At 46.7% G+C, this 286,527-nt stretch overlaps 6 protein-coding genes, 1 non-coding gene and 1 pseudogene across 38 annotated transcripts in view; 4 read left to right on the forward strand and 4 right to left on the reverse strand.

Moving 5' to 3' along the window:
* Positions 1-343: 343 nt before the first annotated feature.
* On the reverse strand, positions 344-140,233 carry ACACB (acetyl-CoA carboxylase beta). 16 transcript variants are annotated; one of them, XM_073790211.1, is made up of 53 exons: positions 140,096-140,233; positions 97,494-98,149; positions 77,556-77,688; positions 75,412-75,550; positions 73,223-73,332; positions 72,927-73,008; positions 71,676-71,774; positions 70,577-70,686; positions 70,371-70,481; positions 67,211-67,420; positions 66,752-66,922; positions 64,384-64,545; positions 62,353-62,516; positions 60,174-60,324; positions 59,972-60,075; positions 58,847-58,928; positions 56,257-56,402; positions 54,965-55,115; positions 53,310-53,444; positions 50,859-51,005; positions 49,233-49,421; positions 47,601-47,701; positions 45,950-46,038; positions 45,733-45,857; positions 41,620-41,733; positions 41,342-41,455; positions 40,673-40,762; positions 37,496-37,614; positions 36,268-36,405; positions 35,362-35,488; positions 35,166-35,273; positions 31,986-32,042; positions 31,708-31,749; positions 29,770-29,985; positions 28,182-28,337; positions 27,105-27,308; positions 25,584-25,739; positions 20,184-20,306; positions 19,596-19,865; positions 18,581-18,678; positions 17,427-17,547; positions 15,603-15,713; positions 14,592-14,735; positions 13,127-13,247; positions 11,448-11,544; positions 9,514-9,610; positions 8,022-8,157; positions 6,841-7,018; positions 5,130-5,242; positions 4,031-4,185; positions 3,153-3,323; positions 2,906-3,042; positions 344-2,675 (listed from the first exon to the last, which is right to left on the reverse strand). In XM_073790211.1, exons 2-53 carry the CDS (start codon positions 98,138-98,140, stop codon positions 2,549-2,551), a joined length of 7,398 nt encoding a protein of 2,465 aa, XP_073646312.1. In that variant the 5' UTR covers positions 98,141-98,149; positions 140,096-140,233; the 3' UTR covers positions 344-2,548. The 16 variants fall into 16 exon arrangements, with proteins under 16 accessions (XP_073646312.1, XP_073646314.1, XP_073646311.1 ...); XM_073790213.1 differs by lacking the exon at positions 140,096-140,233 and adding an exon at positions 134,769-134,903 and having other exon boundaries at positions 35,362-35,461; XM_073790210.1 differs by lacking the exon at positions 140,096-140,233 and adding an exon at positions 134,769-134,903.
* On the forward strand, positions 86,917-86,989 carry TRNAW-CCA (transfer RNA tryptophan (anticodon CCA)). The gene has a single exon. It is a non-coding gene; the product is annotated as a tRNA-Trp (tRNA).
* Positions 129,385-141,987, reverse strand: UNG (uracil DNA glycosylase). Its single transcript, XM_004317731.4, has 7 exons — positions 141,789-141,987; positions 140,913-141,119; positions 140,096-140,191; positions 137,470-137,567; positions 136,734-136,822; positions 134,769-134,947; positions 129,385-130,580 (listed from the first exon to the last, which is right to left on the reverse strand). Exons 1-7 carry the CDS (start codon positions 141,915-141,917, stop codon positions 130,440-130,442), a joined length of 939 nt encoding a protein of 312 aa, XP_004317779.3. The 5' UTR covers positions 141,918-141,987; the 3' UTR covers positions 129,385-130,439.
* A 3,316-nt stretch (positions 141,988-145,303) lies between these two features.
* ALKBH2 (alkB homolog 2, alpha-ketoglutarate dependent dioxygenase) lies at positions 145,304-150,186 on the forward strand. 2 transcript variants are annotated; one of them, XM_019950467.3, is made up of 4 exons: positions 145,308-145,495; positions 145,869-146,308; positions 147,097-147,295; positions 148,832-150,186. In XM_019950467.3, the coding sequence occupies exons 2-4, from the start codon at positions 146,032-146,034 to the stop codon at positions 149,136-149,138; spliced, it is 783 nt and encodes a 260-aa protein (XP_019806026.1). In that variant the 5' UTR covers positions 145,308-145,495; positions 145,869-146,031; the 3' UTR covers positions 149,139-150,186. The 2 variants fall into 2 exon arrangements, with proteins under 2 accessions (XP_019806029.1, XP_019806026.1); XM_019950470.3 differs by lacking the exon at positions 147,097-147,295 and having other exon boundaries at positions 145,304-146,308.
* On the reverse strand, positions 150,108-177,478 carry USP30 (ubiquitin specific peptidase 30). 4 transcript variants are annotated; one of them, XM_019950463.3, is made up of 14 exons: positions 177,269-177,286; positions 174,409-174,518; positions 173,379-173,775; positions 173,082-173,264; positions 167,054-167,157; positions 162,524-162,622; positions 161,734-161,779; positions 160,522-160,616; positions 155,822-155,881; positions 155,223-155,309; positions 154,361-154,441; positions 154,046-154,265; positions 152,442-152,562; positions 150,108-151,769 (listed from the first exon to the last, which is right to left on the reverse strand). In XM_019950463.3, exons 4-14 carry the CDS (start codon positions 173,221-173,223, stop codon positions 151,505-151,507), a joined length of 1,320 nt encoding a protein of 439 aa, XP_019806022.2. In that variant the 5' UTR covers positions 173,224-173,264; positions 173,379-173,775; positions 174,409-174,518; positions 177,269-177,286; the 3' UTR covers positions 150,108-151,504. The 4 variants fall into 4 exon arrangements, with proteins under 4 accessions (XP_019806022.2, XP_019806020.2, XP_019806021.2 ...); XM_019950461.3 differs by lacking the exon at positions 173,379-173,775 and having other exon boundaries at positions 161,734-161,776; positions 177,269-177,478; XM_019950462.3 differs by lacking the exon at positions 173,379-173,775 and having other exon boundaries at positions 177,269-177,477.
* Positions 177,479-203,831: 26,353 nt separating this feature from the next.
* SVOP (SV2 related protein) lies at positions 203,832-274,038 on the forward strand. 13 transcript variants are annotated; one of them, XR_012325222.1, is made up of 17 exons: positions 203,842-205,477; positions 206,160-206,320; positions 208,672-208,757; positions 210,200-210,298; positions 214,702-214,773; positions 220,654-220,778; positions 233,786-233,849; positions 237,191-237,316; positions 239,153-239,281; positions 242,053-242,126; positions 253,896-253,972; positions 257,446-257,553; positions 261,321-261,432; positions 262,351-262,432; positions 264,499-264,786; positions 265,289-265,378; positions 266,817-266,841. XR_012325222.1 is itself a non-coding variant. In XM_073790229.1 (16 exons), the coding sequence occupies exons 1-16, from the start codon at positions 205,398-205,400 to the stop codon at positions 265,531-265,533; spliced, it is 1,521 nt and encodes a 506-aa protein (XP_073646330.1). In that variant the 5' UTR covers positions 203,842-205,397; the 3' UTR covers positions 265,534-266,809. The 13 variants fall into 13 exon arrangements, 9 of the variants coding, with proteins under 9 accessions (XP_073646328.1, XP_073646332.1, XP_073646333.1 ...); XR_012325221.1 differs by lacking the exon at positions 264,499-264,786 and adding an exon at positions 273,946-274,038 and having other exon boundaries at positions 203,845-205,477; positions 266,817-268,411; XM_073790229.1 differs by lacking the exons at positions 264,499-264,786; positions 266,817-266,841 and adding an exon at positions 265,498-266,809.
* On the forward strand, positions 243,013-245,005 carry LOC109552553 (guanine nucleotide-binding protein subunit alpha-12-like; annotated as a pseudogene).
* Positions 273,901-286,527, reverse strand: part of DAO (D-amino acid oxidase) — a 13,467-nt gene continuing 840 nt past the window's right edge. The window contains exons 2-10 of the mRNA XM_033837082.1: positions 285,706-285,820; positions 284,393-284,469; positions 283,681-283,746; positions 281,843-281,897; positions 280,506-280,610; positions 279,542-279,624; positions 276,079-276,196; positions 275,254-275,352; positions 273,901-274,032 (exon numbers count right to left, since the gene is read on the reverse strand). Of these exons, the coding sequence (XP_033692973.1) occupies positions 273,901-274,032; positions 275,254-275,352; positions 276,079-276,196; positions 279,542-279,624; positions 280,506-280,610; positions 281,843-281,897; positions 283,681-283,746; positions 284,393-284,469; positions 285,706-285,820 (850 nt within the window). The remainder of the gene's footprint in view (positions 274,033-275,253; positions 275,353-276,078; positions 276,197-279,541; positions 279,625-280,505; positions 280,611-281,842; positions 281,898-283,680; positions 283,747-284,392; positions 284,470-285,705; positions 285,821-286,527) is intronic.

Below are 286,527 nucleotides of genomic sequence, written 5' to 3' on the forward strand. Positions count from 1 at the left end.
CGGAGGCAGAGGAATTGGGAATTTACAGGCTCGCTGGTGGGGTCTGTACATCCCGCCCAAGATGTCTGAGGGATGCAAGGAAAAACGTTCAATGTCTTTTGAGTTAAAATGGCTTCTAGGCTCCACCCAATAGGATGGCTACCATAAAAAAACAACAAACAGAAAACAACATGGGTTAATGAGGATGCGAACACATCAGAACCCTCGTGCAGTGACGGTGGGAATGTAAAATGGTGTTGCCCCACGGAAACCGGCGACTGTTCCTCAAACACTTAAATACAGATTGGCCACGTGACCCAGCAATTCCCCTCTGGGAATACACCCAAAAGAAAAGAAGTGAAAGTAGAGACTCGAACAGATATTTGCCATTCATGTTCATAGCAGCACTATTCACAGCAGCCCAAGTGTCCATCGACGGATGATGGATAAACAAAATGTGATCTATATAATGATGGAATTGTTCAACCTCAAAAAGGAAGGCAATCCTGACACCTGCTACAGCATAAATGAACCTTGAGTACATTATACGAAATGAAATAAGCCAGTCACAAAAAGACAAATACCGTATGATTCTACTTCTATGAGGCACCTAGAATAGCTAAGTTCAGAGAGACAGAAAGTAGACAGAATTGTAGCATCCACCTCAAAAGCTCATGGGATTGCACGGGACGAGGCCAGGGCACTGGAGGTGGCCAGTTGCCGTCACCCTGAGCATTCAGTTTAGACCCGGGCTGCCCACCCAGGCCTCTGTGCACACTCAGGGGTCTGATCCTTTCTCCCTTCCCTGGAGGCGCCTGTGCTAAGTCTCTCGAGGGAAGAAAAGTCGACCCCATCAGGGAAAGTCTGTTCAGCTGCCGGCAGACAGCAGCTTGCGTCCATGTTTGAAATTGAGCTGCAAGCATGAAGTGGTCCCCCGCTCCCCCGGTGGCCTTCGGGAGGGGAAGTCAAATCAGAGCTTTGTCCTCCTGAGATGGGGGCTTGCACAAGATCTCAGTGGTTGTCGGAGAATGGGCAGTGATTCCCCAGTGAGGCGGCCTGCTTTCTCTGGTCCAAATAAGCCAAGGTCAAAGTACTTCCTTCAAAAAATTATTCATTCCACACATTTCCCGGCAGGTTCCTCCGCCCACTGTTCCTGGGTAGCAGCTAGTCATCGACTTATCATCCCTCCCAAACCAGCAGGGCCTCCCCCCAACAGAAAGCATTCAGTTCCCAAAGCAGCATGGACTCTTCCCTGCCCCCTCCAGTCTCAGGATGCGACAACGGCTAATTTATCTTTCTCCCACCCCTCGCTGCACCCACACCACTTTCATCGGCCAGAGCTGTCATTGGCCGACGGCCTCAAACATCCTCCAGCATCCCAGCTTGTAGGGGCTTCCCCGGGCAACCTCGCTGGCCTCCAAGTTGGACAGGTGTAATGTTTGGTGTCCTCAAACTGCCCATCACAGCAGTGGAGGGTGGCCAACTCCCTCCCATCACTGGCACCCAGGGACAGATGGACGGGGCCAGAAGGGTCGCAGGTCCTGATGCTGTGCGGCCTTCAGGTACTGGCGGATGCAGCGCGAAGCCCTCCCTGAGTGAATCAGTGTGGTCCTCGTGCTCCAGTCCTCGGGAACCAACAGCTCTGTCCGTCAGGGCCAGATCCCACCGACGGACATTGAGGCAAGAGGCGAAACAGTGAAGGTGACCCAAAGGGCCCTCCAAGGCAGGTGATAGCAAGCACAGTGGTGACACCTGTGAGCAAGATGGGCTGCGAGTTTGGAGAAGGCTTTCCTTCTCTTCTTTGTCCTCCCAACCTGGGCTGGAGGATGCCTGCCTCTTCATGCACCCTCCAGGACATGGGAGGGTTCGTCCTTTCCTCCTCGGAGGGAAGGGGCAGGCAGAGGGCTGTGAATCACATAAAAGAAGTCTCCCAATGCCCTTGAACCTACGGCTATGCAATTCTCTGCTAATGAGAGAACTAAGCCTGGTAATGGGACGTTGCTAGTGATTCACTACTAGGGGCCACATGGGGAGCAAAATACCATTTTACGCTCTTAATAAAAAATCATTCATACCCTTTCCTGGGTGACGCAACAGGATCCGAATAAGCACCATTACAAAAATAGGTTTTCTCTTGTCTTGTCTCTATTTTTCTTGCTTTGTTATGCTGCTATAAGATGATTACATCATGAGCTGGTCTCAGAGTAAAAATAATAATAATAAGATTCTATGCTCTGATATAAAATGAGCCTAAAAAGAACACCTGGATCCCACAAAGCAGGCACCGGAAAGTGGCTGGAAACTGGGGTGTTTGGGTTCAATTCAATTCAGTGACGCAGCAAAATGTCTTAAGAGACAAAACACAGACTTGCCAACAATGGAGAGGAGGTGATTTCTGCTTGGAAGGGGCCACTTCTGAGACTTTTATTAAACAGGAGCGACTTGGGGGTCAGCAGCCTTGCAGCAGTTTTAAAAAGCAAATTCCCAAGGTGCAGGCGAGGGCCTGCAGTCAGCAGATCAGTGCGGTTTCTCTTGCCCGTGGACCTGCAAGTGGCCGGCAGGACCGGGGTCAGGTGGAGGCCGGGCTGTCCATGGTGGACAGGAGGTGAATGATCTGGGCCCGCTCGGCCGGGCTGACGTGCTGACATATGTACACCACGGAGTCCACGGCCACCTCGGGGTTTTCTTGAACCAGGCTGCATGGGAGGGGAAAGAAGGGTGAGGTCATTCCTGCTCCTGAGTTCAATGGGCCCTACGGCAGCCCCAGATCCCTGTGCAGGGCCCCTTCCCATTCCTGGGGCGGGGGGCAGCCAACCACCCAGAGCGCCCAACACTCTTCCTGCTGTGGTCACTGTCACACGAGTCCTGGCTTTTGCGCTCGCTGACAAGTCCAAGAGGTGGGTGGGCAGGCGGGGCGGGCACTCACCCTCGGATGGTCTTGAGGACAGAGTCTCGCTTCAAGTACTCTATGTTCTCGCGGATGGTGGAGCGCAGCCCCTCTCCCGCCTGCCAGTGCTGCTCCAGCCACTGCACTGCCGTCTGGTTGTTGTCCCACAGGTAGGCCTGGGGAGCGAACAGAGGCTGCGTCAGGGAGGGACACCCTGCCGGGCGGGGCTCCCCCTCGGGCCCCCCTGGGCCCCCGCCTGCCAGTCCACCCATCTCTGCCCCAGGACCTTGACGGCCCCCTCCATCTCCATGAACCAGCGGCGCAGCATGGACTGGACGTGCACGTGGCTGAGGTCGCTGCAGGCCTGCAGGACCTCCTGCTTGACCTGGTCCTCCAGCAGCAGGCGACGCAGACGCCAGTACAGGAAGGTGCGGGCGGTCTTCCAATCCAGGATGTCCTGTGGACAAGCCCCGGGCCTGAGCCCCCAGAAACGGTGGGGCGGGGGACTCGGGAGGTTGCCGGGGCCCGGCCCTGTGCTGGGGAAGGCTCTGGGACCATTCCCATTTTACAGGCCGGGAAACTGAGGCTTGGAGAGGCGGCAGAGGCAGGACACTGCCAGGTCTCTAGGCTGCCTCTCCTGGAGAACAAACCTGGCGCCCACGTCCACCTCCAGACACAGAACACGGGCTCACCAGAGGTACGGAGGGCTTAGGCGAGGTAGGAAGGAGCACGGGACGCAGGGGGAGCAGGACTGGGGATGTCCTCGTGGGGACAGGGCAATAGGGCGGGGTTGTGATGGTCAGTGGTGGGTGAATGCAGGGTGGGAACAATGGTTCCCAAATCTGGACCTGCAGTTCTAAACACACACAGAGGTTAGACTGGTGGTTCCCAAACTTGGCTACTTATTGGAATCTCTTGGGGATCTGAAAAAAAAAAATACTGATGTCTGGCTTCTCCCCACTCCCACCACCCATATTCTGATTTAATTGGTCTGGAAAGCCACCTAGGCACTAGGATTTTTTTGTTTTAAAGCTCCCCAGGTGATTCTAACGTGTGGCATTTGACTCATCCCAAAGCCCTGAGCCCAAATATCCTCTGTGTGTTGGAAACCAGGTGACCTTAGGATGGGCCATTCGCGCCGACCCTAGAGCTGCAGGCTCTTACAGAGATGGTACCCTTCTCCAACATCCTGCTGGGCTTGTCGTGGAGGTCGGCGAACTGCACCGCCACCTGGTGGTAGATGGGCAGCAGCAGGTCCTCCCGGGCCTTCAGCTGGCCCTCCAGCTCCTTGCGGTGCTTGTCGGAGAGCTCAGACATTCCTGCAGGCAAGGGCAAGAACCAGGGTGGGCAAGACAGGCCTCAGCTTTAACTCTGATAATGCCCAGAAGTCAAGTCGCTCGTGCAGCCTCAAAAATGCACCCAGAGTTGCAAGACAGCATTCAACACGCAACTTCAAATTTATCCCCTTTTATCAGGCCCGCTGTGCTTACAGGACACTATCAGTTACCATTTGTAATATATATGGTAAAATCTAAGGGGGAATATTATAAACAAGTCTATGCCAATTCGATAATTTAGATGAAACAGACCAATTCCTTGAAATATACAAACTATGAAAGCTCACCTAAGAGGAAACAGATTAAACTGAACATTCCTATATATAATAAAGGAGTTGAATTTGTAGTTAGAAACCTGCTATCAAAGATTTAAAGACATAGTGCCAATTCAAACTCAGAAAATAGGAGGAAACACTTCTCAACTCGCCCTGTGATATCAGCATTACCCTGATACCAAATCAAAGAAATTATACACCCGTCATCACCATCATCATAAATCCTGTGAATTTATGATGACACAGATCAGTTATCAGTTATAAAGACATTGACACCTAACATGGACTTTTAAAGAGAATTACACCTAAAGTTACAAGTGAAACAAAGCTGTCACTCAAACAAAAATATGTCTGATGGAAAAATTCTAAAGGGTAATTTTGCTACCAAAATTCTAATGTTTCTTATTGGCTCGAAATACTTCAATTATTATATCTTGTGTGTGCCGAGAAATACATTCACTAAGGCATAGTGTATATTTTTTAATGTTAAAGGAGTTGATACACTGTATGTGAACATTTAAAATATCTCATAATTTTTGCTGCTGTGTTTTGGTATGTCTTCACTATTTTTAACATACCAGAAACCTCCAGCAATGAGAGGGCTGAGCCTCTGTTGACCTCTGAGAAGTGATTCATTTCAGACCCACTCACCTAGCTGTTCCACAAGCTTCTGGTAAATTGGGTCGATTCTTCTCATGGTCTTTACCAGATCTTTCTTCCGGTACTTAATCTCCACTGTTCCCTCTGGCTCCAGAACACTCGCTCTGAAAAAAACAGCAGCAGGGGTGGTGGTGTGTGAGGTGTCCCCCAGCAAGCGACAGCCAGAGGACACGGCAGGGGGAGGCAAGACAGCCAGGAAATCTGGTGTCAGTCCTCTGCTCTTTCATTGACTCACGTGTGACCCTGGGCAAGTCACTTCCCCTCTCTGGTCATCTGCTTCTACATCCATAGAATGAAGAACTAAACCAGCTTTTAAAATAAAGTGTTCTGGGACTTCCCTGGCCGTCCAGCGGTTCACACTCCGTGCTTCCACTGCAGGGGGTGCGGGTTTGATTCCTGGTCGGGGAACTAAGATCTCACATGCCTCATGGTGAGGCCAAAAAGTAAAAAATGGAATGGACTATTCTGAACTCTGGAAGGCCCTTTCAGCTCCAAGAGCCTATGACTTTCTCCAGAACAACATAAGCCTCGAGCTCTTCAGCCACAGTCCTTTGTGGCCTTCCTAATCTCTGCTCTCCTAGGGCCAGGGTACTGTTTCTGATCTCTTTAAAGCACACAAAGGCACACGGAGGGATCCAAGGTATGAGTGACCCTCTCATTCCCAACTCTCTCACTCACCCCTCAGGCTCCCCCTGCCCCCTTTTCTTTTGATAGCTTGGAAACCCTGAGCAATACTATATGTAGCTCTGAGCTTCCTGGTGGCCAGAGTGAAAAGTTAATGATGGCCCCATTCAAGGCTGTTCTCGTCCTGAGTCTTCCGGGAGGGTGATCTCAGCAGCCTTCCATGAAGGTCTAGGGCCACTGAAGGCAGGGCAGGTTTGGCTCATTTGCACCATATCACAATGCCTAACCCACCACCTGAGACATAGGAGGTACCTAATAAATATTCATTGGATTAAGGAATGAATAAGGGAATAGACACAGGAAGAAGGTGCCTATCTATATTTTGGGCAGAACTACTCTTGAAGCCTTTAGAGTCTACACAGCATTTGGCATAGTCTTCATTTTGAAGGCACTCAAACACTGAGTTGCAAGTATTATTGTAATTATTCTTTCTGTAAAGTTCCTGGGATGAATTCCTGATTCAAAAAAAAAAAAAAGTGCCAAGAAGGTTTCTCTCCCCTGAAGAACTGGTATCCTCTCATGCAAGTATTCATTCAGTCATTTGTTTGGCCAGTATTTCCCAAGCACCCACTAGGAGTCAGGCACTGTACTGGGCCCTGGGTTATATAAAACTGAAAAAAACCCAGTCTCTACAGAAGAGCTTTGGGAGAGACTCAGAGTCTAGTAAGAACTAGATGACTGGTCATATTTCCCTTTTCATCCTGGCTGCCAGGAAGCTCAGATGCTTTGGGTCTTTCTTAATTTGATTGCAAACTTCCTTGGGAAGCAGGTGAGTATAAGTGATGAGAGAAGAGACAATTCCTCCACCACTTCTGGGCTCCAGCCACTAATTCTACTGAGACCATCCAGTCGCACACTGGATGCTAGTTTCAGATTGGTAAAACTGGAGGCTCTCTGTCCCTTCAGAAACTCAGAACACCCCTGTGATCCTCAAACCAGTGGCTCAAAGGTGATGGGGCCTAAGGACTGGGAGTGAGAACAAGAAAAGGCTAAGGTGGGTTGGGGGTGGCGCATCCACCTGCTCTCTCTGTCCGCGTATATTTCTATGCACAGTGGGTTGATGGAGGTGTCCATGACCGCCCAGGAGCCTCCCCGGAGCTCCGCGCAGGGCGGGATGTAGATCAGGACAGGCTGTTTGTACTTCCGGAGGCCATCTACGATGTAGGCTCCAAACTTCAGCACCTGGTCGTACATGTCTGAAAGGCAAGGCAGCCGCCCGGTGAGGTGACTGCAGGCCCCGGTCTTCGCTGTCCTGGGGGTTCTGGGAGAGCGTGGTCAGCTGGGAGGCTGTACAGCGCTACGGAAAGACTCTCACTGGGCCGAGAGGCAGGAACCGGCCCAGGCACAGATTGCTCCCTAAGTGCTCACGGGACCTTGGACGGGTCCCCCTCCCTTCCTGGGCCTCAGTGTCCGCACCTGGAAAAGGAGGCACAGAACGATTTCTAAGATTCCTTCCAGCTCTGACTCCGAGATGCACCTGGCCTGTCCCACTATTCCCAGAACAGAATCCTCCCCAACAATAACACAGGCCCTTCCCTCCTGTCCACAGGCAGATGGTCCTTATTCTCTACCAAGAGGCGTCCATCCAGTACCAGGCACCCCACATGGTAACAACAGCACCATAACAAAATCCACCATAATCAAACTGAGAGTAAACACCACGTGCCAGTGATGGGCTCAGCGAGTCCTCACCTTGGCCCTTGAGTTGGTCCTATTCTTACTCCCCTCATAGAGGAAGGAAACTGCGGCTCGGAGCAGTCACCCACCCAGCAAGGATTCAGACCAGGTCTGCCGCCCCCGTCCGGCTCTTTCCTCAACATCCCACTGATGGTCACTGTATCTTGAAATGCGCTTGGTGGCTTCAGAAGCACTTGCCTGACTGTCAGGTCACTGATGCTCACAGCAGCCCCCTGGGGAGGGCAGGCGCCTTCTCCCCATCTTACCAAGCGGGGAGGTGACAGCCCAGGTCACTGGGCAGCTTCCCGGGGCCGCCCCTGCCTCCCCTGCCACTCCTGGTGTGACCGTGACCTCTAGCAAGTCACACCAGGCACCCTCAGTTCCTCAACTGTAAAACGGGCAGCGTTACCTGAATGGCTCAGGGTTGGGGGAGTTGAGCTAAAGTGATGGTGGGACCCCGAGGGGGCTGTCCTGAGTGCCGACCCCGAGGCTTCAGGGCACCCACAAGGAAGGCCACTTTACCTTTCATGCCACCGGAGAACCCCCTCCAGTTGGCAAAGATCATGAGGGGCAACTTCTCCCGGTTGAAATCCTGGATGGCCTGCGCCGTCTTGTAGGCCGAGTCTGGGAACCACACCTGGCCGGCCTGCTGGATTATCTGCAACACAGAGTGGCCCGGGTCCGATTCCTCTGTGCAAGGGCAGCCCCGGAACACGGGACGGCCGCACACTCCACCCCGGAGGACAGGCAGTCTGATCTGAGTTGGCACCTAGCCAACAGCTCGTCTGTAACCCTCAGACACGTGACCCTCACGCTGCAGCCCAGGGAGGTTCCCGTTGCCCGCTGACAGGCACAAGCTAGAAGAGGCCACTGAGTGGGGTCCGAGGACCTGCCCTCTGACTTCTGAACTCCTCCCAGTATGCGGTGTGGCCCACCCTAGAAATAGCAACAGCGATGGGGGCTGGAGGTGGGAGGGATTCCTAGGGACCCGTCATCCTCTGAGGAAGACAGTGCAGAGCATTATGCACCCCATAGAGTGTGCTGAAGCCCCCCCAGGGCCAAGGGCTCCCCTGAGTCTCTGAGCGGGAAAGACAGACGTGTGACCACCTAGGACCCACCCTTGTCAGCTGAGCCAGCCAACACAGCAGCCCCAGCAAAACTACCGTGAGATGTCACCTCACACCTGTCAGAATGGCTATCATCAAAAAGTCTACAATAACAAATGTTGGTGAGGATGTGGACGAAAGGGAACCGTCGTACGATGCTGGTGGGAATGTTAATTGGTGCAGCTACTCTGGAAAACAGTAAGGACGTTTCTCAAAAAGCTAAAAATAGAACTAGCATACAATCCGGCACTTCTACTCCTGGGTATATATCCAAAGAAAACAAAAACACTAATTTGAAAAGATACACGCACCCCAATGTTCATAGCAGCACTATTTACAATAGCCAAGACATGGAAGCAACTCAAGTGCCCACCAACAGATGAATGGATAAAGAAGATGTGGTATATATATACAGTGGAATACTATTCAACCATTAAAAAGAATGAAATTCTGACATTTGCAGCAATGTGGATGGACCTAGAGAATATTATACTTAGTGAAATAAGTCAGAGAGAGAAAGACAAACACAGGATGATATCACTTATATGTAGAATCTAAAAAATAATACAGATGAACATATACGCAAAACAGAAACAGGCTCACAGATAGAAAACAAACTAGTGGTTACCGAAGGTGAAAGGGAAGGTGGGAGGGGCATATTAAGGGTATGGGATTAAGAGATACAAACTGCAATGTATAAAATAGATAAGCAACAAGGATCTATTGTATAGCACAGGGAACTATAGCCATTATCTTGTAATAACTTTTAATGGAGCATAATCTATAAAAATGCTGAATCACTGTGCTGTACACCTGAAATGAATATGATAATGTAAGTACACTACACTTCAATTAAAAAAAACCCAAAACAACACGAAAATAGCAGCCCCAGCTCCCTGGCCCCTAACCTTGGCCTCGGAATCCAGGTTGGCAGGGTCCGCGGGCACAGCCAACTCCACTGTCCGTGTCTCTGCAGCGATCACTCCGACGGGGATCCCCCCCAGCCTGCAAGGTGGAGCACAAGGGAACTGGGGCGCTGGGCAGCATCCCAGGCAGATTCGGGGACCGGTGGGTCCAGCCAGCCCGAGCTGGTATTCTACACGTGATAGTCTACGGGCATAGGGGCTGGGTCCTGGGTGGCCGGGATGAGGGCATACAGAAGACAGTGCTGTTTTCAGTCTGGCAGGTTATTCTACCGGAAGGCAAAGCAGCAGCCCCAAAGCAGTGAAAAGCCTCACAAACTAGCAGGCTGGCAAGGTCCTCTGGGTGACCTTGTTGGGGCAACAGCGGTCATGTTTGGGGGGAGGGTCAGGCCAGTGCAGGGACGGGGGCAGCACTGTCCGCTAGAACTTTCCTTGATGATGGCCACGTTCTCCACCTGCCTGACCAGTGTGGCAGCCGCGAGCTGCACGTGACCACTGAGCATTTGGAATGCGGCAGGGACAGTGGAGGAACTGAATATGTCATGCTCTTTCACTGTAACTCATCTGAATTTGAACTGTCACTTGTGGCCAGCAGCTACCATGGTGGACAGCGTGGGTCCAGACACCACGTCACATCTGGAAAAGGGCTGAGGGATGCTGAGCCTGAAGGAGCTTCAGTCATGGGGAGTCCGTGGCATCGGCATCTATCACCGCTTACCACTGGCTGCCCCCAGCCACATGCAGCGCTTAATTACTCTCATTTACACTCCCAACAGTTGTATGAGGCAGGTTTGGGGAGAGCAGTCTTCAGATAAAGAGCTTCCTTATGGAGGGAGGAGTAGATTTTATCTCATGTTTAAAAAACATATTAAAAAAAATAAAACACTTATGGGGAAGCAGCTAAGTTCTAATACTAGGCTTAGTATTTTCATAGTAATTGCAGGGAGGTAAATAATAACAACAATAATGACAGTGATGGGAGCTGCTACCACATGTGGAGTGGTTATGATTTTTTAAAAGCTTTTTATTTATTATTTATTTTTTAATTTTTTGGCCGCGTTGTGTGGCATGCGGGATCTTAGTTCCCTGACCAGGGAGCAAACCTGCGCCCCCTGCGGTGGAAGCGTGGAGTCTTAACCACTCGACCGCCAGGGAACTCCTTTTTTATATTTTAAGTGCCTAACGTATGTTATCTCTTCTAATCATCACAACAATCCTTTGGGGTGGGGGAGGTGTCGAATTATTAGCCCCATTTTACAGATGAGGATGTAAAGGCCCAGAGAGGGTGAATGACAGAGCTCAGGTCCAACTCCAAACCTGGACTGGAAGCAACTACATCGTGTCAGGAATCTGAGTGGTAAATTATGAGGATGCTGCTTTGGGCTCCATATAAAGAGGAACTTTTGGGCAGCTGGAGTGATCCAAAAAGATACGGGCTACACCACTGAGGAATGAGAGGCTCCGCTTTCAAAGCATTCAAGCATTTAAGGCTTCTGCCAGCTATGGTCTACAACAGGGGTTCCTGCCTGTGGCCCTCCTGAAATGGGAATTCACGGTTCTGACTGTCTGCGCAGTTTCCGGGGGGAGTACCACCTTCTGATTCCCAAAGGGGTCCATGGCCCCCCTGGCTAGGGAGCCCTGCCCCAGGGGCAGACACGAGGGACAATGGTGCTGGCCCCCAGCAAGAGGTTGGCTGAGATGCCTAAAGCCAGAGACAAACCCAGACTTTATGAAGAAGTTCATCACCCAGAAAACCACGCCCCCTGCCCCCCACTGGCTTTTCTTTCAGAAAATCCTGGGCCCAGGAAAAAAGGGTCCCTAGGGGCCACCTAGGAGGAAAGAACCCCTGGCTTTGTACCTGGGAGTCCCAATACCTGGGGAGGCCAGGTGTGTGCTACCTGCCCCATCCTCAGGGTTACCTTGCTCGTCCCGTGACCACGGTCTGGGCCCAGGGCACCATGATTTCCTTGAAACTGCCCTGGTCGAAGAATCCACTCTGCCAGGATCCCTTCAGGGCTGTGGGCAGAAGGGCAGAAGTCCAGGCCAGGGGCTGGGTTGATAAGGGCCCCCCAGCATCCGCCTGGAGGAGCTGGCTGCTCTCCCGTCTCTCTAAGGACAGCCTGACCTTGACAGCCCAAATACCTTTTTTCCTGGAAAACTACACAGATACCGACCCTTCCCCCGCCCCCCAACACACAAAACCAGGGCTGCAAAAAATACAGCAAGTCAGGAATTCAGTCCATATAGAACATCCAACTATATACATCAACTCCTGTCAAGGCCAAAGACAAGGAGACCCTAATCACCGTCTCTGCCTTTTCTTCCCAAGAGGCAAAGAGAGCTGATGGATGCTTTCAGAAGGTAGGATTTCAAGAAGGGACCACCTGCCCCCAAAAACTCATCCCTGACATGGTGGCTGCAGCTTCAAAACCATTTAACTGGGAAGAAAGTGTTCAATTTGAGAGAGAGAGAGAGAGAGAGAGAGAGAGAGAGAGAGAGAGAGAGAGAGAGAGAGAGAGAATGAATATGATGATGTCAATTGCAGCCATCCCTGGAGAGGACGTGGGGCCAGGAATCCACACCACGGTGTAAATGACTGCAGTTTGGACACGAGGTGCCAGGTAGCACGAGAGATCTCAAGTTGCAGGAGCGGGAGGTTGGGCTTCTGGGAACAAAGCAGCCCAGCCTCAGTGTCTGCCTGGGGGCTGGCCTGACTAGCCGGAGAAAACTGTCAGTAATGTATCAGGCGTTTTTTAAATCAAGATAAAGCCAGTGCTCGCAGGCGAGAGAGCCCAAGAGAAATGGCAGAGGGAGAAGCAGGGCCTGGGGCTTCTTCTGCTGGCAAGGCCTGGCACGCTCCTGGCAGCACGTCCCCTGCCCCACACAGCTGGATGGGGAGGCCAAGTTCTAAAGGGGACAGCGTGTGAAATTCTAGACTCGGGATTGTGGTAACAGGGGCGGCTCAGCTTTCCTGTTCTGGTTGCTCCGAATGTAATCAAATCCTTCCAGGAGGCCTACCTGTCCCTTTCAGAGAGAGAGAGAGAGAGAGAGAGAGAGAGAGAGAGAATTGTGTGTGTGAAAGCACGTGGGTGCACACGGGGGTGTTTGAACCTGTGAGTGCACACCTAGCCACGTGAATCTGCAAACGTGGGGACAGAAGAGGCTAAGTTGCTGGTCCTGAGTAAACTCATGGAGAATCACCTTATTAGGTTTAGCCAAATAGAAAAAGAAAGAGAGAGAGAGAGGGAGAGAGAGAAGCATTCTTCTCTTTGAAACCCTGATGTCACAGCACCAGAGTTTTCACCTACGTTACCACATTTGGGGAAATTTGGGGAGGGAGGCCATGACCTCTGCTACCCTTCACCTCCATCCATCAGCTCCAGAAACCGGAGGCTGTTTCCACCCCTTCTTGGTCAATAGCTCAGGAAAAGCTTAGAGAAAAATCTCCATTCCTCCACCCCCTTTGCATTCGAGCTCTGGTGTATCCCTCTGGGATATCTGACCAAGTAACAGTGCTTCTATCGATACGTTCCTTTATCCCAGGTGCAGAAAAGAAGCCCCAAGACCCAGGTCTCAGGCAAAGCCCTTTAGAACTTACTTGGGTGAGGCCTTCCTGCAAGCAACCACCGGGGGTCATAGGGTGAGCGAGATGGCTGGAATTCAATCTCTCTGTCAATGGGGTCAGTGGGTGTGATGATTGGGACAGGGCTGCGATTATCCTAGAAAAGAAAGCCAGGTCTCCAACTCAGTCCTCTGTGCTTGTCAGTAACATCTGCAGCCTGCTCTTTGCCCTCCTCTCCTCCTCTGGTGGTGATGCCTGCTTACGTGGCAGAAGCTCAACCTCAAATAGCTCATCATCACATTTATGAGTAGCATTTGGTGAGGGGGGGCTAGTAAGCGCCGGGCTCGACACATCATGTCACTTAACCATCACGATAACACCCTGGGGTGGGTGCTATTGTTACTCCCATTTCACAGATGAGGAAACCGAGGCTCAGGAAGATTAAGAGATGGTCCTGAGGCCTCATTACTATGGAGGAGGAAGCCAAGAATCAAATCGAGCCTGACTGCAAAGCTTGAGGATTCTCTGTTGTCCAATGTTACCTCTTTTGATGAGAGGAAATGCCACCTAGTTTTTGTTGTTGTTCGAGAACAGCCTTTTATTCTGTTTGTTCAGGCACCAACCATCGACTATTCCCTTAGAGAATTTACAATGACACGGAAATAGTACAGAGGTGATTTTTTTTGTAAATTATTTCAAAATTATTTTGTAATTATTATTACAAAAATTATTTTTTTGTAAATTATTTTTTTGTAAATAGTATAAACTATTTCCCTGGGTATAAAGAGGATATTTAGCAATTAACTTTCTGAGTTGTGGGATTAACAAACAAAGATTTAAAAATAAATATTAAAGTGGTTGATGTTTGACATTAAAATTCAAAGCACCTTGTGTGTAAAATTCTAGCTGTATTATTCAGGGTAATTAGTTTGCTAGTAACTGTCATACAGGATGGCATGTGCATTTTAGAGGCTTGTTTCCACCCACTTACTGGCTATATTACCTTGGACAAGGTACTGCATTTCTTTAAATCTCAATTTCCTTATCTGTAAAGTGGTAATAATAATAGCAGCTCTCCGATAGGGCTGTTGTGAGGATTTAACAACATCATGAAGATAAAGGGCTTCACATAATGGCTTTAGTAAGTGCTCAGCAAATATTAGTGATGACTCTTAAATCTTGGTCTTGGTGTAGGAGTTGTAAGAACTCTATTTTGTTTTTAAATTCACTAAATACATCATTCCACATTTAACACATGTCCACCCACACTGAAATTGCCACCTCTTTCTAAAGGATTGACAGAGAGCATCCTTACAGTGGCATTTTAAAAAAAGCAAAGAACAGCAAGTACAGGGCTTGGTATCAGAGAGGGAAGGAGGGAGGAGTAAAGAAAAATTAAACCCAGACACATCTTTAGTGCTCCCTGTTTCCCACACCACCTGGCAAATGAACTTGACAACAGAGTCTTCCAGGCTCTTAGCTGCAGGGGGGGATACTGCACCTTTGGCATATAGGACAGCCACTCCAGGATGGTACAAACACCCTCGAAGTCATCCGGCACGGTGACATGGGAGACACCATTGTAATGCATGATCTGCACGCCGCCCAGCTGGTTGTTGGATGTGTAAACCTCTCTGCCCAGGACCTGCTTTGACATGGCAGGGTTAGCAAGGTTCTGCCCGGCCCGGGGCCCTTCCACCTGTTCGGAAGTCATCTCCCTCAGTGGTCCTCAACCCTGGTTGCATGTTAGAATCATCTGGGAGCTTTCAAAAGTCCCGATGCCCCGGCTGTACCCAGACCTATTACATCAGAATCTTTGGTATTTTCTTTTTTAACTTCCAGAAAATTCCAACATGTAGCACAATTTGAGAACCAGTGATCCAGCTGATTACTCTAGTCAACTCCAAAGCAAAACCCTACCTAACATTTCTGATGCAGCAGGTCTGCAGTGTGGCCTGAGAATTTGCATTTTTATGTGATCCCAGGTGATGCTGCCGGTTCAGGGGCCGGACTTTGAGACCCTCAGTGGGGTTTTAGCAGATATTATGTTATGGAGGCTTTACAGCAATGTGGAAAGCATTTTAATACAGGGAAAAATGTCGAATGAAACTGCACTCACTAGGAGTCTAACCATGTTAAGATATAAGACAAGAGGAAAATACACCAAAATTATAGTAGGAGCAAAATTACTTTTTGGGGGGTCTTTTTCCAATTTTCTGCAATGTGTAATGCCATTTTAATAATTTTTAACATTTCAAAAATATTTAAAAATTTAAATTACAGTAATACAGAGTTAGTTCCACCAGAAGAGCCTAATATATGTACGTATTTTTTTTGGCTCATAAGAGGCCCATATAACTGCAAAATGGAAAAACAGCTCTTACATCAGTAGGCATGAAACTGGTTTCATGTTGAGAAAAATCCCCCATCAGGGACACTGGGAAAGTTAAAATGACCCCTCCCCCACCCCGCCCCCTACATGTCCACTCCCCAGTGGCCCCTTCAAGGTCACCTTGTTGAGAGCCATTGCCCCTGTCAGGATGATGTGGGAATTCTCCACCTGGATCACTCGCTGGCCCAGCCTCACCAGGTAGGCCCCGATCCCAAGGGCTCGGCAGGTCACCTGTGGAGACAGGATCCCTCCTGCATTCCCCAGGGCCACGTGCCCCACCTCCCACAGTGGGGACAGCCCAGGGACCCGCTGGGCACCAACGGAAGCTAAGCTTGGCCACTGGCAACCTGATTGGAGGCCAAACAGCGTGACACAAGCCTTCCTTCAGGGTGCCTGACCTCGGCCTCCTAACCAGAAAGAATGGGGTTAGCAAAGAAGAGTGTTGTAAAGACAGCGGAAGTGGAATGTTCTGGTTCTTGCTTCAAGAGGCATGTCTGTGGCTCTTCTGAGCTTGGTCACTCCTGAGACATTGCAGCCGTTCACACAACCAAAGGAGGCCTAAGAGGGCGTGTGAAACTGGAAAAATCCGAGCGAGGTCTGCACCGAGTTAACAGTATTGTGTCAACGTCAATGTCGATCACGTCCGATGGTTATACTGTCATGGGGGAAGCTGGGTGATGGGTACATAGGACCTGCCTATGCTATCTCGTATCTGGTGTGTCCTAAACTATTTCAAAATAAAAAGATATACACACACAAAAAAAAAAAAAAAAAAAAAAAAGACATACAGGCAGATCTCATTTTATTGCACTTCACGGATATTGCTTTTTTTTTTTTTATAACAAACTTAAGGTTTCTGGCAACCCCGTGTGTCAGATGATGGTTAGCATTTTCTAGCAATAAAGGATTTTTTTTTTAATAAAGGATTTTTTAATTAAGGTGTGTACATTTAAAAAAGACATTAATGCTATTGCACACTTAATAGACTACGATATAGTGTAAACATAACTTTTACATGGACTGAGAAACCAAAAAATCTGTGTGACGTTTATTGCTATATCCACTTTATTGCAACATTTGCTTTATGGTAGAGGTCTGGAACCAAACCTGCAACATCTCTGAGGTGTGCCTGTCTGTATATATATAAATAAAAGATACATATATGTTTATATATTTTTGGAATATGTAAAGATATACATATCTTTTTATATTCTTCAAAATAAAAATATTTTGGAATATGTAAATATATGCATAAATCTTTTTATTTTGAAATATATATGAAACATATTTAAATGACATCTAGAAAACAAGCCTAAGGAAGACACTCATGGCCAACATCTTCCACCTTGGAAACTGAAGATACAACACTGAAGGTAAAAATCGTATCTTGAGGGACAGTTTACCATTGAAAAGTACTATTACTACGACTCTACCAGAAACAGAAAATATTTTTGAAAAGGCCAAACTGGGGAGCGGGAAGAGAGTCATTTAGTACCAGTTAAAATTGGACAAAAGTTCTTCTAAATACTCGGTACCTTTTAAATAAGAGGTGATTGGCCCCTGATTCAAACCAACCAACTCTTAACAGGATATTTTTGAGATAACACTTCAAACTGAACCCAAACTGTGTTCTGATGATATTAAAGAATTGCCACTGATACTGTTGGGTGTAACAGTACCGTGGTTATGTTTTTAAAAAATTAATCTAGTCAAGATCCACATTGGGGTACTTACAGATGGAAAGATATAAGTGGAGTTTGCTTTAGAATATTCCAGAACAGGGGGGCAGAGGGACTGGGGACATAGGAATCGTTACACGTTGATAATTGTTGGAGCTGGTGATGAGTACATAGGGCTCATTAGCAATTCTCTTTGCTTTCTTGACTATTTGAAAGTTTCTATAATAAAAAGTTGAGACGGAAAAGAAAATAGGAGGGGACTCACCAAGCTGATGGTGACAATCTCATCATAATCCAGGGAGGTCTCCCCAGCAATCATGCCTGAGCCCCTCAGGTTCTCTACGCCCAGGCCATCCTCCTTCCCAATGATATCCGTGATGACATACCTTCAAGAACCAAATGCGAGTTAAACACTGAGCTCTAGCCCAGAAAAATCCAAGGCTGATGCGTTTCCCAAGGACCCGAGGAAGGAAGGCTAAGCAAGGTGAGGGATTGGAAGGTGATAAAGCAGCTGGAGGTGAGATGAAGGCGGGGGTCTAGGCCCCTGATGACTGGCCCTAAAGTTTCTAGAAGGGCAAGTACAGCATCGATAATCATCACCCCTCCAACCAAAGATAAAGTTTGCCTATTCAGAGGCTGTCCTAATGAAATGTCACCCCACCCTGCATTCCTCCAGAAGCAATCTAGAATAGCCTTTGGTCTACAGAGACATGGGGGTATACAAGGAGAAGCCACGTGGTTCATAATCAATCAGTCAAGATTCCGTGGCCATGTAAGTACACTGTACAGCCTAACCCATTAGGGATTCACACGGCATTTCAGTGCATTAAATGTTCTGAGAAGGCCTGCGATAAAGATGCTTGTTGGATCTCATTTAACCCAGTGTTTCCCAAACTTACTTGACTACGGAAAATTTTCACTCCCTCCCATCCTCCCAAATCACCAACTAACATTCCAGGAAACTCAGCCTGGGAAATTCTGATTTAAATCAGAATCTGATTTTAAAAACCCACAACCCACAAGCCGGTATTGCCCTTGACGTTCTCACGAAGCAGGCCCTCCCGGCATCTTCCCAGCTCACCAAGTCACCGCTGAGTCAGTCTGGCTAATTTGGTCACAAAATGTGAACCTGCAGCTCTGGGGACACTATGGGAATCCAACCTAATTCTCCTTGCATGATGTGGTATTTTTGCGAAGGACGTGCCTCATTTGGGGATGACAAGGATGGGCTCACCCTAAAGGATGCCCCAGGTGTCTGAGCTATCAGTGCCCCCAGTGGAGCTCGGGGGTCCCATTGTACAAACGCTACCACCTGCTTGATATACTGTCATAAGCCCAGAGGCGAAGAGGCAGATTCCCCTGGGAGTAGCTGAAATTAACCACAGGTAAAATGAAGGCGCTGCCTGGTCAGTTATTTACCTGGATTCTCCTTCTTCCTCGACGTGTTTACAATGGACGGAGTTCAGGGAGCTGACTGTGGTGTAGTCTTGGGGAGTCAGGTACAGGTATTTAATTCCCTTAAAAATATATACTTCAGTAAGGCTATGAGTCCAGCTTCCTGCACTCAACAGCCACTGTTTTGTTTTAACGTCAACACTGGTTTGGGTGGGTGGGGGCGGGGGTGTTAATAACACCATGTTAATAACACAGTCACCTGTCTGATGTTAATACCATGTTAATAACAGTAATAAAGGGAAGGTCTGCTCTGTGCTTTCCACTGGTCCTTACAATACAACCTCACTTTCTTCCTGGGCTCTCTGATTTAATGTTTTTTAATCATCTTTTCATTCTCTTTCCCCTACGGAGCTTTTTTTCCTTAATGCCAACCCCCCCCGCCCCCCCAATAAAATTTTATTGTAGATATATTGTTTATGTGTGTATGTATGTATACATATATGTGTGTGTGTATGCTTTTTACATGAAAAGAATCATTTTTTGCCCCCATGGCGGGGGCAATACCACCCCCTTGAGAACTCATGCTCCGGTTGCACAGAATGACTCTGTCCCCTGCATTTTCACATCACAAGATGTGTGCTTTTCTCTATTCATTTTGCCTTTTATGGTAGCTGGTGTCTCTAGGTCTCCTGGATGATTTTTAAGAACTTCCTGAGGCCAGGGATTACGCTGTCATTCACATTTGCATCCTCGGTGTGCACTGCGTTCCAAGAGATGCTCAGTATGTATAAACTCTGTGTTTACATAAAAAATAACTTTTTTTCATTATTGTCCCCCTAAGGATCCCATTTAGACCTTTTTTCCTAATCGTCACCCCCTCCCATGAAATTTTACTGCCTGTTTATGTACTTTATGGATATCTATGCTGTCTACACAAAGAGCAAGATTTTGTCCGCCCCCTTGGAGCTGCTGTCACCCGCACAGAAAATACAACATGAGCTTAGCGCAGTCACACTGCCACCCCAGCTTTATGACGTACCTTGTGGGGGTCTTCCCGGTCCACCCAAGCCACCTGGAACATGTGTTTGATCTCCTCCGCAAGGCCGATACGGGCCCCACTGTTGGCAGCGAGGTAGATTTTGGGGATGCCCTCTGCCCGGGCCATCTCGGATGCCCGCAGGTACAGAAGGTCTTCTCCAAGGCCAAAGGATCCTATCCGGAAGGTGATGTCATTGCTGATGAGGATAACGTCGCGCCCTTCTGGGTACTCAAGGGTCTTAAACCTCATTTTGAAGGCCACCATGCCCACCTGGCGAGGACACGAATGCACAAGAAAACGGGCTTGTTTCTTCAGGAGGAACTTATTTATTTATTTTTGGCCGCACTGCACAGCATGCAGGACCTAAGTACCCTGACCAGGGATTGAACCCATGTCCCCTGCAGTGGAAGTACAGGGTCTTAACCACTGGACGGCCAGGGAAGTCCCCCAGGAGGAAATTTTTTTAAAGGGTGATTCCGGCCAGGGGCTGGGCTCTGTGAGCGTTTTTTTTTAAATTTTATTGAAGTATAGTTGATTTACAATGTTGTGTTCATTTCTCCTGTACAGCAAAGCGACTCAGTTCTTTACCTCATTTCCTCCAGGAAGTCGGTTCATCTCCACCAGCTGGCCCTGCGGGTCCAGCACTAGTTCGGTGTATGTCAGGATGTCTTTGGGGTACTTGTCCGGGGAACCCCACATTTTAAAAAGAGCCTACAGAGAGGACAGGAAAGAGAAAAACCTGAAGTCATCAGTAAGGAAGTATATTTTCTACTGCTTTCTCTCTTTTTCAATCACGAACTATTTAAAGCATACATGCAGAAAAATAAATACCCAAGCATCTATCTCATGGCTCTGTCAAATCAGAATTTTTCCACAGTAGCTTAAGATTTTTTTAAAGAAATAAGAAAAATGCAGTTGAAGTCCCTGGTGTACCCCTCCCCATCCCATTCCCATCCCTCCTCCCCGCTGCTCCCCTCAGGTAACTATTATCCTGAATTACTGTCCATCAGTCCTCTGTAGGCTTTTACATTTTTATTTCATCATATGTGCAGACATTTAAAACATAGCATTGGGCTTCCCTGGTGGCGCAGTGGTTGGGAATCCGCCTGCCAAAGCAGGGGACACGGGTTCAAGCCCTGGTCCGGGAAGATCCCACATGCCGCGGAGCACCTAAGCCCGTGTGCCGTAACTACTGAGCCTGTGCTCTAGAGCCCGTGCACCACAACTACTGAAGCCCGCGTGCCTAGAACCCAGGCTCCACAACAAGAGAAGCCACCGCAGTGAGAAGCCCACGCACCACAACAAAAAGTAGCCCCCGCTCGCCACACTAGAGAAAGCCCGCACACAGCAACGAAGACCCAACGCGGCCAAAAACAATAAATAAAATAAAAATAAAACCCCCCAAAAAACATAGCATTATTTTGCATGACTTATACTTTAAATAATGGTATTGCACTGGACACGTTCTTCCACAACTTATTTTTCCAGTTCTCCAATATATTTGAGAGATTTATCCATATTGATAAATTTAGCTCTGGTTTATTCATTTTCCCTGCTGTTCAGTTTTCCATGATATGAACATATCACAATTTATTTATTCATAACCCTTTTTAGGAACATTTAGGTTTCCAATTCTACACCAACAATGCTGTAATCAACATTTTTATGGTCTTTTTTTTTTTTTTTTTTTAATTAAAAAAAATGAGTGTTTCAATGGGTGTATACCTAGGAATGAAATTGCTGGGTCATAGGGTATGTGAAAATTCAGATTTACTGGATATTATCAAATTGTTTTACAGTTCTAGTAAGAATGTGTGAGAGCTCCTTTGCTCCATATACTTGTCCACACTTGGCTTTGGCAAATATTTTAATGTTTACCCATCTGCTGGGTGTGAAACTGTACTGTGATTTTTTTTTTTTTTGTACTGTGATATTGGTTGGTACTTCACTGATTATCAGTGAGGTGAGCACCTTAGAATATATTGATTGATCTTGTAAGTTTCTCTTTCTTTTGGTCAATTTCCTATTTATAACTCTTGCCCATATTTTTTATAGTTTTGCTTGTTTTTTTTTTTCCAACTGATTTATAAATGCTCTGTAGATAATATTGCTCTAACCCCTTGCTGGAAACAGATATTTAAACATATTCTCCCAATCTGGGGTTTGTCTTTTCTCTTTTACATAAATAACTTTTAAATTTTAACATAGTCACATTTATGGGGTTTTCCTATGCTTATGCTTTCAACTCACTCCGAGCAGTTTTAATCCTCTCGAAATTTATTTCTGTACACCAGATGAGGTAGAAATCGAAAAATTTTTTTCCCAATTAGATAAGAAATTTCTTTGTACCTTTTAGTGAAATTTATTCCCTTGATTCAGAATCCCACCTCTGCATTCAATCAAGGTTCTGTCTGTGAGTGGGTCTGACTCTAGACTCTATTCTGTTCCATTGGTCTATTTGTTTAGCTCTGTTACAATAATATTACACACTGTAGTACGTACTACTGCTTGAAAGTAAATAATGACTTTTTTTTTTTTAATTTTTTTTTTTTTTTTTTGCGGTACGCGGGCCTCTCACTGTTGTGGCCTCTCCCGTTGCGGCGCATAGGCTCCGGACGCGCAGGCTCAGCGGCCACGGCTCACGGGCCTAGCTGCTCCACGGCATGTGGGATCTTCCTGGACCGGGGCACGAACCCGCGTCCCCTGCATCGGCAGGCGGACTCTCAACCACTGCGCCACCAGGGAAGCCCAAATAATGACTTATTTTAAAGGATGGCTAAGACAAGTCCTCCTGATTTTGTTCTTTTTCAGAAGTGTTTTTGCTATTCATGAACTTTTGCTTTCCCTATGAGTTTTTCAGTTGCACCAAAACTCCAGAATTATACTGAACGTATTAATTTGGGGGGAACTATTATCTTTACAATATTGAATCTTCCCATCATACATAAGCATGATATATCTCTCTATTTAGGCTTAAAGTATTTCCGTAAAGTTTCAAAATTTCCTCCATAAAGGTCTTGTATGTTTTTTGTTTGATTTATCCCTAAACTTGGAGCTGATCTTAATATTGTAAATGGCATTTTTTCCAATTAGATTTTACAATTATTGCTGGTCTATGAGAGTACAATTAAGTTTTGTATATTGCTCTTGTATCTAGCGATCTTGCTGTATTATCTAATTGGTTCCATAAATTCTCTTGGATTTCCTGTATAGGCATTTATATCATCTATGAAAAACGTAACTTTGCTTCCTTCTTTCTAGTCTTTATACCTTTTATTTCTTTTTCTCATATTTTTGCATTGGCCAAGAACTCTAGTAAAAAAAAGTTGAATAGAAGGGGTGTTAATGGATATTTCTATCTGTACCTATCTTTGAAGCGAATACTTCTAACATTTCACCATTAGGTGCTATTAATTTTAGGTGGATGTCTTTTATCAAAATAAACAAATTTGAGGCTTCCCTGGTGGCACAGTGGTTAAGAATCCCCCTGCCAATGCTGGGGACACGGGTTTGAGCCCTGGTCCGGGAAGATCCCACATGCTGCGGAGCAACTAAGCCTATGCGTCATAACTACTGAGGGTGTGCTCTACAGCCCGTGAGCCACAACTACTGAGCCTGCGTGCCACAACTACTGAAGCCCATGTGCCTACAACCCATGCTCTGCAACGAGAAGCCACCACAACGAGAAGCCTGCACACCACAACGAAGAGTAGCCCCTGCTTGCTGCAACTAGAGAAAGCCCGCGTGCAGCAACGAAGACCTGATGCAGCCAGAAATAAATTAAAAAAAAAGTCCCCTTCTAGTCCTAGTTTATTAAAAGCTTTTATTATAAATAGATATTATCTTTTCAAATACATTTTTTGCACCTATTGAGAAATTTAAGTTCGTTCTTAATCTATTAACATGGTAAACTATAGACTTCCTAATACCAGACAAGCTGTCACAAGATAAATACTACTTAGTCTAAATTTTTTTTAAAAAATCATTACTGGGTTTCATTTGCTAATATTTTAATTATGATTCGTGTCCATGTTCATAAATGAGACAATAAACTTCCTTTCTCCTAATGTTCTTACCTTGGATTAATATTAAAGTAATAATAACCTGATAAAATGAGTTAAGAAGCATTCCCTTTGTTTTTTCTATTCTCTAAACAGTTTGTATACAAAGGGAATTATCTGTCCCTTGAAGGTTTGACAACAATTGTTGTAAAACTGTCTAGGACCAATTTTAGTAGATGGGTGTTTCTGACCTACGAATTCAATTTCATTAATGCTTTTTTCCAAATTTATTTATTTATTTATTTATGGCTGCTTTGGGTCTTCGTTGCGCGTGGGCTTTCTCTAGTTGCAGCGAGCGGGGGCTACTCTTTGTTGCTGTGCACGGGCTTCTCATTGCTGTGGCTTTTCTCGTTGCGGAGCATGGGCTCTAGGCATGCGGGCTTCAGTAGTTGTGGCTTGAGGGCTCTAGAGCGCAGGCTCAGTAGTTGTGGCGCACGGGCTTAGTTGCTCCGCGGCATGTGCGATCTTCCCGGACCAGGACTCGAATCTGTGTCCCCTGCATTGGCAGGTGGATTCTTAACCACTGTGCCACCAGGGAGGTCCCTGGCTGGGCCCAATTTTAGTAGATGGATGTTTTTGAACTATTAATTCAATTTCATTGATGCTTATAATCTATTTACATTTTCTATTTCTTCTTGAGTCAGTTTTGATAAGATATATTTTTCTCAGAAATTTTCATCTGTTTTCAAATTTATGTGTTGTCCACCATACTCTGTTTCTTTATCTAAAAGAAAGTGGATGGATTTATTCCTGATTTGTCTGTTTCTTATTCTTATGGCCTGTGACTTCTGAGGCAAAAGGATACAGACAATGACATTCTTAATTATAAAAGTTTCCATTCTACTGAATACTTTATATATATTTCTTACCACAACCTGGGGAAGTAGGTAATATTATTAGCCTCATTTTACAGAGGAGGAAAGTGAGGCCCAGAGAGGTGAAGGAACTTGCCCAGGGACACACAGGAAGCAAAGGACAGATTTGGAACTCAGGCCCAGGCCTTACGGACCCTAAACGGCAGCTTTTCCTACTATCCTGGATCTCCTATGCCTAAAGTACACTGATGCTTTCCTGCGGACAGTAGAAGTCCACAACCTCAGTTTCATGAACGTCATTCACAAGCAACGGAGAAGATGTACACAGGCACCCATATCACCAATGCCAGTGTGCTCAGTCTCCTTGAAGGGCCCTTCTACGTAAAAAAAAAATAAAGGCATAGAAAGCATACTTGAAGGAAATACACTAAAATGGTATTGCAGTCCTCAATGGTAGACAAGTGATTACCTATGAGTGAAATTTTATTTGCTTATTCCTATTTTTCTGTATCCAGTGTATATTTAATAATCATAAAAACATAAAACATTATTTTTTTAAGTAGACCAAAAAGTCCTCAAAGGCAGTGACCCCATCCTCTTCCTCATGGTCTATCTACCCTTAGAACGGTTCCTGGCATGTAGCCAGCACTTAATATAAGCATTAAAAAGACCAAAAGGAAGTGGTAAACAATTTGTCTTTAGTACGTGGAACAAGGAGTCACTTTTTCCTTCTTTCCGTTCTCCTTTACCTTCCAAAGTTTCTATACTATATTCCTTTTTATCACTGGGATGAAATTAGGTTTGTTTTAGAAAAATATACTATGAAGTCATTCTCAATATTAGCTTCTTTTCCTTCACGAATACTGTGTTCTTTAGAGTGGGGTCTTCAGAAGAGTAACTAAGGGGAATTCCCTGGTGCCCCAGTGGTTGAGACTTGGTGCTTTCACTGCCATGGGCCCAGGTTCAATCCCTGGTCAGGGAACTAAGATCCCACAAGCCGCACAGTGCGGCCAAAAAAAAAAAAAAAGAGTAACTAAGGATGGGGGGTGTGGATGCCAGTGGAGTCCCTAAGGGGACCCTGGGCAGTGCTGAGTCTCAGCCTCAGGACTTGCCTGCCTGAACATTTCCGGGAAGTCATACACATAGGTGGTACCCAGGGACTGGGCCTGGAATCGCTTAGCCTGGAGCAGATCCTTGGTGACGTAGGGAGTATTGATCAGCATCCCGTGCTGGGGCCCTTGTTTGTTGCCGAAGGAGTGAAACATGATCTGGACCAGAAAGAAAGAAAAACAGAGAGTGAGGAGGGCAAGTCTCAGAGAACCACACTCCTGCCCAATTTATTTCTTCCCAGTCCTCAGTGAAAATGCAATGAGGGAATACTACTCAGCCGGAACAAAGAATGAAATAATGCCATTTGCAGCAACATGGATGGACCTAGAGATTATCATACTAAGTGAAATAAGCCATACAGAGGAAGACAAATATCACATGATACCACTTATATGTGGAATCTAACATATGACACAAAGGAACTCTTATGAAACAGAAACAGACCCACAGACATAGAGAATAGACTGGTGGTTGTGAAGGGGGAGGGTGTGTGGGAGAGGGACGGACTGGGAGTTTGGGGTTAGTAGGTGCAAGCTATTATATATAGAATGGATAAACAACAAGGTCCTAGTGTACAGCACAGGGAACTATATTCAGTATTCTGTGATAAACCATAATGAAATAGAATATTAAAAAAATAATGTGTATATATATGTATAACTGAATCACTCTGCTGTATAGCAGAAATTAACACAACATTGTAAATCAACTACAATAATGAGGGGAAGCATAGCACATATCACATAACAAAGTGAGTGCCCGGGAGAATACTCTCTTCTCTGCCACTGTGGGAAACAGATGTGGAGACACAGCTCCAAAACTGTAATTATCATACTACTAACACACACACACACACACACACACACACACACACACACACACACACCAAACAAACCAGAGTGCATGTAAAAATTGGTGAAACCCAAATAAGGTCTGCATTTGAGTTAATAGACTTGTCAAGACAGGAAGTGGACCAGTGTCAACTTCCTGTCTTGACAATGTCTCTGGTTAAAAAAGATGCTATCATTGGGGAAAGCTGGGTGAAGGGTACATGAGTATTCTCTGTCCTAAATTTTCTCCTCTGTGCTATTTTTGCAACTTTTTGAGAGTCTTTAAGTGTTTCAAAATAAAACGATTATATACATATACATGTAATCCACTACATGTATATATAGTAGACAATAGGAAATTTGATTCATTTTACAAAAGTCTATTCCAAAACACGGTTGGGGAAAATAACATTTCCCTAACTGAACTAACTTGGGAACTGTATTATAATAAGCCGTAATACTCCACATCTTATCCCAAACATGGTTCTAGACTGGATTAAACTTTGGATTCATTCTCCTTCCCAGAGGAATGAACAACTGGGATTCAGAAGCTAACGCGTTTATCATAAAACTCAGAGGAGCAGCCCCAGTCTGACACAGCAAAGCTTCCAAGTGCCATTTTAATCTACGTCTTGCTCTCCGAGCAGCCTGCCTCCACTTTGACTCGACCTCTGTGAGCCAGCCCGGCCTTACGTTTCCAGATCTGGGGTCGGTCACTTCTTTGTAGAGGCTGATGTCCAGGTAGTAGCCTGACTCGTTGGTGATGAACAGGCGGATGGGAACGGCGCGGTCGGTGGTGGTCTGGCGGATGTTGATCTTGACCTCAGCCTGGAGCACGCGGAGTTTCCACAACCGGCTGCCGTAGCGCATCACCATGGACCGCACTGACTCCTCAATCTGCAGCATACCACAGCAATTCAATTTCAGGACCCATTCCGCGCACACTCGTAATAGTTCTAGCTCTGATTATAACAGAAAGATGAGATATACTGAATGCAAAACGCACTGCATGTATATAGCAGAGCAATACGTAGCATGTATCCATTAACTCTAAGCTGATAATAATCAAAGGTATCACGCTAAGCACGTAAGCTCATTATCTCACTCTGTCCCCATCATTACTCAGAGAGGCTGGTATTTTTGTCCCCCACTGACAGATGTGGAAACTGAGGCTGGTAAGAGCTAGTGCCCCTATGTTACCCTGTCTTCCTCTCCATCATGCATCCCAAGCCTATGCATTTTCTTCTTCAAGGAACTATGTGAACTGGTGGAGTTGGGGAATCAGCATGGGCCTCTGCACCCCACACATGCCAAGCTGATGGACTAGAACTTCTTTCATCCAGAATCACCACCACAGACTCTGCCTGCTCGTGAAGAACCAGCCAATGGAGAATGGCTGAGCCACGGACCTCAGGTTCTCACCCCGCTTCCCCCACCCACATGCAGCCCCCAACAGAGCCTGCAACTAGGGAGAGGACAAAATTTTGTTTTGTAAAGGACATTTTGGGCATCTGTGTCTTCCGAAACGTGAAGCGTGCCCACGGAGGGGGAATATCCTTAGGGACAGTCCTAAGGGTGGTGGCTGAAAAACGGCTCTACAATTAATCAATGGAAGGTTTGTTCTCCACCTGCAGCAAGTGAGGCTCAGACATGCACATACGCATCCTGGAGCTCAGGTCTCGAGCACCAGGAGACGATACCCTGAAGCAGGAAGGTCCCAGTGAAGGTGAACCTGGAGCCTGGTGAGAGCCCCACCCCCAGAGGTGAGACCTTAGAGGGGTCCATGATGACAGTGGGCACGAAGTTGAGGAAGATGTGGTTGCAGTCGGTGCGCACGATGGTGTTGTTGAACGCCACCTCCAGCTCGTCCATGGCCTCCAGAAGCAGCCGCTCGCCTTCGTTCTGCAGGTACTCGAAGGAGGCTTCCTGTCAAAGGGGGAGAGGGGCAGCCGCTAGGCCAGGGGCGCAGGGCCCAGAGAGTCAAAGGGAAAGGAGAGCATCCCCCTCCTCCAAAAGGCGTGCAGGTCAGACAGCAGAGCCCTGCCTCCAGAGGTAACGGGATGTCCAAGGCTGTCTCGTGTATTCAGCACCTCTGTTATTTTCTGTATTCTGATGCTTTGACAGCTGGGCCTTGCTGACCCTGGAGGGACTGCCCCTCCCAGGTTAGCCAATTCCTAGAGTTTATAAACAACTCACCCATGAGCATGCGTTTCAGGCAAACCAACCAATCCAGACCCCACACCCCAACGACCTCCTTGTCAGGCTCTCACCCTCCAGGCCACTATCCACTGGCCCTAATCACCCCAGGGCCAGGTATCAGACAACTAGAGACAGTCCCTATGCTCACAGCCTGCTGAAATTACTCAAGCTAGCCAGCCCCAAGCCTGCTCACCCTGCCTCACCCATTCCTTCCTGCGGAATCCACAATAAAGGCTCCTGTCCATGTATCCCCCCTCCCTCTGCCTCCTGAGCAGCCCTGGTGCTTCCCCATGTGGCCCCCACGGCTCAGCACGCCCCCTCCTCTTGGAATCTGTGATAACAAATAAACCATCTTTTTGATCATAACTGTCTCCTGATCTGTCGGCCTTACCGTACCTGGATAATCATAAAAGCTATTAAAATATCTAGGTGACAGAGGCAGGAAAATACTGATTAGCTTAACATCCACCACTAGGGGATGTGTTAAAAAACATTACACACACAAGATATACATCCATGCAAGGGAATTGCATGAAGGAAATCATCTTCATTAACATGGAAAGAGGTCTACAGTGAAAAAAAAAAAAAAAAGCCTTTAAATGATTTGTCCAGCCTGAGCTCCTATCTGTAACATTACACCTACAACCCAATCCCAATACATATATGGAATTAGGCCTAGAAAGGGTCACCAACAGGGCTGACCCCTGAATGGCAGGATTCTGGTCCTTTTCCTTAATTTTTAAAAATATTTTCAGTATTTTTTGCAATCTTCACAATATAATCATGAATTACTTTTCTAAATGCAAGAAACAATGGGACGTGATCTCTCACGCAATGAGCAAGTACAAAAAAATCCCCTTAACAAATCAGGATATTTCTTTTCTATCCTCCCAATTCTCTCCTCATGCAGAGAGATCTCTGTGACAGAAGGAAGAATCCACATGACTTCCCATGAAAACAGACCACTTCATTTTCCACCTCCCACTCCGTCCCCAGACTGGAGTGTCAGTCACAAGGGCAGGGCTGTGTGTGCCCTGTGCACCCTGAGATCCCCAGAGTGCAGCCCAGGGCCTGACCCAGAGCAGGAACTCAATGAAGGCAAGGGCAGCACGTAAGTGACAAGTTCAGGGGGAGAAAGGAACACCCCGTGACATCCTACCTTGGTGATCAGGTCCGAATGCCTGATGATGACGCGGATGAAGAACCTGTGGTCCGTGACCTCTGCGCCCTCTTTCACTCTGGCAGCGCCCAGGTACAAATGCATCTTGTGGTTGGCGCAGGGCATGGCAGTTATGTCAAAGTTACGCAACCGGCTGAGCTCCAGCTGGAAGGCCAGGGCCGGCTCCAAGTGACGGTAAATGCGATCTTCTGCAAACTGTGGGCCGACCAGAGAGAGAAAACAGATGGACACACAGACACAGGTGGCGTTGGACACTGGGGCTGCGTGCCTGCTTGATCCACGCCCTGTCCTGCAGATCCCTGGTGTTTGCGGGTTTAGGACTCAGGAATGAAGCATTCATGATGTCCTCTAATTGGGAGCTCAAGAGATTTGGGATTTTGCGATGGTGCAGAGGAGAGCCACGAGCATGGAACCCTGTGCTGGCATAAGCCTCTTGGCCCCAGGGGAGCCAGCTAGTCCCCAGCACCTGCTGGCACCACCGGGCTGTTCTCTATCTGCCACCACACAGAGTATTTCTCAAGAAGTCACTAAGCCTTAGCTTCCTTGTGGAAATCGGTCCTCAGAAGGAGGCGACTGACTGTGCTGGAGACTGGAGAGAAAATGAAGAAGCTGAAGAAAGGATGCGTCTTAACTAGGAAAGTAAGGCTTTGGATAAATTAAAACACTGTTCAGTGGAGACTGGATTTGTGCTGGGAACAAGCCCACCTGTTCTAGAATAAGGATGAGCAAACTTTTTCTTAAAAGGCCAGAGGACTGATGGAGTATACGGTCGGTCACAACCGCAGTCCACCTTCCGAATCCGCGGGTTCTGCATCCGCGGACACAACCAACTGCGGAGATTCCGTCCATGGTTGGGTGAATCCACGAATGTGGAATCCGTGAACACGGAGGGCCAACTGTACTCGATTCAGCTGCTGGAGCGAGAAAGCTACAGGAGACAGTAAGTGATTAATGGGTGTGGCCTCTGTCCCAATCAAACTGTGGTTATAAAAACAGGGGGCTGGCCTGCAAGCCATAGTTTGCCAACCACTGTTCTGGAAGAACATAAGAAAAAGAGGTTGGCCAAATGTCCATTGACAGATGAATGGATAAAGAAGGTGTGGCACAGATATACAATGGAATATTACTCAGCCATAAAAAGGAACGAAATTGAGTTATCTATAGTGAGGTGGATGGACCTAGAGTCTGTCATACAGACTGAAGTAAGTCAGAAAGAGAAAAACAAATACCATATGCTAACGCATATATATGGAATCTAAAAAAACGGTACTGATGAACATAGTGGCAGGGCAGGAATAAAGACGCAGACGTAGAGAATGGACGTGAGGACACGGGGAGGGGGAAGGGTAAGCTGGGATGAAGTGAGAGAGTGGCATTGACATATATACACTACCAAATGTAAAACAGAAGTTAGTGGGAAGCAGCTGCATAGCACAGGGAGATCAGCTTGGTGCTCTGTGACCACCTAGAGCAGTGGGATAGGGATGGTGGGAGGCAGGCTCAAGAGGGAGGGCATATGGGGATATATGTATACGTATGGCTGATTCACTTTGTTGTACAGTAGAAACTAACATAACATTGTAAACAATTATACTCCAATAAAGATATTAAAAAAAAAAAAGAAAAGAAAAAGAGTTTGGGAGAACCGTCTTACAGAGTTACACCGGCAAGTACAAAAAGTATCCAGGTGAGACAGAAACCTGTAGTGAAGGCTGAAAGGGAGGGAAACGTGGGGTCTGAGCTCCACAGAGCAACACGGGGCTCTCACTGGAAATACCAGCCCAGAGGAAGGCTGGAATCTACACAAAAGTTGCATGTTCTAGAATACGGGGACACCACAAGGACTAAGAACCATATTCTTGCTGAATATCAAATCTCCCAGGGAAGCCAGAACCAGTTCATTGCTCTTCACCATACCTCGTCTCTTGCTCTGAATGTGAAAAACTTGGGAAATTCTTTCTGCAAAAAGAAATCCATATGAAAGACAAATCAAGCAAGACTCATTTAAATATTTATAGACCTGTTCTGTGATTTTTAACCCTAACCCAGTCCACTTCTAGAATGAATCATTTGGAAAGCCATCTCTTCTCTAGGGACTGATTTTTTCCACCCCAATCTACAGAGTAAACATCAAACAGATGGCACCCAGTCTTGAATAATGCGAAAAACTCAGATGCGCTGAGAATCGGACTGACCTCCTGGGCAATCAGGAACGTAATTCTTCGGAGTCCATACTCCACAAGGATGTTTTTCTGCATTAAAAACCAAAAACACAGTGGGATCATATTTGGCCACAAAAAGGAATGATATCTGTCATCACCCGGATCAACCTTGAAAGCATGCCGAGTGAAAGAGGCCCGTCCCCAAAGACCTCATAGTGTATGAAATTCCATTTATCCCATTGATAGGAAACACCCAGAACATGCCAATCCATAGAGACAGAAAGTAGATTAGTGGTTGCCTAGGGCAGGGGAAAGGGTTTTGGGTGGAGGGAACGTGGGGTGACTGCTAATGGGTATCTTGGTGGGAGTGGTGAAAATGTCCTAAAACATAATGATGGCTACGCAACTCTATGAATACACAGTAGTCCCTTCTTATCCATGAGCTGTACGTTCCAAAATCCCCAGTGGACGCCTGGAACCACGGACAGTACCAAACCCTATACATACGATGTTTTTTCCTATATATACATACTTAGGATAAAGTTTAATTTATAGATTAGGCACAGTAAGAGATTAACAATAATTATAACAAAATAGAACAATTATAGCCATATACTGTAAGAAAAGTTACGTGAATGTGGGCTCTCAAGATATTTTCCTGTACCAATTTAATGCCTTTTCCGTCTTAACTAGGCACTTACCACTCACTGTGGCCGTAATGTTTGCAATTTAGGGTGTGGCAGCAAAACCAGCACGCATTTCTTTTCTCCTCCTTCACAAGTTCATGGACAGAAGACTTGGTTTTACCATAGATCTTAGCAACTCAGCATACATTTTTTTCCCTTCCTTATTAAGTCAAGAATTTTCACCTTTTCATTTAAAGGAAGCACTTGACAGCTTCTCTTCGGCATGTCCGAGTTGCCAGCATCACTTGTGCTTTGGGGGCATAATTAGGTAAGATAAGGGTGACTTAACATGAGTACCGCAATACCATGACCGTTGATGGGATAACCGAGCTGACTACTAAGTGACTAACGGGCGGCTACGCTTGGACAGAGGGATGATTCACATCCGGGCAGGACGGAGCAGGATGGCACACAACTTAACACTTACAAATTGCTTAAACTTAAAAATTTCTGGAATTTTCCATTTAAGACGGCGGTGGACTGTGGGAAACTGAGACTGCAGAAAACAAAACTGCAGAAAAGGGGACTACTGTACTGATAAGCACTGAATTGTACACTTTAAATGGGGGAATGGTGTGCTAAGTGAATTATATTCAGTAAAGCTATTAATATATACATACATATTACATATATATATATATATATATATATCTCTTAACATTTCATGAACTCTTTAATGAAATTGGTGGGATGGGGCACTGCTGTATTTAAAAAAAAGAAGACGACAAGCTGAATAAAAAAGCCTGACACAAAAAAGTACAAACCATATGCTTTAGTTTATACAAAACTCTAAAATAGACAAAACTAATCTCTACTATTAGAAGTCAGGCTACTGGCTGGTTATCTCTGGCGGCGGAGACGTAGTGATGGGAAGAGGCTCAAGAAGGGGCCAGAGCAGTCATTTCTTGATCTGAATGTTGGTCACACTTGGGAATTCCCTGTGCAAATTCACCAGGCTGTACATTAATGATTTGTGCACTGCTGTGTATATTCGACTTCAGTCAAAAATTACCCAAGGAAAGTACTAAACTGTTTTTAGTTGCTCCCTAAAGGAAATAAATACTATTCTGTATAGTTCTCTGGGGAAAGGAAAAAAACCCAGAAGACCAGAAAACAAGGATATTTTTAAATTTCTCCATGTGATAAGGAAAATTACTAGGAGAAATGAAGAGTCTTAGCCTATTTCAGAAAGAGGTAAGGCACTTAACAGAATGCAGGTTGCAAAGAAAACGGGATAAATTGGAAAATGAAGAGGATTCTACTGGGAGCCTGATTACTCTTCTCAGTTAAAGGTGTGCGTGAATGTACAGGTGTGTGTATGTGTCTGCGAATGTGTACGTATGTATCTTCTTAGTGCAAAAGTTTTTAAATAATATAGAAATATGTAACATTAAAATGTCTCCCACTCTCCTGGTAGGTGTACATTCTGCTAACTTTCCTCTCTTTGGTATGCTGTATATAAACACTTATTTGTACAGAGACACATACGTTTAATCTTTTCTAGTTCATGCATATCCTCCTGGGTCGATATGTAGAGAACTGTCTCCTTCCCACACACAGCCACGTTGCCCCCCATAGCACGGCTGTTCACAGGTGATTCTGACGTCCCTCCACTGCCCCCTCGGGGGAAGAACCACCAAGTATCTTGAGCATCATCTGATTTGGTTAGGGGGCAGGCAAACTGCCAACAGCTCAAACGCTGCCTTATCTAAGCCATGGGATGCCAAGCTCAAAGTCCAGTAAGGACATCAGCTATGTTAAGAAACAGGCTAGAGGGAAATATACCACAGTCACTGCCCTGGATGGTGGGGCAAGCTCTTCAGATCCGTCTGCCCCTTCAACATTTTCTACAATGTACGTCATTACACTGTTGATTAATCAATCACACAAGGCTAAGTACATCACTAACAACAATGTCCCTAAGCTTTCATGGCATCATCCGTGCATTATTCACCCAACATCTCCTGCCTAGGAAGCACCAGGCCAGGTCCTCTGAGGGACACCAAGTCAGAGGAGGTAAGAAGCGTCCCTCCCACCAGAATAACATGGGGGATACAACACATGTACAGATGAACACACTAAAAAGCGACAGCCAAAAATTTCCAAGTGTTCTTAAAGTTGAGACCAAGTCAGGAGGGTAAAGAACTAACAGCTATACAGTGTGCCTGGCAGATGTGATTAATTTATGAGCTTAAGTATCCCTTTTTACAGATGGGAAAACTTAAGGATCAGAGAGATAAAGTAACCTGCTGGAGGTCACACAGCACCTGCCCCGTAATTCTACTACCTACACTTGCCAAGCTGCTCCACATCTGTCTGCAGCTGGGGTCATTAAGCATATGTAACAGCTGTCCCTACTGCTGGGTAAGAATCCATGCCGGCAATGGACACCACATGTTTACCAAACCAACCCACAGTTATATGCGTACATGGTTGTTTATGTAAGTGACTTGGGCACATGGACACCTCACCAAGAGAGCCCTTCCTCCTTCTCCAGGGACCCAGAACCAGAGGCTGCCCAGCATACCTTGGACTGAACGAATGTCCGGAAAACAGGCACCAGCTGCTCGTCCTCCAGGTAGTCTGCGTACTGGATGGCCACGTTCAGGATGTGGATCGGCTCTTCTCGGAGGCTCTGGGAGAGAAAACCAAGGGTAGGCAGTAGAAGGGCCCAGGGCCCCAGCCCGCCCCCTCCTCCGCTTGCTCCCTGCTCAGACACTCACCTTGCTGTCATCCTCGGAGTACAGGGAAGTACGGGCCTTGCTGAAGAGAGGAACGTCCTTAGGCACGTTGGCAAAGCAGGAAATGACCTCATCAAAGTTCCTGGGGGCACGAGGCAGAGAGGGAGGGCTGAGGGGCCGCTGCCCCACAAGGCAATAGGTCAGGCCTGACCCTCACTCTTTCCCAACCACCACTCTGCAAGCACATCCAAGTCTGTGCAGAATTCCTGTGGTTCCTGACTAGGTCCAAGGCACCATCGATGGGGTCTTTCCCAAAAGGGAAGGATGAACCTATGTGATTTGAGATGCTGAATAAAAGAAATGATTCCCAACACTTTGGGGGCATGGCTGGGGTCCCCCTTTTACTGGCCGGTAGACCCTTGCAACCTCATCTCACTCCTCTGAGTCAACTGAGGATAACAAAAGTAACCACTACACCTCCCAAGGCTGCTGCAAACACAGATAGTCCAAGCACGATGCATAACATACAGGACCAAGTTGAAAAAAGGGCAACGATGCTGACATTTCTGAGCACGTTATTTACATATTAACTATAGTTTAAATACAATATTTTATATGTATTATCTCATTTAATTTTCCTTGTGACCCTACGAAGTCAGTCCTTCTCTTATGCCCATTATACAGATGAGAAAACGAAGGTACAGAGAGAAATCATTTGTTCAGAGTCTTATAGTCAGGAAGCAGTGCAGAGCCAGAATTCAAGAGCAGGAGGTGCTGACACAAAAGCCCACGCTTTTGATGATATTATTATTCTGTTATTATTAACTCGCTGTGCCGTGTGTCTGGGCCACCCCCACCTGTGTGTGCAATGAATGGGTGGGGGTCAGGGGAAGCTCACTCAACCCCTGTGCATGGGGTGTTCTGGGGAGACTGAGCCACACTGGGTACCTGGTGAAATCCTCAAATCTCTGGAAGGCAACCATGGCCCCCATCCGCTGGGACTTGGGGGAGAAGCCACTGTCCATGAAGAGCTCCGTGCTGTGCCTCAGCAGTTCAGGGTTGGTGATGCTGATGGGTACGGCCATCCTGCAGAGGAGTGGGAAGGAGGGGGTGAGGCAGCCACCCGTGGATCTAGCCCCAAGAGCTGTTCCTGCCCTGGAAGCTTCGGTGAGCCAGCGCCACATTAGAGCCTTCTGGAAGAGGGGGGCTTAGAATCGGGGTGGAAGGGATGGGGTAGAGCGACAGGGGCTGGGGAGTCTCATCTGATTCCTCAGGACCTGGTATAGAGCAAGAGCTCCACACGTGAATGAATAAATGAATGAACGGTACGTGCATGCAGGCAAGTCCAATTCCAACATGGTCGCCTGATAAATCCACAGTAGTGAACTCAGCCCAGAGTAAGAATGCACTCAGCGCCAATTCCTCCTGGAGAGCCCCAGCCCCCGGAGGCTGGTGAAGGGCCAGCCTTGGTTCTGAAAGACATTCCAGGCCTCTGCTCCCCTAACCCCTCCCCTCCATCAAACCCGCCCTACGGACAGGGCCAGAAACCAAAACTGACCCCCAGGCCAGCAGCCCACTGGAGTTCAGGTGGCCATTGCCCCCAGAACTGGCTGCACACCAGGGGCAAATCCAAATGGGTCCCCCGGGGAGTTAGGATAGGGTCCTGGAATCAAGCAAAGGAGGGGCTGCTCATCAGACGGGGGCAGAAAAGAGTCCACAGAGCAGGCCTGAGTTGCTCTCCTGAAAAAGGGACCTACTTGCAAGGCTGGCCCTTGGCTGGCGTCCAGGAAGTTGGGGTTGCCCCCATTCCCTAAATGATGAGGGAGGCTCACTGTGCCCACGTTGTTTGTACAAGCCACATGTGAGCTTGTGGCTAGTGCACACTTTGAATGCAGCTGGTACAACCGAGGAACTGAATTTTTAATTTAATTGTAACGCATTTTAATTTCAATATCCCACAGGTGGGCAGTGGCTACCGGAGATAAGCACTGGGCTATCTCCATTTCACAGACGAGAGAACAAAGATGGGGGGAGATGCCAGGGTGGGGAAGTGGTGCACCTGACGTCTTCCCAGCAGTTCCCAGACATCCCTGCTGGGTCCCTCCAGAAACAGGGCTACAGTGGTCAGGGAGAAAAGCAGCACAAGCTGGCCCCCCAGGTGGGTACCACTCTGTACCGGTTTGGGTGGGAGGAGGGCAGCATGAACTGGAATTCCACCACGCAGGTGCCGTCCCGGAGCTGCCGGTGCTGCAGGCTGGTTAACTCGTAGGCGATGTAGCCCCTCCGCACATAAACCTAATGAAACAGAAGCACAGCTGACGGAGTGCCCTCAACACCTGAGAAAACTCAGGCTGAAGGGTCCCAGAAACGATCTTGAAATATGATCCCTAAAGTGGTAGCTAACAGCAAATTTGCTCACTCTTCAGGATGCTACTTTCTCTGCAAAGGACCAGATAGTAAATATTTCAGGCTTTTGTGGAATATATCTTTATCACAACTACTCAATTCTGCTGTTGTAGGGACTTCCCTGGCGGTCCAGTGGTTAAGACTCCACGCTTCCACTACAGGGGGCATACATTCGTGCCACTGACAATACGTAAATGAGCAGGCGTGGCTGTGTTCCAATAAAACTTTATTTACAAAACCGGGCAGTGGGCCAGATGTGGCCCACAGACTATAGTTTGCTGACCCCTGCTCTAGAGTAACACTGTCCAACAGAAATACAACACAGGCCACGTAGGCAATTTTAAATCAATTTCAGATTTTTCCAGTTGATACTTAAAAAAAGGCAAGAGGTTAAATATAATTTTAATAATATATTTCATGTCATCCCCAATACCTAAAACATTATCATTTCAACATGTAATCAATTTAAAAAAATTAAGATATTTTAAATTCTTTCTCCATACTGAGTCTCTGGAATCCAGTGTGTATCTTACACTTCAAGCACAGCTCAGTCAGACTGGCCACACTGCAAGTGCTCAAAAGCCATGCGTGGCCAGTGGCTGCCATATTGGACCACACGGTTCTAGAGTCTAAGCATTGGGGAATTTTTTTAATTGAATAGGGAAGCCAGGGACTGTGCAGCAAAAGTTAACACAGCAGGCCTAATTGCTATCCTTTGAAAGGCCTGCTTGCAAGGCTGGCCTTTTGCTAGCAACTAAGAACCCAGATTTAGGGAGGATTCCCACCATTCCCAGATAAGAATGGTTGACGTTGCCTAATCTATGCAAACAGCATGATTTATGTTGAACGTGTGTTTTCTTCCTGGGAGTTTAGAATTTTGGTATGTGTCAGGCAGAGAGTGCCTATGTGACCAGCCCCCAATAAAACTGTGGGTGTTAAGTCTCTAATGAGCTTCTGTGGTAGACAACTTTTCCATGTGTTGCTATAATTTGTTTGTCAAGGAATTAAAAGTGCCTGGAGGACCACTGGAAGCTTGTGCATGGTGTCCTCTGGCCTTCACCCCATGAGCCCTTTCTCTCTGCTGACTGTGCTTTGTATCCTTTTGCTGTAATAAACCACAACTGTGAGCACATCTATACGCTGAGTCCTGGAGTCTTCCTAGAGAATCAGTGACCCTGGGCATGGTCTGGGAGGACCAGACACATTTTACGCGGGGACAAAACTCTACACAACTCAAGAGGCCAAGTGAAAACCTTATGTTTACAATGCTCATCTTGAGTCGTGAAGAAAAGGTTGGATCCTATTCAATAAAACTGCCCAACCAAGTGATGGAACGTGTTAAGAAAGCGTCCTAGAAAAATCACAAACAGAAATAAATGGGATTCAGCACTTTATTAAGTGGGGAAGGTGGGCTGCTGCTTTCTATCTGACTCAGGACCCCTAGACTTAGGACCCCCTACATAGGACAGGTGTTTGGATGATGGGTGACAATGGTGATCAATACTCACATCTGATGCTTACTCATGCTGTGAGGTCAGCATTACTATCCCTATCTAAAGTACACGAATCTAAGAGTCCAGAGAAGGAAAGCAACTTGCCAGAGGTCACACAGCTTGGACCTTTGCACATGCCACTGACTGGAATCTCTCTGCTTCTCCCTCCCACAAATTCCTACTTGCTCTTCAGACACTTTCATGTCGCTTTCTCATCAAAGTCTGAGTCGAACCTCCTGGTAAGGTTAAGTACTGCTGTGCAATTCTCATCATGGCCTGCATTTTCCCTCTGTGGCCCTATCACGCGTATAATTAAAGAAATACTGAGTGTGTGTCTCTCCCCAGCCAGAGAGGCTCCACTAAGGCAGAGACTATGGTTATTCTCTAATGTATCCCCAGCAGCTGGAATACAGTAGGTCTCAATAATTACTGGTGAAAACTGAAGACGGGGGAAAACACTTGGTAGCTACTTAAGAGCTGTATTAGGTCTCACTGCTGCGAACAAAGAGTGGGGCCTGGAGGGGTTCTTGGAGTCGAAACCAGGGGAGGGGTAAAAATTGCAGGCCCAGAGACACTGGCTGTAACATGCTTACAAGCCCAAAATGGTCTCCATGGAGACCCAGTCAACCTTCTGGCATCAGGATGGGTGACCCGTGGGGTCTAAAAGATGGCAGAAGAGTGGGTACCACAGGGGACTGAGACTCCAAGTGCAGAGGGTAAAGAAATGAGGAGAAATCACCAGGGGAAGACAGTCAAGTTGAAGAAATGAGGAGAAATCACCGGGGAAGACAGTCAAGTTGAAAACACCCATCATCTCATAACTCCTTGAAAGGATTCTGAAAGAGCAGATGGAACATCGTGATGTCCTGAAATTAACCAAACACCTCTCAGCCCCTGAATTCAGGAAGACCAGAGCGGAAGCAGACAACCTGGCTCTAATCCAGGTTTTGCCACTGCTCGTGTTCATCTCTGCCTGACACACAGGGAGGTCACCTTAAACTGTCACCTAGGCTCCTTCCGGCTCTCATAGTTCCAAGTGGAAAAGTCTTTCAAAGGTATCTAAGGCAGGTGATTTGGAAAGTTTGGATGAAGTGCCTCAGACTTGGCCCTTGGGGGTTCATATTTAACTGTGCCTGGTCCGGAGGAGGCTAGAATGGTACACAAGATAGCAGGGCTTACCAGCAAGGACTCTGGACTAAGACAGACCTAATGTGAATCCTGGTTTTGCTACTTCCTAGCTGTGTGACCTTGAGCAAGTTGCTTCACCTCTCTGAGCCTCCGTTCTCTTCTCCGTGAGACAGGTGTAAGTAACAGGACCTACCTTGTACAGAGAATGATAAGATCACGTTTGCCAGGCACGTGGTCCAGGGTCAGGCATGTGGCAGGCGGGCAGTGGATGTTAGGACCGGCATGGTCAGTACTGGTGCTGTTACGGGGGCCTCTCTCCTACTTACCTCCAAGGATGCCATGCAGACGACTTTGTTAGCATGATAGAAGAAAGTGGGCAGGACGTCAAATATGGTCGTTTCTGAGAGTATTAATTTCTACAGGAAATGGAAGTGGGAAAAAGAAGGAAAAGGGAATGTTAACGAGTTCTAACCAGCAGTCAGATAAGCAGGAGGGATGGGGGCAGGGAAGGAGGCTGGTCGTATTGTTATCACGAAACGTTGCCCATTTCCCAGGCCCACGAGATCTGAACATGGAGGCAGTTCTGGGGTGACTGCTCCCAGGGCTCCCAGCTCCAGATGTGGAGGAGGTGCCTGGAAGCCTGTGAATGAGGCAGATTTAGGAGGTGGGGGAGCCCTGGGAAGATGAAGCCATGACCCAACCATGTGAGTGCTCCCAGCTTCCAATAAGCTCCATGACACATGAACTTTTAACATCACACCTCCTGGGAGAGCCTGGCTGCCTGAGGCTCTGTCCATCCTGCAGGACTCAACCTCTCCCAGAGCCTCCCCTGGGCAGCCCTGGCCACACTGGACTAAACCACTGGAGTTGGCAGCTGTGCCCTGCACCCGAGTGCCAGCCCATCGAGGGAAGGGGAGCCCGCTTCCCTACCCCCAGGCCCCACGTGGGCCACGGCGCATGCTCTCTGCCAAGTGCATGGATGGAGGTGGCCTCACCTTGAGGTTTTCCGGGCAGAACTGGTGGCCATACATGTCGATGGCAGACAGGAAAATGGACTCCACCTGGTTGTGCCTCAGCTCATAGGAGGGGAGGTGGGAGGCAATCAGGACCTGCAGGGGGAGGGGACAGAGGGGCTGGGGTGAGCCATCCTCATGGGGAGGAGCCAAGGGGCGGGTCCTGCAGCAGAGGGGACATGCACGGTGGGGGCCGCGTGTGGGGAAGGGCGGCACCCTGTGACGTCATGCACGGTGGGGACCACGGCTGGCGACCCTACCTGCCTGGCTCTGAGGGCCACTTTGCAGTGCTTGCTTTTGCTCAGCTGAGTGAGCTCGCTGAGGATGGAGGTCAGCTCATCTGACAGGGAAGGGTCTGGGCCACAGAGCTCATCCTTTGGGGGAGAGAAACAATCCAAATGGCTCTCTGTTCTACCAGAAGGAAACAGGCCAGCATTCACCCTTGGCCAGGGGGGTGGGGGTGTGGCTGCCCCCGCAAATCTGCACAGTGTGATACACATACCCTTGGCCACTCTCCACCAAGTACCCCCCTATTCATTCACTCTCCCATTCATCCACCCCAAAACATGCCCTAAATTCCTGGCATGAAGAAAAAGACAACAAAGTCTCTGCCTGCATCACTGTTAATGGCCAGCACTTATCAGGTACTTACTATGGCCGGGCAAGCAGCTAGACCCTTTCCACTCATTTCCTCAAATGCCCCCAACCCACTGACAAGTTACTATATGATTCCCATTTTACAGATGAGGAAACTGAGGCTCGGAGAGGCAACGCGCCTTGCCCCAAGGCTACCAAGCACGTGCGAGGCAGAGCCAGATTTGAACCCAGGGCTCTCCTGTCGCTATGGCCTCTCCGTCTTTCCTCTAAACGTTGCTGCCTGACTTATGGAGCTCAGTTTCAGAGAAGAGGGATGAGGGGAAATAGAGGCAGTTATGAACAAAGAGTAAGGGCCACATGGGAGGCTTTGGTGAGGGTGTGTAAGCTACCCTCCAGGAGCCCCAGTGTGAGGGGAGCATCTAGGGCCTGGATAGGTCAAGGGAGGCTTCCTGCAAGAAAGAAGATCTAGAAGTGGAACTTGCAGAAGAGGCAGGGATGAGGGTTCCTACGTGCATTCCTCCTCTCTGCTTCTGAACAAGGGACCTTTCTGCTGGAGACCAGGGCCGCATGCGACTGGTCTTTGCAACTCCTCTTATGCCCTAAATGCAAGAAGGGCTCGGTAATGGCTCAGAGCTTATACTCCCTCAATACCCACAAAGACAGAACAATGAATGCTGGGAATCTGAATGCCTGGGCATTACACCCCCCCTTCCTTGCACCAGGCCGTTCTCCAAGTGGTCACCAGGTGGTGGTGCCAGGGGTCATTCTTTTCCGCATCTGCTTCTGCATTTTCCTAATTAGAATGAGACCACACTGTTTTTACAGTCAGAAAAATTTTTTTTAACATATTAATATTTCACACTTGTACACAAACACATAGCATGTCAGTGCTGAAGAAATCTCGTGGGAAATTATTCTAAACTTTCTCTCCCTCCCAAATTCTGATTTGCTTTATCAAGTGGCGGTGGCATTAGTCTCCATCATTCCACCAGCCTGTGACTCCAAGGATAGCACAGAACGTAGGCGCTGTCCAACAACCAGGCTAGTGGTTTTCTAAGAGAGGAAAGACTCAGGAGTTCCCTGTGGCCTAGTGGTTAGGATTCTGGGCTTTCACTGCTGTGGCCTGGGTTCAATCCCTGGTTGGGAAAGATCTTGCAAGCCGTGTGGCATGGCCAAAGATAGGAATAAAAAATAAATAAGAGAGGAAAGACTCAAGACAAGTTTTGTATGAAAAATTTTAAAATCTGGCCACCACACTCTACACACAAAAGTCTAAAATACTCTCTTTCTTGTTAACTTTTGTGAAGTGGTCCCATGGCGTGTATTTTAGTTCACAGCATCATGTTTTGTTTTCTCTGTTTTGTCATTAGCAAAGTCCTATAACCACTGAATTGATGTTCAGAAATGAGGTTCCCTGTAAAGACTCAAAAACATTTCATTTCCAAGTATTCACTCAATTAACAAGTCTTTGCTCAAAATCTCCAAAGCATCAAATACCGTCAAATGCAAAGAACTCACCATTTTCTAGCAAATGGAAACAAGAGAGCCAGAAGAATAATGAATCTCACATATAACCCCCAAACCACACCTGCTACAACATTTTTAGCCTCCTTCACCAAGAAGCCCCTGGCAGTGCCCTAGTTCTCTGATCTGGGGGCCATTCCACCAGGCCGTCCTCTTCCCCAGGCCATCCTCTGATGAACATTATTTTTAAGAACTTCATGCCCAAAAGAGAGTTATTATGTACACAAAGAGTAGCAAACAGCAGAATAACCCACAGACCCAAGCCCTGGCCTATGAACAAATGGTGAGTGGACTGTAATAAATTATAGGCATCCTTTGTTTTACAGATACTCACACTTAAGAAGACTCCATCCAAAGGAGGTACTTTGAGAAAAGGGTTATATTATTTTAGCAATGAAATTCCCCCCAAGACTAGATATGTCCTTGGTCTTAAGTGCCCAATCCTGGCTGCATATTGCAATCACTTGGGGATCCTTCCTCCCAAATTTAATTTTTTAAAAAATTTTATTTATTTTTGGCTGCATTGGGTCTTCGCTGCTGTGCGCGGGCTTTCTCTAGTTGCAGCGAGCGGGGGCTACTCTTTGTTGCGGTGTGCGGGCTTCTCACTGCAGTGGCTTCTCTTGTGGAGCACGGGCTCTAGCCACGCGGGCTTCAGTAGTTGTGGCATGCGGGCTCAGTAGTTGTGGCTCGCAGGCTTCAGTAGTTGTGGCGCATATGCTTAGTTGCTCCGTGGCATGTGGGATCTTCCTGGACCAGGGAATGAACCCGTGTCCCCTGCACTGACAGGCAGATTCTTAACCCCTGCGCCACCAGGGAAGTCCCCCAAATTTAATTTTGAAGAACTTCAAAACTACAGGAGATCAGTACATCGAAAATTATCCAGATTCAGCAATTGCTAAACTTTCACATTTGCTTTTCTAGTAAGCATACGTGCATGCCTGTACACACAAACACACTCTCTCACTCTTTTCTCTTTCTTTCAGTTGCAGACACCATGATCCTTCCCACTACTTCAGAATGTACCCCCTTGAGAAAAAAGATCTCTCCCCAGCTAACTGTAGAACTGTTAAAACACTCCAAAAATTGAACACTAGACCAATATTATTATCTAATATACAGTCCCCGTTTAAACTTCCCATTGGAGAAGCTTTCAGAAAGTACTAATGCCTGGGCCCCATCCACAGAAACCCTGAGTTAATGGACCAAGGGTGGGGCCTGGGCATCTGTATTTTTTAAAAGCTCCCCCAACCCCCACCCCAGGTGGTTCTCAAGTACAGCCTGGATTAAGAGAATCTCATGCTGCATTAGGAGATTTTTAAATGATTCTTTACAAAAATATCAATATTTATGAATCCATTTTGTTAGGGTGTTAACTGCCCTATAAGCCCAGGCCCAAATCTGGCCCACTGCCCAGTTTTGTAAATAAAGTTTTATTGGCACAGAGCCACACTCATTCATTCACATATTGTCTATGGCCACTTTCATGCTACAATGGCAGGACTGAGTAGTTTCAACATAGGCTGCATGGCCAAAGCCTGAAATATTTACTCTCTGGCCCCTTACAGAAAAAAGAAATCTGCCGACCCCTTCCTGCTATAAGCCAAGCCCAAGTCTCTGCTACTATCTGCTGATCCTGCATTTTCTAAGTCACGTCAAGGAAAAAAATCTTTAGCTATAAAGGATTGCTAATTATTACCCAGTAGGAGGAGAAATAAGAACAAAGACATTCCACGCTTCACCAAGAAGGCAAAATGAAAGCCCTACCAGAAGACTCGGAATCCAATACCCCTTGACTAATCATAGCTCATGACTCTGGAGCCATGCTGTGGGTTCAAATCCCAGCTCTGTACTTATAAGCTGGGTACCCTTGGGAAAGTGATTTCACCTCTCTGTGCTGTCAAAGGAGGATGAGAACGGTACCGACCTCCTAGGGCTGCTTAGGGAATTAAACAAGTTAGTATTTGTAAAGCATGTCAGGAGTGCCTGGCACACAGTAGGTGCTTTGTGGGTTAGTCATGATCTCCCCCAGGGGTCAACAAATCCTACCTACTGCCTAGTTTTATAAGCAAAGTTTTATTGGAACACAGCCATGCCCATTTGCTTACACTGTGCCACAGCAGCATTGAGAGGTCAGGGCAGAGACCATATCCTGGGCTAAATCTAATATATTTACTCTCTGGCCCTTTCCAGAAAAAGTCGGTGGAGCCCTGAGCTACCCCCACTCTGGGTAAAGGGTGACTTTTCTTGCTTACGATCAACATGATCACCAGCTGGTTCTTCTTGGCCACCTGCGCGTGGGAGAAGATGCAGTCCAACACCTGGGACATGTCTGGTTTCAGCTGCTCCCTGAGGTTTATCACACACTTGTCGTAGTGGGCTGCAGGGAGACAAAAGGCCACGTGGGGTAAGGCTCGGGGCCCCTCCTGCCCCCGTGGGCTTGTCACCAATGCTTGCGGTGGCGACTCTTGCCTTGTTGGAAATGGTGCTCAACCAGCAAATATCTTCGCAGGAGATCCAACACCACCGCCTTCATGTAGCCCCGGGTCCCACTGCGGTATCTGGGGAGGAAGGGAAGCCTGGCTTAGTGATCAACTCTACTTCCTGGGGTGCCGGAGTTATCCACAGCCAGGACTTTTATGATTTGAATAAGGAGAAAACACTAATAAAGAAACTGGAGGCTGCTCCCTCTAATCTTTAGGCCTGGGAGGGATGTGTGAGTTAGTTCATTTGTGCTAATAACTCCGCAGGCCAGGGAGAGCAGTGACTTGCCCAAGGTCACACATCCAAAGAGAGGCCAAGCCTGAGCCTTTGGATGATGCCTGCCCGTCCCCAGAGAGAAGGAAAAACACTTACAGAGTTGGGATGCTGAAAGGGGTCAGCCTTGCATGCATGGTTGAAAAGCAAAAATTTTCAATTAACCACTCAATGTATAAAGACAGATTGGAAAACAAAACAAAACAAAACTTGAAGGACATTTACCAAAAGATCCCTGTGTAAATTTCACTTCCGTTTTAAAACCAAATGGTAACCTGGATGTTCCTTAAACCATTTCCTCTTCTAAACTATTTCAGAACACAGGGAATTGAGTGTGTAAGAGAATGTGATGCTGAGTTTTAGGGAAGCTGAAAGCAGCTTCACCCCAGCATCACCAAAGGACAACAAAAGAGAGGAAGAACCTAAAATACTCTCTTATTCAGATGTGATTTTAAAAACACACACGAACACAACATAAGACAGAGCTTTGCGATTTATATTTAACACACAAAATCCTGCTATGGAATTTGATTCGTTTGTCATTTGTTCATTTCTCCCAGGCATTTCCATTGCTGAAGGATGGGTTAGCGTTAGCAGCCTAAGGGAGGCAAAGGGATCCTGCACATCCAGCTGTGACTCTCACTTGGTGGGGAATCCAAACTCCAATCTCCTTCCTCAGCTGCGATCCTATCTTATTAGTATGAGTCCCCATGAGCCAGGGAGCGCCCTGAAAAGGACGGCATTTTCCTATAGTCCTATATCCTCTGTACCTCTGATAGTTTCTGCCACATGGCTAACATGCGCTGAATGAATTCGCTGAAGTCTGAGAATGTTTGGATTCTGTCCTTATAGGCAAAGCTTTCTTGCTGGGTAGAGTTTTCATGCAAAAGGGCAGTTCTTTTTATCATCAGAATAGTTCTCCCTGCTCAAGAACTACTTAAGATAAAATACAAATTCTTCGCCAACTCCTCCTTTGCAAGGATCCCCCAAAACCGCAAGGATAATCTGTATAAACCTTTACAGCCTATAAAGCCACCTCATCCCACTGTCTCATAATCAAAGCTACCACAAGGACTCACTATGTGTCAGCACTTTACAAAAATCAATCTGCTCATAGCTCAAAATGACTTATGGTGTGTGAAGTGTTTTTATCCCCATTTTACAGACTGGCAAACTGAGATTCACGGAGGTAAAGGGTGTTGCTTTGTTCTGCTGTTAGGAAGGGCTGTGCTGGGGCTGTAAGTGGGGTATCGGACCCCAGGCACTGTCTCTCAGTCTTAGCCTGCCCTTAAGATAGCACCACCCTGGGGCAATACATGGATAACTGAGTGTGATAACCACACCCCAAGGAGGGCCCAGGACTCACTTCTGGACCAGCTGCACAATGCTCTGGGTGTTCATGAAGAAGACCTCCCGATCAGCCTTCCGCTGCAGGGTGGCCGCATGGCAGTCCAGGATGGTGGCTATCTGCATGGGAAAACAGGACAGGTCACAGGCCACTCAAACCACACAATCTGGTTGCCACACAGAAGTCACCAGAAGGACCCACCACAGGCTCCCATGGGGATCCCATTCAAAAATTTAAAATTCCAGCCCCAAAGCCCTCTGGCCACCCAGAAACAGCTCTGCACACCCCACTCAACACATGGCTTGAGGACTCAAGAGCTCAGAATGACAACAATCACATAAAGACACGCACCACTGTATCATCCCTCTCCACAAATTCAAATGCTCTGGGGAAAGAGGAGAAGGGAATTTCTAACCCCAGGGAGCATGAGGGTGTTGGCTATGGGGGTCCTATTTTTACAGTTAGATTTAATGCGATCGGCATGTTGTCTGTGGCGACAAAAAAAAACATGTAATGAAAAACCTGCATCAATAACAAATTCCCAGAAGGTTCCAACATGTATTTTTCTCAACTGGGGTCCCTGAGAGCTTTGTTTTCATTATTTTTTGGTTGAGATAGAATTCGTATACCATCACCTTCCGCCCCCCTTCTTTTAAAGTGTACAATTAATTCCGTGCTTTTAGTATATTCACAGAGTTGTGCAACCATCACCGCTATCCAAGTTCAGAGCGTTTTCTTCTCCCCCAAAAGAATTCCTATAACCATTAGCAGCTACTCGCCAACCCCCCCGCCCCCAGCCCCTGGCAACCACTGATCTACTTCCTCTTCTCCGTGGATTTGCCAGTTCTGAATGTTTCATGTAAATGGAATCAGGCAACACGTGGTCTTTAATGATTGGCTTCTTTCACTGCGCATCATGTTTTCAAGGTTCATCCCTGGGGTAGCATGAATCAGTATTTCATTCCTTTTTATGGCCGAACGATACTCCAACCTAGAGGTTGACCTCTGGGAATAAACTGACTTACACTGACCTCGGGTGCCCCAAATTGCTGACATGTGGGTGGGGTGATGGTGGGAGGCAGCCCTTATAACCAGGCAGAGGGCATGAAGATAAAAAAGAGATGGCTCTTCAAAATGCAGATTTCCTTTAAAACGCCTGATAAAAGCGACCCCAAAAAAGAACAAAACGAGGCCATTGTAGAATTATTAGAGATTTCTGATACTACCCGGGAATGGTTTCCATTCTTAAATAATATTATATACACATATAGCCCCAAGATTGTCACCTTACACAAAGCAGAGGGGGAGAATCAGTTCTACACACTGGCAAGAAGAACTCACAATGTCCTCTACTGTGTCAGCCAGCGTATTTTTGGAAAACGTTCACTCTGTTTGCACCAACTGCTTACTCCTGTTCCGCAGCCGAGTTATACAGAGTGAGGCCTAATAACTGTTTATGTTCCTCTAAACAACTGTTGTTTTGGGGGAAATGCTGCGATCCTGCAGAGAAGACGTGAAAGAAAACTCCAGTCCCCAGCATCTTGGCTGTCGGTGGGTCTCGTGAAGCCCGATTTGATCAGAGACCGGACGTCCGCACTGATGGGGAGACAAGGTCCCAGCGGGGCTGGAGTGGGGGTGGGGGGCACCCACCTGCTGGCTGGGGAACTGGCACAGCACCGAGGTGATGTTGCTGGCGTACTGGGCCATCACCCTGCGGACAGCCTTCTCCACGGGGGCGGGGATGCGGCCCGACACGCTGGTCATGATCTCCTGCAGATCCAGCAGTGGCAGCGTTGGGTGCCGCAGGGTCATCAGGAGCTTCTGCACCCAGTCCTTCAGCTGCAGCGGGGAGCACAGAGTCGGCCCAAGGCTGTGCTGGGGGCATGGGCACGGCCGCCCACCATGGGGCGGCTGACACGCTCAGCCCATCCAGGCCCCGTGCACTTGAGTGGCCAAAGATCTAGACCCAGTGGCCTGTGGAACAGTCCAGAGTAGAATGGCCCCCTGACCACAGGGGGAATGAACACCCAGTTTCCCGACCCAGGAAGGCCCCACTCCCCTCTCCATGCATCCAAACAGCCAGCCTGGTGTGGGGATAGAACACCAGGCCCTGGGAAAAACGAACATTTGTGGGACACTGGCTTTGCGCCAGACACTGTCCTAGGTCCTGGATTTGCATATTCTCATTTGATCCTCAGAGACAACCCCACAAAGTAGGAATAATCATTATTTGCATTTTCCAGTTGAGGCAACTGAAACACAGAGAGGTTAATTAAGTTACCCAAAGTCACCCAGCTAGTAGGAAGCAAAGCCAGGAGGCAAACTCAGGCAGACTCAGAGACTCTTAACAGCTGCATTGCACTGCTTCCGGCTCACCCGGAAGCAGAACTGTTTATGGTCTTTGAATGGGGAGGATAATGGCGCCAACCCCATAATGTGGCTGTAAGGTTTAAAAATGAAACCATGCACACACAGGCAAGTGCAAAGACTTAAAAAAATGTTGTAATTCTAGCAGTTAAGCAGCATAACCTAGGGGCTAAGTGCATGGACTCTGAAGCTAGGGGGCCAGGGTTCAAGTCCCCTCTTTGCCTCTTCATGGGTGAAACCAGGCAAATTTTGTAGCCTCTCTGTGCCTCAGTTTCCTCACCTGTAAAATGGAAATAATAACAGTTCTTACCTCCTAGGTTGTTGGGACGGTGAAATGACTTAATAAGGTTCAAGTACTTAGAGTAGTAGATGGCACATAGCATGTACAGGACAAGGGCTGAGTTATTACTACGACCACCAGCACCGTGATTGGCTTTTCTGGGATGGAATGGGATGTAGCAGTTTTATAGTTACTGACGTTGAGTTTAGCAGCATGGGTCTTTCACGGAGGTCTGAAAATTTGAGGACTTGTTTCTCTACAGACAACGGGACCCTGGGATGATGAACAGAGTTGTGTTTCTGGACAAAGCCCTTCCTCGCCGTCTCTTTAAGAGGGTGACCCACATCGACTCCTTTCTTAACTTACTATGTGAACATTCTCAGTGTTGAGCTGAAGCCAACCCCAAAAAGCAATGTCACCTTTACAACAGTTTATAATCAGAGAGAAACATACACTGATGTTTACAATGAAACTGAGGAACTTCCTGAGAATGGGTCCTTGATAGAAACAACAGAGGATGAATCATTTTCTCATTTCTTACCTCAATAAAGATCTCTGGGATCTTCTGGCTCTCATGCGGACCTACGCACGTGTGTGTGATACACACCTACCCTGCCCACGTGACCCACCTTGATGCTAAAAATAGGCTCCGGCAGACAGTAGCCCTTCATGATGTTCCTCAGATTTTCCAGGACACTGCGAAAAACCTGGTGCAGTTTCTCTCCGAGGATGGGCAGCGTTGGTTGGGAGGGGAGCTCTCCCGTGAATGGCTCAGCCTGATGGGACACCACAGGAGTCAGAGGTCAAGGCCACTGTGGCCTCTGAAAGAGACATGCAAGCCAAGGGCCGAGGCAGAGCTACCAACACACAATATACACAATACACATAATGCGGTTATCATGAAGCCTGCGGGGGAGGGGGGAACAGAAGAAAACATTGTATTGGAAAGTTAAAATTGCTACATTCACACCCCTGTGTGAGGTTTCCACATCTTCCCCTTTACAAATGTCAGAGTCAATTATGTACCCCAAATAATTCTGGAGGGCATTAGATGTGATTGAAAACAAAACGTTCACATGTTGAGATCTGGGGAAGTGATTCTGGCTTCTACATGAGTTAACTTGAATTTCATGCTAACTAGAGCAGCCAGTTTGTAGCCAATCAAACATACACTGTACATGAGTTTTAATTATTAAATAAAAGTAAAGAATGTCCACGTTAAAAATAAAGATGAAATGCCTCCCTTCCTCGGACGCCCATGCTGGTTCTCCTTTGATGATAAGATTCCCTTCCCAGGTGCCAAGGCCATATGGACTCGCTGTGTACCTGCTGATCTGTTCTGTTTGTGTGTGTGTGTGTGTGTGTGTGTCCTGAAACCTTGAAGGAATGTATCCCTGACTTGTTTCATGTTCTTTGTTCTGACAAGACATAAAGCTGTGCTGAAAAAAATGCTCCTTGGGAGCAGTTCCTCAGAGTTATCTGAAAGGTTGTCTTTCGGGCTATGGTCCTCAGTTTGGTTCAAATAAAACTCTTTGCTATTCCTATTAAAGACTGTTTATTATTTTTGTTGACAGATGTTTTTGTTTTGCTTTGCTTTCAAACCAAGATCTATTTATTTCTATTTATTTCAGTCTCACTCGAACCCCAAAGATGAATGCCTAGCCGGGTGAAAATTTAGGAAACTGTCATGCAAGTGTACGTGTTTTTTTGTTTTTGTTTTTTTTTTTGCGGTACGCGGGCCTCTCACTGTTGTGGCCTCTCCCGTTTCGGAGCACAGGCTCCGGACACGCAGGCTCAGCGGCCATGGCTCACGGGCCCAGCCGCTCCATGGTATGTGGGATCTTCCCGGACTGGGGCACGAACCCGTGTCCCCTGCATCGGCAGGCGGACTCTCAACCACTGTGCCACCAGGGAAGCCCGTGTACGTGCTTTTTGTAAATCATAAACATTTAGCCTTAAAGGATCCCCAAATAAAAAGCTCCCTAAAGGGGCAACACTGACTTAATGTATCCATTCGTCTGTTAATTTATTCTACAAATATCCACTCAACACCAACTGTGGGAGGCACTGGGACCCAGGAGCTGGGGCATGCTATTCTGCTGGCCCAGAACCCTCAGCTTCCTGTCCCTCGACTCCACTCCCAACCCTGCAGGCTCCTCTCACCCTTGAAGATTAACCGGAGGGTCTCCCCTCTCCACAGTCTGCTGCTGGCTTCTCCACCTGGGCCCTCACAGCCAGCGGCCAAGCGCAGTCCCTCTGACTGCACTTACTGAGCTGAATTACAAAGGCTTATCTGCCTGTCTTTCTCACGGGCATCTGTGAGCCTCCTGACCTGTGGCTGGGCGCTGTCTCAAGAACCTAGCCCGGGAAACGTTTGCTAAAAGGAATCACAAAGCAAGCACAGACCTTCCTGGTGATCTAACAAAGCTCAGTCTATTTCTAGCTTTGGGAACCCTCTAAAAAGAATAATGAAAAGAAGGAGAAGAAAACAAATGAAACTAATAGAATAGTCTGAAGAAAAGAATCGATTTGATTTTTTAAAAAAATGCTTTTCTAGTTTTTCTTTTTTCCTGGGCATATACACTAATTATTGTAGAGAAAACAAAATTACATGCATAGATGGCAAGCCACCTCCCTGCAGGCCTGGCTCACTCTAGGAGGGTAAGTCATGTCATGTCACAGAGACCTGACAGCTCTATATAACGTACTGGGGGGATGATGTTTGCGTCAAAGTTCACAGGAAGAACCCTTCCCCTGTAAGCGTCTGGGAGAAGGTTCTTCCAGGCAGAGGGAGCTGGCCCCAGGGGGACGGGTCTGGAGCATTAGATTAAGGGAGGGGTAGTGGGGGAGGAGATGAAGCCAGGGAAGAAAGCAGGGCACAGCTCAAGGGGGGTCTTGGAGATCATCGGAAACACATGGCTTTTATTCTAAGTGGGATGGGAAGCTGCTGAGAAGGATGTGAGCACAGGCAGACACACTCCTACGCCCATCGTGCTGGCTGCTGGGAGCAGGTGGTGGCGGGAGATCCGGGGCCACAAGCCTATCTGGCTCACGGGGTAGCTGTGCCGGGTGCCACATACCGGGTGCACTTTAGAAGGGTCATCGAGGTCCAGCCTGGCCACCACACAGCCTGCTTCCAACACAGCCCCTGGGCGCTTGACGTACTTCACCCGGCCACTTTCCTGCACATTCAGGGTCGTGATCATCTTCATCACCTGTTTTGCAGAAAGAAGAAATTAGACGGAGCCCACTAGGACTGGCCGGTGTCACCCCAAACTAGTAACTCTGGAGCAGGGGCCGTGTCATTTACATTGAATGACTCCGTGGGCAGAGTTCAAGTGGAGGGGAGAGAGGGAACCAGCATTTACACAATCTGTTGTGTACCAGGCACAGTGCTGGGCATACATTTTTTCCATCTGCAAAGCCAGCCAGAGAGGTAGGTGTTCCTTGTGCCCATTTTACAGATATGGAAACTGATCTTTATTTCCAAAGGAAGGCCTCTCTCTTAGAAATACTGATGAATCATACGATGTAGGGTGACTGACACACACATTCCTAAAATGCGGTGCATTTTGTGACCAGCTCCGGTTTTTAAAGGCAGTGAGAAAACCCTCTGGGGAATGAAGAACATGACTGCAGTACAGTCATCAGCCCCTTGAACTGGTCTGAGAGTCGGGCCGTGTGGACGTGATGAGTTTTGTTATCACGTGTGGGCTGCAGACCGACAGGACTGTCCCACCCTTTGCTCAGAAGTTCACAGCTTGGGCACCCAAGTCAGCCAGGCCTGGGATGGAACCCTGCTCCCACCCATCACTCTGTGATCTCCACACGTGCCTTCCCCTCTCTGAGCCTCAGTTTTCCCAACAGTAAAATGGGAGGAAATGACAGTCTTGCCTCACAGGGCGCTGATAAGGATGAAGCAGGATGGCACATAGTAGGAGGCCGACAAGCGTCAGCTACTACCGTTGCTGTATTTTCATTACAAAAATCACTATTTTCCTGGGCAGCAGAGAATGGAGGCCGGGTTTGAATCCTGGCTTGATGTGACCTTGAGTGAGTTCCTTAGCCTGCCTGGGCCCCGTGTCTTCATGTACAAAACGGGGGTCCCATTTGTGTCCAACTTATATGATTGCTGGGAAGATTAAAGAAGGTAATTAAAGACAGATAAAATGCTTAGAATAGTGCTTGCTACGTGGTAAGTGCTTTGCTTCTGTTGGCTTACCACTTTTTGGTTTTTTTTTTTTTTTTTTTTGCGGTACGCGGGCCTCTTACTATTGTGGCCTCTCCCGTTGCGAAGCAACAGGCTCCGGACGCGCAGGCTCAGCGGCCATGGCTCACGGGCCCAGCCGCTCCGCGGCATGTGGGATCTTCCCGGACCAGGGCACGAACCCATGTTCCCTGCATCGGCAGGCGGACTCTCAACCACTGCGCCACCAGGGAAGCCCGGCTTACCACTGTTTAATTGTCCGCATCATGATCGTTCATCGGTTCTTACTCACTCCTGGGGAGGTATACATTTCTGAGATTTTTTTTTCCCTTTGGATATTGCAGGGAATTGGGGCTGAACCCCACACACATGGCTCTCTTAGGAATCTGCAGATGACAGCCCAGGTGAGAGGGGAGGTCTGTTGGCTTATGAAGCAGCATTGGCAGATGGCCCTCCCTGGGGGAGGGGGTGTAAGGGAGACCTGGCTGCAGCCCTCCCTCCCTCCCAGGGGGCTAGCTCTGCAGTCACCTCTATCTCAGCATAGCTGCCCCCAGCCTCGATGTGGTCCCCGTCCTCCACCATGTACTGTATCAGCTTCCCCGTCGAAGGGGCTCTCAGGACCGTGGGATCATTCTCCTTCTCAAACACACACGTCTTGTTGCCGATGGTGATTCGGTAACTGGAGAGAGAAGGAGTGGGGAGGTGGTGGGGAGACTGGGTTGGACCGTCGACCCAGGTGCCCGAGTCAGGGTTTCGACAGCCTCTTCCCTTCCTAAAGGCAGCCGGGAGCATCACCCTGTGTGTGGGTTGAGGGACTTACTCCATTTTTCCCAAATGGTAGCATTTGACAGTTACCGCAGAGACTTTGGGAGTGAGCTGGGTGGGACCCTTTACTGGCTGAAAACTAGCTCCTTTTCCTGACATAATTCCAACAGGCCCTGGCATAAAGAAAGCGATCAATCACTATTATTCAGTAAATACTGACCCACTGAAAGCCTTCACCTTAGAATTGGGAAGAGCATGCCTTATCATCATCTTGAACATTCTTGGCAGATAGAACACGGGTTAAAAAGAGGTAAAAAAAACACCGATCTGGGATGAATCTAGTCCACCTTCTTCCATCGAGGATTCGGAAGGGAATCTAACTGGAGTTTTTTCAGGCACGGGGCCTCTGGAACCCCACTCCTCCCCATCTTATTCTCTTGGTGGGGGGGGGGGGTCTTTGCTGCCTTTCCGTGGGGGTGGGCGGGTCTGTTTCATCGTGTGAGCTCAGGGTGGTCAGACACGCTGGACCAGGAGGACACGCGATGCCCCCGTGCAAAGTGCTTCCGGATCATCCCGTCCTCCACCCATCCAGACACAGAGCAAGCTTTCCTGCCGCCATCTGTTCGTTCGATGTGTCTCTTCCCCCACAGACTCCATGAGTCACGACCACGGCTGTATCCTAACACCTAGCGCGGCATCTGGTGTAAGCAGATGCTCAATAAATAGCCCCTTCCCTAATCGGACGACCTCATCTTCTCCAAGCCTTGATCTGATGGATGTGGACACTGCAGCTCAGACCCGGAGCCTCTGGCACTCAGCACACACCTTGCAGGCCGTGGAGCTGGGAGTCACGTCCCATTCGGCTCTGAACCCTCCCAAGTCACTAGAAAAGGGCCTCCTGGGAGTCTCCCATAAATGCCTGCCAGCTGCATGGAATTCCAGCCGAGAGATTAACCTCTCCAGGAGCCCCAGAACGTTCCAGAGAAGGTGCCTTAGCTAAGACCCTCAGACCTGCAGGGGACAGCTGGCTCTGTGTGCCCTCCACGACCACACACCTGTCGACCTCCTCCTTCAGGTACGTGGTGTAGCTGCTGCCACTGTAGGACAGCAGCAGCCCCCCGTCGTTCAGCCGGTGGGCGTCGATCTCGATGTGACAGCCGTTCATGATGAGGACGAACATGGTTGGAGACTGCCGGGCCACCTGTGGGGACAGTTCAATGTCCCCACCTGAAATGAGGATGCCTGCTTGACCCGGTGCCCCCAGAGCACCGCCTGGCCCCCCTGGCCACAAGCAAAGGCTAGTGTCCACAGCGGGAGTGCTGGGGTGGACACCTCACCTCTCGAGACCCAGCCCTCGCTCACCCCAAGGGAGCAGCGACGGGGAGGGAGCCCGGGGTCAGCGAGCCACACCTGCGCTGTGGGTGGGCTAGTGGCTGCCGGCCGCAGGTGTAGCCCCAGGCCGGGCATCACTGTCCATTGTGTGCCCTTGAGGGCTGGGGGCTTTCTTCTGATCCTGTCTCCAAGCAGGGTTGCCCTGGGAGCCAGGGAGATGGGGGTCTTGCTCTGGGTGAGGCAGACCTGGGGCCTCCATCAGTGGCCTGGACATGGACTTGGGCTCTGCCCGCTAGACCTGGCCCTGCCCAGGGGCACACAATGGATCTGGGACACTGGAAGGAGACATATATGGCCAGGCCCTGGCCTCAGCTCTGCATTTCAATCTGAAATACCAGCCCCACCTGGCCCTCAGTTCAAAGTATGTGCTCTCTCTCAGAAAAGTAACACCCTAAAGAGCCCTCAACCTCTAAAATATATATATAGTGACAAAAGATGGCAAGAAATAGAGGAATATTTATTGCCACGTTATTTATGGGAAAACCTAGAATCAAACGAGCTCTCCAACAGTGGGTGCCGTCATGGAATGTTCTAGACTGCACTGTCGAATATGGTAGCCCCTAGCCAGATGTTCAAATGTAAGTTAACTAAAATTAAATGAAAGATAGAATTCAGCTCCTCAGTTACACTCGCCACATTTCAAGTACTCCATAGCCCCAGGTGGCCCATACTGGACAGAGCAGATTTAGAACATTTCCGTACCTGCGGAAAGTACTATTGGACCGTGCTGCAGACTCTAAACTGATGTTAGGAAAACTTGCTAATAACAGGGGGAAACTATAGGCCATGACAATATCAAAGCAGTAAAAACATCTGCACTATGATCTTAACTTTATAAAAGCAATGCATAAGGAAAAAAATAACTGAAAAGAAGTCTGCTAAAACGTCTGAACCCGGGCCGCAGCAGTGAAAGCGCAGAATCCTAACCACTAGACCACCAGGGAGCTCCCCATGGTGGACTGTTTTTCTGACGCTTCATGCTTGTTTGCTGTTTTGAAATCTTCTGCAACGAGCATGTGTCATATTTAAAATCAAGTTGAGGGGACCCCCACAGGTAGCCAGGAAGCATCAGAGGCAAAAGGGAAGCGATTTTACACACATTACGTGGATAACACACTCGTGTGGCTGAACGACGCCTGAGAATCTCCAAAGCTGAAAGTTCAATGTATGCTCAGCAACGTTCAAAATCAAGTAAGAGAAAATAAAAATTCTGTTGCCTTTTCCATGGAATGTGAGGCTGGGAAGTGCTGGGGAGGCCCTGGCTTCCCAGGGACACATCGCTCCAAAGGTCACCCCGACTTGGACCCGGGGGACTCACCCTGTGCTCGCACATCTCAAACATTCTTTGATACTCGCTGAATTGGCCTGGGACGGCTCAGGACGGGTAACTAGATATTTCCAACAGAGAAGAGCGACCCTGACAAGCTCCAGGGATGCCGGTGACAGACCCGGAAGCAGTCAGAAATCCACACATTGATTCTCGGTGCAGAGACGCTGGACAAAGCCAGTCTCACAGCCCTGGGAAGTGCAGCCAGATGCTCTGCTCTTGAGTGGTCCGGCTCACACTGTGTAAGGGGTTGAATTATGTCCCCCCAAATTCAAGTCCTCCCTGGAACCTCGGCTTGTGACCTTAATGGAAATAGGGTCTTTGCAGATGTAGTTAGTTAAGGAGGGGTTGTGCCGGATTAGGCTGAACCCTAAATCCAGTCTGACTGGTGTTCTTGTAAAAGAAGAGACCCAGAGAGACAGGCACAGAAGGATGAGGGTGTGAAGACAGACAGACAGACACAGACACACTCAGAGAAGGTGGCCGTACAAAGCCAGAGACTGGTAGAGACTGGAGTGACAACCTACAAGCTAAGGAACACCAAGGACTGCCCACAACTACCAGAAGCTAGGAATGCATGCTCCCTGGGACCCTTCAAAGAGACCATGGTCCAGCCAACACCTTGATTTTGGACTTCCGGCCTCCAGAACTGAGAGACTATAAATTTCTGTTGTTTGAAGTGACACCAGTTTATGGGACTTCATTACGGCAGCCACGGGAAACCAACACATGCTCTAACGTGCCTTGTGAGCGTGGCTCAAGCCTACGGGTTCTGGAATCCAAAGACCTTAGATTTCAAGGTCATGGGACTGCACGGGGAGTCCTGGGACCAAGCATGAGAAAATCCACTGCAGGGATGGCCCACTGCAGAAATAAAACTCCCTTGAGCCACCAGAGTGTGGGAGACATCTAACAGGGACCTTTACCTTGAGGATGTATTTAACGCCTCCGTAGATTAATTCTACATCCACAATGTTCAGCAGAGAGTCTGCGGGGAGGACCTGGCCCCTGAGAGAGAAGACAGACCTGTGGTCAGTTTGGGAGTGACCAAGAACTCCGCAGCCGTCCATCCCCTGGATATGAAAATCCACCCACTCTTTGCCTCTTCTAACTATCAACACACCTGATTGATAAAAGGCAAGGAATGGAGAGTCCCAAGGAACCTGACATCCCTTAGAACTTAAGGAAACTGCTCTTGCTACAGGATGTGACATTTCCAAAAGGCTCCTCTAAGAAGCAATAACCATATTGCTTCTTGAAAAAATTCCTTATGTGGGAATTCTGCCACCCGCTTATGAAAGAAAGGAATGCACGGATTGGGATTCTATTACCATCCAAAAGCATATTCTCCAAGCACTAAGAACTTTCGCCCTTCTAGTTCCCTTTCAGTAGCTTCCTTTGCCTACCACAGTGGTTTTCAAGGTGGGGTCTGCCTCTACCCCGAGGACACCTGGCAATATCTGGAGACATACTGGATTGTTCTGACTTCCAGGGGGAGAGGGGATGCTGTGGATGGGACCAGGGATGCTGCTAACTTCCTACCCTGTCCCACAGGACAGTCCTCACCACAAAAGAGGACCCAGCCCAAAAGGTCAGTGGTGCCGAGGTTGGGAAACCCTGGTCTATCCCAAGAGGGAGCTCCTGGCCACTTCCACAGGGTCCATTTCACTGGTCATCTGATTCAGGTGAGGGTCTGGGCAAGGACCATTTGTAGAGGTGACCTATAACCTGCTTTGCTTCTCAAATCCACCTCCTCCTCTCCGGACTCCTGAGTGTTAACGACGCACCTTGCACAGGTCAGCGCGAATAAGCGCACCGCTGTCTGTAGGATGATGGCTGCGTTGGCCTCGAGTATCCCTCCCCTCCCGCCCCCTACCCCAGCGTCTTCTAGGGCAGCCCGGGTTTATCCAAGGACTTCTACAGACGCAAGCACGTAGGAGAGGGTCACTGACTGCTTGCTGATGGATTAACACCCAAACAAAGCGTGTTTCTGCCTCACTTGCCACCAGCACGTATCCCAAGAGGGGAAAGGAAGTACCCATGGGCCCCACCTCTCCAGCGAGTGTAAGAAATCCGTCATGCAGGTCCTGAACATCGAGTCGGCCACGTTCAAGGCTCCGCACACCACCCCGAGCATGATATCCGGCTTCTCGGCCTGGGAGAGACTCTGCACATCAGTATCCACAGTGACCAAAGCCACGGGGAGCCAGGAGGGCTCCAGGACCCCCAGGGGAGACACGTGCAGCTCCCCACCTGCACTTTCTCGGCAATGAGATTATCCAACCAGCTGGTGTCAATGTCGTTGTTCTGGAAGCTCTCGGTCTCCAGGAGGTTGGTGAGATATTCCACGGTAGTCCTGAAGTCGCCCCGGATGGAGAGTTCCTTCAGAGCCACCACCATGTTCCTTGAGGGGAAGGCACACGGATTGTTTTCCCAATTAACGTACACGTCATCAGAGGTCTAGAGTGGTTTCCAGTGAGTCAGAACCACACAGAAGTTTAGGGAGGGCCCTGAGTCAGACGGCTTGGGGCAATGTCAGCTCCAGCATTGACTGGTACAGCAAATCTTGGGCCAGTGGCTTAAATGCCTGGGCCTCAGTTTCCTCATCTGGAAGATGGGGGAATAACCCTGCCTTCACACAGATGCTTGGGGATTAAAATGAGACAGTCTGTATAAAGCACATGGTCACTGATCAATAAACCTTAACTGCTATGAAATGATTTATTACAGTGATTATAATTGTTATTAACCATGCCAGTTGCTCTGACTCCCTCTCCCGCTGGACCTACCAAAATCCCCCAGTGTCCCAAGAACGAGCCGCTCTTTACCTGTCCACACAGCTGTCCAGTGTGCCTGGGTTGCACGAGTAGGCGGCTAACACCAGTGCCCCCCTCTGGGCGTGGCGGTCACCAGCCCACACGTGCTTGGCTGTAACCGCCTCCAGTTTCCCAGAGGGGCTGCCTCCCCCCAAACAGGGTGTCCAGTCCAAGGGGCAGAAACCTCCGCTCTCCATGAAATAATAGGGAGAGAGTTATGGGGAAAAGGCACCAGAGGAAGAGGGGGCATAGGAACCCTTCCTGGGAGAGGAGAGCTTTCACACCAGTTACGACGCTCCTGCATGCTGCCAGCAGGTGTGACAAAGGGGCCACGAGACCCCAGCAGGAGGGTGAGAAAATGAAGACGCAGTGAGCTTAAATGAGGGTGTCAAATAGGCTACTGCAAGTTGGGTGTGGGACCCGAACCTGCATCTACAGGCTGAGTCACTGGATTCAAAGGTGACCAACTTGTCCCGGTTGGCTCAGGACTTCCCCAGTTTTAGCACTGAGAAATCCCACATCCCGGGAAACGCTCAGTCCTGGGAAAACAGGGACAGTTGATCCCCCTCTTGGACACTGACAGCAATAAGAGCTGGAATTTTTCCTTCCTATTCTGCTGAAGTGATTACTGGCCACTCACAGTGTGGGACAAGACACAGGTCCCTTCACTCAGAGACAGCTGGGCTGGCTGACCACCGTCCCACCTTTTATTAATCCTTATTTGCTCCAAGCGTCTCAATTTTTCACTGATTAAGATGAATTATTCAAAGCTGGCAAAGAAACTCTCTCCCTCAAAGCAGCAAACGCCATTTCATTCATGGCTAAGTGCCCCAGCCCAGACAGATTTAAACGCTTTGCAAATGAAATGTCTTTCACTCTAAAAGACACCTCCACAAGAATGTTTAATTTTACAAACTGAACTGGTGTTTACCTTTTTGTTCCCAGGTCAAGGCAGGAGAAATGTTAAGATGAGGGGGTTTGGATCGCTAACTTTTAGGGAAATGCAAATCAAAACTACAGTGAGGTACCACTAATCAAAACTACAGTGAGGTACCACCTCACATGGGTCAGAATGGCCATCATTAAACAGTCTACAAATAAGAAATGCTGGAGAGGGTGTGGAGAAAAGGGAAACCCTCCTACACTGTTGGTGGGAATGTAAGTTGGTGCAGCCACTGTGGAAAACAGTATGGAGGTTCCTCAGAAAACTAAAAATAAAATTACTGTAAGATCTAGCAATCCCACTCCTGGGCATATATCTGGACAAAACTCCAATTTAAAAAGATACATGGGGCTTCCCTTGTGGCACAGTGGTTGAGAGTCCGCCTGCCGATGCAGGGGACACGGGTTCGTGCCCCGGTTTGAGAAGATCCCACATGGGCCCGTGAGTCATGGCCGCTGAGCCTGCGCATCCGGAGCCTGTGCTCCGCAACGGGAGAGGCCACAACAGTGAGAGGCCCGCGTACCGCAAAAAAAAATAATAATAAAATAAAATAAAATAAAATAGGATCTGCTCCCCATCTCCTAAAGTGCTGCTACATCTGAAGCAGCAGGTTAATTTTTAGTTTCTCAAAGGGAGGGAGGGAGGGAAGGAAGGGAGGCAGGGAGATACTGACGAAATGGCCTCTTCCCGGTTCTCTCCCCAGGAGAAGCAGTGCCCAAACTGGGAATCGGCAAATTCATGTAAGCCTCCAGTGGCAGCCACGCTGAAATAACCCCACACGTTCTTGCTGCTGCGGAAATTCAACTCCTGGACCGTTCCAGAGCTCGGCTTAAACCCCTGGAGCCCAGAACAGAAAAAGCAAAATGGAAGAAATAGTTACTCCAGATGTATTTTCATCAGAATTAAATCCTAGGAAAACCCAAGAGCCCCACCCCCCCACACCCAAGAGCTTAGCGTGACGAATAAAACACTGATACTTCTCACTAGGGCTGCAGGTGTTTCCAGGTGAGCACGTCAATGTGTGTCATTTTTACTTAAAAAAAAAAAAAAAAAGTCAAAAAACCACCACCAGGTGGGACCGGTGATCACTGATGGAGCTGAGCGAAGGTACATACTGATTTTAAATGTTTGCCATTGTTGATAATAAAAAGTGTAAATAAAAGAGGAGTTGGCGGGATTTCCCTAGTGGTCCAGTGGTTAAGGCTCCATGCTTCCACTGCAGGGGCCACGGGTTCAATCCCTGGTCGGGGAGCTAAGATCCCACATGCTGTGCAGCGCAGCCAAAAAAAAAAGAGGAGTTGGATTTCCAATTCCAGATTATGAACATTTCAGCAGGTAAGGAAATCCAGGGTTAGCCCTTGCTGATGCTAACACACACATAATTCCCTTTGCGGGGATGACACATCCCCTTCTGAGTATAACTGTGGTAAAGGGAGGGGTGGGTTGGATCCTCTTGCTGGGATTAGAACCCTTGAAGTTGTGATGGAGGCATTCGTTTTGGCAGACATGCCTGGAGGCAAGAGATGGAAAGTTCCAGGTGCCTGGGCTATTTCTACACGTGATCCTCCATCCTCCCAGGCACCTGTGAACAAGGCATCAACCCTCTGAAAATTTCCCCTTTTGCTTGTCCACCATCAGAACTGACTGTTGGCCTGTAGCCAAAGATCCCAAACTAATACAGTCACCATAGTTTAAAATTCTTTCATTAAAAAGGTGGGGGTGGGGTGGGAGGACTTCCCTGGTGGCGCAGTGGTTAAGAATTCGCCTGCCAATGCAGGGGACACGGGTTCGAGCCCTGGTCCTGGAAGATCCCACATGCCGCAGAGCAACTACGCCCGTGCGCCACAACTACTGAGCCTGTGCTCTAGAGCCCACGTGCCACAACTACTGAAGCCCGCGAGCCTAGAGCCCGTGCTCTGCCACAAGAGAAGCCACCACAATGAGAAGCCCGCGCACCGCAACGAAGAGTAGCCCCTGCTCTCCACAACTAGAGGAAGCCCAGGCACAGCAACGAAGATCCAATGCAGCCGAAAATAAATAAATAAATTTATTTACCAGAAAAAAAAAGGTGTGGGGGGGGTAAAAATAAAAAAACCCAAACCTCTCTTATCCCAAATTTCTTTTTTTTTTTTTTTTCCAAATTTCTTAAATGTAGTTATTAAACAACTAAATTGTGGTAGGTCACGGAGATTATGTGACCATCAACTGTCAGTAAGCATGTAAACTTGATAGATGCCAGCTGGTTGGTATCTTAAGGCACAAGTAGGAACAAGTCACATAGGGACTCCTTAGAATGAACCAGATTGTATGTTGCAGCAAAAAGTTCATGGGGCCAGAAATCCAAGGGCCTGTGCTCTAAACCTGGCTGTTTGTCCCAAAGATGGACGTGGTCTATAAAGTCCACCAGTGGGCCTTGGCCATGGCCTCACCAAGTCCCGGGTGTGAAGGTGGTCACCCCAACCTCTCGAGCTGTAATGTGGGGTCACAATGCCCAGCGGCAGGGCTGTCATGTAACTGACATATGAAGGCATCTGCCTGGTACCTGGGACACATCACATGTGGATAAACTGTGGCATGTCCCTTCCCGCATCCCTGCGTCCTCGCCTATAAACTGTGAACCTGGGTGTCTCAACAGGCTAAGGTTCGGGGTCTGCCACATGCTGAGAGGTCGGAGATGGTGGAAACTCAGGGCCCTCAGACTTGCCTCATCTGGGTTTTCGCTGGTGATTCTGGCCGCAATGACATGGCCTCGGGCGATGGGAGGGTTGGAAGGGGTCTCAAAAGAAATGGGCGTCACCCCCCATGGGGACTCTCCATAGAGAAGCCGGATATCCTTCAGCCGGTGCAGAGGCACGCCCATGGCGATCTGAAATCAAGAAATCCATCCCAAAAGAGGGTCAGTCCCCCAACGTGGAGGCCAGTGCTAGAGGCGATGCAGGTGGTGGTAGGGGGTGAATGATTTCGGATATACTGAGCTCCTCCTGTGCCCACCAGACCGGGCGACATGGTGGCAGGAGAGGCACGGAGAGAGAAAGACAGATGGCTTGACCCTGTCCCCAAGGAGTGAACTGTGTCGCTGGGAAAAGAAGCGACAGTCACAGAACAACATCGCAAGCATCAAATAAAAGTTACAGATCCTGAGCGCTGTGGAAGGAGTGGGGGAATGGTGGTGTCCAGCTGCAGAGTCAAAGAAGGTTTTGTGAAGGACACAGGGAAAGCTGGGCTGGAGGACCGAGTGAAAAACAGACAGTGACGGACACCAGGTGAACCAAAAGATCAAACTGAATCTGCTGGGTCTTTGGATGTGACACACTAAAAGGGACCCAATGGCACCTGTGTAATATCCTGCCAAAGTGTTTAAGTGACTTCCAGCAGGAAGAAATGACCAGGCAAATCCAAATGGAAGGACATTCTGCCGGAACACTTCACAAATGTCAACATCCAGGACAAAAAAATAAGACTGGGCAACGGTTCCAGATTAAAGAGATTAGGAGACATGAAAATGGAAAGGGATGTATGGGTCCTGGATTGGATCCTGGACTTGAAAAACAAAGGACAGCAACAAATTATTGGGACAACAGGGAAAACTTTCATGTAGACAGTAACATTAGATAGGTAAGTGGAGGGCGTCAAAGCTCTATTTCTGGAGTGGGGCGATCCTATCACTGTATTATTCCCAGGAGGTTCTCATCTGAAAGAGTTAGAGGCAATGCGGCATGAAGTTCAAGCCAAAACATCTCTCAAAAGGTTGAGCGAAGAAAAAACAAAAATTATACAAAAACACAAATAGAGAGAGAGGAAGCAAATGTGGTCAGATGCTAACAAGTGGTGGACCGAGGTGCAGGGTATGGGTGTTAATTGTATTATTTTTGCAACTTTTCTGAAATTTTTCAAACTGAAAAAAATAAACAAAATAAAAAACGGAATAAAAACTCTGGGAGGATTTTTAAGAAATTAAAGTTAAATTCTAATGAAATCAAAGTAAAACTAATTAAATTAAGTTTTCAGTGAATTAAATTTAATCAAAATTTAAATTTTTAAAAATTTAAAAGAAATTTTCAAGAAAGAAAGAAAGGGAGGAAGGAAGGAGATATTAATTAAAAAATGAAAGAGTTTCTATTAATGCAAGAGTTCCTAACTCTGGGTGACATGTTCTTAGCAGGGGTGAGCCCAAGAGGGCAAACATTTGTTCTTGGGGGTGAAAATAATCTTACTCTTTCTATGTACAGGCAGACCTTGGAGATATTGGGGGTTCAATTCCGACCACCACGATAAAGCGAATATTGCAACAAAGCAAGTCACACACATTTTTTGGATTCCCAGCACATATAAAAGTTCCATTTACACTCTACTGTAGTCTATTAAGTGTGCGATAGCAGTATGTCTGAAAGAACAATGTGCGTACCTTAAATAAAAAATACTTTATTGCTAAAAAATGCTAATCATCACCTGAGCCTTCAGAGAGTCTTAATCTTTTTGCTAGTGGAGGGTTTGAAATATTGCAAGAATTAGCAAAATGTGACACAGACACGAAACAAGCAAATGCTGCTGGAAAAACGGCACCATTATAACTTGCTCGACACAGGTTGCCACAAAGCTTCAATTTGTAAAAAACAAACAAAAAATGCAATAAAGCAAAGTGCAATGAAACAAGGTATGCCTGTATAACGCACAGCTATATCTACAGTACCCAAACCGATATACAGTATATCTGTGATATTAACATTTCATAGGGGAGAAATTAGGGGCGGAAATGTCTAAAAGGGCTCCATGAGGAGGCTGGGATGAAAAAACGGTCTATGAATGGGTACTGGGGAGGTCTATAAATGCTCCCAAATTGTATAAAATAGATTTTTCCAGGGTGAAGGGCCATGGCTTTTGCCAGCTTCTCCAAGGGCTATATGGCCAGACGAAGGTGACGAACCATTGCATGGCTCTCCGTGCTACCCACACATTAAAACAGTCCCTCCCCAGGACACCAGCCAAGAGACGAGCAGGGAGGTCTAATCTGAGCAGGACAGGGGATCCCCACTCTGTGCAGAAGCCCCAGGGTTCGGAGCCCATTTCCTTGCCTGTAGCTGGGCGGCCGGCAGGTTGACATCGGCGATCATTTCCGTGCAGGGATGTTCCACCTGCAGGCGGGGATTCAGCTCCAAGAAGTGGAAGCTGCCATCCTGGCTGTAGAGGTATTCAACGGTCCCCGCACTCACGTAGCCCACGGTCTTGGCCAGGCGCACGGCACACTGCAGAGAGACGGAGGTGCGCGAGGGGCTTCCAGCGGTTTTCTCGGGGAAAACGTACTAGCTCCCTCACGAAAGGCAGGCTGAGGACCTGCTGTGTGTAAACTGCCTTGGGACCTCTGAGATCGTACTCTAGTAACCCCGTGTGAGGCTGAAATCATCTCCACGATGGGCCCCCCCACGCCAATTGGTCTCCTCTTGGACACCCACCCCACTTTGGCAACTTGGACTCTTGAGAGCTCTTGATGGTTCTGAGCTGAGATGCGTCCCCCCAAACTCCCCAGAGCCCACCTGTTCCATGATCTCGAACACGGCTGGCGTGGCAATGGTGGCCGGCGCCTCCTCTATGATCTTCTGATGCCTCCGCTGGATGGAACAGTCGCGCCCAAACAAGGACACGGCGTTCCCGTACTGGTCCGCGAGGAGCTGGACCTCCAGGTGATGGGCGTGCTGGGCCAGCTTCATGAGAAAGACTGGGGAGCCGGGGATCTCGCTCTGCACCTGGGGGGACGGCAGGGTGGCTGGCTCCTCCCTGGGGAAGCAGGACTGGAGCAGGAAGTTCTCCAAAGGGGGCGCAAAATGATGGCAGGGATGCCCACGGTTTTGCCGATCTTTCAGTTTTACCCCCATCAAAGACATTACATTCTCGTGGTTTTTAAGTCAAATATGTGAAAATACATAACGCAGAAACTGAAATTCTCCTGCAACAACATCTCCTAAGGATAATATGCTGTTAAGAGTTGGGTACAAATTGGTTTTCTTCTATGCGTACAGAGAAAATGTTTCTTGAAACAAAAATAGAACCAAAACACACTACTCTGTAGGCTTCTCTTCCTCCCACTTAATTCACTCTCTCAGCTAGCTCTCCTCGGTGGAACCTACAGACCGACTTACTCCATACTTTTAACATCTGACAGGCATTGTCTCATAGGCATGCTGTCCAGAGACCCTTAAAAATGAGGTAAAAATAAGTGTTCACATGGAATTATTTCTAAGACAAATTCTTTGTAAGAGCAAGTTGCAATAACACATGGGATGATCCCACCTATGTGAACAATATTAAACAGAATTATATGAAGGTCTATGTAAAAGTCTATACTACAGTAAAAGTACTGGAAAGAAACCCAGTGGCTAACAGGGGTTACATCTGAGAAGGGGCAAGGGGTTGAGAGGTGATGTTGCAAAAGGGACCTTTCCTTTTTTATTCGTAACGTATTACTGAATTGCCTGAATGTTGACACCGAGAATATTTTCATATTGCACTCATGTAATTAAAAAAAGGAAGCTTGGGGGAGGCTCTGCATGCAGTTGGGGAACAGGGGGGTATATGGGAACTCTGTCCTTTCCACTTAATTTTGCTGTGAATTAAAAACTACCCTAAAGAGTAAAGCCTGCTTTTTAAAAAAGAAAGAAAAAAGCTTTAAAATCTGTACAACCCCTAAATGCAAGGTAGGATCCAGGACTGGATCCTGAAACAGAAAGGGGATATTAGTGGGGAGAAGTGGGGTGATTCAAATCAACTCTGGAGTTCACTTCATAGACATGGATTAATGAAATTAATCTCTTAGTTGTGACAATCATGGTACTGTTACAAAAGATGTTAACAATAGGGGAAAGGAGGTGAAGGGTAGATGGGGACTCTGTACTGCTGTTGCAACTTTCCCGAAAACATAAATTCTTCCCCCCAAAATACTCCCAAACCAGTACACCCCAATAGGGACATGTGGTAGTGAAACCACTACTTTATATAATACTCACACATGGCCCACAGCTGTATAAACGGTAAACCTTTAGAGAACGCAATTTACTGGTATGTATTTGTCAGTGCATGTAAAGTACATGCTATTTAACTAAATCCTTCTTCCCCCTTTCTTACGGTCTTTACCCAAGAAAATAATTCAGAAGAAGAAAAAAAAGCTAAATATTATTTATAGTATTAACTACCATATTATACTAGAGTGGAACTGTGCATAATAATGAAAGCAAGCTTCACATTTCACGAAAAAGGAAACGTTTGATAAATGAGACAATGGCCACATAGGGAGTGCTGTGCAATCGTCAGAATAACTCTAAGGACTGGACAGGGTAAAACTGTTTATGATCCACAATTTGAAATTTTTTAAACGTAGAACAAAATATTGTGTAGGCCAAAGACAACTCTTTAAAATATACATGTGAATATTTTGTAATAACCTATAAGAGGAAAGAATGTGAAAAAGAAGAGATATGTATGTATAACTGAATCACTTCGCTGTACACCTGAAACATCGTACATCACTATACTTCAATAAAAAACTAAAAATTTAAAAAATAAAATAAATTAAATATACACGTGAGCAAGGTCTACAAGAAAGCCTAGAAATATTAAAATAGTTGGGTTCAGAACGGGAAGATTACCGGTATAAATTTTTATAAACATTGCCAACAATGGGCATAACGGGTTTTTCTTTAATCTATAGTTAGGTGACATTTTAAAAAATTTTTTAATTGAAGTATAGTTGATTTATTCTATCATGTATGTTTCAAGTGTACAGCACAGCAATTCAGTGTTTTTTGTGTTTTTAATTTTATTTTTGGCTGCATTGGGTCTTCATTGATGCGCACAGACTTTCTCTAGCTGTGGCGAGCGGGGGCTACTCGTTGTGGTGCGCGGGCTTCTCATTGCGGTGACCTCTATTGTTCTGGAGCACGGGCTCTAGGTGCACGGGCTTCAGTAGTTGTGGCGCACAGGCTTAGTTGCTCCGCGGCATTTGGGATCTTCCCGGACCAGGGCTTGAACCCGTGTCCCCTGCATTGGCAGGTGGATTCTTAACCACTGTGCCACCAGAGAAGCCCAACTCAGTTTTATATATACATTTTTTTCTTTTTCAGATTCTTTTCCCTTATAGGTTATTACATAATATTAAGTATAGTTCCCATGCTATACAGTAGGCCCTTGTTGGTTATCTATTTTATACGTAGTAGTGTGTATATGTTAATCGCAGGCTCCTAATTTATCCCTTCCCCCACCCCCTGCGTATAATGTTTTAAAAGTGGAAAACCAGCTACAAATAAGTAAATATACGATTCGTTCAGACAATAAAAATCAATTGTCTAGAAATGTTAGAAATACTGAAACTGCTAAAATGTACAAACTAGCCCATCTCTCGATAGACAAATATTGACACAAACAGATATTCTCACAAACAGATACCTCTGAAATCCTTTAGAGACACACCGGTTCATAGAATCAAACCATCTTAAGGAAACAGTGTACAGATCAACAAAAACCTCGGACTTCTGCAAGTCAAAATGTATACATTTGTTTTGCAACACAACACAGCAATATTGCAGCTCCCGCAAGTGTCCTCTTGTGACACAGTAATGTTAGTGGAAAGAATCTGGTGGCCACCAACGGAATAAACACAATTCCCAAAGACACATGGAAAAATACGCAGCGCGAACAGCTCACTTGTCTGAAAAGTATTGGGAAGTCCTCAGCAGTCTCCACCTTCCGGATGCCTTTCCCTCCACCGCCTTCAGAAGCTTTGATCATCAAGGGAAAACCAATTTTTTCTGCTGCCTGGGGGCAAAGGACAAACAGACCACTTTAGAGGTTTCCGCTGCTACCAGGATGATGAGAAGGTTCTGGCATCTGACCCCCCCAGGAGTGTTTACCTCCAAGCCCTCATCGACATCTTTCACGCAACCATCGTTGTAAATGTACTCTGGGACGCTGATCCTTTGCCCCTGCTGCAGACTATCTTCTGTCCACTCCACCGTCAGACCTGGAGGGTCACAAAGAAAACTGAATCTTCCCCAAAAGAGCATAGACACGACACAGAAACACAGGGCCTCTTCCCACCAAAGCCACTCTAGACCTGGCCTCTGGACCAGCAGAATTCAGACACAGCCCTTCAGCTTCCTGCAGTGGATTTTAATTTCCTTAAGGACTGACTCAACCCTGAATGGGAAACCAAGCTTAAGAAAATTCAGACTGAGTCTACCAAGAACAGCCATATTAACCTGAATCCAAAACAATCCCAACTCCAGCTCTACCCTATGGAGTCATTCGTATGTGAATCATTACTTTCCAAAACCCTGTGAAGATTAAAAAACAAAAACAGAAACAAACTTTTCATCCTAAATTTAAAATTCAATCTTTGGAGGAAAAAAATCAAACTGAATAAGAAACTCTTGAGACGTTTTTCCTGTTTATTTTTTTAATTTATCCTAGAAATTCCACTTTTAGGAATTTATCCTAAGGACGTGATTAAAATGAACATAGAGAGTTAGGTACAGGACTATCAAAGCTTGTAATATTTTCAAAATTAGAAAAAAATTTGTCGGAAACAACCTAAATGTATAGCTATAGAGGATTGTTAAGTCAATTATGGTACATCTGTATAATATAGTCCTATGCAGGCATTTTAAATGTAAAGTGTATTTACTGACATAGAAAGATTAGTGAGAAAAAACAAGTCACAAACTATTAAATGTAAGAGCTCTGGTTTTTTAAAGGATGTGCCTAGAAAAAAGGCTGGAACAATATAACAAATGATCAAAACCGGGTCAGTCGATTATAAAGGATTTCTATTTCTTTTTCTGTACTTCTCCTAGTTTCTAAGTTGTCTATAATGACATAGGACCACTTTCATGATCATTTAAAAATTTTTTAATGAAAGAATTAAAAAACTATACTCCTGTCACCCCCTCTGCTCACATTAGCAAGATTGGGCCCAGGAGTTCCCCCGACGTGAGGTTCAGGGTCCCTTACCGCTTCCGCTCCAGGGCAGCGTTGGGATCTGCAGCGTCTGGGCCACGATGGTGGAGGCGATCTTGTCTCCCACTGCCCACATGGCCTCGCTGGGAGGGCCTGAGGGATTGGGGCAAAGGGGAAGGCAGACTCAAGTCAGCCACAAGGCCCTGGAAGCCAGGTGCCAACCAGGTGCACAAAGAAAAGTCCCCAAGTCCCAGCTTCCAAGGATTTAACATCAAGTTGGGGAAGAAAAAATCTATTAGTCTGCTACTTTACCAGTCAACTTTCAATACATGTGGATTGTAAACATGATTTACAACCTAAGCTCTGTGGCCTATACAAAGTTCACTAGCAAAAAGCTAGACCAAGGGGGCAAGCCAGCACCTCAAAACACTAGACCACGCAAACTTTTTCTATAACGAGACATAAGCAATACATAAATGAATGGGCAGGGCCGTGTTTCAATAAAACTTTATTTACAAAAGCAGGCAGTAGGCCAGGTTTGGCCTGGGCTGTAGTTGGCTGGCTCTGGGGCTGGACCATCAATCTCCAGAATTAAACATGAGAGATAATGAGAGTCCCATGTGACAGCCAATCAGAGGTCGCGGACAAAGAATACATCAGCGAGCACAGGTCACCAGGCAGACCCTTAGGTGAATATCAGGTATTGACTTAGCACCAAGCTGCTTTATATGCGAGTCTGGGCTGTGGGCCCAGAGATAAGGAGCAGCGATAGGGATTTATTGGGGATGGTAAATGATTCCCATCACACGTAACAGATAGTGTAACTGAGCAAAGTTTACAAAGTTCAAATCCAAATCCTGAAACAAACAGATGCCATAGACAATAAGTATCATTTTACCTAATAAGGAGTAGAGATGATAGGCTCTGGTCCCAAGGGGTGAGGGCATTCCAAAGGTCTGAGAACAGCCCAAGAAAAGGTGTGGCCTTATCAGAAAGGTTTCCAAACCTAGTTAGAAATCTGAACATGACTGGTATCTCAGTGCCAACAGGAACAGCAGCAGAGGGTTCTGCTTGCCCGGCATTATTCTGCTGTGGTAACCATGGTAATAGCTCCTATTTCCCTGGGCTGGCCGACCTATCCACGTGACCTCCCACCCCTGGATTCATTTGCTCCTGACCATGAAAGTGTGATGTGGGGATATCAAACTGGTCCCCTCCTTACAGGGCTGTATTAAAGAGAATCTGACCCACCAAGCATCCCATCAACACCCCAATTCCCACGCATCTGATGGAGGCGCACTCTACCTAAGAAAGCAATCTCGTGCTTGTGCAGGAGCTCCGGAAGTTTGGGGTTTTCAGAAGCATGGCCCCAGCCAGCCCACACCGCCTGCAAACACAAAGAGGCATGAACAAAGGTCTTTCTTCAAGAACCCGCCTCCCATCACACCCCAGAAGCTCTTTGCTGGGTCACATCAGCCCGGGATTTCAGGGTCTCCTAGGACCCAGCTCCTTCATCCCTTCCAAACTGTGGAATCAGGTTGCTCCAGAGCTCAGGGCATCACCCCCGCCGTGGGTAGACTGGGGTGTCCCATCTGACTTACCTGCACGGGGATCCTCTTGGCAATGTCCACAATCAGCTCCACGTTGGCATAATTGTTGTTGTTGGGCCCTCCTGGGACGGGGACGTACTGATCTGCCATCTTGATATACTCTGGGATTAAACAGGAGAGAAAAGAAAAGAAGGGCTGGGCTTCCTTGGTGGCGCAATGGTTAAGAGTCCGCTTGCTGATGCAGGGGACACGGGTTCGTGCCCCGGTCCGGGAGGATCCCACATGCCGTGGAGCGGCTGGGCCCGTGAGCCATGGCCGCTGAGCCTGCGCGTCCGGAACCTGTGCTCCGCAACGGGAGAGGCCACAACAGTGAGAGGCCCGCGTACCCCAAAACAACAAAACAAAACAAAAAAAACAACACATAACAAAATTTACCATCTAATCATTTTTGAAGTGTACAGCTCAGTACTGTCGAGTATTCACATTGTTGTGAAACACATCTCCAGAACTTTTTCATCTCACGCATCTCAAACTCGATACCCATAAAATGACAATTCCCCCTCCCCCTCCCCGAAGCCCCTGGCAACCACCATTCTACTTTCTGTCTCTATGAATCTGACTACTCTTGGTGCCCCATATAAGTGGAATCATAGAGTATTTGACTGGCTTATTTCACTGAGCATAATATCCTCAAGGTTCATCCCTGCTGTAACATGAGACAGGATTTCCTTCCTTTTCAAAGCTGAATACAATACAATGTTTTGATTTTAAAATATTCATGTTCTTTAAAACCAGAATCCCACTTCTAGAAATACGTTCTAAGAAAACACTCATCGACGAGGCCAAAGACTGATGTAAGAGGATGTTCACGGGGCAGTGTTTTGAACTGTGAAAAGCTAGACTCAATCAAAAGTCGGGAGTTGGTACATCTGTACTATGAAATTCTTGAAGACCTGAAAAGAAATGATGTCGAACTTTATGTGCAGACTTGGAAAGAAACTCGAGAGCCATGCTTCCTTCCGGGCCCGCCGGCCTCTGATGCTTACCCAACACGTTGTGCTGGCGACTGGAGAGGTCCCAGAGATTATAAAGCAAGAAGTCAGACCATGACCCTCTCCTCACTGAATTTTACTATCATGTTGGAGAAGATAAACAAGAGACAGACATGATAACTACAGGGTGTGAACAGCACCGGGGCTCTCTGACAGCGCTGCCCAGGAGGACTATGAGACCCAAGTCGTGCGTGGAGGGGTGGAGACCTGCTGTACAAAGAGCTTCGGGGAAGCACTGCCAGCAGAAGGTCCAGAACATTCCAAGTCTCTGCAACAGGAAAGAGCGAGGCCAAAACTGACGAGGCCAGTGTGACTGGGGCCCAGGGATGGATGTCTAGAGGCGGGAGATGGGGGTCCAGGAGGCCAGCAGTGGCCAAGTCATGTGGGCCTTAATTGGCCTGAGTGAGGTTCTGGAATTTTAGCCTGAGCACGATGGGAGACCCGACAGCCTAAGGCTGTGGACTCAGCCCAGTGTTTCAATCCCACCTGCATCACATACTGGTTGCATGACCCCGGGCAAGTGAGTTACACGCTCATGCCTCGATTATCTCATCTGTAAAATGGGGCTAACAAGGAAACCTGTCCTCACTGTAGTGAGCAAAAAGGAGGCCACGTCTGTGCAGAGCAGAGCCAAGGGCCTGAACTCTGGGGAGGCTCGGGGGGCTGAGGTAGCTGTTGCTGGACACAGGAGGGGGCTGATGGGACCTGAGCTGTGTTTTTAAAAGATCTGTTTGGCTGCTGTGTGCAGGGTCTGTAAAGGGATACAATTGTTCAGGGAAAAAAGCAAATTGTCCAATAGTTATTAACAGAATGATCAATGGTAATAGACATGGAGAGGTAAAGAAATAGAAAAATGAAGGAATGATTGAAAAACAGTACATACAAGTGCAAGAAGAAAACATATGGAGGAAGAAACACCAACCTACTGTAACGTTTCTCAAAGGCGAGATTTCCGCTTTGCATGTTAACCATTTGCATTTTTATAAGACATATGGGTCACTCTTGTTGTCAGCAGAAATTTTAATTAAATAAAGAAAGGGGAAACAAATACGAGCTCAGGAGAGGTCCCCTGCGATGCTGTTTGGGGTCCAGGATGGACTTGGCCCAGGTGGGGTGAAGGAGGTGAGCGCAGGTAAGGACGCGGGGACGTGGCAGAGGGGAAGAAAGTCAGGGCCCAAGTATCAATACCTGCGTTGGCTTTGAGGTCCTCGGGGGTTACCAAGACTACAAACCGGATGGCCCGCTCATTTCGGAACATCTCATAGGCCCACCTGCGGATGGAGCGCATGCATTTCACGGCGGCGATACCATTGTTGGCGATGAGCACCTGGACAGGGGAAAACGAGGGAGGGGCCAGAGTTGCACAGCTACCTGTGCTGGAGGCCGAGTGCTGCCCCAGGGTTCATCTCACCTCTGTGAGCCTCCCACGGCCCCTCTTCGTAGTTCTATGGCACTCAGCCCAGCACAGAGCAGGTACTTAAAGTCTGCTGGATGCATGAACGGATGACCCAATGGATGGATGGTTGAATGCATGATGGGAGGATGGATGACCAGGTGGATGGACGGATGGATTAATGAGTGTTGATTCCTCTGTTTGGCACCATCACGTTCATGTAACATTTTTTGAGCGTTTAGTATGTACCAAGCTACAGTACAGTGTATTTCACCGGCACCATTTCATTTCAACCTCACAACAGCCCTTTGAAAGAGGTTGTATTTGTATCACTATTTGGGGTTAAAGACATTAAAACCCAGAGGAGTTAAGGCACTTGCCCAAGATCAAACAGCTAGTAAGTGGCAGCGCTGGCACTGGTGGGCCCTCCACAGCATGACCTATGCTCTGAACTGTCCTGGTGACTGCTTCTGTGTCCAGAAGGTTAAAGGTCCCAGATTTGGGAAGGAAGAAAAAAAGTGAGGCTGGCTGTCCCCAGCAACAGAGGGGTCCTAGTTTCAGTTCTCACTGTGTTGTGAACTTGCTGTGTGGCCTTAGGCAGATCCCTTCCCACTCTGTGCTTCATCTTCATATGAGGAGCTCAGACTGGTAAACCTCCTGGTTTGGTCTCTATAAAACCAAGCTCTAGTTTTCTTGTTAAAAAAAAAAAAAATTAGGTGTATAGGTTCAAAGCTCCAACTTCTGTACCAAGTCCATAATTTTAAGGTCCTTCCATCTCTGACTAATCTTCATGATGGCCCCGAAGGACAAGTCCCACTGGAGATTTGGGATGTGATCGCCTCTATTTTACAGAAGGGAATGTGAGCCCAAACATCACATCCCGCGAGTGGCCACCGTAGTTTTTGCGTTCCTTATCGCCTTTCAAAAATGCCTCCCATGAGTGATGACAGAACGGCTGGGCTATGCTTCCTCAACCTAATTATCAGATCAAGGCTTTGGGGCGGGGCGGGTGGGGGTCGTGTGGGTGTGTGCATTTTCAGCCAGGGAGACTGGTGGCAGCCAGGTTGGGGAACCTATATGAGTCTCTGTGGCTCAATGCTGTACTTAGGATGCTGGGGTGAGGGCATGGGCTCTGGTTTCAAATTCCAGCTCCGCCACTGATTAGCTGTGAGACCCAGGCAAGCCGCTTCCCCTGTCTGGGCCTCAGTTTCCTCATCTGTAAAGTAATACCCACTGACAACGCTGTGGGGATGGTTCAATGAGACACAACAATGTAAGCAGTTAACAGGATGCCTGGCCCAGAGGAGACCCTCAATCAATGGTAGCTGGCGCCATTGTTGTTGTTGTTATCATTATTATTACCACCCTCAAATAAAATGGAAAAGCAAAAGGCCTTTCAGTCAAACTGAGCTGGGTTCAAGTCCTGACTTCAGCACTTACTACCTACGTGACTTTGGACAACCAATGTCAGATCCCTGAGCTCTAGCTTCTCTGTGAATACGACGGGAATGATCAAACAGCACGAGGTCAGGGCCTTTACCAGCTAGAACAGGAAACAGTGTGAAAAGCCTTCACAAACCACCAATTTTAGCTGTTTCCTTCCATCCCTGTCATTCTAGTATCTGGGTCTGCTCTCCTGTAAGGAGCTATACCCCTCGAGAGGGCAGGGCTGGGTTTTAGGCTCCCCTCCTAGAAACCCAGAAAGCAGCCCCCTGCACGAAGGGTCTTTGCCTCCCCACCCTTCTCAGAGGCCCCAGTCTCCTCCTCTGTGACATGGGGTCACGCACCTGTCACTTAAGCTGTCGTGAGGGTGAAAAGCTGATGAACCCCAGCGCCCAGCCCTTTGCAAGTGCTCACAAAGGGGCAGGACTTTTTCTCTGCAGCCTGAGGCTGGTTGGCCCACCTCACCCCACACCGAGTGCCGGGATCCCATCTGTACCTTCTCGATGACCCGATCCCCCCCAAAGCGCACGACGAACTCGGCAGGGGAAGCCACGGTAAAGTCTCTGTGCAGGTCCGGCTTCTTCTGTTCTCGGCCTCTTCTCGCCAGGTGGAGTCCAGACATGCTGGGCCTGCCAGGGAACAGGACTGACCCGTGAGCAAGCAGGTCTGGGATGCCCGGGGAGGGGGTCGGGCACCCGGCAGCTATGAAATGCACATCCACAGAGAAGCCAAAGCCCACCAGACCCCAGCTGCGTTGCAGTCCCTCTCCGGGGAGCCTGAAACACTTTACTAGGAAACTCGAGAGGTCAGATCACAAATGAAGTAGGAACGACCCCCTGACCTGCTCCAAGCTGCACGATCACATTTTTCATCTTAGAGTCATTCTTACTTTATATGCCCATAATTTAGGAGCTCAAATAATACAAAAAAGCTTAGAACAGGGGTGCAAGTTTATGATCGGGGAAGTTCCCACATTCTAATACTTTACACTTGTTCAACAGTTTGTATCTTTCATGTGCTTTTCTGTACGTGTATATCAAATTTTTTGAAAAAACTGAAAACAAAAAAATGTATAACAAATAGAGGGTCCTTGCCCCATCCCCCTCTAGAACCCCACCCCAGAGGAAATCACGTTTGACTCTTTCTGGCATTTACACATCTCCATGGTTCTGAACAATGTGTATACATTATCTCGTGAGTCATCCATTTAAGACACCATCCATCTATGAACTTATCTTGACAGATGTGGAATTAGTGCTCTTAAGCAGCCATCCCATCTGCTCCCCTTTCCCCAACCTCTCAATACAGGTATACTGCAATTTGGTAAATTCAGTATTTGGTGTTTTATGAGTCTGGGATCATTATTCACAGGTGAGGGGCTGTGGTATACCAGATGTTCCTTTTTTTTTTTTCCTGTAGTGATTTTTTTTCCTTGGTTTGGTTTTCCTTGCATCTGTTGCTAATTCATCTCACTCCTCAGCCTCTTAGTACACATAAGATAATTGATCAGTTCCATTGTTTTCCATGGACCACATCATTCCTGAAGGGCTCGACTCTCCTTTCATCCAGACGCTGTTCTCTAAACCCCTAGGCAACCATCAACTGGGACTTCCCTTCACTGGCATCCTTAGGATTCCCTTTGCATTTCCTTGGGGTTTGATCCTGAATGAGGGACCACATGGCTCCCTCTTTCTTGATGGACTCCCATGTTTTCCTGGGGTATATCTGCCAGTAGTTTCATCCAGTTAAAAAGATGGTACAATAGCAGGACACATGACAATAATGCCCCCAACATGCCTGTCTTAGCCTGGCTGCATAGGGTTCCCTTGCCACTATCACCTCGGAGACTCCTTTTGGCTCTCTCGGATCCCTTCTTTCTGTCCTCCGTGTCTTGCTCCTCTTTGCTTTACTCTCTTGTTTCAATGGAAGACATCCTTCAGTAGCTTTCTAAGAAAAGGTGTTCAGGGGAGTAAACGTTTTGTGGCCTTGCATGTTCTAAAACTGTCTTCCTCTGCCATCACATTGGACCCGATCATTTGGCTGTGCATGGAATTCTAAGAGGGAAAACCTTCTCCTTTAGAATTTTGGAAGCCTTATGTCACTGTTGTTGTGGCTTCCAAGAATGCTAGAACCAGAGCCATGATGATCCTTGATCCTTTTGTAGGTGACCTGTTTTTCATAACCAGAAGCTTATAGGATCTTCTCTTTGCCCCAGTATTCTACAATTTTAGGGGATGATTTTAGTGATGCGCTGAGGTGTGTGCCTACTTCCATCAGTAAGGCTGGGAAGCTGTCACGCTCCTTCAATCTAGAAACTGAGGTCTGGGAATTTATCTTCAAATATGTCCTTGGTGGGCTTCCCTGGTGGCGCAGTGGTTGAGACTCTGCCTGCCAATGCAGACGACACGGGTTCGTGCCCCGGTCCAGGAAGATCCCACATGCCGCAGAGCGGCTAAGCCCATGAGCCATGGCCGCTGAGGCTGCGCATCCGGAGCCTGTGCTCCGCAATGGGAGAGGCCACAACAGTGAGAAGCCCGCATACCGGAAAAAAAAAAAAAAAAAAATGTCCTTGGTGACTTCCCTGCCTTTTTTCTCCATTCTCTCCTATTACCTGGATGTTGAAATTCCTGGACTGCCCACTAGTTTATGTATTTTTCCCCTCTCCTATTTTCTCTCTCTTTTCTTCTACCTTCTGGGCGATTCCCTCAGCCTTATCTCCTAACTGTTCAGTGGAGTCTTTAACACCTAAGAGCTTGGTTTTGGTCTGTCAATATCCCCTTTTCTATACATCCTGTTCCTATGTGTATAATATCCTCCCTGCCCCCGATGAGGGTATTTATGATAGCTTCTCCAAGTTCTCTTCTCCTGATGTGGTTTCTGTGTCTCCCACGTTTCCTGTGTCCCCTTTGTTGGTATGTTTGGGGCCTGCCTTCCATCTCAGAAACTGCACCCAAATGTTTCATAAGCTGTGGTTGCTTCCTCATGACCAAGAGCAGGAACTAGAGGGCTGATGAGAAGTACTGAGCATGTGCTGGGGTCACTAGACCCTGACCTCAATGCAGGGTGATCTGGGAGGACTGTGTGTTGGGGAACCCCAAGTATTTTTAGAGTCATCCTCCCTGGCTGGTCCAATTCTCCCAGTAAGGAAAAGTTTTGGGGTCTTCTGCCTGGAGGATAAAGGTTGGCCAGGAGCCTAGGGACCAGGGGGAAGTGGGAGAAGTGTTGGGACAGGTCTGGGGGGCAGAGCAGCTTTCAGGATTCAGCACGCACACAGCACCCATCCTCCGGTTTGGGCTCCATAGTGCCCATCGGTCTCCAGCCCAAAGACCCTCTGCCTTTCCCTCTCCAGAGATCAAACCGCCTGCCTGCTACTGGGGTGGAAGTGGGAAGCTCCCAGCCACCTGGAGCAGATGAGGGGTCTGGGATTCTTTCACCCAATCCTTCTCATGTAGATGCTCCCAGACGCGGAGGCACCCAATGTTGCCAATCCCTGTGCCTTCTGGGGTACAGGTTCTCAGCTTCCCTCACTGCTGCCTTACGGCTCAGCCATCTTGGTTCTGCTCAGCCAGTGGCTGCTTGTTCTTCTGCTTTTCTGGCTTCCAAAATGTTGCTGCTAACTTCCCCTCCTGTTCTTCCAGGACCTGATGGGTTTCCAGCTCTTTAAGAAAATCTCTGTTGGGCTTCCCTGGTGGCGCAGTGGTTGGGAGTCCACCTGCCGATGCAGGGGACACGGGTTCATGCCCCAGTCCGGGAAGATCCCACATGCCGCAGAGCAGCTGGGCCCATGAGCCATGGTCGCTGAGCCTGTGCTCTGCCACGGAAGAGGCCGCGACAGTGAGAGGCCCGCGTATGGAAAAAAAAAAAAAAAAAAGAAAATCTCTGCTGTCATTTGGTGGGGTTTTCACAGGTGCAGGATCAGGCATTCAGCCCACTCTCTCAACCCGGAAATGGGCTATTCAAGCAGGGAGATAGCCACCTGCCAAGCCACCTGCCAGGCATTAAGTTAGAGGTTCGCCACCCAGGGGTGCATCCAGCAACTGTGCCACCAGGCATTTTGGGAGGCTGGGGCTGAGTGGGTTTGGGGGCCAAAAGTTTTGGTGAAGAACTGATAGACCCGGGACTTCCCTGGTGGTCCAGTGGCTAAGACTCTGTGCTCCCAATGCAGGGGGCCTGGGTTCGATCCCTAGTCAGGGAACTAGATCCCACATGCTGCAACTAGGAGTTCGCATCCTGCAACAAAAGATCCCACACGCAGCAACGAAGATCCCACGTGCCGCAACTAAGACCCGGTGCAGCCAAATAAATAAATAAATATTTGAAAAAAAAAAAAGAACTGATAGACCCTAAGGAACACTGCCAGCACGTCACCGGGAAAAGCAAAGCTGGAAGCCAATAAGCCACTTTGGGGAGAGAAAGCCCAGTTTACAGATGGGCAAACTGAGGTCCCGTCAGGCAAAGGGAATCACCCAGCAAGTCAGCGGGACTGGGGCTCTTTCCATCACACCAGGAAATGTTGGGTGTGGGCATTTTCTGTTGTATAAAGTCTATCCATGCAGGACAGTTCCCCGTGGGAAAAGCCTCTACAAACCTGCAGTCTGTCCCCCTCACCCCTGCCCCAACCCAAGCCCTGCCTATCAGAAACGAAAAAACGGACTTGTTGGCCGGGAAACAAAACCAGAAATGAATGACAGAAACCGATAATGATGCTATGCCACCACAGGATTTGTATTTTCAATTAAGACTGTCTCCGTTCAACAAGGCTTATGCATGTTGTCCAAAAGAACAAACAAATGAACAAATGATTTCCGGCCCCTGAACTGGCCTTCCTGCCTCCCACAAACTGCAAGCAGCTTTTCTTCTAAAACCTCCTAGGACTGAACTGCTGAAACGAAACAGGACTTAGCAAAGGACTCTGAAGGTCAATATGATCTTACAAATATGAACAGTGCTTTCATCATAATTACATTCCATTAACCAACAAGCAGTTCAGTTTGTTTTTAAGAACTTTCTTTCTTTCTTTTTTTTTTTTTTTGCGGTACACGGGCCTTTCACTGTTGTGGTCTCTCCCGCTGCGGAGCACAGGCTCCAGACGCACAGGCTCAGCGGCATGTGGGATCTTCCCGGACCGGGGCACGAACCCGTGTCCCCTGCAACGGCAGGCGGACTCTCAACCACTGCGCCACCAGGGAAGCCCAAAAACTTTACTTTCTTTATTTCTTTAGAAAACAGGCATTCGGCCTGAGGGCCATCGTTTGCAGACCCCTGATCTAGGGAAACAGATACCAAAATGTTAACAGCAGCTTTCTCAAAGTGGTTGAATTATGGGTGGTTTCTGTTTTCTCCTCTTTGCCTATCTTTGTTAAATCTTCTGCCACGATATATTATTTTCAGTCAGAAGAAAAAGCTATTAACTTTGTAATAGGGACGCTGAAAGCCATGGTCATTTTGGTATCCATTCGGTAAGGCACTCAGTATCTTCCACTGTAAAATGAGGATAATAACATGTACCTCATTGGATTGCGAGGATTAAATAAGCTCGTATCAATACATAGAAAGTAAAAGATGGCATCTGGCACACGGTAAACTCTATATTATTTCAATGCAGTGATTCCAGGAGGATCAGGGGCTACTGATCTCCCAATCTAACCAAGAACGGCATCAGGCCACTCCTCTGCCCATGGCCTCCTCCCCAACCATCCACCCTCCCCACTCTGTCCATGGTCTTCCCCAACTGGCTGGCTTGATCCTGTGGCTTCAGAAAGTCTGAGACATCCCACTTTTATACACAGAACATTAAAACTCAGCAATCTGACCTAAAGAGCAACAAAGAAAAACTCAACCATTAGACAAACACCATTCTGTGGCCTGGGAAAAACCATTCACGGCGCCATTTTGACTTCAAAACTGGTGACACAGCCCCTCCACCAGAAGGGTCCCAAACCCATCCCAGCAAAGCACACGGGTGAACGCACAATGCTGGTGTGGCTTTGCTTCGGTGGGGCCAGCCTGAGGCTAGTGGCTATTTTTATCTGTTTTTGATGAAGTTGGAGGCCAATCAACATTGGCTCTGGGGGACTGACCTTTGGCTGGTATTCGTTCCAAGGCAAGTGTGGAGGCTGAAATATTCCACGGTGACTTTGGAAGTGGCTTCAGGTGCGGTCAACTACACAACAGAGCTGTCAGCCAAACACCCAACACCATGAGCTGCCCAGGCGTGAGACCAGGCAGGACTGCACTGGGAAGGAAGGAATAAACATCCTCAAATGTCACCATATATTGGGCACAGGGGGGCTCCTCCCTGAATCCCCACAGCCTTATGCAGGGGAGACCATCATCTCCTGCTCACGATGAAGAAACGGAGGCTCAGAGAGGCCCACTGACCTCAAGTCACACAGCTGGCAAGTGGCAGAGCTGGGCTTCCAATCCAATTCTATCTGACCCCTGGGATCTAATTTCAAGGCACAAAGCTATCTGAGATAAATGGAAGTAACTCTATGGTCTGGACTTTCAAAAACAAGCACTTAACATTTGAGAGACAATATGGTAATCCGGGGTTCTCAACTGGGTGCAACTTTGCTCCCTTGGGGACGCACAGCACTGTCTGCAGCCATTTTTGGTCATCACAGAGTGGAGTGTACTCCTGGCATCTAGTGGATAAAAAGCCTGGATGCCACTCAACACCCTGCAGAGCCCAGGACAGCCCTCAACAAAGAATTACAGGGCCCCAAATGTGAACAGTGCCACAAGTGAGAAAGCCCAGTAGACTAGAACCGTCCTCCCAGGCTTTGAATCCAAAATCTACTACTTATGACCTGTGTAATCTTGGGAAAGTTGCTTCAATATTCTGTGCCTTGCCTCCCTGATAGGATGTAAATATTTATAATATGAATAGGATCTGCCGCCTAGAGCGTGTGTCCAGGGTTCACCACTGGGCCCAGCCTGCAGGAAAGAGCTTTAGCTGAGGTGCCTCTCTGCATGGGAGCCAGTATAAAAGCCCCAGTGTGAGGCCACCAGGCTAAGGCTCTGGCATTAACCAGCTCTTAAATCCCTTACCCTACCATTTCTTTCATAAAACAGGGATGGTCACTGCTCTGAGCTGATGCCCTGATGGAAGTAAAGGCCTTACTATCATCACCCAGCAAGTAAGCAAGAAAGGACATTGCATAGCCCAGGAAAGGTCGATAGCTTTGAACTCATCTTTGGACCCCCAGATAAGTGGACGCTTGGAAATTTCGCAGGCCAACTGCCCCCTCGGTGCCTCCAGAGATGGCCACTTTGGCTGGGCCAGGGGTCAGCAAACTAGGGCCCAAGGGCCAAATAATCCAGTCTGTCACCTGCTTCTGTACCTCCCACAAACTAATAAAGGTTTTTACATTTTTGAATGGTTGAAAAAGAAGCATACCTTGTGACACGTGCAAATTATATGAAATTCAACTTTCAGTGTCTGTAAATCATGACTGGAATACACTCAGGCCCATTCAATTACACATTGCCTGTGGGAGCTGGGGCAGTAAAAGGCAGGGCTGAGTAGCTGTGACAGAGACCATACTGTCACAATGCCGAAAAGATTGATTATTTGGCCCTTTATGAAAAGTTTGCAGGGCCCCCCTGGTTGCGCAGTGGTTGAGAGTCCACCTGCCGATGCAGGGGACGCGGGTTCGTGCCCTGGTCCGGGAAGATCCCACATGCCGCTGAGCGGCTGGGCCCGTGAGCCATGGGCGCTGGGCCTGCGCGTCTGGAGCCTGTGCTCCGCAACGGGAGAGGCTACAACAGTGAGAGGCCCACGTACCGCAAAAAAAAAAAAAAAAAAAACTTTGCAGACTTTGGTTTTTCAAAAGCCCCTCAGGAAATTCTAATGTGCATGACATAGGAGTGAGACTACCCACAGATCAACAACCAACATTTCAACATGGGCAGCGGGCCTCGGTCCTGAGCAGGATTCCCTCGGCAGTGACATCATAACGGGATATTGTGGGGCTCACTGAAGACCAGACTCTTCTGCCTTCCGGTCCTCAACTTTATTTCATCCCAACAGAGACTCAAGTCTCTTCTTGAGATGTCCTCCAACCACTCCGACCCACATTCACTTCTCTGTTCTCTGAACTCTGGCCCTGTTTGCACACCAAGGAATGCTGGCCAGCACTTGGGACCTTGCCTGCCTATTATTTCTGGTTCCTTAGTAGATGGTCCAGGCCTCCAGGACAGGATCCCAAATGCGTCTTAACTGCATAGGCCTCTTTCGCAACAGAATTCTGTCATCACTGTTATCAGTTGTGCAAATGTTTGTGCTGACTTAGGACCGCACCCACGGCCCTGAGTGCTAGGCATAAGAACCCCTGGAAAGGCCAATTAGAATCAGCCCCATTGATAGAGGAGGAAACCGGGGTTCAAAGGGTTGACGGCACTTTTCAAGACTACAGAGCTCAGCGGCAGAGTGCAGCTGTCTATCTCCATCTTTTTAGCGACTTTAAGCTAAGAGAGGAGCCATACAGTGACCCAATAAAGCATCTTCCTATTATTATATATACAGTGGTCACATGGTCTGAACTTGCCGGGACAATTCCAATTTCGTGCAAGTTCATTCTTTTGGATTACAGTGGTTTGTGTCGGGGCTTCCCTGGTGGCGCAGCAGTTAAGAATCCGCCTACCCATGCAGGGGACATGGGTTCAAGCCCGGCCCAGGAAGACCCCACATGCCGCAGAGCAACTAAGCCCGCGAGCCACAACTACTGAGCCCACGCACCACAACTACTGAAGCCCATGCATCTAGAGACTGTTCTCTGCAACAGAAGAGAAGCCACCGCAATGAGAAGCCCACGCACCACAACGAAGAGTAGCCTCCCCTCACCGCAACTAGAGAAAGCCCGCATGCGACAACAAAGACCCAATGCAGCCAAAAATAAATAAATAAAAATAAATTTTAAAAAATAAAAATAAAAAATAAAGTGGTTTGTGAAAGCTATTCTTTTGGATTAAAGTGTACAATTAAGTGTGATTCAAGAGTTATAGGTTAAACTTTTTGTGCTAATAGTTTTATAGATCAGAAAAAAGGTATCCTTTGTAGACCACATGGCCTGCTTTTGTTCCGGTAAGACTTGAGGGTTTTGGCCAGATGGGTTAGATCAAGGCTCCAAATGTGGAAGGAATGTGACTACCATGCTCCACGAAAAACTCAGCGCACAAGAATGACTCTGATTCAAATCTGGGACCCCTATCCTTCTGTGGGCCCTTTGCTCAGACATGCTCTGAGCACTCCAAGGAGGGTGCCCCTGAAGGCTCTGTTAGTCTCCTCTGCGGAAAACCCAAAAAAACTGGAGGGTCAGCCTCCCTCCTGGTGGGCTGGCCACACATCTGGATCTCTTGCCCTCTCTGAACCCTGCATCCGAGAAACTAAACAACCACTGAGGCCCTTCTGGCTCTAAGAGGCTTCACTTCCCTGGCACGCTCACCAGCCACAGTAACTAGTTACCAGTCGAGTCCTTTAGTCTTCTGACTAGTCCAACATTAGGAAGGGCTTATATTTGGAAAGAGTCTATTCAAGCACATTATGCATTAAAACCTGGCTGCCCATGAAGAGCCCTTTGGGCAAGAGCCTGAGCGGAATCCCCGTTACGCTATCACCAGCACTGACATCCTCAGTTTCCTCATCTGTAAAATGGAGATGACAGCACCCACTGAGTGTCCCATGGTGCTGTTGTAAACTTGGCATGAGATCACACGTACAAAGTGTTCAGCCTGGCATCCTGAAAGCACCCCATGAAGGGTAGCAGTTAATTACTGTTGCTCCCATGGGCCTTGAATTTGAATTACTAAGAAAACACCTGCTTCCCCCATTAGATCAAGAGTTCCTAGGGACTTCCCTGGTGGTCCAGTGGTTAAGACTCCATGCTCCCAATGCAGGGGGCCCAGGTTCGATCCCTGGTCGGGGAACTAAGATCCCACATGCCACAACTAGAGAGGCCCGCGCGCTGCAAAAACGAGCCCAAAAGCCACAAAAAAGAGCCCACAAGCTGCAACAAAGACCCAGCGCAGCCAAAATAAATAAATTTAAAAAAAAAGAAAAAGAAAAAAGAGTTCCTAAAAGGCAGAAGTCATGTTTCCCAAACAGTTTTGTGTCCCTTCCTGGATCCAGATGCAGGCCTTACACTCAGGAGATAGTCAGGTAATGTTTATGGACCAGATGGATACATCCTGGGAAAAGAACAAAGGATAGGGAGAGGCTTAGCTACAAGGCTGCTCTTCACTGTGTTAGTTATAATAACAAGAAGAGAGAAAGAGCTCAAATATCCACTCTCTGTAGGAGACTGTTTATAAATTTTAAAGTGTATCCATTTAAAGGAACACTATGGACCCCTAGAATGCACCATGCGGAACAAGCGTCGGCAAATGCTTTCTGTAAAGGACCAGACAGTAAATACTTCAGGTGTTGGAGTCCATTCAGTCTCTATTCCACTACTAAATACTGCCCTTGAAGCACAAAAGCAGCCACAGACGATACATAACGTGGCTATGTTTCAGTAAAACCTTATTTGTAGACATTGAAATCTGAACTTCATGTAATTTTCACATCTCACTAAATAGTAGCCTTCTTTTGAATTTTTTCAACTGTCCTTTTTCTTTTTTTTTTTTTTTTTTTCCGCCATGCCGCGCTGCTTGCAGGATCTTAGTTCCCTGACCAGGAATTGAACCCAGGCCGCCACAGTGAAAGCATGCTAACTGCCGGACCGCCAGGGAATTCCCTGATTTTTTTTTTCAACCATTTAAAAGTTAAAAACTGGGACTTCCCTGGTGGCGCAGTGGTTAAGAATCCACCCGCCAATGCAGCGGACACGGGTTCAATCCCTAGTCCGGGAAGATCCCCCATGCCGTGGAGCAGCTAAGCCCCTGCGCCCAACTACCGAGCCTGCGTTCTAGAGTCCGCGAGCCACAACTACTGAGCCTGCGCGCCTAGAGCCCGTGCTCCGCAACAAAGATAAGCCGCCGCAATGCGAAGCCCGTGCACCACAATGAAGAGTAGCTCCACTCGCAGCAACTAGAGAGAAAAACCTGCGCGAAGCAACAAAGACCCAGCACAGCCAAAAAACATATAAATAAGTAAGTAAGTAAGTTACAAACTATTCTTTGCTCGCAGGCCACACAAAAACAGGCTGTGGGCCACAGTGAGCTGAGTCCACTGGTAGACTACTTAATGCCCAGTGAAAGAGCAAGTTACAATATAGGGTTCTGTATGATTCGAGTTCATAAATTAAAGCACACCTGCACCAAAAATAAAAAAAGGCTGAAAGACTATAGAGCAGCTGTTAATAAAGATCAAATGGAGGGGAGGTGTATGGGTGAGTTTGTTCTTCCTTTTTGCTTATCTATAATTTTCTGAATTTTCAACAACAAACACATTTAGCATCACTTTGGTAACCTTAAAAAATGCAATAAAATGAAGACAAAAAAAAAAAAAAAAAGAAATGAAATGAAGCAGGTGGTGCTAAGAAGGGCTCAGGCACAGAAATGCCTACACTTAAACTGCTCAGAAAATAACCGTAAGTGGGATGCCTGCCCAAGGGTACGTGGATTCGCCCCGGGCTTCACGATCACCAGGCTTCAAAACGACCTGCCATCAGGCAACCATCACCTTTATCGAGGCTAAGGGGAGGAGGAGGGGGAAAGCGTGGGCCCAGCCAGCCAGCCAACCTTGAGGCACCTGTGCGCTCCCGAGAGCCCTTCTCCAATCAACATCTCTGCCAAATCTGGCAACCACCTGCACCGTCAAGACCAGCTAGAGTTTGTGAGGCAGGCTCCATCTCCCCAGCTGCCAAACTGAAGCCGGCCTTTCTTCGGCTGGGGGCGGGAAGTGGGGGGTGGGAGGGACCCTGCAGGAGTTTATAAAAAGATAACTTGCTGTACACCTGAAACTAACACAACATTGTAAGTCAATTATCCCCCAATAAAATTTCTTTTAAAAAAAGATAACAACGGTCATCAAAGTTGAAGTCTTACTTACTTTACTTTGCGATCGGGGAAACAGACCTTGCCCTTGGCGGGACTCATGTTGACCCTCCCGCCGCCCACCAGGCTCCTGCTCGGATACACAGCATGCACCCCCTACCCCTGTGAGGCAGACCCCTGTCCCGGGGCCCAGCCAGGTAGCGACAGGGAGGCGGAAGCGCGGTCGTAGAGCGCCTCGGGCCGGGCGGCGCACCACCCTGCAGAAGCCCAACTCGGCGCGGATCTTCCTCCATCCCGAAAGGCGTCCTGACCTCCTGTGTCCGGGGCAGACGCGCCCGCCCAGGCCCCGCCCCGACCAAGCGGACCCCGCCTCCCTAGAGGTCCCGCCCCCTGACCGAGCCCCGCCTCCTGTCCCGGGACAGGACACGGACCCCGCCATCTCCCACACCGGGTCCCGCCTCCCCCCCACCCCGCCCCGGACCAGCCAGTAGCGCAGCCTCCGCTGACCTTGGGCGCCGGGAGAGTGTGGCCCGAGACTTTAAGAAACCTCTTGGCTCCCCAGCTCCCCGGACTGGAGTAGAACAATTCCAGGATGGCATCCCCCCTACAGACTGGCAGCTGGGAAAAACTTGCAAGCAATTCACATGCTGGAATACGCACACAATAGGGAAGTAGTGGAAAATATGGGTTATTTAAAATGTGAGTCAGACGTCACCACGGTGCCTGGTAAAAGCCCCCGCAGTCAACTTTTGGCTTCCAATTTCCGGTTTTTGCTTATTCTTTCACCTATACTTCCAGGGACGTGTCTGCTCCATGCCTCCCCTCCCCTCAGTGAGCTTCTACAACACACTTGGAACCACCTGGGTCCCCAGCTAAAATAAGGGCCTCCAAGACAGGAAAGACGCAGATGCCCTGTGACCCTAAGTAAGTTTCCTTCTGATAAGGTATTTACCTCTTCTGATAAGGTATTTGCCTCTGTCTCATTTAATCGTGGCAGCAATCCTACTGTTTTATTTCCGTAATACAGATAAGGAAAGAAGACGCAGAGATGTCTATCGCCCAAGGTGCCACAGCTGGCGACTTGAACCCAGGCAATCTGATTCCAGTTAGAATGAGTGAATGAATGAACTTGGCTTCTCCAAGTAGTTATAATAAATAAAAAAGACCCGACACACTGCCTAGCAAGCATTGCAATAGTAGTAAATGTAGCTTATGTGGATAGCAAACCCGAAAAATTAGAAATAAAATAAATGCAAAGGAATTCTCTTCTAAAGGCACAGCTAGGGCCACACGTCCAGGGGGCGCCATCCAGGCGGCCACAAAGTGAACAGTAACCTTTCCCTGCAGTCGCGTAAGCAGCCTTGCCTGAGGGCACTGGTTAGCTGGTTAGTCCTCTAACTATACATTCAACAACATTTCAACAATAATTTTAAAATATATATATTCAATATCTTGTAATAATCTATAACGGAAAAAATATGGAAAAGAGTATATGTATATGTATAACTGAATCACTTTGCTGTACACCTGAAACTAACATAATATTGTAAATCAACTATACTTCAACAACAACAAAAAATTTTTTTCATAAATAAAATAGATGAACAAAATTCTTAGTTCTTCAGAGTTTCCAGAAGCTTCTTCATGGCTTTATCTTTTTTTTTTTTTTTTTTTTTGCGGTATGCAGGCCTCTCACTGTTGTGGCCTCTCCCGTTGCGGGGCACAGGCTCCGGACGCGCAGGCTCAGCGGCCATGGCTCACGGGCCCAGCCGCTCCGCGGCATGTGGGATCTTCCCGGACCGGGGCACGAACCCGTGTCCCCTGCATCGGCAGGTGGACTCTCAACCACGGCACCACCAGGGAAGCTCTTCATGGCTTTATCTTTAGTCCCTCCAAAAAAAAAAAAAAACCTGCCGTAGGCTGATTTTTTTTTTTTTTTAAGTTTCAAATAAAAACCCCAAAGTACTCATGACCCAAATGGCCCACACTTCCACGTAACCACCTCAAAACAGGAAAAACAATTAAAATCAGAAAATGAAGGTATTTCAAAACACCCTACCCTACCCCAAGTCAGTTAGGCTCTCCAGTTTACTCACGTTTTTCTAGATATTTACTCTCTATTGACAAACCCCAATACTCATTGACACTGGATATTTCAACTTCTCTGCTTTGCATTGTATCCTTCGATCAGAGAGCTTGACCTGCCTCTTCAGTCCATCTTCCTCTGTGGACACAGGTTGCTATACCTTAAAGGTGTATGCCCGGCGGGGCTTGGAAATAGCCGTGGCCACATATAAGAACTTTGGGAGATGCCCATTCAAATGATGGCAACTGAAGGATGGACTGGGAGTTTGGGATTAGTAGATGCAAACTATTATACATTGAATGGATAAACAACTAGGTCCTACTGTATAGCGCAGGAAACTATATTCAACATCCTGAGATAAACAACAATGAAAAAGAATGTATAAATATATGTATGAGTCACTCTGCTGTAGAGCAGAAATTAACACAACATTGTAAATCAAGTATACTTCAATTGAAAAAAAAAGCAAATGATGGCAACCGAGGCAGCCTCTGGGCTGTCCACTCCCAGCACTTCCGCTCTCCTGATCTCTGCACCCTTCTGAGGTAGACACTGATGTTATCCCCCTTCAAGAGAGGAGGAAATTGCAGCGGAGAGGGCATGGGACTGGTCTGAGATCTGAACCCAGACCTGTCTAACCCTCCACACAAAAGCAAAGACTATGAGAGCCACAAAGGACTTAGAGCATCCAGTCCAGCCATGGAGAGGGTAGGTGACAATCCCACGAATGCACAGCTGAAGGCTGCCTGATACACTGCCTCATCTCCTCACGCTTCCCATTTATAGAAAGAACAAGTTAGGAGGAGGGTGGAGGTGCTTCTTCTGGGGCCCAGGTTAGGCGGCAGCATCAACACTGGGAGTTTGAAGACCACTTTCTGATCTGCCTCTGCTGAGGGTCTGGGTCTGAATGGCTGAAGGGCCTGTGATATCTTGTTGGGAGGCCTCAGACAGACCCCTGCACCTCTCTGGGTTTCAGCTTCTTATCTAGGAAGTGAGATGACTGATTTGCTTTTTCCTCCCCGTAATTTTTATACTGGTTTATTATTAAACATTGTTAAAACTTCTTATAACAATGATATTTACAGCAGAAAGTTAGAAAATGCAGAAGAAAATTTAGATGACTCATAAGTGTACCACATAATTAGACAATTATTACTATAGTTAGACAATGATTACTAACTATTTGGAGACATTCCTTACAGTCTCTCCAGCCACACACACACACACACACACACACACACACACACACACACACACATTTATTAAGGATGAGTATTTTTGTGCTTATTATGCACCAGGGAATATTCTCAGCACATGACATACATGTGCCCACAATCCCTTACCAGAAATTCCCAGGGCCCAATGTATTTTAGAATTTGGAAATTTTTCTAGGAAGGTAAAGCCTTATGTGGCACGTTATGGTGTTAATATTTCACCAGCAGAAGGCATAAATATTCACACAAAATGGGACAAGACTATAAATAACTTTGCATCGAGGCAGGTTTTGCTAGTGAGTTCACTGCCAACTTATAAACTTAGGTTTCAGAACTTTCAATTTCAGGACTGCAATTGCGTGATCCTGAATGCGTCCCATCCCACTCGATCCACATATGCACCCCATAGGGTAGGATTATTAGGGTTACACGATAGTAAGAGGCGGCTTTGAACCTGGTGTCTTGGCCCAGGTCCATCGTGTACTAACCACTTTGCTGCTTGTTAAACATGTGGGATTGCCCTGTAACCTTCATTTCACAATATGTGAGCAACTATTTTGCTATTAACATCATGTAATGTTCTCATCAGCTCTGTTTTGAAAGGTTGCACGGGGGACTGTTTCCAAGTCCAAAGAAAGACCAAGTTCCAACTCCTGGTTTGAGATGAACCCAAAAGGAAAGAGACAGGAGGGAAGCCCTGAGCAGATGGCACAGTCACTGAATCTGTAATCAATCTATAATCGTAGCCAGCCCTTGTCCAGTCGGAAAATGGAAGCGAAGTGTGAGGTTGCCTAACTGTATTAAAGGGAGAAGAAACATTTGAAATTGGAGTTTAACCTCAGAACTAGTCTACAAATCACAAGATTTATACAAAAAGGATTTTATGAAAACAGAAATTCTACTGCTTCTAAAGAGGGACAACAAAATGCCTAGTCATCTGTTCATCCATCCATCCATCCACCAACCCATCCGTCCATCCACCCATCCATCCATTTATTCATTCATTCATTCATTCATCCCCAGACTCATTCACAAAGTGTCTTGCTTGCCCCAGAAATTCAGAATTCTGTCTTTGGCAGGTTTGGGTTGCTTGTTTCATTCACGCATTTGGTGAGTATTTCTTCAAAGTCTACCATGAACCCACACTAGGCTAGGCAGTGGAGAAAAGCGGAGACCCCAAAAATATGGCCCTGTTTTCATGGAGCTTGTGGTCCAATGCAGGAGACAGGTAACAACCAAGTAAACAAATAGAGAAACTAAAGACATGATCTCAAGGAGTGATTAAGTTTTCACGACACATCAGGGTGATCGATCAAGAAACTAGGGGCACGTGGGCAATACTGTAAAGGTGGGCCTTGACTCCCTGGAGATACTTCCACATGGGATTCTCGTGCCAGGTCATTAGAAACAGCGAACACGTGCGAGTCCCCTCCATCAGAGGCCCCGGACTCGGGGACTCAGCTAGGGCTGGAAATGTTCTAATGGAAATACCAGGATTTTGGGAAGCACCAGCAGAACCACCTGAGTTGCCCCTGGTACTAAAATTCAAAATTCTCAACTTTGAAAAGCACATGTATTGGGGGCAAAAGTGAGCTCACAGTGCCCTGTGAGCTTTCAGGAGTCTGGTCCAGCCTCCTCATGCTGCAGATGAGGCACTGGAGGCTCAGAGAGGGGAAGAGGCCTACCCAAGTCACACAGCACATTGGCCCTCCCTGTGCCCCATCACCCCACAATGCACCTTCATCTCTATGTTTCGGTGCCTCTGGTTTATAAAATCCAAGATCCTTCTACCCCTCCCCCAGTCCTTTGCTGGGACAAGGCAGGAAAAATGATTCACCTACAATGCTAAGTTTTATGCAATGAAGATACCAGGGCAGAAAATTCACTTCCTGTTTTGGCCCACAGCCATATGCAAAGATAGGCCCTCAGTTAAGTATCGTTTACCTTTATAAATTTGCCAGTCCAGAAAAGCTGTTTTTTTAAGAACAAACCAGCAAAGACCCCTCAAAATAGTAGTGGAAGACAGGGAGAAGAAACTTGGGAGTCTTCCCCCCGCCCTACCATTTTAATCTACCATTTATTAAGTGCTTTATTCTCTTGCTAAGCACCTTAGAAATATGAGTTGATTTTAATCTTCAGAACTTTCTTGGAATCCAAGACTCAGGAGAAAATAATAATGTAACATTTATTATTTTGGCAAGCCTATTTGCTTGATAAGTTCTTAATTAGCACCAGTAGGAAGAATTCACACAGTTGTTTCCTTTTTATCAATTAGGGCTGGGTCTGTGCCATACAAGACAACAGCCACCAGCCACGAGGCTATTTAAGTTTAAATTAATTAAAACTTAAATTTAAAATTCAGTTCTGGGAATTCCCTGGCAGTCCAGTGGCTAGGACTCTGCACTTTCATTGCTGAGGACGTGGGTTCGATCCCTGGTCAGGGAACTAAGATCCCACAAGCTATGCAGTGCAGCCAAAGACAAACAAACAAATACATAAATAAATAAAATTCAGCTCTTTAGCCACACTAGCCACATTTCAAGTGCTCAATAGTCACATATGATGAGTGGCTGCCATATTGAACAGCAGAGTTCTAGAACATTCCATTCTGGAACATCCCAATGTGGCAGAGAGTTCTGTTGGACTGCTCTGTTCTGGCTTGAAAGTTGCCTCTTCCAAGAGCTCTTCCCTGACCTGACCACATCTTTCTAAAACATCCCCACAGGTATTTCTTCTGTAGCCTGTTTCCTTCCTAGCGTTGAACATACTTGGAAACTATCTTATCGGTTTACCTGTTTATTTGTACATTTCCTATCTCCCTGCTAGGACTCTGCATCTTGTTTCCTGCTGGAGCCAGTGTGGGAAATGTATCTCACCAGTCCTCCTCCTTAGATGCCACTTAGCAACCCCTCACTGGACATCCACATCTAACATAATCGCTGATGCTTTTTCATTTGGGTGAATTGGTTTAATAAACTGTTTTTCCCTAATCCCTGCTGAAACCGTCATAATGAGGGAAAGAAGGGTCTGGAAGGAAGAGAATGTTGGAGATTACTGGAGAACACACTGTGACACAGTGGAATGAATCCTGCTGTCCAACAGATCTGGCCTCGAAACTTCGCTCTGCCACTTCCTAGCTGCACGATCTTGGAAAAGGTACTCTGCCTCTTTTTTTTTAACAATTTTTAAAAATTGAAGTACAGTAGATTTACTGTGTTGTGTTAGTTTCAGGTGTGCAGCAAAGTGATTACACACACACACACACACACACACACACATATATATATATTCTTTTTCAGATCCTTTTCCATTATAGGTTATTACAATATACTGAGTATCATTCCCTGTGCTATACAGTAGGTCCTTGCTGTTTATCCGTTTTGTATATAGTAGTGTGTGTATGTTAATCTCAAACTCCTAATTTATTTCCCCCCCGCTTTCCCCTTTGGTAGCCGTAAGTTTGTTTTCTATGTCTGTGAGTCTGTTTCTCTTTTGTAAATAAGTTCATTTGTATCATTTTTTCAGATTCCACATGTAAGTGATATCATATGATATTTGTCTTTTTCTGTCTGACTTACTTCACTGAATATGATAATCTCTAGGTCCATCCATGTTGCTGCAAATGGCATTATTTCATTATTTTTTAAAGCTGAGTAGTATTTATTTCACCCCTCGGAGCCTCAGTTTTCTCATCTGCAAAATAGGGATCTACCACCAGCCTTGTACCATTGTTATAAAGGATAACTAGGTAATTTATATAAACTGTAGGTAGAAGAGGGGTAGGTAGAAGTGGGGAAGCTCTGGGTGAATTCGAGTGCTGGGTGAAGTGGGTGCTGGTGGGAAAGGAGCTGGGGAGGAATTTACTGCTTACTGAGCACCTACTGTATACCAAACTCTGTGCATACTTTATAAACATTATCCGATTTAATCCTTCAGAATTTTACAGATGAGGGACCTGGGCCAGGAGAGGCGATGTGCCACGCCCAAGGTCACACAGTGCGGGGTGGCAGAGCCAGGGTGGAACTCAACTCTGACGTCTGACTGTTCCTTTAACCCTTCCAGAAACTCAAAACAGTCTTCCCCTAAGGATCATCAGCATAGGGAATATTTGCATTTTTCTCTTTTCTCTGTCTCCAATTTCCAGTAACCAGGGTTAAAAATGTTCCAGCAACCATGCTCACCGGGAACATGGTGCCTTTGTAAGAGCCCATGTCCTAGTCCAGGTGTTCCTCGTTTTAGCAGAGAGCGTGTAAGAGCTGCTTAAAAGGGCCAACAAGATTCCACTCCCAGGGCAGAAGAACAGACTGGAAGCAGGAACAAACACTAGAACACAGCAGGGGTTCTTTCCGGCTGGCAAAGTCATGGTGGGTGGCTCTTTTGTACTCTCTGCTCTCCCATATTGTCCATGTTTTCTACCTGGAATTACCGTATTCCATTTGTAATTTGGGAGTGGGGGGTGGCAAAGTCTGATAACAAGAACAACAGAAATGAAGCCACTGACTACACTCCCGGGACAGTCCCACCTGTGATGGACCCGTAGGTATTTATTTGTTTCCAACAATCAGTCTGATGGATGTGTAATAGTATTTGAATTTCTGCCCCCCTTTTTTTTTTTTTTTGGCCGTGCCGCATGGCTTGTGGGATCTTAGTTCCTTGACCAGGGATTGAACCCAGGCCCTCGGCAGTGAGAGTGCAGAGTCTTAACCACTGGACAGCCAGGGAATTCCCTTGAATTTCTGCTTTTAAGGCATCACTGGGGGAAGGCATGTTTTACGGTTGTTAATTACCTATTGGATGAATGAACAAATGAACGAACAAGTAAATGAATGTCTCATCAGGAGTCAGGGGAAACTGTCCCTCCCTTTGGGTTCCCATCATTGCTTTGGCTCTTGCCAACCTGAGCTCATTCTGCTTAAATTATAACTAGTTGTTGCATACAAGGTCATCCTCCCCAACCAGACCGCGATCTTCTAGAAAGCCAGTTTCCTGGCCTGGGACCCTGTACACGCAGTAGATGCTCAATAAATGACTTTGATAGGAGGGAGGGAAGGAAGCAGGGAGGCTCATGTCTTCTGCTCGGCACATAGCTACCCTCAAAGCATTGGCATGAGCGGGGAGCTGGGCTGAGCAGGGAAGGGTGTGGACCCCACCCTAACTCTGCGCCTCCTGGTTACGAGGACAGACGGTACGTTACCTTATAGTGGGGACAGGGGTCTCAGTCTCGCCTGCGGTCTGAGCAGCCTCCAGGGACAGGGTCCCCAGGCTGGCGCGGCTGCCCTTCCGGGAAGATTCTCTGAACAAGCCAGTGCCAGAATCCTCATCGGAAGAGTTGTCGTCAAAAGAGCCCAGGATGAAGTTGGTCATCAGTTGCTTCTTGATGTGCGCCCGCTTCCTGTCTTCTTTGGAGAGAGTTCTGGCTCGCTGGCCCTGGGGTCTGGCTAGCACGGACGGGCCACTGGTATTTGGGGTCTCCAGGCCTTCATTCTCTGTCCTGTTAGCTTGGCGTGTTGGGAAGGGGTCATCGGAGGAAAGGGGGTTTCCTTGGGGATTCTGCAGCAGGGGTGGCTGGGAGTTTCTTTGCTGGCAGGTGTCTTTGGGACCTTTGTGGGAGGCTGGCTCAGCCTGGTCAGGGGTCTCTGGCAGAGAGCTGCTGCTGCAATTTTCCTGCAGTGGCTCCCTGGAGCTGTCTGAGGCTGGAAGAGGCTCCTGACTTGCGATGAAGCTCACCTTCAATTTACTCTTGGTGACTTCCTTGGAGTCCGTCATTTTCCCCCAGCTTTTTAACCAGGAAAAGATCAGGCAGGACAAAATCAGATAAGATAGAAAAAGAAGCAGGATCATTCACAAAATCTGTAAGGGAATAAGAGAGACGTTTTAGGATTTATGTAATCGTGTTATCCAGCTCTTAAAGGAGGTGGTGGTGAGAGCCAGTTAAGGTTCTGTGTATTCGGCTGAGAGAGCTGGAGAGGAAAAGCACTAGACAGGGAGCAGAGAAGGGGTGCTCCTCCCGGCTTACATGCTCTGTGGTCTGCAGCATGTTTCTTTTTTTTAAGATTTTTTTTTTTTTGATGTGGACCATTTTCAAAGTCTTTATTGAATTTGTTACTATATTGCTTCCGTTTCATGTTTTGGTTTTATGGCCACGAGGCATGTGGGACCTCAGCTCCCCAACCAGGGATCAAACCTGCACCCCCTTCATTGGAAGGCAAAGTCTTAACCACTGGACTGCCAGGGAAGTCCCTGGGACACGTTTCTTAACCTCTCTGGATCTCAGTTTCCCACCTCTAAATAAACTAACACACACTCACCATAAATCATAAACATGCATGTGAGAGAGAACTAAATGAGATCAGGTACATTAAAAGACTCTGTTAGAGCATCATGAATCATAGTATCCCCAGAGCGGAAACAATCTAAGTGCCCAATAACTGATGAATGGATAGACAAGATGGGGTCTATCCATACCGGAATATTGTTCAGCCACAAAAAGGAATGAACCACTGGTACATGCTACCACATGGCTGAATTCGAAAACACCATGCTAAGTGAAAGAAGCCAGTCCCAAAAGACCACATCTTGTACGATTCCATGTATTTAGATAACATGCCCAGATTAGGCAAATTCATAGAGATGGAAAGATCGGTGGTTGCCTGGGGCTAATGGGATGGGGGTGAAAGCTAAAGGGTACAAGGTTTCTGTCTGGAGTGATGAAAATGTTCCAAAGCTGACTGTGGTGACGGTTGTACAACTCTTTGAATAGACTAAAAACCATTGAATTTTTCGCTTTACATGAGTCAAACAGTATATGAGTTATATCTCAACAAAGCTTATCTTAAAAAAAGACTTCATTATATTCCAATTTATAGGTGAAAAGGATTGTTGGCTTCTATGATCATCATCTTCATCACTACCAGGACCATCAGTGTCACTGTATTATTATCACAGTCATCATCACGGCCTTGGAAAGAGGAATGGGCACCTTGTCGCATTTTCTTTGTAGTGCTAGTACACCTGATGCAGGTACGCTCATAGCTAGAAAGAAAGTTCAGCAAGACCAAGGAGGGTCTGTTCTGTTCCAGGGTCTAGAACAGCACCTGGTACAGAGTGAGAGCTTAACAATGGACAAAAATTCATTTTGTTGAATACGTGAATTCAGATATTCCGACTTCTAACCCATGCCTCTGACCACCACACTAACTCTACCCTATTAATGAACAGATAATTATTATTTGCAGGAAATAGTTTAAAAAGCAAACAAATGAAAACGCAACCTGAACGTATTGAGATTTCTGACCCAATTTTGCCATAATTATCCAGTAGAAGCATTAAAAAAGCGGGACCAGGGCTTCCCTGGTGGCACAGTGGTTAAGAATCTGCCTGCCAATGCAGGGGACATGGGTTCGAGCTCTGGTCTGGGAAGATCCCACATGCCGCAACTAAGCTCGTGCGCCACAACTACTGAGCCCGCGTGCCACAACTACTGAAGCCCACGCGCTCTAGAGCCTGTGCTCCGCAACAAGAGAAGCCACCGCAATGAGAAGGCTGCACACCGCAACGAAGAGTAGCCCCCACTCACCACAACTAGAGAAAGCCCGCGCGCAGCAACAAAGACCCAACGCAGCCAAAACTAAATAAATTTTTTAAAAAAAGGAGGACCACAAAACTCAAGCTTATCACTTTAGTATCTAAAAGGCATTTTCTTTTTATTTATTTATTTATCTATTTATTTAGTTGCACCGGTCTTAGTTACGGCAGGTGGGCTCCTTAGTTGTGGCATGCAAACTCGTAGTTCCAGCATGCGAACTCTTAGTTGAGGCATGCACGTGGGATCTCGTTCCCTGACCAGGGATCGAACCCAGGCCCCCTGTATTGGGAACACAGAGTCTTAACCACTGTGCCACCAGGGAAGTCCTGCATTTTCTTTTTAAATTTCAATACAACACTCTTAAGGGAAGTGGAAAAGTTCTCAAGATTTCCCAGAACTACATGGTCCAAGTACTTCTTGCACAGTTTGGGCAACAGAATTTGCTGAAATGTTGTCAGGGGTATTTTCTAGGTAATACACAGGGTCAGGAGATTTTTTCTTTTAAGATCATCAAGTTTCCTTTTAAAAAAAAGTCAGTCAAGGGGTTTGTTCAATATCAGTGAACAAACCACATTAATAGAACAAAGGGTCAGGAGATTTTTTTCTTTTGAGATCAAGTTTCCTTTTAAAAAAAATTTAGTCGAGGGGTTGTTCAATATCAATGAACAAACCATATTAATAGAACAAAGGGAAAAAACACATGATCCTCTCAAAGAACACAGAAAAAGCATTTGACAAAAATCCAACACCCTTGGGAATTCCCTGATGGACCAGTGGCTAGGAATCTGCGGTTTCACAGCCAAGGCCCCGGGTTCAATCCCTGGTTGGGGAACTAAGATCCCACAAGCTGCACAGCACAGCCAAAAAAAAAAAAAAAAATCCAACATCCATTAATAACAACATTCAGAAAAGTAGGAATAGGAAAGAACTTCAAAAGAATAAGGCACATTAATGAAGAAAAACCACAGAAAATATATACTCAATGTTGAAAGATGGGAAGCTTTCCCCTAAGATCTGGAACAAGACAAGGACGCCCACTTTCACCACTGCTATTCAACATCATACTGAAAGTCCTAGCCAGAGCAATTAAACAAGAAAAAGAAATAAAACGCATCCAAATTGAAAAGACATAAAATCATTTCTATTCACAGGTGACATGATTCTTTATATAGAAAATCCTAAAGGAACACCAAAAAACACTAATAGAGGTAATAAATTAAGTAGTTGGTGGCTACAAGATCAATATGCAAAAATCAGTTGTTTCTATACACCAACAATGAACAATCTGAAAAGGAAATTAAGCAAATAACTCCATTTATAATCACATCCAGAAGAATAAAATATCTAGGAATAAATTTAATCAAGAAGGTGAAAGACCTATAGACTGAAAACTATGAAACATTGCTGAAAGAAATTAAAGAAGACCTAAATAAATGGCAAGACATCCCATCCTCATGGATTGGAAGACTTACTATTGCTAGGATGGCCACGCTACCCAAAGCAATCTACAGATTCATATGGAACTGCAAGGGGCCCCAAATAGCCAAAGCAATGTTAAAAAAGCAAAACAAATTAGAGGACTCACACTTTCCAATTTCAAAATTTACTACAAAACTATAGTCAGTGTGGTATTAGAATAAAGACAGACATATAGGGGCTTCCCTGGTGCGCAGTGGTTGAGAGTCCGCCTGCTGATGCAGGGGACACAGGTTCGTGCCCCAGTCCGGGAAGATCCCACATGCCGCGGAGCGGCTGGGCCCGTGAGCCATGGCCCCTGGGCCTGCACGTCCGGTGCCTGTGCTCCGCAACGGGAGAGGCCACAACAGTGAGAGGCCTGCATACCGCAAAAAAAAAAAAAAGGATCAACGACCTAAATACAAGAGCTAAAACCATAAAACGCTTAGAAGAAAACATAGGGGTAAATCTTCATGACCTTGGAGTTGGCAATGGATTCTTAGATATGACACCAAAAGCATGAGCAACAAACTTAAAAATAGATAAATCAGACTCATCAAAATTAAAAACTTCTGTGCACCAAAGGGCATTATCAAGAAAGTGAAAAAACAATGTACAGAATGGGAGAAGATTTTTACAAACCATATATCTGGTAAGGGCCTAGTATCCAGAACACTCTTACAATTCAGCAACCAAAAGACAGACAACCTGATTTTAAAACGAGCAAAGAACTTGAATCGAAATTTCTCCCAAGGAGATATACAAAGAGCTCATGAAAACATGAATCCTTAGTGATTATGGAAATGCAAATCAAAACTACAATGTACCACTTCACACCCACTAGGATGAAAGAAGGAAGGGAGAGAGGGAGGGAGGGAGGGAGGGAGGGAGGGAGGAAGGAAGGGAGGAAGGAAGGAAGGGAGGAAGGAAGGAAGGAAGGAAGGAAAAGAAAGAGGGAGGGAGGGGGGAGGGAAGGAAGAAGGGAGAAAGAAAGGAGGAAAGACAATATCAAGTGTTGGTGAGAATGTGGAGAAGTTGTAAGTTACTAGGGGGAATATAAAATAATTCAACTGCTATGGAAAATGGTTTGGAGGTTCCTCAAAAAGTTGAACATAGAATCACTATACAACCCGGGGATTTTACTCCTAGGCATATCCCAAAAGAATTGAAAACAAGGGCAAACAAATACATAAACGCACGTGTTCACGACGGCACCCCACCTTCCTGACGCTCAAGCCTTGTTCCTACTTCTGGGTTTCTCAGTCAGTGCACTACTGACATTTGGGGCTGGGTAACTCTTTGTGGTGGGGACTGTCCTGTGCATTGTTGGGTATCGAGCAGCATCCCTGGTCTCTACCCACTTGATGCCAGTAGCACCTCCTCCCTCTCAGCTGTGACAACCAAAACTATCTCCAGACATTGACAAATGTCCCTGGGGGGTAAAACTGCCCTCACGTGAGAACCCCTGGTCTTAACTCCTGTACCTCTGCACTCCTTTCCCCCTGCTTCTAGACTGTGAGACGGGAGCTTCTGGGGAAAAGGTGTATTTCTTACTCATCTCTTGTATACAGTAAGTTCTCAAGACAAGTTTAAAAAGCACCAGCAAGAAAGGTCAGAGTCCTGAAATTACTGACTCACACGTGTTCTCTGGTAATTGGCAGATGGCATTGCCAAAAATGGTGCAAAAGCTATCCCGGCTTTACTGGAGGCTCGACAGCTTAAAACCCTACATCCTCCCCAAGCAGGAGGTTATGGTAGTGCGTGAAGTTATTCAAGACTGTGCCGACTGGCCACTTCCCCCCTCACACCCTCTGCTGGCCACATGGGCCAAGTGCTTTCACAGCTCCACTGCCCACCCCCTGCAAGTCAGCCAGTACAGACCTCCACCATGGAAACAGCCTGTTCACTGGTCTTCCCTGGCCAACTCAGAGACCTTTGGAAACACAGACCAATTGTCACCCATTTCTGGATCCTTGTGCCCAGGCTAGTAGTGTTTGGTGCATAGTAGGTCCTCAAAAAGTATGTACCGAATGAATGATAAATCCATGCACACCCACTGAGCACCAGCAGATGGCTTGAGGCAGGCAGGAATTTTGGTTTCAGGATCTCATTTCTGAAGCTGCATTCAGGAACACCAGGGCAACGAGCTGGGTGTCTCCATGGCAGTTCTGAAGTAGAGTGCCAAGCAGAAGACCTCATACACATGTGGCCAATTTTAGGTACACTTTAAATGTACCCACTGGAAATTCTGAGAAATAAGAAATACTAAGTGCATTACATTGAAATGCTGAGCTTCCCCCTACCCCAAATAGAAAAATACTTGAGTTATTGCTGAGGAAATAAAAGAGAAAAAATATGCTACAATGGTTCAGAGTTTGGGAACCCTGAGAATGAATACTTTACATTGATTTCCATTGGAAAACCAATCGAACTATGCGGTTTTGCATAACACAAGCACTTTGGGAACTTGCTGGCTGGATGAATGGATGGCGGATGGGGACTGTGGGTGGAAGGATAGATAGGTGGTGCTTGGAGAGGGGTTGAGTGGACGGCCAGGTTGGCAAGATGGCGAGACACATGCATGGTAAGCAATTGAGGGTTGGTGGGTGAAGTTACCAAGCTCTAAATTGGAAGTTCTAATGAATGGAGGGACCGGCAATTCTCCCCAGTTCAGCCCCCTCCCTCACTCGACAAATCCTTTATGAGCTGCTGTTATTCTGATAGGAGCCGGTGGGTCAAACATCCCAAACCTACCTTGCAGAGGTTACCCGCACAAAAAACCTCAGGGTCTTTCCCTTTTCTTGGCAGTGTGATGATGGTGGACCCACAGGCCACCACATGAGAACTTTTCCCAAGTAAGTACATAGAGACAAATGAGGAACTCTCTGAGAAAGCTCCCAAAGAAACCCTCTGATCCTCAGTTTCCTCATCTGTAAAATGGGGATGCTGAGTCTTGCCCCCTTTACCTGTCTCACAGTTGCTCTTCGAATCACCTATATAGCATTGTGTCAATGCTATCAGAAGCATCAAAAAGCCACCAAGCATGTACAGTGCCTTCAGGCTTCCAATCCTCAGAACAACTTGGTGGATCTTACGATTGCTATGGTCTTTATTACAGTCCCATTTTACAGTTCGGTAAACTGTGGCTCAGAGAAGTTCGGCTCCTTGACTTTGCTCACATCCAGGCCCAGTGCTCATACCTTTCCCACTGCTCCACCACTGAAACTGGATAAAAATAAATTCCATAAAGCGAAGGGTGTTCCCACAAGCACCTGGATACGACCCTAAAATCAGATACCTGGCTGTGTACCTGGAGGGTGGAGCCAGATGTGCACAGTGGTCTAGAAGGAGCACCGTGCATGTGGTTCAAATCCACGGACAGTCAAGGCCAGAGAAGTCCTTCCAGTGAACCCTGTGGACATGCCATGCCGAGCTGCTGCCCTTTGCTGAAACAACCCAGCTGACCTGAAAACCCAGCGAGGGCCGAAGCTATTTTTGTTTGTTGCAAACCGAACTCGAGCAACAGCTGCCTGGTGCAGAGCAATCGTGGCCCTGACCGTAACGAACGCAGGAAACTGCTCGCTTCCAGCAGGTGCTGGCTGGCAGCCAAGCAAGGGCTGGAGAGGGATGGGGGTCGGGAGTTTGTTCTCCAGCCACCCGCCTCCAACACAGCCACCCATACCTGGCCTGGCCTTTGCGGGACAGAGGAGGGCAGAATGTCAGCATTAAACCAGCCATCCTGTTCCCCACTCGGATGTTTCCTCCCGCCAAGATGAACTCCCGATTGCTCGCTGCCACTTACCGCCACTGTGGCCACGGCCACCGGCTCCATTCTCATGTGGGTCTGACAGGCTCCCACAGGGTGCCTGACGGAACTGGGGCCGTGGAGTGTCACCTTTCAGCAGGAGGCTGGTGTCATGCATCAGTCCATGGGGAGGAGTTTGGACCAGCTCACGCTGGACACGAGTGAGTTTTCCCCCAAGTCAGGTGCCCTTATCTGTCATCCACAAATATAAGCCATTTGCCAAGGTCCTCGCCCTTCCCCCTCCCCCAGCTTCAAGCTCAAGTACTTAAGAGGCCGTGTATACTCTCTGGCCCACAAGGCCACCTCCTTCTGGCTTGCCACACTCCTGGACTTAGAGCCTACTTAGCTGCTCGTGTGATCAGCCACCCCTTTGCCCAACGCTGAGCCTCTAGAGTTTGTTTGTTTTTAAACATCTTTATTGGAGTGTAACTGCTTTACAATGTTGTGTTAGTTTCTGCTGTATAACAAAGTGAATCAGCCATATGCATACATATGTCCCCATATCCCCTCCCTCTTGCGTCTCCCTCCCACCCTCCCTATCCCACCCCTCTAGGTGGTCACAAGGCACTGTGCTAATCTCCCTGTGCTATGCATAGAGTTTTAAACACTCTATGAGTTTTAAACACTCCCATAATCACGCCAGCCTCCTGTTCCCATGTGTTCATCTGTAAGACACCTGCTAGAAGGGGAGCATGAGTCCCAGCAGAACCTGGGTTTGGCCAAGGTGATATTGATGGAAAGAGAAGCAAAAGCATCAGGACGAAGTTTGAGGACCCTCTGGCTGGCAGGCGACGGTGCAACGACGTTTTGCAAATTCAGAGATCATTAAAGTGATAGAGGAAGCTATGCCAGGCCGCCAGTGTGGTCAAAGCTGCCAGGTGGATACTTCAACCTGCACTCCAGTCCACAGGGCAGGGGGCATCACAGGTCACCCTGCGTTTCCCAAAAAGCCACTTAGCCTCCAACCTGCAGCCTAAGAGGGGGACGCTTGGCGTGTCCAGTGTCCTTGCCTTGTAGGTGAGCAGAGGCCAGAGGTCACATGTGAAGTTAACGACACAGCCGTGACTAGCACCAAGGTTCCCTGCTCCAGGCCTGTGTGGGGTGATATTCACAGTAAACAGCCACTGTCGGGCTTCCCTGGTGGTGCAGTGGTTGAGAGTCCGCCTGCCGATGCAGGGGACACGGGTTCGTGCCCCGGTCCGGGAAGATCCCGCATGCCGCGGAGCGGCTGGGCCCGTGAGCCATGGCTGCTGAGCCTGTGCGTCCGGAGCCTATGCTCCGCAGTGGGAGAGGCCACAGCAATGAGAGGCCCGTGTACCGCAAAAAAAAAAAGAGCCACTGTCCTTGGGTACCTTGTTGGGTGCCCTGATCTGGGTTCTCACGTCAGCTCTGCTGCAGAGCCGGGATGGAGTTCTATGCTATGCAAAGCAGCATAAGGAACGCAGCTCCAAGATGGAGTTCTCGACAGTCCAAAGTGGTCACCCATGCAGGGCGCTGAGCACAGGGCCAGGCGCAGGTCATCTTAGCGATCGTCATTAGCGATCTGAGCTGAGAGCCTCAGGCAGGATAAGTCACCGCGTGGTGACACTCTGCTACCCACAGAGTGTTGTCTCGGCTAAATCATGTCCCCTCTCTGAACCTCAGTTTCCCCATCTACTGGGTTGGCCAAAAAGTTCGTTCAGGTTTTTCCGTAAGATGTTAGAAGAGGAGGGAGAATCCCCAGCCTCACCCACCTCACAGGATTACTGGCAGGATCAACCAAGATCTGTTTGGTCGCTAAACACCACCTTCCCCTTCCTGGTGAGCCAGGATGGAAAGAATGCAGCTGGTGATGGTGAGTAAGGGTCCTCTTCCACCAAGGCACAGAAATGGATTCACGTGGGTGGGGGCACCCGTCCGACACTGGTCAGGTGCCTGGATGGGACAGGCAGATACTCACATCAGAAACAGTCCTTGGACTCACTTCAGCTTTTCAGCCCCGCAGGGCAGGTGCTTTCCCAAAGGGGAGGCATCTCTGGGGCTTCAGCAGCCTGCGTCAGGCTGAATTAAATTCTGTAAATTAAATTCTGTCTGTTCCCTGATCAGTGGAGATGGTCCTGAGAAGTGTGTGTGTGTGTGTGTGTGTGTGTGTGTGTGTGTGTGTGTGTGTGAGTGTGTGTGTGTGTGTGTGTGTGTGTGACTTTTTATGTTATTCAGAGAGAGGATATTCTTAAATGCCAATACAGGGGTTAAAAAATGGAAGAAAGGGGACTTCCCTGGTGGTGCAGTGGTTAAGAATCCGCCTGCCAATGCAAGGGACATGGTTCGAGCCCTGGTCCGGGAAGATCCCACATGCCATGGAGCAACTAAGCCCGTGCACCACAACTACTGAGCCTGCAGTCTAGAACCTGCGAAGCACAACTACTGAAGCCTGCGTGCCTAGAGCCCATGCTCTGCAACAAGAGAAGCCACCGCAATGAGAAGCCCATGCACCGCATCGAAGAGTAGCCCCCGTGCGCCACAACTAGAGAAAACCCGCATGCAGCAACGAAGACTCAATGCAGCCAAATAAGTAAATAAATAAATTTTAAAAAATTTTTTAAAAGGAAGAAAGGAATAGAATCTATACGAAAAAATAAAACTAATAAATGAGTTTAGAAAAAAAAAAGGGGAAGAAAGGATAAGTTAAGGAGAGGAGGGTGGTAGGGGAAGGAGGTTATCCCTCTAATAAATCAGAGGGAGTGCTTTCCTGCCAGCAGCACTTTCTGGTGCTAAGAGCTTCACACACATGATCTCATCAACCCCCTGCAGCCCCTGCAAGAGGTCCCGCTTCTTCCTCCCCTGTTATAGGCTCCACCACTCCCCAGGTTCACTCTTTTAGGACCCAGGTGGCCTCCCTTTGTAGCCCACACTCCTAATCTTCACGCCCTCCGCTCTCTGTGCAGAATTTCCTTCTACAAACCCTGAGAAAGGTCCTAAATCAGCGGACCTGAGAAGTGAGCGTCAGGGGGTACTGCTTGGTTTCTTAGAGCCACGGGTTTGTTTTTAAATCTCTGAGTCCACTCCCCGAAGAAATGAAAATGCAAACAAGAAATAAGTAACAAAACTACTTCTCTAGCCTTGGGGTTTTTCTCCTGGGAAAGGCTTTGGGGGAAACAGGAGAGTTCAACCCAAAGGAAAAAAAAAAAAAAGCTTTTCAAATCAAGATTTAGCCACCACGCAGTGGTTAAGAATCCACCTGCCAATTCAGGGGACACAGGTTCGAGCTGTGGACCGGGAAAATGCTACAGAGCAACTAAGCCCGTGAGGCACACCTGCTGAGCCTGCTACTAGAGCCCGTGAGCCACAACTACTGAGCCCACGTGCTGCAACTACTGAAGCCCGCATGCCTAGAGTCCGTGCTCCACAACAAGAGAAGCCACCGCAGTGAGAAGCCCGCGCACCGCAACGAAGAGTGGCCCACGCTCGCCGTAACTAGAGAAATCCCACGCGCAGCAACAAAGACCCAACACAGACATAAATAAATAAATAAAATAAAGATAGGGATTCAGCCAAAGTTACTAAACCAGGAGCAGCGATTAGCAAATTGGTTCTACTGTGAAGGATAGTCATTTGTTTTCTTTAGTATTTTGGCATCTGAAGAAGAAATATGACAACATTTCGGGTGACAGGAGAGGGAGGTGTAGCTCCCTAAAAACTGAGAGACTTGAGAAGTCACACACCCCGTGTAATCTAAAAACATCACCTTCCCCTGCAATTATGGCTGAAGGCATTGGTACAAGGTCATGTTTCCTTACCCCAGAGGAACCAATCAATGCTCAGAGACAGGAAGAGAACTGCAACCCTCACCTCTAAGAACAGATTCTGTTCTCTGTTATTCTTTAACTACAAACATTAACTAATAAATAACAACAACTACACCTCCCATTATAATGAGCACCTTGCATTCAGGATCTCATTTACTCCTCACAGCATCCCTACAAGGGAAGTACTATTCTTACCCTGTTTCACAGACCAGGCATGAGAATCCAACCAGGCGTTGAGAATCCAATGCCCAGAGAGGGGAAGTGAATTTCCCAAAGTCACACAGCTTTGGAGGTAGATAGAATCCAGCCCTGCTCTGCCTGGCTCCAAAGCCTAGATTGATAAGAGGTGGAGGTGAGCAGACTATTGATTCAATTGATTAACCGGCTACCGTCTTGGATGGGGGGAATCAGAAGCCTGAAAGAGACCCAGGGAGGGTCAGCAGTTCTGAGACTTATCACCTGCCAGAACATCTAGGTCTCTGGAAAATTTTCAGCGAATACTGAAAAGCCTAAAGTAAGCCTAAAACAAAAGCCTTTAGAGTAAGCCTAAAATATCTACAACCACTTGATCCTAGAATCGAGCAGGTATGCAGCCTCAGGGGCCACCGATCTGAGAACAGCTTCCAGTAGGAAAACACATTTGAGAAAAGTCTGTGAATTTCAGTTCTCCCCCAGTTCAGAAAAGGTTCAGATACCACAAGTCCCAGGGTCCTCCAGGACTGCTGACCTAGAAAGGGGCACTTCCTCGGTGCCTGTCGCATTGCAGGTGCTTGATTAACACCTGGGGAGCCAAGCCAAGCTTTTGATAGGGTTGACCTGTGCGGGGGCCCAGGCAAACCCAGCCCGAACGGTTCCAGATTGGCCCCTGCCTCGAAGAAATGTAAGAGGAGCGGGTCCCCCGCCTCCAATGGAAAACTTACTCTGCTGTCTCAAAGGCCTATAGGGCTCATATGTTCCGAGCCTGTCTCACTTGAGTCATCCCTGTAGAAACTGCCGAAGTCAAGTGTCCCACACGCCTGAGGTCCTGGTCCCCTGCCACCTTCGCAGATGGAATTCTACCCTCCTTCCCCTCTATTCTTTCTGTGCCGGGAATCTGCGTTCTTCAACCATCACTCGTTCACCGGCGGGTAATTCCTGGGCACCTGCCAGGCATGGTGCTGACTGCCATAGATATGGGCCAAACAGTGCAGGAATGGTCCTGCCCACGCAGGGTTTACAGTCTCACGGGGAAGCAAGTAAGATCACGGAGGACTGTAAGGGCACGACCAGGAGAATCACCACAAAGGAGAAGCGCTTGAAGAGCCAGTAACAGAGGCCCCGGTCTGGGTCTGCAAGGGAAAGCTTTCTCAGGAGTATCTCTGCTGAGACGGAGGGAGTGTGATTTCACCAGGCGAAGGTGCCAGGGCAGGAAGGAGGAGGAATAGTGTTGGAGACAGACGGAGCAGGAGATACAGAAGCCCGGAATCGGGAGGAGACAGAACCTCTCCAAGAACCCCACAGTCGGCCTGGCCCTGAGAAAACAGTGAGGTGGGTGTGGGGCAGCAGACAGGGATGGAGACTGAGGCAGGGCCATGAGATGCTTAAGGGAGTCAAAGCTCCTTCTTGGAGCTATGGAGGGACAGCTACAGCGTGGGAGGCGAGAGCACATGCTACAGTCCGGCCGCCTGGGGTGGGATCTTGGCTGTGCCACCTACAAGCAGAGCGCTTAACCCGAGCCTTAGTTTCCCCAGCCCAAGCAGCCCATCGGGGCGATGAAATGCACTCACACAGGTAGATTGCTTAGGCTGGCATACATGAAGCAGGCAACCGGGAGGAGCTGCTGTGATTGCTAGAGCAGCAGTGCTGACGGTCCCTGCCTTGGGGACCAGGGATCCTATGCAACTCTTTCCCCTGATGTCGAGCTGTTATGTGACGGGCACCTCTTCCACCTGTTGCCCTGGCTCTGCTGGCTGAGGGCCTCCACCCAGGCTAGCCCAGGGCAGGGCCATTGCAGCATCCAGACTGAAAGGCAGTGGTGTAACTCAGGAGGAGGCGTTCTCCTCCCCACTGGAGCCATACACCACCCTGGGGATAGCGGCTCCCCTCCAAGGCTGCCCCACAGCTTCCTGCCAGCTTTGGAAATCTGGTTGCAAATGTCGGAGCAGAATCGACTGAGCCCCAAGGATGATTTGCTCCCTAAAAAGAAGCAACCTCTCCTCTGTCCAGACCGAAAAGCAAAAATGGCTGTAGATACAGAATCAGAGAATCTGTGGGTTCAAGCCCTGGTGCCATCACGAGGAAAATCTTTAATGGTTTGTATTAGACTCTTGGGACCTCAACTCCCCAGTTTTGAAACATGCCAGCCTCACGGGGCTCCTGCAAAGACTGAATAATGAGAACGCTTGGGAGAGCTCGTAGGTTGTGTGGAGAGCAGTAGCAGTAGCAGTCTCGAGGGCCACTTCCTGCTAAGGTACAGCGACACAGAAGGTCAAGGGGCAGGGAGAGGGTCTGAGGGATGGCCCAGCCCTTGGGACGCACCCCCACACCAGAATCTCAGTTTACAGTCTCATGAAGTGTGAGCAGGTCGGCCTCACTGATGGATCAGGTTTTGTGCCAACAATTAATCTAGGTCTTTTTTTTTTTTTTTTTTTTGCGGTACGCGGGCCTCTCACTGTCGTGGCCTCTCCCGTTGCGGAGCGACAGGCTCCAGACGCGCAGGCTCAGCGGCCATGGCTCACGGGCCCAGCCACTCCGCGGCATGTGGGATCTTCCCGGACCGGAGCACGAACCCATGTCCCCTGCATCGGCAGGCGGACTCTCAACCACTGCGCCACCAGGGAAGCCCAATCTAGCTCATTTTTGAGTTTGAAACTAAGACCCCTATGGGCAGCACAGTGTATTGGCTGGAGCACAGGATCTGGAGGTGCTAGATTCTACATTTCCTGTGTGACCTTGAGCAACTTTCCTCGCCTCTCTGAGCCTTGGTTTTCTTGAGAATTCAGTGGGGATGGTAAGAATACCTTCCTCATAGTTTTGGTGAGGTTTCAATTCACTAATACCTAAACAATGCAAATCATGAAAGAACGTTTCATTTATTCATTTAACATTGGTTGCACTTTCCATGATGTATCAAGCCTTGTGCTAAGGGCTTTCCCTAAGATCAAGTTCAAGCCACTGTTATCTCTCACATGGACCATTGCACCAGCCTCCTAACCCATCTGGCTGCCCCTGTCATGTCCCTCCAGTCCACTGTGCACAGAGAAACCACAGGGAGCGTGTAAAATGTTCACAGGCTTCCCTAGTGTCCGGATTATGATTCCTACTAAAAGGAACCAGGACCCCTTGGAGAAATGGCTGACTCCAGGGCTGGGGCAGAAATGGAAACACAGAAGGCACCACGTGAATGGGCTTCCCTGCCAAAGAAAAGATATTTGGGGCCAAAAAAAGATGACAACTGCAGTGGATTGAAATACATCAAATATATTTTCGAAATCATGAGGTCATAATGTTACTCAAAACAAACACAAAAACGACCTCATTGACACACTGGAAGGTTGCCATGGCACCACTTAGTACTTTGGAAATTGACTTACAAAATACGGGGTGTAATCAAGCATTTATCCTGCCTTTCCTATAGGAAAAGACCCCGTATATTTCAAGGTTACCAAACGGTGGGTGAAAGTTGTAAGTTATAGCTAATAAACGCAGAAGGATTGGTAGAGGTAGAAAACCACCAACCACAATCAGCAATGAAATGAAATGTTTTAGGCTCCGACCATCAGTGGCTTGTAAAACCATCTGGTGAAAGGTTGATGGGGATTTTCACAATGGAGATCAGGCTGCCATCCCCAAAGTCTCTGATGAGTCAACATCACTAAAAGTGGGATGACTATGGAAAGGGTGTGGAGAAAAGGGAACCCTCTTGCACTGTTAGTGGGAATGTAAACTGATACAGCTACTATGGAGAACAGTATGGAGGTTCCTTAAAAAACTAAAAATAGAATTACCATATGACCCAGCAATCCCACTACTGGGCATATACCCAGAGAAAACCATAATTCAAAAAGACACATGCACCCCAATGTTCACTGCAGCACTATTTACAATAGCCAGGTCACGGAAGTAACCTCAATGCTCATCGATAGACGAACAGATAAAGAAGATGTGGTACATATATACAGTGGAATATTACTCAGTCATAAAAAGGAACGAAATTGGGTCATTTGTAGAGACACGGATGGACCTAGAGACTATCATACAGAGTGAAGTCAGTCAGAAAGAGAAAAACAAATATCGTATATTAACACATATATGTGGAATCTAGAAAAATGGTACAGATGAACTGGTTTACAGGGCAGAAATAGAGACGCAGATGTAGAGAACAAATATATGGACACCAAGGGGGGAAAGCTGGGGCGGGGGGGGATGAATTCCGAGATTGAGACTGACATATATACACTAATATGTATAAAATAGATAACTAATAAGAACATGCTCTATAAAAAAAAATTAATTAAATAAAAATTTTAAAAAAAAGTGAGATGACTAGACATTCTGTTCTAGTCATGTGACATGACACAATGCACTGGATTTGGACCTGAGTTGATTCAAACCTCTAGACTTAATACTTATTAAGAGGGACAGAGGATGAGCTCCCTGGTGGCCTAGTGGTTGGATTCTGGGCTTTCACTACCATGGCCTGGGCTCAATCCCTGGTCGGGGAACTGAAATCCCACAAGCCGCATAGTGCGGCCAAAAAAAAAAGAGGGACAGAGGAACGTGCTAAAAGACACTTGGAGGATGCTTAATCAGCCAAACCCAGGATGGGGAGAATTCTACAGGACAAATGACTCCATTTCTTCAATAAGTAACTGGCATTTAATAATGGTGGTGAAAAAAACAATAAATAATGGTGGTGATTATTATAGATTAAAAGAGACAATAGGACGTTTTGTGGGTCCCGATTTGAACAAAACAACCTCGAAGACACCTTTGAGACAACTGGAAGACACTGAGCATGAGCTGGATACTAGATTAAGGAAATAGCATTAATTGTGCTGGCAGTACGGCACTTCCCTGGTGGTCCAGTGGGTAAGACTCCGCGCTCCCAATGCAGGGGGCCTGGGTTTGATCCCTGGTCGGGGAACTAGATCTCACTTGCATGCTGCAACTAAGAGTCCGTATGCCCCAACTAAGAAGCCCGCACGCTGCAACTAAAAGATGCCGCATGCCACAACTAAAAAGATCCTGTGTGCCGCAGCTAAGACCCAGCGCAGCCTAAATAAATAAATAAATAATGGTGCTGGAGGTAGATAATCATGGCAATGGCTTTTTTAAAAAGTCCTTATAGGGCTACTCTGGTGGCACGGTGGTTAAGAATCTGCCTGCCAATGCAGGGGACACTGGTTCGAGCCCTGGTCCGGGAAGATCCCACATGCCATGGAGCAACTAAGCCTGTGCACCACAGCTACTGAGCCTGCGCTCTAGAGCCCACGAGCCACGACTACGGAGCCCACGTGCCACAACTACTGAAGCCCGCACGCCTAGAGCCCGTTGCTCCATGACAAGAGAAGCCACCGCAATGAGAAGACCGTGCACCGCAACGAAGAGTAGTCCCCGCTCGCCGAAACTAGAGAAAGCCTGCGCACAGCAACGAAGACCCAACGCAGCCACAAATAAATAAATAAATTTTAAAAGTCCTCATCTCTTTTAGAGATATGTACTAAAGTATTTATCTGGCTCTGAGATTTGCTTGAAAATACTCCAGAAAAACAGAACTCGAGCTACTGATATGTACACTGAAGTATTCAGGGGGAAAGGTACTGATGTTTGCAATTTATAAGAAATGTGTAATTCCCTGATCGGGGAACTAAGATTCCGCATGCCGCGTGGTGTGGCCAAAAAGAAAAAAAACAGAAATGTGTAAAAAGTGTAGGTAGAGGGCTTCCCTGGTGGCGCAGTGGTTGAGAGTCCACCTGCCGATGCAGGGGACACGGGTTCGTGCCCCGGTCCGGGAAGATCCCATATGCCGCAGAGCAACTAAGCCTGTGTGCCACAACTACTGAGCCTGCATGCCACAACTACTGAGCACACATGCCACAACTACTGAAGCCCATGCTCTGCAACAAGAGAAGTCACCACAACGAGAAGCCTGCGCACCGCAACGAAGAGTAGCCCCCGCTCGCCGCAACTAGAGAAAGCCTGTGCACAGCAACGAAGACCCAAGCCAAAAAACAAAAAAAACTCACCCAAGGTCATGCTGGCAGTGAGCAGCTGAACTGCACTTGCACTGCTTCCCATGGTCCATGTGGTCCTGGTGATCTGGTCACAGTGGTCCCCTTCAGTCCCAGAGGCGTTGGCCCATGTTCTGGAATGCTCTTCCCTTCCCTGCCTCCTTCTGCCTCCTGGCATGGTTATCTCTTGCTCCTTTATTTTTGTCTTTGGCTCCAGTGTTCCCCCGCTAGACTTGCCCTGACCCGCTATGGGTCTGTCTTATTCTCTATGACACATCCCTTCCCTTGTCAATTATCACCTGCTGAAATGATACCATATTTTCACTCATACTCTCATCCATCTGCCCCAGTGGCATGTAAGCTTCCTGAGGACAAGGACCAGCTTTGTCTTGCTCTCCGCTCCCCAGTGCAGTGCCTCACACACGGAAGGATCGGTAAGTACCTCTTGGACGCATGGATGCCCGCACCTGGCTCAGGTGTGTCTGATCGCCCAGCCCTCCTGCCTCCCGGCACAGTCCTCCTGCCCCAAGGGTGTGAGTGCCAAGTTGAGGCTTGGGGCAACCACCTGGACAGGCACCCTGCTCCCCCTCCCTGTGATATAAGGGACTGCAGGAGATAGAACACCTAGAATGCCCAGCACCTGCTCTGCACCCTCATGACTCCCTGCCCTCGCCCTCCTGGCACTCATCAGAGCGTGCAGTTGTGTGTGAGGTCACTGTTATGGGCATACCTGTCTCCCCACCTTGAAAGTCAATTCTGGGAGGGTAGCCGGGGCTTGAAACCCAAGTCTACCCAGGTTTAATCCTTCCCCACCCACCCCTTTCCTAGCAAGCAGGCATCTGAAAAAATGACTCTGGAAATAGGGCTCTTCGGTAGATCCTGTGTAGACACAGCGGGAGGAACGTAAGCAGTTCTTCGAGAAAGCAATGAAATTGTTGAATAATAATAAAGGCTAAATTTGTTGCACACTTACTACCTACCAGGCATTATGCTGCGTAGTTTACATTTATCATCCCTTTAAAGGTCTGCAGAAACTCTATGAAGGATGTACTCCTGCCTTGCGAATGGAGACGAGGTGCAGAGGGGGAGTCTGTTGCCCAAGGTCACATCATCAAGTGGCAGGTCGGGGACCTGAGTTGGGCTGTCCAGCTGCTGTGTGTGCGTGTCTGTGTGTGTGTGCACGTGCACATGTGTTTTCTCCATCCCTTCTCCTATACCCAGCTCCACCCAAAGCTGAGTTAGTGCAATCATCTGTTAGCAGATCTCCCTGTTCCAATCCATCCAGAGCCCTGGGAGCCTGAGCTCCGTATACTCAAACACACACACACACACACACACACACACACACACACAGTCTTTGAACCCTGCTCAGGAGTTCAAGCCTGGAATCTTATCCTTCCACGATCCTGCCTCCCAGGATTCTTGAAAGGAAGGGAGGAAGGCATTAAATTGTTCCATGCTTCTCAAGAGGTGGCTGTGCGGTACAAAAGACAGTCCCCATCCTTGCCAAATCCCAAAGTCACATCCTGGAGGGTCCCACTGCAGGTGAGCCCAGGAAAGGCTCTGACAAGTCCTGCTGGAAAGGGTCTGGATTCCCCACAGGCAGCCCAATGTTTCCAGAACTGCTTGGAACCAGAGGAGTTTTTCCACGTTGCACCGGTTATTCCACAGCAGGAGGGCTCCGAAAGCCCCACTTTATTGGGAGTGTGGAAATGAGAGAGCACAGCTTTCCTTATAACAGAGTGGAGGAAGCCTGCTAAGAGAGGCGTTTCCAGCAACCGATTATTCCAGTTAGTACTGGAGCCTGCGACCGATTTACTTCTAAATAGAAAGGAGGGTGCATTCAAGGTTTCCCTCTAATATCACTGCCACTCAGGATTTAATTTGATTTGAAGAGGTGGCGCTTTAGTGAGTCCAACAGGACTGGCACAAAACCCCGGAAGAGTGTGCTTGTTTTCCTGGGGCCCCAGCACAGGTCAGGGTGGCTAAATGTGTGCTGGGTGCCCCAGGGGGGCAGAGAGCAGGACTTCTGATGTGGGAGTGACCTGGGTGGAGGCTCTGACATTTGTCATCTGACTGACCTGAGCCTGTCACCAAAATTCTCCAAACCTTGGTTTCCTGCTGTGAAAAGGAGTAAATAATATCTCCTTACCAGGAGTGTCCTTGTGGGTAAACACCTGGCACATGCCAGCCACTCAGTAATCCATACCTCGGTTTCCTTGCTGTACCCAGCAGCCCTGGATCCCTAGAATAATGGAACACAGACTATCTTCCTGGAGAACCATCTTACTCTATGGTAATAAGCTTACTGTTATAATAACAAAGAGATCTATTAAAACAGAATGTGAACTCTACATGATGTTTTCAGATAAAATGCAAGATTTCTGACCATGCTTCCAGGCTTCCCCAAGGAACAGATAACACTCTCCTCCGAAGTAAGATCCCTGAGTCAAAATGTGGAGGAAGCTTTAGAATAAGGTATCCCAACGTTTCTATGGGAATAAGACTTTGAGGAAACTCCATTTCAAAAGATTAAAATGTTTATTTCCCAATAAAGATCAAGTATCTCGGAATTCCTTGGTGGCGCAGTGGTTAAGAATCCACCTGCCAATGCAGGAGCCACAGGTTCCAGCCCTGGTTCGGGAAGATCCCACATGCCGCAGAGCAACTACGCTCGTGTGCCACAACTACTGAGCCTGTGCTCTAGAGCCCACGAGCCACAACTACTGAGACCGTGTACCACAACTACTGAAGCCTGTGTGCCTAGAGCCCGTGTTCCACAATAAGATAAGCCACCACAATGAGAAGCCCGCGCACCGCAACGAAGAGTAGCCCCCACTCGCTGCAACTAGAGAAAGCCCGTGCGCAGCAACGAAGACCCAACGCAGCCAAAAATAAATAAATAAATTTATTTTTTAAAAAAAGAGCAAGTATCTCATACAACCTCATAGTCTAAATTCTGTCTCACATCTGAAGGTGATTAGAGTCTGAGGGAGTTCACGTGACACCAGAGCAGGAGCAAATAAAACTCTTTTGCATGAATATAAAACGCCTTCCGAGAGCTCTTCAAATAACGTCACGATCTGGGGATGTTTGCATCTCTGACCACCTGACTTAGGATTGGCTGGGTCTTTCCATTTAAAATCTGGAGAAGTCAGTAAAGAAATCACATCTTGTAAAGATCCCCCAAGACACTGTTAGAAGGAAAAATTATTTAGAAAACAATGTCTATACCTTTCAGCTTTTAAATGGAAAGACCTGCTTCCCGGGAACTCCCCCTCAGGCCTGCCTGTTTATGTTAAAATAACAGTAATGATTGACGTGAGAGATATGATTACGCACACAGTGAATGCCCAGAACAAAACGTCTGAAGGAGACAAGTCCTGGGAAGCTTTATACCAAACTGTGCCTTGTAAAAGGTGAGGGGATAGTGCCTCCCGGGAGGAGGAGGGACAGACAGAGGACGGTTCACGAAGACGCCTCATCTTACTTTGTGCTGCTTCAAGGCTTTTACTCTGTACTACGCTTTTTTAAAATGAAAGAAAATTGTGTCTTTCTAGCAACAGAGGACCACCAGAAATGCTTTACTCTCAGAGTCTGCTTTTTTAAAAAAAAATGAACAACAGTCTGAGAGATTGGACATCTATAAGAAACAGAATTCTCTTCTTTTTTTTTTTTTTTTTTTTTGCGGTACGCGGGCCTCTCACTGCTGTGGCCCCTCCCGTTGCGGAGCACAAGCTCCGGACGCGCAGGCTCAGCGGCCATGGCTCACGGGCCCAGCCGCTCTGCGGCATGTGGGATCCTCCCGGACCGGGGCACGAACCCGCGTCCCCTGCATCGGCAGGCGGACTCTCAACCACTGCGCCACCAGGGAAGCCCCAGAATTCTCTTCTTGAAGACAGAAGCTTTGGGGGCCAAAATCTCCCAGAATTGCATTGTAGGTAAAACTAAAGCCTAAACTATTTTGGTGTGTGGAGCTGATGAAAGTTTGCACAGGGATCCCCAGCAACATAACCATTTACAGAAGCAAAGAAACGGTCCTTCATCTACATTACATTTCGAGCCCTTTACATCAGCTTCCCGCAAACAGCCATGCCTCTGTGCCCGCATGCAAGTCTCTGTCCAGGGGCTGCCCTCACTATGTGTTAAATTCCTGTTCACATGGATGCTGGCTGAATGGTCAGTGACCCCAGGGAGGGGGGAAACTCACTTACCACTATCTCTCCACCTTTTCTTTCCCCGTGTCCTCTCAATTGTGCGTTCAGGCTGAGGTTTTCCGGGTTCCCTGTTAGCCGAGGACCTGCATCTCAGCCAGCTAGTTGCTCACTGCCGTGACTGTAAATGTCACTTTTAGATTAACTGGCCCCTGCCATTTAAAAATATCCCCAGAGCGCTTAACTTTCAAGACTCTGAAGAGGAGGCATAACCCAGGTGAAGTGGGAGCAGTTCTGCCTCCCTCCTTTCAATCCCATCACTCGCTTTATTTCAAAATCCCTAGATATCTAAGCCACGGCGCAGCTAAAGTCCAAAGTCATTCTGGCCCTCCTGTGACATGCTGAAAATTAACCCCATGCAGGTTGTTGGGTGTTTGAGAAATGGCTTCTGGAACAAGCCCACAGTGAAGGCTCGAATGGGTTAATAAATGATCGTTATCAAAAACTCTTCTGGCTCCTCTCCCCGGAAGAGATTTTGTAAAACCCTCTCCAGGAAGATGCCACTTGATGAAATGTTTCCTATTTTTCGGGACTTGTGGGGGAAAAAGAAACAAAACAGCTCCGTTCCCAGCCGGGGTCAGCTGGCTCTCGCTCGGGCTGGCGGGGAAGACAGAAATCCAGCCTATGCCACAGTGACAGAGTGTTCTACAGCTCGAGGAGAGCCCGAGGCATGTAGGATAAAGGTCACGTCCAGGTCCAAGCCAGAGCAGGGAAAGCAGAGGCCACACAAAAGGGCATTGCAGCAACCGATGGGAACGTACTGTATATCACAGGGAACTCTACCTAATGCACTGTGGTAACCTAAATGGGAGGGAAGTCCAAAAGGGAGGGGATATCTGTACGTGTATAGCTGATGAATTTTGTGGTGCAGTGGAGGCTAACACAACATTGTAAAGCAACCATACTCCAGTAAGTGGGGGTGGCATTGCATTGTGCTCCAAGAAGAGCTAAGGGGACCGCAGTTCAGTGGCTTGGCAAGTGGAAACATCTGGAAGGGCCCTGAACTGATGCAAAAATGATTTCAACAGTGACTGCAGATGCAGCCTTCACCATGCCAGAGCAACTTCATTTCTGGGCTTGTTTTCCAAGAAGGAAGAGTTATCAAATAGTGGACTTCTTGGAATCTTCTTCATTGGACTTGTAAGCGGGAAGCATATTTCTCACCTGCTGCCGTGTCCTCTTGGAGCCTGGGTATCACAGCGGGAGCCTGGGAGAGCAGCACATGTGTTTCATAGGAGCTGGGGATGAAATAATGCAGCTCGAGGACTCAGCCGATGACGGTGCTTAGATTATTTATCAAGCCTGCTTCACTCTAGAGTAGCTCATACAATCCTTCGGAAGAAGCATCTCTCAAAATATAGACATGGTCTCCTATGTCTCCGGGGAGAGCCATCTGTGACTCAGGGAAATTGCGTTAACACTCCATTGAAAATCCCTCCTCGATGACTCCAAATAATTGTGATCTGGGCAGAGTGTCAGGAGTGGTAAGGCTATTGGGCTTTGAAATCAGGTTGACTTGAGTTTGAATCCTTGCTCTGTCACCTGTGGCTTTGGGCAAATAGCCAAGCCTGTTTCTTCATCTAATTACTTCACCATGTGGTTGAGAAAATTAAACGAAATGGTGTGCACTGAACTTCTAGCATGGTGGCTTGCTCAGAACAGGCACTTAAAATTTTTTTTTATGAAATTCCTTATTCTCAAAAGACTAGAAACACTTCCCCCTCCTGTTCCACACACACAAAGAACTCTTTCTGTCACTCAGTTTTCCCTGGACACTCTGTTTACGGCATAGCATTTTCTAGAAGCCAGATCCCCCCTTCATCACCCCAAATACCACTAACTGAGAGGGACACAAGGACGCAGGAAGTACACAATTGAGGAGCAATGTATTGATCTCTGGGGATGCCCCTCTCACGAATATCTGCATTTCCAAACATACTTCAGAAATTTTAAAACTGGTTCCCACTGAGATCAGACAAGGTCATTGACCAGGACCCTCCTTCAAGTAGCCCAGAGCCCCCACCAGTTCTTTCTTGTACGCCTTGAAGCTTTGACAAGGATGAAAAGCCACTGTCACACACACAGACACCAAAAAGTTTGCTTCTCCAATCCAAAACTCTTAAGGCTTTTTATACCAGGAGCAAACTGAAGCCGCAGAGGAATTTTAAGAGGGAGAGAATGTATTGTCTAATAATGAAAGCATACCCACAACATGCTACAGTTTAAAAAAAAAAATTCCCACTCCCTGTCCTTGCCCCACTGGACTTAAGTCACAAACAAGATAGTAGCTTTCACACGATTAACTTATAACTTGGGGTTCCCAGAACAACGTTTTGCATAACTGAATGTCTCGTGTTTCCAAAAGCCTTCAGCAGATAGATACTACTCTCCTTGCCTGAGAAGGGAATCATTTGTTGGCTGGGCTCTCACAGGCTCCCACAGCAAGCCACGCGGAACTGGCCAGGCAGTGGGAGGACGCAACAGATGGGCCCCATCACTGCTGCCATCTGAGTGGAAGTACTAGAGCAGGGAGCCAAAATCTATGGCCCGTGTTGCCTGTTTTCCTATGGCTCCCGGGCTAAGAGTGGTTTTTACATTTGTTAAATGCTTTATTTAAAAAATCGAAAGATTGTGACACTCACAAATCATATTAAATGCCAACTGCAGTGTCCATAAAATTTTATTGGAACACAGCCACACCATTCATTTACATTTTGTACGTGTAAATGAAGAGTTGAGTATTTCCCAGAGACGGGATGACTGCAAAGCCTAAAATATTTACTATCTGACCCTTTATAGAAAAAGTATGCTGATCCCTGCTCTACAAAGCCAAGACTGCCTTTGTGAAAATTAGTAAGAGGAAACCGCAACTGAAATTGGAAGGCCTGTAGAGGGCGCTCTCAACCCTCCCATTCCTCATCAATTACCCCAAACAGGAAGACATCAATTACAGATCCCAACCAGAAGAGACATACCTAGCACTCCCAAATACAAATACTTTACTACTCCAGAAGGAGGAAGATTTTCTTCCTGCCCGGTAACAAGCCCAGCCAATGGAAATGGCCTCAGCTCAGCCAATGAGAAGCTGTTATCACCTGAACTTTCACTTTCCTCCAATGAACTTTCACTTTTCTCGTGTTGATTTCCTTGTCCCACCCTCCTTTCTATAAAAACCTGCCGTTTTGTACAACTTAAGTATCTCTCTGCTTGCTAGATGAGATGCTGCCCGATTTGTGAATCATTTAATAAAGCCAATTAGATCTTCAAATTTACTCAGTTTAAATTTGTTTTTTAACAGATTGGTGGCAGTGAGGGGATCCAAAGCAAACTCCTGATGACAATCGGGGACAATGAGCAATGGTTTGCGTTCACTGTCTTTCTTGCCGTTTGCGAGGGCCATTGGTAAGTTCCCCTCTGTTTGGGCTCCACCCTCTTTGCGTTCAAGCTCGCAACCCCATTGGCTTTCCTTTACAGGGCAGGTCATCTTGAGCTGGCAGATGGTTCTACCTGAAGCTAAGTCCCTAGCCTTTAAGACCACAATTTCCCAGATGGAAAAATCCCAGCCCTTAAACTCCCTTCTGGATTCCACTTTGGGAACTGCTAACAGTTTACTCTACAATTCCCCATTTATTTGGAATCCTCCCCCAGATTCCACTTTGGGAACTCCTGGTAGCAGCTGCAGCTCATTTGTTTGGAATCAACCCACAGTCCTCATTCTTTGGGGCCTGGAGGTTAAACCCTTTCCCCACTCCCCAGATTATTAGTGAGGCTCCAAGAAACCCAAAGACTTAGCTAAAAGAAACAGATGCTTTATATCCAAAGAGGTGAGCTCACCACCTTCCAACACACCTGCTTATTCTGTCTAAGAACTGTGGTCCCAGAAGCTGTAGATATCTACAAAAATGGCGAAGTCTTAATAAAGACTACATAGAATTACAATGGCCATCCTGGGGAATGTTCCAGTCAGACAAGATTGTTCATTTAAGAAATACGCTAGATAAAAAAAAAAAAAAGAAAGAAATACGCTAGAGAGAAAGGGATCCCAAGTTGAACAAACAGATGGGACACCTATTTCAAATGGTACGTGGAAGCTACCAAAATGCTTCAGGATTCCAAAATAGTTTCACTGGAAGATTCATTGCAAAAGGGTAATTAAAACAATTAAAGATGCAAAAGTATCTAAAACAACACCTAGGCCTCCCCCTTTTCACCCTCTTAGCAGTTCATTATCAAAACATTGGCCCAGGGGCTTCCCTGGTGGTCCAGTGGTTAAGACTCCGAGCTCCCAATGCAGGGGGCCCAGGTTCACTTCCCTGGTCAGGGAACTAGATCCCACATGCCGCAACAAAGATCCCGAGTACCCCAAATAAATAAATATATAAATATTAAAAAGAAAAAACACTGGCAGAGAACTTGATGTCTCAATTGTAATCACCTGGGACAGTGGGAAAGTGGTTGTCCTTAAAACTTTATGCAAATTCTTCAACATCAACTTAAATGCCCCCATATGGGCCCCTACCAAAGTTGACGGGACGCTGAGGGATTTTCTGGTAAACTGCTGTGTTATTCCCTTTAACAGCCAAGGGGAAACTACAAATACAACTCACGTTCGCACTGCCAGTAGTATTTATTGTTTGCCCTGGCTAAATCTTGACAAGATGTTTGAAAGGATTCAATAACTTTATGATCAGAAAAGTGGAAGCTGATATTCAGAGCCTGGTGTAATTTTTTTAGGCTCCTCCCCTAAGTTAAAATGAACTGTGTACCCAGAGAGAAAGAGACAGTCCAACAATAAGTGGAGGGGTCTGTCCACCCTTTTTGCCAATCCCCAAACCTCCCCTATTGTAATAGATCAGGACATTATAGAGCTGTCCTGCACAAAAGAAGGAAAACTTATAATCTGTTTGCATCTGTTTATATATTTGTGTACATGTATATAAAGGTATCTAGATAGATATATAGAGATAAATAGGTAGATATAGATATTAAATGTGAGATATTTTTCTACTTCCGGATGGTACTGCTAAAATTATTTTGTAAAAGAGCTCTATTTAGTTGGTTTGAAGGTCAAGCACTTTTAAAGATTGGGCATTCTAAATTCTCAGAAAAATAGAAACTAACCCAAATGCCTCATGTGATCTGGGATAATCTTCAGTAAATAAAAGCTAGTTTAAGTTTGTTGGCTTAAATAAAACAGGCATGTCTTTAGAGTTTTTAGCATTAAATATAATACTTTTATTCTACCTAGGCTTACAAATTTGTCAAGAAAAATAACTCGGTATGATGAAATTTTCATAAGTAATCTAAACATAACTGCTAAGGGCAAGTAAATTAAATAAATGTAAGATAAAAGGTTTTTTAGGTGAACTTTTCAGATAAGTTTCACAAATCTTTCCGGCAACCTGAAACTTTAGAATTTTGCTAAGTTAAATTAAATGATAGAAACTTATTGAATATATGGATCATTCCCATGTAAGATAAAATATTGAATATTAATTACTGATCATAGGTTTATCTGCTTTTGAATTCCCACTGCAGAGAAACGAAGTGGATCTATTAGTAAACATGTTTTAAGCCACACCAAAAAGCATGTTTCTATAAACTATTAAAAGTATTTATAAATTTGCCAAGCCACAGAATGCTAATATTAAAGACAGTTCATAATTACTTGCTTCTTAGTTTTCACTAGAAATTAAAGATTTCTCAGGGCTAAAAATTCTAACATATGTTATTGAAACTACTAGAAATAATAAGGGAAACAACCCTGTATGCAAGGAAAGGTAAGAAAAGGCATGAAGAATAAAGATGCATTTCTGTTAAGGGAAGTGAGTGTAATTTTGTCTAAACTAGAACTTCTGCTTATGAAGGACAAATTTACCTTCTGTAGTCAAGTGGTTTAAAATTTGGATTGCTACCAGAAGGGTTCTGGAAATAGGCTTCAATATTATGTAAAATTAAAGCTTAATTTTCTTTCATCTGCTGAAAGAACAAGTTTTCTGGGATTGTTGATCTGCTCCTGACAAAAGATTGTAAAATCTTTTTCTTTAAAAGTAATTTGCCTAGAAAGCAAAGATTTTGTGTTTTATCACAGTGATCTCCTGTGCTCTTTGTCATCAGGTCCTTGGTTACTCAGGAAAACTGAGTCTTCTTAATATTAAAAGAGCTAAAGTTTTGCTAACACCTGTATAACCTTCTATATTTTCTTGTTAATTTTATTTTTGTCACTTTGGTTAAATAGATAACTAAGTAATGTTTTACAGTAACCTGTGATCCTATCTATGCAGTGTTTTTAAACCTTTTTTTTTTTTCATATTTTTAACAAGCTTCCCCAAATCAAATTCTAAATGAAGTCTTTTTGACCTGGAAGGAACTTTGGGATTTTCCCACAGGGCCCCTGGAACTTACCAAAATATTTGTTAAACTAATTAGGCTTATTTGATATGTTAAATTACACGAGAAGCACTGTCAAACAAGAAATAGTACTAAACCTTTTTTAAAAAAAATATTTATTTGGCTGCGCCAGGTCTTAATGGCGGCATTAGGGATCTTCATTGCCGTGTGTGGGATCTTCATCATGGCGTGTGGGATCTTTAGTTGCGGCATGCAGGCTCTTAGGTGCGGCATGCGGGATCTAGTTCCCTGACCAGAGATCAAACCTGGGCCCCATGCATTGGGAGTGCAGAGTCTTAACTGCTGGACCACCAGGGAAGTCCCCACTAAGCTTTTTCTATGTTGTGTTTGTACAGGTATGTAAGCGTTCCAGAAATTGTGTGAAATTCCTAGAAATCTGATAGGACCTGGTACAATGATTATCACTTGTAATTCTAGTTATTATCTTAAAATGTTGTATGACATCCTCTGGGACCCCAACAGAAAATGGGCAACAAGTAAACGATCTTCTTACTGCTATTCTCTTACTTTCTGAAATTGCTGTCATCAAAATTAAGACTCACACTAAAAGGACTGAACCTGAGTATCAGGGAAATGTCCTGGATGACTCTCATTCAAAGGCAACAGCAACAGAATCTATAAAGATTGTTAACACATGTGGATGCAATCCATTCTGCTTCTGCAAAAAATCATCCCTCACTGCCAGACTTCTGCCATCCTGATGTCCTTGTAAAATGGCAACGGTCTGCTCCTGAATCAGTGAAATTAAGGTGGGTAAACAATGGCTGTAAACTAAGTGAATGGTCAGGGCTCTTGGAAAAACCCAAGACGGCTGCCTGGTTCTTCCTGGAACCCTGGTAAATCCCTTTTTTTGTTTTTCGTTTGTGTTTACATTCCTTCATCCACCATTGCACATTTAAGATGACTCAAATTATGAATCACCATTGGTGGGGAGACGTCTACAAAACTGCAAAAAACAGACTACCAACGATTCTTATCTGCCAGGTCCATAATCCTGGAAAAAATATTCTTGCTCCTGGAGCCCTGAGACCCTTGAACACCTGCAGCTGGACTTCATTCAACTGCCACTTGGCCTGGCTCCACCGTAGAAGTAATTTCAACGGAATCCCAAATGCCACTGTGTTTAAATTGTTCCAAGGGCCCGTTTTATAAAGTGAGGGTACTAAGCCCACCTAACCTTGTTCTTTGCTTCAATCTAACCCGACCCTGGGATGGGAAAATGAGGTCTCTCGACTATCTATTTAAGAAACTCTGGGGCAGCCAATGTAATCAGGCCATTTGTAAGCTTACTGACATACCCATGTATTTAGACAGCCTTTCAATAGGTAATAATACAGTCTATGAGCCTTGGTGGAATGATGCTAATGCCTCTGTACAATGAACGGGTCCACAGATACTGTCACTTATGCAGCAGCCTTATGCACACCTCCTGGCTACATCTTTGTATGTGAAGGTTTTGGTTTAGAACCATCTTTATGGTTCTGTGTAAAGATGGTTTTGTTATGTTGTTTTAAATTCTGCTCTGCATACTTGTTAAGTTTTCTACCTCCTGTTTGTTGGACCTTAGTGAAAATGATGTGCTTAATGAGGTGATGCTAGCTCAGCGCTTTGAGATGATTTCCAACGCTTACAACCTTGACAAAATACAGACTTGGGATAAGAAATGCCTGTGAGTTCTCCCTACTACTGTCTCTTGTTACTCAAATGTGGCCTCAGGCAGTTTCTGGTCAGTGCACTTTCCCTCCAGTGTGGGACGTGACACCCAGAAAAGGTCTTTCCTGGCACCGAGGAGTGAAGGCTGAATTTGGAAAGCCTGTCTCTGGATCAGCGATGCTTTTCGAGGAAGATCTTGATCAAAAGGCAGTAACTGAAAATTAATAAAAGGAAACCTCAACTAAAACTGGAGTTGGGAAGGCCTGGAGAGGAAGCTCTTATGCCCTCTGGTAACTGACTCTGGTCAGTTACCCCACAGTGTCAATCACAAACCCCAATGAGAAGCCACTGTCACTTGAACTGACTTTCCTCCAATGAACTTTCACTTTTTTCGATGATTTCCTTGTTCCACCCTCCTTTCTACAAATGCCTTCCACCCCTCAGAGTATGTCTCTGCTAGATGAGATGGTGCGTGACTCATGAATCTTTTAATGACGCCAATTAGATCTTCATTTACTCAGCTTAACTTTTTAACACCTTTTACACATCTCTGCATACCCAGTGACCCAGTGCTATAATCATAGCAAATCTGAAAACACACGAAAAAGTTACAACTACACAGCTAAAAGTTCATCAAAATTAACCTTGTTTCTAAAAAAATCAGTGATCGAATTTGTATTTCTTTTTCGGGGGCGGGGGTGGTCATAGACCATTTAAGATGCTGCTCTGTGTTCTGTTTAAAGTGTCACTACACTTCCAAGGTTCAATATAATTTCTTTAAAAATTAGTTTGCAGGGGCTTCCCTGGTGGCGCAGTGGTTGAGAGTCTGCCTGCCGACGCAGGGGACACGGGTTTGTGCCCCGGTCCAGGAAGATCCCACATGCCGCGGAGCGGCTGGGCCCGTGAGCCATGGCCGCTGAGCCTGCGCGTCCGGAGCCTGTGCTCCGCAACGGGAGGGGCCACAGCAGTGAGGGGCCCGCGTAACTCAAAAAAAAAAAAAAAAAAAAAAAATTAGTTTGCTTTTCAATTATATGTGGTACCTCAGAGCTTTCTGCTTCCTCCCTACTCACAGCACTGCATTAGGACATCGGTGTTAAAACCTCACTGATAAACATTCTTCTCTCACTTCTTCTTTGGATAAAGGGAATCCGTTGGAACGCTTAGCGGAGGACCCCAAAGTTACCAGAGGGAAAACTGCAAATGCATCTTCGTGCTGATTTTGCACAATGTGGGATCATAAACCCTTCTTTTCAGACATGAGAAAACTGAGGCCCGGAGGGGAAGTTATCTTCTCAAGCAAGTTTCCAAATCCCTGCCCTCCTAAGAAACGTGTTAGACTGGACGTTCTCACTGGATGCGGCCCTTCTCGCCCACTTAAACACGAGCACCCGCGTTCCCAAGACTTTTTTATTCTTTTTGCTCCCTTCATCAGACAGCAGGGGACACCGACCTTTTCTCTGGATGTTCCACCCCAGCTACTGGAGCCAAGTGCTGCCAGGTCAGTGGGCCACCATCAGGGGGTCTTCCCAGTGCCTTGGCCTCACACCTCAAGCCCAGAGAAGAGTCTGGAAAACTAGCTGAGGGACGGTGGGGGGAAGCTGCCCTCGCACTGTCGCAGGGCTTGGCAGGACACGCAGCCATGGTGAGTATGCCAAGATCCGTGGAGAAATGCTTTTTCCAGTCCGAAGTGGCTCCTTTAGGGTCCCAGCAGACCCCGACCCCGTTCAGCCCCCATACCCCCTCCACAGCGCCCTCGCCGACTCCTGCGCGCGCCCCTCCCGGGAACCCGGCCCAGGGCTCACCGGGGCCTGGCGCGGAGGGGCGGGGGGAGGGGGGAAGGAGGAAGGGCGGCACGGAGGCGGCCCTTCCGGCCCACATTGGTTGTCATGGCGACCGCGGGCCGCCCCAAGCCAAGAGCAGCCTGAAGGGCGTCCGCCCAGGGCCCAGAAGGACCAGGCACCAAGCGAAACTTCAACAATCTTTTATTACCAAACTCTCGCGGGGTTAACCCTTTAACCCAGCTAACAGCAAAACAGCGCTCTAACGGCATCTGGGATGGAGGTGCACACCTAATAAAGACTGCCTCTTAAAAAAAGGATTAAAAAAAATATATATATATATGTACACATCTGCGTTAAGTATCTTTTTTAAAAAAGCAAAATTCACCAGTGTTGCCGAAAAAAATCCCAAAGTGATTTCAGTCTAACCGCACCCCTACCCCCCACACACGAAAAAACACTGGCAGTGTATGCTGGCACAAACCCCAGACGAGATGCAGCTAGGAAAAAAGCATCTTTCCTCTTAAAAAAAAACAAAAACTTTTCTCCTCCTTTCTGTTCAACCTCCATACCTTATTCCTAGAAACACCCAAAGAATTACATAACTAATTGCATAGACTAGACCCAGTTCACTTTCCCCAGCCTCCAGAAGTGAAAGTTCACACCAAGGATGGTTCCTTAGCAATTTTCGCCAGTACGACGGTCAGGAACTCGATCCCTAATTTCTGGGAACTTGCAAAAACCTCAGGCTTCCTGAGAGCTCCGTGAAAGATCACGGGCCAGTGTACCTGACCAAGACTGGAACGCCAGGCTGGGTAAAGAAAGGGGGCCTTTCCAAATAAAAACACCCAACACCACAAAACCTAAAGTCTAACCTGCCAGGTAAAAACAAGTAGAAGCTGGCTGTACCAAAAAGGTGCTTATCTCCTCCCTGCTTGAAAGTAATAACAAAGGGGAACAGAGTCCAGAGTATTTGACCTCATCTCCCTTCCAAGAACCTTGACCCACAGGCAGCATATTCCAGGCCAGAGGTCCCAGGAAGATTTTTGTGCTTCTGGCCAGGTAAAGCTGCTCCCAGGCTGCCTGGTTCACTGCTGCTCCTCGGAAAATGTGTGCCCTTGTGCAGTGTGCTGAAGAATTAGGAGGGAAATTGTTTTTTGACTTTGACTTCATAAATGACAGATACTTCAATCACAGCTTCTAGAAAACCACTCAAAGACCCCTGACCCCCAAGGGTCAAGGTCACAGATCCTTCCAGTTGATGGGCTCTTTGCCGGACTTCTGCAGCAGCTCATTGGTTTTAGAGAAATGCCTGCATCCGAAGAACCCCCTGTACACCGAAAACGGCGAGGGATGCGCGGTCTGCAGCACGTGGTGCCGCTTCTGAAAGAGGAGGAGACGGGGAGTGAGATTGTGGGGACACTCTCAGGACTTTAAAAAAAAAACCACTCTGGCTGTGGCGCTTTCTGTCAGCTCTGCCGCTCCCCTGTGACCGCTCTAAATTCGCCCACTTTCCTCACGGTGTTGGTTTACTTGCAGCATCCACACAGGTCCGTGCGTTCATCCTCCACTGGTTGGTAGAGCCACTACCTGGGCTAGGCCCTAAGGATGCAGAGCACCCGTCTCTGCTCTCCACTGGGCACTCTCGATAGGACTCGTAGGTGCCCTTGTCCTATGACCCAGCAGTCCCACTGCTGAGACTGTTATTTGGTAAAGGACGCCATGATGCACACATCTCCATAAAGATGCAGGCTTGAGGAGGTGCACGGCTCCTATCAGGTAAAACCTACTATAAATCCAGTGTTATGCAACAGATTACAAATATTTTTCTAAAGTTCTGTTAACGCAACACCACACAGCTACTAGAAGAACAAGATCAAGCTGCATATGCTGACACAGGGAGACCTCTAAAATATGTCAAGTGGGGAAAAAAAGCAAGAAAAAGTGATAAATGCATTAAATTAAAAAAAATTCTTTGGTAGGGGGGATAAGACCCAAGACACTATTTATAGTAGTTCCTTTAGGTGAAAGATTGTACCTTTCTATGCTGTTTGCATTATCTCACCACCAAAATAGAATACTTAAAATTTTTTAAAATGTCAACTGTAGTTAACTTAGTAGGAAGATTCTGGCCCATTTTTGCTTTCTTCTTTATTCTTTCCTGTATTTAAATAAAAATCACCCAACAGGGCTTCCCTGGTGGTGCAGTGGTTAAGAACCTGCCTGCCAATGCAGGGGACACAGGTTCGAGCCCTGGTCCAGGAAGATCCCACATGCCGTGGAGCAGCTAAGCCTGTGCACCACAACTACTGAGCCTGTGCTCTAGAGCCCACAAGCCACAACTAGAGAAAACCCGCACGCAGCAATGAAGACCCAACGCAGCCAAAAATAAATAAAAATTAAAAAAAAAAATCACCCAACAAATAATCGTCTTTCAAGATACCCCTGCCTTCAAGGCTGGGTTGAGGAGGGGCCATCAGTGAAGCCGGGCAGCCCAGTGTGGGTCAGGGCATGGAACCTGGGTTCCTTCAGGTCCTGGCCCTGCCACTCAGCAGTGGCGCAGCCCCAGGGAAGTCACTGACCCTCCCTAGGCCACAGGTCACTTTTCACCTGTGGACTGGAAGTTAACAGCAGTGCCAGCTCAGGAAGATCCTGTGAAGAACAAAAGATGGGTCGTGCGCGCAGAGCATCCCGGGAAGGGATGCAGGCCGGGTGCTCAGCACAGGGTACAGCATATGGGGCAGGCCCCTGAACACGAGAGCTGTGTGCATTATAAAGGACCAGTCAGCCAGCCTCCAGGGAAGGAAAAGACCTCTACATGCTGGACAGAGGAAGCAGGACGTTCAAAGGCAGTCAGGGGAGTAGGGGGTGGGGAGAAGTCCAGGTGGTTCAGGGGGCCTGGAGTTCACAGAGGGTGACAGGCAGGCCGGGGCCGTGCCCAGACCCCAGCTCATGAGCCCAGGTCGAGGCCTTCCAAGGAGAGGGCGTCTGAACGCTCTGCTCTGGGCAAGATGAGATGGGGCTGACCTGAGGCTAAGTTGGGCAGGTGGTGGGGGGGCTGAGAGAAGAAAGTCTGTGTATGACTGGTTGCAGGAGGTGGGGATAGATACAAAGGGTGGAGAGGGGGAAGGAGAGGGGGAAAGAAAGGGAGGGGTCAAGAATGATATGCGATTTCTGGTTGGGCAACTGGGTAGACAGCGGCCCTTTTTATCCTTGGGCATCCAGGGGCCCAAGTTTAGTTAGGGATGGACGAGGAAAGGAGAATGGGAAAATGTTGCATTTGATGTGCTTCCAGGTCCCTAGTAAGGCAGCAGCTGAATATACAGGTCTAGTGCTCAGGAGACACCCCGGGCTACAGATGTGCAACTTGGGTTTTAATGGTCAATCTACCAGTTTTTTTTTTTTTTTTTGGTTGTGCCATGCAGCATGCAGGATCCTAGTTCCCCAACCAGGGATCGAACCCAGGCCCTCTGCAATGGAAGCGCGGAGTCCCAACCGCTGGACCGCCAGGGAAGTCTGGTTTTTAATGGTCAAGCTACCTTAACAACTGTTTACTTTCAAACTGAACCATTATTAAGATTACAGATACACTGAGTAAGGGCGCTTCTGACCACAAACCTCCCTAAGACACAGACTGGAAATCACTCCCACACACACTTCATTACCGAGGTAATCAGATCTTAGCAGTTAGTTCGTTCATGCCAGGTTTTATTCCTACTATTCTCTTCCCGAAAAAAAAAACACCTGAAAACATCCTGTTCATTCACAGAGAACCTTTATAGAGAAAGCAGCTCTTCCATCTGACCTACACGCCCCCTTGCTGCTTGCATCCATGTGTATAGACACTGGACGGGGCTTCCCTGGTGGCGCAGTGGTTGAGAGTCCGCCTGCCGATGCAGGGGACACGGGTTCATGCCCCCGTCCGGGAAGATCCCACATGCCATGGAGTGGCTGGGCCCGTGAGCCATGGCCACCGAGCCTGCGCATCCGGAGCCTGTGCTCCGCAACGGGAGAGGCCACGGCAGTGAGAGGCCCGCGTACCGCAAAAAAAAAAAAAAAAAAAGACACTGGCCGGAGATGTCAGACAGTAAAGCCCAGTGCCTACCCGAGGCCAAGAAGAGTTGGAACGGATGGGGACTGGGAGGGGAGGCCTTGAAATCCTTTAGTTTCTAACCATGTGAATTGAATCTACTACCTTAAAAAAGGAAAAAAGGCCTAAATTATGAAATAAAGGTAGAACTCCACTTAAGAGAAAATGGAGGAGATAACTGACACGGGAGTCAAGTCTCTAAAGCTGATGGCTGGCTTGGAACCCTGCCACCCTCGCCCGTGGGCTGGGCAGGCCTCCCCACGGGCCCGCCCAGGTGAGCCGGCTGCTCGGATCAGAGTCCGAAGCTCCATTCACCCCAAGTGGGCAAGTGACCTCGCCTCCCTGAGCCCCAGTACAAAGCGGGGTCAGCGTATCCCTCCCACCCCCAACAGCCTGCGTCGAGGTCAGGAGAGATGCTGTGTGAAAAGTGCTGGACTTGCTCCTGACACCTGTTTGCACGTATCTGATACACCATAAGCTACTGCCATGTCGCCTCGGTTCATCCCTTTACCTCACGTATGACGTGTTTATGCTATGATTTCTCCCCCCACCCTCACTGCCCAATTCAGTGCCTCCCAGTAGCCCAAGCTAAACACTCCTCCTTCCCGTCTCCCTCCCTCCCAGCCCCATGCCCCCTCCTCCCCTTGCCAGTCTCCTTCATACCAGCATCACCTCCAGTCCGGTCACAGGCATCCCAGAGAGAAATGCCAGTGCTCAGCACAGAGGGGAGGCAGGATTAGGATGGTTTTAGGACGGGGTTTAAGGGGATGAGGAAGGGCATTCAAGGACGACTTCCGGTTTTTAATCTCAGCAACCAAGTATACGCAGGTGGGTCGGGGGAGGATGCGGTGGGGTGGCCAGAGACTGAAGAGCTGGGTTGGTGTCAGGGACCAGCAACCAGGGCCCAGGTTTAATAATTATCGCTGATGGTGTTTTCATGGGGGGAGGTTACATTTGCGATTAGGTGGAACTCTTCATGTTTCCCATATACCCTCAAACTTGTTGAAAGCAAGAGACTTACCTGGCTCATCATCTACTGCATCGTTTGTTACATGAATGGAACCTGGGGACCTGTGTTATCTTTCTGTGTATGCAGCAAGTTTATGCCAGTGTTACCAACTGCATCTAAGCAGAAGCTGGCCAGCTGCTCTCCTCATACACAACTAATCATGTCGTCTGAGTTCTGTTCAATTTTCTTTCTTTCCTTTTTTTTTTTTGGCTGCGCTGTGTGGCATGCAGGATCTTAGTTCCCTGACCAGGGATAGAACCTGTGCCCCTGCGTTGGGAGCACGGACTCTTAACCCCTGGACCGCCAGGGAAGTCCCTGAATTCTGTTCAGTTTTCGATGGGAAACCTAATCCTAATTATCACAGTTTTAAGGGAAAATAAGCTTCATTTTAGGACATGATCTTTCTAGGACCACATAAAGGGACTGCTAGAATTCTCTAACCTGTTTAAAAAAAAAAAAACCCAAAACATACCCTATCAATGGCACTGCCTTTCTTCTGAGCATAAGAGCCCCAGAGCAGGAAGACAAGGCCGTTCAAGTTCTGATTGAGCCAGGACACAACAGCATCGGTGAACTGCTCCCAACCTCTCTCTTTATGAGAATTGGCCTGATGCGCCCGGACGGTGAGGACGGCGTTGAGCAGGAGAACACCTGCGAGCACACAGTGAAGAAGGAGGTTCAAGGGGGGCTGAAACGTGCAATCTAAAATTCGACACAAATGAACATATCTACGAAACAAACTGACTCACAGATAAGAGAGAACGGACTTGTGCTTGTCATGGGGGGGATGAGGGAGGGATGGACTGGAAGTTTGGGGTTAACAGATGCAAACTATTATATATAGGATGTATAGCACAGAAAACTCTTCAATATCCTTTGATAAACCATAATTATAAAGAATACGGAAAAGAATATGTATATGTATAATGGAATCACTTTGCTGTACAGCAGAAATTAACATTGTAAATCAACTATACTTCAATAAAATTAAAAGAAAAAAAAGGGGGAGGCTGAAACGAGTTGGCCTAAACACCCAATAATGGGCTCAACGCATGACGAAACCACCCCGAGATGTAAGCTGGTGCAGCCACCTGAAATCCGGTGGTGGAGAAAGCATTAGGACGTGACCAGCTGGTGCCTCTGTGCGAGATTCATTTTCACCTCTGCACTTTCAAGACCGAACTTCTGAGTTTGCAACAGTGACCGTGCATTATATCCATCATCAGAAAGAATTGTTTAAAAAAATATACCCTGGGCTTCCCTGGTGGCGCAGTGGTTGAGAGTCCGCCTGCCGATGCAGGGGATACGGGTTCGTGCCCCGGTCCGGGAGGATCCCACATGCCGTGGAGCGGCTGGGCCCGTGAGCCATGGCCGCTGAGCCTGCGCGTCCGGAGCCTGTGCTCCGCAACGGGAGGGGCCACAACAGTGAGAAGCCCGTGTACCACCACCACCAACAACAAAAAATACCCTAACTGATATGAAATAACCCTGGAAAGTAACACAAGGAGGCCAAGACGTTTCACTGAAACAAAAATCTCACTGCAAGGAAAGAGCAGATATTCTTTCCTTATCCTGATTATAGTTTGTTAAAAAAGGAGAAAGACGTCCCACAGATAGGTATTAAACACACACAACATAACCCGTGTGTCAAAATGAGAAAACTTGAGGCCACCTTCTGAATGGTCGAAGTTGAGTGGTTCAACGTAAAATATGAATGACGAGGAACCAACTTTTCCCTTTCATGCTATGATTAAAACATGAAAAACCAATGGCTGCAGGATAAAAGCGAAATACATTTTTTTCCACTAGATTAGATTACTGGTTTATTACATTTGTTTTTTTTTTTGTGGTACGCGGGCCTCTCACTGCTGTGGCCTCTCCCGTTGCGGAGCACAGGCTCCGGACGCGCAGGCTCAGCCGCTCCGTGGCATGTGGGATCCTCCCGGACCGGGGCACGAACCCGCGTTCCCTGCATTGGCAGGCGGATTCTCAACCACTGCGCCACCAGGGAAGCCCTGGTTTATTACAAAGGATATTAAAGGATGCAGTCAAGTCGGATGAAGAGGTGCAAAGGGCAAGACAGAGGGAAAGAGCACGTGGCTTCCATGCCCTCTCTCAGCTTGCCTCTCTCTCCGATCTCCATGCGTGCACCAACCCAGAAGCTCTCCAAATGTCATCCTTTGGGGGTTTTATGGAGGCTTCATTACATAAGCAGGATTGATTAAATCACTGGCCACTGGCATTGGATTCAACCTCCAGCCCATCTCCTCTCCCTGGATATCAGGGGGTGGTGAGATACATTCTTTGACTTACATAAACTTAGCCATTTTATTAGAGCTCTCTGGTTCCTCACGGGTATCTTTTAAAAATATAAGCAAGCTAGACAGGAAAGACAGTTGAAATCCATCCAAAACACATCTAGCAGTGGCTGGTTTACCTTGCCTGGCCCATCCGGATAAATCTCCATGACCAGGATGAACAAAACCATCTATGTCTGTAGACAGTTCTTTATAAATGTTTTCCAAACTGAAAGCAAGCCAGAAGAAAAACAAACAGAAAAACAGAATCTTAAGCACAATTCGGAAAGTCCAGGACCCTCCAGCACACACGCGAGTTAGTCTGCAAAGCCAGCCCTCGGGGCGGACAACAGGCGAACTGCACTGATTCATGGGAAACGCTGCCCTTCCTTTAGACAGGCACACCTGCCAAACGCCTTTACTTCGGTCAGTGCTTGGGTTTAAGGAAGAGAACTTCGGAAAACCTAAGCAAGTTAGCCCAGGAGTTACCACCCCACTCCCAAGTGATGGATTTAGTTTATACCTTTAATGTTCATTATATTTGTAAATGACACGTAAAATCCTCCAAGGCAGGGGTTCTTAACCAGGCGTGATGTGGCCCCACAAGGGACGGCTGAAAACGTCTGAAGACATTTTTCATTGTCACAAATGGGGTGGGGGTGGGGCGTGCTGCTGGCATCTCGAGGCCAAGGGTGCCGCTAAACATCTTACCACGCACACGGCAGCCCCCCGACCACAAAGACCCAGCCCCACATGTCAGTAGTGCAGAAACTGAGAAATCCTGCTCCAAAGGCTAGTGACGGTCCCACAAACAGGTGCACCTGTAATTTGAACGTGATCACAGTTGGAGCTGAGCCACCTGTAGAGCCTGCGTACCTGGGCGGGGGTGGCACGGGCCTTTGAACACTAAAGCAGAGCCCATGAGCTTGATTGGGTCCGTGATATGGATCCTGTCCCAGGACGACAACCTTCACCTGTGAACACCAGATGGCGAGGATCAAACACTACAGTACAGGCAGTCTGAACGGACACCTTGGCTGGCTGATAACTTATACAAAGGACTCCTTATACTATGAGGACAAGGGCAGGCCCCCCTCCCGGCCCAACTAAGAGTCCCCAGAAGGGAGCAGGTGACTTGGCACCATCACTGCATTGCCCAGTTATCCTTCCCTCAGTCACCTGCTGCAGTGCCCCCTCCCTTCTCTGACCCACGTGTTTGAAACAAGCTGGGGTCAACTTTGCTTTCATCCCCTTCGTTTTTCGAATTACAAAAGGAAATACGCCCTTGTCACAAGTACGTCCATCCAGAAATATATCAAGATCTCCCGGTCATCCCTACCCCGTCCTGATCCAACCATTTATAATCACCTATTGATATATAATGAGGGTCATTGTACTCATCACCCTACATTTTTGTGTTTCTCACGTCATACACTGTAGGCCTCCTTTAAGTCAACAGAGCTCAGTTGTTGATGGGCAGTCAGCTGGTTTCCCAGTTTTTTCCCTTAAAAAAGTAACGCAGTAAACATCCGACTACATGTATCTTTACATACTGCTGCTTTCATTTCTATGGAATAGATTCAGAAGAGTAGAGTTGCTGGTCACAGTATTAAGTGTATTTAAAATTTTCATCGACATATGCCAAATTGCTTTTCCACGAGCTGAAGAAACTCCAGTTGCCCAGCAGCAGCATATGAAGGAGCCTGCTCCCCTGGACGGGTACGCCGCGGAGACACCGTGGGTTCAGCTCCAGACTGTCTCATTAAGCAAACATCGCGATAAAACAAGTGACGTAAATTTTTTGGTCTCCTAGCGCATACACGATATGGTAGTCTATTAAGTGTGCAATTGCATGTCAAAAAAAAGTACGTATCTTAATTAGAAAGTACTTTATTGCTTAAAAAATGCTAACCATCATCTGACAATGAAAGGTTGCCACAAACCTTCGATTTGTAAAAATCGCTGGATCTGCGAAGCGCAATAAAACAAGGTCTGCCTGTGTCCTCTTAAGGGATGGAACCAGAGGAGAATGAGGTCACTGTCACCATCAGTGTGAAAATACTACTAGGCCTTTTGATCGGGTGCCCGCCCACCCATCTCTCTTCATTCCCACACTTTTGCCGTGTTCCTTCTTAAGACTCTCCTTCCGTAGCCAACATACACTTTATTCTTCAAAATCCAGCTTCAGATGTTCCCACAATCAGGCAGCTTTCATGGGCCTCTCCATTCCTCTGGTTGGTACTCACACTGCCCCTGGCATATTCCCCAACATGAAGCAACCTGTCCGAGCGGGGAAGCTTTCCAGTCTGGTCCTGGATAAGGACCTCAGAGGAGCCAGGTAACATCCCCGACCCTCCACATGCTCATTGGCAAAGAAGCCCCACCGGGCCATCTGATCCTCAGAAGTCTCATGCACTTTTCTTAGTCTTTCTTTACAATATTGCTCATTGGTACTCAAAACAGGACATACTTCAAACAAGGGGCAAACTAGTACTGAATTTAATAGGACTTGTTTTTTTCTTAACTTTATAAACAAGGAGGTACGTTCGAAGTGCTTGCTCTGAAATGAAAATTGTGAAGTCTGCTAAGTATTACGAGTGTCAGCCTTATCACGATGGCTTCTTCAACAATTTCACTTCTCTTTGATTTAACAGGTACTTATTAAATCACGGGATTCCTACCCTCAGCTTACAAAATCAGTAAGGCAAAAGGAGAACAAAAAAATGGAACACCTCCAATGCAAGCAGATACTAAAACCCCCACATCACAAAGGAAACCCACATCACAAATATAGTGGGGGACAGGCCTCCTTCCGGGAGGTGCCAGAGATGCCTCTAGTTGGTTTTCAAAAGACAGAAGTGAGGAGAGGGTCACCGCCCTGTCCAGCTCCAAAGGAGGAGAATGGAAGGTGGAGGTGAGGCTGGGATGCAGGAAGTGGCCGTATTCACCCTCAGCTTTCATAGTTTGCACCGTGGGAAGCCACAAACAAGCTCTGACAGCGAGCAGCCATTGTATATACGCTGAACCAAAGCAAAGGAATCTGTTAACAGGAGATGTGTTCAGGCCACAAGTCAAGAGTTTGAAAGCATCAACGGTAAAGGATGGTGTGGTCAGACAGAAAGAACACTGAGCCGCAAGTCAAGGTGGGACCCCCGACAACCACTTGAAAAAGACTTAACTGCTTCGTGCCTCAGTTTCCTCACCACCACACTTTACCTCTCATGGGCATGGGGTCGGTTTAAGGATAAAATAAAATACAAGTGAGAGCATACAGACCCATGGTTTACATACATACTTTTCTTTTTTTGCCATATGAACGGCACACAGTAAAAGTTAAACAGGGTACGTACAGGCTAAAATACGGCCCGCCAAACCTCACAATTTCAGTATTTTATTTATTACTGAATTATGGACAGTGGCTTAACTCCAGTGTCCCTAATTAAAAACTACCATTTGAGTCCTACTCCCCTTTTAGTAAAATTCATCCACAACTTGTACTTACATCTCTTATGTCACACATTTGGGTCCATGTGAAGACTTGCTGCGGGGGTGGGTAAACAGTGTAATGTTTCCTTTCTTCTGCAACAAATCCCATAAGCTGATGGAAAGATAAACTAGATTTACAATCAGATTCTCACTGGAAAGCATAAGAATTCAATAAGAAAGCTTCCAATGAAAGCTACTGGAAGAGCTTTTAGCTAGCTCTTTGCCAAGTTTTATATCCAAATTCTGCGTAAAAATCAAAACAGTTCCCCTCCCGACATTTTAATTCCTTTCTTTGGGCTGCGTCAAAGTTGATTGGCCTGACAGCCTTGATTTCCTGCGGGTGCCAACCCCTCCCTCTTTTGTTTAAAGGGCAGGTTTCATTCAGTCGGGTTTGTGGTTTTACCAGGCCACTCTTTCCTTGGGAGCAGACTAAACAAATGGGTTGAAAGAAGCTATGAGGGCTTCCCTGGGAGCGCAGTGGTTGAGAGGCCGCCTGCCGATGCAGGGGACACGGGTTCGTGCCCCGATCCTGGAAGATCCCACATGCCGCGGAGCGGCAGGGCCCGTGAGCCATGGCCGCTGAGCCTGCGCGTCCGGAGCCTGTGCTCCGCAACGGGAGAGGCCACAGCAGTGAGAGGCCCGCGTACCGCAAAAAAAAAAAAAAAAGAAGCTATGATATCACCTCATAGTCTTTTAAAAATCTTAAACTGGGCATATTCGAAACATCATGGCTGTATGTTGAAGGACAGAAAGTAGGAGCTCACGAAAGCAATATCCTATAAACGTGGGCTTGGCCTGCTATATTTACAAGTGCCCGCAGTCTCCAACTTTACCTTAATAAAATATGGTTTCCCGAACTCCCCGCTGAGGTGCTTCTTCCAACTCTCACCAAAACCTACAGGCACATTGCGCGCTGCGAGTCTGAGCAGTGCGGCGGCTTTGTTCTTCTGGATGCGCACCAACTGCTCGGGGCTCAGTGGCGACGAGGGCGGCGTGCCGGGCTCCTCCTGCCCGGCCCGGATCTTCTTGGCGGAGCTGGCCTGAAAGTGGTCCCCGCAGAAACGGGTCACGAGCTGCAGCGGACCTCTCCCGGGAGCCCGCAGCTTCCGTCCCCAACCCAACAGCCCAGGGTAGAGGACACCCATTCTTGGGGTTTCAGCCCCGCTCGGCAGGTACGTACAAAACCGGACTCTGGAAACCCAGGGCTGATCCCACTCCGGCACTAACAGGCCGCTGCCCCAAATTTCGAGTTTGGTACCAAAACAGGGCAGGAAAAAGGTCTGTGAGCAAGGCCCGCAGCGCCTCGCTAAGGGTTCGCGGAGAAGGGGCCCAGCACCCAGGGCCCCGCCCCGCGGGTCCCGCCACTAGCGTCCCCACGTGGTCTTTTCGCGGCAAAAACCCTCCCCTCCAGGACCCACCCCCTCCCTCCTCTGATTGGAGGGTGGGCCGGGCCCCTCGCCTCTGATTGGCGCCGTCGGCCCCAAGGTTCGCCTCCATTGGCTGACCCCTCAGCATGGCCGCCGATGAGGCGCCACGGCGGCTGTTTTGAACACGTGGAGGCCCCAGTTTACCCAGTCAGCCCCATGTTCCTGCAACCCCTCGGTCGCGCGGGGCCCGCCGCCCTCCTCGCCCTCTTCGCCCTCTTCGCCCTCCTCACCCTCCCTTCCCCCTGACCCCCGGCCCCACGAGCGGTCCCCGCCGCGCCTTACCGCCGCATCCCCGCTCTCAGCTACCGCCGCCACTCCGTTCCACTGCTCGGCCGGCTCGGAGCTGCAGGCACGTCGCTTCCTGGCGGGGCTCGGGGAGAAGAAGGAGTAGAGGGTCTTCTGGCCAATCATCCTGGAGCCGAGGAGGGAGCGAACGCGCGCTGCCCGGGGACCCGCGAGCTTGGCGCTAGCCGCGGCGGTCAGCAATTGGCGCCAAGCAACCCGCGCATGCTCCGACCGGGCGTGGGGGGTGGGCGAGGGGGCAGCGGAGGTCCTAGTGCGCATGTGTGGGAGGGGCCGCTGGGCAAGGTCCCTGAGGCGAAGTGGGGCTCAGAAAGGTCTTTAGAGCGGGCGGGGTTCCTTAGGTCGGTTCACTCAGATGTTTACTCTTTCATTCATTCTTCTCACCCATCATACCTCTGCCTTGGGCAAGTCCCTCCACCTCTCAGCCGGTGAAAGAACTTAAAAGTACCCGCCCCGTGGGGTTTTTTGTGGGAGTGAAATTAGCTTTAAAATAGTAATTGTTAAAAAAAAAAAAAGTAATTGTTTTGCTTTTAGTTGTCCAATTTTCACAACCTGTTTTACTGACGACAAACTAAGGCCTAGAAGCCTAACCTGTAAGGTTTGGGGGAGACTTTAACAGAGGTCATTAAGGTTAAACTCCAAACTAGTCTTCCTCTGAAAGACATCCCCATACACCTGGGATTCTTCCCCTCTCCCTCCCTCCCCACATCCAAACTGTGGACAGGTCCTCTTGGGTCCATCTCCATAATAAAGCCCAAATTCAAATGCTGTTCTCAATCTCTGGTCTACTAACTACAATCCCAGCGGGTCTTCTCTTTTCCTACCTAATCATCTTTTTGAAATGTAAATTACACCATAATAATCCCCAGGTTAAAATCCTATAGTTTCCAAATATGTTTGGAATAAAATCCTTGCTTCTACATACGTACAGATGGTCAACAGGCACAGGAAAAGATGCTCAACATCTCTAATTATTAGAGAAATGCAAATTAAAACTACAATGAGGTATCACCTCACACCAGTCAGAATGGTCATCATTAAAGTGTCTACAAGTAGTAAATGCTGGAGATGGTGTAGAGAAAAAGGACCCCTCCTACACTGTTGGTGGGAATGTAAATTGGTGCAGCCACTATGGAGACCAGTATGGAGGTTCCCTAAAGAAACTAAAAATAAAGTTATCATATGATCCAACAATCCCACTCCTGGGCATATATAGGGAAAAAACTCTAATTCAAAAAGGTATATGCACCCCAATGTTCATAGCAGCACTATTTACAATAGCCAAGACATGGAAGCAACCTAAACGTCCATTGACAGATAAATGGATAAAGAAGCTGTGGTATATACACACAATGGAATATTAGCCGTAACAAAGAACAAAATAATGCCATCTGCAGCAACATGGATGGACCTAGAGATTATCATACTAAGTGAAGTCAGAGAAAGACAAATATCATATCACTTATATGTGGAATCTAAAAACATGATAGAAATAAACGTATTTACAAAACAGAAATAGACTCACAGACATACAAAACAAATTTATGGTTACCAGAGGGGATGGGGCAGAGATAAATTAGGAGTTTGGGGTTAACATGTACACAGTACTATATATGAAATAGATAAACAACAAGGATCTACTGTATAGCACAGGGAACTATATTCAATGGAACCTATAATGGAAAATAATCTGAAAAAAGAATATATGTATATATGTATAACTGAATCACTTTGCGGTACACCTGAAACTAACACAACATTGTAAATTAACTATACTTCAACTTTTAAAAATGGTTTTAAAAAAAATCCCTGCTTCTTACCAGTTGGCAAGGCTGCTTCACCCTCTCACGGAAGCCCAGCTGCTGTGACATGATGAGTCTGGTTCTCAGCACAGTCACCAGGCATACCCAGCTGTCCCTTGTGTGGTCTTACACCTTGCACGCACTGTCCCCCTGCCTGGAAAACCTCAGGTCTCAGCTCGAGACCCTGCCTCTGAAGGGCCTTCTCCTCCTGCCCCACTTTCTAGCAGGTCACTCTATTTTCAGCTTCTGTACTATCTAAGATGATATTATTGGGACTTCCCTGGAGGTCCAGTGATTAAGGCTCTGCGCTTCCACTGCAGGGCACATGGGTTTGATCCCTGGTCAGGGAACTAAGATCCCGCATGCCTTGTGGTGTGGCCAAAATAAAATAAAATAATCTTATTTATTCTCTCCTTGTTTATTTCTGTCTCCATCTCCAACATGTAACCTGGGTGAGGGCAGGGACTTGATTCTTGTTACTGTTGTGTTCCAGCGCCTAGGACAAGGAGCTTGATGTGTAAGAAGAAGAGATGTTCATAATTTAAAATTATTTTTAAAATAAGAAAATAAAAGCCACTGTGAAAAAGTTTGGCAGCTTTGTATAAAGTGACACATACTCTTACCATGTGCCCCTGCGATCCCACTCCTACGTATTTACCCAAGTGAAATTGGACTCTATATTCACATGAGAGCTTGTACATGAATAGATATAGTGACCTTATTTGTATTTTCCCCAAACTGGAAACAACCCAAATGCCCCTCAAGTGGCAAGTGGGTGGACAAATTGTAGGGCATGAGTACAAGGGCAGCTTACTCAGCAATAAAAAGGAATAAACTGATACGAACAACATGGATACATCTTAAAAGCGTCAGGCTAAGTGAAAGAAGCCAGACACAAAGCCTATATATTGTATCATTTCATTTACAAGAAATTCTGGAAAAGGTAAAACTCTAGGGACAGAAAACACATCAGTGGTTGCCAGGGGCTGGGTAAGGGGGCGAGTTGATAACTAGGAGACTTGGGGGAATTTTATGGGATGATAGAATTCTAGATCTTGATTGTGGTGTGGTCACACAACTGTTTACCTTTGTCGAAATCTGCAGAGCTGGACGCTAAGAAGATTCAAAACAAAGCCCCCAAACTCTTTTCATTCCATTGGCCAAGAGAGAGAGTAAATAAAAATTGGTGATCATAAAAGCTGACATTTGTTTGAAGCACAGAAACCCTTCTCACACATCCTCTCATTTACTCCTCATGGTGTTCTCATGGCATAGGTTTTGTAGTCCCCACTGTTTAGAGAAGGCATTTCAAGCCCAGAAGGGTTAAGTGACCTGTAGGAGCCGCACAGCTACAGTTGACGAGACAGAAATGGAAGTTACGGGGTCTGATTGCAGAATTCGTGCTCCTATCTGCGACAATATGCTGGTTGGCCCAACTCCCTGTCAGGAAACGAAATTAATCCCCAGGGAGAGAGGATACCGAACAACAGCTGCCAAACCACCGGGGACCCTGCACGCTGCGGAACAAATAACGTTACCCAGAAATACGGCGGTGCTTGCAACGCGCCCGGACGGCCAACAGGTGGCGCCCGGAGGCCGCCCACCGCTTTGTTTTGCAGATTTGCCTGGATTTTCTCCAGTTCGCGGCTGAAATCTACCCGGAAGCAGTTCTGTAGAGGGGGTAAGTGTTTCCTCTTTCCCGCAGGACCTTTCTACAGTGTCTGGGAGAAGCGGAGCTCGCGGGAGCTGAGATTTTAAAGAGACCCCCTAGGCACCACCCACCCCCCGCACGTGTTACAATTCTTATTTTCTATCAGAATTCGGCGTGCCTGGTGTATGACCACGTTTAACCGTTGTTACATTTAGATTCAGAATCTTGTCCGTGTAAGGATCGCAATACTTACCTGTTTTAATACTTGCGTGGGAGGCCGGCCAGTTATCTACCCCCCACCCCCCAGCCTGTCCTTTGCAGGGTGGAAGGGAGAGAGAGACATGCTTTTCTGGGTGACTTTGAGCAAACCTCTCCCCCTCTCAGTGTGTCAGTTTCCCCATATGTAAAGTGAGGGTTTGGGTTGCAGTTTCCAAGTTTGCCATTGGCGTGCGAATTCCGGGGGGTGGGTGTTTCTTTAAAAATTCGGATATTTGCGGGTGGAGGGCAGGCACACGTGGGTGTTGCAAGCTAGGCGGCTGATTCTAGTACCTACCCAGGTGTGGGAGGGATCCTTCCAGCTTTAACCTCCTCTTACTTCCTTTATAGGACATGGTGTTAAACTTTAAAATGGAAACTTAAAAACTGGAGGAATGCCACTGTGAGACCACTTTGCAGAGTGGATTTTGGCATTTGGGACAGAGCCTGGGCAATCTCTCTCTCTCTCTTGGCCTGGCCACTGGCTACCAGGTGTTTGCTTTGTGGAGACTAGATGGACAGATTCCTGGTGAAGGGGGCTGTCAGGGGCCTTATGGGAAAGAGGGGGCAAGAGCAGACCGGAGGAGGCCCAGCAGGGTTGGCAGAAGAGGAGGGGACCAGCAGGAAAAAGCCCAGGAGAGCAGCCCCGGGGAATGGAGTCCACTCGGCAGGCCTCAGCTGGAGGCACATTGCAGCCGAGGGCCTGAACTGCGATTACACAGTCCTGTTTGGCAAAGCCGAAGCAGATGAGATTTTCCAAGAGTTAGAGAAAGAAGTGGAATATTTTACAGGTAAGCAGGGGACGGTGGGGTGTGTGTGGAAGGCTTGTTGGATAAAACTAGTGGTCCGTGTTTAGGGAAATCTGAACCCAGGAGCCATTAATTACAGATGAGTTTGTTAATTGACTGAACACATATTCCGGGCACCTCTGGGCCAAGCAACTTGCTGGGTGCTTGGGATACAGACTTAATAACAGGGATCTCCTGTCCGCTGAGAGCGGAGAGATGGTAAATTACCAGGTAATTCCTATGCACGAGGTTCTCAGCATCACCTGGAGGACTTTGTTGCTTGTGAGAACACCATGGCTTGCCCTGCCCCTGCAGTCTAGTGTCCGGAGTTTCCGGGTGCTACTGATCCGGGGACCACACACTGAAAACCGCTGCAATGTGGCGGAGCACAGGGACGGGGAGACGTAGAAATGCCCACGGGAGACCCAGCCTCCATCCTGAGCTGAATTAGCACCATCTTCCATCGATGCCCTTTGTCCCCACAGTTGGCAAAATCACCGTGCTAGCGTGTAACCTGACTTCATTTTGCTCCAATTTCAGCCTCTGTATTACGGTTCTAGTGAGCAATTAAGTTAGGGTGTTTTTATAAAAAACTTGGACTAGGGCTGTGTATCTCCAAGTGTCGGACAAGAATCACTGTCCTTACATGAACGTTTTGGACGAGCCACAATGATTTTTGAGGAGGGGGTCCCTGGTCGGGGTATTAGATGTTATTCCTGTTTTACTTCCTTTTCTGAATACTCAGGGAGTGAGTGGATTGTCTGAGGCGCTGCCATGTTCCCCCTGCACAGGTGCGCTGGCCAGGATCCAGGTGTTTGGGAAGTGGCACAATGTCCCAAGGAAGCAGGCGACATACGGTGACACTGGGCTGACCTACACCTTTTCGGGCCTTACTCTGTCTCCAAAGCCCTGGCTCCCTGTCCTAGAGCGCATCCGGGATCGCGTTTCTGTAGTGACTGGACAGAACTTCAACTTCGTGCTTGTCAACAGGTGACCCCCTAACTGTTTGTACCTTTTACTTTTTAGGACAGTGGACTGAATTTTATAAACCTGTCTCTTCCAAAAAGAAGAGTTTAGGATTCCACCGTACTTTACTCATTTGTACAACAAATAACCCTTCCGTGTAGTTAGGGGAGTAGTAGTGGAACATAAGCAATTAGTCTTCATGGAGCTGTCACCATGGCGGGAGTGAGAGGCCGCAAACTGATGAACAGGCGAACAAGATAACTTCAGACGTTGATAAGTGTCTCGTAGAAAATTGAACAGGCTGATCTAAGAACTGCTGGGAGGAAGGAGTCTGGGTTTCTCAACAGCAACTCCTGATGCTTTGGGCCAGATAATCCTCTTTCAGGGGCTGACCTGTGCACTGCAGGATGTTGGGCAGCATCCCTAGCCTCCACCCACCAGATGCCAGGACCACCCTGTGAATGAAGAACGTTGCCTGCCATATCGTCCAACAGAGGATGCGGGGCCATCAAGCCACTGTAGCCCTGAGGGAACTCAGGATGGAGACATACCCTTGCCAAGCCCTCAGCCCCGCAGCCACCGCCAGGGTGCCCCGAGGGGACTCAGGATGGGAGAGGACAGGATACTGGCCCCAGAGAGCTGAGGTGCATCTCAAAGGAATGACTTCAGTGAGCCCAGACTGTCCCCTACACAGAAAGGCGCTAAACTCATTAGCTCGAGATGTCTGGTTTTCTTTTAATGATCAGTAACCTTTTGATGTTCTAACGACCGTGTTTTGTCGGCTCCCCCCTTACCTCTTCGGAGCAGTCCCCCAGAGCTGGCTGACAGGCTGCCTCCTTTTAGACTGTGCATCTTTTTCGGGGGCCCCTTTGGTCAGAGCAACCAGAATGTCTCCAGACATCGCCTAGTGCCCCCTGGGGGGGCAGAGTCACCCTGGTTGAGAACTCTGGGCTTAAGGGAAGATGGTTAGAGGAGGGTTCACGGAGGGGTGACGTCCGAGCTGATAGCTAAACCAAGAGAGAGTGGGAGCCACACAGGCAGCTGGAGGGAGAGCAGAGGGAGCTTGGAGTGTCTCGAGTGGAAATCCCGCTGGTGGTGCTGGAAAGCAGTGATGAGCTCAGAGGCCGGCGGGGGCCAGACTTTGCGAGGAATACGGGTTTTAAGTGTAGGGAGAAACCGTCTTACGCGATGAAGGTTTACACATACGAACCCTGCAGGAGAACTCTAAGACTCGTGTTTGGCCTCTGTTGGTGTGCTTTGTTTGTTTGATGGCTTGTGGGATCTTAGTTTCCTGACCAGGGATCAAACCTGGGCCCCCTGCAGTGGAAGCGCAGAGTCCTAACCATTGGACCGCCAGGGAATTCCTTACTGGTTTTAAAGCGTGTGATCAAAGAGGGCTGATAACAAAGTGAAAGGCTTGCCTCATCTGTGGACCAGATGCAGCCCTCCAGCCCCTGCAGAAACCTGTGCTCGTGGCACTGTTTCCCTGCAGGCAAACGAGGTGTGGGCGTGTTTCCACAGAGGGCTGTTCTGTGAACTCTGCTTGTTTTCTCACCGCAGGTACAAAGACGGCCGTGACCACATTGGTGAGCACAGAGATGATGAGAGAGAGCTGGCTCCCGGGAGCCCCATCGCCTCTGTCTCCTTTGGGGCTTGCAGAGACTTCTTCTTCCGGCATAAGGATTCCCGGGGGAAGCACCCCTCCCGGAGGCTGGGGGTGGTCAGGCTCCAGCTGGCCCACGGAAGCTTACTTATGATGAACCACCCAACCAACACTCACTGGTACCACAGTCTCCCCGTCCGAAAGAATGTTCTGGCTCCCCGGGTCAACCTGACATTTCGGAAAATCCTGCCTATTACAAAGTAAAAACGTTTTCAACAGCTAGTACTTCTGTTAGTTCCTTCCTTCTCTACTCCAAGAGGGAGCTGGCATTTCCTTTACCAACAGGGAACATGGAAAAGGTTGAACCCAAGCGCAGGGCTTCTCACATACAATGCTGAACTCAGAGGATGTTTGTATCGAGTCGGTGAATTATGAAAGAAGACCAGTTGATTTTTTTCCTAACAAAATGATTCTTTTATTGCTATAATACACAGCAGATACAAAAGGTACCTTTAGCAAAAACATAAATCAGCAGTTATTATGGCATAAACTACGAGTTTAACTTCAGTTTTTGCAAAAAGAAGCGACTTTGTAAATAACTTAAAGCTAGAAGTAAGAGTGTTTGTTTGGCTGCTACTTAACGCCTAATGATTTACAAAAAATGAGAAAGTCACCTTTAAGTCAGGGGAAGAGACTTTGCACGGAGATCATTCACATTTACAGCTGTGGCTCAGTCCCTCCGACCAAAGATCTGCTTACAACTGAACGCTAAAAGGATGAGCCCCGTTCATCTCTCTTTAATGGCAGATTGCAAAGCGTAAGCAGCGGCAGAGCAGCAGTTGCTCCAAGCTACAACTTTGCCAGGCAGGTTAAGGTCACGTGATTGAGCATTTGTTTCCCCCAGACCGCGGGTACCACGGGGACGTGCCTTTCACCGTCAAAGCCGGGGTCTGTAAGAAGTCGGGAAGGGACGTCTGCCGTGAACAGACCAGAAGCTTTGTGCGGCTCCTTTCTCCCTGAGGTGTGTGGCCTGGAGAACTTCACAGTCCGTTCTGTCAATAGCGAGAGTTCCGAGTCCTCAGGATGCACGCTGGGCCTGGGGGAATGGGGATCACCTGGGCCTCTAGCGCTTTCAGCTGACACCAAGGCCTTGTCTGGAAGTGTCTGCCAGCTGGTCCCCACCAGGGCAAGCACAGTCCTCAGCCTGACCTCAGGTGACCTTTTGGACACGTCTGATTCCAAATCTTACCTCTGAAGAGTCAGTCTGCATTTGTTTTTTGTTTTAAATAAAAGAGCCTAGCTAAAACATAGATACCCCTGTGTCATCAAAATTCCTTCGGCCCTGGGCTGCCTTCATTAGACTTACCTGAAGAGAGGGGAGGATGCCCAAGAGAGGCCTTTTGTATGAGGCTACTGGAAACGAATACATTTAGAATATGGACCTAGAACAGAATGACAGTACTAGATATCAGCCATAATTTTATGTTCAAAAAGTTTTTTTAAACTTCTTTTTTGTGGGAAGGGCTGGACTTGGATGGTCATGGATTCTAACTCATCACTTTACAGATGAGGAAACTGAGGTCCAGAGAGGCAGCAGCCCCAAGGTCAGTGCCCTTCTTTCAGAATCCAGCTCTCAAATGGAGGCCAGGATTGTCTTTCTGACACAGCCCCCGGCTCCACCTGTAAACCTCAGGAGCTCTTCATGGGCAATAAATAAATAGATGAGAATAGCTGTCCACCGTGGGGTCCTCGTGTGAGAAAGGGTTTTCTACAGAGCGGAGGAGTCCTAGGTGTGGCACACAGGCCACCGAGTTCTGGCTGTTCACACAGTTATATAATATGCGATAATCACACTTGGGAGTCCAGGATACAAAAGATAACAGCAAAGAGAAAGCTGGTCACTGGTAACTGACAAAGTAGAGAAAGAATTTCCCCGAGGGGCGGATTTGGCACATGAGCTTTTACTACATATAAAGAATCGAAAGGTTAGAAAAAGACATAAAAAGGGAAGGCGGGTGCGCATCAGGCGTCTTTTAACTGTTCTGTTGCTCTCTATTCGGTAACTTTGGAAGGTACGGAGCTTTTCAAAAATTGTTGATATGATTCCCAGATGAGGTGTGTTTTCCAGAAGGGACGCGCTACGAAAGCAATTGAGAGTGAAAGGCACTTTTTCTTCGAAGTTGTTGCCTTTAGTAACTTCACTAATTCAACCATTTTTATGGGACTGCTTATTAAAAATAAAAGATCTATGCTGAAACGCTGGAGGATCAGACAAAGTTAACTCCCGTCTGAGAACACCTAATGTATCAATCTAAAAAAGGTGGCTTCTGGAGTCTGGTTTCTTTTCATTACCTGGATCAGGTGAGTGACAAGACACGCTCTAGACGCAATGACTGTTATCCTAGCCCGGCACCGCTGCCCTGGTACGCACGGGCAGAGCTGTGCGGGGAGCCTGACCTCGTTTGAATCGGGGCCACCAGCTCCTGTGTGGAGCCTGCTCCTAGAACACACCAGAAGGCTGCAGGACTCTAGTGGGGCTGCTTGCACGTACACACCACAGCACACACGCACACGCACACGCACACAGCTTGGACGGAGCCATCAGCTCTAGCTTTGGGGCCAGGGCAGAGTCATTCTTCAGACTTGCACTCCTGACTCTGGTGCTGCATCTTGGAAAGAACACGCTCGTAAAACAGCAGGTAGGCGCTGGAGGACAGCACCTCCTGCAGGCTGGCCTTGCGGACGGTGTCGTCAGAAATCCACAGCCACTGGTTGCTGGTGGAGAGAGGGTTCTTGGCCGAAGGCGGGGACCGTCGGTAGGTCACGAAGTGTCCCGAGTGCATGTCTCCGTGGTGGACAACAACTGCCACCAGCTGGAAGAGGTACGTGGAGGAGCTGAACGGTAGGAACAAATGCCAGTGGTTTACAAATACAACAAGGAAGGTTTAGAGGCAAAGCAAAGAGGAGGGCTTCCCTGGTGGCGCAGTGGATGAGCGTCCGCCTGCCAATGCAGGGGACACGGGTTCGTGCCCCGGTCCGGGAAGATCCCACATGCTGTGGAGCGGCTGGGCCCGTGAGCCATGGGGGCTGAGCCTGTGCTCCGCAACGGGAGAGGCCACAACAGTGAGAGGCCCGCGTACCGCAAAAAAAAAAAAAAAGCAAAGAGTAAAAAATACTAGATGTTCAACAATAGGGGACTGACACAATGGTACAGCTATACAACTGAATACTATGCAAGCACTGAAATAGAGACCTGTATTTACTGGCCTGGTAAACTGTCCATTCTGTGAGTGTATGTATGTTGTGTAGTATATGCATGCACACACACACACACACACACACACACACAGTTTTACAGAGTGGAAGACAAAGATTTAATTGGTGATCTATCTTTAGGTGGTGTCCCCAAAATTTTTTAAATTTCTTTCTTTATATTCTATGTACATACTTTCATACATATGTACATGTATACACACATACACATAACATTTACATTTTATGGACTTTATAATTCTTATTTTTAAAGCCATCAGTGAATGAGGCATATGCGTCTAAAAAGTGGCTCACCTGTAGTCAGGAACAGCTGGGAGGGGGAAGGGCATCGGGGTTGGCAGCGTGGGCAAGAAAGATGGGGAGCAGGCGCCGTTCATGAAAATCTGTGTTTTGGGGCCCCCCGGGTGACTCCGAACTGCAAGAGAAAAAGGCCGAAGGCAATGAAAGTGAGCAGCAGCTTTGGGTAAACAAGACATGGTTTGGATTAGCTTGAAATTTAACTCCCCAGTAAGGCTACAGAGGAAAAACAGATACGTGATTTTGTCCTATGCTGATTCATAAAACTTCCTTTTTGTCTCTGCCTGTTTTAATCCCCAAATAGGAAAAATGTACCCAGCTCCTAGCCTCCTGCTCACTTTGACAACTCTGTGAGTCTTTGAGATTCCCAGCCCTGTTTGCTAAAGACCTGCACCCCTGCCAGGGAGAAGAGGAAGCCAGGGCAAGGAGGTCCTGGATTTAAAACTGGGCCCTCTTCCCACCCCAGCTGCTCCCAATGTTAAACTATTGACCTTCTGAGAAAGGACAAAGCTCGGTCTCCCTGTGAATGATGTCCTGTCAGGCCACACAAATGGATGTAGGAAAGAATAATGGTAGTAAGGGGTGTTAGGTGGGGAAAGTCTGGGGTGCAGGGAAGACAGTCCTGGCACACGGGTGGCGAGTTCAGGCTTGGAGCCTTGAAAGTCGGTGAGTTTTCCTCATTTACAAAGAACTGAACAAATTACATACAACAGCTTTACAAAACTGTCCCAACGGGGCTTCCCTGGCGGCGCAGTGGTTAAGAATCTGCCTGCCAATGCAGCGGACACGGGTTCGAGCCCTGGTCTGGGAAGATCCCACATGCCGCAGAGCAACTAGGCCCATGAGCCACAACTACCGAGCCTGCGCGTCTGGAGCCTGTGCTCCACAACAACAGAGGCCGCAACAGTGAGAGGCCCGCGCACCGCAATGAAGAGTGGCCCCCGCTCGCCACAACTAGAGAAAGCCCTCGCACAGAAATGAAGACCCAACACAGCCAAAAACAAATAAATTAAAAAAAAAAACAAAAAAAACTGTCCCGACACTTCATTCCAGTACCAGATCCCCCATCTGCTGTTTGCCCCTGGACCAATCAGCCTCTGGGAGCCTCGGTTTTCTCTTCAGTGAGACAGAGTGATAATAGCTACCTGGCTTCACTGGGACCCGATCAATAATTAGCTTCAAGGGAGGATGGTAATGGGATCAGACAAAAAGCAATTCAGCAAAGAAGTATCAACCCAAATAAGATGTTCAGGGATCTTCAGCCAGGACATTCCTCCCCACAGTTCCTGTCTAAACGAGGTGACTGTACTGGGGAGAAGAAAAGAGAAGAAATTCACTGGAATGAGTTGAGCCAATTATTGTTTAGTCAGAAGACCAGAAAGCAACATTTTGCTTTCCTGCCTACAGTTTTTCATTTGTCAGAGAGTTTTTAAAAACTAGACATCTCGTGACTGTGCCAGTTAAACCTCTTTTACAAAACCTTTCCTCTCCCACCCCCAATCCTGCTGTTCTCAAGAATTTAAGCAGCCGTCGGGTGAGCCTGGCCCTTGTGGCACAAGGAACCCGCCAATTCCAGCTGCGTTGGCCCCTCGGGCAGGCACCTGGCTTGGGGGCTGCCGGCCCGTCCTGCAGCTCCAGTGCAGGTCCTGCCTTCTCATGCAGCTCGGGGCTGCGGTGAACGGGTTTGTGTCCGAGGAGGTGATACTTGTAGATGTCCATCATCAGGAACTCGTTGAACTGCACGTGCTCGTGCCGCTTCAGGGGTGTGCCGTGGCTGGACCAGCTCAGCCGCTGGAGGTGGATGCACAGACACTGGGGGAGCTGCGGGTGGGAGAGACGGAAAGAGCTGCGGGTCGGGAGCGGGACCCGGGGGGCCCTCGGGAGCAGAGCCGGCCAAGCATGTGGCATGGGCTCACCTTCCCTAGTTTTAACTGTTTGACAAACGTGGTCCTCTGGTGTTCCACCTTCTCCCCATTCAGCGTCCCTTTCGCTTCAATCTGAAATAAAGGAAACATCTCTCTGCAGCAATTCTTTTTTTTTTTTTTTTTTTTGGCAGCGTTGCGCAGCTTGCAGGATCTTAGTTCCCCGACCAGGGATCGAACCCACGCCCTCGGCAATGAAAGCACGGAGTCCTAACCACTGGACCGCTAGGGAAGTCCCCCTGCAGAAATTCTTGAAACAGGACCCCTAGGGAGAGCTGCGGGTCAGGCTGGCGTTACAAGTGCATTCACTGGGCACTTGACGTCCACCTGCTGAAGGAACTCAGCTGCCCAGTTATCTGTGCGTTGTCTTCACTCTTTTAGTCATTAACTAATGGTGACCGTGGAGGCAAAAGAAGTAAAGAGGCCGCACTGAAACTGACACTAGCATGTCATCTGTTTTGTTCTGTGTCTTCAAAATTTCTGGCCCCCACAGTTCCTCTTAATTCAGAGGGTGATGTTTAATTGCTCGGGGGAGTCGGGCAGGTCGCTCAGCTGAGGCAGATGTGAAACAGGTGGGTGCGGAGGGAACTGCAGTGAATTGGAGCGGGCCTGTCCCACCTCAAAGCATGGCATTCAAATTTTTTTCTTTAAACATTTTGTGGATGAAACCAAACTCATCTGGGAAAAAGATTTGGTCCGTGGGCTGCCAATTTCCTCAGCAACTTAGATGGACGTGGCTGTGGCTGCAGAGAGCCTCTGGGGGTAGTCGGCAGAGCTCAGGGCCGACGGTGTGGGAAGCGCTGTATCAGGACACGTGGGCCGGCTCAGGAAATGGCACTTGGGGTTAAAGCCATACCTTCGTACAGTTGTCACATACGACATCCCGCACGGATTCCGATGAGATGAAGTGGTGAAGGCAGTGGTCCAGGGTCAGTGGATGACCCTACAGCACAAGAAGGACATTCATGATTACAATTCAAGGAGAGCTAGACTGAAACTGTTAACAGTGTGAAGCCCAGAGCTTTATTCTGCTTAGGCAGGCAGTGAGGCTTCACAGACACAACTGGGTGTTTCCTGAACAGATGGGGAGCCCAGAGCATCTTGGATTTGCTCTTATGGATGGATTCAAGGGTATGAGGACATAACACTGCAGAAAATTATGGGCTTCCATGTTCTTGTAGATAGCTTTGAAATTGAGGTTAATGTGTGTGTGTGTGTGTGTGTGTGTGTGTGTGTGTGTGTTCAAAAAAGCCAAAATTTCTGCAGCAAGAGAGAAAATGCCCACCTTCTCCCCCCAAGACAGGCCATGGTACCACAGATTAAAACTAAGATGGGTTCAACCAACCATGTGTCTGAGTCATGTGTAGTAGCTGAGCTACACGAAATGTCTCAAAGCCCTTTCAGATTCAAATGTCTCCAAAACAGACCCCAAGTAAACCACAGATCAGTACATACCCATGTGGCAGCTGGAATACTTAGTGAAAGGCTATCGAAGGTATCAAATCGAACGGGACTCTGAAACACATATTGCAGCAAAAACCAGAAAGGACTTAGGTTCAATTCAAAGCTTTATAGATGGGAAGATATATGCCTATAAAACAGTTTAATATTTACATGCCCAACAGTAACACAGTCAAACATAATGTACTTACCTAGAAGCAAATTCTATTAAGAACAACCTTGTAAACATAAGAACTACAATAATACTAAAGGATATCTTGGAAAAACTATACGATAGCATACCTGTCCCAGCAATTTTGGGATTTTTATCCTAAGGAAATAACCATGGATAATATAACTACAAGGATGTGGTTATCACAGCATCATTTATGACGGCAAAATGTGAATGGGTGAAAATTCCAGGGGGTGATTAAATAAATTATATCATATCCATATATTATAGAATGGAATACTATATTAAAAATAGTGCATTAGAGGGGCTTCCCGGGGGCGCAGTGGTTGAGAGTCCACCTGCCGATGCAGGGGACACGGGTTCATGCCCCGGTCCGGGAGGATCCCACATGCCGCGGAGCGGCTGGGCCCGTGAGCCATGGCCGCTGAGCCTGCGCGTCCGGAGCCTGTGCTCTGCAACGGGAGAGGCCACAGCAGTGAGAGGCACGTGTACCGCAAAAAAAAAAAAAAAAAAAATAGTGTAGTAGAACTACACATGATTATATGGAAAGATGTGCATGTTATATTATTAACTGCAAAAAAAGCCCCAAAACAACAAATGATAAAACAGGGTTAAGAGGTCCTGCTTTCGGACTTCCCAGGTGGTGCAGTGGTTAAGAATCTGCCTGCCAATGCAGGGGACACAGGTTTGAGCCCTGGTCCGGGAAGATCACACAGGCCGTGGAGTAACTAAGCCCATGTGCCACATCTACTAAGCCTGCGCTCTACAGCCCGTGCTCCACAACAAGAGAAGCCACCGCAATGAGAAGCGCGCGCACCGCAACGAAGAGTAGCCCCCGCTCACCACAACTAGAGGAAGCCCACGCGCAGCAACGAAGACCCAACACAGCCAAAAATAAATACATAAATAAATAAATTTATTTTAAAAAAAAAGAGTTCCTGCTTTCAATTATGGCACAGTAGTTTGGCTAGACTAACTCTCCTTGACATAACAATTGTAAAATCTGGACCAAAACAAAACAAATTGAACAACTGGAGGGCTACCAAAAGCAGGCGGAAATGGAGAAGTCAATTCGTGGAGAAACGGGACCTCGGTGGGTGAGATTTGCTATGTGTGGCTTCTTTGCCTGAGGGTCCCCCCTAATCCATGCAGTTCAGTGTTGGGTGGGGAAAAGCAGCAGTCTTACAGAATTAAGGTATCAGGAGACAGAGTTCAGGGCTGGTACAGAGGCTGGAGGAAATCCCAGAAAGAGAGGAGCCAGGAGAGGATAGGCCCTACAATCTGTGTATAAGCCCTGCCTGATTCCATGGCGGATCCCTAAAGCGCACAGACACGGAAGAGACTCCAGGGACTCAGCAAGAAGCTGCGGCTGGAGGCTGAGAAAACTGAGCGGAGAGTCTGCCGCCCAGTGTTGGAGAGGGGGGTTGGAGTTTAAGCTCAGCCAAGGCAACTGCCTGCTAGGACAGAGTTCATTATTTCTCAGAGAGACATACCAGAATCCGGAGTCTCTACTACAGTGTCAATATTAAAAAAGTACTAGACATACAGTACAAAGAAAGAAGAAAGTGTGACCCGTGGTGTGTAGGGAAGAGGAGGTGAGGACCTGGATGGTGCAATTGGCACAAGGACCCTAAAGGAGTATATTATAAATATGCCCAAGGACATATAGCAAGAGAGAGTTATTCAGATCTAGCGGAGGACAAAGAGAGGATCTCAGCAGAGAAATGGAAATTATAGAGAACCGAAAGAGATAGATAATTAAAAGGAACAATAACTAAAATGAAAAATTCACTGGGCAAGCAAACAGAGATTGAAGATGGGAAAGACAGTCAGGAAATTTGAAGATAGGTCAATAGAAATTATCTAAATTGAAGGACACGGAGGAGAAAGACTGAAGAAAAAAGAACCAGCCAGGCCTCAGTGACCTGTGGGACAATATGAAATGGACTAACAAGTCGAGAGTGGGGCATAGATTTTTTTGAAAAAAACAGTGGCCAAAAAAATGTTCAAAGTTGGTGAAAATAGTGTACATAAATGTAACCAAACCAAAACAACAGCAACACTGTCAACCCAAAATTCTATACACAGCCGAACCAGTCTTCCAAGAGAAGAAGGGCAAAACAAAACCATTTTTATATAAATGAAATCTACGTGAATTTGTCAACAGACCTGCAAGAAATGTTAAAGGAATATTTTTAGACTGAAGGGAAAAAAACATCAAATGGACCTGGATCTACAGAAGGCACTGAGGAATACTGCAAATGGTAAACGTGAAATTTTTTTCTTTTAATTTCTTTTAAACACATATAACTGTTTAGAGTAAAAATTTTTATGACAGTGTTGTGGGGTTTATAATGTATGTACATGTAAATAATATACACGACAAAGCACAAAAGATGGGGTAACAGAACCATACTTTCATAATGTTCCTACATTTTACACAAAGGAATATGATATTAACGCTAAATAAACTGTGATAAGTTAACACTGCAGGATGTAATCACACACACACAAATGTAAAAAAAATGTAGCTAAAAAGCTAACAGAGGAATTACAATGGAATACTAAAAAGTATTCAATTAACCCAAAAGAAGGGAGGAATGGAGGAACAGAGAAACAAAAACTATATGAGACAAGTAGAAAACCAACGGTGAAACAGCAGACCTAAATCCACCCTATAAATACCTACGTTAAATGTAAATGGACTAAACACACCGAATAAAAGGCAGATAGGAAGCTGGATAAAAAGGCGAGACCCGATTATATGCTCTCTACAAAAGCCACACTTTAAATACAAAGACAAAAGATAGGTCAAAAATAAGAGCACAGAAAGAGACATACCATAGAAACACTAGTTAGATGGAAACTAAACAGACAAAATAGACTTCCAGACAAGGAGTCTTACTAGAGATAAGGAGGGACATTTTATCACGACAGTAAGAGTCAACTCATCATAATTAATTCATGTGTATGTGCCTAACAGCAAAGTCTCAAAAGAAATTCAGTAAAAATAGAACTAAAGAAATAAAAAGAAACAAATTCTAGCAAACACTTAAGGAAAAAGCAATACCAATATTACCCAAAGACCTTGAGGAAATAGAGGCAGGAATACTTCCCAGCTTATTTTCTGAGGCTAGCATAACCCTTATAATAAAACCCGAGAAAGACATTACAAGAAAATCATAAACATAAAACACGAATAGCCTTCAGAAAATGTTAGCAAACCAAATCTAGTAATATATAAAAAGAATGACATCACAATAAAATGAAATTTATCCCAGCAACACAAAGGTAGTTTAACATTAGAAAAATCAATCACTGTAATTCACCATATTAACAGAATAAAAGAAAAAAAAAAGATCATCTCAATATATGTAGAAAAAGCAAGACAAAATCCAATTATTAGTCATGATAAAAACTCTCAGCAAACTAGGAATAGAAAAGAACTTTCTCAGTGTGATAAAAGGAGAATACAAAAACTCAAAGATAACATCATACTTAATTACGAAACACCAAATATTTGTTTCTTAAGATTTGAAACAAGGCAAAAGTGGAAACAACCCAATGTCCATCCGCTGATGAATGGATAAACAAAATGTGATCTATCCATACAATGGAATATTATTTGGTAATAAACAGGAATGAAGTACTGATACATGATACAACATGTGGAAGAACCCTGAAAACATTATGCTGAGTGAAAGAAGCTAGTCTCAAAGCACCATATGATTCCATTTATATGAAACGTCCAGAATAGACAAACTATATAGAGACAGAAAGTAGATTAGCGGTTTCCTAGGGCTGACAGAGTGTGGGGAGAAATGAGAAATGACTGCTAATGGGTACAGGGGTGGTTTTTTTGTGTGTGCGGGAGCAAGGGGTGGGTGATGAAAAATATTCTAAAACTGACTGAGGTGACAGTTGTACAATTCTCTATTTTTGCATCATGCTCAAAATTCTGCATAATAAAAATTTAAAATCTCAAAAGCAAAACACACACACACACACACACACACCCAAAAAACAGCCCTAGAATCTGTTGTGTTCACCATGGGTATAGACCCAACCTTAGGACTCAAAACGCTGCCAATCACAATGGGTCTGCTGCTCTTGGTACAGAAGATGCCATCTGAGAATCAACTGATATGTCAGCACTGACCAAGGTGGGGCAGTGGGTCCACCAAGCCTACAGACCCCAGAAAAATCACAGAAGCCAGACACCAATGTCAGTCCTCATGCTCTGGACCCTTCATGAATCTTTTTTTTTTTTGCGGTACGCGGGCCTCTCACTGTTGTGGCCTCTCCCTTGCAGAGCACAGGCTCCGGACGCGCGGGCTCAGCGGCCATGGCTCATGGGCCCAGCCGCTCCACAGCATGTGGGATCTTCCCGGACCGGGGCATGAACCCGTGTCCCCTGCATCGGCAGGCGGACTCTCAACCACTGCGCCACCAGGGAAGCCCCATGAATCTTAACTTAAATAAAACCTTGCCAGAAAATATCAAGTATTGGTATAGTATTTACCTGGTGCTCACAGTGTTTGCAGACCATGTTACTAGTAAGTCTTCCATGAAAAGGATGCTGGGACTTCCAGTGGCTGGATGTGGGATGAGGTGACCCTGGAATACAGAACACCTTTGGATAGGCCACCTCTAGCCCTCTGGCACCAACCTCAAAATTCACCCCCCTTCTTAGTATGTGGTAGACACACCTTCTTTAGAAAAAAAAAAAAGTTCCTGAAAAGGACACTGAAAGAGCTTCCCTTATTGAAATCCATCAAAAACACAACCAGTTCCCTTCACAGGAGAATTTACACAGGTCCTTAAATGTGGTTTCTATATAATAGGCACAGCCACATTTAAAAAAGAAATTTGTGTTTGATAATGTCTTTTTACAAACATTTGCTTCAAATGTTTGAGATGTCACAAGAATGATACCACTGGTGAACATTCCATAAAGTGAGATAAACCTCTGAAATCATCAGAATAAGCAAGTTCTGAAAAACACGAGCTTTGGGGGGGATAGGATGGGGGCTAACGGAATAAACACAGCAGCGTGGTGTGCTAGTTGGAACCACGGGCGCCATGTCAGGCCGGCCTGGGCTGGGTCCTGGCTTTGCTTATTAGCCACGTGGCCAGAGCCAGAGACTTCATCCCTGTAAGCCTCAGTTTGCCGGAAATGGGGATAATTATGACCCCACTATCCTCCATACCACCAACTTCATAGAGCTGTTGGGAGGCTTAAGTGAGATATTACGGTGCCTGGCACACGGTATGGACCCAAAAGAGAATTGTTCTCATTACTACCAGTGTGCAAAGGAATGGATACGTCATTTTTTTTAAGTGTTAAGAAAACAATAATTTCCTTCCAAGGAGGAAGGGATCATTTGCAGGAATAGTTGGCCAAAGTGTAGATGCTGAGGACACGGCGGTTTCAGCTTATTAAGTTCACCAGAGGACCAATTCAAGAAGGTCAAGAAAAACGCTAGTCTGAGGGAGAAGTAAGTCCGTTCAGAGGAAACTGAGCAGGGCTCGGGTGGGATGGAACAATTCAAAATGTTCACCGGGGGACAGTTTATAACTGTTCCCAAAACACAGGTTCCTTTCAAGTACACACACTCCAAGTCAGAATGGGTGTCACCAGAAAAAACATTATTTTTAGAAAACATAAAGCAAATTATTGTCATTTCTAAAAAGTACATATCTCACGTGTTACAGTTCAATGGAAAATGACTACCTCTGGTGTGGCAGGTGATCTGTCTGGGAGTCATTTCTGACTGCTGCTGTAGGGGACGAAAAAGAGAGAGGCTGAAAACCCTACTGCAATCTCTCTGATCACCCACCCTCACCCCACACCTAAATCTCACAAGTTTCTGTGCTGACTGCACAGTTCAAAATCAACTTTATTTATTTATATATTTCTTTACTTTTAGGCCATGCCGCTCGGCACGTGGGATCTTAGCTCCCCGACCAGGGATCAAACCCGAGCCCTCTGCCTTAGGAGCATGGAGGCTTAACCACTGGACCACCAGGGAAGTCCCTCAAAGTCAACTTTAAACCAAGCTTCCTAAAAGGGGCCTTAATTATGCTCTCTGGTTGGTTACTGTACCTGTTCCTTCACCAAATGCAATTGAACATACTGCCTCTCCGGAATACTCCCCCCCTTTTACTAATTAACTTTTATCGACTCCCTAACATTTATAATGTGCCAGAGAAATAAGATTCATTTAGCATTCCTGTGGCTCCTTGTTCTCCTGTATTAAATAGGGGGGGAAATACATTCTTTCGTCTCAAGCCCAACACAGACTGAAGCAGGGAATCGTTTTTAAGAGCTCGACATCTCTAACCAAAGTCACCCGCTGCCAAGCGTGACGTTTAAGACCCTCCCCCAGCCTCACTCCCACTACTGGGTTTTTATCGAATCGTACTTTTGAGTTTAAAGTTACACGAAAATTACATTTGTATTCCCTGTACCTGTTCGATATGCACAGACCGCATTCATTGTATCGAGAGTGTTAATGGTTTACCTCTAGGGAATGCACGTCAAACAGATGTGTGACCCGGGGCTGGTGGTCCCGCTCATCCTCCAAAGACGAGGTAATGACATGGAATAACTCATGAGCGTCCTGTCAAAGGGCAAAGCATTCTTCAGAGTGGCCCGAAGAGGCCGCGGCAACGTCAGAACCACCCCTGTGTGGACCACCAGGGAGACCCCCTATGGCTAAGGTGGGCAGAATTTGCTTTCCACCTTCTCAAGGCCCAGTGCGTTACATGGAAATGGTTACATCCTAGACATCTTCACGAGTAAAGGCCCTCAAGGGAGAGGCCCAAGGAGAGAGAGAAGGAACGAATGCTGGGTGGGCAGGCTTCTCGCTGATCTGAGCCATCTCTGAGCCTGGTTTAGCTTTACTGAGACGGCTCTGACCTCTGCGCTACCTGACTGCTGTTTTGTTTTCCTTGTGGTAAAACGCTCATCCGGTTTAAGCTTGTTAAGTGTACAGCTCAGTGGCAGGAAGCACATTCACGCTGTTGTGCTACCATCACCCCCGTCCATCTTCAGAACTTTTTTCATCTTCCCAAATGGAAACTCCACGCCCACTAAACACTAACTCCCCAATCCCCCGCACCCCTGGGCACCCACTGTTCTCCTCTGTTGTCTATGAATTCCGCTTATCCTCAGAGAAGTGGAATCATACGGTATCTGTCCTTTTGTGACTGACTTGTTTCACTTAGCACAATATGCCGATTCATCTATGACGTGGCACAGAATTTCCTTCCTTTTAAAGGCTGAGTAATACTCCACTATGCACACCCATCACATCTTGTTTATCCATCAGCCATCGATGGGCAGGTGAGCTGCTTCCGCCTTTCAGCTGTCGTGAATGATGCTGCTGTGAACCGGGCTACACAAAATATGAGTCCCTGCTTTCAACTCTTTCGGGCGTACACTCAGAGCAGAATTGCTGCCTCATGTGGCAGGGGACTATTTTTTAAGGATCAACTCAAACGCCCCTCTCCCCAAAAGCCAAAGCCACCCAGACTCTCCTGGGATGGGCAGCCTGTCCCCCCTGAACTCTGATGCGGCTGATACTCATTGGGCTGCCACTCTTGGCTCCGTCCACAGTCACCAGAGCGATCTGTTTCTAAAGGGAAATGACTTTTCTCTTCTGCTTTCAACCTCCCGATGGCCTCACTGCTGCAGTGAACGGCTCCCTTCTTAGCTGGCTGGCCAGCCCTGACACGCCCCGGCCCTAGAACCTTCTCCCTGTCCCGCCGCGCCCCAGCCCCTGGCCTTCTCTTGCTCCCTGAATGTGCCAAGCCGGCTCCCACCTCAGACCTGGGTCTTTCACGCGCCTGGGTCTTTCCCGCGCCCGGGTCTTCATGCCTTCACGCGGCCGCCTCTCTCATCCTTCAGGTCTCCTCAGGGAACCCTCCGTCACCAGCCCTCCCTGACCTAACCTCACCCCCGGCCATTCAGCAGCGGCCCCGCAGGCTCTCCCTCCAAACCACCCGCTGAATCTCTGAGGTCTCTCCACTGCCCTGCCTCAGCCCCGGCCTGAGCTGGACCCTCCCCGGCCTGGGTGTCTGCACACCGCCAGCTTTCCTCTCTGCTCCCGTCCTGCCCCCCTGCACCCCTCCTGTACACAGAGGCCGGCATGGTCCTGTTCACGTTAGGTCGGGCCAAAGCGGTCCCCTGCCAAAGCTCCGAGCGGCTGCCCCTGCACGCAGAGCAGAAGCCCAGCTCCAGCCCTTGGCCTCCCAGGCCCTGCAGTCCCCACAGCCCCCTTCCTCCACTGCTTGCCCTGCCCTTCCTGCCCTTCTCAACTCTGTGTCCTTGCAGCTGCTCAAGGCTTTTGCCCCGGCTCTGCTCCTCCGGCTGGCACGCTGCGCCCACAGCACCCCGGGCCTCGCTCCTCGTTAGACTCCAGGTCTCAGCTGAAACCTCAGGCCTCTAGAGAAGCCGCCCCCTCTAAGGAGTCCCCCTGCCGCTTTCCTCTCACCGCCCGTCCTCCCCACACTTTCTCACGTCACCTTCTTAGCACATGTTAAAGTTACCTGTGGACGGTCTGCAGCCCCACCCTCACTACACCGCGAGCTCCTTGAGCACAGGGTCCCTGCAAGTCACGCCTGATACTACCACCCAGCGCCCTCAGCAGGCCCTTCCCGAGGCCGGCATTCCATAAGCATTTGTTGCACATATAAATGAATCCCCTCTGAGGCTGTGACCAGCAGTTGGCGAGAGAGTGATGGAGAGTCCAAGGTAAGTAAGGCAAGGCTCTTGCCCTCAGGGACTCACAACCCAGGGGCAGACATGGCAGCCTTGCTACTATCTAGCAGTGCAATGCTATGGCCCTGTTATGACCAGTGAGCCCTGGACATGGAGCTGAGGGAGGATCATCTCTTCCTGCAAGGCTCGGGGAGCCTTGACAGACCAGGCATCTGGGCCAGCCCATGAAGCATGAGCAAGGGTTCACCACAGAGAAAAATCCCAAGACAGGATGGAGTCGGATCCAAAACCTATTCTGTCACCATCAGCCATGTGATTACTTGGCCTTGAGAAAAGGAACAGTATCGCAGAAGAGCTGAAGAGCAGCCACTTTAGCGCCAGACTGGCTTGAATCCTGGCTCTGTCACTCAAATAGCTGTGTGACTTTGGGCAAGTCACTTGACTGCTCTGAACCTCAGTGTTCTCATCTGCAAAATGGGGATAGTAACAGTAACTCCTTACAGGGCTGTGGTGAGGATTCCATCAGATAATTCACATACCTGGCCCAAAGCACCCCACAGCTCTAGCTTTAGACACTGAAAAGTGGTTGGATGACCAGATCATTAACAGTGAAGGTGTGGACAAGGCCCCATGCTAGATGCTCTGGGTACCTTCAAAAAGGAACAGAACCAGAGACAGACATGCTTTCTCCTTCCCACACATACTACGGCACTCTGTGGCTCAGTGTCAGACACTGGAAATACTCCCCAGGAGCAACTGGGACTTAAGTGGGTCCTTGACAGAAGAGCAGGACTTAGAAAAGGAATGTGGGCAAAGAATGTCACCTGTCATATCAGTAAACAAAGGACGTTGCTGGCCACCAAGCCATCAGCTCTTGCAGCCGCCCCCTACTGTGTCCTCTGAGAGGATTCAAGATGGAGAAAAGCAGGATACCGGCCCTAGACAGCTAAGGGGCATCTCCAAGGAATGATTTCAATGAACTCAGACACTTGCATCTTCCCTTACACAGAAAAATGCTAAATTCATTAACTTGACATGTCTGTTTTTTCTTTAATTGACAGTAATCTTCTGATGCTCTATCTGTTTTTGTTTTTGTTGATTTTGCAAACACTTGATATATCCTGCTCCTCCCTTACCTCTTGGGAGCAGTCCCTCAGAGCTATCTGAGAGGCTGCCTCCCGGGCTTAAGTCCTCAGGACGTCTGTCAAATAAAACCTAATTCTCAACTTTGAGGTTGTGCATTTTTTTTTCAGCCGACAGGTATCTGATGTTAAGGACTAAATCTCAGTCACTGTCTCAGTTTAGAGAAATGTAAAATGTAGCTAAATAATTCCAGTTACCAGAGGAGGATTTAAAAAGTATTCTCTAAATGGAAAAATATTTCAACATATAATGGATCAATCGAGAAGCACTGTTAAGAAAGTATAGGATACTCTCAACGTCGTGTTTAAGAAGTAACGCATACATGGCTTCAGATGAAAGTGGAAACAGAGATCATCTCTAAAGAAGAGGGGAGAGAGGAAGCCTTCCCGCCTCACTTCTCCGTTTTTACATGCCTCCTGCTTCAGCCCCACAGTTTTGGGAGCCCAGGGGCTCTGGTCCAGGGGCTCCCTGGGGGAGGCAGAAGAAGCCAACCCAACGCTGGCCAGGGCCAGCCTGGAAATGTGGCGGTGGGGATGGACCGCCGAAGTGTACACAAACAGAAGCGAAAGTTTTGGTCCCTAGAGCTTCACTCTCTCAGCCTCAGCCTCGTCCTCTGGGGAAGAGGAGGAGGGTGGCCAGTACCAAAGAAGACAAGGAAGCTGTAGTCGTGGAAAAGGGGGGCGGGAGTGGCTGGAGGAAGGCCCTGGGACTGCATATGACAGCTGCTCAAGGTTTGCGGCCACTTTAACCCAGCCTCCGAAGACTGATTTTTTTTTTAATGAAGGTATAGTCTAAAAAAGGGTCTCACCCAAACCTCTGAGCCTCTAAGGTAAAGCCACCTGCTTCTCTCTAATAGGCCCCAGATGTCCCCACCATCCACTGAAATGCAAAGTCACTCAGGAACTAAAAAGATTTGCCCTCTTTGGCAGCTGTGTGCTCACGCCCTATCCTGTGAACCTTCCCTCTCCCCTGATTGCGAGAGCAGGAATCAAGTTCACAATCTGGTCTCGGGACACTAAGGCTGTCTAAAATGTCACAGAAATGTCCACGCAGGTCAGACAACTGCAAGGTCAATGCTGGCGTTTATTTTTCCCCCTGCAGCAATGCAGCTGTTTCTGGAGCTCAGGCCCCACCTCATTAGTGGGAAACGTTCTCCAAGGAAACCTGCTTTGAATGTTGTGTTCACCTGCTCTTCAAACGAAGAGATCTGCCATCTGTACATTCTTAAGACGTCCAACAAGCAGCTTGCATCCAAGACCTCTTCATCAGTGACTTCTTGGCAGGATAAAGCTGGGAACAAAAAAGGAGCACAGTTATTAAGTGAACCAGCATGACAACCAACCAGAAAAGCTGCACAGCACACGTGTCAAAGCTAATTAATAATGTAAGGACTGTAAAATTCACCTTGGAATTATATCTCTTTCATTATTCTTCCTTGTAGCCTTACCCAATGCTTAGTACACTAGTAGACACTTCGTGTTTGTTGAATGAATGTAATTTTTCATGAGGCTGCACCATTTAAATGAAGTAATTGACTTTCAGATATCTGAATTACTATCATCAATATAAATTTACTGTTGCAAGATTTGTAGTGAATAAAATGATTTTAACTTACAACTCTGAGGGACAGGAGGGCCTTTAAACAACCATCCTTTAAACAACCATCTGGTCCAACCCTACACTCACTGCCCTAACCCCTCTCTACAGGACTCCCTCCTGTGGCCATAAGGCCTTCTCTGGGACTTGTTTGCATTTGAGTTTCTGATTATCACCGCAAAGCATCAAGCTCTGTGAGGCAGCCTGAAACGGTCTTCTGAGTTGTTTACTTTTCAATCAAGGTAGAATCAAGCCTAACAGACAAAAATAAAAGTCTGATGGGCTTATGAATTTATATTACAATTACATCTAGATGGGGGTTGGCAAACTTTTCCTGTAAGGGGTCAGCTAGTAAACATTTTAGGCTTTGCAGGTGTCTGTAGCAACTACTCATCTCTGCCCATGTAGCACAAAAAGCAGCCATAGACGACAGATAAGTAATATTACATATTACATAAATAAAATGTAATATTACATATTACATAGATAATATGTAAACAAATGACCATGGCTGTTTCAATAAAACTTTATTCACAAAAACAGGCGGTGGGACTTCCCTGGTGGTGCAGTGGTTAAGAATCTGCCTGCCAATGCAGGGGACATGGGTTCGAGCCCTGGTCCGGGAAGATCGCACATGCCACGGAACAACTAAGCCCGTGAGCCACAACTACTGAAGTCCGCACACCTAGAGCCTGCGCTCCACAACAAGAGAAGCCACTGCAATGAGAAGCCCGCGCACCGCAACTAAGAGTAGCCCCCGCTCGCCGCAACTATAGAAAGCCCATGCGCAGCAACAAAGACCCAATGCAGCCAAAAATAAATAAATAAAGTTATTTAAAAAAAACAGGCGGTAGGCCAAATTTGGCCCAAGGGCCATAGTTTGTTAATTCCTGATCTTGACCACCCCCCGTCCCACAGCATATTATTATGGACCAGTATATCACACTGGGCCAGTACTGCTAGTGCAGAGGAGATAAAAATACAGGAGCCTGCCCTCTCAATGCAGTTTCTGGGAGCTCAGTGATTCTCCAGATAAACTAAGCCAGCCTGTTTCTCCTCCTTGATTTGCAGTCAGTGAACTTGAGAGATAGCTCTGAATACTTCAGACTCTGACTCTGGAGGGTCTGAACATTGCCAACGCCACCCCTCTCAGAACATGGCTGGTGCCGTGGGTGGTGACCTGCGGTGGAGAAGCAGCAGCGTTGGCAGCCAGTAGCCAGTTATCAGTGCAAATAAACCCTGAGGTCAGACCTTTACCCTCCAGTATGAAGGAGACCCGTCAGGAGAGGTCCTGTTCCTTCCTTCTTCCTCCTGCATTCCGAGGCAGCCCTTCTGTTAGCTTTTACCCTCCCAAGGAAAATCTGAATGTCCCCTTCAGCCCAATTTTGCCAAAAATGCTGTGTGGCAATGTGGCAATGTCTACTAATTTTCATATCCTACAATCCAGCAGTATGACTTTCTCAGGATCTGCCTCAGGGAAAGAGGTGCCTATGTGCACGATGGGCATGTACAAGGATGCTCACTGCAGCCTGTTCATGTAGACGAGGCACCGGGAGCAAATGGCTAATTAAACCGGGATGTCTTGCGATTATGGATGCTCTGCAGCTGTAAAGGTGTGTGACGTCTGTAAATCACATGTTTGATAAGGGCTTGAGTCCCAAAATATATAAGGAACTCCTAAAACTCAACAACAACAAAAATACAGAAAACCAAATTAAAAAATGGACAAAAGATCTGAATAGACGTTTCATAAAAAAAACACAAAAACCCCTAGAAATGTCCAATAAACACATGAAAAGATGCTCAACATAACCTATGATTAGGGAAATGCAAATCAAGACCACAATGAGATATCACTTTCACACTCATCAAAAAGACAAGGGGCTTCCCTGGTGGCGCAGTGGTTCAGAGTCCGCCTGCCGATGCAGGGGACATGGGTTCATGCCCCGGTCCGGGAAGATCCCACATGCCGTGGAGCGGCTGGGCCCGTGAGCCATGGCCGCTGAGCCTGCGCGTTCGGAGCCTGTGCTCCACAACGGGAGAGGCCACAACAGTGAGAGGCCCGCGTACCGCAAAAAAAAAAAAAAAAAAAAAGACAATAACAAGTGCTGGTGAGGATGTGGAGAGCTGGAACATCTGTGCACTGCTGGTGGGAATGTAACATGCCAAGGCTGCTGTGGAATGCAGTATGGTGATTCCTCAAAATAGTAAACAGAATTACCATTTGATCCAGCAATTCCACTTCTGGGTCTATACCCCCCAAAGTTAAAAGCACGGGCTTGAACAGATATCTGTACACCAGTCTCCACAGCAGCATTATTCACAATGGCCAAAAGGTGGAAACAACCCAAGCATCCACTGACCTATAAATGGATAAACAAAATGTAGTGTGTATATACATACATATACACACACAGCGGAATATGACTCATATCCAGCCTTAAAAAGGAGTGAAATTCTGACACATGCTACAATGTGGTTGAACCTCAAGGACATTATGCTAAGTGAAACAAACCAGACATAAAAGGACAAATACTGGGCTTCCCTAGTGGCGCAGTGGTTGAGAGTCCGCCTGCCGATGCAGGGGACACGGGTTCATGCCCTGGTCTGGGAAGATCCCACATGCCGCGGAGCGGCTGGGCCCGTGAGCCATGGCCGCTGAGCCTGCGCGTCTGGAGCCTGTGCTCCGCAACGGGAGAGGCCACAACAGTGAGAGGCCCGCGTACCGCAAAAAAAAAAATATTGAAAAAAAAAAAGGACAAATACTGTATGATTCCACTTAAATATGGTACATAGTCAAACTCATAGAGACAGAAAATAGAATAGTAGTTACCAGGGTCTGGGGGTAGTGGAAAATGGAAAGTTATTGTTTAATGGATACAGAGTTGCAATATGGGAAGGTGCAAACTTTCTGGAGATGAATAGTGGTCATGGTTGCACAACAATGTGAATATACTTAATACTACAGAACTGTTTACTTGAAAATGGTTATGGTGGTAAATTTTACATTATGAATATTTTACCTCAAATATTTATTTATTATTTATTTATTTATGTATTTATTTTATTTTTGGCTGCATGTGGCCTTCGTTTCTGCACACGGGCTTTCTCTAGTTGTGGAGAGCGGGGGCTACTGTTCGTTGCGGTGCGCGGGTTTCTCATCGCAGTGGCTTCTGTTGTTGTGGAGCACGGGCTCTAGGCATGCAGGCTTCAGTAGTTGTGGTGCACAGGCTTAGTTGCTCTGTGGCATGTGGGATCTTCCCGGACCAGGGCTCAAACCCGTGTCCCCTGCATTGGCAGGCAGATTCTTAACCACTGCGCCACCAGGGAAGCCCCTTCACCTCAATTTTTAAAAATGGGCAAAGGATATGAGTTGGCAGTTCACAGAAGACAAAATACATGAGACCAGTAAACTCACAAAAAGAAAAAAAAAACGGTGAATGAGGCAGAGCTACAAGTAATGAAATGGCCATTTTTCTAATACATATCATGTTATTTGGTCATGAAAAAACAAACAAAACAATATATCATTTCTATGGGTATTTAGAAACATAGTTAAATGCACAGAAAGCGGTTTGGAAGGTTACACTTATCTTTTACTTTTGGGAAGGAAGGAAAGGAGCGGGTAGTGATAAAGAGAATTTTAGCCTTATTTGTAATGCTTTAATTTTTCAACAAGAAGAATTTACTCATGAATTACTTATATAATGGAAAACTATTTCTAAAAACCAAAATAAAAGACACTGAGAAGCAGAAGCAGAGAAGGAAGGATATAATGGGAGGACAACACCTAACCCTACATCATGACACCTATGTGGACGTGTCAGTTCTTAACACAGTCTTTGGGATGGTATGTTTTTTTTTTAACAGGGCAGTAAAAAAAATTATTTCCAAGTTGCCTCTTTTTTTTTTCAAGTTGCCTCTTATACAGAAGAGCAGAACTTACTTTTCATACTGGTTTCTGTGTCAAGCTGAGATCATACCTCAGTGAAGCAATATTTAGCTGAGTGTTTTTAAAATCCAATTGTTTTTCTGACTATGTAATACACGCTTATTATTGAAAGTTGTTTTTTTTTTTTCATGTTTTTAAACTGTCACCTGCACCATGCCAAAAGAGCCATGGCTAACATTTTGGCTTTTTCTGTCCAGCCTTTATCTGTGGAAATTTTTGCTTTGGCTGAAGTAAAGTTATACCATATTTCGTACCCCACTCTTTCGAACTTAATAGGATAGCCTATGCCCTCTCCCAAATTCAAAAGAAAACAGAAACATTTCATAAAGATGATGCTTAATGGCTATGCAACATTCCATTGATTGCTTAATCATTCTACTGCTGGATAACCATATTCTTTCCTTTCCCCCCATTACCACTAGGCGTTGGAGATCTTTGCACATATCGTCGGCCATCCATACCCACTGGTTCAGCATCCTCAGATTCAAGCAAGGATTGAAAATACTAAGGAAGGGAATTCCCTGGCGGTCCAGTGGTTAGGACTCCGCGCTTCCACTGCCAGGGGCCCAGGTTCAATCCCTAGTCGGGGAACTAAGATCCCGCTGCACAGTGCAGCCCCCAAAAAAGAAAATACTCAGGAAAACAAATTCCAGAAAGTTCCCCAAAGCAAAATTTGAATTTGCCAGGCACTGGCAACTACTGACATAGCATTTACATTGGATCGGGTATTGTAAGTAGCATAGAGATGATTTAAAGCTTATGGGAGGATGTACATAGGTTATACACAAACACTACACCATTTCATATAAGGGACTTGAGCATCTGCAGATTTTGGTATCTGCGTGTGGGGTTGTCCAGATGCTACAGGAGGAAACCCAGCTCTACAGTCAAAAAAAGTGGTTTCAGAATGAAGTTAGATTGGTGGCTTCCTAAAACCTTTACCAAGCCCGTGTACACTGTGACTCTCCAAGCTCGGGACCAGTATCGGGCCAGTCCCACACCTGTTTGCCCTGAGAACTCCACTGCAGGCTAGTGTAAATCATAGTCCACCAATTACTTGGTCAAACGGTACTGAACATTTTGCAAGCTATTACTATGTGGTTCCACTGTTTTCCAGAAAGGCTGCCCCAAGTTACACCACCACCAGCATTTATGAACGTGTCACCCAGCAGCTAGCTGGTCAGGATTGTGGATTTTCCAATCTTTGCTGACAGGCCAAAAAAATGGTACCTCACTATTATGTTATTTACATTTCTTTGATGATGGCCAAATTGCTTATTTTGTTTGTTAGATGCATTCTGTATCTATCTCAATACAATCTGTATTATTTCTTTTGTGAATTAGCTTATTTCCTAGGCTAAGACACTTTTTGTTTTTAAACTTTGATGTTTGTGAAACCAGGGTACTTCTTACAGTCAAAATGCTTAAATGGAAGTGGATTTTTCTCCTTCCCTAAAAAGCTGTTACTAAACTGACAAGTTTTAAAATAAACGATTACAGCTTTGATTAAAAAAAAAAAACACCTGTCCCTACCTATTGGGCCCTTAGTGCTTTTATCATGATAGGTATGATCTTTATCTACATAAAGGCTATTAACCGTTTGCCTGCCATCTGGGCTGCTGCTTTGAAAGTGCACAGCGCGCCCTTTACATTTCCAGGTAGGTACCTTTCAAGAGACGCAACAGTGTCAAGGACAAGCGCTGCTGTTGGGGGGACTCCTCCTGACCCCTGGTGTACTGGGTGGTGAACTCTTCCAGCCACTTGATGAAGGTGGGGCAGGCAGACAGGCCTTGCAGCAGGGAGTTCATGAAGCAGGTGTTCCCCAGGTTGACAAGGCCAGGCACAAGCCCTAAAAAAGTGGGAGCAACAAGAGAACAGCGCATCGCATTGGACCATCTCCTTTATCTTCTCCCATTTGGGACCCAGAATTCCTGCACCGTGGCCGTGGATTGAAAACCCCTACCTCAGAAAGTCCTCATCCACAGAGAGCAGGGGGCCAGGCATCCTGTCCTAGCCGAGGCCCAGTCCTACCACTGCTCCTTCAGGGGACCGTAAGCCGCAGAAGGACAAGTCCGGGCCGCGTGTGACTACTGAAATGCACCAGAGTGTCTGGCACAGCCTGGCTTCCATTGAATGTTCAGAGACACTTAGTAACCTCTCTCTCTCTTTCTCTCCCTCACTCTCTCTCTTCTTTGTTAAGAAAGCAATGTTTCTCACAACAGAAGAAAACAATTGTTCTGTTCCTGTTCCCCAGGACAATGATTTTGTTCTTATAATCAGTGGGAAAGACACCACTACTGCCATTCTGATCAGTCCTTCTGCAAAGAGATCAACAAAATCTGACACACTTCCCTCTTCCGCTGAAATTAAAAAACAAAAACAAACAAAAACAACTTTTTATTATGAGAGTTCTCAAACATGCACAAAAGAAGAGTAGATATCTAATGAACCCCAGTTACAACCATCCCCAGAATTAACAGTGATCAACATTTTGCTACACCTGTCCCTTTTATATATTTATTTATTTTGGCTGAATTTTAATCAATATAAGTAGAGCAACATGGACAAAGGGGGGCATTTTTAAAAATAAGGAAATAGATTTTTGTGTTAGTGAAGAAACAAACTTGAAACATTTACTAGTGACTAGCAGCTATTCAGTGAAAGCACAAAGGCGTCACACAATTAGGCAACTGTACAACTGAAAAACACAATGGCCATAGCAATGAGAACACTTAGACAATTAAGCCACTTGAAATTTTTCATTACGAAGCATGTCTCAAACTCATGACCTTAGTGTGGGTGAAATATAAATCTTTTTACTGTGGGGTATAACATAATGAGTCATTAAAATTAACTTCTGTTTAAAAGAAAGTACTACTGACAAAATTGAAGATACAAGAGAACCAAAAATGTCTTCCCCTTTCTGTACTGTTTTTAAACAATAAGAGTTTGGGTCCAGTCTATAGACCATGATCCAAAGGCTTCATTCTTACCTTTTCTACGCTTCTTTCTTTCTGTAATGGGACCCCAAATAACATATATTCCTGCTGCTAGTGCAGCGGCAATTCCACCTATAACACCCCAGTTCTTCATGAGTTTATATCTAAAAAAGAAAATAAGTTTACTGTCTTTCCTCATCACAAATGCAATATGTGTATATACAGGTACAGGTACACAGAAGTAACATTTCATCAAAATAACCACTGGCCTGCCAAATACCTTGCTTTCAGATTAAAGTAATATACAGTATAGGATTATGTCTTGAAAATCAGCACATTTAGACATTAGGATTTGAAACCGAAGTCAGAGCACAACCTCCCCAGAGCCCCACCGGCCAGGGCTTTCCTCCTGCTCTGCCTCTCGTTCTGCTGCCATACCGCCCCGCCACCCGGGCCACAGCCAAGCTCCCACCCCAGGGCCTCTGCACTGTGCTCCCTCTGCCTCAGATGCTGTTTCCCAAGGTCCCACTGCTTGGCTCACTCCCTCCCCATCCCTTCACTTCTAACAAACTACTAGAACCTGCACTCGTGGCCCTTTTACCCAGTTCTACGTTTTCTTTTTACCACAGAGCTCACCACCTTCCAACCTAACTTTCACTTATTCATCACGTTTATTTTCGGTCTCCCGCAACTGAAATGCAAAGTCCCCACGGGCAGGGATCTTTGTTTTACACACTAACATATCCCAAGTGTTTCCAAGTATTTAGATCACATAGTAGGTTCTTGATAATACTTATTGAATGATTGGGACCTGGAGAAATACAGAAATGGATTTATCTTGTAGGTTATTAAACGGGGTAAGGGAGAGGCATACAATAGTATAAAAGATCTTCTAAATATTTATTATATTACAGTTTTCTTCATTTGAGGCTTGACTCGAATACTGAAGTTATTCTTTTACTACAAATAAAGAAATTTCACCAGTAACTTAAAACACTGTCTTCATACACAGTTATGTATTTCCACTAAATAAGGCAACCAATATATGTACCTACATATACCTGTGCAATATATACCTATATATATGTGTTAGCTACATATATGTGTGTGTGTGTGTTTAAAATATTCTTATCCCCATGTATGGATCATGTGAATATTGTTTTGACCTCAACTCAGTCAACGTTAACTCAGGGAAGAGCCACTGGTAATACTAGTAACTCTGTCTACAACAACCAACATTTTTCCAGTGTCATGGCTGATGTGATACACAACTGATGACTGAATTTCAAATAAATCTTTGTTCTCCCAAGACAGTGTCGGTAGAATGTGCACAGAACTTGGTTAAGAAAGTGGAATTCCATAATCTGGTTCAGTTCTGGTTCTGCTATTCCCTATGGTGTCACCGCACCTTCTAAGCCTCAGCTTCCTCATCTGTACAATGGGGACAATTGTGAGACCTACCTTACAGAATTATTGTAAAGACTGAATAAGTGCTAATGCATGGGGTGCATAGTAAGAGCCTAACAAATATTAGCTGCTGCAATTATCAAGTATTATAATCTCAGCTTCATTCATGAAAGTTATTCTTGAAGTTTCTTAATGCAACATTGTGCTGATTTTTACACAATAGGTATATTCACGTGAGGCCACGTGGATCTGAACTCATGTCTGTTGGGCTGCCAAGTCTGTGCTTCAAACCAGGAAGCTCATGGGGAAATTGAAGGACAGAATGTCAAAAGGATGGGAGAGAGGGCCTGCCTAGGTCCTATGTAGGGCATGGATAAAAAACCCAGGGCCAACTCTGGAAACTCCACAACACGAGGAGAGTAGTGGAGCCTGGGAGTGAAAAGATCTGGCTTCTCCCCGCAGCTCTGCTGTCAGCTCAGCTGTAGGACCACAGGCATGGTCACTTCAAGGCCCGTGTCCCAACTACAGAATGGGGGCACTGGACAGGATCGCCACTGAGGACTTCCAACCCTGGGATGATAAGCTCTTTAGACTGCTCCAGTTCCAGAGGGAGGAAGCTGACCTGAGCAATGGGTCTCAGTCATTTAGGGTCAGGAAGGGGGCTTGCGGGGAGGGACGGAGCCACACTGCTCAGCTCTGAAGCCTGGAGCCCGAGGGAGGGTGGATAAGAGAAGGGACATAGGGACACTGACAGGGTTGAGAACCCGCACTATTGGGGGTCCTAGCAGGAATGTGGGATCTTAACAGGACTGGGAGCCTTAACAGGTTAAGGGGTCCTGATTGGTTTAGGTGCCCTTGCAAGATAAGGAGTCACTAATTAGATTAGGGACCCATACAGACTAAGGGATCCCTGGCAAAAGTGTGGGGGGGGGGTGTGACAGGAAGACGGGTACTGACAAAGTGCGGGTGGGGGGCGCTAGCAAGCCCGGGGCACTTTACAGGGTTGTGAGAACCATGGCAGGACTGGGGAGCTTGACAGGTTGGGGAACCCTAGCAGGCCAGGTACTGACATGACTAGGGAGCCCAGAAGGATTGGGGGTGTCTTGAAAGGATGAAGGGGTCCGGTAAGGCCTGCGAGGCGCTGAGAGCTCCGAGGGGGCCACTGACAAGGCTGAGGATCCCTGCAAATTCTGGGGACAATGACAGGATTACAGGAGGCACTGGCAGGCGGAGGAGGGGGGTGGAGGGGGCACTGATAAAACTGGGAGCGCCAGCACAATTGGGGAGTGCCGACAGAATCACCGTTGCCTGGAGGCCCTGGAGGCCCGTCGCCCTTCCCGCCCCAAGGCCTGGGCCTCCAACACTTCGGAACGCAGAAACCTCTGGAATGCGCACTCCGGCCCCTGGGGACCCTTACTAGGGCGTGAAAGGGCCGCCACAGGCCAGCCTCGGTACCCTGGTCCCTCTGGTCCCGGACTCCCCGGCCGTCCCGCCCCCCAAAGCTCACCTGACGGCCGCCCCGGTCCGTAGGAAGCGCTGGATGGCCCTGTCGGCCGCGGTCATCGCCGCCTCAGCCCGGCAGCTCAGCATCGCGGCTGCGCGGGAGGCCTGCCGCCACCCCCGCCGCGATCTCCGCGGCCGGACCCAGGGCTCCGGGGGCTCCCGAGACGGCGGAACCCGCGGCCAAAGTCCCAGCTCCTCCGGGGAGGGTACACAGAAGGACGGGCTCCCGGAAGAAACGGAAGTGGTTCTCACCGGAGGACTGGAGTCGACGGACCACCGCCTTGTTTTTCCTTTTCCCCCTTAGTCACTGGCGTCTTCGTCGGTTACTAAGGGAGACCGTGCGGCCCGGGGTCGCTTGGTTTTCAAGTTTTGCTCGGGCCCTGTTCATAGTTATACATATCCCATTTGCAGAAGGGACTCTGGGTCATTTTTATTTTTCGGTGTAAAGAGGGCGACCCCCGCCTGAAAACGGGATCACAACTTGGCCACCTTTAGTTATAATTGTCGTCGGAGTGGAAATGGATCGCAGAGGAAGGGCCTTTAATGAGCATGGGGCACATCTCTGACGACACCTATAGAGAAACCGAGACCTTTAATAATAACAGCTACCAAACTTATTGTTTACTTAAATGCATTGCTAAGTACGTAACATGCATTATTCATGTTCAGTCTTCACAGTTTTTACATCCCAGGAAATACAAGAAATTTAGAGAAAAAGTCTTTTGACACAGCTTGTAAGTGGTGGAAACAAGATTGGCAGGCAAGTCTGTGTGTCTCCAGAATAGCAGTGTCCAATAGAAATATATGGAAGTAAACATTTTAAATTTTCTAGTAGCCACATTAAAGTGAAAAACAACAGATAAAATTAATTTTATCAATATCTTTTACTTGACCCAATATGTCCAAAATATGGTCATTTATATGGAAAAATTATTAATGAGATAATTTACATTCTTCTTTTGTACTAAGTACCTCTCAATTTGAACCAGCCGTTTTTCATGTACTCTATAGTCATAAGTGGCCAGCAGCTACTGCGCTGGACAGCACTGGAGCCAGAGAGGATTTGCCCTCCCGTTTAATCACTTCCCCCAACTCCAGAGCAAGTAGTTGCAACTGCTTTAGTAAGGAAATCAAAGTTCTAGCTCAGTGGTTCTCAGAGTTTTTGGTCTCAGGACCCCTTTATACGCTTATAAATTATAGAGAGTTTTGTTTAAGTGGATTATACCTAACTATACTTATACTATTAAAAATTAAAATTGAGGAATATGGAGAATCCTGACTCATACACTGGGTTTCACACTTTCCTTGCTGTAAACATAATAATTGAAACCGCTTGCCAAACACTTGCTAGCGGCTAGATCCCTGTGCTAAGTACCTACGTGCACTGTCCTATTTCATCCTCTCAACAACCCCACCAAGTAGGTTCTATTAAAATCTCCACTTCAGGGGCTTCCCTGGTGGTGCAGTGGTTGAGAATCTGCCTGCCAATGCAGGGAACAGGGGTTCGAGCCCTGGTCCGGGAAGATCCCACATGCTGCGGAACAACTAAGCCCGTGTGCCACAACTACTGAAGCCCACGTGCCTAGACCCTGTGCGCCACAACAAGAGAAACCACCGCAATGAGAGGCCTGTGCACTGCAACAAAGAGTAGCCCCCGCTCGCCACAAGTAGAGAAGGCCCACGCACAGCAACGAAGACCCAACACAGCCAAAAATAAAAACAAATAATTAATTTTTAAAAAGATGACTTGCTAGAAAGTTGTGTTACATGTGCATAAAGTGTAATGTATTAAAAAAAAATCTCCACTTCACAGAAGAGGAAAGCCCAGAGAAGTAAAATGACTTGGCCAAGGTCACACAACTGGTTTGTGACCAGATAGGATGTCAGGCAGATCTGTGTGGATCTAAGGTCTGTGTCTTAGGCTGGACACTTCTGCCTCAGACTTGAGTCCATCAAGATGGGACCATTACTACCCCACACTGTGATCAGTACTCCACATTGTGTTGGTTTCAAGTACCCACTTGGGCACATGGTCTTGATTCCAGCTGGGGTAGTTAGGAAGGAAGCATAACTGGTTCTTACACCTTTGAAAAGATGCTCCACCTTACTTGGTAATGAAAGAAATGCAAATTAAAACTCCAATCAGAAAACATTTTTTCCCACCCATCAGATTGACAAAGCATGAAAAATACAATACACAGTGATGGTAAGTATATGGGGAAACAGACACTCTTGGGCATCCCTGTGGGAGAGTAAATGGGTGCCATCTTCACCCTGGGCAATTTGGACTATTTACAAAAATGACAAATCTGCATACTCTGTGACCTACATATTTATCACACACACATAAGAATGAAGATATGTATTGCAGCATTGCTGCTAATAATAAAAGACTAGAAGCATCTAAATACCTAGAAAAATTATAGTAATCCCGTGTAGTGGAGTACTATGTGCTATGAAAATAATGCACCAGCTCTTGTGTACTAATAAGGGAGATTCTAAGATGTGTTGTTAAGGGAAAACAGTAAGGGGCAGGGCAATGGAAGAGAATGCTATTATTTGTGTGAGAATAAGATTCAGTGTTTATAAATATAGAGATAATTAAGAAACTGGGGACACTGCTGGCCTCTGGTAAGGGAACTGTGTGACTGAGGCCACCTTTTGTCCTTTGAGAATTTTGTGCTATGTGCATGCATTATTATTCAAAAAATAATTTAAAATTTTAAACTTGAAAAGCATCATCAAAACACAGGGGAAATATAGCATCAAAATTATTACTCCTTCTGGTAAAAAATGCTCATTAGAAGCTCATGAAAAGTGAAAAAACAGGCCACCTAATAGGATAAATATGATTCCAAATTTGTAAGAAGACGTCTGTGTATGTGTCCCTGCATCAAAAAATGGCTGGAAAGCTATACCCCCCAAATGGTAACTCTGGTTATCTCTTTGTGGTAGATTAGTAGTAAGTTTTAGTTTCTTCTGAATGCTTTTCTATGTTATCTGAGTTTCTACCATGATCATTTATTTCTTTCATAATTAGAAACATTTTTAAGACATGACTATATAAGTCTATCTTTCTTTATGAGGTAGTTCTGAATTGTTGCAGCCTTTGTAACTCAAACCCTCCTTTTCGGATTGATCTCCAATCTCCAGAGAGATCTTAAAATCAGCTTTTAAACTTGCTTTACCTCTCAGATCCTCACAATAAACCCGCCTTTAAGCCTTCTTGGGAGCTCTTCAATATAAATCCTTTATAAAAATAATTGATTTGCAATAAGTAATTGTGGGAATTATTACCTAATTTATATGGTTGATCAGTTCATATTTCACATACATTCGTGTTCTTAAATCAGCAAGCCCATGCAAGTTTCCAAGAACTTGGATATGGTGTTTTGCTTGTCTCCTCCTATTTGATGTTACTTTTTATGTTGTCAAACAGTGCCTGGATTCCTTTTTACTTTCCAGTAAGAATGAGATTAGCTTAAAAGTCACTTCCTCCTGTTCAGACAGAAGCCCTGTAAGACTTTAGCCCATTGCTTCCCAGAACATCTGATCATAACATCTTAAAAGTCACAATTATTTATTTTTCTAATCAGGAAGGACCTTAACCGAAGAGGCCATGAGAGGCCAGCTCATCTGACTCGTGAGGAAACTGAGGCCCAGAAGAGTTAATTGATAACAGAATTAACTTCTGCCATCAATTAAACTAGTCACCCCATTTCCTGGCAGAGACTCTTGTGTTTTTTCTCTACTGTCTTTTCTGAGAGTTTCAAACATGGGGAACAATACAGAAGGGAAGCTGAGTGTAGTAGCCAGCCTCCAAGATATGCCCCAAAGACCCCCTTATATCCTGGATTCATATCCCACATCAAATAAGGCTGACATGTGTAACCAAAAGATTATTGTGATAAGGACAGTATGTAAATTTCAAGGCCAGGTCATAAAAGACATTCTCACATCAACTTTGCTTTCTCTTGGACCACTTACTTTGGGAGAAGCCACTGACCATGTTAGCTGTGAAGATGCTCAGGAGAGGATCTTCTTATGGAGAAGTCTACTTGTCAAAGAACTGAGGCCTCCTGCCAACAGTCATCACCAACTTACCAACCATGTGAGTCCGCCATCTTGAAAGTGGACCTTCCTGTCTCATTTGAGTCTTCATATGAGACTGCAGCCCTGGCTGATATCTGTCTGCAACCTCATGAGAGACCCTGAGCTACAACCACCCAGATAACCTGCTTTTGGATTCCCGACCTACAGAAACTGTGCAAGATAATAATTGTTAATATTTTTCAAAGATGCTAAGTTTTGGGGTAATTTGTTATGCAGCTATAGATAACTAAGACACTAGGAGCAATGTTCCTCAAAATGTGGGCCTTACACGGCTTAGCTCAAAAATCCCCTGACTTCCTGGTTAAAAGTGTAGGCTCCTGGCTCCATCCCAGCCAAATGGATCAGAATGTATCAGTGTGATGCCCATACATCTGCATTTTGACAAGCTTCAGCTCTTTGGATAGCATCCTAAAGTTTTTTGGCCATATCCAGATGTCACCTTTACTTTTAATTTAATTTTCTTTTTGTCTGTAGAAGTCACTTTATTTTCTTTTCATTTTATTTTTTTATTGGCGTATAATTGCTTTACAATGTTGTGTTAGTTTCTGCTGTACAATGAAGTAAATCAGCTGTATGTATACATATATCCCCTCCCTCTTGAACCTCCCTCACATTGCCCCCATCCCACCCATCCAGGTCATCACAGAGCACCGAGCTGAGCTTCCTGTGCTTTATAGCAGGTTCCCACTAGCTACCTATTTTACACATGGTAGTGTATATATGTCCATCCTAATCTCCCAATTTGTTTAATTAGTTTAGTTTAGTTTTTTTATCTATATCACATAAATATTTTAAAATTTCTTTTGTTTTTAGATTGTTTTCACATTTGGAAAAAACCATGTTTTTCTAATATACATAAAAATAAGTATCTGTATTTGATCATTTAAGTAGGCTAAATGTTTATCCCATGTATCACCTAAAGTCATCTCCATTACACTCAAAAGTAAACACTCTATACTTGGTAGAACACTGAGACAGAGGAACAGAGATCATTTGGAAATGATGAGAGTTATAGCACCCCACATGTTCTCTGGAACTGGACCAGTTCTAAGCGCTGGCATCTGTAGCATCTCCTTCCATTCTCACCACACTCTTGGACAGCAGGCAGGGTAATGTATGATTAGTGCCACTTTTACAGATGAGAACACAGCCACATACAGGTGGAGAGGCCGGTCTAAGGTCACAATGCTTGAATGCAAGCCCTGTCTCCTGTCTTCCTGCTCAAACTTTTTTGCAAGATACACTATTCCTCCGTGGCCAAATAACCCATAGAGATCTAGAGAAAGGGAAGGACACCTAAAAATATAGAGGGAATACTATTGTGAACGAATGTTACAAAACACACAAATTTACTGGAACTGGATCATAGACCTAAGTGTAAAAGCGAAAACGATAAAACTCTCTGAGGAGTTTTTTCATAGGAGAAAAATCTTTGCAACCTTGGGGTAAACAAAGATTTCTTATGTCACAAAAAGCACAAATCATAAAAGAAAAACAATCTGATAACCTCAACCTTATCAACATTTAAATTTTTCCTCTTTGAGAGATACTGTTAAGAAAATGAAAAAGTATGCCACAAATTTCAGAAAAATTTATAATACCTATATCTAACAAAGACCTGTATCCATAACGTGTAAAGAACTCTTACAATTTAGTAAGAAGACACACAATTCCCCTCAAACTGTCAAGATATTTGGACAGACAAGACACTGCACAAAAAAGAGATATAAATGGCCAATAGGCACATGAAAATATGGTCAACATAATTTGTCATGAGAGAAACAAAAATGAACACCACAATGCCATACCACTATACACCTATTAGAATGGTGACAGTTAAAGAAACTATCAATGCTGTGTGTTAGTGAGGATTTGGAGCAACTGGAATTCTCATACATCACTGATGGGAATGTAAAATGATACATACACTTTGGAAAGCCGGCAGTTTCCTATAAAGATAAACATAATCTTACCTCAATGACCCAGCCATTTCACTCTTCCCTATTTATTTATCCAAGAGAAATGAAAATGAAAATCTACACAAAGACTTGTACATGAACGTTCACAGCTACTTCATTCATCATAACTCCAAATTTAGAAAATCCAAAATGGTCATTCATTGATGAATAGGTAAGTAAAATATGACATATCCATACAATAGACTATAGCTCAGTGATAAGAATGCACTACTAAAACAACACAGTAATGCTTAGGAATCTCAAAGCCATGCTGAGTGAAAGAAGTTGAGACACAAAAGAATATGTACTTTACGCTTCTGTTTATATAAATTCTAGAAAATGCAAATTAATCTATAGTAATAAAAGCAGCTTAGTGGCTGTCTGGAGCCAGAGATGAACTTTTGGGGTGATGGAGACATTCTGTATCTTGATTGCGGTGTTGTTACACTTTTTCTTTGCAAGGGCATATGGGCTATTTATACATCTTTAAAGAAATGTCTATTCATATCCTTTGCCCACATTTAAATTGGGTTATTTGTCTTTTACTGAGTTGTAAGGGTTCTTTACATATTTTGAATGTAAATCTCTTATTAGTTATATGATTTTCAAATATTTCTCTCATTCGGTGGGTTGTCTTTTCACTTTCTCCATGGTATCATTTGCAGCATAAAGGCATTTAACTTGGATATGGTCCAATGTATCTGTTTTTTGTTTTTTCTTGTGTCCCTTATGCTTTTTGATGTCATGTCTATGAAACCACTGCCTAATTCCAAGTCATAAAGACTTATTCCTATGAGTCTTAGAGTTTTATCTAAGAGTTGTATAGTTTGAAATCTTGCACTTAAAAGTATTCAAAACCTTTTAAGCATCTCTGTGTTGGATCTGGCTTTCGGTTTGTATGGAGTTGAGTAACCAACTGTCAAGGTTTGCTTGGAGCCCAGCACTTTCCAGGACATGGAACTTTCAGTGCTATAACTCAAGTCCTGAACAAACCAGGGTGAGTTGGATCCATTACCAATAGACCTCCAACTTGCCAACCCTGATATAAATTATTATCCCTACTCTCTAGGGCTTAAAATAGATACTGAATCTCCTCACTTGAATGAAAGATGTTTGTTTTCAGTTTACCAATCATTTATTGAGTGCTCAAAATGCAAAGTCCTGGGGTTGAGTGTAGCTAGGAATATAAAATTCCAATTTCAGTGTCCATAAATAAATTTTATTGTTCCAGGCCCTTGGGGTACATCAACAAACCTTTATGGAGCTTAAATGCTAAAGGGGGGGGAGACATTCTAGTGGAAGGGGGATGGGAGAGCCATTAAACAAGATGAAGAGGATTTTGAAGGCAGGGATTTGGTTTTATTAATCTTTGATTCCCCCAGAACTGTAGAAATCACTCACTAATGCTTGTTGAATGAATGAATGAGTAGCTTTCTCCTACTCAACGTACATTTTTTTTGTGTGTGATTCATTTCACAAGACCTCAGCTCTGTGGGACTTCCCTGGTGGTCCAGTGGGTAAGACTCTGTGCTTCCAATGCTGGGGGCCTGGATTCCATCCCTGGTCAGGGAAGTAGATCCCGCATGCATGCCGCAACTGAGTCTGCATGCCACAACTAAGAAGCCTGTATGCTGCAACTAAGACCCGGCGCAGCCAAAATAAATAAATATGTAAAATAAAATAAAAGACCTCAGCTCTGTGATGTCAATGTCACTTCTAACTTGTTCTCTGTCATATGCCCGGTGAGTCTTACAGTGCCTGGCACACAGTAGGTGCTCAATAAACAATGCTTCAATGCATGAGTACGTATACAATTTTTTCATTCTCTGCATTTTGTTATAGCAGCCTGGGTTTCAAGAATATTATACCAGTAACAACCTTAATGAATCCCTACAAATAAACATTTAGAGAGGCTTCGTCAAGCAAAGAGTGCTCATTGGTACCTAGACAGCCATTTCACAGGCTGGTGTGCCCCACAGGCATCTCAGTAAAACACCACCAGCCACAGACAGCCTGTAAATTCCGCTAACCAGAAGGGCTCTCCCCGCCCCCTCTCCCCGCGCAGCTAGCCCTGCCCTTCACCTCCTCTTCTCCGCCCACTCTCGCCGCGGTCTCCTGGCGGCGGCGGCTTTGTCTCTTGGGCTGGCCCCTGGCGGCTCCCTCCCCGGAACAGCTGCCACCGAGGGAGGAAGCCGCGCGGTCCAGAGCCCTAGTGCTGAAGCCCCCGAGCCCTCGTCATCCACCACCACCATGTAAGGGCCATGAAAAGGGCTCGTCCTGGCGCAGCGCGGACATGGAGGAGGACTTATTCCAGCTAAGGCAGCTGCCGTGAGTATCCTGGGGGCGAGTGAGACGCAGACAGGTTTTCCTTTTTTAAAGGAAAACCTGCAGAGGGGCGTCTCAGCGTGGCTTCCTGAATTTAAAGGGAACTGTTTCAGAGGAGAGAATTAGGCCTGGAGGAGACAAGCCATTTTCCTACCCCATCAGCTCAGCATCTGTATCTCTGACTCAGTTCGATTTTTCAGATCCGTCGGAATCTTATGGGGACCTACCCATGTTATGTTTTCCCTTATAATGGCTCTCAATCCTAAAGGCATTTTGAGGTCTGTGTTTTAAGAAAGCGTTAGCTGCTGTTTTGAGATGCGGACTGAATTGATGAGTCCATGCAATGACATCGGTCCTTTCCAGTCCTTCTCCTATGCTGTGAAATTCCTAATTTTCCTGCAAGGTCTTTTAGAAGGGAATGATACTGATGTTGCAAACTGGTTTCTAAAAAGCAGGGATTCCTTCCTAGAGAGGAGGCTTCTGCAAAGTCTTGTTGTTTATGAAGTGTGTGAATGAGAGGGCTGTGCATCGTTGCTGAAACCTCTTGCCTTCTGAATGAACGGCTTTTGTAACAGCTAGCTAGAGTGAGACTCACTGTCGGCTCTCCTTGGGAACTCAGGAATACCCTGCTTAGAGGATTGGAATTTTTCAGGGATGCCAAATTTGCTCTGAAAATCTTGGGGGAATACAGTCAAGCGTGGCAAGTATAGGGAGCTTGTAAAGGGGCTTCCAAATGTCTCCTACCACAAGCTGATGGTGATTTGTTAAGCAAATTCCAAGAGTATGAGATGGGGCATTAAAAAGAACATTAATGGGGGTTTTGTTTTAATTTTTAGAAGTACTAGCCATTTGAATGGTAAAACTAGACACCATTTGGAATTGTTGGAATTGTTGGAAAGGGTACATTGTTGTTAGTATGTGTGTATTTTCTTGACTTAAATGTTTTTTTCTGTCTGAGCCACTGAGGAATTCTCCCAAGTGACTTTTAGCGTGACTGATACAGCTCTCTGAAGCTATAAGTACTGAAGGGTATTGTAGTGTCTGCTTCTCAATCAGTATAAAATTAATTTTCATTAATATTTTTAATTAATTAAATTTTTACTTTTAAGCTTTTATTAATTGATCCTCAAATAGCATATCTTATGTAACACAGCATTATTTCACAAATGCTAAAGGACACTCAGTTATAATATCCAAAGCTGATGTGTGAATACATAGAAATGTACATATCTGAGTGCAGATATCTCAAGGAAAACATACCACGTTCATTGAAAATAAATATCATGTTTAATATTATCATATTATCTCTGATAATAATATTATCATATTATCTCTAAATAAAAAATAATTCAGAAACTAAAATATGAAATTTGGTACTCAGAATAAGAATACATATTGGAACTGCAGTTTTACTGGGATAAATTTTCAAATGCTGTCAGAGCATGTGAACTTTGCAAATTACTCAAAGATTCATGTATATTTAATCTAATATATAGACATGACACTAGAATGACAATTCCTTCCTTAATTTAAAAAAGTAAAATTAATAAGAATTTTTTACTTCAGCTTTAAATTAATTTAGTTTTTATACTAATATATAATATAATGTACTAATATAATATATAGATAGGGAAAATAAAGTTCAAAAAGAAGCACAAAAATAAAAGTAAGTCTCTCTCTTCCCAAACCCCAGTGTTAAGTTTCTTGATTATTTTTCTGATTTTTATACACATAAATACATATAATATCTATTAGAGAGGCCACATTGTATGCTGGTTAAGAGCACTGACTCTTGAGAAGACAGACTTGGCTTCAAATCCTGACTGTGCCACTTCCTGGCTGTGTGACTTCGAGCAAGTGACTTAACCTTTCTGAGACTCAGTTTCCTTAGCCATAAAATGGGAATCATAATAGTACTTGATTCAGAGGGTTATGGGGAAGATCAAATGAGATAATGTGTGCTAATGCCTGGCAGATACAAAGAAGTCACACATATTAACTATTATTATTATGACATCTGAAAAAGAATTTATAAAAACAAAATCTGTAGACTCTTTATGCTGGACTCCCCCAAAATGTAATCTGCAAACCCCAAAGTACATTTGAATGATGTCAAAATTAGCCCTGAAATATGTTAACCTCCATTTATAAAAAAGAATAGAAGAAAAGGAGCAGCCGTGTGAATCTGAGTGGGTTACACGTCACGACATAGGTGTTTTTTAAACCACACTCTATACATATTATTCACAGATTGCTGGCAACAGACTGCCTGAGACCAATATGGATTTTTAAAAAATCAGAGTGCCTTGTAGGGGGTGGGCAAGAGTGGACCTTGGAACAGGCTCAGTCCCACAGGAGGCCAAGTGTTAATAGATTACAAGCTGCTAAGTAGTTAACAGGGTCAGGGGAGGGGGAAGAGGGATGAGGGTGTCTAAGAAATAGTCCTTTCCTGCTGTTAGAGGCACCTTCACACAGCTCTAGGATGGGTCATTTGAGACCACAAACAACCTCTGCCTTTCACCTGCTGTCCACTCAGGCACAGCACCATGGACAGGAGATTCAGAAAGCTGAGATTTTATATCTAGTTCTGCCTTACTGTGAGATCTTATGCAAGTCAGATTTTCCTGGGTCTCTCCTTTCTAGGATGATTTCTTGAAAGCAAGTTATGCAGACTACATTGATTGATTGATTGATTGACTCATTCATTCATTCAGTGATTTTCCTGGGTACCATCCTAGGTCAAGGGATTCTACAACCAAGTAAGATACATGGTCTTTGCCCTCAAGGAGCTCACAGTCTAGAGCTTCAATGTCCAATACAGTAGCCACTAGCCACATGTGGCTATTTAAATTTAAATTATGTAATTAGTATGTGAAATAATTTTCATATATAATACACAATATAAAATTTGACTTATAAGTAAAGTAGGTGGTGTTTGAAAAATCCGTTCCTCGGTTGCCTTAGCCACATTTCAAGTGCTCAGTAGCTACATGTGGCCAGTGGCTGCTGTAGTTGCGTTGTGACAGCATGGGTCCAAAACATTTCCGGAACTGCAGAAGGTTCTGTTGGACGGCACTGGTTCGATGGGAGAAGCGGATGTAGAGCACACAATTGCACAATAATTATGAGAATTGTTTTAAGGGCTACAAAGGACAAGTGCATGATGCAACAAGAGTAGTTCTAGATAGCGGAGGGGAGAATCAGAGAAGGCTTCCTGGAGGAAGTGACCTTGGAGCTGAACCCCCAGACATGTGTAGGAGTCAGCCAGAAAAAGAGCTAGGATGGAGCATTTCAAATAGAGGGAATTGTGTGGGGGAAAAGCTCAAAATCAGGCCAGTGGAGCTTCACGAGCAAGTGGTGTGAAGGAAGGATGCAGAGGATGGCAGGGACCCGGCCACACAGGGCCCTGGAGTGAGGACAAGACATTGGAACTTCATCCTGTGTTTGCTCAATCCACTCTCTCTCCTTTCTTACCAACCCCGTCTTTCAAGACTGAGCTTAAGTCCATCACCTCCATGAATCTCCTGACATCTCCTGGGCTTCAGCAGCAGCAGGGGTAAAAGTGTGGACTCTTGAGTCAGGCAGATCTGGGTTCAAACCCTGGCTCTGCCACTTAGCATCTGGGTGGCCTTGGACTAACGACTTCATCTCCCCAAGGTTGGGTGCTCATCGGTAAAGTTGGGATAATGGCGGTATCTGCATGGCAGGGCTGTTGTGAGAATGAGGGACGTCACCACTGGGAAGCTCCCAGTACAGTGGCTGGCTCTACGTAAGGGCTCAACCAGTGGTGCTGGTGTTTTTTGTCTTCCTGACTCTGGACTTGTTTCCCTTATCCTCCAGCTTATTCAGGTAGCAGAGTACCTAGAAGCCATGGTCTCCTTTTCAGAATACTAAGGAATGTCCTAATGCTAGCTCATGGAAGCACATGTCCAACCTTGAACTCCTGATCTCTCCTGCACTCTGCTCCTCTTTCAGCCTCACCCATACCAGTTGATGGTAACTCTGTCCATCCCATTTGGAGTCAATTTTGACCCCTCTTTCCCTCTCATATTTCACTTCAATCTATCGGGAGATTCTACTGGTCCTGCCTTTGAGCTACATCTAAACTCCTACCACTTCTCTCCACCTCTACTGCTAGTCCTTGGTTCAAGCCTCCATCACCTCTCAGTCATCACCTCTCAGATTCCAGTGGTCATCTTTCTGGTCCTCCTGTTCCTGCCCTTGTCTCCCTACAGCCCATTCTCAACACAGCACCAGAGGGATTCTTTAAAAGTCAGGTCACATCCCTCCTCTGTTCAAAACCCTCCAGGGCTCTTCTCCTCTCCCACCCCCTCATGCAGCCATTCTGTCTCCTTGTTTTGCCTCAAACACACCATGTAGGCTTCTGCCCCAGGACCCACTGTTCTCTACCTAGAAAGCTCTTCTGCAGAGTATCTGCTTCACCTTTGTCAAGTCTCAAATGCCACCATCTCACCAAAGCCTACCTGACCACCTCCTTAAAATTTGCAGCCCTCTCTCACAGGCATTAGGATGGCAACTACCAAAAATAAATAAAAATAACAGGTGTTGGTGAGGATGTGGGGAAGTTGGAATTCTTACACACTGACTGTTGGCGAGAGTCACAAATGGTGCAGCCTCCATGGAAAACAGTAGGGTGGTTCCTCAAAAAATTAAAAATAGAATTACCATATGACCCAGCAATTCCACTTCTGGGTATATACCCACAAAAGAATTGAAAGCAGAGTACTGAGGAGATATCTGTACAGCCAATGTCATAGCAGCATTATTTGCAATAGCCAAAAGGTGGAAGCAGCCCAAGTGTCCCTTCATGGATGAGTGGATAAACAAATGTGGTCTATCCATACAGTGGAATATTGTTTAGTCTGAAAAAGGAGGGAAATGCTGACACGTGCTACAACATGGATAAACCTTGAGGACATTATGCTAAGTGAAATAAGCCAGACACCGAAGGACAGCTGGTGTATGATTCCACTATATGCGGTTCCTAAAGTAATGAGATTCATGGAGACATAAAGTCGAATGGCCAGAGGCTGGCGAAGTGGAGTAGGGGGATCTGCGTAGTGGGTACAGAGTTTCAGTTTTACAAGAGGAAAAGAGTTCTGTGGATGGACAGTGGTAATTGTTGTGCAACATTGTGAATATAGTTAATACCACTGAACTGTACTCTTTAAAAACATGGTTAAAATGATAAATTTTATCTTATGTGTATTTTACCATAATTGAAAAAAATTGCAGCCCGTTTCCCCCATCTTCCAGACCGTGTCCAGCTTTTTCTTTTTTTATAGCGCTTATCACCTACTAACGTGCCATGTAATTTGCTTACTTATTGTTTAGTGTCTGTCTTTACTTACTAGTGTGAAAGCTTCACACACGGCGGGGGTCTAATGTATCCCAAGAAGGTGGGGCATTGCCTACATTCCATCTGATACTGGAGTTCAGTATAGACCAGGCCAAAGGATTAAATAAAAACTGTATGAGGGCTTCCCTGGTGGCGCAGTGGTTGAGAGTCCGCCTGCCGATGCAGGCGACGCGGGTTCGTGCCCCGGTCCGGGAGGATCCCACGTGCCGCGCAGCGGCTGGGCCCGTGAGCCATGGCCACTGAGCCTGTGCGTCCGGAGCCTGTGCTCCGCAATGGGAGAGGCCACAACAGTGAGAGGCCCGCGTACCGCAAAAAAACAAAACAACAACAACAAAAAAAACTGTATGAATGAAAAAAATCAGAAAAATCTGTCCATCAGCTTAATCATTCTCCTTAACAGTGGGGGCCCCCATTATTAAGTTTTAGCAGCTAAAGCACTGAGTCCCCATGGAAAGATCACACATAACCTTGTTTCATCCTATTTGCCGTTCTGCTTCCCCATCCCCTTCCATTAAATCAGGGAGGTTGAGAGAATGCAGTTTGACTTACTGATTACATGACTACGTTCTTGAAACTGTCCCAGGCAAGTTCTTTGTGCCCATAAGGATTCATTCTTGGTTCTAGGGAAGGAACTGGAAGCAGGTTTTGTTTCCTCTAAATGAGGAGACTGCTGCACAGAGACAGGACCAGAGTAGGCGGCTAAGGCACACGTGGGGCTTCATGTTGGCTCCCATCCCCCTGAGGCTCATCGGGGCAAAAGGAAGGGATTCCTGGCCAAGGAGGAGAGATGGGAGTTTCATTGTCACCCACCTCAGGCAAAAAGTAGGGAGTTATTGTAATAGCCTAGGAATCCTCAAGGTTAACCCACCACAGGCTTTCAAAAACTCAAGCTCCCTACAGCTCAGTAACAAAAAACCAAACAACCGAATCCAAAAATGGGCAGAAGACCTAAACAGACATTCCTCCAAAGAAGACATACAGATGGCCAAGAGGCACATGAAAAGATGCTCAGCATTGCTAATTAGTAGAGAAATGCAAATCAAAACTACGATGAGGGGACTTCCCTGGCAGTCCAGTGGTTAAGACTCCGAGCTTCCAATACAGGGGGCGTGGGTTCGATCCCTGGTCGGGGAACTAAGATCCCACATGCTAAGCAGCAAAATAAATAAATAAATGAAAATAAAGATAATACTAAGTTTCTTAAAGCAAAACAAAACAAAACAAAAAAAACTACAGTGAGGTATTCACACGGTCAGAATGGCCATCATCAAAAAGTCTACAAATAACAAATGCTGGAAGGGTGTGGAGAAAAGGGAACCCTCCTACACTGTTGGTAGGACTATACATTGGTGCAGCCACTCTGGAGAACAGTATGGAGGTTCCTTAAAAAACTAAAAATAGAGTTACCATATGATCCTGCAATCCCACTCCTGGGTGTATACACAGAGAAAACCATAATTCGAAAAGATACATGCACCCCAATGTTCATAGCAGCACTATTTACAATAGCCAAGACATGGAAATAACTTAAGTGTCCATCGATAGATGAATGGATAAAGAAGATGTGGTGTATATATACAAATTTGAATATTACTCGGGCATTAAAAAGGAATGAAATAATGCCATTTGCAGCAACGTGGATGGACCTAGAGATTATCATACTAAGCAAAGTAAGTCAGAAGGAGAAAGACAAATACCATATGATATCACTTAGATGTGGAATCTAAAATATGATAGAAATGAACTTATTTGCAAAACAAAAACAGACTCAGAGACATAGAAAACAAACTTACGGTTACCAAAGGGGAAAGGGAGTGGGGGAGAAATAAATTAGGAGTTTGGCATTAGCAGATACACACTACTGTATATGAAATAGATAAACAAGGTCCTACTGTATAGCACAGGGAACTATATTCAATGTCCTGTAATGAACCGTCATGGAAAAAATATGAAAAAGAATATGTGTATATATGTATAAGTGAATCACTTTGCTGTACACCAGAAACTAACACAACATTGTAAATCAACTATACTTCAATTAAAAAAAAAAAAAAACAACTCTCGGGCTCAAAGCTGCTCACACCTCATCGTTTCAAACACATGCCAGCCAGCTTCACCTCTAGGGAATATGTGTTTCAGTGACTTAAGTGGAACAGTCTGGAGGCCAAAGAAAGAAAATCTCCTTGCCAAGAGGCCATTGCTTAGGTGGTCTTAGGCCTTAGAGAGGGTTGTTCAAGGGCCTACTGACCCTGACAGTGGCTTTACAGCCCAGCCAAGCTCTTCTCTGGGCTGTCTAAAAGAATAACAGATCTGAATGTGAATCATTATGTGATCTTGGGCAATTCATTTAACTTCCCTGAGACATAAGAGGGTGCCTGGGCCACCTTCAAGGGCATTTTTGGCTTTTTAAGAAAATATTTATTTATTTGATTTTATTTTGGCTGCGCCTGGTCTTAGTTGCAGCACACGGGATCTTCGTTGAGGCATGCGGACTTCTTAGTTGTGGCATGCATGCAGGATCTAGTTCCCCGACCAGGGATCAAACCCAGGCCCCCTGCATTGGGAGCGTGGAGTCTTACCCACTGGACCACCAGGGAAGTCCCCATTTTTGGCTTTAAAAGACTGTGATCCTAAGCTCTCTAGATGGATATGCCTGGTACCATCTGGCTTATGGTGATTATTCTGGTGTCATTATTAAGAGCATCTCTTTCTTAAACATGGGGTTTGTAACCTCAACGCTGTTCACATTTTAGACCAGATGACACTTTGTCATGAGGGGCTGTCCTAGACATTATAGGATGTTTAGCAGCATCCCTGGCCTCTACCCACAGGATGTCACAACCACCAACTGCCCCTCCAAGTTGTGACAATCAAAACTGTCTCCAGACATTGCCGGTGTCTCCTGGGAGACTGAATGGCTGCCCCATTGAGAACCACTGCTTGTTGAATGAAGGAGTGGATAAATAAGTTGCAAAGACAAACTGCCTGGAAAGTTGTCCCCCAGGCTTTCAGTTCCCCCTGTTAGAAGTTACCCATCCCCCCACTGAGGCCACATCACAGAATGATTAAGTGTGTGGCCTCTCTGCTCAAGTAGACCTGGATTTGAATTCTGACTTTCCTGCAGACTTGGAAGGTAACCTTGGGCAAGTTACTTTTCTTCTCCGGGCCTCAGTTTCATCATCTGTAAAGTGGGGATAGTAATAGCGTCCACCTCACAGAGCATAAGGCTTATAAAATACTTAGTGGAGCTCCCAGCACGTGGTGAGGGCTTAACAAATTTTAACTATTATTTATTTGTGTTCATTGCCTTTTGTCTAGAATATAAGCTATTGGTCCATTATCCAGGGAACAAGCTCAAAGCTATTCAGGTCAATGGGGGGTGGCAGGAAAATATAAAAAAATAAAATCCACAGAGAACTATATTTTCCATTAATTATAGACTTATAGACATTCAGGAACGGAAAGGACCTTAAAAGTCATCACTCCAACCCCTTATACCTCATATTCTCAATTCCACGCAAGAGGGGATCCAAGTGGTGGCTTCTAAACATCTGTGGCCACCATCAACATCTTATTAAAATTCAGATTCATGGGCCCTGCTCTGCAGAGATGCAAAAGCTTTAGGTCTGGAGAATGGCCAGGAATCGGCATTGTAATTGGTTCCCTAGGGGGTACTCTTGGCCTCAGAGGAGCATCTGCTACTGGTTAAGATCATGGGTTCTGGAGCTACTCAGGCCAGGAACCTAGGATACTATATACACTCTAGGGGACTTGGACCAGAGCCTCAGTTTACTTGTCTATAAACTGGGGATATTAATAACCCTCCCTCCTAGGGTTGCTGAAGAGATTATATAAGATATACATATGCTAGGGACTTCCCTGGCGGTCCAGTGGTTATGACTCCATGCTTCCAATGGAGGTGGTGTGGGTTTGATCCCTGGTCGGGGAACTGAGGTCCCATATGCCATGCAGCGGCAGCCAAAAAATAAACAACAACAATGTGACTAAACTAGCCAAGATGACTAAATATAATGCCACAAAAACTCAAAAAAAGATATATATGCTATCTATATATTTACTGTATATAATTATATATAGCATTTAGGCTTGCCCTTGGCATGCTGAGTGCTACGTATTAAACATCATTACTCCTGAGTCCATACACGTGGACACCTGCCTTTCCTAGACCTTCCATGAAGGGGAGCCCACTACCATCTAAAGCAGCCTTTTTCATCTCTGGACTTCTCTACCTGAGAAGCCTCCTTATATTTTGTTGAAATCTGTTTCCCTCTTTATATCCAGCAGTTCAAGCTCTATCCTCAGGGTCCAACGTGCACAAGCACCTTCTTTCACATGCCAGAAGTTCACATATTGGAAGACAGAGGTTCAGCCCCTGAGAAGACTCTAACCAAATCAGACAGATCAGCGAGTCCCCAGGTCTTATCCTGAAGGAGACAAAGCAAGTCCATTTGTCAGTGACCCTGGCAGTTTCTCTGCTCCAGGCCCACAGCATCTAACCCCATTTGTCAGTAGGTTTCAGATTCCAAAGAAGTCCCAGTGTGATGTAGCTGAGTACCTGGGATGGAGCTAAGGGGTGCTGGTCATCAGTTTTGTTTTGTTTTGTTTTGTTTTTTTGCTGTACGCGGGCCTCTCACTGTTGTGGCCTCTCCCGTTGCGGAGCACAGGCTCCGGACGCACAGGCTCAGCGGCCATGGCTCACGGGCCCAGCAGCTCCGCGGCATGTGGGATCTTCCCGGACCGGGGCACGAACCCGCGTCCCCTGCATCGGCAGGCGGACTCTCAACCACTGCGCCACCAGGGAAGCCCTGGTCATCAGTTTTGTTGACTGAGTTCCCCAAATCTGAGGACACTTGATATAACTCGGCCCTTTGCTGTTTAGCTTTGCAGATGGGCCTCCCTGTGTGGCTGTTTTCCTCTACTGATTGGAAGAGTGGGGGGGTCAGGGTGGGGAGGTGAATAATAAAAGCTTCAGCACCCCACTGCCCACCCACCCTGCTGTACCCCCTGGTCCGAGCCACCATCACTTCTCACTCAGCTGACCACACAGTCTCCCTGCTTTCTCTCCCCATCTTTGTGTGTTAATCAGGCTTTTTATTTTCTATGTTCTGATGTTTTGACATCTTAGGGCCTCAAAGGTCCTGGAGGGCACTCCCCTCCCAGGGTTAATTAGTAAATAACTCACCCGCCAGTGTACTTTTCATGTGCAAACCAAGCAATCCAGACCCATTAATCCACCTGCCCTAATCACTCCACAGCCAAATCCCAGACAACTGGAGACAGTCCCTACGCTCAGAGCCTGGAGAAATTACTCAGACGAGCCAGTCCTCAGCCTGGTGACCCTGCGTCACCTTTTCCTTCCTATGGAAACCACAGTAAAGACTCTTGCCCACATTTTCCCCTCACTCTTGCCTTGTTATTGACCCTGGTGCTTTCCCATTTGGCTTCCCAGGTGTGGTGTACCCCCTCTTCTTGGAATCTGTGAGTATAACAGAGTCTAATCTTTTCAAAGGCAGTTGTCTCCTGATCTGTTTGCCTTGCCACACCTAAATAATAATAAAACCTGTATTTTAGGGACTTCCCTGGCAGTGCAGTGGTTAAGACTGTGCCCTTCCAATTCAGGGGGCACGGGTTCGATCACTGGTCAGGGAACTAAGATCCCACATACTGCGGGGCCAATAAATAAATAAAAGTGTGACACACAAAAACATTTTTTAAAACCTATATTTTAAAACAGTCTCCCCAATCTATTCCTCTTCTTGTAGAAAAATGTGCCTGAACGATCTTCCCTAAATCAACTCTGATCATCTTCCACTGTGTCACCCCTACTTGAAAGCTTTCAGTGGCATCCCATTGGTCTTAGGATAGCATGAAAAATCCTCCCTGTGGTCTCCAGAGCTCTCTATAATTCAGCCTGTTTCTCTGACCTCTACTCCTCGGTCCTACCTCTGGGCCTTTGCACTGGCTGTTCTCTCTCCTCCTCCCCTGTCTGTGTGGGACTCTCCTGGTTCTCAGACCTCAGGGAAGTCTAACCTGACTAGTCTTCCCTCCAATCATTCTCTATCCTGACTACTCTTCCCTCCAATCATTCTCTATCCTGACTACTCTTCCCTCCAATCATTCTCTATTCCCTGTCTGTTTCCCTCTCAAGATTCATTGATTTGCAGATGTATAATGATTTCTTGTTACTAGTACATTAACCGTCTTCCCAGCTAGGGCATCCCAGCTAGGGCATTCCCAGCTGGGACTTCCGGAGGGCAGGTGTATTTTATCTCCTATTGTATCCCAGCCTTCAGCACATAGTCAGCACTCAATAAACTTATTAAAATACTGAAGAATGATGGGGCCAGGCTCTTTGAGATGTTCTGTTAACTCCTTTAGTCTCCATGGCAACCCCGTGAGATAGGAATTACCATTTCCCTTCTACCAGCAGGAAACTGAGACCCAGAGAAGTAAAGTAACCTAACCTCATAGCTACTGAATGGGGTGGGCAGGAGATTCACACCCAAATCAGTCTGTCTGCAGAGTGGGGCTCTTCTTTCTATGACAATCCCCCTCTCTTCAGACATTAAATGCTACCCTGTAATAGTCACACTTAGGTACAAGCTTCCTTTTCAGTCTGATAGATTCACGAACTCAGGGGCTAAGTATCCAGAAGCTGAGATGAAAAGAACTCAAGCCTTTACCCTAATCAAGTCTCAGACCCTAACTGAAGGTACAGAGGTGAATGACATCATGGTACAAGCGAGGTCTTTGGGTTGACAGCCATTTCCTCAAGCTCTTATCTTCTTTCAATAGCAAAATTATGTAAAACAAATGTTCCCTGCTATTTTGGTAAATGATATGCTATATATACACAACAAATGCCAAGAAATTAGCCAGCTTGTTTGGAAGCCCTCCTATATTTAACATATGCCACTGCTATTTTCTTTTTCTGTCATATTACTTTTTTTTTCCCCTTGGGAAATCTTGGCTCCTGTAGCTGATAACTGCTTTCAGGAACCCAGCCGATTCAAAATGTAGTCTGGCTTTCGGACTATAATTTCATGTCAGAGGTCTCTCTTTACATTCGTCTTAAAACAAGTTGTAATGAATAAAGGGCCCTGGCTTCTAGTGAATTGCCAGAGAAGGAAGGTGAACACATCCTGGTTTAAAACTCCAGGGAGCTAAGCCATTTTCTCAAAGTCGAATTTCACAAAGGTCAGTGTACTCCACGCTCAAGGCAGAAAGGTGACTTGAACCAAGCTGGGTTGGAGGAAAGCCAATATTGACACCATGCCCCTCAGTTTCCCGTTCATCAATCTCAGTTAATCTTCACGGCCGTCCTGCAAGCCTGTCCACTTCCCATTTCACAGCCGAACGAGTCTGTAACATGCTTAGCTGATGTTAGAAGACCAACAAGAGCGCTGTGAATAGTCGCTATTGCGATTTATATTGATTATTTAACTAATAGATGTGCAGGTTAAAAAATTTACATATTGCAGCGGGATCCAAAATGAAAAGTTAAAAAAAAAATTTCTTTTCCTTAAAACTCCCCATTCCCATCCAATCCTCCTTCCCAGAAGCAACCAGTCTTAGGCTTCTTAAGTATCCTTCCAGAATGTTCGACTGTAGAAGCAAAAATATTCTTGAGCCCACTTGAACATGCACACAGATTCACTAGGGACCTGGTTAAAATGCAGATGCTGATTCAGTAGATCTGGGTCAGGGCCCGAGACTGAGCATTTCTACCACGTCCCTAGGGGAGGCTGGGGCCTCTGGTTCGAGACCACACTTAAGTCTTAGTACCGAGGACCTAGATCACGGGACCACAGTCTAGCACATTTCATAAGGAGCCCCAGCGGGAATTCCCTGGTGGTCCAGTGATCAGGACTCAGCACTCTCACTGCCGGAAGCCCAGGTTTGATACCCGGCTGAGGAACTAAGATCCCGCAAGCTGCATGGTGCAGCCCCCCAAAAAAAAAAAAATGAGCCCCAGCAATCTTTTCCTGTTGGTTCTTGCAACCAACGTGTGTGTGTGTTTAGTGTGTGTGTGTTTATTGTGTTAAAATATACATAATAAAATTTACCATTTCAACAATTTAACTTGTACAGTTAGCGGTATGAATTACGTTCACAATGTTGTGTTACCTTTCCCGCCATCCATCTCCAGAATTTTCTTATCTTTTGCAACTGAAACTCTGTACCCATTAACCGCTAACTCCCCATTCCCCTCCGCACCACCCCCCATCACCTGGTGACCACTGTTGTACTTTCTCTCTCTGTGAATTTGACTATTCTAGGCCCTCTCAGATAGGTGGACTCGTACAATAATTGTCCTTTCGTGCTGGGCTTATTTCACTTAGCACTATGTCTTCAAAGTACACCCATGTTGTAGCACGGGTCAGAATTTCCATCCTTTTTAAGACTGAGTAATATTCCATTGTATGGGTAGGCCACACTTTGTTTCTCCATTCATCCACTGATGACCACTTAAGTTGTTTCCACCTTCGGCTAATGTGGTACAGATCAATATAAATTTTTTTTTTTTAACATTTTCTTTAGTGGATGTGCCATCGTCTATCTAATTACTCCTTTCCTGAAGATTGTTTCCGGTGTGGTATCACCGCAGCAAAGCTGCAGGGAGTGTGCTGGCACCAGATGAGACTAGAGCAGAGTGGCTGGGAGCAGGGACACTGAAATCCAATGGCTTTGCCAAAGCCTAGACACTTACTGTGTGACCTTGGGCGAGCTCCCAGCCCCTCTGTGCTTGAGTGTCCTCATCTGTAAAAAGGGGACCATGAAAGTGGGAATAATAAGATAATCGAGGCACGTGCAAACACTAGACTTGACACGCGCAAGCCAGCAATCATATCTGCCATTATTTGTAGGGTAAATCGTTGCCTACTGTGCCCGTCCCCACAATGAACTGCCTGCAGAACGCACTCCGGGTGGGAGCTCAAAGCACTGAAAAATTTGAAAGATAACGCGGATTACCTTCCCAAAAGGTTGCAGTGGTCGCTATTAGTCACAGAAGGAAGCACAGAGCCTTGGACGGTCCTGGAGGAGAGGGTGTGATGAGAGGGAGAGTGTCAGGCCACACAGCCATCTCCTTCTGTGACGTCACCTGCAGAGTCAAGGGCGAGCCATGCGCCTTCCCCTCACCCCTGAAAAGCCATTGATAATGCCCATAAATGTTCATTTCCTTACTGCGCTTAATAATTCTCTACATTTCTATCTTCTGCAAATACCTTGGGGGACTGTTTATGTTTTTGGTTTGGGAGGTTGCTTCCTGGGGACAGGGTGTCCTACTCCTTTGTCGTTCCCTCCCTGGAACCCACTTCGCTCCACCCCTTGGTGGCTTGCAGAGTTGAAATGTCACCCCCGCCCCCGCTAGCCTCTCACTGCATCAGGTTCGTTTTATTTGCAGCTTTTCTCACAATGTGCAGGAATATCTATGTAGTAATATATACATCCATGTGTATTATATTTAAATACATATTTATTTATATTTACAAATATATTTAGAAACATTAATTTATATATTGATCTATAAATGTATAATGTATAAATATTATATATAAATTTATAACTATATACAAATATATATTTATATACGTATGTAATTATTTACATATAAAAATTACAAAATACATGTGGATATATACATAAAATTTTTTATTGAGGTATCGTTGATTTACAATATTATGTTGGTTTCAGGTGTACAACATAGTGATTGACAACTTTTAAAGGTTAGACTCCATTTATATTATTATAAAATATTGGCTGTATTCCCTGTGCTGTATAATATATCTGTGTTGCTTATCTATTTTATACATAGTAGTTTATATCTCAATCCCATACCCCTGTCCTGTCCCTACCCCCTTCCCTCTCCCCACTGGTAACCACTTGTTTGTTCTCTCTATCCACAGGTCTGTTTCTTTTTTGTTACATTCACTAGTTTGTTTCATCTTTTAGATGCCACATATAAGTGATAACATACAGCATTTGTCTTTCTCTGTCAGACTTATTTCACTAAGAAGTAATAATATCCATGCAGTGCTAAGGGTTGAGGGTTTGGGGCTTTCGGGGGGAGGGGGAATGGCAAAATACACATAAGATAAAATTTACCATTTTAACCATTTTTAAGAGGACAGTTCTGTGGCATTAAGTGCTTCACATTGTTGTGCAAACATCCACCTCCGGAAAGTTTTCAGCTTCCCAAACTGAAACTGTACCTATTAAACACTAAGTCCCCATTCCTTCCTCTTCCAACCCCTGAAACCACCATTCTACTTTCTGTCTCTGAATTTGACTCCTCTAAGGATCTTATATAAGTGGAATCATGCAGTATTTGTCTTTTGGGGACTGGCATATTTCACTTATTAGCATGTCTTCAAGGTTCATCCATGTTATAGCATGTGTCAGAATTTCCTTCCTTTTTTGTTCCTGTTTTTTGTTTGTTTTTTGGCTGTGCAGCTTGTGGGATCTCAGTTCCCTCACCAGGGATTGAACCTGGGCCCTTGACCGTGAAAGCACGGAGACCTAACCACTGGACCACCAGGGAATTCCCCTTTCCCTTCCTTTTTGAAACTGAATAATATTCCATTTTATGTACAGACTGTATTTCGCTTGTCCACTCATCCACTGATGGACACCTGGGTTGTTTTCACCTTTGGGCTGTCGTGAATAGTGCTGCTGGGAACATGGACGTACATTCACAGTGTTGTACAACCTTCACCTCTATCTAATTCCGGAACATTTTCATCACCGCAAAAGGAAATTCTGTACCCATTAGGCAGTCACTCCCCATCCCTCTTTCCCCAGCCCCTGGCAACCACTGATCTGTTTTCTGTCTCTATGAAGTTGCTTCACATAAATGGAATCATACATGTGTGACTCTGTGCCTGGCTTCTTTCACTCAGCATCGTGTTTCAGGGTTCATCTGTGTTGTAGCTTGTGACAGCGATTTGAGGACTTTTTACAGTAGTTATGCTGGAGGCTACTCACAGAAGCTCTAGTGCGCAGATTGTGAAATATTCAGAACATCTCAGAGCCTGTTATTTAACCACTGAGAGCTTAAAATTGGTCACAGTGGGAGTATTTACCCCACAGATATTGGCAAATGCTATACATCAGTATGGTTTGGGGGCTTTGAGACTCAGTTTGTAGGCACTGGCTTCAGAGCATCCCCATAATCCCCGTCAGCATCCCTCCAGAGCTACCCCCCCAAATAAATTTTGGGGTGGCCAAAAACTTCGTTCGGATTCCCCCATGTTCTGCAAAGAACCCGAACGAACTTTTTGGCCAACACAATACATACTGTGAATAAAATGGTGCTCTTGCTGTAAAAGTGTTGCTTAAATGAAGCCCCAGATTCCAACTTCATGCCGGATAGCTAAGCCTAAGGCAGTCTGTCTCCTGGCCTTTGCTCCCAGGTGACACCTGCCTTCCAGCTGCAAAGGAAGCCCCAGCTCTGGACTGCAGGGACGTTTGTCTGAGTCCCGTGCCACGGGGGTTCCGGGCCTCTCGCGTGAGGAGCGCAAGCTGCGGGCACCCAGCTCAGCCAACAGAGTAGGAGCCTCCGCCCCTCAGCACTCGGGGTGGGGAAGGTGGGGTGGGCAGAATTGTTTGCCTGCCTCTAAGGCCCTAATTCGGTCGCTGGATCAGCCAGAGCAGCACCACCTGGGAACGTGCTGGAAATGCAAAATCTCAGTCTCCAACCGCGACTTTCTGAGTCACACCCTCTTGGAGTGGGGCCCCGACTTCTGTGTTGTGACCAGCCCCGCAGGGATTTTGAAGTTCTATCCAGCTCAAGAGCCCCTGCACAAATGTGACAACCTGAAGAGCTGTCAGCCAGGCTGGAATCGAGCTGTGCCTTTCTGTTCCTGCGCCAGGTCACGTCGTTATCCACTCTCTGGCAAGCCCACCCACACAGGGCAGCTGGGTTCGGGCTTCACATTCATTCCCCAGACACAGGTGAATGCTCGCGAGAGGCGCTGATGCTTAGTGATTAGGACCCAGGGCTCTAATACCAAAGACATCCAGGCTGAAGCCTCAGTTCTTTCAAGCTGTGTGACCTCAGGCAAGTGTCTTAACCTCTCTGAGCATTTGTTTTCTCATCTGTACAATGGGGATAATAACATTAACTCATTCGTAGGTTGATCATCAGGGTAACTAACAGGAGATAATGTAAAAGGCATAGCTCTTAGCATTTAGTAAGTGCTCAATAAATAGCTGTATGGTTGGTCCATACAGCAGATACCCTTGGTAGCAGATACCCTTGGTGCCTGTCCCAGATTCCCTTTACCAGATTGATCATCCCCCAGCTGCTGCCAATCATGGGTGCTCACAGCTCACAGCTGCAGTCACCTCTGGAGGGTGTCCCTTGACTGAGGGGAGCCACTTCACCTGGGGATACCTGGGAAGTTATGCCTTCCATCCCTGGGGTGGCATGACCAGTGATTGACTGATTCGAGCCAAGCCCCCAGACCTCTGGGTGGGACAATCTCCATGGTACAATTCACACTCCAGAGCTCCCTGTGGATCACATTTCATACAATGGAACATTATCCAGCCTTTAAAAAGGACGGAAATTCTGACACATGTAACAACGTGAATGAACCTTGAAGATGTTAAGTGAAATAAGCCAATCACGAAAAGACAACTACTGTGTGATTCCACTTATGTGGGGTCCCTAGAGCAGTCAAATTCATAGAGGCAAAAAGTAGAATCGTTCTTGCCAGGGGCTGGTGGGAAAAGGGGATTGGAAGTTAGTGTTTAGTGGGTACGGAGTTTCAGTTTGGGAAGATGAAAAAGTTCTGGAAATGGACAGTGGTGATGGTTGCACGATATGTAAATGTATTTAATGCCACAGAACTCTACACTTAAACAGGGTTACAATGTTGAATTTAATGTTACGTGTATTTTACCACAGGTGAAAAAAAGAGAATCCCATTTTAGGATCTGCTTCTAAGGAATTCGACCTATGACAAAACTATTACACCTAATTTATAGCAAGGTAAACTGAGGCTCAGAGTGACTATAGGTATATCTTATGCTGTGGGGATGGTAATGGTCACCACGTCTCAGGGTTATTGTGAGGGTGAAGTCCAATAACGATGCCTGTAAAGAGCACTGATCAAGGAAGAGTATTAACGATGAAAATGTGAGAGAGAGAGACTGGAAAAGAGACATTGTGGCTTCAACTGAATTATGGTCAAATGTTGGCAATTTCATATGGTTCAACCTACTAGTAGTGTCTAGTCTTTAAGCTGGACAGCAGAATCAAAGACATTTCTGTCATCGTTATCTATTCAATCTTATATTCTTTAAATATTTCAAAATAAAAGATTTTGGATGGGGGGAATGGAGTAAATGGGGAGTAATGGAAGGGTTTGAATGGTATCCTGTCTTTGGCCAGAAACGCAAGGTTTTGATCAGACAGACCTGGGGGTGAACCCTGGCTCCATGCCTTTTTAGCTCTGTGACCAGGGGTAAGTCCTGTGACTTCTGGGGCCTCAGTTTTCTTATCTGTAAAATGGTGATAATAATACCAACCTAATAGAGCTGTCGTGCAGAGCGAGTGCATGGAAAGCAACACCTAGAACGAGGCACAGGTGCTGCTAGACGGTGGTGGGCGTGGTGGAGAGTGCAGTGGTGGTAGTGGATGGGATGGAGTGTTTGCTCCAAGCTTCAATCCCAGCCGATCCGCCTGCAAACCCTGTGCTCTGCGCTCTGCCGCGTATTTCCAACACAAGATGAGATTAACAGCTGGAGCTGTCCAAGCCCAGCCTTGCCATCAAATGGAGTTTCAGGTATTTACAAAACTGCCGTGATTTCATCTGTCTTTTCTCCAAATTCACAAGCAGGGAATGTTCCCCAGCCTTCTGGAATCTGAAGATTTACCCTTTCTATGCCAGAGTACCAGTTATTCTTGGTGAAATGTATGGAATAATGCAATAATTAATTGATGATGATGTTGATAGCAATACTTTTTACTTAGAAATGTCTCCATTTTTACCTTTTAAAAACGTTGCCCATATTTGCCCTCCAGTCCCTCATCAGCCCTCTGCCCTTCATGCCCATGTCATCGCAGACTCCGTTTTTCAAAGCTCTGGGAGAAATGGGCATTACTCATTCCATATGACTCTCCTGGGAGGGTAGGGACTCATCTCTCCTGTTGCTGCTGTCACCCTGAAACTCACCACAGGGCTGGCAGAGAGCAGGAGTTTTGTGTTTGGGGGTGAGGAAGTTGGAGGAGACATGTATTTTTGCCTCTGAGTCTCAGATTAAGAAGTTGCTGCTCAGAAAAGTCAAGGCGTTTCCCAGAGTCACAAGAAGCAGCACAGTGTGAAGGAATGTATTGTGTTGAGAGTGGAGTCCACGGGGTCTCAAACTCAAATGCCTACAGAGCCAGACAAAGGGGACAAAGTGCCAAGTGAGTGGAACACAGAGCAAGTATAAAGATAAGTGGCAGGAGACTGTCAGGGCTGGAGGTTATTTGGAGAGGACAAGACTGTGGTCACCTGTGCATCGTGTGTCCCATCTACAGGGGATACACTGCCCTGGTCTAGCCACGTTGGTCCCTTATTAGAATGTGTGCCCCAGGTGGCCAGATATTCTACTTTTGAAAGAGATGTCGGGAATCTGGATTTTTATGTGAATTCTCCTAATTTTAAAACATTGACATCCACTTTAAATTAAAAAAAAAAATACTGTGTGGGCAACTTTTGGTGGGCATAATGTTACCCTTAGGTGACCAAATTGTTACGTCCATTAGATATAGATAGAGGAACGTAAATTCTGAAACACATGTACTTCCAACCAGTTTTTAGGTCTAGCGCAAGGATATCCTCATTAACATAACTTGCCATGTGAACAGGGCTCCCCCTGGAGTTGTGCAGTGCCCAACCCATCCAACTGTACTAGGCAGCCCTTAAAGTTGTCACCCTCCCCACAGTCCAACTCAACAGAAATGCCCACCCCCACCTCTCCTCCACCCATTCAACTCTCTAGACCATGAGAGAAAGCTTGTTACCTGTCTTGGACACAACAGCTATACTGCAAGGCCGTTGAGGAGGAGTTCTAGCCATCATGACCAGATTTGCTCTGTCCTCTAGGGTGGTGAAATTCCGTCGCACAGGCGAGAGCGCAAGGTCAGAGGACGACACGGCTTCGGGAGAGCATGAGGTCCAGATTGAAGGGGTCCGTGCAGGCCTAGAGGCCGTCGAGCTGGATGATGGGGCAGCTGTGCCTAAGGAGTTTGCCAATCCCACTGACGGTGAGGGGACCCTGAATTTGGGGCGTCGACCCAGGCCACAGTCAGGGGCTCTGAGGTACCAGGGTTGCCTCTCTAGGTGGTATGCTCAGAGGGATCTTGTGAAGGGGCAGGTAGGAGGGCCTGGAGGCCAGGGGTGACACTGGAAGTGTGGGGCTGGACCTACATGGCTTTCTTCAGCAGGCAGGGTTATATCATAATCCCTGACAGTCAACAACATTGACTAACACTTCGCTGAGGATGGCAGCCACAATGATGATGATGATGATGGTGATAGAGATGATAATGATGATGATGATGAGATGGTGATGATGATGGTGATGGTGATGATGATGATGATGCTAGAGACGATGATGGTGCTGATGATAATGTAATGATGATGGTGGCAATGGTGATTGTGAAGATGACAGTAGTGATTAGAGCAGCAGACACAGGCTGAGGATTTACTCTGTGCCAGGCACTGTTCTAAGCACTTTACACATCTTACCCATCTAATCTTCACAACAGTTCCAATTGGAAGTATTACGATTATCTTTCCCATTTTCCAGGAGAGGACATGGAAGTACAGAAGGTTAAGTGTCTTGCCCAGGGTCACACAGCTAGTACTTAGCCAAGCTGGATTTACACCCAGGAAATCTGGCCTCAGAGCCCACATTCCTACCCATGACCCTGTGCTCCCTCTGAATACAGATGGTCAAACAAGAGACTTGAAGCGGTGCTAGGGGACCTGGTCTCCCCTCACCACCTGACGATGCTGATGGATGAAAACATTCTATGCATTCCTGAGAGCGATTCCCAACAAGAGAGAGGATTAATGGCTTGAGCCCAAGGCCTGTTGTTGGCAGATCTAAGGAGGCAATGACTGGGGAGGAAGGGGAGGCAGAGGTTAGAAGCAGTGGCTTCAGGCTCGGGCTGATCTGGGCTCAGTTCCCAGATCTCAGTGTGCCAGTTACGTTAACAGTGGGCAAGTTCGTGTCCTCCTCTGTAAAATGGGGCTAAGACTGAGCCTTAACTAGTAGTTGTGACAGGGAGTAAATGAGATAATGTACATCAAGCTCTTAGGGCAGTGCCTGGCCCACAGGGAGCACTCCATAAAGACACCATTATATTATTACTATTACCGTTCTTATTATTGATGATGTTATAGAACTCACTCTGCTTTCTCCTCAGTATTTTTACTGAAGGAAACCAGACCCTGCTGGTGTGATAAACACCAGCTCATACTTCTAGAGAAAATTATGATTGCTATAAGGGGCCCATGATTGAAATTCTAATAAGATGACAACTCCCAGCAGAGGCTGATGAGATCCTCAGAGGCCCCACAGGAAGGCCACCCAGCATGCTCCTTTAGTATTTTTATTTTTTAGTTAACTTTTTATTTTGGACTTTTTTTTTTTTTTGGCCTTGCTGTGCAGCATGCGAACCTTAGTTCCCCGACCAGGGATTGAACCTGTGCCCCCTGCATTGGGAGTGCAGAGTCTTAACCACTGGACTGTCAGGGAAGTCCCTGGATTATTTTAAATTTACAGAAAATTTGCAAAGATAGCACAGAGAGTTCTCGTATACTCTTTTTGTCTTTCTCAAAATCTTTTTTGTCTGTTTGTTAGTTTTTCATATACTCTTCATGCAGCTTCCCCTAAAGTTAACATCTTACTTAACCATGGCACACTTGTCAAAACTAAGAAATTAACACCAGGGCAATACTATCCAGGAAACTCTAGACTTCATTCAGATTTCACCAGTTTTCCCAGCAGTGCTGTTACAGGAACCAATCCAGCACACCACATTGCATTTAGTCTTTTCGTCTTTCTCAAAACACTTATGAGCTTCTAAATTATATCCTTATTTTTTTCTGAGTATACAAATAATATGTGTTTATTTAGGAAGCATTCAGACATGATCGAAATGTACAAAAAAGTGAATGCTGACAGATAACCCTGTCGACAGTCTGTGGACACTTGCTTCCCGTGGTCCATCTTGCTTTGTTTTCTTAAAATTAGCAATATATACATCTTTCTATATCTGCCCATTTTTAAACAGATGGGTTGTATTTCATAATGTAGATATATAAACATTTAAATATAATATATAAAATAATTTAACAAATTCCCTGTTGATAGACATTCTGGGTGGTCCAGTTTTTCCTTTTGTAGAAACAGTGTTGCATTGGACTTTGCAGCAAGATATACCTTCATGCTTGCTGGAAGGCTTTTCTAGGATAAGTTCTAGAAGCAGCAGGCACTGCCTTTAAAGAGCTTGGCCAGGGACACCCCCGCCCCCACCTAGGCCCCACACACTAGGACAACTGCGAGATGCACTGACTCCTTCCTCCACCTCCCCCTTCTCCTTCCCAGATACTTTCATGGTGGAAGATGCGGTGGAAGCCATTGGTTTTGGAAAATTTCAATGGAAGCTCTCTGTTCTCACCGGCTTGGCTTGGGCAAGTATCTCTGGGGACAGTGACCTCCCCTTCAGTTTCCAAGGAACACCTGTGCTGCTCAACTGGCTTTCCATGGTCTACATGGAAGGACACAGCTCCTTCCACATAGAGCCTTTGCTTGAATCAGCAGAGTTTGGGTTGAGTGACCCTGGGTGATAATGAAGGTCTGGGGGTTGGGGGCTGCGGAGGTTAGGTGTGGTTGACAGTTGCCCTCAAGGAGAAGTTGAAGCTTCTGGTTAATTAAGTGGCTCTCAACCCTTTGAGGCTCAGGGCTTCTATAAGATTCTGATGTCATCTGTGAGGCTCACCCTAGAAAAACATGCACAGATCAAAATGTGCCTTTGTTTTAAGGGGCTCATGAGCCCTCGTCAAACTCCCTTAATCTACCTAAAGCAAATAATGCATCTGGACCGTTAATACAATTGAAATTGATTTTTGTGACTAGTGCAAGACTGAGATTTAACTACATAGTTTTCCAAACAGTCATCAATTTCCCCACATCATTTTTCCCACTAATTTGCAGAGCCGCCTTTATCATCCACCACATTCCCACGGCTACATGGGTTTGCTTCTTGACTCTCATTTCTGTGCCATTGCTCTTGTCTGTTTAATCCAGTAAAGGTACCACTATATTTAATTACCAGGGCTTCCCAGTATGTTTTAATAATATTAAAAGGTCACTCATTAACAATACTGACAATTCTACATGAACGATGACCAAAGAGAAACTAGTTTTTAATTGAGCTATAAGAGAAAAAAGTCATTGTCTCTCTACCTCTATAAAAATGTTTTTCTGATTTTCGAAATATGGTATCTTACCACTTCATTCGGGGAGTGCCCCTAAGTTTTTCCAAACATGGGAGAACACACACACACAAAGAATGTTGAATGTCTAGTTGTCAATTCCTGCATGGCACCACACTGTTTTAACTACTAGAGCTTTCAGTGTTTTTTGTTTTTGTTTTTGTTTTTTTTAACATCTTTATTGGGGTATAATTGCTTTACAATGGTGTGTTAGTTTCTGCTTTATAACAAAGTGAATCAGTTATACATATACATATGTTCCCATATCTCTTCCCTCTTGCATCTCCTTCCCTCCCACCCTCCCTATCCCACCCTTCCAGACGGTGCTTTGTTTCAGTGTGTTTTTAAAATTTAATTTAGCTATTGTATTTTTGACCGCTCTGCAGCGGCATGCAGGATCTTACTTCCCCGCCCTGGTCAAACCCGTGCCCCCTGCATTGGGAGGGTGGAGTCTTAACCACTGGACTTCCAGGGAAGTCCCAACTTTCAGTGTGTTTTGATGTGTGATAGGGCACTCAGCAGAAGGTAGCAGAGGGATTTTTGTACACACTCGCTTGGGGTCGTGGACTTGGTGAAGGGCCAGCCGTCCCCGGCCCGGGCAGCATCCTGGCCTCATGATGTTTGCTTGCTCCCTGCAGATGGCCGACGCCATGGAGATGATGATCCTGAGCATCCTTGCGCCGCAGCTGCACTGCGAGTGGCGGCTGCCCAGCTGGCAGGTGGCGTTGCTGACCTCGGTAGGCAGCCCAGCAGCTCTTTCCTGTTGTGCACATTTCTGGTCCCCCCGGGGGGGAGGGGTGGTTTCTGTAGGATGTCCCCCTCCTCCTTCTGCTGCCAAGGACTCAACAGAAAAGACTTAAACCCTGAATGGAAACACCATTACCTCAGATTCCTCCTCCCTTCTCCATCTCACGTATCCTGGCAGCTTTGCAGCCAACTCTAACCTCTCCTGGGGGTTCCAGCTACCTGGGGGCCCCAGATATCCTGCTCAATTGCCAGGAAGCTGGAACACGCCTGATCGTATCACTTAAACCTTATAAGCCTCACTCTTCCAAAAAGGAGATGCCAGTTCCTCCCACATGAGGGTGACTTGAGGATTGGAAACAACATAGTACATGTTCAATAAATTGTAGGAGCTGCTACTCCCTGGAACTAAGGCTTGGAGGAGCATGAGTCAGACGCTTAATTTTTGTCAGAGATAGTTCAACGGCAATCTTCTAAAAGGGAGGGGAATGGCCAGGCTGGATAAGAGGATAAAAATAATGATACCCACAAAAGCTAATGTTTATCGAGCATTTACAGTGCAAATGGCTTTATATACACTGTATACAATATATGTGCGATATACATTGTGCTTTTTAATCCTCACAATGCTATGAGGTAGGTACTATTATGAGCTGAGGAAGATGAGTGCAGAGAGGTTAAGTCACTCGCAAAAGGTCACACAGCCTAGCTAGTGGCAGAGTCATTGCTGACTAGGAATGCCTCCCAGAATGCTGTTTTTCTACGGACAACTGTTCTAGAATGGCCTGAGTGCCTTTGGCCTTTGGCGACAAGGCAATAAGGAACTTCATAAGCGCATACATCTGGATTTTTGTGGTTTAGTTACCTTGAGATGTGTGACCTTGAATGAGACACTTTCGGCTCTATTGCATCATCTGCAAAATAGGGGTGATAATGCCTGTTTGACTTCGGATGGTCAACAAAACCCCTAGAGTGCCTAGCCCATGGTAGAGGTCGGGTAGATGATACTTCTTTCTTATATTCCTCGTTCTCACTAATACCTCCTAAGGAATAATCACAGGTCTGTGTTTTTGTGATGCGAGGCCTTTTTGATCCCTTGTCAGTGGTTCCTAACAGCCACCATTTATCAACGAGCACTTACATGCCAGCATCTGTGCTAGGGGTTTTCCATGCTTTACCTCTTTAACCCTCTCAACCTATGAAAGAGGTGCTGTTATTACTCCTCCCATTTCTACAGATGAGGACACTAAGTCTCAGACAGGTGTGATGACTTGCCCAAACTCACACAGCCTATCAGAGGCAGAGGCAGGATTGAAATCAAGGCCAGGCAGACTCAGAGCCCCTGCCCCCAGCTTACTGCCCTGGATCACTTTCCTATGGTATCAGGTTTGGACTCACGGGCTAGTAGAGCAGTGAAGTTCCATGGTCAAGTTTTCTGCAGAAAAGTTAGGGCACTGCAGGAGCTGCTTCAGCTGCATAAAGTACATAAGAAGGATGAGACTGACCATCGTTGCTGTCACAGGCAATACTGTGTGAGATTACCGTAATTACTGTGATATATAACCAGTACTCTGCGGTGCCTAGGTCTCCCCTGGGAGAGTGAGAATGGGGGAAAACGGGTGTTTACAGGGTTGCTTGACTCTTTCGGGATGTAAGGATATCATTTAGCACATGACTAAGGCCACACTTTACCCCAAGACAGTAATCATCAAACACTTTTGCTCTCGCTAATCTAGAAAAGAATTGTGTAAAAACTATGCAGCCCCCAGGAGTCTCACAAGTTTTTAAATTGACGTTAAAACTTTAAAATTATAGTTGCAGCTTATATAATTTCTGGAGTATTGAAATATTAAAAGTTCAAATTAAATTTTCATATCACTCTTTTTATTTTTTAAAAATTTATTTATTTATTTATCTATTTATTTATTTTTGGCTGCGTCAGGTCTCTGTTGCTGCGCGTGGGCTTCTTCTAGTTGCGGCGAGCGGGGGCTGCTCATTGTTGTGGTGTGTGGGCTTCTCATTGCGGTGGCTTCTCTTGTTGCGGAGCATGGCTCTAGGCGCGCGGGTTTCAGTAGTTGTGGCTCACGGGCTCTAGAGCGCAGGCTCGGTAGTGCACGAGCTTAGCTGTTTGGCGTCATGTGGGATCTTCCCAGACCAGGGCTCAAACCCATGTCCCCTGCACTGGCAGGCAGATTCTTAACCACCGCGCCACCAGGGGAGTCCCATATCACTCTTTTTAATGTGTCCAGTGGAATTGAAATATTTATCTGCTACCCACCATCACCTGTGTAAAAATAACATGAATAAGCTCTTCAGAAGAATTTGGAAATTTTGCATTGTTTTGTTTTCTTCTTGAACCGGTATTTTCATTCCATTTCTCCAGATAATTTTATCTTAATGTAATGTTTTATTATGCTTGAAAGTACTTCATTTGTCACCCTATCATAGTTTTTGTGACATTTTAAGTTATTGTTTTTAATTTTCTGAGATCATAAGGTTCTGAGTATTAACATTTTTCTCCTGCAGTAAGTTATCATGATAATTTTTAGTAATAAGCAACAGATCAAAACAAGATAGAATTAATTTTGGTAAATAATTGCTAAACATAAGTCACCTTATCAGGAACACACCTCTTCATGAGGGCTATGGAGTGTTTCCCAATTATGTCATGCATTCTTGAATCATTACTTATTGCTAAAATGAGACAGGGTTCAGCCACTAGGCTAGTCCTACTTTTCATATTTATTGAACGGATACGAATATGAAAGGCTTTGTTCACATATAAAGACTTTGGGGGGAGGAAACTGAAGGAGTTTTGTAATAACTCAATAAACTAATGCCACTTGATGTTTTTCAACAACTTCCAAGTTTCATGCTGAAGAGCACACAGCAGTCGTTTATGAAAAATTATTTTTAGTGATCTAATTTGCTGACAGCTTGATTAGGCTCTGCTGCAATTTGGTTAAAAATAATAAAATGGGGCTTCCCTGGTGGCGCAGTGGTTGAGAGTCCGCCTGCTGATGCAGGGGACGCGGGTTCGTGCCCCGGTCCGGGAGGATCCCACATGCCGCGGAGCGGCTGGGCCCGTGAGCCATGGCCGCTGAGCCTGCGCGTCCGGAGCCTGTGCTCCGCAGCGGGAGAGGCCACAGCAGTGAGAGGCCAGTGTACGGCAAAAAATAAATAAATAAATAAAATAAAAAATAATAATAATAAAATGGAATTGGAATCAAGATGACTTGCGAAAGGATTTGTAACTGTGTCATTGGTGTCCTTCTGGAGGCATCCTGGAGGGTTTAACCTCAAACCAATGTACTGTGAGGTGCATTGGGAGGATGCGGTAGGGAGAAGTGGGGGAGGGGTGGTTGAGAAAGGGAGGAGGGAACTGGTGAGACCCCTAACCTGTTCTCAGGAAAGAATCTCTATGGAAGTTGAGGACCTGGAAATGAATTCCTTTAAAACTATCCAACTCTGCTTCTCCCTTGGAACACCTCTGTGTAGCCGGTTTGGAGCCCTCTGCTCTAGGCCATGCCTGGAGGAATGCTTTTGGGTTCAGACCACACTAAGCAGTGCCATTCCCGTCTCTGGGCCTCAGTGGCCTTATATGTAAACTGGGGATAATAATAGTACCCACTCCTTAGGGCTGCTGTGAGAATTAGGTAAGACATATGTAAAAAGCATTCAGTGTGGTGTCTGACACTTGGTGAGTGCTCCGGAAAGGGTAGAACAGTGAAGAGAGCTCTAGTCGGCCTGTTTGGGTTTAAGACCTGTCTCTAGCCTCTCCTCCCTGGGATAAGAGCAGGTTTCTTAAAACTTCTAAACCTCAAGCTACCCATCTATAAAATGGGTATGAGCATTTATAACTCATCTGCTCTGATCAAGGGTTAACAACGGAACAAGGACTTTGCCCAGCACACAGTGAGCACTCCATGGTTGCTGTCTCTTGCTAATGGCTTACAACTCCCATCCTCACCTCCTGTCTCCTGTTTTCATATCCTCCGAACTCTACCTTGCAACCTTTAACATTTTTTTAGCCATAAGACTTTTCTTGGGTTTGGTGAGAAATTGGTAAAATACTAGCTCTGCAGCCATGCAGCCTGATTCCAGCCCAGGCTGCATCACTTACACTTGTGTGACCCAGGCCATGTGACCTCCCCTCTCTGAGTCTCTGTTTCCTCATCTGTGAAATGGGGATAATAATAGCACCCGCCCCATAGGATTGTTGTGAGGCTTAAACAGTAACATGAAGCATGTAGACTAGTATTTGCATCTCAACACGTTCTCAGTAAAGTTTGCTTCATTCTTATTACAGGAGTGTGATGTCACACTTTCAATTTGGTGTTCCTTTTCTCCACGTCTCCATGTCATTATCTAACAGAAACTGTCTTTGCCCACACAGGTGGTCTTTGTCGGCATGATGTCCAGTTCTACCCTCTGGGGAAACATCTCAGACCAGTATGGCAGGAAAACAGTAAGGCAACTTCTCCTAAGCTCGTGTCCTCTGGGTTATCTTTGTGATGGCATTGACAAAGTAGCAAAACTTATGCTGACTGAGCATTTGGTGGGGGTCTAATTAATTCAGGGATACACTGAAGGGCAAAGAGAAGATGTTGCTCTGAGGCTGTGGACTCTTGAAATCACATATCCCTAGTGGGACCCAAGGATGTGCATTTCAGAACGTAGAAGATGCTGGTGGTGCCCACCCCCATCCCCTTGGCGCTCAATCTGTCTGTGCCACAGTTTCCTCATCTGTCAATGGTATAATAATAGTCTTCCCCATAGGGCTGTTACGGGGAGTAAATGACCCTTGTGACAGAAAGCTTTTGACACAGAGGAAATGTTTCTTCAATTTCCATTATCCTTCCTATTTGCCAAGCTCACGGTGCCAATAAATGGCAAGGCCAGTGTTAAAATGCAGGTGCATCTGGCTCCAGAGTTCACATCCATCACCTTGACCTTGGCTGCTGGGAGACATCATTGAACGATTCCCTGGAATTCAGTTGATTAGTTGAACATTCATCCACCCCAAATAGATGGAGCCTGGAGGGGGCTGCCTGCAGAGGGTTCCTCCAGATCTCCTGAGCAGCTTGCTAAATACCACACCCAACATAAAGCTGGCGTGACCGGAGAGAGAGCGAGAAAGCGCCGCCAGATTGAAGAGCCTCCTTCTCCCCAGCATGGAATTCTGGCCCAACCTCGTGGCGGATGGATCCGGCTCTAATTATAAAGCTTCCCCAGAACTCCTCCAGGACCAGCAGGCGAGCCAGACAGCTGGCGAGTCTTGGCAAGCTCGGAGAACCTCCTCTTAGCTCCCTGATCTTCCTTGGCTCAGCTGGGAGGTTTCTGTGAGGGCGTCTGCTGCGTGACTTTGCAGGAGGATCACATGTGGGGTTAGGACTCGGTGGAACGCTTTTTTTTTTTTTTTTTTGCGGTACGCGGGCCTCTCACCGTTGTGGCCTCGGGCTCCAGACGCACAGGCTCAGCGGCCATGGCTCACGGGCCCAGCTGCTCCGCTGCATGTAGGATCTTCCTGGACCGGGGCACGAACCCGTGTTCCCTGCATCGGCAGGCGGACTCTCAACCACTGCGCCACCAGGGAAGCCCCGAGAATGCTTTGATTCCTACAGAAGTTTATACAGCCTGGGGGCTTGTGGCAGCCGCAGAAAGGAAGGGCGACTGTGGGTGTGTGGCCTTGCGCAGATGGAGATAAATGCATCCAGGTTCATAACGTAGCGCCCCCTGTCGAGCGAGGTAACCTTGAGACAGCTGCTTTACCTCTTTCAGCCTGTTTTCCCATCGGCAAAATAGGGTTGACAACAGTAGGAGCTCAAAGGATTGCTGGGAGGATTAAATAAGAAAATGTAGGGCTTCCCTGGTGGCGCAGTGGTTGAGAGTCCGCCTGCCGATGCAGGGGACGCGGGTTCATGCCCCGGTCCGGGAAGATCCCACATGCAACGGAGCGGCTGGGCCCGTGGGCCACGGCCGCTGAGCCTGTGCTTCCAGAGCCTGTGCTCCGCAGCGGGAGAGGCCACAATGGTGAGAGGCCCGCGTACCGAAAAAAAAAAAAGAAAATGTATATAATACACTTAGAACAGTATTTACAGATGCATGGTTAGCCCGTGATTAATGGTAACTACTTTTGGTTGGGACTCGAAAAAAAAAGATTTAGAATGTGATCAGGTCATCCTCTAGTTCAAAGGCTACAGGACCACGTTATCTCTAAGGAGGAAAAGGAGGTGGCTGGCAGGCACTGGGCCTCTCTTTTCAATATTTTGAAGATCCTCGGGTTTCCTTGCCTGTGACTATTTTCCTTGTGCTTGAGAAAGATTGGAGAGTACCAGGAGACTTGAGCCAGACAGTCCTGCAGGAGACTGAGCAATGCTCATGGCGATGAGATCAGCATGCTCCTCTGGGGTTGCAGGCCTGGCATCCAAGTGGCAGCAAGATGAAAGCCTTTCCAGGCTCCAGGTGGCAAACAGGTGGGCCATGAGCCAAATGTGGCCCCCAGATGTGTATGATTTATCCCATGCAATGCTTTATGGGATTTTGAATCAGTTGCCTCCGTTTCAAACATCACATATTTTTGCATAAAAGTAAAAAGAGGTGTGGGTTTTTGGAAAGCTGCGTTATCCGGCAGCTTGGGATCCACACTCTGTGATGGTAGCTTTCGTCTGGAGCTGAGGCTGGCAAGGCAGGGCAAGTTCTCTTTCATTCACCCAGGCCCACCTGTCCTCACTGCATTTACACCTGCATCACGTGTGTATGTTCTCTGCCAGGGGTAATGGGGAGCCGTCAAAGATCCTGGAGGAGGGGAGTGGTTCATTCAAGTACAGCTTCGGGCATTAGACATCCTGGCTCCAGTTTTGACTCTGCTGATCCTGAACAAATCACTCAGCTCCGTCGGCCCTCAACATGCTGATTCATAAAGTGGTCATGAAAATAACGTCTTTCCACAGGCCACTGTGAGGATCCAGTGTAATGATGGGGCTGCGATTTAAGAAATGCAAATGAAAGTTCCATGAAGTCAGAGACTCTGGCTGTCATGTGGCCTGCCCTAGCCCAGGACAAAGCCAAGTGCTTAGCAAGCAGTAGGCTGTCAATGTGTGCAGAGTGAATGGATGAATGAATGAATAATGTATATTAGGACCTCAACTGCCAGGCACACAACAGGTGCTCAATACATGTATAGTGAACAAATGAGTGAATGAATGAATGATACATTTCAGTACCTCTAGTGCTGGGCACACAGCAGGTGTTCGATACCTGTGTATTGAATAATATATATCAGTATCTCTAAGTGTCTGGTATACTGCAGTCACTCAATACATGCTGATTGTTGAATGAATAACTGAATCAGCAAATTAATGAATGTATAATATCTATCCATCTATCTCTAGAGCCTGGTATACAGAGGATGCTTAATAAATATGGAAGGAAGAAAGGAAGGGAGGGAGGGAGGAAGGGAGGGAGGGGTAACAATCTAAAAGGCAGAACAGATGTTAGGTAGAATGACAACTGTAGGTCATGAGAAGCCCAAAGGACATTTCTGCAGAGTCCTCAAGCAGTGCTTAGATGGGGCTTGTTGGCACCGCCGGTGCTTTTGCAATAGCTATAACAGTACTTCCAAACGGTTGCTGAGTCCTCATTTTCTGGGCAGCTGGAAAGCCCTGGCATAGACGGGCAAATGCAGAGCCAGCTGTACCCTGCCATGACCTGACAGGACAGATCAGCCTGCTTGTCTTTGCTGCCTGGTATCGGGGCACCCGGTGACCTCACTGGGATAGCACAGTTGCCGGGCAGCCCTGTGAGAGAGGCTTGGCTGCCATGTGCCAGTCTGGGTGCCCTCCTCTCTCCCCTCTCCTCTTCTCCTGCTGTTTTCCTTCTGTTCTTTTATTTTCTCTGCTGCTAATGATGTCTTGTTACTGATTCAAGACTCGTTGGGTTCCAAGAAAGAAAATCCCTATTAAGTTAGCTTAAGCCAAAAGAAAGGAACCAAGTATATGTGTGGCAGGTACCAATATCATAGCCCTGGGTTTAGGGGAACAGAAAGGTTGCTTTATTATTTATTAGTTATTATTGTTATTCACTATTACAATAGATCCAGGTTTTCCTGGGCTTGAATAATTCCTGCTCCACCTGTTCTCTTATATACTTAATATCTCTCTTTATATCAACATTTTTTAAAATCCTCAAATGCATGTTTTTTGAAAAGGAAACTTGATAGAGAGTCTTAAATGGGAAATCAATAGCAACTGCACTAAATAGGAAGTATCTGCAAAAATAAATACAAAGAAAACAATGTTATAAAATTCTAGCTGGGGGACTTCCCTGGTGGCGCAGTGGTTAAGAATCTGCCTGCCAATGCAGGGGACACGGGTTCAAGCTCTGGTCCGGGAAGATCCCACATGCTGTAGAACAGCTAAGCCCATGAGCCACAACTACCGAAGCCTGCGCGAATAGAGCCCTTGCTCCGCACAAGAGAAGCCACCGCAGCGAGAAGCCCGCGCACCACAGCGAAGAGTAGCCCCCGCTCGCCGCAACTGGAGAAAGCCGGCGGGCAGCAACGAAGACCCAATGTAGCCAAAAATAAATAAATAAATTTAGAAAAGAAAGGCAGACCAGCACCACATGAATACTTCCTCTTGGGCGTAATCAGACAAGTGAAGGTTCAAATGAAAAGGAGATCGCCTGCTTGCAAGGTGATGCAAAGTTATTTAAAACATTCTCTCTTCCACCTAAAATTGTTTTCCAAAAGACCTGAAATCATCTGATAGACCTCCACATTCCCGCTCTAGTCCCTTTTAATTCATTTTCATTTTAAAGCTAAAATTAGTATGTCTCACGCTTTCTCCCTGAAGCATGGGGGTATGGGCAGCTGGCAGAAGGGTGAGCTCAACCCTACAGATATAGGAAGAGTGCTGCCGAGGGAGGTCTGCCCAGACCTCATGTGGCGGGTCTAAAATTCATGTTAAATTTGCATTCTACTCCGTAATACATTTGGTGTTGGTTGTGTTATAAAAACTCTATTTTCAATTACATTCACCCTTCATTTTTTCTCAGTCTCTAAGGGTCATTGACACTCCAGGAATATGTACCAGGGTTGTCCTGCAGTACTGGGTTCCTAGGTGGTTTTCAACCCCATCAAATACAATGTCTTTTTGTTTTTGGCTGCACCACGCGACTTGCGGGATCTTGGTTCCCTGACCAGGGATCGAACGTGGGGCATGGCAGTGAAAGCACTGGGTCCTAACCACTGGACTGCCAGGGAATTCCCTACAGTGTCCCCTTTATTTAAAAAAATTATAAAATTTTTAATAGTGCCCCTAATAATCCAGAAATAATTTCAAAGATAAAATAACCTAGCTGCTTACACAGTTTTAAAAAAGAAGTCAGGGACTTCCCTGGTGGTCCAGTCGTTGGGACTTCATGCTTGCACTGCCAGAGGCCGGGGTTCAATCCTTGGCCAGAGAACTAAGATCCCACAAGCCTCGTGGTGCGGCCAAAAAAAATTAAATTAAAAAATAAAAATAATAAAAAAGTCAGTTATAATGCTCTAACTATGACACAAGGGAGAACATTTTTAAAGGAGGTAATTAATAAATTTACTTTCAGTATGCAAATATTCACACACAACTCTGCCTAGATCCTAAAAGGAAGTAGTTACTATTTGTCCCAATTATAAATAAGTTTGGATTTAATGGAATCTTGTCAATGCTTTTTCTTTATATCTGACGTTTTGAAATAAGATTCAGATCAATCTATTCATAGATACACATAGAAGCCCCATAAATGCAGACAGATGCCGAAGTGTTCCCTCAGTCACTCAACTATCACACGCAGCGTTGCCATTGGCAACACGGTTTTCGGAAATGATGAACCATTTTGTAAAATTCTGGATAAAACAAAGTGTATCCTCCTTTGATTTACCTAGAAGTTGCATTCCTGAAAAATTACGTGACCCACCTTCCAAAATCCTGTTTATATGTAAACTAGAGTGAAGATCTAGGCGCTGATAACCATACACAGTTTTCAACTGCACGATGGTTGGGTGGGAAGTTTGATTCGAGCTGGTGCGGGACACAGGATAAGTCTTTATTAGGTCTCACGCGCTGTGAGACATCTAACATCTCTGGGATGTATCTGTTAAATGCCAATCATTGGGACAACCAAGAATGACCCACAGTTTTCCCCCACACCCCCTCAGGGTGGGTGCCACCCATGCAGAGAACCCCAAGCATCCCCTTGGCTGTGTGGCTCACCCTTTACCATGACCCTATTGGTGACTTTGAACATGTGCAGGGGACATGTGACCTGGAGATGCTGAGAAGCCCTGTGTCTTCCTTCTCCGCAGGGGCTGAAGATCAGTGTGCTCTGGACCCTGTACTATGGCATCCTCAGTGCTTTCGCGCCCGTGTACAGCTGGATCCTGGTGCTCCGGGGCCTGGTGGGCTTCGGGATCGGAGGGGTCCCCCAGTCGTAAGTAAAGACCCAGCTCTGGCCACCCAGCCAGGCAGCCAGCCAACTATGTTCATGGCCTCAGAGGGGTGCAAAGATGGTACCTACGCTAGGGCTTCTGGTATCCAGGGGCTCTGGATGGAGCCAGAGAATGGTGTCATTGTCAGTATTATAATGATTACCAACAGCAAAAGCAACACGGTAGCTGGAAGGTCGTAGATGTGAAATGATAATAAAGATAATAGAGCTAGCATTGATTGGACGTTTCTCTTTGACACAGCACAGCAGCCCCAGAAGATGTTGCGGGGGCGTGTTGAATTAGTGCAGCCTCCACTTTACAGCTGAGAAAACTGAGTCTCAGCGGGTGAAATCATTCGCCCAAGTCACACAGGCTGCAGATGGAACTAAGAACCTGAGTCTGTCCGCCTGTAACATCTGTGCCCTTAACTACACTGCGTGCTGCCTCTTACCCTCTTCTAACCTAACCAGGAGGCAGGGGATGGTGCTAATTATCTGTAAGTTATGTGTTATTTTGTTGTTGCTGTTGTTAAGATGCTGAGAGTAGTCGGACTTGTAGGAAGAGGTCACTGTCTCCTGGGAGACTGGGGAATCCTGAAGCAGAGGTTGGCAGGTGGTGGCAGGTGGACCGAATCTGACCTGATTACTGGGTCTCTAAATAAAGTTTTATTGGAACACAGCCGCACCATACATTTATGTATTATCTACGCCTGTTTTCATGCTACAGCAACAGAGTTGAGTTGTCTCAGTAGAGACTGTATGGCCTGCAAACCTGACATATTTACTATTCAGCCCTTCATAGAAAGAGTGTGTTTAGGAATTCTCTGGCGGCCCAGTGGTTAGGACTCTGCGCTTTCACTGCCGAGGGCCTGGGTTCCATCCCTAGTTGGGGAACTAAGATCCTGAAAGTGGCAGTGTGGCAAAAAAAAAAAAAAAAAAAAAAGTGTGTTGACCCCACTCTCAAGGATGATGATTAATAGCCAATATTTGGTGTTTATTAAGGAGCAGGTGCTGTTCTAAACAATTTGCCCAGATTGTCTCATTTAATCCCCCAAATTTCCCTATGAGGTAGATTCCATTATTAACCCCATTTTACAGATAAAGAAGCTGAGGCACAGAGAGGTAAAGTAACTTGCCCCAGGTGACACAGCTACAAGAGGCAGAGTTGGAATCTGAACCCACTCCCTCTAACTGCAGAGCCTGGGCTCTAACCATTGCATTTTACTGCCTTGCTATGAAGGATTAAAAGGATTTGGAAAGACCCGGAGGAGACTGGGGAAGATGTAGGATATCTCATAGGAAGGGAATTTCATGAAAAGAGGAAGCCGTAGCTGAGTCTGAAGAAGGCTAATGGTCCAGTTCAGGTAGCTTGTTAGACTGAGATACATGAGAATTGAAAACTGAGATGGGACAGATAGACCGGGGCAAGCTTCTTAAAGGTCTTGAATCCCAGGCCAAAGGGATTGTCTATAGACAGTGGGGAGCCACTGAAAGTTCTTGAGCAGGAGAGGTACTTTAAAAGTATTAATCTGTCAGTGATGGGTTGGACAGGTTGGAGATAAGGAACCCTACTGCAATAATTGAGGAAAATTTTGCACAAGGACCAGGTGGTTTCTTTCTAGTTTATTCATTCATTCAACCAATATTTCTTGAGATTCTGCTATGACGTGGGCCAGTGCTACATCCTGGGGGTACAGCAGTGAGCCAAACAGGCACGGTTCCTGTTACAGGCTGGCGTCCTGGGAAACAGACTGAGATAGAGATTTGTGTGCAAGAGGGGGCCAGGATCAACACCTGTAAGGGAGTGAGAAAAACGGGCACAGGCAGAGGGAGAAGCTGAGTGGCAATGCGATTGTAACAGCTGATGGGGGCCTCAGCCAATCCTGTAGGGGTTCGGAAGCTTGGATGGCTTTTTAGGGTTGTTCCAAATTGAGGCATGGGGGCTGGGCCTTTGTACCCACACATCAGCCACCTTGGATGTGGGCTGTCCGCAAGGAGGGAACATGACCTTGGGGAAGTCAGCTATTTTTGGCCAAGGCAATTCCTGCAAGGGCCTCAATTCTGAGCTCTTAGCAGGCAGTACTCCTGGTCATTCCAGAGGGACCGTATGCCTCAGCCCTGAAGGGGGAATCCAGGCGCTGCATCACAGCATCCACTACAGTCCATTCCCTGGACCCTTTGGATGTGCTCGCATCGTGTAATAAGTTCACCCCGTCTGGGAACAGCTCCTCCAGGATTCTGGTTGGTCTTTTCCCTGAAAAGACTTATAAAAGGATGGCTAGTGAGACAACCTACAGTCCCTGCTGTGGCTGCTGGCCTCATGACTACAACCGATGTGTATTATTCTCTGCCCTCTGCCACCTATTCTAGATTCTCCTCCCCTTTGGCTAGTACCTCTGCTGATCTAGATGAGGCCCCTTGTTACCACGCCCTTCTCAGGTCATTGCTGCTGCCCGTCCATTTAACACCAAGACTGGGCAGGGGGATTACCAAGCGATGTCCCGTGTATCACCTAGGTACCCAAGTAGGTAACAGTAATCCTACCACCTCCTGATGCTTAGAATCAATTCCTGGGACAGAATGATGACTCTCTTTCATGGCTACTCATTTCTTGACACAAGGAACCCAAAGTCACTAGGTGACAGCTGTTGCTTAAAGTTATTGGATTCTTGCTGCGTACACTGGTGGAAGCATATTCTCTCTGGGAACCAGGACCTCCAGACCCACAGAGCCTAGAAGATGCAGAATGGAGGAAGCACAGATCCCCCCAAGTGGGTCACTGGGAATGATGGCAATGAAGGCCACTTCTACTTCGACTCTTAGATTTCCAGAACCATGTCTTCTTTCTACACAGCACCATGTAATAATCATTGATTTAAGGGTATATTGTGTCCTAGAAGATAGTGCCCCGTCCTCACAGGGTATCATCTCCAAGCTGACACCTCCACGGCACCTACAAAAGGCTGCTCCGTCACTCAGGCCAGCAGCTCCAGGGTGGCATGTTATGTGAAAGGACCAGTGGATTCCATGGTCATATACCCACTGCTGCATCTCCTTTGTTATACATCGGCTCCCTTGGTCCCATGCACTAGGGGATCCTGTGTCAATGGGTCAAATACTTGGAAAGCCCTCAGATAGTAATGCTGCCTGAGACCCTGTGGGCAGGAAAGGCAAACCAATACCCAGAATATGTGCCATTTCCGGTCAAGATGAATCACTGCTTCTTCCCAAATGGAAGATGTCCAATGTAAAAAACTCGCCACCAAGTGACATGGGATGGTTCCACCCTGAGGGCTCCATGTTGGCCTCTGTTGCTGGCAGACTGGCTTTTTGGCAGCAGAAATGGCAAGATTGGCTCTGGTGGGTGAAGATTGGGGTGAGGCACCACCGCAGCCCCTGCCCTCCGAGGGTCAACAGCTCAGTGATTGACTTCTTGAGCCTCTGGAGGGTCACGGTTTGGGGAGGCTGGGAGAGGTGATCTCAAAGGAGGATGCTAATACTGAAGCAGGGTGCTTGGATCATGGGCTCCAAAACCAGGCTCCCCTGGCCCTGTCACATAATAGCTGTGCATCCTTAGGCAAGTCATTAAGCCTTTCTACACCTCAGTTTTCTCATCTCTAAAATGGGGATAATAGCATACCTACCCCATGGGTCACTTAGAATGTTAAATGGCAACACATGTGAAGTGCCCAGGAGAGTGGCTAGCAGACACTCAAAAAATGTCAGCACGCAGCTCGTCTGCTGAAGGCTTTGGTAAGAGGCTGAGGCATCAGTGAGATGGACGATGGACTCGGTGTATAATTATGGAAACAACAAATGTAGAGGAAAGGAGATGTGAGAACATGGACTTAACACAGGGACAAATCCAGACTGTCTGCCACTTAGAGGCTCTCAGTTCAACTCCATCCTTCCCTCTCTTTTTCATTATTGATCTTCCAGGGCTGTGCTCAGTAGGCATTTGACATGGACTCCTGGATCTGGGATGAGCTTAAAAACCACTGGAGCTTAAAGCAGAGGCCGTTAAGCCAAGTCCATTAATCTGGGCTGGCAGGGGCTTGTGGCCAATGTGCTCCACTTCTGGCCTGACTCCACGAATTCCTCTAGCTATAGCCACTGTCCCATTCATTCATGAGCCATTCATTGACTAGGGGACCATTTTCCCCTCATGCTGGAAGGAATGAGATCACAGAGGTACACATTAAATTCCTCTCCCAGGGATGCTCGGGGAGATGGCAACAGAACAGCCTCCAAACAGCCCCCTGGATTTTCTTTCCATGTGACGAAAGGGAAAGGAACCAGGGATTCAGAATGTGCACAGTGATTCTTTTTCAAGATGGTGCCATGAGAAACGCTCTTTTCTACGTCCTCTTCTTCCGCATTTTCTGGAAGTGACATAAAAGGTATAAGAAATAAATCTTGAAGAGTGCTGGAAAGCAAGAAAAAGGTGCTATCAGCAGAACAGAAATTTTGAGGAACCTCTGGAAGACTGTAAGCAGATGGGATTCCAATGGCAGAATAACTAGAGGAGAGAAAAAAAAAATCCCCTAAAACTGTGAAGGGAAGAGATCTTCAGGCAGAGAGTACAGGACACCAGGGAAATAAAATTAAGGACACAGAGCAGCTGGAAGGGCCTTTACCCCCTTACCTGATGTCGTGAGTGTTCTGAGCTTGCCTACCTGCTCCCTTCCCCCACACACCAAATGTCTTGCCTCCCCATTTAGCTGTTCATTTACTTAATGCTGCTATAGCCCTTCTGTCTGTTTATTGAGCTATTACTGCATTCCAGGCACATGACCATTTTAAACCCACAAAACCTTAAGACGTAGATATGATTACCTTCATTTTACAGGTAAGAAAACTGAGGCTTTAAAGCAGTAACATGTGTAAGATCACACGGTTAGTAAAAGGAGGGCAAATAAAAACCACGAACAAAATTACAGAAGAGGGACTTCCCTGGTGGTCCAGTGGTTAAGACCCAGCACTTCCATTGCAGGGGGCACGGGTTTGATCCCTGGTTGGGGAACTAAGATCCCGCATGCCAGGTGGCGAGGCCCCCCCAAAAAAAAATTACGGAAGAAATATTTAGCCACCCAAGAGACTCACTGGTTCCCCAGCACTTTCACGCCAGCTATTTACATAAAAATAATCATGTCTTAATTATGCAAAGCTCTTATCTAGTTATAAAAATGGCTCCCCTAAGTTCATTATTTGGAAACATTTAGTCGAAGATATTTTTTGTGTAATTAAATGGAACTAAGAGTTTCCATTCATTCAGAAGGACTTTACCCAGTTGTGTTATCTCACAAAACCAAGCGAATAAGATTTTGCTATATAATTGTTAAAAGCTCAACAATCACAAGTCCTTATAATGTACTCAAATTTTTAGTATAAATACAAATTATATTATTAAAATTTTTTAATTGAAAAATTGTTTTTCTTTCAGTTTTACGGAGATGGAATTGACATTCAGCACTGTATAAGTTTAAGGTGTACAGTGTAATGACATAGATCTTGCAAATGATTCACACAGTAAGTTTAGCTAACATCCACCAATTCATATAGAAATTATATTGTTAATAAGGAACCCATCCCTCTGCCCTAATTTTTGCCTTTCTAACTCCTCCTCTCCCTTTATTTCTTCTTTCTTTTCTCTCTTCCCTCAGAGTAGGTGTTCACATTGGTCCTTGGTGATAACAGTAAGAGTAGTAGTGATGGTGATAATAATAATGTCAGTGGAGTGCTTGCCAGGTGCAGGGCCCATGCTAAGCTCTCTCTTCACACTACCTCTTCTTGTCCATTGGACAGCCCTACTATCCCCATTTTACAGCTGAGAAAACTAAGGCTCAGAGATCCTGAGGGATTTGCTTAAGGTCAGATGGTTTTTAAGTGGAATGTAGAGTTACCTTTTGCTTTGTAACAAACCACCGCAACACTTATGGCTTAAAATGGTAACAATTTATTTAATTCACGATACTGCAGTTTGGCCATTTGCTTGTTCTGGTCTCTGCAGGGCTTTTACTCTTGTGTCTTTTGTCTGCTGGTGAGTTGGATGGGGACTGGCTAGGCTACTATCGCCACAGCTGACTCACCTCTGCTCCACAAGCCTCTCACCTGCCTTCCCCTTTGGTAACCATAAGTTTTTTTTCTATGTTTCTGAGTCTGTTTTTGTTTCGTATATAAGTTCATTTGCACCTTTTTCTTTGTTGTTGTTTTTTTTTGCGGTATGTGGGCCTCTCACTGTTGTGGCCTCTCCCGTTGCGGAGCACAGGCTCCGGACGTGCAGGCTCAGCGGCCATGGCTCATGGGCCCAGCCGCTCCGCGGCATGTGGGATCCTCCAGGATCAGGGCACGAACCCGTGTCCCCTGCGTCGGCAGGCGGACTCTCAACCACTGCGCCACCAGGGAAGCCCTGCACCTTTTTTAAAATGCCACATATAAGCGATATCATATGATATTTGTCTTTCTCTGTCTGACTCATTTCACTTAGTATGGTAATCTCTAGGTCCATCCATGCTGCTGTAGATGGCATTGTTTCATTCTTTTTTATGACTGAATAATATTCTATTGTATAAATATATCACATCTTCTTTATCCATTCCTCTGTCGGTGGACATTTAGGTTGCTTCCATGTCTTGGCTATTGTAAATAGTGCTGCAATGAACACTGGGGTGCATGTATCTTTTTGGATTATGGTTTTCTCTGGGTATATGCCCAGGAGTGTGATTGAAGGATCATAGGGTACCTCTATTTTTAGTTTGTTAAGGAATCTCCATGCTGTTCTCCATAGTGGCTGTACCAATTTACATTCCCACAAGAAGGAAGAGACTTTAATCCAAGCAAAAGAGTTAAATGTAACTTTATCATTACAAACAGTACATTTTTGTTTTAGAAAATGCAAATAGGCACCGAAAAATAATAATCACCTCTAATTGCACATACTGCCTCACAAAAAATATACAAGACACAGGTTGGCACCAAGGCAGATGGTTTATTATTTCCAGTAGAGGGTGCTGTGTATTTCAGCAGAAATGCCACTTACCTTTGAGATGGAAGCCTGCCCTACCTGGCATCCTACGAGTGAGTGTTTTAGCCGCTCTTAAAGATGAATACCCCAGGTAGCTGCCCACCTGTTCTGCCTTGAGACCTGTCTCAGAAGTTGCTTCAGATTGGTGCCTAGAATAAGCTGGTTCACAAATCTGTCCTTGGCGCTGCTGTTTCCCCCAAAGGCCAAGCAGAAATGCCAGATGGAGATCACAGGTCATTTCCTTCCCAGGCATGTGATCCAAATGGCAAATCTCTAACTGCCAAGTGCTGTAAATGCGGTTATTCGCAGTGGGGAGTTGTTTGTGCCCGTATCAGCTGCTGCTTGGCATTGCTAATTTCATCGCTTATTCTTCAGCTCTTCAATGTGATTGTAATAATCCCCATACTTTGGGTGAAGCTCACTTTGGGTGAAGCGACTCTTTCTCATCATGAACTGCTATAAATAATGGCCAAACATGGGGCACAACAATTACAGGAAATGATGTTCCTTGTGGCATAGGTTGCAAAAACAAGAAGTTGAAAACGATCTAAGTATTAATTAATAGGTCACGGCTATTAAAAAATAATCTGGTGGCTCTACGTAGATTACTATGGAAAGATTTCCAGACTGTCTTATCAGGAGCAGATCCTGACACAGAAATTCAAAAGCAAGGAGTTTCCTCTGGGAGACACTGCAGCACATCCTCCAAATTGTCCCGTTCGAGGGACGAGGCTCCTGGGAAGTTTAACTTCCTTGGCACTTCTGGTCTGCCACATGGGTTGGCAAAGCAAGCTTTAATGACCAGAGAAAACACTCAGGGAAGAGGTGCGAGTGCTGGTAGTTGGAAGGTGGACTGGCATAACCAGAGGTGGTGAGAATCGGGGCATTTGTATGGGTGGAGCACTGGCAGTATGCTGCATGTGTGAGCAGAAGGGAAGGAAGGGAGGGAGGGAGGGAGGGAGGGAGGAGGGAGAGAAGGAGGGGGGAGGGGGGAGGGAGGGAGGGAGGGAGGGGGAGGGGAGGGAGAGAGGGAGGGAGGGGAGGGAGAGAGGGAGGGAGGGAGGGGAGGGAGAGAAGGAGGGAGGGGGAGGGGAGGAGGGAGGGAGAAAGGGAAGAAGGGAGGGGGAGGGAGGGAGGGGAGGGAGAGAAGGAGGGAGGGGGAGGGGAAGAGGGAGGGAGAAAGGGAAGAAGGGAGGGAGGGAGGAGAGGGGGAGGGGAGGGAGGGAGAGAGGGAGGGAGGGAGGAGGGAGAGAGGGGGAGGGAGGGGGAGGGGAGGGAGGGAGAGGGGGGAAGGAGGGAGGGGGGGAGGGAGGGGGAAGGGGAGGGAGGGAGAGAGGGGAAGGGAAGGGAAAAAAAGATACTCTGTTGTTTAAATTTATTATTAGTTATTATTATATAATTAATTCCAGCATATATTCCCCATACTGTACATTTCATACCTGTGACCCATTTATTTTGCAGCTCGAGTTTGTGCCTCTTCACGTCCTTCACCTAATTCTCTGCTCGCCTCCCCTCCCCACGGCCCCAGGAACCACCTGTCTAGTCTCTGTACTGTATCTGTGACTCTGTTTCTGTCTTGTTATGTTTGTTCATTTGTTTTGGTGTTTGGATTCCACATGTGAGTGGAATCATACAGCGTTTGTCTTTCTCTGTCTGACTTATTTCTCTTAGCATAACACCCTCTAGGTTCATCCATGTTGTCACAAATGGCAAGATTTCATTCTTTTTTGTGGTTGATATTCTATTGTGTATATATATATATTGATATAAATGCCACATCTTCTTTATCCATTTATCTGTTGATGGACGCTTAGGTTGCTTCCACATCTTGGCTACTGTAAATAATGCTGCAATGAACATAGGGGTGTACATGTCTTTTCGAATTAGTGTTTTCATTTTCTTCAGATGAATACCCAGGAGTGGAATTGCTAGCATATGGTAGTTCTATTTTTAATTTTTTGAGGCACCTCCATACTGTTTTCCGTAGTGGCTGCACCAATTTACATTCCTACCAACAGTGCACGAGGGTTCTCTTTTCCTTCATCCTTGCCAACGCTTATTCCTTGTCTTTTTGATGATGGCCATTCTGACAGGTGTGAGGTGATAGCTCACTGTGGTTTTGATTTGCATTTCCCTGATGATTTGTGATGCTGAACATCTTTTCATGCACCTGTTGCCATCTGTTATGTCTTCTTTGGAAAAATGTCTATTCAGTTTTAAATTTATATATTCATTTACATAGAAAAGGGGCTGGAAGGTTGCAAAGCAAACTGCTATTAGTCATGGCTTTGGGGAAGGGGAATGGAAGCAGGGGTAAGGAGGAAGAGGAAAATTCATCATATACTCTGTCTTCTTGCATATTGCTAAGTTATTTACAATGAGAATGCATTCATGTACTAATTCTGTGCCTAAAAAAGAAAAAAAGACTGCATGTTGTAAGTTCATTATAAAAACAAATCCTTGACATCTAAGGACAGGGTTAGCTTTGCCCTTAGAATATGCTACTGCACATTTTTTTCATGGTTAGTAATTTGATTTTAATTTGGTGGGGAAAATGTAAACATGCTTCCTATTTTATTATCAGTATTGATGTTTTAAAAATAATATAAGCACACCATTTGGAGAACAGAATAAAATTTCCGAGTCATTCATGGTAATCACTGTAATCTTTTACAACCACTGCAATTGGTCTCCATTCTCAGAGCTGAGTGAATGAAATTCCTCATGGTTTTTGTTGGAGAGGCACTTGTAGGACTATACATTGGAACAACTTTTTAGGAAGCACTTTGATGATATATATCAAAAGCCTTAAAACGTGTACCCTTTGACTCAAATTCTTTTACAGGAATATACCCTAAGGAAACCACATGCAAACAAAGATTTAAGACGAAGGATGCTTATTGAAGTATTGTTTATAATTGTGAAACCACCTAAATAGGGAAGCGAGTGATGGGCTGCGTAATATAGACAGACCTAGGTTAAAATTTTGGCTCTTCTACTGACCAACTTACTAGCTACGTGATCCTGGTCAAATAACTTATCTGACACAGATATAAAGATGAAAATAGGGATTAAAGATAGACACACACAATGGGAATTATAATTACCTACCCCATTGACTTGCAGCATTTATTGAGTGAGATAATTCATGTAAAATATCTAGAAGAATGTTTGGGCACATAGTAGATCCTCAATAAAAGGTAGCTATTATTAAGGAAAATATGGTTCATGAATATGATAGAATATATGTGTGTAAGAGGATTTAAAATGTCATGGAAATACTATTTATAAAGTCAATAAAAATAGGGTTCAAAATTCTTGAATATGATCTCAGATAGGGGTTCAAACAGAGAGAAAGAGAGAGATGAAGAAAAGAGAGAGAGAAAGAGAGAGACAGAACACCAAAACAGAGAGGATTTACTAAAACGCACTGGGAAGTAAGACTAAATGACATTGACTTTTTCTCCCTGCTTTTCTCTACATAGAGTATAGCTGAACTACTAAAGCCCTAGCTATCCCTCTGAGGCTCCTGAGAATTCTTCCTTCTCTGGACAGAGGCATCTTTTATCATAACCCTAAGAAAGACTTTTACCAGTGATAGAACTATTTCTAGATCTTAATGGTATTGCTGAGGCCAACATTTAAAAAGATAGATGCTTTGCAGGGAAAGGTGTCATGGGTTGGGTTTCATAGAAGTAGACAGACTGAGGCAGAGATTTTTGTACAGGTAATTTATTCAGGGAATGCTCTCAGGAGGATCCTGTAAAAGAGTGAAAGAGGCAAGAAAGGTGAAGGGAAGAAATTAAGCAAGGATGTGGTTTCAGGTGACATCTAGACTCAGCTTGATCCCATAGGGAGCTGGAGTATTCATTGTCTCATAGGGTCTGTCCCATCTTGAGGCAGGGAATGAGCCTTTTGTACCCAACACTAGTCTTCAGCCTGCCCTGGAGAGAAAGGGCATAACTCCCAGATATCTCTGTGGTGAGGCCACTCCAATTACTCAAAAGCAATCCTAAGAGAGGGTTGCAGGTATGAGCTGTTAGAAGCAGCATCAGATAGATGGGCCCCATGATCTAGTAAAGGGATCCCAGGAGATCGAGATACACCACCTGCCTCAAAAGGGTTAATGGAAATAAGCCTCCCTCTACCCCTCCTCCCTTATGAGGAGCCAGGAGAGTAAGTAAGACGAGGTCATCTAGTAGCTCGGTTGTCTGGCTTAGGTGGGAGATGAGGGGAAAGAGAAGGGCTTATCTTCCTAGCACAATGGAAGGGAGCATGGGGAGTAGTTTAGAAGTTTCCTTTTCTTCCCAGCATGCCCATTAGCTGAGCAAGTGAAAGGGAGGGGAGGAGGATGTGGAGGTAGATGGAGGAGGCAGCCAATATGGTTGCGACATTGGTTACATTGAGTAAACAAGTGAATTGATGGAGTAGATGGGAAATATTTTGAGGATAATGAGACACGGAATTCTCAATGTTGGAAAAGAAAATTGCATGGAAGAAGAAGAAGAAATTGGAAATTTAAAGGTTAGAAAGAATCCTAAATTGTTGGACTGGTACTGAAAGTATCAGTATGAACTCATTGTTTTTAAAAATACATATACACAGGTATTGAAATAGATATAGATGTATGGTGTGCATGTGGGAAGAGAGAGAGAGCGAGAAATAGAGACGCCCAGAGAAAGGATGGATGAATAGATGATAGATAGATAGATGGATGATAGATCTCTTAGCTGTGTCCACTGGGAGGGCCTAGAAGCAATGGGAACCCCCATAGCAATGAGCACACTGAACACTCAGATCTTGGTTTCTAAACACCATCTTCTGCCAAAAGGAACCAGGACTTCTTAGAAAAATGTCTGACCCCATGGTTGGGGCAAAGAAAGTACTCGATGAGCCTGGACATCTTTTTGTACAAGAAAGTAAGAAAGAGCTCAAGGAATGATGGAGACGTGTCAAAAAGACATAGGAATCATCTTGAAAGGGCTTCCACTGACCAGATCTGGGACAGTCTGAGCATCAAAATAATAAAGGCAGTAATGGATTACAACCCACTGAATAAAACAGGAATCTGCAAGTCCATACTGATGAAATGAATGGATAGGTGAGTAGGTAGATAGATATATGGATGGATAGATAAATGAGACAGGAGAAAAGAAAGCTCTTCCTTACAGTAGAATGTCAACCAATAAATGTAGAAGGAGTTATGGAAATAATAAATACAGTTTGTCATCATAGTGGTGGTTGATTCAGGCAGAAATAGTCAAAAGATGGAATGCTAAAGCTGGTGAGTAGAGGTTCTGTGGGGAGCAGGATATTGACATAATCTCTGAATGTTCCCCCATAAAGTACTTCTTAATCACAAATGGAAAATTGATAACTTTAGGATGGAAATATCTATCAGAAAACTTGACCTGGTGATGAAAGTTAATAGCACCAATGATGGGACTGCTTGACGTCATGTCCCCAGTGTGAGGCACTGGGAAGAGTTCAGCATCATTTCTGTGAGGTTCTTGCCAAGAAGACATGGCCTGAGTCTAGTCACAGGGAGACATCAGATGGACCCGGGATGAGGGACATCCTGCCGTATGAAAGGCCCTTACTCCAAGACTATTCAGGACTTGAGTGATAGGGAAAATCTAAGGAACGGTTCTAGATTGAAGTTGCCCATCATCCCACCACTCTTTTTTCACCTGCATTTACTGGGTTTTGGGGAATGCTCAATGATAGTAGGTATTAAATTTGAGAATCATATGGGGTGGCGGGGGGAAGTTGGTTAAAAATGCTGATGCCAGGACCCCACCCCTGAGAGTCTGTTTATGAAGGTCTGGTATGGACCCTGCATACTTAGCCATCATCCCCAGAAATCCTGATGTAAGTGGTCCACAGACCACCCTTGGAGGAAAGTTGGCCGAGGAATTCAGAAGACCATAGCAATCTTCCCACTCAGTCCCGACCTTAACGCCCTTTCTGTCTTTTGCATTCCCAGGGTGACGCTGTATGCTGAGTTCCTTCCCATGAAAGCCAGAGCTAAGTGTATTTTGCTGATTGAGGTAAGGAGGATGGTCTGGGATTCCGGATATTACTCAGTCTCTGAGCAGGAGATTCCCAGGTTTCTTGAGCCATAGGACAAGGAAAGGGAGTTTAAGAAAAATATAACAGATCCATTATGCAAGGATTTAAATGGATCATTTATGTTGATTTCAACATGGTTGTTTTGCAATATGGATAAATTCTTCCATTGACAAGAAATTCAATCTACCACCCCTGAAAAAAAATGGTAGCAGGCAGGTAGTATGTCCTTCCTGAACTAGAAATGACTTTTATCTGAAAGTTGGTGCTGAACATTGTAGCTTGAGTGGACCAAACTCCTGCCCCCCTCACCAGATTGACTCGTGTCTTGTGTGAGATCGCTATTCATGGCCACGTCTGTGGCCAGCAGGCTGCCTTAAAACTCTCTTGGACCATCCAGTCCCTCTCAAGCCCTCCCTTTGCTAGGGTCCTGTGACCCATTTTCCAACCATGATCTGGAAGATCTCAGGGCAAATACATAGCTGCCCAACAGCCCTCCTCCATGCAGTGGCAGTATTATTTGTCCCTGGTGGACACTTAGGTCCACAGTCACGACTATCCCTAATCACCATGATTACATGACAATATTGATCCACAGCCCAACTTAACCATCCTGACTGTGTCTACCCCTGACCAATCAGGGTGGTAGTCAGCTGGTCCACACTGGTATGGATGAACCAGTTTAATATTGAAATGCATCTGCCAGATGATCCTGAACCCTGACTGGCCCTCATTGCCTGACACGCTGTCCTTTCTAAGGACTCCCTAGAGCTCCCCATGATGCAGCAACTAAAGTCTGGTGAGGGTTGGGGGAGGCGTGTGACCAGGGTTCATTCTGATTGGCCAATACTGTATGGTGTACACTCTGATTGGTCAGTTTATAAATTGTTAGCCATTTTGACTGTCCCTCTGGTTGTCAGCAATTGAAATGGACTGTGGTTACTTAAAGCGAAAGGGGATTTAGGAAGGCTCTTGGGGGCTCCCAGATGGAGAAGATGAAGGATGATGTTTTGGAATGGACAATGGTTGTAGACTCAAAGTTGCAGCAGGAAACAACATACTCACATTAGGATAATTTGAAGAGGGTTTCTTTTCTTTTTTTTTTAATTTAATTTAATTTTTTATACAGCAGGTTCTTATTAGTTATCTATTTTATACATATTAGTGTATATATGTCAATCCCAATCTCCCAATTCATCCCCCCACCACCACCTCCGATTTCCCCCCTTGGTGTCCGTACGTTTCTTCTCTATATCTGTGTCTCTATTTCTGCCTTGCAAACCGGTTCATCTGTAGCATTTTTCTAGATTTCACATGTATGCATTAATATATGATATTTGTTTTTCTCTTTCTGACTTACTTCGCTCTGTATGACAGTCTCTAGGTCCATCCACGTCTCTACAAATGACCCAATTTCGTTCCTTTTTATGGCTGAGTAATATTCCATTGTATATATGTGACACATCTTCTTTATCCATTCGTCTGTCGATGGGCATTTTGGTTGCTTCCATGATCTGGCTATTGTAAATAGTGCTGCAATGCACATTGGGGTGCATGTGTCTTTTTGAATTATGGTTTTCTCTGGGTATATGCCCAGTAGTGGGATTGCTGGGTCACATGGTAATTCTATGTTTAGTTTTTTAAGGAACCTCCATACTGTTCTCCATAGTGGCTGTATCAATTTACATTCCCACCAACAGTCAAGAGGGTTCCCTTTTCTCCACACCCTGTCCAGCATCTGTTGTTTGTACATTTTCTGATGATGCCCATTCTAACCAGTGTGAGGTGATACCTCATTGTAGTTTGGATTTGCATTTCTCTAATAATTAGTGATGTTGAGCAGCTTTTCATGTGCCTCTTGGCCATCTGTATGTCTTCTTTGGAGAAATGTCTATTTAGGTCTTCTGCCCATTTTCTGATTGGGTTGTCTGTTTTTTTAATATTGAGCTGCATGAGCTGTTTATATACTTTGGAGATTAATCCTTTGTCCGTTGATTTGTTTGCAAATATTTTCTCCCATTCTGAGGGTTGTCTTTTCGTCTTGTTTATAGTTTCCTTTGCGGTTTATAGTTTGCTTTTGCTTAAAAGCAAAAGCTTTTAAGTTTCATGAGGTCCCATTTGTTTATTTTTGTTTTTATTTCCATTATTCTAGGAGGTGGGTCAAAAAAGATATTTCTGTGATTTATGTCAAAGAGTGTTCTTCCTATGTTTTCCTCTAAGAGTTTTATAGTGTCCAATCTTACATTTAGGTGTTTAATCCATTTTGAGTTTATTTGTGTGTATGGTGTTAGGGGGTGTTCTAATTTCATTCTTTTACATGTAGCTGTCCAGTTTTCCCAGCACCACTTACTGAAGAGACTGTCTTTTCTCCATTGTATATCCTTGCCTCCTTTGTCAGAGATTAGTTAACCATAGGTGCGTGGCTTTATCTCAGGTTTTTCTATACTGTTCCGTTGATCTATATTTCTGTTTTTGTGCCAGTACCATATTGTCTTGATGACTGTAGCTTTGTAGTATAGTCTGAAGTCAGGGAGTCTGATTCCTCCAGCTCCATTTTTTTCCCTCAAGATTGCTTTGGCTGAAGAGGGTTTCATAAAGGGACTATTTATAAGGTCCCTGAAGGGGCAAAGGGAGAGAGTAATTAGCAGCCCAGAGAGAGACAGAGAGAGAGAGAGAGAGAGAGTTGTATGGCAAAGGCTCTTGGAAAGGAGCTGTGACCTTCAACTAAGGGATGCAGCCAGCGCATGACCACCCTGCAGAGAAGGAGCCAGAGGAATAAGCACCCGAATCCCTCTTTCCTCCCCATCTTCTGTGTGGCTGCACCCAACGTGAAGCCAGAGGACAGGGGGACCGTGGGTGCAGGTCCATACAAAGAGCAAGGTGGAAAAGGACGGAATGTGATTCAGAGAAACAGACAGAAGATATTCAGCCCCACAGGGGAGAGACAATTCTGATAAAGGATACTGGGGCACTGTTGGGCAAGGGAGATGGATGTGAGTAGACAAAAACCAATGTGTCCACTACTCTACTGGCCCCACACAATATTGATCATATTGATCTCCTTAACCAGAGCTGCCACACTGCACACTCCAGTGGGCACCATGCAAATATCATACAGTGTGGATGGTACCCTCAGGAGATAGACAACATGGAGACCCTGGCCCAACCATATGAACCACAGGAGAAGTGATGGCCATTCTGACTTTCCTGACCCCCAAGGACCCCCTTACCAACATGGATAACGTTGTCTACAATGATCCTGAAATTGCTCACTGTGTTGACCAATGCTGCCCCATTACTGACCCCCATTCTCCCATGCCAGGTGTTCTGGGCCATCGGGACAGTGTTCGAGGTTGTCCTGGCTGTGTTTGTGATGCCCAGCCTGGGCTGGCGTTGGCTGCTCATCCTCTCGGCTGTCCCACTCCTCCTCTTTGCTGTTCTGTGTTTTGTAGGTATCCTTTAAGACATCTCAGCCTTTGTTACTTGGTCTCCTGCCGTTCATTATATTTTGGTGGGGAGGGTGTGGAGGAGGGTACCAAAGCCACTTTTAAGATTATTTCTTTGAATCAGGAAATGAGACAAAGGTACAGGGCCTGGGGTGGGCCCAGTATGGGATGTTGGGTTTCCTCCAGGCAGACACTGCTGGGATATTCTTGAGGGAGATATCAAGGGGATGGGGGATACCTTGCTCCCTCTCCCTGCACTACAAGAGCTACACTTAAGGTGAGTGTATTCTTAAGTTGCAAGTGACAAAACCCAGTTCAAACTGGCTTGAGTGAAAGAGACATATGAGAGAATATCTGGCTTCAGGCATGGCTGGGTCCAAGGGCTCACATGATCCCGCCGTCTCATCTCTGCATAAACTACCCCGCACACACAGTGAGATCAGACCACACGTTTATCATTTCATGTGAAGACCACATCCATGAAATGCTTTACAGCCAGTGGGCCCCAAAATAAGCCTGTAGGGAGGTAGGTCTCATCTATGATAAATAACATAATAATTACTGGTAATGACAATAGGTATTCATAATTATTAGCGTAACAGTGTAGCAGGCCCTGTGCCAGGCTCTTTATATGCGTTATCGTATTTAGTCCTCCCAATAACCACAGGAGGTAGGACTATGATGAACCCCTATATTAGCTAGGATGATACCAGCTGCTGTAACAAATAAAGCCGACACATTCAGTAACTTAACACAATAGGAGTTTATTTCTCATTCACAGAACAGTCCAGAATGGGTGCTTCCGTTTGACAGGTGTGATTCTGGGCCCAGGGTTCCTTCCAGCTTGTAGCTCTGCCACTGTCTGGGGCTTTGGAATCTTCTACATGTAGACTGAAGAAGGGCAGGTAGAGATGTATACTTAAATAACTTGGCCGGGAATATTCTGCTCTCGTGCCATTGGTGAAAGCATGTCACATGGCCATGCCTAGATGCAAGAGGTGCTGGGAAATGTAGTTACTGGCTGGGCAACCATATCCAAGGACAACTCTATGCTATGGAAAGGGAAGCATGAATTTTACTGGATGCTAGCAATCTCTGCTATATTCTCATTTTACTGATGAGGAAACTGAGGCCCAGAAAGGTTGATTGACTTGTCAAAAGACACACAGCAAATAAACAGCAGAACTCATATGAACCAAATCTTCTGACTCCAAGTCTCACACTCTCTCATTTCACAGATTGCTGTTGCTTTGTCTTATGGAGAGATCTCTGTCTAGTCACTTGGGGTTGGGACTCTAGTAGGCCTAAAGGTCTTTGTGATTTCTTTCTGTCTCTTAGACTGAGTTTGCAAGACGATGCTGAACACAGGTGAGGTGTAGTTTCTTGAGAGATAGGGATAATGATGATGATGGTGAGAGTGGCGGACTGTTTTTCTTTTTTGGTGGCAGTCTTAATTTAGTTCAGCTGTCACCTGCAACTCAGCAGCACCGAATTACAGTAATAGCAACGGCAACAGGAACAGATACATTAACCCATTCCGGGCACTGTGCTAAGCACTTTGTTTGGATTATCCCATTTAAGCCTCTCAACAACCCTAAGAGGGAGGATCTATTATTATCCCCATTTTATGGATGAGGAAATGGAGGCACAGAGAGGTCAAGTTATTGCTCAAGGTCACAGAGCCATTATAATCAATGGCAGTGCCAGGATTTGAAGCCAGGCTTCTGGCCCCAGAGCCTCCGGCCTTAAGGACTCCACACACACATGAGAGTGTATGGCTGTGACCGAGCATTCTGTTCTGCCCTAACTGGCCACGTCTCGGTCTCCTGTCCTCATAGTGGCTGCCAGAGAGCGCAAGGTATGATGTGCTGTCCGGAAACCAGGAAAAGGCCATCGCCACCTTAAAGAGGATAGCCACAGAAAACGGAGCCCCCATGCCTCTGGGGAAACTCATCATCTCCAGACAGGTCAGTGCCTGGCGGACTGACTGTGCATGTTGCTGCACGTGCTGGGAGCATGTATATGTGAGTGGGTGAGGGGTGCAGTGGGCAGGATCTGCAAAGGAAATTTGGCAACTTCAGTCTGTGTACTTTCACTGCCAAGTCCTAAAAGTACCACCTGGGAAGTGATTAGATAAATGTAATAGAATGTCCCATAATGGGTCCCGTAACTACTGCTTCAGTTTCATCTTTCAGCACCCATGAAGTCTGATTAGCAAATGTGATTGATTGGCAAAGGCTTGACAGTAAAATCACATTAGAAAGTGCCACGAAAGACTTAGATCCAAGACACCAAACTGCCCCTGTGTAGACATCCTTAATGGATGGTGCATCACTCCACAGGCAACACCATCAGGGAATCCACCACACTACAAACTGATGAGCACTTACTGCAGATGCAAGTGGGGAGAAGGGAGCCAGATTAAGGGCTGCAGTCCCTGCCCTCAAGAATCAAGCATGTGGCTTAGAGAAACATCACAAATACCCTTAAGCAAACAACAGACCCTACAAGGAAATTATTATTATTATTTATACATTTATTTTTTTATTTTTGGCTGCATTGGGTTTTTGTTGCTGCAGCGGGCTTTCTCTAGTTGTGGTGAGCGGAGGCTACTCTTCGTTGTGATGCGCGGGCTTCTCATTGCGGTGGCTTCTCTTGCTGCGGAGCACAGGCTCTAGGCCTGCAGGCTTCCGTAGTTGTGGCACACGGGCTCAGTAGCTGTGGCGCACAGGCTTAGTTGCTCCGCGGCATGTGGGATCTTCCCAGACCAGGGCTTGAACCCATGTCTCCTGCATTGACAGGAGGATTCTTAACCACTGCGCCACTGGGGAAGCCCTATTTTTTTTTAAATAATATCATTTTTCTGACTGTTTCTATATTAGGCAAAAAGAACTGAATGGAATTTCACCAGATTGAGAGGAAGTGCTAGGCAGGGTCTGACAACATAGAAACCAGGAGCCATACCCCAAATTTGCTTTGGGAAGCACAGGGTTGGGGTAGGGGGCATCCCAGAGAGTCTGGGGTGCAGGAGGCTCATTTAGTTGCCTTTGGGGAGGGACTGCATTCTCCCCCGTCCCTCCTGTGGGAAGATGCTCTGGGTGGAGAAAGCATACAGTGATTTCAGATGTGTGTTGCAAAGTGACAGCGGCAAGGCTGGATGCTCCAGTTGTGGGCTTCTCTTTGGAAAGGAGCTGCTGCCGCAGGGGCCTCTCTGTGTTCCAGGGTGCCCGGCAGCGGGGCCTGTTTTTGTTTTTTTGTTTTTTTTTATGGAGGTCACTGGGGCAGGTGCGTAGCTGATGCAGCCAGGAGCAGCCAGGCCCAGAGAGAGAGTTCTCTCAGGTCCAGGAAGGCTGCAAGAAGGTGGTGAATCCCCCATCACCAAAAAGAGAAGAGAAGGATTTTCCAGAAAGCAGACCAATCTCCAAAAGCCAATTTTTCTTGCCAATGTATGTTTACCAAAAACGTGTTTTAAGGATTATTCTTTTTGAATATATTTAGTAAATAGGGAGAGATTTTTCCTATGTAATACTAATACATATATTAACACATAAGAATATATTTTTCCTGTGTTTATATTAATACGTATAATATATTCCTCAATAACTATATTAATGAATTCATTCTTAAGTATATTAATGAATGAATCTATTCTAAAATATAGTCAATAAATACAAACATGCTCAAATATATTCAATAAGCATATCAATGAGTGTCGTCTTTTTATTCAAGAATATATTACAAAATATTTTTATTCACAAAGACAATGTTCATGGGTAGATTAAACCACCTATAACCCATAATCTTTTTTAAAAAAGCTTTTAGCGTGTTTAAATAAGTGAGCACTTCTCAAACCGCTAAGAATAATATGTTCATTAAATAAATCTAAGAAGATAATCCGTAGAATATAGATTCTCTGAATATATTTTTTAAATTATTTTTCTTGTTGATGCTTTTAAAAAAATTTTTTATTGGAGTATAATGGATTTACAACGTTGTGTTAGTTTCAGGTGTACAGCAAACTAACTCAGTTATACATATACATATATCCACTCTTTTTTAGATTCTTTTCCCATATAGGCCATTGCAGAGTATTGAGTAGAGTTCCCTGTGCTATATAGTAGGTCCTTATTAGTTATCTGTTTTATATATAGGAGTGTGTATATGTCAATCCCAATCTCCCAATTTATCCCTCCCCCCCCCAGAATATATGTTTTGAAATAGAACATTGTAAAGCAAAGATGTGATAAATTAGTAAATTATATAAAATTGGCAAGCGAGTCGTTTAGCTAATTGGTCTTTTGGCAAGTTGGCTCTTGGTGAATTGATTTTCAGCACATTAATTTCTGTTACCTTGACCTAGAGCTGGCTTTGGGTGGGGAGGGTGTGAAATGGCGGGAGGCATCTTGGACTGGTGGTTTGCTCCCTGGTCCATGGGATCGCCCAAGAGGCCTCAGAGGGGCCAAGCCTGAGGGGCCTGCTTCCCAGCTCCAGGATTCCAGGCTGGGGTGGGGTGTGGAATGTCTCCACCTCTGGACATCAATGAGTCCTGGCTGAAGGCCTCCCTGGGCTGGGGAGCGCTGAGTGCCGTGGATCTGAGTCCCGGGTTCTCAGGACCTGAGTGTCCTGCCCACCAGAAACCTCCCTCCCAGCCTCGGGTGTCCGCTGGTCTCAGGCTACCAACCTGTGCCCGCACATCTGCAGGGGAGGAGAGCAAATGGTATTCTTTGTCTTGAAACAGGAAGACCGAGGCAAAATGAGGGACCTCTTCACACCCCATTTTAGATGGACAACCTTGCTGCTGTGGTTTATATGGTAAGAGCTGTTTGTTGATTCTCGGGTCCCCCTCCTCTGCGCCCTGTTTTGGGTTTTCACTTGGAGGACAGAGAACTCTTCCATCTTGAGCAGCATTTGCAAAACTGAGCATCACTTTCCTCACTTCTGTGTTATCCTGTTATTATTATTTTCTTAGCCTTTTTAAAATTATTTTCTATACTATTATTTTCTTAGCCTTTTTAAAAATTTGACTCACTTTTTCTCAGATAAATGTCTTTTAAAGGGAAACTCTGTATACCTGCTTTAAGGAAAAATTTTAGTTGCAGGCCATAGAAGTCGCTTTAATTAATTAATTCTTATTGAAGTATAGTTGATTTACAATGTTGTGTTAATTTCTGCTGTACAGCAAAGTGACTCAGTTATACATATCTATACATTCTTTTTCATATTCTTTTCCATTATGGTTTATCCCAGGACATCGAATATAGTTCCCTGTATTACACAGTAGGACCTGGTTGTCCATTGATTCTATATGTCATAATTTGCATCTACTAACCCCAAACTCGCAGTCCATCCCTCCCCCAGAACTCACTTTTAAAGATAAAAAAGTGGCCCTCCCTAGCCTCGGGTTCTGTGTTCATGGATTCAACCAAACCACAGATGGAAAAAAAAAAAAAAAAATTCCAGGAAGTTCTAAAAAGCAAAACTTGAATTTGCTGTGCACCAGCAACTATTCACATAGCACTTCCACTGTATAGGTATTATAAGTAATCTAGAGATGATTTAAACTATGTGGGAGGATTGTGTAGGTTATATGCAAATACTATGACATTTTATATGAGGGACTTGAGCGTCCATGGATTTTGGTATCCACAGGGGGTGCTGGAACCCATCCCCCACGGATACCGAGAAGTGACCATACAGTAAAAAGCTAGATTGCGACTTCCCTGGGGGCGCAGTGGTTAAGAATCGCCTGCCAGTGCAGGGGACGCGGGTTCAATCCCTGGTCCAGGAAGATCCCACATGCTGCAGAGCAACTAAGCCCGTGAGCCACAACTACTGAGCCCGCGTGCCACAACTACTGAAGCCCACGCGCCTAGAGCCCGTGCTCCGCAACAAGAGAAGACACCGCAATGAGAAGCCCGCGCAACACAAGGAAGAGTAGCTCCCGCTCGCCGCAACTAGAGAAAGCCCGCGCACAGCAACGAAGACCCAACGCAGCCAAAAAAAGTAACTAGACTGATGGTTTGCCAGGGGACAGAACCACTGTATTTAAGAGCCAGACAGAGGGACCTCGGGACAGTGGCAGCGGACGCGGCCTGAGGGAGCGGCCGGCTGCCGCCTCGCCCGCCGCGGGGTCTATGGCCTCAGCAGCCATGTCCGGTGCGGTGCGGACCCTCAGTCGTTGCCTGCTGCCGCCCGAGGCCGACGCCGCCGGCGCTGCGGAGCGCGAGGCGCGGCAGCGCAGGCGCAGCCGGGACATCTACGCGGGGCTGGACCGCGAGCTGCGCGCCGTGCGGCGCCTCGTCAGGATCCTGCTGCTGGGCCCCGCGAGAGCGGCAAGTCCACCTTCCTCAAGCAGATGCGCATCGTCCACGGCCGCGAGTTCGACCAGAGTGCGCTTCTGGAGTTCCGCGACGCCATCTTCAACAACATCCTCAAGGGCTCAAGGCTTCTGGTTGATGCACGAGACAGGCTTGGTGTTCCTTGGCAGTATTCTGAAAATGAGAAGCAGGGGATGTACCTTATGGCCTTTGAGAACAAAGCAGGGCTGCCCGTGGAGTCTGCCACCTTTCAGCTGTTGTGTACCTGCTCTGACCGCGCTCTGCAGGGATTCTGGCATCAGGGAAGCTTTCAGCCGGAGGAGGGAGTTTCAGCTGGGTGAATCAGTGAAGTACTTCCTGGATAACTTGGATCGGATTGGCCAGCTGAATTACTTTCCCTAGCAAGCAGGACATCCTGCTGGCGAGGAAGGCCACCAAGGGCAAAGTGGAGCATGACTTTGTCATAGAAAAAGTCCCTTTCAAGATGGTGGATGTGGGTGGCCAGAGGTCTCAGCGCCAGAAGTGGTTCCAGTGCTTTGATGGGATCACCTTGATCCTGTTCATGGTCTCGTCCAGTGAGTACGACCAGGTCCTCACGGAGGACAGGCGCACCAACCGCCTGGTGGAGCCCATGAACATCTTTGAGACCATCGTTAACAACAAGCTCTTCTTCAACATCTCCATCGTCCTGCCTCTCAACAAGATGGACCTCCTGGTGGAGAAAGTGAAGACCATCGGCATCAAGAAGCACTTCCCGGGGCTTCCCTGGTGGTGCAGTGGTTAAGAATCCGTCTGCCAATGCAGGGGACACGGGTTTGAGCCCTGGTCCGGGAAGATCCCACATGCGGCAGAGCAACTAAGCCTGAGTGCCGCAACGTGAGCCTGCGCTCTAGAGCCCGGGATCCACAACTGCTGAGCCCGCATGCCACAACTACTGAAGCCCCCGCGGCTAAAGCCTGTGCTCTGCAACAAGAGACGCCACCTGGATGATGAAGCCCGCGCACCGCAACAAAGAGTAGCCCCCGCTCGCCGCAACTAGCGAAAGCCCGCGCACAGCAACCGAAGACGCAATGCAGCCAAAAATAAATAAATAAAATAAATAAATTTGTATTAAAAAAAAGAAAGAAGAAGAAGCACTTCTCAGACTTCAAGGGCGACCCCCACAGGCTGGAGGATGTCCAGTGCTACCTGGTCCAGTATTTCAACCAGAAGAGACGGAATCGCAGCCATCCACCTCACCACTGCCATAGACACGGAGAACATCTGCTTTGTGTTTCACGCTGTGAAGGACACCGTCCTGCAAGAGAACCTGAAAGAATATTATGTTGCAATGAAAGAGGATGCCCCTCACTCTTGTGGTCCTTGAGCAGCCTGGCTGGCCACAGGCCAGATCTCCCCGGTGTCCTGGAGCGGGTTTCCCAAATCTGTGCCCTCAACACCTGGCTCAGGGATGCTGTGAAGCCCGCCACGCCGCTGCGCTCTAGGCCAAAGGATGTGACACTTTGATGTTAGCTACTGAATCCTGGGGACTAGTGAAACTACTGAAAACCCCAGCGATCACTTTGGTATTAATGTGTAATGCCTAATAACACAGCTTGCTTTCTTTTTACAGAAACTATTCCTTCTCTGACACAGTGTAATTGAGGACTGCGTGTGTGTGTGCACGCATGCTCTGTCTTTAATGACAGAAACACAAAACCCGACGTCTTTGCAGATGGCTTTTGTCTCTAACTCGTGAGTGCTTCGTGAGGAGCATTACCTGGTGGAGGTTTGTAGGAGGTGAAAGGAGGTGAATCGCGGGCTGTCCCTGCCACCTCCACAGGGGAGCGCGTTGCCTTTTAAGTCTCTTGTGCCAGTTGGTCCTGGCTGTTAGATGAGAGGGTGGGAGTGAGAGCTGGCGGTGTGGACTTGACTTAATGTGCCCACAACCTGCGCTTTCTTCCCGCCCTGTCAGATCACCCCACGACACGACAGGACACGGGGTGGAAGGTGTGCACACGGACGCTGCCGTGAATGGCCCCCTCCCCTCTGCACAGGGCAGTGCCTGCTGCCTCTGTGCCCACCCTCCCCGCCCCTCGCCCGCCCCTCGCCCGCCCCTCGGCAAAGACTTAAACCAACTGGCCTTGCAGATGAGTTGTCTCCGAGAGACACCTGCAGTCCGCTGCAGGGAGCCTTTCCTTTTTTGGAGGAAGCAGAGAGCTCCTTTCCGCTCAGGGGCTTTCAAGAGCTGGCGGCATTGCCAGCAGAGCCTTCGTTAACACCGCCTGGCTCCGCGCTGCCTTCCGGTGGCCGGCGAGAATCGAGGTTCTTATCAAGTTCTCTCGCTTCTACTAACATACACGCGTCGCAGGAAAACTGTCGGACGTGATCTCCTCTGAGTGAAACTGCAGAGGCTGTGAATGTTGACGCGAGCTGGTCAATCTTGCACTCAGTTAACTTGACCGGTTACTCTGTCCAGGTGTCTTTCACTGTGTTTAAAAATACATTGCATTCCAAACTAGTCCCTGCTGTGTATTACTCTACTCAAGAGTGCCTGGCGTGTTGAGGACTCTGCCTAGCATTTAAAAGAGAAAAAAGCTTCCTCTGTCAGTGGCACCAGAATGTTCCTGTGGTTTAGTAACCGTCCCTGGGCCCCATCCCCAGGCCACACTGTTCCCAGTCCTCTGTCCCTGGTGAGTGACTCGCTCGCCTTCACCCAGCAGATAAACAGGGATCTTGTGGCGGATGCTGACCCAGAAGGAAAGGGAGGAAAAAAACTGCTTCTGAGTCAGCCTTGTTATCACAGGGTTTTAATGAGGAGACAACATGAAATCCCGTCTCTCTGGGCGCTCAGAGCTTCCGGGGGGTGTTTGCTGGGGGTTCGGCTCTTTTTTTTGGCTGGAGAAAAGCTGCTGGTTTTGTACTGCTTCCTCTGGCTCTTCATGAACTGAAAGGATGTGCCCCGGGATCGGGGCCGATGACCGCGGTTTAAAGGAAAAAGAACATTCTCAATGGGCTGCGTCAGGGCGGCCCGAGACCCCGCTGTCACTGCTCAGAGGACCCTGTCCTGGGGCAAGAGCGCTCCTCGCCCGCCGGGCTCCAGGTCTCACACGTGTGTTGGGACCCACGCGCTTCCTCACCAGCCTGGAAACACTCCCCGTGGCCCTGGCGGAGGAGGCGGCGGCGGCCCTCGCGGTCGGCGAAGCCGGTGGAGGTGCCTGAGGCTTGCTGGAGAGTTGGGGTCGGCACGGTCGGCAAGCACCGTTTGTCCTTTAAACCTTCTGACGCGGTTGCTGGTTTGCTTTCAGAGGCGGAAGCGAGTTGGTATAGACAGGGAAGCCGAGCGGACTGGGAAGCAGGGGGGACAGCCCGAGGGGGGTGGGCCCTGCCCCGCCAAGAACTGACCCGCTCTCCCCCCTGTGGCCGGGCTCCCCTCTCTTCACGGCTCCCGGCCCTCAATTCCATGATTGGTTGTCATCCGAGAAGAAGATGCCTCTTTGCAAGGTCGCCTGAAACCATTTACAGCCTTTCTACACATAGATTGTAGTCACTTTTCTCTCCAAAACCTTAGGCTTTTCTATTTTATTTTAATTTCACTGTTACCCTCGATTATTGTCTTTTTTTAAATTGACATGTTAGAGAAACAGGAGATAGTTGTGCCTCATCTAAATTATTACAAAAGTGTAACAATAAACTTCCTCAAACTAAGATATTTTCCTCACATAAGGACACGTAAGGACACGTGTACGTGTTTTACTGAAATATTTTTTTAACCCTTCAGTTTGTAGAGAAATTGTTTCAGAGATATTGCATTGCAGCTTTGTAATTTATAGAGATCTCTAGACTCCTTATTCTTGCAATATTTTTACTTCTTTGATAAAAATGAGTCAGTTTATTTTAACTCCAAGATCAGGAAATAATCTTGAAACAAGATTACTAGTTATGACTGACTAACTTGGGCATCCTGGGAACAGACGCTAACTTGGTATTGTGAGTAAAGGCACCATTAGGATGAGAGCAGTCGGGGTGAATTGCTCACCGCTTACACATTGCACAGCATTTTAGCATTGGCAGGAGGGGCTGGTTTGATGATCTGACCACCTTCAGTTTCTGGATGTTTATTAAGATAAATCCTTAGTTTTCCTTTGCTTAATAGAAAATATCAACTCAGCATTTGAAGCCAACATTAATTTTTCAGTCCCCAAAATTCAGAGCAGTTGGATAACTCAAACCCTAATGTTCCTTGAAGGTTCATTACTTGTCGATCACAGTTTTTATTTCCACATGGGACACAGGAGCGCTGTCACCAACACTGCTGTGTGGATGCCTCTGGAACACGACTTCAGGACAAGAAACAGCGGCAAATACATGTAAAGACACGTGTGTGTGTGTGAGGGAGGGATCCTGCTGCCCTGAGACCTGGGAGCCCGAGGAGAGGACCTGGTGATGGACATGGACATGTCCAGAGACCGGAGGCTGGAGGAAGCCCAAGGGAAGGGAGGGGTGGGAACTCTTTCTCTGCAACCCCGTGGGGTGACTTTCCCCATCGCAAAACGAAGAAACCACTGACGCAAAGTGTGAACGATTCCCAGTCGACAGAGCTCATGGAGCTCAGGATTCTCATGTAGAAAAGGCACATATGTATTGTCCAGTGGCCACTGCCCGGGTAGGCGTTGTGTGCGTCCACGTGTGGGCCCCTAAACTGCCCACAGTGGGGAAGGCAGAAGCGCACCTTCACCCCAGAGAAACGTGCACTCGTCATTATCCACGTGGCTGAGGGCCAAGCTCTTTGGGTTCCAGTTTCCCCATTTGTAAAAGTTGGACTAGATCATGATGCTCAGCTCTGGCGCTGCCGTCTGGTCACCTGAGGGGCTTTGCAAAGCCCTGGGCTGAGCCACTCCGAGGCCGTGCAGTACAGGCATCACACGGATGCACTCTTGGTTTCCTGGGTGGTTGCTGTGCAGCCGGGCTTAGGAGCTGTGAAGCAGAGGACCATGGAGGACTCCCACCAGGCTGCTGGAGTTGTGGTCCACAACGTAACGGCCCCCGAATCCTCCCCTCACTGTGACCTGCGACCTGCCTCAGGAAGAAAGTGACGCTGGGTTTGCTGTTGTGGTTTAAGTGAAGAGCAGCAAGTTCCCACTAAGCTTTCGACTGTGTGTCGGGTTGTCCTTCTGGGCCTTTTGACGCCACCTTCTCCGTAAGGTACATCAGATGCGCTCAGCAACCTCATTCTTCAGGGATGCCTGGAGATTTAGGGAGCTGTGTTTGAAGAAGAAGACAAGCCCTTTTAAAGTCTGTCTGGCAGCCCTAGGCAGAGGTGGGCCTTGGGTGTGGGATTCTGCATTTCATGGACTCGGCGTTCCGGGCGCAGGCCCTGGTGCCAAGGTTGGTGCTGGGCCTGCAGCTGGGAGGGCTGAGAGCTCAGCCCCCCCGAGCAGGGGCTGCTTTTACTGACTGCATTTGTGAAGCACCTCCTGGGCCTTGAAGAGGGTGGTGGCGAGTCCCCAGAGGAAGGAGCTGCTTGGTTAAGGCGGCTCAGAGGCCAGCACTTGCTGTGTTAACGGCCCTTAACGGCAGGTGGCATGTGGTACGCGCTGAGTTCAGGGAAGTGGCGAGACTTGCTGTGGGTGGAGTGGAGCCCGTGGGGCGTGGAAGGGCCACTCCGCCTCCTCGGTCCTGCTGTCGGTGTCTGGTTCCTACCTTCTGCTGGAGGAGGACTTCAGGTCACGCAAGGCTCGGCTGCTCGTGTGGGCCCTTGCTCTCCTGCCAGGTCTTGCCCTCCAGAACCCGCTAGAACTTAGAGGCTGGGTGTCCACTCGTGCTCAAGATGGCATATCGAAATAGGTGGTTTTGGTTTCCACACCATGTTGGCATCTCTTCAGGTGAAAACTACTTTAAAGCACAACAGGTTGCTACCTGCCCGAAGCACCCCCAGTGCCTGCCTCTTGCTGGTTAACATGGGATGCTTCATACCCAGAGCAGCTCCTCGGTGTGGATCGCACACCTGCGGGGGTTCTGCTGACCCTGACGGTGGTCGTGAGCCCCTAGGAGAGTGGAGCGCTGCTCAACGTGGGAACTTCCTACGCGAGGCTCCCACCCCAGGTCACAGCAGGAAGGAGCGCGATGTTGCCGGGCCCGAGTGAGTTCTCAGACATCCTGGCAGGATGGATGTTCCTGGGAATTGGCGTCTGAGTATAGCAAGGGGTAGGAAATGGGGTGGAACTCAGAAATAGACCATGAGATTCCTGCCCCAAAACACAGTACTCGTAGGCAGCAGGGCCCTCCCCGGAAGCGAGCAATTAGGGTGTGGAGTAGATGAGAACAGGAGGGAACTGCTGTTGTATCCCATCCTGACCTGTGGTGACTCCCTCGTCCTCCTCAAATCCAGCAATGACCTTGGCACGTCACTGTGAGGTTCTTATTACAGGGACCCGAAGACTTTGCATCTGTTGCCGTAAACGCGGCCCTGTGGCTCGCTTCACAGAGAAGCGCACACCTGGCTCCCCCTGGAAATTGGGTTCTCCGCTTCTGATCTGGTTATGAAGGTAGTGTTTTTATTCTGGTGGTTTTCTTTTGTGTGTGTGTGTGTGTGTAACACAAACCACAGTGAAACACTAGAGCGGCTACTGGGTGTTCCTGGACCAGCACGAGTTTCCTCCTGGGCGGGCGAGTGGCCGGCACTGATTGCACAGCCCGCAGAGGGTAGACAGGGCTGAGCCGCACGGGGTCACAGTCGTCCTGGTCAGTCTGTTCCAGGCTTGTCACTCAGGCGCCTTTTTATTAACACTGAATTCACTTTATTTTGTGCTTTCCGAAGCTGATTGATTCCCCCAAATGAACATAACCCCAGCTATTCACAGCCAAGGTGGAGGTTTCCCACGGGACCGAATTTCCCGGCAGGTCGCAGAACCAGACCGCTCTGGTGACCGGGGAGGCGGGGATCGCGCATCCCACCTGGGGAGGCTGACCCGGAGTCCGGCCGAGGGAAGTCCAACGTAGAGGCAGCTGAGAGCATGACCCTTGTGAGTCGTGGGAAACAGGCCCTCAGCTCTGGGTTCTGGTGCTTCCTGGAGCTGGTCCAGGGGCTCAGCTTTTCAGCCGACTTCAGAATTTCTCCAGTCGGGAAGGAACTGAGAATGGGGTTCCGGGAGGCCCCATTTTGTGATGCGCAGCGCCCACCCGGAGTGGTGACAGGCCCGGTGAGCCGCCGTGGCAGCCTGGGTGCTTTAAGGCATCTCACGGAGCCGCCACGTGTCCCTGGGCCCCACCCCCTCCGTTCAGTGGCCGGGCCCCCGGGGAAGCCTCCCGAAGCCTCGGGGTAACGCTGGAGGTCTCCCCACCACCGCCTGTCAAGCTGCCCTCAAAAAAGATCGGTGCCCACGGTGGGCAGAGAGCACTGTCACCTAGGAGACTCTGGAACTCAGGTCACAAACGTGGAACCAGCCTTGATCTGACAGTCGGGCTAACAAAGCCAGTTCTCCGTGGCTTCCCTCCTCACCCAAGCTTTCTGGATGAGCCCGGGCACCTTTTCCAGGTTCACCTGCAAACAGGTGGCCAGAGCTCTCGCTGCAGAGTCTGTGGAAGCCGGGGACGAGGCCCGTCCCAGGAGGGCTCACGGACAGCCTGTGAAACTTTCTCCCCATCATCTTAACTGTTAGATTCTCCAACAAGCCTGTTTATCGAGAAATTTAAAATAGATCTCTATTGAGTCTGCCCATCTCTAGGATCTTAAAGCATTACCTTTTGACCTGTTATGCAAACGGCAAAACATTCCAAGTGTCTTTTCCTTCACTCCAATCAAACCTGCTAGAATTGGCAGGCACGTTATTCTCTGTTGACACCACTGCAGCCAGGAAGTTCAGTGCGGTGTGCTCGGCCCCCTCCTCTCTGCCATGTCCTCCGCTGTGCTGTGCTGTGTCCCCTGTAGCACGTGGGGGACCCCGCAGAGGGGGCAGGGCTGCAGGGGCGATCGGAGGAGGCGGCGGCTGCAGAAACGGAGCTCTGAGCTCTTCCGGGGTCTCTACACTCAGAAAGGAAATTCAAGGGCAACAGCCGAGTGCTGGGTCACTGGCACCGCCCCTGGGGTGTCGCTGCAGCTCCACACCCGCCCCCATAATGGCACCGACAGTGGGGAACAGGCCTCGGTTTACGGATGCGGTGTTCCAGGTTAAGAGTGTAAAAAGTGTATTGTATAGCTACGGGGGTTAGTTTAAATGTATTTTGTATATACGACTTTTATAAATCTGTTAAGATTCGCCTTAAATTACAAAACAAACAAACAAAAAGACAGAGAAGGGAGGTGTTAGGGACTCGTTAGCCCGTAAATAAGACTGAGATACAATTAAAGAATTGAAAGGAAACTTAAAGGAATCTCTTCTTTTCACAAAAAGATTGAATACTTTTGCTGTATCCATCCCCCTCTCCATTCATATTGCCTTGGGTACCACCAGCAGCACAGGGCCAATATTTGGGGAACCGCTGATTTGGTCAACATGGGCATTCTGAGAACTTTCAGTTCTTGATCCACTTTTTCTTAAATAACAACCTTGGCATTGGCTGGAGGGCATTTGTAGTGAGTAATTAACTTATAGTCCGCAGCTAGTCAAATTTCAGCCCTTCTTTCAATTCTTTCTACAGCATTAACTGCACAAAATCACCCCGGTTGAGGCTCTGTGTCCTGTTTTCAACAGTTCTCACTTTTCCTATTCACCTTTGAGCAGAGGTGCTAATTAGCAGGGGAGTGACCTCAAAGAGGTCAACTGCAGGGAAGAGGAGGGGAAAGCTTTGATAATACAAAGCACGGGGGCTCCAGCTCTGCCCCCCGCATTCCTGAGCGCTGAATCAACTCACCACGCCTTTATTAAACACCTGCTGTGTGCCCAGTACAAGCATGGAGCTGGCGGGATATTTTAAAAGGTGGGGAAACAGAATTGAGAGTATCTATCTTTGAGTGCATGTGATTCTGTGGGGCTGACACTACTTAAATACTAAGCAATTAATGAGAGACTAATTTTAGAAGACTATAGAAATCACATTTGAGAGCACATGTGGTAACTCAAGGAAAGTAATCATCGGCTTCTGATTATGACTGAGCTCCCACATAACTGTACCACAGGATGAGAATATTCCGGCCCTACAGACTTGAGTATTCTGGTTCCAAGGACAGTCGGGAATTAGTTAACTGCGTCATTCTGATCTGAAATGCTCAAGAAGTCTGCAGACTCCGCATTTGACTGGGCACACAGCAGGTGTTTAATAAATGCTTGGTGAGTTGATGTAGCTCTCAGGAATGCGGGGCGGGGGGCAAAGCTGGAGCCCAGTTCTGCATACAGTTTTCCCCCTGCTATTCAAAAGTAGAGCGTTCCAATGAAAGCTTTCCTAAACTGAAGTGGCATAAAGAGAAGTAATTACCTGAGGACATGTCTTGCTAATAAAAGAAATAAAATAAATGGAGGTAAAGCACAGATGCTCATAGACACAGTTCAAAGCTAATGTCAGCTTGAATCTGAAAAAGAATGTATATATAGGTATAACTGAATCACTTTTCTGTACAGCGGAAATTAACACAACATTGTAAATCAGTTACACTTCAATAAAATAAATTGAAAAAAAAAAGCTAATGGCAGCTTGATGCTGAGGTGCTGAGTGTAGTTCCCGGGAAAGGGGCTTGGTGGCGCTACGCTCGCTGCTTGGGGCAGGTGCTGCCTCTGTAAAATAAGCGTTGGACGCTATTTTCGCTTTTCCCTTTTTTCGTAAAAGTGAAAATCCTCTTCGGATTTCTTCTGGCGAGCCAAACCAGGTACTAATGTAGGTCTTTCGTAAAAGCGAAGTGCAGTAAAGCAAACTTTTGAAAAAGTAGGGGCTACCTGTATTATTAAATATATCTATCTCCCTCCTCCTCCCTATTCAACTCAACCCAGAAGCCCTGACATCTGTTGGCATCTGTCAAAATGACTGTTTTCTACCAAATTTTGGTTCCCCCATTTTTTCCCCCTCCTTTTGCCAGTTGACTGAACAGCCTTGGAGGTAGCTTTATCTGTGACAGAATTCAGTTCTTGATCTTTCAAAGGACACAGGATCACTTCCCTTTATCACATCATTATGCTTTGTACCCACCATCTTCCTGCTCAAGCAGCAGGAAAGCCCCGCAAAGGCCCAGTGTGGCCTGAGCCCAAAGCCTAGACTCTGCTGCTAGAGCTGCAAGTCCTTCCAGAGGGGTTAGGGAATGGGGACCTGCATTTCTCCCATCATTTCCTTACCTTTCTTGCTTCCTTCCTGGCAGGTTTTCCAATGCATTCTCTTACTATGGATTAGTTCTGCTCACCACTGAGCTCTTCCAGGCAGGAGATGTCTGCAGCAGTGAGTATCAACAGCTCTTTCGCAGTTAACACCGTCCTCTCCCGCCCCTCCCCACTTCCAACACACGAGGTCATACACACACACACCCCAGCCCAGGTTCTGCCCTCACAGGGCCTGGCCTTGCACAAACTCCAGGGAGAAAGTTTCTGCAAAATCTGAACATGAAAGAGCTGGGTTGTGGTTTCCAAGGCGCTCTGTAGAAACCTGGACCTTCTTGTCACGGTAGACCTGACATTAGAGCAGAATCACATCTTATGTCCCCTAAAGAGGTCCATGAAGTACAGCCCTGAGTTTTATGGCTGTGACCCTGTGTAGCCATCCTCTGCGTGTGCATCAAGTCTGAGCATCAGGTTGGAGCTCGATCCTGGCCACACGACAGAATCACCTGGGGGAGCTTTTCCACAAAGGCAGTGCCATTTAAACAATGCCCAGGCCAATTTAATCAGCGGCTTTGGGGGTAGGGCCCAGGCATGAGTGGGTTTGAAAAGCTCCCTAGGTGATTCTGTTGTAGAGCTGGAGGTGGAAGGCAATGGACAAAAGGAATGAATAAAGAGCAAAGTCTCTACACAGATGTCTGGACTTCAAACCAATCTGTATTTAAGGGAATATTAGATTCCTAGCATTGAACCCGGGATGGGGGATAAAGGGATCAAGTTCTTGCCTGTTTGCGGGATTTGTCCAATTATCTTTTTCATATGAAGCCTCTATAATCTGAGTTAATAGTTTTGTTTATTGGTATAAGGATTTAATAATATAGCGGAATCACATCTCGCTGGGAGGTGTGGGAGAGCCTTAACCGCCCTGAGAAGCAGTTCAGTTATAAATTCTGGCTTTGGTATTGATTGAGCCTAAATCCTTTGCCTCTGTGGTCGAATACTGTGTGCCTGACACACAGTGAGGCCAAACAAACTGAAACCATCGTAGTTTGGAGCAGAGAAAGGTTTATGGCAGGGCTGAGCAAGGAGGACGGGTGACTTGTGCTCAAAAACCCTGAACTCCCCGATGGTTTGGCGGGGGGGGAGAAGTTTTTAGAGGCAGAATTTGGTGGGGGGGATGGCCACAGGGTATGTGACTTTCTTCTGCTTCGTTGGTGGTGAGGGAACAGGGTGATGTTCCAGGAATCTTGTGCTCAGCCTGAAGTTACCATCCTCAACCTGGGTGAGGGCCTTAGTTCCTGCAGAAGAACTCAAAGATATTGTTATGTATATTCCTTGAGGAGGAACCAGGACTCTGCCCCAAGTCTGCACTATTGTTTCTTGACAGCTCCTCCCCTTTCTCTGCATCCCCTCCCTTCCCTGATTAGCAACTGTTTGAACCTGCCCTTTGGAACTCAGGGAAGGTCTAGGAGGCTTGAATGAAGCCTATTTCCTACAAGCAAGAAAGGGGGAGCATGGAAAGGATTCGTACTCAGGATTTGCCTGCTTGGTTTCACCGTAACAGTGGACCTGCTTAAGCAAAGCAGAGGATCCATTGGGATGTTATAGAGGAAGGGTTGGCAGAGTTTTTCTATAAACAGCCAGATAGTAAATACTTTAGGCTCTGGGGGCCAAACGGCTCTGCCATTGTAGCAGAAAAGCAGCTATGGATAATATGTAAACAAGCGAGCCTTGCTTGTGTTCCAAGGAAACCTTTTTTTTTATTTTGGCCACGCAGCACGGCTTGTGGGATCTTAGTTCCCCAGCCAGGGATCGAACCCGGGCCCTCAGCAGTGAGAGCGCGAAGTCCTAACCACTGGACCTCCAGGGACTTCCCACCGAGGAAATCTTTTTTACGACCACAAATTTGAATTTCATGTCATTTTTATGTCATGAAATGTTATTCTTCTTTTGATTTTAAAAATCATTAAAAAATGTAAAAACCATTCTTAGCCTGCTGGCCAGGCAGAAACAGGCAGGGGACCAGATTTGGCCTGCAGGCGGTCGTTTGCCACCCCGTGTTAAAAGCTCACTCTTGGGCTTCCCTGGTGGCGCAGTGGTTGAGAGTCCGCCTGCCAGTGCAGGGGACACGGGTTCGTGCCCCGGTCCGGGAAGATCCCACGTGCCGCGGAGCGGCTGGGCCCGTGAGCCATGGCCGCTGAGCCTGCGCGTCCGGAGCCTGTGCCCCGCAATGGGAGAGGCCACAACAGTGAGAGGCCCGTGTACCACAAAAAAAAAAAACAAAAAAAACTCACTGTTATACCTGGGTGGGAAAGTGATAGGGAAGGAGCAGTGGATTGTGTTATGAGAGGAACTCTGAACTTAGGGCCCCCAGATCTTTTATACCAGATAATAAGCCTGCCAGCTCTTTGTTCTGCAGAAAGATGCTCTATCTTCAAAGGCCATAAGGAAACCTGCCCTTTGCACCAAAGGGAGATCCTCTCTATCTTTCAAGGCTGTTTGCTAAACTAAAATCCTTGAAAATATAGTCCAGAACAAAGGCAGTCAGTGCCTCTGCTTATAAAACAGGCAGAGAACATGAGAGACCCATGGGGAATTGTCTGCTAACACCAGTAAGAGGTTACAGTTGGTTCAAAGGAGAATTCAAAACACACATGTATGTAGGCAATCAGAAAAGCTGAAATGGATTTACACTTAGAGGCAAAAATTGGCAGTGTGCATAAGGCAATAGTCAATCGCATCACCACCAGACACCGCTTGCATTTTTATACACAAGAATCATCTGCACTGGTATTCTATAATGCGCAGTTGTGAAAGAGCTTAAAGATCATGAAAGCTGAGATAACCTATAAGGGTTCACAAGACAGGACATTTTGCCCATTTCAAAGTCTTTGACTCTGTTTCCTAACAAATGATTTGGGGGAAAAAAGATAAAGCAAGGTAAGGGATGTCAGGAGTGTGGAGCAGAGTAAGTGGCCGTGGGCAAGTCAGAGCTTTTAAGTGGGGTGGTCAGGATGGCTTCAGTGAGAAGGTGAGATTTAAAGAAAGACTCGAAAGGGGTGAGGAAATTAGTCATGGGGATATATAAAGTGCAATGGAGGACGAGAGCAGCCAGTGCAAAGGTCCTGAGGCAGGAACATGCCTTGTGTATTGAAGGGACAGCAAGGAGACCAGTGTGGCTGGAGTAGTATGAGCAGAGCGAGGGAGAGAGAAGGTGCGATCGAGGAAGTAATGGGGGCCAGATAATATAGGTGGGGGTCGTTGGGGCCACCCTAGAGCCTGTCTGCCACAAAAGCACCTCGTATGTGCCAGTTCTGGGCTAAGCACATTCATATGCACAACCTGCTTTCAGTGTCTCCACCGCCTTGCCCCAGGGTTTATTAGCCCCAGGATTATGAGGAACCTGGGGCTTAAAGAGATGAAGCTCTAACACTGCTGGTTGGGATTCACACCTGAGTCTGTCTGAGTCCTGAGCCCATGCTCCTTCCCTGGCATCCCAACCAAATCATACCCAGGGAAGGTGTGGAGAGCAGGAGGCTGCACCCCAAGACTGCGCATGCCTCTTGCTCTTTTTCTCTCTCTCTCTCCACCTTCCAGTCTCCAGCCGGAAGAAGGCAGTAGAGGCAAAATGCAGCCTGGCCTGTGAGTACCTGAGTGAGGAGGATTACATGGACCTGCTGTGGACTACCCTGTCTGAGTTCCCAGGTGAGGGACCTGTGCCACGTGGGCTGGGGCAGGGCCTCCTGGGAATGCGGCTTTACCTGGTGCCGCCTGGAAGCAAATCCCATTTCTTTTTTTTTTTTTGCGGTACGCGGGCCTCTCACTGTCGCGGCCTCTCCCGTTGCGGAGCACAGGCTCCGGACGCGCGCAGGCTCAGCGGCCATGGCTCACGGGCCCAGCCGCTCCGCGGCTTGTGGGATCTTCCCGGACCGGGGCACGAACCCGTGTCCCCTGCAGTGGCAGGCGGACTCTCAACCACTGCGCCACCAGGGAAGCCCGCAAATCCCACTTCTAAGGGAAGCTGGGGATTTGTTTTCAACCCTTAGCTACAAGTTGGCAAGAACTGTGAAGAGGCTGACATTTTACTCTATTTGAAGGCTAACAAGTTAAGCTGCCCAGCTTCACACACACACACACACACACCGGCAGAAGACACAAGACCCCTGGGTCAGAGACAAAAGACCATTACTCACGGCACAGCAGGCAGCCTGAGTAGTATGTTAGCGCTGGCTCCTCTTGCCCTCAAGTCCCCTGGGGATGATGAGGACGGGTCCAGGTGAATCTTACACGTGCAATGGATTTGCAACACAGCTCGGGCATCTCACACTTCAGGAACCCAAATCTTTTATAATGGGCTGCCGGAAACCTGCTCAGCCTTTGCCTTGGAGAGAGACATCATCTTTACTACATTGGGCAGTAAACAGACCTTCCCCTTGCTCTAGAAGGAGGCAGTATCTCTGTCTTCCAAGGCTGTTGGCTCTACAAACAACCTTGAAATGCTAGCCTGGAACCAAAGGGCAGCTAGGGCCTCCGCTCACAAGCTGTGCAGAAATACAAGAGACCCGTGGAGAATTGTTCCCCAACACCAGTCACACTGGAAAGGATTGGTGGGGTATTAAAAAGCCAAACCTGTACATGAAGCAAAGGTGATCTATCTTTTTCCTTTAAGAAATAGTATTATTACAACAATAATAATATCTGGTATTTACTGATTGCTCACTGTATATATATCAGGCACTGTGCTAAATAGTTTACAGGTATGGTCTCATTTCATCTTGTGAAGTAGTATCATTCCCATTTCACATCTGAAGGAACTGAGGATTGGAGAGGTGTAGCAAAAATGGTTCCTGCCAGTTGCAGCTGCCGATTTCTGCATCTCTGTGCTGAGGGCTATCTCAGGAGGAATTGAAAGCCTCAGTGACTAGAAGCAAGAAAGGTGGCTGCAGGTGCCAGGGAGTTAACACCTGGGAACAGCCTTCAACCAGTGTATAAATACCCCAATTTCCTCACCTATCAGGTAGAATTCTAAGGTGCACGTTCCACACTGACTCCCAGAGCCCTCCAGTGGAATCCAGTAGCAATTTCCCATGGTGGTAACTTGCTTGATATGCACCCTTATTAGTTGCGTCCTTTCCCCGTTTCACTTCTCCACTCTCCTACTGGTGCTTCCTTGGATGACCTCCCAGGTAAACACCTTGCACTCGGACCCTTGTCCTGGGGTCTGCTTCTGGGAAAACCCAACTAAGACACTGTGTCCTACAGCTGGCAGAGCTAAGACCTGTGTTCCCACGCCCAGAGCCCAGAGTCCACTCCTATACTACATTGTCTATCTTTCCCACATAGCTTAGCAGGTAACATTAAAGCCTCTGGAGTTAAACCCAGCATTGCCAGCTGCCATTTTCGGGACTTCAGGCATTCACCATTTCTATGATTTTACCTTTCTGAAACTCAGATTCTTCCTCCCTATTATTACATGTATTGTTTTGTTGTTTTGTTCACTGACACATCCCAAGCTCCTAGAACAGCTCCTGACACACAGTAGGTACTTAATGTATTGATTGAATAAAAGTGGGAAATGGGCTATTAGCATGCTTTGTAGAGGTTTTTTTTTTTTTAACTGAAGTCTAATTGATTTACAATATTGTGTTAGTTTCAAGTATACAGCAAAGTGATTTGGTTATTCATATATATATGTGTGTTTGTCTATATTCTTTTCTTTATTCTCTTCCATTATAGTTTAGAGGTTTGTGTTGATGATTGAACAAGATAATAGATGTAAAAGTGCTTGGCCCAGATTTTATTATTATATTATTATGATTATCAAGCAATATGCTATACCACCTCTACTGAGGTAGAGAATGTTATTTTTATTTAGTCCTACTTCTCCAATGAAGAAATTGATGTTCAGGGAATTCCCTGGTAGTCCAGTGGTTAGGACTGCATGCTTCCACTGCAGGGGTCGTGGGTTTGATTCCTGGTTGGGGAACTAAGATCCCACATGCTGCCGGGCATGGCCAAAAAAAAAAAAAGGAAGATTGAGGTTCAGAGAAGGCAAGGGACTAACCTAAGACCACATGACAAGCTAGAGGCAAGATGAGGCCTTAGAACCTACGTGTTTCTGACGCCCAGCCCAGGTGTCTGCTGCCTGGTTTCAGTGAATGCCGCTATTCAGGCTCCCCTTGGTGCCTGTATTAGTTATCCATTGCTATGTAACAAATCATTCCAAAATTTAGTGGCTTAACACAACACATATTTATTACAGTTTCTGTGAGTCAGGAACCTGGGCTTCCCTGGGTCCTCTCTTCAGTGTATTTCACAAGGCTGCAATGGAGGTGTTGGCCCAGGGTCTGTGGTCTCATCTGAAAGCTCAGCTGAGGCAGGGTCTGCTTCATGCTCACTCCCCCGGTTGTTCCCCGCTGCCTGTTGGCCAGAGACCACCTTCAGTTTCTTGCCAGGTGGCCTTCTCCATCAAGGCAAGTTCATGAGAAGAGCCAGGGAGAGGGCAAATGCCAGCAAGACAGACGTCAGTCTTGCATAAGCTTATCTCAGAAGTGACCTCCCTAGTGACATATGGATATATGTCTTTAAGACTGGCATAAATTGATTTTAAAAAGCTGTAATCCTAATCACTGACTAAGATTCACGGATATACTTTGCAGTAGACATAGAACTCAATACATTTTTTCTTTTTTTAATAAATTTATTTATTTAATTTTTGGCTGTGTTGGGTCTTTGTTGCTGCACACGGGCTTTCTCTAGTGGCGAGCGGGGGCTACTCTTTGTTGCGGTGTGCGTGCTTCTCGTTGTGGTGGCTTCTCTTGTTGTGGAGCATGGGCTCTAGGTGCGTGGGCTTCAGTAGTTGCAGCACACGGGCTCAGTAGTTGTGGCCAGCAGGCTCTAGAGCACAGGCTCAGTAGTTGTGGCGTGCCGGCTTAGTTGCTCCGCGGCATGTGGGATCTTCCCGGAGCAGGGCTCGAACCCGTGTCGCCTGCATTGGTGGGCGGATTCTTAACCACTGCACCACCAGGGAAGTCCCTCAAGGCATTTTAAGCAGTTTGTCAGCATCTAGTTACATTAATGACATTTATGGAAAGTATAATTTTAAGTGATTGCTTTTACACTGTTGTAAGTCTTTTTGTCATAAATATTGCTATAAAAACTTTTTTTTTTTTTGGCCATGCCACGTGGCTTATGGGATCTTTGTTCGCCAACCAGGGATCGAACCCGGGCCCTCAGCAGTGAAAGCACAGAATTCTAACTGGACTGCCAGGGACTTCCCGATATAAAATTTTTTGACTCAAAAAAAGAAGTGACATCCCATCACTTCTGCCATATTCTAGTCATTAGAAGCGAGTCATGAGGTCCAGCCCACTCGCAAGAGGGGGGGATTACACAGCGTGCGGCACCAGGAGGTGGGGTTATTGGGGCTCGTGTCAGATGCTGCCTCCCATGGCTCCCCTGCTCCCTTGCAGGTGTCCTTGTGACCCTCTGGATTATCGACCGCCTGGGCCGCAAGAAGACCATGGCCCTGTGCTTCGTCATCTTCTCCCTCTGCAGCCTCCTGCTGTTTATTTGTGTTGGAAGGTGGGTCATGCACTCAGCTCTCTGGCCAGCAGGCTTACTTCTCAGCTCGCGGTCAGGTCTTTGTGCCTGCAGACTGTGGATTACACCCCCTGGGGTACCTGAAGGACCCCCCCAGCCCCTCACGAAGCCTGAGGCTCTTGGCTGCTTCATAACTGGACAACAGATTGGGCTCAAAGTTGGGGCCTCTGATGGGAGTGAGGGTAGGAGGGCACTTTGGTCCAAATTTTGCTCTGACACCGTTACATGTAGACTTTTGACATCATCTCCCAGTAAGATCATGCATATAGCTGTTTAATTCATATATGGGTTAAAAGCGTTCATTTGTTCCACGGCAATATTTCAAGGTCTTGTTTTATAATCCCCTTCTGGCATTTCTCCATTTTTTCCATCTATCAAGAGCCTCAAAATATGGAACTGGCCTGTGTTGATCTCCAAGAGGCCCCAGACCGAACCACAGATGAGAGATCTGTGAAAGGTCTGGAGATGTCGCTTAGATCCGGAAATGTTGATATTCAAAGACATTCTGGGAACAATGGAACAGAGGGCTGGAGATCACGATTATCCTCATAATACTGAAGAGAAGTTTCCTTTCCCTGGTTCAGCTGGTTCCTGGCTCAATTCCTGCCCCCACGAGGTCCTATCTAGACTTTTCATTATTTACATCACTTCACCCCAGCCGTGCCCCACCCTGGGCACCACCATCTCAGCCTGGAACTTTGGAGAATGATGAACTTATAAAAGCAGGTCTTCCGAGAGACCACTGGGATGCGTGTGTCTGCGTGCCTGCCTGATGGTGTGTTGGGTGAGGTGGGCTTTGCCAGTTTCTAGGGTGTCAATTCTACCTGGGCAGATAAAACTTTGCTGAAAGAAACTGTCAGAAAAAATACTTGCTCATCTGCTTTTTTTTTCTCTTCCTAGAAATATGCTCACTCTGTTACTCTTCATTGCAAGAGCGTTTATTTCTGGAGGCTTCCAAGCAGCCTATGTTTACACACCTGAGGTAGGAGGGATGCCTGGGAGCAGCCAGGGTGGGAAGGGGGCGGGTGTTTTCTCCGGAAACACCCAGCCTGGGCTCCTCTGAGTGAAATTTGTCCTTGAGTCTGAGTGGCGGCTGTGAAGGCCTTCATTATTTCAGGCTTTCGTTCAGTCATTGTTTTCTGCTTATAAAAACTTATGGTCGGTGTACAAGTTCCAAATGTTACAGAACTGTATAAAACCCCCAAACTAAAGGGCCTCACATTCTGCCTTCCTAGGGACCACCTTCTTGAATGGTTCAGTGTATATTCTTCCAGATTTTTTCCTAATTTATGTTAGTGCATGTATCGAATTGGGTAACTGAGCAGCTGAGATGAGTTTAATAAAGGACGGATTACAGTGGTGCAGGATAGGGCTTAGGGAAACCAAAAAGTGGTGGAGCAGCGCCCAGAGCTCACAATGAGGTGGAGGTGGCTGGGGACACAGCTACCACCCAAGGCCTGTGGGGTGAGGAGATGGGGTGTTACAGGGTCCCAGGAGGGAGCTGTGCAGAGAAAAGCTGTGACCTTTAGTTGAGGGACACGTGTGCCCTTAGGCAACCTAGACCGGAAGGAGCAGGAGAATAAATACCCTGGCCTCTCTCTCCCACCTCCCGCCCATCTCCCACTGTGGCTTCCCATTGGCAGAACCCAACCGTAAGGCAGAGAGCCTAGGAGCCCTTGGTGGTCCACAGTGGCCAGCCCCCAGGGCAGAGAATGAGGTGGGGAGGGGTAGAGAGAGGTTCTGGAGGGGAAGATGGAAGACAAGGAACACAGGACATATGGACCTGCTTTGTTCGTTTTAATAGCTGCTGTACTATACTGTTCTGTACTGTACTATATGGTAATCTATATACTATATTATTAGGTACATTCCTTTACTATACTATATAATATATATGCTATATATCAATATTATATACTGTACTTTGTTATAGAATATATATACTTTATATTATATAATATACTTTATTATACTATATCATATATATTACATACTATACTATATTATATAGTATAGTTTGGGCAAATCATAATTTTGTAACAATTCTCCTACCAATGGATATTTGAATCATTTTCCAACTTTTCACTATTATAGTGTGGAGGTAAATAGCTTTACCTATCCTTGTGCACATGTGTGGTTTCTTTAGAATAAATAAGATGTGGAATTTCTGAATTAAAGCCTATAATAAACATTACAAACATTGAGAAAGATTGAAAAAAAAAATCAACCTCTAAAATGTTGCCTGAACTTACGCTCCATGCAACAGCGTCTCAGTGTCCATTTTCCCACACTCGGGGATTATGGGTTACTTGTTTTGTATTTATTTTATCTCATCTTATTTTAGATGGGGTCAAAGGGAGGGAGAGGATAGTATGTACCAGGTGCTGTGCCAGGGGAAGAAGCCATCTAGATTGTCCCTCAGGTCTGCACAGCACTCCAGAGCCCTCACTTTGAGTCATCATCCTGAGCCCTGCTCCCTTCACCCCACCTTCCAGGCCCAGCTCCAATGCTGCCTCCTCCGGGAAGCCCTCCAGGATCCACCCCCACCCAACTTCATTTTGCCCTCAGTGTCTGTGTGCCTCTTTGGTATTTTTAGTCATGCCACCTTGCTTGTCCCCCAGGGAGACTCCGACTAAGGCTCCCTATGGGCAGGGCCTGGGTCTCCTACTCTGTGACTCTCATCTGGCCTAGTGTACCCTCAACAAAGGCTTGTGGATTGGTTGCCGGAGCCTCCCAGAAGAGTACCAGGAGAAGGCTGCCTGCCCTGCAGGGACTGGGAGGCCCAAGGTCTACAAGGGCAAATACCAGGGCTCAGCAAACTACGACCCGCGGGCCATATCCAACCTGCTGCCTGTGTTTGGATAGCCCAAAAGCTAAGAATGGTTTTTATGTTTTTAAACGGTTGAAAGCAAAATCAAAAGGATATTTCTTGACATATGAAAATTATATGAAATTTAAATGTCAGTGTTCATTACTAAAGCTTTACTGGAACACGCCCCAGCCCTTCACGTGGTGCTGTCGTTGTCTACAACTGCTTTTGTGTTACAGGGGCAGAGCTGAGTAGTTGCCGGAGACCAGATGGTCCACAGAGCCCAAATTATTTACTCTGTGGCCCTTTAAGACAAACTTTGCTGACTCCTGGCTTAAAGTAATCCAGCTGGCTATTCCTAACAATGAAGAATTGGTTCAATAAATGAGGATTGATCCTAATGAGAGAATCCTGTGCAGCCAATAAAAATTATGCTACTGGCGAAGACCAAATATGGACATGGGAAATGTCTGCAGTCTTTTTCTAAGAGGAAAAATTCTTCAAAGCAGCATATACAGAAATATCTAGTGGGTGACATTATACCACCGCTAGGATTTGGTTTAGTGTAATTCAGGAGGGGAAGGAGGTGAGAGAGTATGATTGAAACTAACACAGGTCCTCTAGGCTTGGTCCTAGACGACTGATTACACAATTCTACTTTAGTCTGTGCTTGAAATTTCCATGATAGAAAGAAAGAAAAAATAGGAATTTAGTATTTATTCATTTATTCATTTGGATATAACCACCCAGGGCAGGGAGGACCCCCTTCCTAGGTTCCCACCCCCAGCTTGGCGTCTTGCCCTCCTCATCTGGTTGAGTTTCCTGTCCCCTTCGGGGTGAGACTCCCCACCCTGCCCTCCCACCCCTTCTTGGTATCACCAACCCCTGAGGGATTGACCCTAATTCAGGCCCACCTGCCCCCGGGGGCAGGGTGTGGGGCGGCGGTTGGGATTCCCATCATTCCCGAGCCAGAGAGGAGGGAGGGGCCTGCATTTTCTCAGTGCGGCCACTTTGGCGGCTGTGTTTCAGGTCTACCCCACGGCGACCCGAGCTCTGGGCCTGGGCACCTGCAGCGGCATGGCAAGGGTGGGTGCGCTCATCACCCCGTTCATTGCTCAGGTAGGTGTCACCCCAAATACAGAGGGGGTGGGCGTGACAAAAGCCATTGCGTGGCAGGCTGTCACTGTACCCTGAGCCTCTGCCCTGCCCTTGGTGTGCATTACCTGATCTCATCCTAGCAGCCCATCCTACGAAGAAGTATTGCTTGCAGATGAGAAAACTGAGGCTCAGAAGGGTCAAGGGACTTGTCCAAGGTCGCACAGCTGTGAAGTAGAGGAGCTGGGAATCAAACTCAGGTCTTTCCGATGATTTGGCCGAAAACAATTTGGATGAGAATAAACAGGCCACCATGCCTTAGTGGGAAACAAATGGCCCAGGCCCTGGTTTCTGAGTTGGTTGATTTGGTGTCGTTGCAGAATTTTGCAGCTCTTTGTGTCTTGAAGCATTTCTTTCCTTTTGGGGGGAGCTTGTTTGGGAATCGTTTTGCTTTTTTAATATCCAGTTCATTTTTTCCTGTTTTTATCACTTTTTAAAAATTGAGGTAAAAGTCACCTCCCATAAAATTAGCCATTTTAATTCAGGGAATTCCCTGGTGGTGAATGATTTGGGGAATTCCTTGGCTGTCCAGGGGTTAGGACTCCGCGCTTCCAATGCTGGGGCCCAGGTTCAAACGCTGCTCGGGGAACTAAGATCCCGCAAGCTGCGCAGCGCGGCCAAATAAATAAATACAATTTTAAAAATAAAGTGAACAATTCAGTGGCATGTAGCACATTCACAATGATGGGCAACTACCATCTCTTATCTAGTTCCAAAACATTTTCCTCTCCCCAAAATAAACCTCCGTATCCATTCAGCAGTCACTCCCCAGCTCCCCCTCCTCCAGCCCCTGGGAACCACTGGTCTGCGTTCTGTCTGGATGAATTTTACCTCTTCTGGGTATTTTGTGTAAATAGAATTCCAACACGTGTTTTAGCCAAGTCATTCCGTCCCGGTACCGTTGTGTTTGGCCATTGTACGTCACTATTAACTAGCACTGGTTGACAGCTTGCCATGTGCCTGCATGGTGTCAAGTGAGGCATCTTCTCCTTGGGAGATGGCTACTGCTCTTCTGCCCGTTCGGCAGATGAGGAAATGAGGTTTAGCTCTGCTGCGTGACGTGCCCTGGGACGTAAAGCTAGGAAGTCAGCAGACATGCTGCTTTGGGAGAGATTTAAATAGACTCTTGAGCCTGATGGGGTCTGGGTTCAAATCTCAGCCCCATCCTTAGTCTTTGTATGAACTTGGGTATGCCGCTTAATCCTCTTTGAGCCTCAGTTTCTCCCTCTGTAAAATGGGGGTGGAGGACATACCTGATAAAACTGTCGTGAGGACTCCATGGGAGTCCAGTGATAAAGAGGGCTTACCAGAGGGCCTGGCGTTCTCGATATTATCTGTGTGGTTGGTGGTGCCTGTGCGTCAGAAGGGATGCTCTCACCGGCGTGCATCTCCCTCCCCCCAGGTGATGCTGGAATCGTCCGTGTACCTGACGCTGGCGGTTTACAGCGGCTGCTGCCTCCTGGCTGCCCTGGCCTCCTGCTTTTTGCCCATTGAGACCAAAGGCCGTGGACTGCAGGAGTCCAGCCATCGGGAGTGGGGCCAGGAGATGGTCGGCCGAGGGATGCACGGCACAGGTGTTGCTAGGTCGAACTCGGGCTCTCAGGAGTAGTGACTGATGGGGGGCTGAGCTGGTTTTTGAGGCTGTAGAGAGCGGGGAGCTGCTGGAGCCCGGCTGGGGCACCTATCGTCACTGCCCACGTCAAGAACTCACCCAAGGGTGCCACCTGGACCAACGAGGTTTTGTGTCTTGACTGTTTTCTCATATTTATCAAGATCCACCCGGGGCTGGGGAGGCATCTGCTCTGGGGGGTTCTCCGTATATGTGTGTGGGGGGTTGTTAATAACCTGTGGATCTGCATGGGAAAACTGCCACCTCAGCAGTGCCTGGTGACGCCGGTAGCCAGCTGGACACCATCCAGAGTCAGCCGGTCACAGCCTCGGTGAACAACAACCGAAAGATCTTTGTAGATACACTCCAGGCCGGGACCCCTGTGAGACCTGCCACTCACCCGCTGGACCTGTTCTTAGGTTTCTCCTGCTTCCCCGGCCCCAGGCTTTCTTCTTTGAAATTGCAGGTGACCTGGGTGTGGCCTGAGCAGCTTTTTCTCGGGTCTGAGAAATGCTCCCAGGGAAGGGGCCCCTCGCTTTGCCTTCCCAGGGCTGAGTAGCGGAGACTCTGGCCGATAGACATGCATTTGAACTTGAGCCGTGTGCCTCCACCCGGCCCCCTCTTGGAGTTGCTGTCTCTGGCTCCGGGGGATCCAAATGTGGCCACGAGGACAGCTGGGCTTGCACTAGATGACAGCCTCAGAAAGCTTTTAGCCCCAGGAATTGGGGATGGAGGCAAAAGGGAGGTGAGAACCAAGCCCACGACCAAAGCAGGGCCCTCCCCTTCGGAAGCAGCAAAAGTCGCGCCAGGGAGCTTCTTTTCTGGCCCCCTCGTTGGTCAGGCTGATTGGTGACTCTTGGGGCAAGAAAACAGTTAAGTCAGGTTTCAGTGCTTTGGAGTTTGAGCGCGGTAGGTGGCCAAACGGACCGAGAAGCAGAAAGATGCTCCCCCCAGCCACCTGCTCCCGTGCGGGCCAGGGGACCAGGAATCCTTCCTCCCTGGATTCTCTGCCATCCCTGCTGTCAAGGGGTGGCTTGGTCTTTCCATAGAGGCAGCTCCTGGGGTTCCAGCAATGGACCCCACGGCATGGATACCATGGGTAGGGAGGAACGGGCGGGCCCAGATATGTGAAACATGTACATTTTCAAAGAAAGAGAAGGGAGGTCAACTGGATTTGGGGGTTGGCCTCCAGAGGAAGGGCTGATGCTGTGTCTCAGCAGACAACATCCACCTCCAGGATTTGGTTTCCACGAGCCTTTTCCCCGCCAGGAAGGCGGGACCTTAGGGAAGGAGAGACGGAGATGCCAGATCCCATCAAAGGCCAGAGAAGACTGACCGTCTGCTTGGAGGTATCTGCTTGAAGTGAACATTCCAAGGAAGCCAAATGTGTACGTTCACCTTTATTAAAACATGTTGGTGATGGACGTTGCAAGAGTTGAAGTTTGTTCGTTTGTCACAACGTCCTAGTGATGGTTCAGCTTAACGGTGTTGCCAACTTTATCCATGTAGGGTAAGCTCAGTGCTTTCATTTGCTTTAATATGACAGTCTTTCCAGCAAGGGGGAAAAGGTGCACAGTTGCCGGCCAACTTTGAGTCTGTTGGAAGCAACACTTGCTTCTAATGGTGTGGAGGTCGCAGTGGGTGACTTCTTCAGGCCCAGGTCCTAGATCGACTGCAAATCCTCCCACATCCCTGAATATATGTACTGCAGCCCTCCAAGCCCAGGCAGTCAGAGGGGGCAGCGTGGCAGAGCTTCCTTTCTCTGACACCCACATCTCCCTGGACCATGAGTGGCTAAAGCTTTAATTATTTCTGGTCTGCTGAGCTCTCCTGGGCAACTAAGAGCCTATGCTTGTCTTTTTTGCCTTCCAGCTGGCCAGACACTGCCGGATGAGCAAGTCCACTTGCTTCACCCTCAAATAACCTGGAGGATCCGGGGGCTGCCGTGGGGAAGGAGGGCTTGGTGCACAGAGATGTTTTCCAGGGGCTGGAGTAAAGAGGCTTGTAGTTGTGGGTTTTCTCTTGTTGAGAAAATGAAAGGTGAAAACTCTTGGCCTTCTAAATTGCCTGCCCTTGTATAAAATCGATATTATTGAATGATACAAGAGCTGCCACAGAAGTTGCCCAAACCTCTGAAATGCGTGAGACCTTTAGCTGAAGACCTTTGTATCTAATTTTGAACTGTCCAGAAGCTCCCCTTTTCAGTACTGGAAATGTCATCTGTTTCTCTCAGTGTTAGGAAGGATTTTAGAAAATGGCAAAAGATGTTCCGTGTCGCTAGGGTTATATGGTTTCTTTCTTTCCCTTCAAGTATGCTCAGGAATAAATGGGATGTGCTGGCAGTGAGATAAAAGAGGATCTTAGAGATGGGCTTTGAAATGAATATGGATGTGCATTATTTTTAAATAATGTTAAGCAACAGAGAGGCTTGAAGGATAAGATCATCCCTTGGTTACTATAGTAAGCATCAAAGGAGTGGGATAACCTTGAGCTGCAAGCAACAGTAAAACCTACCAATAGTAGTTTAACCCATTAGAATATTAAGTGTTCACTTGACAACAAGCCCAGAGTCAGAGAGTTCCAGGGAAGGTTCAGCAGCTCAACAGTGTCATCAAGGACCCAGCTTCTTTTTGCCTTTCCTCTCTGCCGTCCTCTGCATGTTGCCCGTTGACCCTATGTGTGAAACCTCATGGTCACAAAATAGCTGTCAAAGTGCCAGGCATCAAGTTTTTTTCCAAGATGTTAGAATGGGGAAGGAGCAGTCACAGAAGGTTTTCTTTTTAAAGGGTCTGTTGTTTTTGGTTGGAAAGGGAAATCCCGCAGCAGATTTACCATTGCTTTGCACTGGTCAAACCTGGGTCGCATGCCCATCCCAGCCTACGATCTCCCACAGGATCAAGAGATACCCACAGCCTCTTGAACACAAAATTGAGATTCTGGTAGAAGGAAGACAATAGTGGTGGGATGGGAGATAGTTGAGAGAAACCTTGACAGAGTTCTCATCAAGGCTGTTTTAGTTGCAAGGAATAGAAATTGTACTCAGATTAATTCAAATCAAGCAGTACAGCTTTAATATAAGGCTGGGAACAGTAGTTAATTTCCTGGGGACTATAAATGCGGGAAGCGGAAGTGTAAGGAACACCAGGAAGAGGGGAAGGTTGTGGCAGAGTATGGGACATGGGGGGCGGCTACGACTCAGCTCCAGTTGATTTTGTTGTACCATAGAATCGCCTGATTTTCAAGACAAGAATCTGGATTCTTATGTGAAATCTCCGAATTTTAGTATGTTAGCTCAATTTTTTTAAAATTTTATTATGTTGGATTGTTTGAATGTTTGAATGTGTGGCCCCAATAAAGTTCATCTGTAGGCCAGATTGGGTCGACGGGCGACCAGTTTGCAGCCTCTGAAAGGTTAGAACGATCGCTGAAATAAAGGGAACGGGACCTGGAGAGCCACCAGGGCCTGAGGCAGCCCTCTCTCTGGGTCCGTGGCCCTGGTTTCTGTCCCTCTCTGCAGGCTGGCTTGCTACTGACCCCTCATGGCTGCTGCATATGCCTGACTGACTATGCATATAGCTCGGGCTCACCGGGGCTCAGCTCTGCAAACACATCTGACTCAGCTGTTCAGTGTCCCGCTTCTAAAGTCTCAGGAGAGAAAGCTGATTGGCCCAGTTCAGTGTTGGTTCCAATCCTGGTCCAATCAGTTGGGTCAGGGAGAGGTGGGATCAGGAGGCACGAACATGGCAGCTTTGGCCGTGACAACTACTGGTGGCACAGACAATTAATGGTATGCCTAGAACCCACAGCAGCACATAGGTGAACTTTGGAGTCTGTTCATTATAAGTGTATTTTGGGTCATGGCATGGCATGTGGTCAGTATACATGGAGTATCCACCACGTATCGGCATGATACTTAACACAGAGGTTGCGAAAAAGAATTGAGACATGGTCCTTATCTTCATGCACTCACAGCGTAGTGGGGGGAACATAGATGGGTGGGACAGAGATTGATACGGGCGCTAATGGAGGGATGCAGAGTATTGTGGGAGGCACACAGGATGCCAATTCCAAAGCTCTAGAACATTCTGAAGCACCTTCCAGCTCTTCAAAGATTCGGTGGTTACAGCCAGATTTAGTCACCGTTGGTACTTTACTATATTCTGATTCCTTGACATTGGAACATCTGGATACATCACGTGTAATCATTCTAAATTAATCAAGAGTATTTTGATGATGAACCACTTCAAGTACCCCTACCCCCACCATGCCAGAGAACAGAGCGCTTCCCAGATTCATCAGTAAGAACACAGTTCCACCCGCAATAGCATCAAAAAGGATAAAACGCTTAGGAATGAATTTAACAAAAGGAGTGCAAGACTTTTGCAAACTACAAAACATTACTGAAAGAAATCAGAGAGAGACATGGAGAGACATTCCATGACCATGGATCAGAAGACTTAAAATTGTTAAGGTGTCAATCAGTACTCCCAAAATTAACCTTATAAATTCAACACAATCCCTGTCGAATTCCCAGCTGGCTTTTTGGGGCAGAAATCAGCAAGCTGATCGTAAAATGCATATGGAACTAAAAGGACCCAGAGTAGCCCAAAAATATCTTGAAAAAGAAGAGTAAAGTTGGAGGACTCACACTTCCTGATTTTACAACTTAACTACAAAGCTACAAGTAACCAAGACAGTGTGGTCCTTGTACAGCAGAAACTAACACAACATTGTAAAGTAATTATACTCTAATAAAGATGTATTAAAAATTAAAAAAGACAGTGTGGTCCTGGCATAAGGGTAGATATACAGATGAATAGAATAGAAAGGAGAGTCTAAAAATAAACCCATACATTTATGGTCAATTGATTTTTCACCAAAGTTCCAAAACAATTCAATGAGAAAAGATAAACTTTTATAAACTCAGCAAGCGGCCGAGCATTCATTGTAAATATGGTTGTAGATCACCACTGGGGAAGGAGCAGGAATGTTAAGTGAAGAAGAATGAAGACATCAAGGCAAATGTCCTACAGCGCCATGTGGATTGCAGACTTTCCCCATGTTCCTTCTATTCTGAATTTTGGGATGGAATCAAGAGGAAACCACATTGCAAAGAGGTCTTTACTATTTACAAAAAGGAGGGTCACTTTGGGTCTGAATAGAGACTTCCCTGGCCATGTTTTTTTTTTTTTTTTTTTTTTGCGATAGACGGGCCTCTCACTGTTGTGGCCTCTCCTGTTGCGGAGCACAGGCTCTGGACGCGCAGGCTCAGCGGCCATGGCTCATGGGCCTAGCTGCTCTGCAGCATGTGGGATCTTCCTGGACCGGGCCACGAAACCACGTCCCCTGCATTGGCAGGCGGACTCTCAACCACTGCGCCACCGGGGAAGCCCTGGCCATGTATTTTTGTGAGTTCACTGTGTTCTGGGCCCTGTAGTGTTCCTGCTGACAATGAACCTCGAGTGGTAAGGGTCACTTTCCCTGGGGAATTTTAGGATAGGCAATCACTTTAGTCAAAAATGGTGTTCCACTCCAAGCACCAGGAAGTGTCCCTGACTCCAGTCTGGTGAGAGTCCCCTGATCTTGGCCCAAATGTGGCTGTGAGGAGGAGAGACCTGGTTCCTTTACAGTGTGTTTGCAGTAGTTGGGGAGGAGGCCAACCGATTCCTCCGTAACTATGTATTTCCCCCCAACCTGGGATTCAGTGTTTCATGGTGGTTGAAAGTGAGCCACTGGAACCACATAATTTCTGGCCCTGAATCTCCATTCTACCCCTTCCCAGCTGCTGGCCTTGTATTGCCTCTCTGTGCCTTGGTCTTCTCACCTACGAAATGGGAATAATAGATACTTCCGGGGGGGGTGGGGGTAGGTTGTAAGGAATAAATGCATAATGTTTGTAAGAGTTGAGCACCGGTAGCCCGTTAGAATGCAAAAAATTATAACTGTAATAAAAATAATAATTGTTATTATTATTAGGGCAGGAATTCTAAGATCTTGGCTCTCATACCCTGCTTAGCTTAGGGCCAGCCAAAATCTTCATGGCATATGCTCCATGAAGAGCCCATCAGGTGAGATGACATGGATATAGATGGCATGGGCCCATCAAGACCCGCTCACAGCACATAGGGTGTCACTGGTCCCAGATGCATGAGGAATACTAGGCTCTGGTTTTTACCAAAGCCCCGGAGAGATAAAAATTCACCTCAGAGGCTGAGGCAGGTAATTAGGGATGAAGATGCTAAGGTGCCGTCTGGGCTCCTTCAAAGCTCTCAGAAACATCTGGAAGCCTGTTTGCTACCCCAGAGTGTGCTAGCCGGAAGGTAAGGGACACGTTCCATCTGCTTGGTGAGTTTAGTTATCTATAAAGGGGTTCCTTTGGGGACAACCCCCAAGGGGTCCTCCTCAAGGGTTACATAGTGCCCGTGGGGCCGCTGAAGCCATTAGGAGTGCTGGATGTGGAACAGGCATCCCATGTTGCTAGTTCAATGGCTCTCCTCTTCTGTCTTCTCTATACCCCAGTTCTATGTATAAATTCCTGCAGTGAAATCTGATACCAGTTACATCAAGTGCATTCTGTGGCCTTAGGGAACCAAGGTTGCAACAGCCTCCATCACCCAGATCTCCCTCACTCGGGGCTCCCTCACACTCTCCCTCGCTCAGAGCTCCTTCGCCACTTGGATATTCTGAGCTTTCCTTCCTCTGAGGACTCATGGGATAACAGGACTCTCCTTCAGGAATTGACCCCGTGGTTTCCTCTCACCTTGTGCTTCTTGCAAAAAGGAGTCAGGTGGAGTGGGGGGTTAACGATGGGTGCGATGATTAGTTGGCTGAGGGGAGCAGGGAGTTTTTGTGGGGGAGGCGGAGGTCACTGGCATCTTCAGAGGTGGGATGGTGGCATCCTGAGCAAATTCCTTTCTTCCAGGATTTTCCCAAAGATCTTGGCCACCTCCAGGGCACAGCCCCAGTGGATGGTGAGCCCATAGCCTCCGTGGCCATAGTTGTGGATGACCTGGGAGAGGCAAGAGAGAAGGTCCCTAGAAGATTCAGGAGCTTCCTGAAGTATCCTAGGTAAGCCTGGTGGTACCAGAGCTCCTCTTGGTACCATCCCTGGTGGGATGTGGGAACCCCTGGAAGGGTAGTCAAGGGGAGTGTTTGGGGAGTTGGAGGTCAACACCCTAGACTCCTCTTCTGTTTAGGAGGCAGACCTGCTTTAAGCACTCAACACAGAAAAAGTAGAATCACCTGGAACCTGAGGTCTGCGATTCCCCCACCACGTCAAGTTATTTGAAGTTCCCTAAATCACTTTCCTTGTTCCCATCCTGCTCCAGACAGGATGTTAATAGGTAGACTCTTCTACCCACCAAAGAAAAGAAGGGGCGCTGTATGGATGGACCCTGGAGAGAGGCAAGACGCTAGGGGGGTTTTTCAAAGCTAAAACCATCAGCAGGGAGTTCAACTCTATCTGTGACTCTCCCCCCAACCCCACTGCCATACACACACACACACACACACACACACACGTACATGCACATGCACACACACACATACACGCACACACACACACACACACACATGACCTCTCTCCAGACAGACACACAACCCTCTCATGACACATACACAAAACTCTTCTATACAGCCCACCTCCAAAGGATCAGAATAAAGGAGGAAGGGTGACCTAGATTCCTTCAGCCCAGGACAACCCCTGCCTTTTCAATAAGGCCAGTTCCTACCCCATGAGACAGGACACGAGAGGGGAACCCAGAGAGATGATGGAGCAGTCACAACGTGGACATCTGGGAAGTGGCTCTGGACTCAGATTCAAACCACATCCCAGCCTTGCCCCTCACCACTGGTCTGATGTAGGCAAGTTGACTTCCACTTCTGGGAACCCCAGTTTGCTCATCTGAAGCATGGGGTGAACAGTCCCTATCCCAAAGAGCTGTAGGGGAGATTCAGTTAGGTCATTCGTGTTATGGACACAAAGCATATGCTCAATAAAGTCCCCTTTTCCTTCTATTCGACCACAGGCTCTAGTAAATCGAGGCACTGCCCTCTATGTAAACTTGAGCAGGCCCTTTACCATCACTGAGCCTCAGTTTCCCCATTTATAGAGGAGGGGATATTAGCCACCCTGCCCCCACCTCAGGTCAGCATGACTGTTCCCCCGAAAATGCCAGAGACTTCTTAGGAGTTGGGGGATGGCATTGCTTTCCTCGCCGGGAGAGCATACCTCTGTGTTTGAAGATCCAACATGAAGCTGTTCTCTTTCTAGTCGAACCTGGGGGCGTACTGGCCGGAAGCCAGTGCATTCACTAACAATTTTTGCATCCTGGAAAGAAAATTGTTGGTAATTCATCTCTGGATTTTATTTTTTTCTGATGCCATTTTTAGGTGATAGAGAGTTAACTTTTGGAACTTCATTACCGTCACCACCACCAGCACTATCATAGTCACTTTTGTTAATTACCACTAAGATCATCACCACCTTTATCGGCCACCAACATCATTACTGTACTACTACCATCTCACCACCAGTTCTATCAACTATCCCATCTTTATCAGTCACCGTCCCCACCAGCCACCACCATAATATCGCCTCATCACCATCATTATCACCACTCTCAGCGTTTTCATCACCATCAACACTAACTACTACTTCCATCCTGTCTTCATGACCATCACTATTGTTACCACCACTAGCAGGCAGTTGTGAAGACTGAGATTTCTGCAACAAATACATCTGCTCCTTGTGAAGACAGACTAAGGTGTTTAAGGGATGTCACCTCAAGAGAGAGCAACTGTTAGCCATGACCAGATAGGTTTCATCAACCCGCAGCAGGACTTCCCTGTACATTGTCCAATTCTGGTATAATCCAGAGTCCCGTGTTGGAATTATCTTGCCCAGTTATCCCAGTCACGATATCTTCCCATCTTCAAGTGTCCTTTTGATCATCAGGCTGCTAGGATCCTGGTCTAGGGCACTGATATCTCTCCCCACCTCACCTTCAGTGTGGGTTCCAGTCTGCAGCAGCACTGATATCTCTCCCCACCTTACCTTCAGTGTGGGCTCCAGTCTGCAGCAGCCTTCCCAAATGGTGTTGTGGTCCTGGATATTGTTTGTCTCACTCCAGTTCCCCAGCTGGAAGATGCCTCCAAGAGTCACTGCCTGGATCCTTGGTAAAAGTGGGCAGGGTCAAGGATGAAGGAAAACAAAGCCTTTGAGATAACGGGGGGAGGGTCATTGCCATGCTCACCCTTACCACCATGTTTGCCTAAATCAACTTCAACATTATCATCCCACAGGTGTCAAAAACAAACTTATGGTTACCAAAGGGGAAACATAGTGGGGAGTGATAAGTCAGGAGCTTGGGATGAACACACACACACTACTATATATAAGATAGATAACTAACAAGGACCTACTGTGAGGCACAGGGATGTGTAACCTATTGTGTAGCAATAGGTTATTGCAGACTACTCAATAGTCTGCAATAACCTATATAAGAAAAGGATCTAAAAAAGAATGAACATGTATATGTATAAATGAATCACTTTGCTGTATACCTGAAACTAACACAGTATTATAAATCAACTATACTCCAAAAAAATTAAAATATTAAATAAACTTTAAAAACATTATAATCTCTGCTCATAATACCGTCAAAAAGAATAAAATACCTAGGAATAAACCTATGTAAGGAGCTAAAAGACCTGTATTCAGAAAACTATAAGACACTGATGAAAGAAATCAAAGATGAAACAAACAGATGGACAGAAATACCATGTTCTTGGATTGCAAGAATCAATATTGTGAAAATGACTAGACTACCCAAAGCAATCTACAGATTCAATGCAATCCCTATCAAATTAACAATGGCATTTTTTACAGAACTAGAACAAAAAAATCTTAAAATTTGTATGGAGACACAAAAGACCCCGAATTGCCAAAGCAATCTTGAGGGAAAATAACGGAGCTGGAGGAATCAGACTCCCTGACTTCAGACTATACTACAAAGCTACAGTCATCAAGACAGTATGGTACTGGCACAAAAACAGAAGTATAGATCAATGGAGCAGGATAGAAAGCAGACATAAAGCCATGCTCCTATGGTCAACTAATCTCTGACAAAGGAGGCAAGGATATACAATGGAGAAAAGACAGTCTCTTCAGTAAGTGGTGCTGGGAAAACTGGACAGCTACATGTAAAAGAATGAAATTAGAACACTCCCTAACACCATACACAAAAATAAACTCAAAATGGATTAAACACCTAAATGTAAGACTGGACACTGTAAAACTCTTAGAGGAAAACATAGGAAGAGCACTCTTTGACATAAATCACAGCAAGATCTTTTTTGACCCACCTCCTAGAATAATGGAAATAAAAACAAAAATAAACAAATGGGACCTCATGAAACTTAAAAGTTTTTGCTTTTAAGCAAAAGCAAACTATAAACCGCAAAGGAAACTATAAACAAGACGAAAAGACAACCCTCAGAATGGGAGAAAATATTTGCAAACAAATCAACGGACAAAGGATTAATCTCCAAAATATATAAACAGCTCATGCAGCTCAATATTAAAAAAACAGACAACCCAATCAGAAAATGGGCAGAAGACCTAAATAGACATTTCTCCAAAGAAGACATACAGATGGGCAAGAGGCACATGAAAAGCTGCTCAACATCACTAATTATTAGAGAAATGCAAATCCAAACTACAATGAGGTATCACCTCACACTGGTTAGAATGGGGATCATCAGAAAATGTACAAACAACAGATGCTGGACAGGGTGTGGAGAAAAGGGAACCCTCTTGACTGTTGGTGGGAATGTAAATTGATACAGCCACTATGGAGAACAGTATGGAGGTTCCTTAAAAAACTAAACATAGAATTACCATATGACCCAGCAATCCCACTACTGGGCATATACCCAGAGAAAACCATCATTCAAAAAGACACATGCACCCCAATGTTCATTGCAGCACTATTTACAATAGCCAGGTCATGGAAGCAACCAAAATGCCCATCGACAGACGAATGGATAAAGAAGATGTGTCACATATATACAATGGAATATTACTCAGCCATAAAAAGGAATAAAGTTGGGTCATTTGTAGAGAGGTGGATGGACCTAGAGATTGTCATACAGAGCGAAGTAGGTCAGAAAGAGAAAAATATCATATATTAACGCATACATGTGAAATCTAGAAAAATGCTACAGAAGAACCGGTTTGCAAGGCAGAAATAGAGACACAGATGTAGAGAACAAACGTACGGACACCAAGGGGGGAAAGCGGGGGTGGTGGTGGGGGGATGAATTGGGAGATTGGGATTGACATATATACACTAATATGTATAAAATAGATAACTAAGAAGAACCTGCTGTATAAAAAAAATAAAATTCAAAGAAAAATCACTGCAATTGCCATTGTCATTACCATCAAACACCACCATCTCCACCATCACCATTAACATCACTGTCATCATTGTTATCCCTTCTAATGTACAGCATAGTAATGATAGTTAACAATACTGTATTATATACTTGAAAGTTGCTAAGAGAGTAGATCTTTAATGTTCTCACCACACCCACAAAAAAACTATAGTTATGTGAGTTGATGGATGCATTAACTAACCTTATTGTGATAATCATTTCACAATATATACATATATCAAATCATCATGTTGTACATTTTAAATGTACACAATGTTATATGTCAATTATATCTCAATAAATCTGGGAAAAACATTGTCATCTTCATCAACAACATCATCTTCACTACTGCCTTCTTTGCTACCATTAATATATCATGATCAATCCCATTCACCATTTCCACCACCACCATTAGCATTGCCATTGATACCATCATCTCCGCCACACCACTAACATCGCCATTGAGGCAGTCAGCACAGTCACAACATTAACATGGCCTTTGAGACTGTCATCTCTGCCATATTATTAAAAGTCATCATTGATAAGTGTCATCTTCATCAGCACCAACTGCCACCCCGAACTCCCACTCACCACCACCATCAACACTGATCTCCTCTGCTGTAACAATACTATCTCCACTACCACCATTCCTCTATCCACATTATTATCATCATCAACCCCATCACCACCACCATTATTGCCATTCACAACACTGCTGGTGTCACTGCCATCACATCCACTACCTTTGTCTCCAGCATCACCGCTACTGTCATCCCAGATTATGTTCAAGATAGAAGCCAGGAGCCCAGGGGAATTCCCTGGTGGTCCAGTGGTTAGGACTCTGCAGTTTCACTACCGAGGGGCTGGGTTCGATCCCTGGTCGGGGATCCCATAAGCCGCGCGATGTGGCAGTTAAGGCTGAGTCCTGCCTTCCCACAGGTTTAATGGCTCAACCTCACTTAAAAGCATTGGAGGAAAAAACCTGAAAAGACTTAAGAAAGAGCCCTGGAGCAGGCAGCGGGGGCATAAAAAGAGCAGGAAGGTGCTCCCTCTTCTGCCCTACAATATCAGATTTTTACCCTGGGATGATGTACGGGGACTTATAGATGCCTCTCTCTGGGTCATGGGTGATAATGAAGTGCTTCATCCATGGGGCATCCACCTGTTGATTGAAGACAGAGAAGTCTCATCAGAAGAGTTAAATCAGTGGGCTCCCATCGCCTGCTCCCCTCTATGACCAGATGTTCTGACAGCAGTGGCAAAGTCATTCCTTAGCCCTCAGTGACCCCTCTGTCCCAAGTCTGCACCAGACTGCTTGCTTTTGTGGGAAGAGCTGCCCTGATTGAGAGCACCCCAGTCCCTGGAGCATCACACATTCTCATCCACAGAAAAGCCCAACACGTGTAAATGCACGTCTACATTAGCCCACCTCGGGAACACACATACCTACGAATGCACTCCAGTACTCACAGGGGCACACACACGCACACATGCCCACGAATAGGCATGCCTCAGACACATGCACACACACACAGTGAGAGGTGGTGTGGAACAATGCTTACACACCTGGGCTCTTAAACCAGGTTACCTGTTCTAATCCCAGTTCCATCACTTACTGTGATGTGAACTTGTGCAAGTTAGTTAATTCCTCCGTGCCTCGGTTTCCCCATCTGTAAGATGGTGATGGTGATGTGATAGAACCCATCTCAAAGGGTTGCAGTGAGGATCAAATTAATTAACACAATGAAGTACTTGGATCTGTGCCTGGCACTTAGTAGGCATTCCATAAATGTTTGCTCTTTTTATTATGGCGGGCATATGCAGCTTCCATACACACACACACACACACACACACACACACACACACACACACACACGCTTTACTATTAAGAAGAACCCCGCCCAAGAAAGAGTATGTTTGGGAGGGTCATGTTTCTTGTTTCTTTAACATGCAAATTCCCTGAACACTGGGGGGTTCCTCTGACAGATGTTCCCCGATTCAGCCTCTATCTTTGGAAGCTCATCCCTCACCTTCAGACTCACCTTAATGGTCTGCCCCCGGCCTGGCTGCAGCAGGGGATCTGGTTGCAAAGCCCCAGCCCACACCCCAGTGCAGTTGATAATCACATCAGCGTCTCCTCTTGCCACCTGGTAGCAACCAACAGGGCAGGTGGGATGGAAGGGGATGAGGACCTTAGTATCCCTTGCATCCTCCCCAGCCTGCAACTCTCTGCTCCCTGTGCAACAGCCAGGAGGGGACTCAGTGAGGAACCCATGGACCTGCCTCCAAATTCCGCTCTGCCATTTACCTACTGTGTGACCTCAGAAATGTCCCATCACCTCAAGTTTCAGATCAGATTCCTTAGCTATAAAATGGGGCCGGTAACATCTGTTCATAGTGTGCTGTGAGGCTCCAGTATGACTCTGCCTAGAAAAGTGTTTGGAAAAGAATACTACGGAAGGGGGAAACCTTCTTGGAACCTTCTAGAAGAAGTCAGAAAGGACACAGAGATAGTCTTCTCCCTCCTTCTGACTCCTTTTTATTTCATTCTCTTGTCTTCTGCTCTGCCAAGACATCTGAGGAAGGCACGTTGGAAGCCCCAGCTCCGTGCATTCTATGGGAAGCTCCACAGCTCAAGGATGTAGCACATGGGCACCCAAACTCCCAGCCCAGCCCCAGTGACCCCCTCACAGGTCAGTGCTGGGTCGCACTGCTATTTTTCATGAACCAGTGTTTGCCACACTGGGCTGTGAGCCCCTTGGGATTGAGAACTGTGTCTAAGTCAAGTATGTATTCCAAGTGCCCCTCAGGGCTTGACCTAGAGCAGATGCTCGTACACGTTAGTGGCTGCAAGTACAAGAGTCTTCCATGTGCCAAGCGCTGTTCTGGGTACTGAGATTGAGTGAGGTCGTACAGCAAAGCTCCTGGTACCTAGCCAGTACCTGCTGATGGTAGCCGCTACTGTCATTATTATTGATAGTGGCGTCACTCTGGAGGTAAGTCAGTGGAGGGCCTTGACTTTGTAGGAACATCGTCTCAAATGTTGATAAGAAGCCACCAAGCATCTGGAGTTGGGGGTGTGGTATAGCTGATATTGAGAAAAGGCAGCCAGCTCTCTGGCCCTAAAACTCACTGAGGCTCAGGTATAGATATAGCCCCCAATGGCCACCATGATCCCACTGCCCCTTTGCTTCTGACACCAACATCAAGGCAGAATGCCTGAGTCCTTCTGGGATTAAAAATAGACCTAGAATCTGGGACAGACCTCAAAGGGATGCTAGGAGCCTGAGAAGGGGCCCCCCAACCCTGCAACAGGAAGCAAAGGCCTCCCCTCTTCTCCTCTCTCCCACATCCAGCCCCTTCCAGCCCGGCAGCTCACCTCCTCAAAAGACTCCACCTTCCTTAGGAGGAATTTCACTCCTCTCTCAGTTAACCTGGGATGATCAAACACATAAAAAAAAAATCCAGTATTCAGTTCTCTGTCCCATCCCTGCAAGAGGATGGCGTGGGGGACATTTCCCAAAGAACCTTTTGTGGGTGTTAGTCCCACAGGATGCTCCTTGAGAAGATGGCTGTGTAGTCCAGTTCATGAGCACCTTGATGGACTAGTGGTCCACGAAATGTCCCTTGGGAAACCTGAGATGGTCCAAGCCCCACGTTGGGCAGATGGAGATGGGAGAAGGGCCTTGCTGAAAGTCATACAGTGAGTCTATGATGGGATTAGGACTCAAACCCAGGCCTCTGACTACCACCACCCTGCTTTGTATTATCAAAGGGAGTGAGATGCAGGGTGGAGGAGGGGCAGGGTTGGGACAAAGCCCAATTGCTTCTTTATCTGAAGCAGAGCATGAGGAAGGAGGTGGGCTGGGGACACCCACCCCCTCCCTAAATTTCACAGAGAAAAAACGTATGTCACTATTAGAAATATAGTAGAAACATTAAAAGAATCGGAAGTAAACCACATGCGAGCTAAAGCATAACATCAGGATTATTTTATCCACATGGTTTCCTCAAGATGGAAAAACCGGGAGCATTCTTTCCTGGAAGGGGCTGGATAAGAGTCATAAGTGTCCCAAGGTTAAGAGACATAACCATGTTTTAATACAGTGGTTTCCAAACCTGGCTGATAGTTACAATCACTCAGGGAACTTCTTACAATACAAATTTCTGAGCCCAACTCCAGAGAATCTGATTCAGTAGATATAAAGGGAGGTCCTGAAATCTATATTTTTAAAAACCTCCCCAAGTCATTTGATAAAAGCCACCATCCATTCCAGTTTTTTTTTAAATCTTACTAAAATAATAATATATAGGAAATATATGGAATCTTCCTTAATATGCATATATGTGAATATGAGTACAAATTGTATCTTTCAAGCTAATGTTTGCTAATTTAGAACACTACAAGATTCCTATCAACATAAGGAACAAGACAGGGACATCCTCTATCATCTGTATTAGTTAGTGTTATTCTAGAGGTACAACAATTGGACAAGAAAAGAGGTATAAAAATAAAAACTGGACTCCCCTGGTGGCGCAGTGGTTAAGTATCCTCCTGCCAATGCAGGGGACACGGGTTCGAGCCCTGGTCCGGGAAGATCCCACATGCTGCAGAACAACTAAGCCCGTGTGCCACAACTACTGAGCCTGCACTCTAGAGCCCGTGAGCCACAACTACTGAGCCTGCGTGCCGCAGGTACTGAAGCCTACGTGCCTAGAGCCCGTGCTCTGCAACAAGAGAAGCCACCACAATGAGAAGCCTGTGCAACGCAATGAAGAGTAGTCCCTGCTCACCGCAGCTAGAGAAAGCCCGCGCGCAGCAATGAAGACCCAATGCAGCCAATAAATAAATTAATTAATTAAAATTTTAAAAATTAAAAAAAAAAACCCAACTTATGTTTGTAGATGATGTAAATATATCTGGAAAACTTAAGAGAATCTATTTAAAGCTATTACACAGCCATCACAGATTTTAGTAAGGCTGATAATAAATACTGTATCACATGTAAAAAGCTTCCCAGGTGGTTCCAACAAGGTGTGGAAGCCACTGTCTTAGTGCACAGAGGCGGTCAGGAACAAGGATAGCTCCCACCAAACCTAAAGGTTTTCATCAACATTTGGGGTTGGTCAATATAAAGACAAATCCCACGAACCATCATCCACTACAGCTCTGGTCCCTGGGAGGTGCTTTCCTCAAAGTGAAGCTGAAAATCTCACCTTTCGGTCAGCCACTGCAGATACTTCCTTCCCTCCAGAATCAGACTTGTGTTGAACCAGCCATAGCTAGAGTCACAGGAGGCAAACGGTGGGAATAAAGGATCAGAATCACAGCTCTATGTGAAGGCTATCATATGGAAGTGGGAGCTGTCACATTCTTTGGGCCCCCAAAGGGTGGAGCAAGGACCACTGGGTGACATTCAAGGAGGAAGTGGTTTTCAGCTCGAAGCAAGGGAATATTTTCTATCAGACGAAGCCATTCCTGACATTGGGGTGTGCAAGTGGAGATTATTGTGCATCTGTAGAGAGGGTTTAGACATGGGGTGAGGTGAAGAGAGGACCAGAGAGGCATCAGGCTATGGTGAAAAGAATAGAGGGGTTTGGACTGGGTTGCAATCCCATTCTGGTCACTTAGCTGTGTGACCTGGGGAAGTGACTTGGCCTCTCTGAAGCTCAGTTTCCTCATCTACAAAATAGGATAGTGTTATGGAACTTCGGGGCTTGAGATCTATGATTCCGTATCCCCTACCTCCCTAGTCTAAGGTGCAGTTTGGGTGGGTGGGCTCTCTGAAAGAGCTGGACGGAGCACTGGGAGACCAGAGTATGGGGCTCTAGACCAGGGATGGAACAGGAGATTTGATGCCTCCATCTTTCGGACAAGTCTATCTGAACTGTGGGGCCTCCGCTCCTTCACCCATGGCAGTAACCTTACCTGTAATCGGGAAACATGTCCAGCTCTCTCGGAGTCAGCTTCCGAAATCCCAGAACTACATCCTTCCAGTAAGGGTCCTTTAGAAGAAGAGAAGGCGGCACAGGGGTGGATGAACATCAATAAGAATGATAATAACAAAAACTTATATAATGTTTTCTGTGTGTAAGACGCTGTTCCAAGCATTTTACTCATACCAATCCAATCTTTACAACAACCCATTGAGGTAGATACTATTTTTAGTTCCATTTTGCAGATGGACCCATTGAGGCTCAGAGAGGTTAAGTAACTTGTCTAAGGTCACACAGCTAATAAATGGTGGAGCTGAGATTCAAACCCACACAGTTTGGCTTCAGAGTCCATGTTCTTAACCATGATGCTATATGAAGGGTAAGAATAAGGCTAAGGATGAGTGATAGGGTAAGGGTCATAAATAGGGGAGAAAAAAGGGGCGACAGTGAAGGTCACCAAAGGATGAGAGTGGGAGGTAGCAGAGTGGAGGGTCAGACAACCTGGGGGGAGATTTTGGCCTCACCACTGACCACTTTGAATTCTCTGAGACTCAGTTTTCTTATCTGTATGATGGAGCTAATAATCACTCTTGGAAGGTAACAGATAATGAAAGTAACGCCCTTAGCACAGTGCTAGACATTGAATAAGCCTGGGAGAACTGGCGTGGGATTCTGGGCACCCAGCCGGACCACCCTCTCCAAACAACCTGAGAACATCCCCCATGGCTTTGCCTTTCATTCGAGCTGGGTTCAAATTCGAGCTTTGCCACTTAAAGCTTTGTGAGCTCAAGTCAGTTACCCCAATTCTTGGAGCCTCTAGTTTCTCATCTGCAAAATGAGGACCATGATAGCACTTAACTTCCTGGTTATGATGAAAATTTAATGAGTCATTAGTTATAGAGTGGTTAGGACAGGGCCTGGCACATAGTAAGTACTTTAGAAGTCTGTGCCAGGGTGAGTCTTTTAGTCCATCTTGATGGAAAGTCCTGGAACCTCCAGGGGAGCAGGAAACCTTTTGGCTTCAGCGTCAAGTGCCTCCCACTCCAGGATGTGTGTGTATTTCACCCACACCACTCAAGAAGGGCTAGTTTCCCTGGTTCATCAGAAGATTCTTTGGTCTCTGCCAATTTAATAACAAAGTTGAAAATGAAAATGATTTTGAAAGCAAAAATAGAAATTAAAGTAAACCTGTTTTGAACACAGGAGACTTTGCCTAAGAGGCTCAAAGTACCACCCCCCCCCCCACCCCCTGGTCTCTGATCAAGGCTCTGCCCTATGGTTTATGGTCAGGGACTCCTCACTCACCGGAACGGCTTCACGGAAGAGGTTGTAGCCTGAGACTGGGGCCAGGCCCATGTCTGCAGCGTTGGGAGAACCGATGTGGCTCAGGAGATAGTTGAAGGTCTGCTGGTTCCAGCGCCTAGAAGGATCCCCCAGATCTCAGTCACCTAATGAAAGCTCCAAGGGTTGGCTTGCATGGGGCTGTGATCAGGTTAGTGGGATGTGTCCAGATCTAGAAATCCACCACGTTCACTCTGCAGTGCCCCAAATGCTACGGGTCTTCCCCCTCCCCAAACTTTCTAATATTTTCCCATTAATAGGATAGAGGAGAGGGGTAACAAAGGATGCTCCATCAACATAGGGAACAGTCTTGTGGTTGCCAAGGGGGAGGGGGTTGGTTGGGGGAGGGATGGAGTGGAAGGTTGGGGGATAGCAGATGTAAGCTATTGTATACAGAATGGATAAACAGCAAGGTCCTACTGTATGGCACAGAGAACTGTATTCAATATCCTATGATAAACCATAATGGAAAAGAATATTAAAAAAGAATGTATATATATGTATAACTGAATCACTTCGCTGTAGAGCAGAAATTAACATTGTAAATCAACTATACTTCAAATAAAAAAAAAAAAGGATGCTCCATCAAAAGTATTTGGAGCCTACCTCTGGCTTGGGATCACGTAGCTACGAGTTTAAATGAAAGCTTTGACTGCTTTGGGGACTGTGAACCCCGTGGTTCAGGCTCACTCTGGACACCCCCCACTGTAAGTGCCAGTGGCAGGCATCACTTACTCTTCTGAATACTTTCTCTCCCCTCCCTGGGCATACAGCTCAGCAACATTT

This window comes from Tursiops truncatus, chromosome 13 (genome assembly GCF_011762595.2).
Source record: "Tursiops truncatus isolate mTurTru1 chromosome 13, mTurTru1.mat.Y, whole genome shotgun sequence".
Taxonomy (NCBI): Eukaryota; Metazoa; Chordata; class Mammalia; order Artiodactyla; family Delphinidae; genus Tursiops; species Tursiops truncatus.

What these genes read in the sequence shown, in the direction of transcription:
- ACACB (XM_073790211.1), bottom strand. Translation starts at nt 98,140, where the DNA reads ATGATCCTGCTTCTTTTTCTATCTTATCTGATTTTGTCCTGCCTGATC. An exon ending in GCGTTAAATACATCCTCAAG is followed by an intron (nt 56,403 to 58,846) that starts GTAAAGGTCCCT and finishes CTGTCCCCACAG; the next exon opens with GTGGCCCGGCAGTCTCCAAC. An exon ending in TGGAGAAGGGTACCATCTCT is followed by an intron (nt 3,324 to 4,030) that starts GTAAGAGCCTGC and finishes GCTTGTCCACAG; the next exon opens with GACATCCTGGATTGGAAGAC.
- UNG (XM_004317731.4), bottom strand. Translation starts at nt 141,917, where the DNA reads ATGATTGGCCAGAAGACCCTCTACTCCTTCTTCTCCCCGAGCCCCGCC. An exon ending in CTGAGAGCGGGGATGCGGCG is followed by an intron (nt 141,120 to 141,788) that starts GTAAGGCGCGGC and finishes GACCACTTTCAG; the next exon opens with GCCAGCTCCGCCAAGAAGAT. An exon ending in AAATGTGTGACATAAGAGAT is followed by an intron (nt 137,568 to 140,095) that starts GTAAGTACAAGT and finishes TGGTGTTCACAG; the next exon opens with GTGAAGGTTGTCGTCCTGGG.
- ALKBH2 (XM_019950467.3), top strand. Translation starts at nt 146,032, where the DNA reads ATGGACAGATTCCTGGTGAAGGGGGCTGTCAGGGGCCTTATGGGAAAG. An exon ending in AGAAGTGGAATATTTTACAG is followed by an intron (nt 146,309 to 147,096) that starts GTAAGCAGGGGA and finishes CCCCCTGCACAG; the next exon opens with GTGCGCTGGCCAGGATCCAG. An exon ending in AACTTCGTGCTTGTCAACAG is followed by an intron (nt 147,296 to 148,831) that starts GTGACCCCCTAA and finishes TTCTCACCGCAG; the next exon opens with GTACAAAGACGGCCGTGACC.
- USP30 (XM_019950462.3), bottom strand. Translation starts at nt 177,351, where the DNA reads ATGCTGAGCTGCCGGGCTGAGGCGGCGATGACCGCGGCCGACAGGGCC. An exon ending in AAGAAAGAAGCGTAGAAAAG is followed by an intron (nt 173,265 to 174,408) that starts GTAAGAATGAAG and finishes CCACTTTTTTAG; the next exon opens with GGCTTGTGCCTGGCCTTGTC. An exon ending in AACAGTTAAAACTAGGGAAG is followed by an intron (nt 154,266 to 154,360) that starts GTGAGCCCATGC and finishes TCCCACCCGCAG; the next exon opens with CTCCCCCAGTGTCTGTGCAT.
- SVOP (XM_073790225.1), top strand. Translation starts at nt 205,398, where the DNA reads ATGTATTGTGTTGAGAGTGGAGTCCACGGGGTCTCAAACTCAAATGCC. An exon ending in TTGCTGCTGTGGTTTATATG is followed by an intron (nt 242,127 to 253,895) that starts GTAAGAGCTGTT and finishes CCTTCCTGGCAG; the next exon opens with GTTTTCCAATGCATTCTCTT. An exon ending in TCACCCCGTTCATTGCTCAG is followed by an intron (nt 265,379 to 266,816) that starts GTAGGTGTCACC and finishes CCCTCCCCCCAG; the next exon opens with GTGATGCTGGAATCGTCCGT.